The following is a 226,004-nucleotide window of genomic DNA, read 5'->3' as shown; positions in this document are numbered from 1 at the left end:
GTGATATATTCAGGAAATAGAAAAATTGGAGTTGGCTTACTGTCTGAAAGCACCTCTCAGATTTCATATTGTGTAAGGTAAAGTGGGGAATTCTGCGACTCCTCCCATGTACTTTACAGCCTTATTTATGTCAAACCCTTGGTCAAGTCGCAGAGCAATACAAGACTTCACCTGTTCCAGTACTGCCAGGTAAGTCCTCATTTTACGTACTGTATTTAATTTGTTTTTGTGTGTTTCGCTTGTAGCATGGTAACTATGTTTTTCCTCAATCCCTTTTTCTGCTGGACATTTCCATTCTGTCTGAATTTTTACATCACTATTATTTAGAGTGACTGCATCATTTTCCTATTTGCAAGTAATGAACATTCAGCTAATTTCAAACAGTAAACATATTTTGTAAAGCGGAAAAAGTGATTTGCGTTTGGTAAATCGCACACAGCTATTTATGAACTAAAGCCAAAGATGCTCAGGTTTTTGAACAGGTTTAAATGACAAAGACAAATGGACATAGTAAAAATGTATAGTAAATATACATGTGCTGTTACGTGTAGAAAATACATTAATTGTTGAAAACGTATTTGTTTTATTACAGTTTAAGTAAGCAGAAACTATGTCAGGATCAGATGGTTTTCCAGCCAGTTACTATGGTGAGCCCGGAGTCTTAGGCCTCATGTCCAACGGCATTAGTGCTTTACTTGTGCTTCTACAGAACTTCAATACAGCCAGAACCGGCATCTCACCATCCGGGGTTGAGAACGTGCTTGCAGGTATTGTAATATGTTATGCAATTCAAGTAACCAAATTAGGGATGGGCAATGTAGTAGAAAATAAATAACTTTATTCCCTTACATCGAGCAATCTCATTTTGGGATTTATTTTTCATGTTTCTTAAAAAAAAAATTTAATATGATTTCATGAACATAAATCATTGACAATTAACACAAAAAATGTCTGATAGTCTGAACTCTCCTCCTAACTACAGGCTTTTCAAAAGAGTGTATCAAAACACACACAAAAAACCCTGAGCATAACATTGTTCTTGTTGTTGTGTTACTTTTAATGGCGGTTGGCAGCCAACTCAAAGGGTGTGAGAGAGAGAGAGAGAGAGAGAGAGAGGGAGGGAGGGGGAGAGACAATGAGAGACACTCAAATTGGTCAGCCTGAGTATAACATATCATTGACAATTAGAAAGAACTGAATTCTATCCAATGAATTTTCTATTTAGTTATTTCTAATGTTTGAAACCCATACCTGTTGTCGTCACTAAATCCCTGCCTTAAACATGGGATATCTGAGTTTAACATCATGAAACAGGTTGTGTATCTTGTCCCGAGCTCTCACAAACCCTTACGCACATCATTAATATGCACAAGCATTAGTTATGTGCACAGCTTTAAAACTGTTTTTTCAGACAGCAAAGTGAAACTGGAGTGGACGAGCCCGGCCCATCCAAGCAACGCTTTCAGCTTTTATTACTGAGTTGACAAAACATACATTACTTAAAAGCTGCAGAGAGCGCACAGTGGTCTCATTTTGTCACAAGTGCTGCTTTTACTGTATTACTTTACTATTTTGGATGAATGCTGTAGTTTACATAAACTTGACTAGTGCTATGTTGAAGTAGCAACAAATAAATTAAGATTCTTTACTTTTTTGACAGGTGTTCAGCTGATCATTATTGGTGGTATTTGTCAGCTGGTGGCCGGTCTCCTCTCCTTCAGGAAATATGACCATCTCAGTGGCACAGCCTTCATCGGTTACGCAGCCCTCTGGAGCAGCTTTGGAGTCACAAGAATCTTCTTTGGTTCTTTCGCTCAACCCCCAAATGAGTACAACGGACAAGTACACACTGCTGTTGACTCAATATTATTCAATGATACAACATGGTGGGACACTCCACCATCATTCACTTCCTTATCTTCTCCTATAAACCATTATTTAGAGGAATCAGCTATTGCTGGCCTCATTCCTTATGTCATTCTGTCTTTTCTTTTAGCTTTTTGCTCTGCCACTGTTAACTACATCATGCCTTTTGTTTTTGGGGCAATTACATTTACTCTTATATTCGAAGCTGTCGTTTTGGTGGCTGGTCCCTGGGCCTTGATCCTTTCTGGCACACTTGAGCTGCTTATTTTGATTTTTGCCATCTATGGCTCAGCTGCCCTGCTCCTGAAAGGTCTGACACAGCGCCTTGTCTTAAAGGGTTTTGGTACGCCGCTCTTTAACGTCCTCCTACTGGGCACTGCCAGCTCCGCCAGTGCCCAGGAAAAGAAGAAAAACACAAAATATGCTGAACCAGTGGCTTTAGGATTCTTCTGCGATACCGTCCCTTCATTTATCTTTGCTTTTTATAGTTTTGGATATTTCAAGTGGTTTGGTCTGGGATCCATATGGGTCACTATAATCTCAGTGGCTCAATTCTTCTCAAGTTACTACGCCAATCTACGCCAAGATGCTTACCACACTACAAAATGTGGGCTACATGCAACATACTGGATCATAAAAGCGTGGGAGGAGTTTGAGGCCTCTCCAGTGATGAACAATGACGTGTTCGAGGGCAGAGCAGTTATGACTGGCGACTGGTTCTTCATTCTAGCCTCGTTGGTGATGTGTGCCGGAAGTCTGAACACTGATTGGCTCGAACTAGTTCATAATCTGCTGTTTTTATTGGTCAACGTCTCAACCATCCCTCAAATCCCCCATCCGGTGTTCTACGTTTTATTTGGTATATCATGTTGTCTTTTCACCGTGGTCTCTCTTTACGGCACTTTTGCTCGGCTAATCAACGCCATAGCTGAGAAGTCGCTTTTCCCTGTGGGCCCACAACCTGTTTCCATCGAACGAATGACCAAAGCTTTCAAATGGCAGAAGAATAAGGACCAGCCCGAGAGTCATTGTGATACCTACCACACATCTGACGCCTTCTTCTATATTGTAAACGGCATTGCAAGTTTCTCAGCACTCCATACAAGTGTGATGGGCAGAAATACCTATTTCAACCGCCACACAGTCCCTTGGGTCCTCATCCCAGGAGCAGTGATTCAAGCCTATATATCCCGGTTGCAAATCAACAGTGGTCGTTTTGGATCGGTCATCTCATCAGTCTATGTTGCAGTGTGGGCCACTTGGACATGGTTTAGGTTTACAGGTACTTACCAATCCCTACCATGTTTAACGGTTGAGTTTCTATTGTAATAAGCAATTTAATATTGTTTCAGATCCGATGGATTGGGTTTCTTCACAAGAAGTCTATGGATTCACAGCAGGGGCCATTGCACTCTTAGTCATCAACGTGTTTCTTATTCTAATTGGTAAGTTATTCAAAATATAGATAATAATTGTTTAAAATAGCCATGGGCTGATGTCTCTTTATCTTTAACTTTATTTCAGCTGCCTATAAGAACCTGGTATTGCTGTTTATGACAGTTCTTATGGAAGTGGTACTGGTCTGCTTTCTGCTTTCTACATTACAATCCCTGCCGTACCAACTGGAAAGTAAGCATTGAGACATTCTTCTTGATTTATATACTTTTTTATGATTTAACTTACCTGTGTTCTTCTTGACAGTGGCGATGCTTGCTGTTTTGGCCATCATTTGTCTTTACGGGGCTCTGGCATCATTGATTAATGCCACTTTATCACAGTCACTGCTACCTCTTGGTCCTGCAATATTAAAGGTACATTTCTTCCAGTGTTTCATGTACTTTTTGCCAGTCATCATGATTTATGCACTCTTGTCTGTAGTTTTGTTAATTTTTTGGTGTCTTTCAGGAGTGTAAACAGGAGACCACCCAAGATCTCCCCTGTCCCGTGGCAGACTCCAGACTCACCAGTGGCCTGCTAAAGATCGCAGCTGTTTTGGGGGAGGGAGGTGTGTGTGGTATCCCAACTGACACTGTGTATGCGTTGGCAGCATCCTGCAACAACCCACAGGCCATAGAGAAAATTTACAATATTAAAGTAAAGATACCGATTGAATGGCATATTTTTTGTAGTAGGGTTGTATTTGTAATCAATATTATCTTCACACCAGGACCGACCAGCAGAGAAGCCCGTCTGTATTTGCATCTCAAATGTGGAGCAGTTGGTAACAGCGCAGCCTCCTTTCAGCCCACTTCTCTGGGAGTTCATGAGAAATGTGTATCCAGGAGGCATCAGCTGCATTGTCAGTAAAGGAGAATGGCTCTTTAAATTAGGTACGATTAAGCAACAAGTGCTGCCAATCAGACTGTCAATCCTGAACCTTTTGTGTACTAACCTACTTTCTGCTCAGGTTTGGGACCAGCTTACGAGCGAGTAGGAACCAAAGACAGCATCATGATCCGAGTCCCGGACCACACTGTGACGGGACATCTGTGTGACATGACAGGGCCCCTCGCCATCACCTCGGCCAATCCCAGCGGCGAGTTGGACAGCACACACCACGATATGGTCGTCAGGTAAAAGAGGCAGCTGTTCATGAATGGCATCTCCAGGATTTGAACAATAAACTAACCACGTACATTTGTTGGATGTAGTCGACTGGGACACAAGCTGCAGGGCGTCCTGTGTGATGGAGAGTCCAATGAAGTTGTTGCATCTACAATCGTCAACTGTCTGAAGATTGATGAAGGATCCATCACTATTGTGAGAGAAGGCTGTGTCCCTGCAGTGAAAGTCCTTCAGATCTTTGAAAGAGTCAAAGCAAACATGGTGTGAATCTTTTCATTGTAAACTTTTTTCCAATTTTTTATATCTTTAAAAGCAGTATTTATGGATTTCAGCTTGTGCTTTGAGGCAAAATTTTTCAGTTTTGATTTTGAAATTGTTAATTGCTTGGAAATGGTCCTAATTTGTCCTAATTTTAAAACCCATGACTACAATAAAAAATGACTTAGACATCATGTTGTCACTTGTTGTACATGTATGAATTAAAATGCAAATGTTTTTATTTATTCTATAAAATATTATTAATGTGAACTTCAACAATGTGGATATAATATATAATGTATATATATATATATATATATATATATATATATATATATATATATATATATATATATATATATATATATATATATGTATATATAAGTGTTAAGTTATGTAAAATATGAATAAAGAAATTATGGAATCAAATGTTTCAATTTTTAATGCATCAGATTTATTAAGCAAAGATCAATGTTGAAAACTGAAATTATGTCATTTTTCAAGAGAACTCTCATGGCCCATAAACCTGTGTTGCTAAACATACAATAATAGTTGAGAAATTTAGTCAAGATGTTAAATAAACAGAGTGATAAAAATTATCTTTATGGCTTAAATCGTATTCCTACAAGAAAGTAGTCCTAATTAAGCTGACTTTCAATGGTAAATTCCATCCATCCTCTTCCGCGTTTCCATGGCCGGGTCGCGGGGGCAGCAGTCTAAACAGAGACTCCCAGACTTCCCTCTACCCAGACACTTCACCTAACGCCTCCGGGGGATCCCGAGGCGTTCCCAGGCCAGCCGAGAGACATAGTCCCTCCAGCGAGTCCTGGGTCTTCCACGGAGATCTTGTCCTTTCGGTCATTACCTAAAGCTCATGACCATAGGTGAGGGTAGGAACGTAGATTGACCGGTAAATCGAGTGCTTTGCCATTTGACTCAGCTCCTTCGAGAACCATGGCCTCGGATTTGGAGGTGCTGATTCTCATCCCAGCCGCTTCACACTCGGCAGCAAACCGTCCCAGTGCATGTTGCAGGTCCGGGTTTGATGGAGCCATCAGGACAACATCGTCTGCAAACAGCAGAGATGAGATGCTGTGGTCCCCAAACCGGACACCCTCCGACCCCTGACTGATCCAAGAAATTCTGTCCATAAAAACTAAGAACAGAACCGGTGACAAAGGGCAGCCCTGGCGGAGTCCAACATGCACTGGGAACAGGTCTGACTTACTGCCGGCAATGCGAACACAGCTCCTGCTCCGGTCATACAAGGCAAGGCAAGGCAAGGCAAGGCAAGGCAAGTTTATTTGTAGAGCACATTTCATACACAAGGCAATTCAAAGTGCTTCACACAGCAGGAAAAATGCTTTCAAATCACAAAGAAATTACAGAAACAGAAATACAATAAAATTAACTGAATTAAAAATTATCAATCCAGCTGATTTTCTAAACTAATAAAATCACAAACAAAAGAGAAGAGTGCAAAGAAAAAATCCTTTCAGTCATATGCGCAGCTAAACAAAACTGTTTTTAGCTTAGATTTGAACATTGTCAGAGTAGAAGCCTGTCTCACATCTTCAGGAAGACTGTTCCAGATTTTAGCTGCATAAAACTGAAACGCAGATTCCCCATGTTTTGTCCTGACTCTGGGCACCCGCAGGAGGCCGGTCCCTGAGGTCCTCAGAGTCCGAGATGGTTCATATGGCACTAACATATCCAAGATGTACTTTGGTGCTAGGCCATGGAGAGACTACACAAGCTGAGCTGCTTTAAAGTCTATTCTCTGAGCCACAGGGAGCCAGTGCAGAGACCTGAGAACAGGACTAATGTGATGGTACTTCCTGGTTCTAGTTAGGACCCGAGCAGCAGCGTTTTGGATGTACTGCAGCTGTTTTACAGCTCGTTTGGAGAGACCAGTGAGCAGGCCGTTACAGGAGTCTAATCTACTGGAGACAAACGCATGGATAAGTCTCTCTAAATCTGGTTTTGACACTATATTTTTGATTTTGGCAATGTTTTTTAGATGGTAAAAAGCTGCTGATGTTATTGATTTGACGTGGCTATTAAAGTTCAAGTCTGAGTCCATTATTACCCCCTGATTTCTAATTTGGTTTGTAGGTTTTAGAGCGAGACTCTGGAGGTGACCGCTAACACTTTCTCTTTGTTTCTGTGGGCCAAAAACGATTATTTCAGTCTTGTCTGAGTTCAGCTGGAGAAAGTTGTTTTGCATCCACAAACTGATCTGTTGGATGCAGTGACAGAGTGAATCTACTGGTCCATAGTCACCTGCCGATAGTGAAACATAGATCTGAGTGTCGTCTGCATAATTGTGATAGGACACATTTTCACTGCGTATCAACTGACCTAACGGCAGCATGTAGAGGTTGAACAGAAGGGGACCCAGGACTGACCCTTGGGGCACTCCACAGGTCAGGGTCATGTGGTCTGAGACACAGCTACCAATTTCAACAAAGTACTTCCTGTCTTCCAGATAGGACCTTAACCAGTTTAGGGCAGTGCCAGTGATGCCCACCCAGTGCTCTAGTCTCTGTAAGAGGATCCCATGATCGACAGTGTCAAAAGCAGCACTCAGATCTAACACAATTAAGACTGAGGCTCAGCACAGACTTTAGAAATTTGGTGGGTAACACATCGAGGCAGCATGTAGATGAACTCAGACTGGTTATGATCTCATGGACAGTTTTGTCAGTTACTGGTGCAAAGTGAGTTAGCTCTAAGTGTCTTGGTGGTTTTAGGGTAATTTTTTGCATTGTGGGATTTATAGCATTTTTAATGCCCTGAACTTTGTCATTAAAGAATAATGCAAACTCATTACACTTGGATGTGGAAATGAGTTCTAACGGCAGCTGAGCTGGAGGGTTTGTTAATCTGTTTACCGTGGCAAACAGGACACGCGAGTTGTTACTGCAGCTTCCAATAATTTCAGAAAAATATCTTTCCCTAGTTCTACGTAAGATTAGGTTGTACATGTTCAGCTTCTCTTTGTAAATCTCTTTTTGAACCTTGAGCTTTGACTTGCGCCATTTCCGTTCGGCCCTGCGGCACTCCCTTTTCTGTGCCCTGACTGAATCATCATTTCCCCACGGCGCCTTCTGCTTATTTTTAACCATTTTAGCCTTTATAGGGGCGATGGTGTCCAGAACATTCAAAACACTAGATGTAACAGAGTTCAACAAATCATTTACATTAGAACATGAGACATTTTCAAAGTTTATCATTTCCATAAACAGTGCACCTGTGCCATCACTAATGTGTCTCCTCTGAACAACTGCAGGACCAACCGGAGGTTTGGGAGAAACAGACAGGTCAAAGAAGACAGATCAGACAGAGCAACATCGATCACATTAACATTTGAAATATTTACCCCCTTTGTAATTATGAGATCTAGAGTGTGTCCTTTGCTGTGGGTAGGGCCTCTCACATGCTGAGTAAGACTGAAGGTTTCAAGGACAGCATCAAGCTCTTTAGCGTTTCTGTCACAAACATTATCAACATGCACATTGAAATCACCTGTAATGACCAAACCATCAAAGTCTGTGCATACGACTGAAAGCATCTCAGTAAAATCATCAATAAAACTTTGGCTGTGCTGGGGAGGCTTGTATAAAACAATAGAACGGATGGAGACCGTTTTAGCTCCATTTTAAAGGATACATACTCAAATTATGAAAACACCCCAAAAGACAACCTGCGGGTAATTATTTCATCTCTAAAGACAGCACAGACTCCACCCCCTTTTTTGTTTTCTCGTGTTTCAGATTCAAACTTAAAGTTGGGTGGAGCAGATTCTATCAGAACTACATTTCCTGTGTTTTTGTCAAGCCATGTTTCAGTTAAAAACATAACATCAAGATTATAAGAAGAAATAAAATGATTAATTGAGATTTGTTACATAAGGATCTGACATTTAGCACAGCAAGTTTCAGACTAGTTTCAGTGAGACTGGGCTTTATCTTTTCACAGGGAATATGAAACACATTTCTCAGATTGGGCCTGACTCGCATTTTGTTTTTCCATCTGTGTGATGATGTGACTACAGAAATAGCACTAGGGGGGGCTCTTTTTACGTAGGGCCCCGGGTTGGTTTGATTTTTAATATGACAATAAGTCCCGGCAACGCTGAGACCCAGTGCATCCTAGCTATGGGAGATACCAGGTGAAAGGCGAGGTTGAATGGGTGGTGGGGCTTTTGTAGCCAAGGAGAGTTTGGGACCAGGTGAGAGGTGAGGGGGGATGGGTGGTGGGGCTTTTGTTGGTGTAGTCGGCTTGTGCAGGGAAGAGTTGATAAGTATTGACATAGCCCTTGCTATATTGGGCGTGAGTGGAGCCATCTTAATGCCTGATTTGATCAGACTTTCAAAATGGCTGGGAAGGCCCATGGGTGAGAGTGGAGATGAGAAGAAGAATGATGAATCTTTAGTGGGAGTAGATGTTGCAGGGGGAACCCAGGGCTGGTGTGAAGGCAGGGGCGATGACAGGGATGTTGTTGGGCTTGTCACAGATGAGTCCAAGGCCTTTGAAGATTGTTCCTTTGCTGGAGGCGGTGGAGGTGAATGTGGAGCAGCTGGAGCTGAATCCTTTGCTGGTGGTGGTGGAGCAGCTGCTGATGAATCCTTTGGTGGAGGCTAAGGTTGTGGTGCTTTTGATGTTGAAACATTGGCTCGGTCTCTGGCTGATGGAGCAGGAATTCTTCTCTCATTCCTCTCTTCTCTAACTATCTGCTCAGGACCCTGTCCAGGCCCAGTCCAATGCCTCAGAGCGTGGAGCAGGTTCTCTGTCAGCACCCTTACTCCACCTCTGCATAGGTGGGGGCCATTTCTCTTAAACAGGTCCTCTCGTTTCCAGAATAGATAGAAGTTCTCAATGTAGTGTAGTCCTCTCGGGGAACACTCTTTGGACAGCCATGTGTTCAGCTGAAGAAGCCGGCTAAACTTGTTTAACCTCCTGTCGATGTTTGGAAGAGGTCCACTTATGAATGTTTTGATTTCCATTTTATCAAGCACGTCGAATAACTTCAAGAAGTCTTTTTTCAAAACTTCAGTCTGTTCCCGCCGCATGTCCACTGCACCCACGTGCACAATCAGCTGTTTAGCTCCTCCATGCTTAGCCATAATATTTAGAAGGAGTGACGTTATCTCAGAAACAGTGGCGCTTGGAAAAGAATGTGTGTTTATCTTTTCATGCGTCACATGACTTATCGCGCCGTCCCCAACCAAAACAATCTGCGTGACCTTGGCTCCAGGCACAGATCCTCCTCGCTGTATTTTGGCCACGTCATCTTTCCTTTTTTCATTTAATTCCATCTCTGAAAGTGGTAAAAATCTGTTTGTGAGCTGTATTTTAGGTGACTTCACGTTATCTTTGTATCGTTTAGGCTTTGCTCCAAGTTTGTTCCAAGAAACAGCCTGGTCTTTCTGGTTTTTAGACAGTTTTGGAAACGACACAGAGTCACTTCGGTTTAGGTTGAAAGTAGCAGTTTTTCTTGTAAAAAGTGTGCTCTTCTTACCATCGGTTGACACAGGAATGGTATCGTGAAGAACTTTTTCAGATTCCAAAACAAATATCCGTGTTTTCAGCTCATTCATTTCTTGTTGATATTTCCGACAGCGTTCACAGTCTTTCTCCCTTCTTCTCCCGGACATGTCGCTGGCGTCAGATATGTCGTTAAAACTGGAAAAATTTTCTTAAAATCCTTGGTTTACTTGAAAAAGTCTAAAGCAAAAATGTTTGGAAGACAAAAACTGATTAAAAAGCAAAATAAATGAGGAAAGCAGCAATAGCAAGCGGAGCGAGCAAAAAAGCGTGTGCACTCTTCGGAAGCAGGATACAGTGTAAGTTAAGGGACCGGACAGCCCTGAGCAAAGGGCCCCGGACCCCGTACTCCCGGAGCACCCCCCAAAGGACACCCCAAGGGACACGGTCGAAAGCCTTCTCCAGATCCACAAAGCACATGTGGACCGGTTGAGCAAACTCCCATGAACCCTCGAGCACCCGATGGAGGGTTGTGATAAAATGTGAATATATGATTATATTTCTGTGATGTATTTTATCTGCATAATAGTGATATTTTATCTGCATCATTAGTCTAAGAGAAGAACGGGTGTGTGACAAACTGCATTTGTGAAGGGGTCGTAAAGATGGGCCAAAGAATGTTGCCCCGGGGGGGAGTTGCACCCCCCCTTGCAGGCTTTATCTCTACGGAAAAATACCAAGTGCCTTGATGTGAAGCTGACCAATGAGAAATGTGACCCGCCTATTCCAGAATATCTAATAAAACCAACCAGCATGGGAAAAAACGGGGTGAGACGCGGGGGTGAGACGCAGGAGGGTCAGCCAGGCTTGGCTGACACAGTCCCCGCGTTTTCTCCCATGCATGCCACACAAATGTCTGATGTTTCTGTGTCGTTTCATATTCTAGGTTGAATTGTGTTCTCGATGTGTTACGGAATAGCATCGGTGTATGTCTCCATCCCAGGACATTTTCTGGTCCTATCGAGCCGGACGACAAGCTGCCTTCGCGGAGATTGACGGGTGAATCGGTGAAGTCTGTGCACAGCTGAAAGAAGTCCACTTTTCCCGTGGCCGCCCATCGCACCTCATTCTCCGCGAGGAGAGCACGTCGTTTCGAAGCAGCAGGAGAACACAGACGACAAAGAGGTCAGAAAAATTTTGTGTGTGAAAAAGAGTTAGCCATAAAACGTTTTATGCATTAGTTTGATATTTACTGGAAAAATATTGTAGGCTTATGGACGAGATAAGTTTCTCACATAAAGCAAGGCAGTTAGGGATTACTGAGGAAATACCCAGTTTCATATTACTGAGGAAATGTGCAGTTTAGGTATTACTGGGGAAATACCCAGTTTAGGTATTACTGAGGAAATACCCAGTTTCATATTACTGAGGAAATACGCAGTTTAGGTATTACTGAGGAAATACCCAGTTTAGGTATTACTGAGGAAATACCCAGTTTAATATTACTGAGGAAATATGTGTGAATGTAAGCGCTGTGCACGAGCGAAGTAAGTAAGAGAGAAGTGTGAATGTGTGAATGAGGATTAATAAGTGATTAACTAACAAGTGTGAATCACAATTAATCATACAAGGGTCACAAGGCGTTATTCTGAGAGATCTAAAATTTGCAGTCACGGGTGAATCTTTAAACGCCTAGCATTATCTCCGGTGGAAAATCAATAAGAAATTCTAGTAGAAGCTTGAGATATGACGTGACTGTAAAGCAAGTAGCATTTCTCTCAGACGACCGAGACCACATAATACCAGAATTATCACCCCAAACTGTAAAAAGACAAAGGAAAAGTCATAAGAGGATTTTGGAGGGAGACTTCCAGGGTGCTCAGATGACGTGGCAGAGAGGGGGAGATAAGGGGGGTCAACAAGGCAAGAGAATGGGGAGAAAGCAGTTCAGAGGACGCTCTGAACTGATGAAATAAGTAAAGCTAAACTCAGCTGGTTTTAAATTTTAGTATTTCAACAAATTTAGGGTTTTGTTTGATTGACAACAATCAATTATAAAGATTGTATTAAATTTGATAAGAGATGAAGATGAATTCAGATTTTCATAGATGGCCAATTTTTTGGGGAATGTGATCACAGACAGGACACTTCCTGTCCCCGACATAGAAGACAAAAGTTGTGTTTTTATGGTATCGTGTTTTTTGTGTGCACCAAACAAAGCCACGTTTTGTTTTATTTTATTTTTGGACTTGACAAAATTATCTTTTGGACTTATTATGTAACCATAATGCATGACTAGATGAAAGTACAGGACGAAAAGAAAGAAGTGTTTTTAAATTTATAATCAAATGCAGGCACAGGCCTGGAAGTGATAATGTGGGCAAATGAGTGACTACTGATGTGTTTGGACATAGGAGTAGAATGAGTAGTAAGTAAAGTGATAGTAAAAGTTATATCAGTAACTTATTTATTTGTATTATCATGAGGAAACCTCGTATTGCATGTAGACGTAAGTGAGGGAATAAGTTAAATAGTGACGTCCGATGTCCTCCTTGGAAAGACATGAATGGGTCATTAACTAAAGGCAAACGACACCAAGTCATAAAAGATAGTCAGAGATAAGGGGCTATTGACTGGCAAAGAATCTGGAGGACTCAGGATGGAGCAGATGTTGTTATCTTTGCGTATCAACAGCAACACCTCAGGGGGGGTTGATTGATGGGTAATAGGAAAAGTTAACATTAACAGGGAAAGAATTTGACATTCTAAAGTAAATAGCTGAAGGATTGTGGAGATTCAATCAAGAATTGAATAGATTTAAATAAGACAATATCATCTAAATTTAGACGCTATAGAAGTTATGAAAACCAGTGATAACAGGAACTTAACATTACAGGACTCAGGACGGAGTCAGGACGGACCCGGGAGGAGGAGTGTAATGCAGAAGAATACATTTTACGAGACCCGCAGATTACCTGAAGATAGTGAAAACTATAACCAGGGGAAGGTTTAGAATCATTTTGATTGTTATACACATATAGACTTGCTAGAACAAACTAATACACAATGTTTGTAAAGCACCACATGAGCAGGTGTGAGAGATTGAGTTTGAAACTCACCTGAAGCACATATAGAGGATTAGAACATATTACATTAGATGTGTGACCTTATGCAGGCCACACCCACAGAGGAGATGTGAAATTCTATCTTAATTATGTGAAAGTTGTGAACTGACCCTTATGGCCAGCTCAACGGGGGAATTATTGGGATAATTAGTATATGTTAATGTATTTGAATACATACACACATACATACATACGCGCACACACGTGGACACCAAACATTTAGAGTTTGAAACTTTTAGAGCTTGAAACATTTAGAGTTTGAGGATATGAAACATTTAGAGTTTGAAACATTTGGAGTTTGAAACAAATGGTGGTAAAACAGGTTTGGCAGTGTCGGATTACAGACACAGACACATGGGCCCAGCGCCGTGGAAGGGGGGGCTCAGCCAGGGATGTGACCACTGAACTGTGAAAGGTCAAGAGGTGACATTGCGGAGTGGAAGACAGACTCTTCCTTGATTAGTGAACGTTGTAAACTATCTGGACTATTGAATTTTGGAGAAATGTAGTAGTTTGACAAATGGGCAAGGCCATTTGTCAAACAGGAGGGATATGTACGAGTAAACAAATATTCCGAATAAATAATTACTAAAAAAAAAAAATAATAATTGTAAACAAGAAAACTGTTACAATACACTTGTCGAAAAGACTTTGTTTATCACCACAGCAGAACGTGTTGGAGATGTGGTGTTTACAGAGACGGAGCCAAGTGGACGGAGCCACACCGTGTCGTCCTCACACCGACCAAAGGAGGGACGAGAACATGGGTGCTCTCATGGGAAAGTGAGAGAAATGTCTGGACAACACAGCGGCAGATCCATAACATCGCAGACGCAGGACTTGGTTTGTATGAGTTTTGTCCAGAGTCTACGGTAGAGCACGATACTCTGCTACGATGAACGAGAGCCAGAGGCTACGGTGCGCAGAGTACCATACTCTGTGAAAAGAATCAACAGTTATCATCATCACACCGATGATATAACTGACGGTAATATGGGTGCACACCTGTATTATGCACCGGACATTCGGGACAATCGGGACAATCGGGACAATTGATCAACATACACAGACATGGAATAGAGGGAAGAAAATAAGTGATCAACATGAAAGGTTATGAAATGCATGATGTGTAATAATGTATAATGTATAATTGACATGACAGAGGCTGAAGAAACACAATGGCATATTACACCACAGCCACCGTTGTTTGCACAACGGTGAGAACTAAGAGAGTTTTTTTATCTGCTACAACATAACTACATGCAATGTTAATGAGATTATGAATTGAGATGGGAAATGTACCAGTTCATATGTGTCATAGGTGTGACCGAAGCGAGCAGCGGAAGAAGGTCTCTTAAGAAACCAAGCGAGGACGTATGGTGGTGTGGAGACACAGTGCTGAGAGGGCACTTGGAAGGACTAGGACGTTGTGCCTATGTCTCTTTGGTGATCAGCATCACCCAGAACCATACCGCAGGGTCAAGGTCGAGAGGTTAGTGGACAATCTGGTCCCAGTAGCACCTGATACTACGTATTTGATTATATTGGGGGGTCCAGAGAGGTCCCTGACGAGTCAAAGTGACTGACCAGAGAGCAGCGGGTTTAAGGGCTTTCCGCTTGTACTTCTATATTTCCCATCACACCGCAAAATTATAGACAGTGTAAATTGTCTGTTTGTCAAATTACAGAGATTGACCAATCTGACTAAAAAATTAGGACAGTAATGCTGTAGACGTGTTGTGGGCCGAGAGAAAAGTGTGTTCAATGTTGAGAACTGTGCATTAACTTTTTGAGTGTAAAAGTGTCATTTTAACACCAATATGAAAGACATGTTGAAAACTGAAAAGAATAATGTGTTTGGCATATGATACAGTAGACTAATGCTTTGATAAACAGGAGGGAAATGTGATAAAATGTGAATATATGATTATATTTCTGTGATGTATTTTATCTGCATAATAGTGATATTTTATCTGCATCATTAGTCTAAGAGAAGAACGGGTGTGTGACAAACTGCATTTGTGAAGGGGTCGTAAAGATGGGCCAAAGAATGTTGCCCCAGGGGGGGAGTTGCACCCCCCCTTGCAGGCTTTATCTCTACGGAAAAATACCAAGTGCCTTGATGTGAAGCTGACCAATGAGAAATGTGACCCGCCTATTCCAGAATATCTAATAAAACCAACCAGCATGGGAAAAAACGGGGTGAGACGCGGGGGTGAGACGCAGGAGGGTCAGCCAGGCTCCTTACAACGGCTTGGCTGACACAGTCCCCGCGTTTTCTCCCATGCATGCCACACAAATGTCTGATGTTTCTGTGTCGTTTCATATTCTAGGTTGAATTGTGTTCTCGATGTGTTACGGAATAGCATCGGTGTATGTCTAATTCCATGACAAGGGTATAGAGCTGGTCCAGTGTTCCACGACCGGGACGAAAACCACTCTGCTCCTCCTGAATCCGAGGTTCAACTATCGGTCGGATTCTCCTCTCCAGTACCCAGCCATAGACCTTACCGGGAAGGCTTAGGAGTGTGATCCCTCTGTAGTTGGAACACACCTTCCGGTCCCCCTTCTTGAACAGAGGGACCACCACCCCGGTCAGCAAGTCCAGAGGCACTGTCCCCGACCGCCACGCGATGTGAAAGAGACGTGTCAACCAAGACAGCCCTACAACCAGTGTTGGGAAAGTTCACTTTCTACATGAACTAGTTCAGTACATAGTTCACACATTTTAAAATGAACTAGTTCAGTTCATAGTTCATAATTCAAAATTTTGAACTAAGTTCACAGCTCCAAAAAATGAACTAGTTCAGTTCTTTTTTTCAATATTATGCAATCATTGTCCTAAATTATTTCCACAGCCCATATACAACCACAGGCAGCAATTATTGTATTAGTTTAATGCTGAAACTATGTGTCAGATTTCATCTTCATATACAATTTTGAATCCTTCCCCAGGATTTACATTCACATTTACAAAACATGAGGGAAAACTTGCTGGGCAAAGTTTGCACAGAAATGTTAGATTGTTCCCATCCTCACCGACCTTATCATCAAACTCACGTAACTGGTCTTAGGGCGAAACGTTGCGTCCATGCTGCTTTTTGTTTTGATGCGCATGCGCAGCGCGGTGCGACATGCGAAATCTCTGTCTCCGCTATCTATCGGCCTCTACAACTCTGGAGCTCTCACACTTGCCAGGCAGAGGCTCTTTTTGGGCAACTTAACGGTGTTTTTCACCTGGAAGTCTCTAGAAATCTGACACTTTATTGAACGAAAATAAAAAGAACGAAGGTGCCGTTCACAGACACCAGAATGAACACGTTCATATAATCGTTCTTCAGCAGTTATACCGTTCGTTCAGTTCACGTTCACCAAAATTGTGAACGCGTTCATGAAATTTCGTTCAATGAACGCGTTCAGGCACAACACTGCCTACAACATCCAGAGACTTTAGGTACTCAGGGCGGATCTCATCCACCCCCGGAGCCCTGCCACCGAGGAGTTTGCCAATAACCTCAGTAACTTCAGCCCGGGTGATGGACGAGCCAGCCTCCGAGTCCCCAGTCTCTGCTTCCTCTTCGGAAGACGTGACGATGGTATTAAGGAGGTCCTCAAAGTATTCCTTCCACCGTCCAACGACATCCCCAGTCGAGGTCAGCAGGTCTCCACCCACACCGTAAACAGTGTTGGTGAGGCACTGCTTCCCCCTCCTGAGGCTCCGGATGGTTTGCCAGAATTTCTTTGGGGCCAACCGATAGTCCTCCTCCATGGCCTCCCCAAACTCCTCCCAGCCCTGGGTTTTTTACTCTCCTGGAGGTGTGAGTTGAATACCCTACTGACAGAGGGCTCTGCAAGACGTTCCCAACAGACCCTCACAATGCACTTTGGTCTGCCAAGTCTGTCCGGCTTCCTCCTCCGCCAGTGGATCCAACTCACCACCAGGTGGTGATCGGTTGACAACTCCGCCTCTCTCTTCACCCGAATGTCCAAGACACGTACTAGGACACTGATGGACACCCTTGTTCGTTGTGGACAATCCGTGACTAGCACAGAAGTCCAATAACTGAACATCGCTCGGGTTCAGATCGGGGAAGCTGTTCTTCTAGGGTTGGAGAGACCCCAATTCTCAATCAACTGCTTTGTTAAGCTTGAAAATAGTTTGACTCTTTTAGACCACTGCCTCAGTCGGGCAATATTTGCTTTCCTGTAACTTTAAATCCATCAACTTTATGACCTAAAATAATTAGTGGCTCAAGTTATCTGTCAGTCCACGTGCAGATAACCCTTATACTTCTTAGAATGAAATCATTGTAATAGCATACGTTTTTACAACAAATGCTCTGCTCAAATTTCCCTATTGGTAAATAACTAACTGGTTTCAGAGAACATGAGTAAGGAAGTTCCCTTAGTCATGGTCTCTGAAACCAGTTATTGGTCATTGGTCAGTCACTGAGGATATTAATTAATAGAAATGAATGTATTGTGACGAGCGGTGCGTGAAAAAGTCGAGAGAAACAGCTTTGCTCGTGTTTTAATTTTAACGACAACAATCTCAAGGACAGTCAGCAACAGGTTTTTTTTTCTAACAATCCAACTGAGTGTTCCCAAAGGTGTATTGTATCGCTGCGGCCTCTCGGCCAGGACACTCTCACGAAAGAGATGTGTTTCTTATTCTGATAATATCATTTTTTTTATATCCAGTGTCTCCTTGCTGAGATATTAGCAGGGACATTATAGGCCAAAGGACAACGGAAAAGCCTGAGGTGATAAAAACTAGATTTAACCACGGCATGTATATGCTTGTCAAACTTAAAATCTCCATCAATGATGACGCCATGGTTGGTGGCTGTAGACTTGATGTAGGGTTTGAGAGACCCCAATTCTCAATCAACTGCTTTGATAGGCTTAAAAACAGTTTGAATTAATTACCAACCAAGGCTTGACATTATCTAAACATTTCAGGAGGGGTGTGATGTGAAGAATGACATCATTGTAACAGCATACGTTTTTACAACAAATGCTCTGCTCAAATTTCCCCATTGTAAATAACTAACTGGTTTCAGAGAATAGGAGTAAGGAAGTTCCTTGAAACCAGTTAGTCATTGAGGATATTAATTTGTAGAATTTAATGAAACGAGCGGTGCATGAAAAAGTTGAGAGAAACAGGTTTGCCCGTGTTAGTCTTTAATTTTGACGACATTAATCCTAAGGACAGTCAGCAACAGGGGTTTTTCCCAAGAATCCAACTTCCTCGTCCTACAACTGAGACAATTGTCCTACAATCTTTTTATGCAAACAAGTCATAGAGAAAGAGAGAGAAGAAGATTATGTTAAAGGCTACATTTTGAGGATTTGAACCCATTCAGAATATTTCATATTTTGTTTTAAATTGTTAATCACTATGGCAAAGGCCCTAATTTTATGCAAATCCTGGAGAAGAGAGGATGGAGAACAGGCTCGGGTCAACAGGGGTGCAAAAGCGTGCATTGCAACCTCATTTAAAAGTATGTTAAATAATGACACTTAATGGAAGAGTATCTTTGCACCCCTTTGAAACTCAGATGCACCTTCAGTTTTGTCTGAGGCCTGATGGAAAATAATAAACCATAAGGACCCTTTAATAAGAGGATAATCAGATTAAAAAAAATCCAAGATAAAGAAAAGAAGAAAATTGCACCAAGTAATTTCCTTGTCTACTATAATTGTACTCAAAAAATTATGTTGATGAGTTTGGAGGCGTCTTACCATTCCACACTACCTTTTAGTTCCAAAAACAAAATTACAAATGCATGTGTTGTTAGTGAGGATGATTGGGCAAATATTTGATTTAATTTTTATGTTAATTGTACATAACTTGGATGTATTTCACAAACTGAAATTCGTGAAAAAAGGGAATTCTGACACCCTTGGTCCTGTTTGAAATTTGTAAAAGTACTGCTGCTTCAGTGAAGAAAAAGCTTTAATTGTTTTATTAGGATCCCCATTAGCTGCCCATTCAATAACCATTAATGCTCCAGGGGTCCACTTAAAAATTGCCAATAAATCAATTAAGCAGAAGATTTCTTAAAAATGGTTACCGGTATAGTTGCCTATTCATCAATTATACAAGAAAAAGTAATAAGACAGAATATTAAAATTACAATTAACATGACAATTAATTTAAATTTGTAACATTTGGTCATCTGCAGTAACTGTAATGCTAATGTCTTGTAAAGTTTATGTTTAACTTCATTTGTACATGCTGAAATGGGGAGCTGATTCCAATGAAATATGGCTTTATAAACACAGTTGACTAACTAAATTTGTCTTAGTTTGAGATATAACCTTTATTTGTCCCACAATGGAGAAATTCCATTGTTGCGACAGTGATTAGGTGTCACCTAACACAGATTAGGATAAGTCTGATATCTGTGACTTTTTTCAACAAAAACTTACTTTTAAGCCAAAAGCAGCTGTTTTAAGAATAATGCATTTCAAATAAATAAAATAGGTTATAGATGAATTCTGTTGCTGTCAGCCATGAGAGGCATGAAAGCCTCACTTGTTTTATGTGAGCACTGACGAATGGGCCTGTAATCTGTGATGCTCTCTTTGTGATGCAGACACCCATATGACTGGACAGTTTTTTCAGGGATTGGTTTAAGCGGGCAGGGATTCTAACAACAGTGTAAAATGTATGATCAATTTTAAAATACCTTATTACTTATGTTTATTGTTAATAAAGTTAACTGGTTCTATATTTTCATAGAGAAACACATAGGGAATGTTGGGACATAGCATCAGACTCAAAATTTCTAATACATTGTAAAACATAGGTTACATTGGCCTCTGGGGACCAGTAGTAGATGGCTACTGTTTTGGGCCCAGGCCCGTTGTCATGACGAGTCCCGCTTCTGATTGCGAGTCTGAAAGTGGGAGGAGCTACGTGCGGTAAAGTTAGTGTCACAGATTCGGATTTCCGAGGTCAAAAGCTCCTAAACGCTAAAGTCTTTGCAGATCATTCACATGCCAAACACTCATAATTACACTTCCAAGTGACACAACCTCGTTTTAAAAATCAGATGCGTATTTTGGGCGCAGCGAATTACACATTACTTAGGGACCATCATCAAATGTGTAGCCAGAGCCGAGACAAAGTACTTAGGGACCATCATCAAATAGCAAAACGACAAATGAAGCCTGCGTAAATTCAGCCTGGAAGACCTAACTCCATCCATCTACGTCAAGGCCACCATGGAAGGACCCTTCTCCCCAGCGCCATCATCGCACTCAAGCGGGCGTGGCCTGTCCGTCTGTGAGAGTCAGATCCCTCACTTCACCATGGACTCTCCCAGGTTTCTGCGCTTATCCCAAAGAGGTTATGCAGTTTTTCCTGGCCAAAGAAGTAGGGTGAAAGGTCAGGGGGCGTCTGTACCATGGCCCTCGCACCTGCTCCTCATCCCCAATCAACGCTCTCAGTGACTCCTCCCCGCTCCCAATCAGCACCAGGCGGTCACATTTAAGCCCTCAGGCAGATGGCTCGGCCGCTCAAACCGTACTGCGACCCACCACCTCCCCAGCTCCTCCTCTGCATTCTTCTCATCCTCAACCTTCTCTCCACATCTACCACCACCAGTCTCCAGGCTCCGGGGGGAGACATCTAATACAAATAGATCATGGAGGGCCCATGATTGCAACGTCTTCCGTCGGGGTCTGAGCGCCAAATAACTCTCGAATAAAGCTTGTTCAACAGTCCATTCTCGTAGTCTCTTTGTCTCTCCAGGGTGAAATGGAAACGTTTTATAGCTGGAATGGAACGTCAAATAGAGCGGTACAATATGAATAACACAATAAATACACCATGATGGACGCCACAGCAACCTTTATTTTTCCTTTTTTTGTGAGTGTAAAGACATTTAAGATGTAACTGAGACTCCTGCAAATAGTCATTATATAGAAAGTTTTAAATAAGTTAATCTAACTTGGTGTTAATTAATTTGTTCAACAACTCATTTTATTTGCAAGTTTTCTGTTTTAAAAAATAATAATTAAAAAGTGTTTAAAAGTGAATTTGTTAGGAGATTTTTTTTTAAATAGAACGTTTACAAATACATTTGAAATAAATAATCTTGTTACATCAATGGAAAATATTGATTGTTAGTCACTTTCGTGTTTTGCTATGCAATTATCAAATTGCTATACAATTTTTTTTAAATGAACGGATTTTTTAGCAGCACCGCTATACAAGTGAAAATCCTTAATCTGAACCCTGTTATTTATATTCTGTAAACAAATAGGACTAAATGTATTCTACAGTGAGTGTAATATTGAATTATCAGATTTTTGTGTCTCTTTCTCTATATCTAGAAAATCTCACTTTTGCTCATGCTGTATTTACACAGTATATAGCCATATTTTTGCTAATAAATAATGGAAAATTAGATAGATAACTTAATTGTCATTTACATGCTATATGTACAGCAAACACACAGGTTAAACCAAAACTAACTGCAAATAGCATATATATAAAATATGTACCAAAACATTTTTTTAAATCTATTAAGCCCCCCACAAAAAAATCCCACCCTCACATGCGATACATTTTTTGAGTAAATATCCTGATAAAAGATAAGTACAAAATGACCCAAAAGCAAGATCATTCTTTTTTTTAACAAACAATATCATGAGGTGCAATAAATACAATTCAGAATGAATTGTAGAATTGTTAGAATACATAGATGTTAATTATTTATGCTCCTCAGCTCAAATCTTAATAAACTACACAAAATTCATAAAATGTTTCTTGTTAATGCAAAGAAAAAGTGCACACAATAGATATTAAGCCTCAAAAACATTTTTCCAGTTTTCATTTACTGAACAGTATGCCGATATAATAATTCTGGTGACAAGTGAGAAAAGTATTCATACAAAAAAGGACTGTTTTTAGCACAAATTTACAAAAGAAATGCAGTTTTATTTGAAATGTATGTATTGAAATGGTCTTGTAAGTTACAAAAGCATAAATAATACAAATATTTGACAAAAAAATTATAATAATTTGGCAGCAATATAGTGATCAGTGCATCTCGATTTTCAGGGTTACAAGCAGCCAAATGTCTCTAAGCCTCCTTTCTTGGCTGGACTGGACTCTGTTGAGGTGAGACATATTCACAATATCCAGACTCAGAGGAGCTGTCTTTTATCACACTGTAGAACTCATTTTCAGGCAAGTGAACGTCATATTCAAAAGCAGGATTTGTTTGTCCTTCTCTGTGTCGCTTCTGGACCGCTTCAAAAATCTGCAGAACCTTTTCAAGACAAAAAACAAAAGATAAGTCGGTATAGAACAGATAATTTAACAATGGCAATGCAAAGATAATGTCGCTGGTTACCTTTGATTTAGGAATGAGGCCGACTCTGAAGAAGCCGATGTGCCCGGACTCGATCTTAGTGCAGTCAACCACAGTAGATGCAATGTTTTCAGGAGAGGGACCGTCGCATAACACGCCATCCACCTAAGAAAATTAACATACTTTAGTCTATATCATGCAAAGGGCATGTCAATTGGGTTAATCAACAATTACAGTATACTTTACCTTGTCACCCAGCTTCGCAAAGACTTGATTGTGATGTGTTGTGTCAGCTTCTCCCGTCGGGTTGGCTGAAGTTACTGCGATGGGCCCAACCTTTAAGATGACAACAATGGTCACAAACTGAATGCAATTACAAATAGTGCTTTGTTATTGTTTGCTTTACTTTGTCAGAAATATTGTACATATGAGAGGCGCAGATGATAAAATCTTGACAATTGTTTTTAAAATAACACAATCAAGTGGAAATATAACTTCAACTTCAATATGCAAAGTGGTGTTCAACTTTGCAGAGGTGTATTTTGAACCATAGCTCTTATTTTATAACCCTTTTAAAGCTGTATTTATTTTATGGTCCGTACTATATTCATGAGGTGAGTGGCAACCGCACAGTCCGGGTATCTGATGGCAATGCTTTGAGGTGTTCCAATATGTTTGGCTGCATCTCCTAAACCAAAAACATCCATCCACGGGCCTGTCAATCAATCAAAACAGTAAACCATTATTGATAAATTGATCTTCACAAAAACATTGCAACATCTAAATGCTGGCATAAATGACTGACCTCTGGGTATAACCATGCTGATGGAAGATGGCCACGCGGCCTCCATGAAGTCCAGCAGCAAAGGGCTCAGCAGGTGTCGCACTGGCTCCAGCTGTTTGATGGAAGAGATCCACATCGACATGGGCCGGTCCTCTGCCTGCTTTTTCACTCTGAAGTTAAAAAAGAAGAAGACAAGAATGGAAACCAATTCTATTTAACAAGTAGTTAACAGCTACAGCCTTCAACTTACTTATAGGCTTTTACCACAGCGTCAGGTCGGTTGCAAGCTGCTACCAGCACATAAACGGTGTCTGTCGGCATTCCACAAATACCTCCGTTCTTCATTATATCTGTAAGACAACCACATATGCTCTAATTATATAAGACACAAAGGTAATAATGATTTGATATTTGCTGTATATTCTCACCTGCAATCTGCTGCACAGATGTGGCCTTTCGAGCGGGAACATGTGGACAGATATCGGCACCGCCACCAACTCCACTCAGTTTAATAATAGGCTTCCCCAAAGGGATCTGAGGCGACTGGAAGGTGCTGTTAAACATCTTGGCCAGAAAGTAATAAAAACTGACGAGCCCAAAGATGATTGCGACTCCTATGTCATAACCATAAGGCAGATATCCCACTGCATCCAACAGGAAACTAATTACTACAAGCTGGAAAGTGAGAGCATAAACAAACCAGGCCATGCTCACAAACAACGCTGCGATTGTCACTAAACTGTTCAACAACAAAAAACTGATTATCCCCACTGCTACGTTGAAGCCTTTGACAGCCCCATAGAGCGTGCCGCATCTGACACACCCCCAGAATGTCCACAGTACTCCATAGAAGACAAAAACAGTACTCTCAAATGTTTTTCCTCGAGAAAAGACCATTGACCCACAGAGCAACTGAAGGAGCCCACCACCCCCAACTACCAAGGGAAGAAGTGAAAACGAGTTTACATCTGTACCAATGAGGGCAAAAGCCGCCAGCATATTACCGGCATGGCCTAACATTTCAGCATCTGCGTATTTGGAAAACCCAAGATAAGGTGCATTTTGCCCTTTATCATTGGCTTTAAGAGTCTGGCATTTTAAACGGTTTACTAATAACTTGAAATATCCTTGCTTTATTTGTATTTGTGAAGATGAAACCATGTTGAGTGAGTCCATTAAAATCATGCCCGCTGTTACAATGAAAATAACTGCTTGTACAACCAGGACACCTCTAGAGGACTGGGTTGCAACAGCAATGCAGTACGCTGTGAAGAACAACTGGTAGAGCCCATGTAACAGGCTTTTTGAACAGTAAAAAAAAGCAAGGATTGAAAACAGGACAGAGAAGACGAGGGGGCAAGCTACCAGAGATACAAGTGGAAGTCTAAACAGGACGACATATCCCTCTGCAAATCTTAGTAACGCCATGAAAGCAAAGAAAGTGGCTTCTAAAGGGGCCATAGCCCTGAAGAGGAGAACACATATGCCCAACTGGAACACTGCAGCAGTCCACAGCCAGCAGACATGTCCCGGGTTAAGCACCACACCAAACAAAGCACTAGACAACGTAGCGGCGGAGAGCAAGTTCAGCACCAAACCCACAATATGTACATCAGAGCTGCTGAAGCCCAGCTCGGCCTTCAGAACAACTTTCTTGTCTTTTAAACCTGCTCCTGGGAACTCCCCTTTGCCACGAGTGATGATGGACAGTAGAGGTCCAACACCAAAATAAACGCAGACAAGAAAAACAAGGAGGTAACAGGCTGCTGTGGCTGTGTGGCCGAAGCCTGTAACGGCTAAATCGACTATCTGATGAACACAAGCTAGACTAATGCCAATAGATATGACGATTAGAATTACTTTCTTTACTAAAATTCCAATTAAGCCGATGAGAAACAGGGCTAAGCTAAATGAAGCTAAACCAGGGATCAAAGCAAATCTAAACTCATGAAAACTGAGCAGCTTTTGTCCCAACAAAATGTGAACTAATCCCAGACCACACCACAGGGCTGAGATGTTCAGACATAGGGCGGAAAACAACTGGGCGTGGCTAAGACAGCGGCTGACAGCTGCGGGGAAAATAAGAACAATATTTATTCAATACAAGGTAAGAAGGAATTAGTCAAAACATATACGGGCACACAGTTTAACAAACCTGCATAAGCCAACAGAGCGGCAGTGATGAGGAGCAGTATCCCCAGTGCAGTGTGAGGAATGAATGTGGTGGAGCTGTCATTGACATAGTTGTTTATGAGGAGGAGGAGAGAGCCTAAAAAAACAAACATTTAATTTAATGTTACTGGTCAACTAAATATCCTATAAAAGCACATTTAAATGAATTCAAAATAATTAAATTTGATTCAAATTCAACCTGGTTGCACTTAATTGGTCTACACTGTGTAATTTACAATAGAGCATCAAACATAGTCATTCTTGCATTGTAGCCTATGTACTAATAACTTACATACTTGAAATAATAAGGTGTATAAGTAGTGGCTTTACCGGCAGAGATGCTGAGGATGCTCACGGAGAGGCGCAGTGCCTTCTGCTCTGGGGCCATGGTCCAAGTGTTCAAACAAAGTTGGTGCTCGGTATTTAAAGCGTCCCGGCGCCGTGACGTCACAGCGCAAAAGAAACTTGAGATTGGAGCTGCACCTTTTTGGGGAAAAAAACATTAGAATAGATCCATGGAAAAAAACATTGGAAAGTGTATGATTCACTCTCACTGCTTTTGTTACCGACCTACGTTGCACCCCTCGGCATGAATGAGCATATACAGTTACACAGTTAGGACAATAGACTTGTGGGCCTATATTATCTGATTTTACATTTGACGTAGCCTGATCATCACCTAAAAATATCCAAAAATAAAAGATACTTCCTTCAATTGTATCTATAATATCGAGTGAATATGGAGCCCACACGTTACGTTTCACGACGGGAGTGTCTACAGAGCCGCGGCCGAAACTGCTTGGCTATTTTGTGCCGCGGCTCCTGAAACTGATGGGCTATTTGGCCGCGTCGGGTTAGACCGCGTCGGGTTAGAGTCAGGGTTAGGGTTAGGGTTAGGGTTAGTGTTAAGGTTAGGGTAAGGGTAAAGGTTAGGGTTAGGGTAAGCCATGAGGCTATTTGACCGCGCCGCGGCTCACGACAGTGCAACCTCGAGAGTAATGAGGTCATCTTTTTACAGGAGGAAATGTGGGCGGAGACAGTGTAGCCTCTTCAATAAAGAGTTCGCGCACAAGTCACACCTCAAACACTCTGCAGCGGACACAACCTGAGCATACAATCTGAGGTACATTTTAAAATGTTATGCTTAACTTTCATGCTATGTGATTTAATACTCTAAACACACTTAATCAAAGTATAATACCAAAGTGTTAGTGTGAGTCCATAGTCTGTGGTTACTGGTCCCTTTCAGTTTGTATTGTGAGCTCATTAGTTAGTTGCCTGGCTACAGCAACACTTCTTAAATTCCCCTGTGAGCAGCTCTGTAAATTATTTATGTCAACAGGCCACATTTTTATATTGCCAACAGGCTCTTCTTCTCACCATCATTGTTGGTTGACACTTTCAGGCACAATGGCAAAGCGCGTTGCTGTCATCCTCTCTGGCTGTGGTGTCTATGATGGCACAGAGATCCATGAGGCCTCTGCGGTCCTCGTCCACCTGAGCAGAGCCGGAGCCAAGGTAAACCACAATGAGAAAATAATCTGTTACAATAATAATAATAAATATAGCCACAAGCGGCAATGATCGGCCCTTGCCACGCCGCCGCCACGCCGCAAGAGGAGGGGGCGCTGACGCGCCCCAATTGTCCTTTTATTACGCCTACTGCTGAATCTGTGACGCTGTCACATCTTCTCCCCTTTGTTTTACCATCAAAAAGCAATTTTATTTTGAATTCTTGGCAAAATGTGCGGCTTTGCCGCACAGACACCGTGACTCTTAGAATAAAAATGTGGATAACTTTTGATGGTCCACCCCTGAAGATGAGTCTCACCAAATTTCAGGTTAATAGGGCTAAGACGCCCTAAGAGGAGTTCATGAAAGTCTAAAGTGTAACCATGTTCTGGCGATTTCCCCATTGGAATAACATGGGAGGTTTTGGTCATCGCTAGGGCAAAACCATAACAATTATGACATGGGTCTCATTGACCTTTTTGATGGGGATGCCAAAATTGAGTTGTGTGTCAAATTTCATATAATTTCGCAAAACTAAACATTTAACCTCCATATGAAATCTGTAGGGGGCGCTGTTGCGCCAAATTAATTTACTTCACTTCAAGCAGGTTTAGGGCAAAGAGTTTAACAGCTGATTCTAATTTGACGCAATTCGGACTTTATCTGCGCAAACGGCAGAAATGTTAAATTTGGGAGATTTCTGAAATTCTAGCTACAGTTTGCGGCTTCGCCGCACAGAGACCGTGAGAGGTATCAATGTAATTTGGATAACTTTTGATGTCCCACTCCTCAGTAGCATTTTCACCAAATTTCAGCTTTTTAGGGCCAACGCCCTGGGAGGAGTTCGTAAAAGTACGACGTTTGGAAAAACTCCAGAGTCATGCTTAGCCATTTTTGAAGCAATATGGCCGACATTTGGTTGGGCGGACGGCGTTGTCGTAATAATATTTTTTACTTCTCTTGTCACCATCTACCTCTGCGCCAAATTTCATGATTCTACGATCAGATTTTTTTGGGGTCATTTCCTATCACTCAATGCATTTTTGGTACATTTGGGGGCGCCAATTTTTTTTATTTGAGAAAAGGGAAATAGCCAGAATGTAGAGAGGCACGATTTTTAGAGGTGTGAACATTTTTGTGACTTTTCGTCAATGTTCACTGGGTGAAAAATAGGGGGGTTGGTCCCGAGAAGAAGAAGAAGAAGAAGAAGAAGAAGAAGAAGAAGAAGAAGAAGAAGAAGAAGAAGAAGAAGAAGAAGAAGAAGAAGAAGAAGAAGAAGAAGAAGAAGAAGAAGAAGAAGAATATTCCGATGCGAAAACAATGTTTCCCATTTTTCAAATATCATAAACTATACATTTTCGGAAAGCGCTCGCGCTTTCCTACCTCATGGTGTGGGTCCCTGGTCACTGACGGGTACTTTCGTTAATTTTGAGTGGGCTCTGCCCACTTTGTGTTTTTGGCCCTCTAAACAGTAATAATGTTCAATTTTTGCATTACATGCTTATATGCACGGAACATGCAAGAGATGGGGAACGTATTCGTGAGCTACTTAGCGCAAATGAGTGCTTTATATGGGGATGACGACCGCCAATGTAAAGTGTACGTTTAGTGCGCACTTTTGCACGGGCTTCGCCCGTTTACAACGGTAATGTTCCATTTTCCTACTACTAATTAGTATGCACGGGGCGTGCATGAGTGGAGGAGTGCGTTAATGAGTGTTTGGAAGTGGGCGAGCGCTTCGCACTCGATTTTGTGCGCACTACGTGCGCACTTTCGCAGCCGTGCTTCGCACGGCCTTACGGGACTAATAGGCCTCTCGCCAGCTTGTGGCGCTCGGGCCTAATAATAAAGCCTATTGTGTTAATGATATATTATATATTGTTTTTGTTCAGGTGCAGATGTTTGCTCCGAATGTGGATCAGATGCATGTTGTGAACCACTGCGTTGGAAAACCCACAGAAGAGAAGAGAAATGTCCTGCAGGAGAGCGCCCGCATCGCTAGAGGAGAGGTCACCGATTTAGCCAAGTTGGACGCCTCCACTTTTGATGCTGCTATTTTCCCAGGTTATTCTTGCACTGCACAGTATCTTACTTCAACAACATATTTTTGAGATGTGGAAATATTGAATATTGTTTCCTTTTTGCTATAGTTGAATCAGTTCCTCTTGTGCATCAATAATGTTAAAGTTTGTCACACATTTGGGGCGTGTTAACATTATCCTTGTGTTTTCTGTCAGGTGGTTTTGGTGTAGCTAAGAACCTGAGTGACTGGGCGACGAAGAATAAAGCCTGCACCATCCATCCCGAGGTGGAGAAGCTTGTTAAGGCTTTTCACAAAGCGGGGAAACCTCTGGGAATGTGCTGTATCGCTCCCATTCTTGCCGTCAAACTCCTGCCTGCGTGTGAGGTGACTGTGGGCCAAGACAAAGAGTGCGAGAAGTACAAGAAGGTCTTCGTAATTATGTTTTGTGTGTGTTTTATTTAAAATACTAAACAATTTGCGTCCTATAGGTGGCCTTATGCACAAACCGCTGGTGCCGTGAAGGACTTGGGATGCAAACATGTGAACAAAGAGGTTGAAGAGGCCCATGTGGATGTTAAAAATAAACTTGTCACAACCTGTGCCTTTATGTGCAATGCTCCCATCCACAAGGTGTTTGATGGAGTGGGTGTCCTGGTCCAAGAGACTCTCAAATTAGCTTGAGCAGAATGTATCTAGAAAAGCTAACTGTTAACCGCTAACTGTTTTTTGTGGTTCCGAAATCCTAAATAAAACTTACACCTATTATGTTTGTATTCACTTGCGTTCATAAGCATTAATCAGCGGATGGTAATAATTATAATGATTCAATAGGTATCAAAATCAGGACATAAACAAGTAAGGGCAAATAAGAAATGACCAAAGCAGTAACATTATGAAAGAAAATGTAATAAAACAAGTGAGTGTTACCAAAAGCCAATTTAGCTCTTGGCCTAGTTCTTTTGAGAAGTACAGTACATTTTGTGATAGTAACTGGTACAAGATTTCATGACATCCACACTACAGAAGTTTGTATTCTGTTGATTCTTAAAAATCACATTAGCAACGCTCAATTTGCAGTTTTTTTTTTTTTTCAGACTTTGAAACACAAGCCAAAAGATGATTTATAACAAAGAAAGCTGCATTATTAAATAAAAAAATAATAATGTTATTTTTATTAAACACTTTGTATTTAAATATTCTTAATCCAGAAGTGTTTACTTAAAAATGTGATAAACAAATCTCAATGTTCTACAAAAATAATAGTTTGACTATTCGACTAATTGAAAAATGAATCAGTGATCATCGATTTGCACCCCCACAGACGTGGGTTCTGAACCCCCTTGTCAGATTTCCTTTGTACGAAGTTAAAAAAAAATCTTTATACTGTAGTTTCTCCAAAGTGTAAAAGAAATAATCTCAGGTATTCTCAGGTATTAAACAATATTTTATTCATCCACTTTTATAAAAATGTACAAGACAAGTATACGAGACAGTATGAGCATTAAATTCAAATTCTTTGAAAAATAAAATAAAACATGCTTTAAAAGCAACTCATAAACTATATTAACAAACTAATATAGATAAAATACCTTTCAGAAATGATAACAGGATTGGATTAGAGAAATTATGGAAGAGCTCTTTCCCACCATCCAACACAGCCGCACAGAACTTCCTGAGCCCATGTAAATGAGTTCACTGTATATATAAATGTGTACCGGAGCAGAAGTTATCCTCACTTGGATGGGGAAGGCACAGGTGGGGACGTGTTGGGGACGTGTTGGGGACGTGTTGGGGACGTGTTGGGGACGTGTTGGGGTCACTGTCATGCACAAGAAGTCCATCATGAACCTGAAAATAGAACATTTGTGTTTATATAACTCCTTCTGTACTACAGCCACACAGACAGAACAGGGCCTCCATCAATGCCCCAATACCTGCAAGTACAACAATATTAGTAAAAAATAACAATAAACACACTTGTAATGAAGAGGCGTTTGGGTCTATTTCTTATCCTGATGCCAAGCCACATAAGGCAGCTCTTCTTTGGCGCTGTCAGGTTTGAGAGTTGGATACGTGATGAAACGTGAGTCCAGCAGGTTTTGACCACGTACTCCACTCTCGGGTGTCATACTTCAGGTGGACATTATGGAGGCTGTCGCTTATGTACTCAAAACCTAAAGTGAACAAATACTGTAGTTCATTATACACTCACTAAACAGTTTTGCCACAATAGTATTGCAGGTGTCGCCATTAAAATGTCTTATACATGTCTTAAATAAGTGTACGTATGTTAAATGTAGCACTGATGCAAGCAAACACGCAAAACATGTAAAATAATGTAGTATTTTCAAAACTAGTAAAAAGGAATTATGTCTCAATAACACATACACAAATCTTCTAACTTCTGAAACCAAAATAAAAGTATTTGTTCATCATACATTTTGTTAATACGTTTCAGTAGAATAGAAAAGTATGTTGCATCAAAACCTTTAACAAAGTATTTCCCAACTTAAATGTAACTCACTATATTCATTTTGCACTTACCAAACTGGTCCTGGTGTTGAGAGAAGCCCTCACTCAGGACGGGCAGAGCGGAGAGGAAGCCCTGCTGGTTTTACAGCTCAACTTTAAGAAAGTTACATTTAGTGAGACATTTAAATAAATCATTTGGTAGAAGTGTGTTTTCAAAGCAGTGGAAGAAAAACACAATATTGGGAATGGAAAATTGTAACCAAAATATGTTTACCAAGCAAATCTTATCTCCATATGTTTTTAGAACAGATAATGTTTCTTTGGAAAGTACAGGTGTAGTTGGTCCCATTATGTTAGGGTTAGGGTTATGCACACCTTGTTGGTTGGGTGTGGTGTAAATGCGAATGGTTAAACAGTAATCTGAAACGCTTTTGTCAGGGTCTAACCTTTCCTTTGTTTTATACAGTAAAATTAGAAGTTTGCATCATGTAACTTTAAATGAGCACGTCATTGTATTGTACATTTTGTTGCACTGGGCAGTGGGTTAGTTGAATAGATGTTGCTACATATAGAAACTGACAACGTTTCAGTTTTCACACTAAAATCATTCGCTGTGGAGGTGGCACGTGGCATGATGGCGGTTCGTGATTCAACGATAAATTATAAAGGTTCCGGGTTTGATTACCTGAGGTGTGAGGCACACGTGCCAGACGTGCCAGGCCTGCCAGGCATGAGTTTGGTTTCCAGCTTTGACAATTAGCTGCATATCCTCCCGTCTGTCATCCCCATTTCACACAATAACTGCATGCTTTGGTTTCACAAAAAATAACAAAAGGTCCAATCTGGGGCCAAGCCACCTCACAATATGAGATTAGAACATTGATGTGACCCGGAAGAAAAAGATTGATTATCGTGTTGTGCCAGAGGCTTTACTGGCCGACGACAAAAGGTTTGGTCAAGTGGAAGAGTAAAATCTGTGCTTTCATGGAAAACAAAACCAAACAGATCTAGAAAACAAATGTATACCGGTAAATGTTTTGCACCAAGTTGTAAAAGAGAATCCTATGGCTTAGAGAAACTGGACTTTTATAGGTATTTACAAATAAGAAGTTACTACAAGAAATTAAACAAAGCAGCAATGATTAGAACCCTCTGACTGACATTTTGATTAACGCATATAGGTAAATCAAGGGGAATAATATTTAAATTATACAAATTAATTAATAATCCAAACAGCCACTCTAAATACATAAAACATGTATGGGAAAGAGGGTTTGTTTATTCTCTGTCTTGGCAACACACAATTGTGATGCATGACCATTCATAAAATCAGTGCCAAACACTTTAGGGCAGTGTTTCTCAAACTATGGTGCACAAGCTGCTACTTCAGAGGAGTCTGTGATCTGAATTTCTTGCTTAGTTGAAATCATATTTTATCCACATGTTTGTTAGTTCTTGGTAAAAACAAATGTAGCAGTGCTGCCTGGTGGTCTAGTGGTTAAGACGGCCGCACACATGCCAGGTTCACACTAAGATGTCCTGTCTAATAAAGCCTGTGGGCAAAAAATAATCCTTAAGATAAACAAATAATTATACTAAAAAAGAACAAATGTAGCAATTATGATGTCATTTTTACACCCCTTTTTAGCACTAATTTAGACCTGTAACAGTCCTAATATAGACCTGGTTTAGATCTGTTGAGACAGAGACCAAATCTCTTTTTTTTTCTGTGGTACTTTGTGGGAAATATTTGGGAACCACTGTTTTAGAGGAATTTTATACTACAGTATTGTTAGAGATTAGTGTACATTAGTGTTACTAAATTACAAGGAGTCTAGCATGTTTCTAAAAACTTGTTATTTGGTCTGAGTCAGTGAGCACAGTTAAAAAGTATGGGGCAGGCAAGCAGTCACACCCCTTGTTCTTATAAAGTGACTAATTTCCTTAATTTAGTTAATGTAAAATTGGATTTACAACATAATTAACCAGGAAGTTACAACATAGCTTTCCTTCTTGTGTCCAGTGAAATTGCACATTCAAAAAAATCTTGCTTAAAGCATTTTATTAATTAATAAATTAACATTAAAAATAAATCAATAAAAATAAAAATATATATTAAAACGACATGGATCAGGGTCTAGGATATTATAACAATAATCATCAATTAAGTAAAACATTATCACAATTACACTATGTTATTAAATGTTTTGTTGTTTGCAATTTATTTGCTAAAAAAAAGCAATTATTGACAAAGGTCCAAGTGACACTAGACACAAAAATCTACAACGTTCTTTTCTATATAGATATAAAAATGCAGAAAAGAAATACAAAAGTAAATTAAATATTACTAACAAATTAATATAATTTCTCGTCAAGGATGTCAGTAGAAATATCATATCACGATTTTCAAGAGCCTATTTAATCACAATTGATTGAACTAAATCCACTGCAACTCCGGAGATTCACTTCACTGTGATTGGTTAAATCCACCTGTCACTCACCCAAAACATGGTGAGGCTTGACAAATAGGAAGATTTGGCGTGGAAAGGGCAGCTAGAGCTACATTAAACAGGAAAGTAATTAAACGCAATGTTACAAGGATCAGATCACAATTAGATTTTGATCACCATCGCCAAGTCCTGTCAGTTTTGTGGTCTAGCCTGGTGTTTGGGGCAGAACACGTGATGCTGTTTCTGGTGGGGCTGGTCTTCATGGTGAGTCCTCTTGTCTCCCTCTACTGGTCGTTTTTCATTATTACAACGATGGATCAGCACTGGGTGTGTGAGGGAGGGCTGCGTTTTCTTCAGCAGCCGCTGCAGCATCTGTTTGTCTGAGCGCTCACGTCTGAAGTCATCCTCATACACTTTGAGCTGTACAAATGTCAAAAGAAATTGAAATGGTGGTTGACATGTACACTGTACAGTAAAGATGGGACTGAACGGTCAGAATAGTTAATTACCAACCTGCTCTTGTAGTAGCGCCACCTGCTGGCGCATCTCCTCCCGCTTCTTTCTCAGTCTGCGGTTTTCCTGCAGCGTGTGTTTATGGCTCTTATTCTCCATTTGGAATTCTGCTTCATAAATCTGGGTCTGCTGACAGAGGACATCAATATGGCAGTCAGCCAAATCATACTATGTGATCTCTTTCTTTTCTTCTCCGCTGCAAATCCCACTACCTCTAGTCTCCACTTGGTGGTGCAATATATATTGTAATGTAAGACTGCAGACAAGCGTTTAGCAGGTCTCTCCCTGGCAACAGCAGCACATCACCAAGGTAATGGATGTTTTAGAAAGTCTGTGCTAAAAGTGTATCCCACCTGACAATGCATTGCCTGCAGCTGCTCCTTCAGGTCCTGCACCTCCTGTTGTGGGTCTCCCTGTGCAGACGAGCAGTGGCCCAGGCCCCCCAGCTCTGCCCGTGGGCTGGGAGCAGCTGGAATAAACGAGTGTGGAGAGATTGGGGAACGTTTGGGACCTTCGGGAGGGTTACCACTGGTGCTTGATGACAGTATCATAAAGTTACCCTGTTGTACAAATACAGCACGTGTCAAGTCTGTACTGACAACATGTTGAGTGTTTACAGTGAGCAGAATACTTGTTTCGATGAGCCAGTCTGCTCTGAGGGGGGCAGTCTTCTCTCCACATGCCTGAGATACTCCTGCAACTCCTGGTTTTTCTTACACTCCAACATCAATGCCTGCTCATAGCCTTTTATACTCTGTAAATGGTCAAAACATAAACTTGTTTATTTGTGTATTACAGCAAAAATAAGGTCGCTCCGCCACTTTTAACAGAGGGACTTGTACCTGCTGGTGGTCTCCTTTGAGCAGCAGTTTGTTGTTAAGTGTTTTGATGGCTGAGTTCTCCAGTTCCAGAGCCTCAACTCTTTGCTGTAGACTGAGCGTGGCACTGCGGTACACCTGGTCCCATTCCTCATTCACTTTCATCAACTGAAATACGTAGAGTACATCACCATCATTATCTCCATTATGTATCTATATCTCTGTCATTATCAATGAGGTGAACTCGGGACAAAATTATGAAAAAATTGTAATTTCACCATCTTTTTCACAGTTTAACAGGAGTGTTCACACACCGCCCACAGTCACTGTAGGGTGTAAGGTAATTGCCATATCAGCAGATAACGTAAACATGCACAAAACTGGAGGTGAGGACGTACGTCTTTATTGATGCGTCGCAGGTCTGTGTTTTTGTTGAGCAGCAGCAGTTTTTCCTGGTCTGTGGAGGTGACTGTCATACTGTCAGTGATCAGAGTGACCTGCTCCTCTGCAGAGAGCAGCCTGTCAGCCGCAGGACTCGCCCTCTGTGACCTGCACCGCAAAAGTGACATAAATAAAGTCATAATCAACATCCAGAGTTTCCATTAATACGCAAACACAAAGACTGTCAGAGTACTTTTGAACACCCACTCGCTTAAAGTGCACTTACTGAGAATCAAACTAGAGCTATTATTCACACCGACGCTCACACATGCAGCCAAAGTCACATTATGCACTCAAAGCTACAACTCTGACTTAAATTAATTTCCCAACATTAACCTTTATCTAAAAATAGCTGTGGAGTTTAGTATGTCTCTCATGCACAGATAATCGCACATATAATCTGTAACAAGCCTCCCTCTTTTGCATGTCAAACGTGTCTATTAGTGGATCATTTGCATATTAATATCTTCCGGTAACAATGGCATGTTGATTCCCGGAAAATTTAGCATGAAATAGAAGAGGAAATATTTGCTGAGATTAATTACTCCGAGCGGCTCTTGTTCCCGCAGGCCCTGGTGTGGGGTCTTGTCTAAATGGAATGGCAGACAGCGAGGCGGTGGCGTCGTAAAGCCCTGGAGGGAGGAATGGGCTTGTGGAGAGGGAGATGAAACTGACGATGTATCGCCCATGGACCTCTTTGAACGCTCACGTATATATACTGCACGGCTGATTGGACACTACACTGAGCTACAGCACAGTCTGACATCGCCTCTCTCATCCCCCGTGAGCATCTCCGACTGGGACTTCTGTCAGATTGTGTTACATGATAAAGGGATTACCATTAGTCTTGCTTCATTAACAAATAGTTGATTATTGCCAGGCTGTTGATTTTCCACATTTATTGTGAAATTCTAACCCATGTGGTGATTATGACGCGTTGCAGTGAGTAGGCCCCGTCCATCTGCTCAGCCGAGGAAAAGGATATAGACTGTACTCTCGGTAAAAGCAGCAGGAATCAATAAAAAAAAAAAAAAAACACTTTGGGCACATGAGTGTTTTAAGAAGTGTTGTAAGAAGGTTAAAAGCTCTGAAAAGTTGATTTTGCATGATATGAGACATTTAAATAACCATAACCATAACCATAGCCATTTTTTATTTAAAGGGGCCCTTTCTGGTGGATGACTCAAAACCTTATTCTTCATGTTATCGTTTTGCCTTGAATGTTCATCAAAATGGCTTAAAACGTCATGGAGACAAGGAGGTGTCACCACCAAACCAAGTATTGTTTTGGCGTTGAAAACACCTGTAACTAAAAAAAGGACAGATACATTTATGCCATATTGTGGGACATTTGTGGCAAAGTGGGTGAAAACATACATAGTGTACCAATAACAGCTGCATGTGCTGTGCGGATGGATATCAAAAATAGATTCTCATGCACAAATACAATTATTATTTTTTTTAAATACATTTTAATGTTTTTCTGTGTATATAATACATTTTAGATTTTGAATTTAGAGCTGGGACAGAGAAAAAGGCTCTAAAGGCCAAGGTAAAATTCTTTCTAGCATTATTTTCAATACATTTTAATACAAAACTCATTGGTATTGGTATCGCAATTTTGCCATAGACTTGGCATCGGATTGAATAACAAATGATTGGTATCGCTCATTACCAGTGTAGTCCACAGAAATGTATTTATATAGTCTTCAAGAGTTAAACAGTGTAAAATAAAAGGGACAGAATAGAAAGAATCCTACATATGCTGTAGCTCTACATCAAAAGAGTTTAATAGTTAAGCAGTCGTAAATGAAACCTGAAATTCAAACTTGATTTTTGCAGCCAACATAAACCGACACATCCGTATCCAGCCCTCGCCTTGGCAGCTCGGTGGTATGTATTCAGTTGTGCGGTTGGGATCACACCCGACTCCACGCTTCCTTGATCCTCGGCCTCCTCTGACAGACAGCAGTCGTGTGTGACCCAGTTTCACTAAGTTTGTCTATGACATGTTTTTTGGAAGGACACTAGAACATCGCAGCTTTCCGCTAACATTATGGTAATCCACTGTCATGTGGTAAAACGATGATAATACTGTTTTTTTAGCTAGTGGCAACAAGGCAATTGGGAATTTGAAAGCTGTTTTCCCACTCGGTTGACTGAAATGGGAAGTGAGAGGTGTTGCAATTTCAACTGACGTAAGAGAAATACATTCAGAGGAGACACTGACTTTCATGCAGCCTTTTTAACCTGAATTTCTACTGGACATGTTAATTGTGTAATTAAATATAACGTAAACTTCACTTTTAAGTAGGGACACAGACAAAAAACAAAAGTTAGTACTGTGTTTACTCAAGTTTTAAAGGTTCTTCCGGTGGGCAGGCGGTGGTATGAGTTGTAGCAGAGATAATAAACGCTAAACTGAGTGTGATAAGATACAGTGGTGAACAAAATAGTGCCAGGATCACTACAAATAGTAACAAAAGTTACTGTATAACGAGGAATATAAAATGTTAGTTGTAATGATGGTGATTTAAGTTAGTGTTTAAGAAAGAAAGATAGATAGACAAGATGGATAATAATTAAAAACGTTACATGTATATTGAGTGATTACAGTTTTAAAATTTGCTCATAGGGAAACTATTTTAAAGTAACAATTTAAACAAAAGTATACAGCCTGAGTAATGAGACTTTGGGTGACATCATCAATCCACTTATCCACTCTTAACTAAATCAAACTGAAGTCATTGCTCTGTTTTAACCATATTGATCGTCACTTAAATCCAGTTTTGGCTATTCCTTTACAATTGATTTCTTCCATGTAATATTAAACATCCCCGCTCAGTAACTCAGAAGCATACATCATATTCATAGTGCATCTAACGGGCTACTTACCACAGTTCCTCGGACATCTTGGCTCCATCCAGCTGTACTCCTGCTGCCGACAATGATAATGACGATGAAGACGCCAAGGACAGAACATTTCCCTCCATGTTCACTCCGGCCCCCCAAACAAGCCCTCGGTCTGATCTGCAAGGCAAAGCAGATTAGCAGTCATATGCTTGATACGTAGCAAAAGAGGAAGCAGAAGAAGCACATGATAAGTGGTTACAGTTTAAAGTCTGTATAAATAGCAACATATTTGTTCTCGGTAGCAACAATTTGTTTTGACATCACCGCAGGGACAATTTGGGAAACTCCACAGAGGAAGGAAGGTGTGTGTGTTTGCATACCGTTAAAATCTTATCTGAATTTCAATGAATAAAAAAAAGCCTTGAGGCAGAGAGCTTGTGAATAGATATGCATAATGTCTGCATGATGTTTTATTATGGGCAGACATAATTGATTATAATGCATGCATTTATTCATGACAAATAATGATAGGGTCAGGCTGATTGCGCTCACTTGCCTGGTTCATTAGTGGGAGCAAGAAAAGCAGACACCAACAGGTTAATTAGAAAATCACATAGTCTTCCAAGGAACAAATTAAAGGATATGTGTCAATTATGTTCTTCTACCATTTCCTCTCCTGCTTTTAGTTAACTATACCGGTACTTGGGAAATATATGTTTAAAGCGTTTGAGGCAGAGGCAGTGTGTGATTAAGATAAGAACTGCCTGAGGGTTGGTGATTGGAGCTCAGGTGAAAATGCACAGACTTTCACAGATGAAAGATTGGTCACGCTTTTAGTTAAGAGATTAAATCAGATGTGCTTTTGTCAAGGAAAAAGCTTTTGTCTTGCAGAAGATCACGAAACCCCCTGTGTGGGGCAACGTCAGTAAAAGAAGAGCAGCTATCATGGCAGAACTTTTTCTAGTTTTAATGAGCCATCAACCAAAGCATAGTTAACCTTATTTTATATTCATGCCGTTTTATTTATAATTAGCCATTATTATGTTTGTTTCATGCTGCACCTTATCACAGAAGCAAGTTCTTAGTTTGTGATTTTTTGCTTTTGTTCTCTGAATATGGTAATAAAGGTTTTTTCTGATTTCTTATTCTGAACTGAAGGTTGAAATATGGTGACTGAAGGCTTCTAGGGAGACAACGTTGACTAATTAAGTGCATTATTGATGAAAATATGAAACAGTTTATTATGCTTGTGTGTGTTTTAGAGACTTTATAGTGATTTCATGCATGAAGCTGATCACATCTTGTTTTAATAATCATGAATAATTACAAAATCAAGATACATCGTCTCCCAATTACACAACGGTTTGACATTGTCCCCCTCACCACCTATTAGAACATAATTATTACAACATTGTCAGGTAAAATACATACCCATGAACCACTAAAACAGGAAAAAATGTCTTCAAAAAACCCACAAATTACCTGAAAAGTCTATAGTTGACATTACTACTTGTAGAGCTAATCTTTCGCCATATAATAATAAAATAATTCCCAGTTTTACAAAGAGCATGTCCCCAAGCTGCTGCAGTTTGACCGTGTGATGTTTTACCATGAGATAAAAGCCGAGAGGGTCCCAGTAGTTGCGACCTGCTCTCATGCATCCCTTCACAGGACTATGCCATCTATCATCGGCACCGGAATTGCTGCCCAAGGCTTTGCTGGGAAGCCCAACCAGGGAGTAGCGGCGCGGTGCCGTTATTGACCCGGGCCTCTGTCAAAGCAAAGGACAAATGAGCTGCCGCAGCACACCAGAATGGATTTTTAGTCTAACAGGAGATCGTGGGGAGCAATGGAGGCTGTCCTGTGGAGGGAAGGTGTCTGAGGCAAATTGTTCGACTGTGGCCTAGTGTGTCCTGATTGAATTCTTCATAAGGATCTCTGACATGACACAACAGACTTTACGCTCTAATGTTGCCATGTTTACACTTCACACATTACAAGTATCTGCTTTACAAACGAACCTTATTCAGGATAAACCAATGAACCACAAATACTACTTGTAAAAACGTAATTGGCCCCTGCGTACTCTTGCATTAACGGTTACTTTTAAAGACAAATCAAGCCATAAATCAAGTCAGTTCTTAGGTTTTAAGTGCACTCTGCTCTTGTCCTCTCAAAACCCCACTACTACATTGCATTAGTGTTGATTTAATCTAACGACCAAGTTAGAAGTACCTCCAAAGAGCATTTACATCATATACATGCATGTCACAGTGTCACATCACTTGTCTTGTAGAGAAAGATTCATTTTTCTGCAGCAACATGAGAAAAGCTACAGATCCATAAATCATTTCAGCCACCTGAAAATTGAAAATTCTACATTAAATAGATGCAACTCAGTGAAAGTCGTTGCAGTTAATAGTACTTTGATTGTTTTTAATTATGTGTATGATAGCATAATGTAGAATGTAACATATGACTTGAAGTTCCAGAAAATATCAGGAAAATATTGTGTTTGTGTCCGATACAAAAAAACTAAATCTGGTGAGTTAATCCCAAAGGCTCCCACTGACAAATGTTGACACGCTCTCATAATAAAAGCATAATAACTTATATTTCAACATTTCAGTGGAGGGAACTTGGTCCTCTTTTACAATTAAACACCTTAATATTTTAAATTAAACTTTCAGGGAAGTCATTTGATAAGAACATGTTTAAACTGAATCAAATGTGGTATTTTGGTGAATCTAGATTACGATAATAAAAAAAGACACACACCTTAACTTGAATCCTACATACTCTTCTTTTCACACATCTCTTAATTTGACTTCCCTCCGTTCGCCCTTCAGGGTTAGAGCCAAGCACTTTGCATATCTGGCTTCAATCTTGATTCTGGTTGTTATGACCCCAATTTATCAGCTGTGAAAATGATAGCAAACGACACAGAGATGGAGAAGCATAAAGCGTGCCGTTTTTGCTTATAATGGGAATTTCCTCTCACATAACGGGAGGCACGGTAAAAGGTTGCACCGAGCCTTTTTATTTGATTAAATGCAAAACTGGTTGGCAGACTGAGAGGGGGCAAAGCCATGACGCACAGAGCGGCATTTCTGTGTTTAGTTTATAATACATAGTGTGCACAGGTGTGACCGTGGAAGCAGTTTGCAATATCACATATATAATATCGCAGGAGGCAGGAGCTGAACAATTTAACTTCCCCAAAACTGGATTGACCAGCACTACAAGTAATGTTTACACTGTCTGTGAAATGGTAGATTCTGTTTAGGGATGGTATTGACAAAAAGGAATATCTCAATCTTTCTTTCCAGGATCTTGATATTCCATTCCCTAAATCTAGATATATAGGGGTATTCAGTTGATATTTTCACAAACCATCAGCAAAAGTGCTCAAATTTGCCTGTAAATGTCTTGGTTGAGGTTCACGTGTCACACAAAACATGAATGGACCACGAAGAATAATCACAAAAGGTTATCAATATCATTTTATACTCTTAGTCCGAAGATTACAAGACTTTTCTTTATCCATTTGTGGCTTTACACTCACATTTTAGATTCTAAATTGTAATTCAAGTTGTGACCTCAGGCAAAGTCTTAGGTATTAACTGTATTAATCTTATCTTCTACTTGCTGCAACTATAAGTAACATCATCACTCATGCTACCGGCGGAAGGCTAATCTCATTGGTGCTGGCAATAGGCCTATACGACATATTTCCTGGTTAGTGGTGCATCGTAAATCCCCATCTGTATGAATGAATGCACAGAACATGTGCATTTGCTTTTGCTGAGACAACACAAAATTTAATTATAATGATTTCCAGAACAGTTTGGCTATTACCGGAGAGAATTATTTCATACGTGGCATGACAAGTGTGTTATGTGGTTATGTTGTGCAGAGAATAACATAAAGGCAAGAGGGAAGAGGCAAAGTCTGCAGCCTCTGGAATAACCTGACAGAATCAATGGAATCAATTAACATAAGGCCTGACTGAAAGCAAGCACTATATCAAATCCATTTGTAATCCACCGTCTGTGTTTTTGCGGCAGCATGATGTGTTTGTAGATGAACACACACGGTTAGTGGCTTAGCTGAGTGCACATGATGAAAGGAAAGTCAGCTCTACCCCAGTCATTTATGTAAAATGCATGCTTTATCACAGGCAAATACATCACAAGCTGTAGATAAACAGACATAAACTATACTTGAATATAATTTGAATATAAGTGAAATTGTCCTTTACTCCAGGAGTCATTTGAGTAGCCACCAGCTACATTTGAGAACTAGAGGAAGCTCATGCTCAAGGACACAACAATATTCACTGATTTAGAGGTTAATCCTTATAGGGTTATATAACCTTCTGCTGCATCGAACAATAGCAATACATCATTAATAAATAAACAAGCTAAGCCATTTGATTTTGTATTGTCATTGCAACATTAAACAATAGACTATGATAAAACAACCAACAAAGTCAAGAAGATTTTTGTTTTAACTACTATAGGATAAAAATAAAATAGGCTTTAAGATAAAAATGTACAGTTGAATTTACAGATGTAGTGCAGAAAGTGAACAGTGAGAAGTGAAGAGTGATTGATTAAATTGTAGCGTTGGAGAGATAACTCCGGACTGGGTGGACTGTGGGGTGCTGGTTCTGGTTTGTAGAAGTCCCTGCCCGAGAGCGCCGGTCAGAGCACTACTGGAGGCCAGGAATGAGGATCGGAAAGACGAGAAGAGACGAGGTGCTTTTGTAGCTTTATTTAGGCTCAGAAGGAGACACACAAGAAGAATAAGAACAGATACAATACAGATTCCCCGGCTTATACCCTGCCCCAGGATCAAAGGAACAAGGGCGGAACACTGGTGACATCATAAGGCGCAGGATCCTGGTGTAGCAGTATAGCCTGCAGGCAGGCTCTACTACTGATATATATATATATATATATATATATATATATATATATATATATATATATATATATATATATATATATATATATATATATATATTGGCTGACAGTGATGTCAACCACTCTTAAAAACGCTTCCGTCCTTACCTTGCGCCCTCTGACCTCTCGCTCTTACTTCCGGGTTCCCGGTGTTTATGCAGCGCTTGCAACTCTCAGTGCTTGCTGCCATGGGCCGTGCGCTCGGTGTGCCGCCCGTTAGCCGGCATAACAGTGCTATTGCTTACTGTCTGTCCAGTCCTCCGTCGCACCTATCCAGCTGCAGATCTGAGCCATGGATCTAGGGTGCACTGTCGCCGCCTTGCCTTGCCTTGTTGCCTTGCCTTCTTGCCTTGCTTTGTTGCCTTGCCTTCTTGCCTTGCCTTGTTGCCTTGCCTTGTTGCCTTGCCTTGTTGCCTTGCCTTGTTGCCTTGCCTTCTTGCCTTGCTTTGTTGCCTTGCCTTCTTGCCTTGCCTTGTTGCCTTGCCTTCTTGCCTTGCTTTGTTGCCTTGCCTTCTTGCCTTGCCTTGCCGCCTTGCCTTGCCTTGCCTTGTTGCCTTGCCTTGCCTTGCCTTTTTTGAGGCAGCCTGAAGTCTCTGCCTATCAACGACGAACCTACGTGCCTTATATTTAGCTGGTCCTGGGCCAACTCCCAGGTGGCGTTGTTGGCCTTTATAAAACATGAGATGGTTTAGTCTGGTTTAGCCACTATGGACAGAAGGGCTAAGCTAACGACCCTCGGAACATCACACTGGCATAGGTTACCGGGAGACCAGATGCTGCAAGATCAAGTGGAGTGCCAGGAGGGCTCTGTAGGTGAACTGCAGGTGGTTCAGCAGGGAGAAGGTGAAGGACTTGAGGTGGAGCAAGACCTGGCGTTCAAATGACTTCATGACTACAGATGTCAGTGCCACAGGCTTGCAGTCATTAAGTCCTGTGATCCAGGGCTTCTTGGAGACTGGGACAATCATGGACGACTTGAAGCAGGCTGGGACATGGCATGACTCCAGCTCATCTGCACAGGTTAAGGTTAAGGTGGGGGGAGTGACACCGTCTGGCCCACCAGCTTTCTGGGGGTTGGACCATAAAGGCAGTGGTGGAAAGTAAAGAAGTGCAAATGTAAAAGTAAATTTTACAGTGGATTAGTTTACTTCTACTTTACTACATTTGAACGACTACACAAGTGCATTTTGGACTAAAAAATCAGGACAATTCAAGATATTATTTTATACTTCTCAAAATCTGTGTGAATAACCTTTTACTCTTCAAGTACATTTATAAGATGTACTTATTTTCTTACTTTTAATAAAGTAGATTTTTCTCCTGAATCTGTTCTTTTACTTAGTAACAAACGTACTTCATCCACCAAGGCATAAAGGCGACGTGTAATTATATTCTGTACATTAAATATAAATTTTAATGACAGTAATGAAAAATATTTACATTTTTGACGTCCTTTCTAAATGCCAAACAGTTTGACCATGCCACCAGGTGGCAAGGCAAGGCAAGGCAAGGCAAGTTTATTTGTAGAGCACATTTCATACACAAGGTAATTCAAAGTGCTTCACACAGCAGGAAAAATGCTTTCAAATCACAAAGAAATTACAGAAACAGAAATACAATAAAATTAACTAAATTAAAAAGTATCAATCCAACTGATTGTCTAAACTAATAAAATCACAAACAAAAGAGAAGAGTGCAAAGAAAAAATCCTTTCAGTCATATGCGCAGCTAAACAAAACTGTTTTTAGCTTAGATTTGAACATTGTCAGAGTAGAAGCCTGTCTCACATCTTCAGGAAGACTGTTCCAGATTTTAGCTGCATAAAACTGAAACGCAGATTCCCCATGTTTTGTCCTGACTCTGGGCACCAGCAGGAGGCCGGTCCCTGAGGTCCTCAGAGTCCGAGATGGTTCATATGGCACTAACATATCCAAGATGTACTTTGGTGCTAGGCCATGGAGAGACTTGTACACAAGCAGAGCTGCTTTAAAGTCTATTCTCTGAGCCACAGGAGCCAGTGCAGAGACCTGAGAACAGGACTAATGTGATCATACTTCCTGGTTCTAGTCAGGACCCGAGCAGCAGCGTTCTGGATGTACTGCAGCTGTTTTACAGCTCGTTTGGACAGGCCAGTGAGCAGGCCGTTACAGTAGTCTAATCTACTGGAGACAAACGCATGGATAAGTCTCTCTAAATCTGGTTTTGACACTATATTTTTGATTTTGGCAATGTTTTTTAGATGGTAAAAAGCTGCTGATGTTATTGATTTGACGTGGCTATTAAAGTTCAAGTCTGAGTCCATTATTACCCCCAGAGTTCTAACTTGGTTTGTAGGTTTTAGAGCAAGACTCTGGAGGTGACCGCTAACACTTTCTTTTTGTTTCTGTGGGACAAAAACGATGATTTCAGTCTTGTCTGAGTTCAGCTGGAGAAAGTTGTTTTGCATCCACAAACTGATCTGTTGGATGCAGTGACAGAGTGAATCTACTGGTCCATAGTCCCCTGCCGACAGTGAAACATAGATCTGAGTGTCGTCTGCATAATTGTGATAGGACACATTTTCACTGCGTATCAACTGACCTAACGGCAGCATGTAGAGGTTGAACAGAAGGGGACCCAGGACTGACCCTTGGGGCACTCCACAGGTCAGGGTCATGTGGTCTGAGACACAGGCACTATGAGCAGTAGGTGTGGGGAAAAGTGCATGATTCTTTATTTTATCTTGCAAGGGTGTTATTGTTGTATCAAACACAGGCTTACTAACTGTCATTGGCATGTAATTCAATTTTGTGTTAAAGTGCTATTCGAGAGCGATTGCATTTTCCCCTGGGTCTCCAACTGTTACTCAACGCTTATGTCTACTGCTCATTTGCTCAAGTGTAATAGGACTCTTTATGAGTGGAGATGGAAATGATAAATGATTGGGCCTAATAAATATGAAATCCCTGGATCATTACTTGAATGAGATTGGAGAGAAAAGTGCATAATCAGGTGAAGCCTGCACTCAAGCGGCTATCGATATTGTCAGGGTTTAGCCCCCAAACAGACAGCACCAGCTCCAAAGACATGGCAAAGTCAACCAAAGACAGGACTGCACAAGATAAAAGGGAGACAGTCTTGCTATAATTCAGCAATAGACAGTGAGCAGACGGAGGCAATTATACAATGACTGTCTGTTTAGCATTCAAATAGGACTGTACCCACCGTGGATAGAAGCCAGTGGTAAAGATGTTCCTCATTGTCACAGTACAAAGAAGAGAAAGCACAGGAAACACAATTAACTGAAATGTCTTTAACTGAAATTCATAGCAGGTTAGTTTATTTCCAAATATACCATCATCATGTTCATGTTCAACATCATCATCATAAGCGTCATAAGGCGCTGGTACAGCTGGCAGCCCGGTGTAAACGCTCTCTCTTCTTTCTCACACTTATTGTGCTTTATCTCCTATATTTTGTAAATATAGTTAGTATATTTTTTCTATTTTACTGTACGATAGGGACACGTGCTGGAATAGTTTTTTAATTCAACTGTTTTTGACTTTTTTCGGCTGGATTTGAGCGTTTTTCGTTGCGTTCGTTGTGTTGTTGTGACGTGAGCTAGCTCCGAGCGAGCCCACCAGCCCCCCCCCCCGCGCCCTCCGGCCGCGCTAAAGTACGGCGTGTCGTCGGTACACGTTTATATACACGTTTATATGAAAGAGGAACTTCACGAACGATCGGGACACGCACTGGAATCGCTTTAAATTAACTTGTTTTGACTTTATTCGGCTGGATTGAGTGTTTTCGTCGTGTCGTTGCGATGTGTTTTGGCTCTGAGTCCCCCGGCTCCGGCCCCGCCCCCCGGCCGGCGCCGTACCGCGTTTCCACAAAGGAGGAACTCATGAAACTGAGGAGAACAGTCGTCTTACCCGGAGATCGTCACGTTATCCCGTCGCAGTACTGACCTAACCTAATACTGATGTGCAATTCTGTCATATGTGCAATTTCTGTTGGAATTCATGTGCAATTACTGTGAAATTACTGTGAAATTCATGTGCAGTCTATGTGCTGTCGTGACACATATTCATGTGCAATTACTGTCGGGATCACATGAAATGGTATGTATTTATTTATTTGTCTATGGGAGTTTTTATTTATTTATAGGAGATCTTCTACTGAAAGTGTTTTTCAGACTTCCTATAAGTGATCTGTTCTTCTGGATCTACCTCTGTATCTACCTGCGTTGCACCAATGAAATTTCCCCATGTGGGACAATAAAGGAATATCTTATCTTATCTTATCATGCTGTGCCACTCAGCACCAGCAAATTCACTGAGCCAACATTCATTCTTATGTTGTCTTTAGCGTTAGACTTTAGCCATGGTTTACCCTGGAGGAGTGCTCTGACCCAGTACTGCAACAGGCCATCCCTCCAGCCCTCCGACAGCCCGGTCAATGTGTTTAATCAGCCAAATACATGCTATAGGCAACACTGCTCATGGCAAAGAAGTGCTGATCCATTGATCTGGCTCACTTCTTAGCCATAAGCACTTATCTACTGGGCCTGACCCACGTGGGGCACCTTCTAGTCCTACATATATAGTCATTATGACAAAAGCAAGGGTCAGTAGCAAAATAAATGTCTATAGATTGCGATTCAATGAAACATGATGGTTTTGAAAGCAATAGTGTTTAAACATGAAATGGAACAAACCTGGTCTTTTTCACCATTGTTTAGACAAGGCTTGTGATCAGTACAAGGATGTTGTGTGGTTGAAATGAAATAGTCAATTGAAATAGTATTTATAACATAATCAATGTTACAAAAAGTAAGAGGGAGACCTCTTTTTCTCTCTTAGCTACAGCTTGTAAATCTTGTTACATCACCGCTGTCTGTTTTGCGTCTGCATATTTTGCTCAGTGCAAAGGGCTGATGGAGGCAGCCCCTAGGTTTCCTTATCCGTCCCACTGCCCCTCGCCATGGCCTGGCATCGTTAGCTCACTGCAGGCCTAATTGGGCTGTGTCTAATAACTGCAGTCCCTGGGGTGTGCTCTAATGAATAGAGAATATAATTAATGCCACGGTGACGGATATTGGCTCTAGGCCCTCAAGGCAGGACCTGCTCAGCATTCGACTACTCGGCTAACTTATCTCCTTCTGTCTGTCTCTGCGTTGCCTCAAAATTGTGTGTTTACCCGAGATGCACCCACTAGGCTATGCACCAGAGATATTGTTCCGCTGGGGATATCCAGGGAGCGGAATTCATTTTGAGAATGCAGGACTAGGAGAGCATTAAAGAAAAAATAACAACAACAACGCTCTGCAAAGATATTAATCCCATTGTAAACAATGCTGTGGTTGTCTGCCCCTGTGCCCCCAACTCTCTATCAGCTCTGTACCAACTGTGAATTATAAGAGCGTTTGGTGTGTGACTGCAGTGCTGTGTCAGCGTACATGTCAATGGGGCACCCAGGTGAGTCCAGCGGGAGACAGGGGACTGAGGAGCCAGCTGCACAAAGCCTCATTCAGGGCACCTCCAGGCATCCATCTATCTGTCGGCCACAGCGCCAGGCCTGGTTGATGGATTCAGCCTCAGTGCTGCCCTTTCTTCGTCTCTCTCTGCTACTCCGCCCTCCTGCCTCCATCTGGTCACCATCTGCTCCCCGCTCCACAACTTCTCGCTTTGGTCTATCTCCTCCTGAACCCTGCTCTCACTTACTTTGCTCAGGTTCAAACTGTCAACACGAGGGACTAGGTTTCTGAACTGATAACTTTGAGCTTCAGAGGACATGATTTAGGAGAACTTGTGGTCTGACGCTGCAGCCCCCTAGTGCTGGTGCACTTTGTTGCATTTCAGGACAGTGTCTGTTAAATTTATTTACACAACTTACATTTAATAGACTCACAAACAAACAAACAAACAACAAACCAGGTTCCCCTTGAAAAACAGTTTTTTTCTTTCCTAATAAAATAAAGGTTTGAAAAGAAATAAAATAAAGTCAATGAACTTCTGCAAAGAGCATTGCATATTTTTTTTTAAAATCCAGATCTTGTAATGAAAATGGGAGATGGGCTAAGTCTCATGCTCTTTCACTCTTCGTATGTTTATTTTTATTTGGTCAGACAGTGTATATACTGTAGTTTGAAAGTCTGAGAAAAATATAATTAGTAATACACAATATATTATCTTTATATATCTATTGTAATTTTCTTGAGCTATAGAAATAATTTGATCACCATGCGTCTTAAAAAAATCAGAACTTGAGAAACATTTTTTGGTGATTGTAAAACTTCTTTTAACTTGGTTGTAACCATAAACTATATGATTCGTTGAGACTGCAGCCCCCTGGTGGTGGCTTACCTCACTACACTTCACAAGTGTAAGTGCAGTTTGACTGGCAGCAGTTACAGGCGCAGGTCCAGGGCAAGCCTTCTTAATGAGCCTCCTGTAGAGAACAAAATGAGAAAGTGAGAGCTAAAGCACAAGGGGGATAGACAACAGAGAGGAGAGAAATAGGGCTTGTGCCAAAATGAGCCGAGGCGAGTACAAAACAACAGCCTTGTTATGTACTCGGCTCGGCTTATGAAAGGAGAGGATGTAAGGATTGGGCATTATTTGATTGCAGAATAAAATCGGCCACCTGAAAGGAATAATGTCTCCAGGAGAAAACTGGAATGCAGGATACCCTGGCTTTACAAGATTTGTCATGTGCAGGTCCTTTCTCAGAAAAAAAAAAATACAAACAATTCCAGATGCAATTTTATGTACATACTAAATTAAGTGTACAGCTTCTAAATATTATGAAGACTGACCAGAACAAATTAGAATAATTTCAAGAAAACAAAATGTGAAATAAAATGTGTTTGTTGAGTAAACTACTATTAATTAGTATGTATGTAGAATGATTGACTTCTCGCTTTCAACACTAACCGATTCATTTTCCTTAAAGATTATTTTTGGCTGAAGGGCAAATCCTCTTGTTGGCTATTTTCCATATATTCACTGTAACTCTGCCAATAGTAATTGCATTGATGTAATTGGCAGGCCGTAAATGTTCAGTATGAAACTGATGGACTTAAACTGAAATGTCACATTGAGAGTTAACATACACATTGAGGTGCCTGTTTGACACAAATGAATAGAGCAGTATCTACATCTATATTTCCGCGCACTGTATACTTGTATGTGGGTCTACAGGATGTAATGTACATTTTAAGATAATGGACTTGTTTGGAAAAAACAGAGCCTCTCTTCTCTTTCTGTGCCTTCATTTTATCCACAAAAGAGAACAGTGATGGCATAAAAGCTCCCATTCAAACTGTGTAAAATCAGAGTACACCACACTCCACTGCGCCGACCTTGCCTATAATTGCAGCCAGGACCTTTTCTTTTATGCATTGGTCACTAGGATAGAGAAATTAAATGTCAACCAAGCCGGAGGGGGAAAGAACTAAGGTGTGTTGCATTGTATGGGTTTGGAGGTGTTCCAAAGCATCTGACATCTGGTTCTGTTGTGCCACAGTGCCCATAAGAAAGTCCTGCTCTCTGAGTATGCTCTGGGAGACGGGCCAGGGAACTGTGGTTAAGGCAAGGCAAGTTTATTTGTGGAGCACAATTCAAGGCAATTCAAAGTGCTTCACACAACATTAAAATCACAAAGTCATGACTGAAATCACAAACCCCTCATTTCTATTCATTCAATTTAACTATTTTGCTGACATGAATCATACATTTTGTCCGTGCTTAGTGATCTGCCAGATGGAAAACCAAATCTATTGGACCACACTGGCAGACTCTCCAGACACTCTTTCCCATATTTATTTGACATTGCCAGCGTTAGAGGTGTGTCCGGGATGGGCACATCGCTTTTGCCTTTGCACATGTCTGTGCTGAGCATATGTAAGTGGTAAAAGGTCACATTTATATAGTGCTTTTCTACTATCAAGGCACTCAAAGTGCTTTACATCAAAGAACCAGTCACCCATTCACACACACAGTCACACACCAGTATACACAGACACTCGGGGCGAGTCGGTTTAAGTGTCTTGCCCAAGGACATAAGGGCAATATTCACCTGTGACAGCTGCGATTGCACCACCAACCTGCGGGCCAGTGGATCCGACCGCTTTGAACCACTGTATGTATCTTTGACGAAAACTCTCAATGTTAGAAGCATATAAATAGGAGTTGAATTAGTGGCACACATCACTAATGAATCTCCATCTGCCCGGTGAGCTAATGGTTGTAGTATAGCACAAATCTAAAGCAAAGTTATAAAGATGAAGACTTTTTTGTTCATATCATGTTAAATGTTCAAGTGGTTAGTCTTTGCCTGAATGCGTTTATCGCAGAATTGTTCATCATACAAGACTACAATCATGAGCTTAAGCTGTCACGTTAGTTTATTTATTTGAGACCGGGACAGTGCACAATATACATTAACCTTATGTCGGGATGCATTGTACCAGGATGTAGCTCAAGTGCTAATTTCCATCTGGAGTCCCTGGGCAGGCGGATGTTATTAAGTCCCACTGAGGGGAGGAGCCTGTTGTAGAACATGCAAACTCCACACAGAAAGGTCCCGCCTCTACTACTTTCATCAAACTAATTATAATCCGGGATCCAACATTTATTCACACTCTGTCTATCTACATTTCATCTGTTTAAACCTGACAACTAATGTTCTTGCCAGCCAAATCAAAACTATGGTAGACAATAAACGATCCACATGCCTTTCCATTTGGCTCCCCTAAAGTCACTGCTTTAGTAAACCCTGGTTAATGGACAATGGACAGTGACAGCCAAGAATCCACCGCTCACTCAAAACCTTCATTCCCTTTAATGCTGCTCTTGGACGATTTCCCCAAGGGCATACGCCTTGTTTGAGGGAGACCCTTTGTTCAAGAACCCGGCGATGAATCTTCACTATGCCCATTTGAAATATGTCCACACCCCAGCAGTTGTCACTAGGCGGACAGAGGACGAGAGGATTGAGCGCCTTCACATTTGGAGGGGAAAAATAGAGCATGTGGCGGTGGCAGCGTCCGGAGGGAGACGAGCGATGTGCAGTGGAGAGGAACCGCTCTGACTCCAGGTTCCTCAGAGTCACATCGTCTCAAACACAACACTCTCTAAAAGGTTTTTCTAATTCTAAAATGTCTGAGAGCATTTCACCCCGCACTTTGATGAACGACAACATTTTCCATTACCTCTGATCCGGGCTGTGCAGGGCTGACATGACACTGGCCCGGGATCAGATCTGTGGAAATGTCACACAAAATGAACATTACAGTGACAGATTACATTGGATTTAGATGTTGTTCTAACAATTTAACTGTAATCCAAGTACAGCAGTGCCAACAGTACTGGATGAGGTGTGAAATACAATGTGCAGAGAGTGATTTGATAAATATGTATTAGAATAATTCAAGATTGGTCTTTAACGGACCAAAAACAAAATTATTAGGATGGAAGATAAGCAGTGTTTTGAAAAGTTTTTTACTACTTTAAAATATAGATAAAAGAGACAAACTTTCCAGAACAAACAGCAATGAATTATATTAAATTCTGCTATTGTGGTTAGGGTTTTATGGCTCAACTGAAAGTGCGCTTTTCATTTCTAAATCTTTCTGTGTTTCCCAGAGTTTAGCCAGTTCAAACATGGTGTAGCCTCATTTTGTCTGGGCCTCTTTAAAAAAAAATATATAAATAAATAGAAAAATCAAGTCAAACACACGTCATTTCAATATTGCTTATGAATGAATGAATGAATGAATGAATGAAGTATTTATTTTTATTGACTTGAAAGTAGCTTGTGTATTCCTTTGTATTTTTCAGTGCATGAAAAGGCGCTCATGAATAAATTTGACTTGAAGCTTTTATGCCACGTTCACACCGCAGACGCCGATTCGCGCTCGACGCAGAAGTTGGACGCCTGTACATTTAAAGACTAGACGCAAATAAGCCGTGTTCTCGACGCAAGGGAGCAGAGCCGCCGTGTGTGCATGTGCAGTGGAGGTGTTGTCAGTCTGGCTTCTCTGGTGTAATGGCGTATCAAAGTTGATAGAGTGCCTTTTGCATATTTGCTTTTCAAAGCCCCAAAACAGAGACGCTCGGCTCGGCGGCGTGTCTGGATCCACCAGACACTTCACAGATCAAAGTTTAGTCAATATCATCATTTGCTTCAAGACTGGATAAACATCGCTTTCAGCTGTACTTTCGTCTGTCCCGGGTCCGGTTTGATGACTTGTTTTCCCGCATTGGTGCGCGGGTAAGTACCAGGAGAACAACTACAAGCGCCTGTCCATTTGTCCATCAGGTCAGTACAGAAATATTCATGTCTGAGCGCAATAATAAAGTGTACCTGCTGTGTATCTGCTGTGTATGTGCTTGTGGTTGTGTATAAAACCAATGAAAAGTACATAGACAGTAAAGATTAAATAGCGTTAATATTTTGTTCAAGTGCACCATTTTAAATTAGATTGTGGTATATTTAAAGGTTGAATGGACGATTTTTTTGGCATAAATCTGAGTCTTATTTCCTCGTGGCGTGGACGACCGATTAGTCCTGCCACATATCATAAAACGCACCTACCGCTCACCTGCAGCCGCGTGCAGATCGTCCCACATTTCTGCGTGTCTAAGCGCATTGATCTATCATAATATAGTTCCCTCAGTGTACGGGGGAAAATGAAGACGGAGAAAGACAGTTCGAGCTGACTCAGAAGTGGACTGAAATCTACTGGAGACGAGCGATGCGACCATTGTATCGGTCCGCACGGGGGAGTGCACATGCGCACTTCCGCCTGCGTTCTCAAATCGACGAAAAATCGTCCATTGCGCCTTTAATGAAAGTACAAGTAAACTAAATTTAGGCTATACTGTATAGTTATTTGTTAGTTTTTTTATTCAGATTTCTTGCCACTGGGGATTTCTACAGCAGCTTCAGGGTTTGTGTGTCCAGTATCCTCCATCATCCCTGATGTCAGGCTGTCATCTGGGACTCTCTCGTGGGTGTGTCCACAACAGAGGACTGGACATCCACAACACAGAGGACTTTGTTTTGGATGACACTTAACTACCTGCTTCTTCACCCTGAAAAAACCGAGGTCATTGTGCTTGGCCCTAAGCATCTACGAGACGCTCTATCTGAGCAGATAGTCACACTGGACAATGTCAGTGTAGCCTCCAGTTCTACTGTAAGAGACCTTGGAGTCTTATTTGACCAGGAGCTCTCATTTAAAGCACATCTAAATCAAGCCTGTAAAACAGCCTATTTCCATTTGCGCAACATAGCCAAAATCAGAAGAATCCTGCCTAAAAGCGATGCTGAAAAACGTATCCATGCACTTGTAACGTCTAGATTAGACTACTGTAACTCCTGCTCACAGCGTGTCCTAAAAGCTCCATAAAAAGCTTTCAACTGGTTCAAAATGCAGCAGCAAGATTATTAACAGGAACTAAAAGAAGAGAGCACATTACGCCAGTGCTGGAGTCTCTTCACTGGCTCCCCGTCCAGTTTAGAATCAAATTTTAAATTCTACTCCTGACTTATAAAGCCATAAATGACATGGCCCCATCCTACCTCAAAGATGCTATAGAACCATATCATCCAAACAGAGCTCTTCGCTCTCAGAATGCCGGCCTTCTGGTGGTGCCAAGAGTCTCTAAAAGTACTGTAGGAGGTAGAGCGTTTAGCTACCAAGCGCCTGTGTTATGGAATCAGCTCCCGACCCATGTTAAATATGCTGACACAGTCTCCTCATTTAAGTCCAGGCTTAAAACGTTCCTCTTTGAAATCGCTTATGGTCAGACCAGTTAGGGTCCAGCTCAACTCAGACGGTCCCTCATCTGCCTGAAGAGTGGGTCCAGCTCCAGTCTTCCTCGCGTCCGTCTGTGAGAGTCAGATCTCTCCTTCACTCTGGAACTCCTCCAGGTTTCTACTTTTTCCCAAGGAGGTTTTTTGTAGTTTTTCCTGGCCGAGAAGGAGGGTCTAAGGACAGAGGACTCTGGGACATCGCCCCTCGCCACCACAGACATTGTTGATTCATTTTTCACTGTCGCCCTCAGAGGCAACCGTTGTTGTGATTTTGGGCATTACAAAAATAAATTGAATAGAATTGAATAAAGTGTTTTTAATATTTATAGGCATAGATGTCTGCAAAGACCACATGCTCACTCAAGATTGAGCCCAAATGCCTGGTTGTTTAGACAAAATGAGATAAAGTTAGATTAATAAAACAGTGATAACACCGAAATTTCCCTAATGACTAATAAAGGATTATCTCATCTTGTCCTTGTTTTTGTTTATGATCTTGATGAAGTACATCTTTAAATAGCCACTGATTTTCTCTCTCTCTCTCTCTCTCTCTCTCTCTCTCTCTCTCTCTCTCTATATATATATATATATATATATATATATATATATATATATATATATATACATACACATACATACAGAACAGGAACAAAAATGACCATGGCCTGGAGTTGGAGAAGAGTGGGGGACTGAGTGGAGTCTTTCCTCTCCTGCAGAAGATGCAGCTCCAATGGTTCCAGATTGAAATCAAATGAACTATTTTCATATAGTAATTTATACATTTGTAAATTTACACATTCTTTTGAATGAGCTGGAACCCTCTGCAGGACAGGAAGCAGATGGAACATGAGGAGAAGGTCAGTTCCAGAGCGCTGCCAGCACCTCCCTCTCAAAGCTGGAGGACTCTGGCTCAAGGACCTCTTCCTTGTGGGCCTACAAAAAACACACATTGCAATTTAGATGACACAGGCTAAAAAACAAATTGTAATCCAACCAAATGCTTTTACACACCTGTGGGTGCAGCAGAAGGGCCAGCATCCCCTGAAGCAGCAGGAGCAGGAGCAACAGGGAGGGCTGAAGGCGAATCCAGATCGTCAAAAAGAACATTGTACAGCAGTTATATTTTAGCCCAGTACATTTACTGCAATATTATTCAAACGTTTACTATTATAATACGGCATATGTAATGAGGCATACATTTTGCTGTTCGAGTCAGTAATTTAAGTTTTGTATCTACGTAATGTGATCTCAAATTCATCAAAGTATGTTTAAAGTCTCATTTCAGGTGGATGAGATGAGATCTCTTGTTAGCATTAGCTCGTAGCCTAGCTCTCTGCTAGTTGAGCAGAACAACAACCCTTCCGACAGCCCTGCTGCTGCTTCTTCTGGCCCCTTCATGTGTCCCCACTCTTCTGCAGATTCCTCAGAATAAACACATTAACTCGTCAAACACAAACCAGCGCAATTTTTTTTGACCGCATCAACCATCAACACGTAGATTTTAATCATCTCAAAGTTGTAATAACTTACCCCACAGTCCAGTCTCCTCACTGATCTTCCTCCAGGCTAAATCCTTCTTGTGTTCCAACAAAGACACGCCATAAAGCTCCTTGTGTTGACACACCGAGGTTCTTCTCGTGCAGGGAAAGGCGTACGTACGTCACTGGAGCGTCATCTCTGATTGGCTGCTGCGCTGCCTCGCCGCAAAAAAGTTGAACAAATCTGAACTTTTCTGCAGTGAACATTTTTGACGCCTTGAAGCTTATACGCCTGTCAAAGCGTCTATAGAGCGTTCCACGGCGAAAAAGCAGGAATTGCGCCGCAAAAAAGCATAAATTGCACCGCAAAAACGCAGGTGGTCGACGCGCGTTTACATAGACTTTGAATGTAAACTGGACGCTTCGGCGTCTGCGGTGTGAACGGGCCATTAGGATGTTTAAATGTTCTTAAACGTCGACAATGTTTCAGACGACAGTTGACATTAGAAGGAAAAGGTTTAATGCAATCGTGGAAAGGAGGCTGTTTCTTACATTTATACCAGCTCTATATAAACACCACCCTGTGTTTCACCCTCAAAGTTAAGGCCCCGTCACTTAATCGTTGAGCGTTTATCTTTTAAATCTTCTTGTCTGGATTGCACCTAAATATAAAGCCGCGTTTTATGACCCAGAGAAAATATAACCAACTATTTGTTCTTATTTTGTGTTTGGCTCCACACTGACTCTAACTTTTGCTCTGGGACTTGGAGGATAGAGCACCAGTATTTTGTGTCTACACTGAGGCCACGCCAAATGCTTTATCCTCAGACTCGACAGTGTTGGGAATCCCGGAGGTACGAGAAATAGCCGAGCATTTGTTAAAGCCGGTGGGATTCTCTTTTACGAGATGGATCTGGGCTTAAACCAACACGCACAAATTCTGAGCATAAGTCTAATAGTAATTTACTAAAAAGACACTATTTACACCATTGGATCTGACCAATGTTTTACAATTGCAATGGGGCAGCTGATCTACAATGCTGAAATGAACCTCCCTGAATATTTTAGGCCATACAGTATTTTTGTTGTTGAAATTTCCATCTGAACTCCCATAGTGTGTCGTATTTGGGGTGTTAAGGGTACTTTTGGTATTTGGTAAAGGTTTATCACTTGTTTATCTGAACTTAGGACTGGAAAAAATGATTACGATGTATGTGGTGCACCCAGAATATGTCACCACATTGTTTTTAGTTATATTATTATTTGGTAATTTTGTATTGTACAGTAATTAAATATATATGTTATTTTGGTATATTAATACTAAGACATTAACTTAGACATAGTATGTGTCATAATTAATTGCTTTCCTGATTTTTTGTAAATTGGAGGAGTAGGGCGGTGTTAGTTTCTTAAGTTTCACTTCTCTAAGTTTCACTTCTTATGCCTGACAGCTGTCTGGGAGGGAATGAGGTAGACGTGGTGGTGTTGGCTAACGTGAACCTGGTGTTCACGAAATAAATGAACCAAACCAAAGTGGATTTATTATTTGGACTAACATTGGTAGCAGAGGATGGTTAGTAACTACAGAGTCCCGCCATCGTTTGAAGAGGGAAAACCCTATGAAAGCTGGAAGAATGAAGTCGGCATGTGGATTAGAGTTACCGATTTGGAGGAAAAAAAACAAGCTCTTGCCGTGGCGTTGGCACTATCTGGAAGAGCACGGGAGACGGCGATGGAAATTCCGGTTGATGATTTAAACAAAGACACGGGAATTGCCACTCTTTTTGGTAAACTTGATAGTTTGTTCCTAAAAGAAGAGAAAGATCGCATCTATGAAGCGTACACGAACTTTGAACAGATGATGAAAAGCGGAAACGTGTCCATGGTGGACTATATTATTGATTTCGAACAGCGATATTCGCGTATGCGCAATTACAACATGGAGCTTCCCGATACAGTTTTAGCTTTTAAGCTGCTGGACACCGCGTGCTTGGATACGACGGACAGACAGCTGGCTCTAACTGCGTGCACGGATTTGACATTCGCCTCTATGAAGTCCGCTTTGAAGAGAATATTTAGCGGGAAAACGATTGCAACTACAGAGGGAATTAGTCAAGAATCTGTTTTTGCAACGGAGCAGCGACGTCAAAACAGGCCCTGGCAACAGGGCGCCAGAGCCAAATCTCCACTGCCCGGTACAAACCCGCTGGACAAGTTCGGACGGTGGTCAAAGTGTGCTGTATGTCAAAGTACGTTTCATTGGGCAAAAAACTGTCCACACAAGGTGTGAGTGTTCAAATAATTGAAGAAAAGACAAACGTGGAAGAGTGTAACATTACACTGTATACAAAAGAATCGCCAACAGATGCAGAAATATTCATGACTGAATGTTTTGGCTCCGCTATAATAGACACTGCTTGCACTAGGACAGTGTGTGGACAACAGTGGCTTGACGACTACATTAATGTGTCAGGAAAGAAAAACATAAAGTCTATGATAAAAACTGAAACACAAAGTCATAGGCCCTTCAAGTTTGGAGATGGAAAAGTGGTGCACTCTGTCAAAAAGGTTACGATACCAGCTAAGATTGGCACCACAAAGTGTAATATAGAAACAGAAGTTGTCCCTGTTAACATCCCCCTGCTTTTGAGCAAGACATCTCTAAAAAGGGCAGGAACAGTTCTGGACATGGAAAATGACAGTGCTGTGATGTTCAATCAACCTATCAAACTGGACTTTACAAGCTCGGGACATTACTGTGTGAACATTATCGACAGTGAAGATAAATGTTTTGTTAATGCTGATCAGATATTAACAGCTACTGAGGAAGAAGTGCTGACAAGCACAGACAAAATGGACACAAGCGAGAAGACAAAAGTTTTAGAGAAACTTCATAAGCAGTTTGGGCATGCTTCTGCTGACAAACTACAAAGGCTTTTAAGTAGTTCTGGAAACAAAGACACAGAATGCATTGGCCTACTACAAAAGGTTGTAGGTCAGTGTGAAGCATGTCAAAAGTACTGTAAGACCAAACCCAAACCTGCGGCTGGCCTACCTCTGGCTTCAACCTATAATGAGACTGTAGCTGTAGATCTGCACGAGCTTGAGCCAGGGGTGTGGTACCTACATATCATTGACCAGTTCACTCGATTTAGTGCAGGAAGTGTCCTGACCACCAAGAGATCCTCTGTGATCGTTAAACATTTTATTCATCATTGGATCAGTGTGCACGGCCCACCACGAAAGTTGTTCAGTGACAATGGTGGGGAGTTTAATAATGAAGTAAAAACCACACCAGCATACAGCCCCTGGAGTAATGGGCTGTTAGAACGCCACAACCAAACTTTAACAGAGATCATACTCAAAGTGAAAACTACTACTAGATGTGACTGGAGCACTGCCATGGACTGGGCTCTTATGGCAAAGAACTGTATGCAAAGTGTCCATGGTTACAGCCCACATCAGCTTGTGTTTGGGCAGAATCCTAACCTACCTTCAGTGTTGATTGACAAACCACCTGCTCTAGAGGGCACCACTAAAAGTGAGTGGGTTGCCAAACACATTTCAGCTCTGCACACTGCAAGGAAGGCCTTTACAGAAGCAGAATGCTCCGAACGAATACGGAGAGCGCTAAAGAAACAGATACGTCACAACGATGAGAGGTATGAACAGGGAGACAAAGTGTTTTACAAACGTGTGGACTGTCCAGAGTGGAAAGGGCCTGCGGTGGTCATTGGGCAGGACGGTGCTGTTGTTTTTGTTAGACACGGTGGCACCTGTGTCAGAGTTCACCGACTTAGGCTGAGGAAAGCCAATCAGGAACATGAGGAACCTCAGACCAGCTGTGATAAAGAAAACTATGAGGACGAACAACACTTATATGACATAAATGAGGATACCGAAGAGACAAATGCTGAAAACAATGATCCTCCACCCGCTCATGAATATGCTGGGGCAGAGAGACGGGGTGCTGGAAATATAAAGACTGGCCAAATTGTTACATTCAGAAACGCAGAGAGTGGTGTTTCACGTACTGCTAAAGTGTTAGGACGTGCTGGAAAAGCCACCGGAAAATATAAGGACTGGTATAACTTTGAGCTGCTTGAGCCTGCTGAGGTGGCGGGAAACAATGAAGCAGTGGATCTGTTACAGCTGGAAGATCTTCAAGTCCAGGTTCAGGCTCCTGGTGGTGACACATGCGAGGATGTTTTTGTCACTAAGGATTTGTCATTTGATGAAGCCAAGTCCAATGAAATAAAAAGTTGGACACAAAACGACGTGTTTGAGGAAGTTGAGGACAAAGGAGAAAAGTGCATTTCCCCCCGGTGGGTGTGCACTCTAAAAGAGACTGAGAACGGATTAGTACCAAAAGCCAGGCTTGTTGCGCGAGGATTTGAGGAGCTACAAGTTTCTGAGCTACAAAAGGACTCTCCAACCTGTGCTTCAGAGTCCCTGAGGCTCTTAGTGGCAGTCAGTTGTCAGAAACAATGGCAACTTCGTTCAATGGACATAAAATCTGCCTTCTTACAAGGACTGGAACTATCTAGAGACATTTTCATCAGACCTCCTCCAGAAGCCAATAGCACTGGTGTACTTTGGAAACTGCGAAAATGTGTGTATGGTTTAGCTGATGCCTCACTCTATTGGTATAACCGAGTGAAAAGCATAATGATTGAAGCAGGAGCTGTGATATATAAAGTTGACCCTGCAGTTTTCTACTGGTTGGATGAGGACAAAAATGTAACTGGTGTACTAGCTTGTCATGTTGATGATTTAATTTGGGGAGGTACACAAATGTTTTCTATGACTGTCATGCCTTATTTCAGATCAAAGTTCAATGTTGGTCGTGAAGCTCAGGATAGCTTTTCTTATGTGGGTGTGGAGTTGGTTACTTTGAGTAAAAAGGTACAAATACACCAAGAGACATACATTCAACATTTACATCCCGTACCTCTCACACCCTCACGGGCAGCAGAGCCAGGCTCACCCCTCACTGAAGCAGAACAAGATCAGCTCAGATCTAAGATAGGGCAACTTCTGTGGGTTGCCAGACAGAGCAGACCTGATGCCATGTTTGATGCAAGTAACTTAGCATCAAATCTTAAAACAGGCTACTGTACAGACTATTAATGAAGCAAACAGAGTTGTGTGCAAACTGAAGGCTAAGTCTGTTGAGTTGAATTTCCAGCATCTTGGTAAAGACAGTAACTTAAAATTAGTTACTTTCACTGATGCATCTTTTGGTAATCTGTCAGATGGAGGAACTCAAGGTGGGCACTTTATTGTTTTGATGGGTGACAATGGATGTTTTTCTCCTATCTCATGGCAGTCAAAGAGAATCAAGAGAATTGTTAGAAGTACACTTGCAGGTGAAACTCTAGCAATGTCAGAGGGAATCGACAATGCAATCTTTCTTTCAACATTGTTCTCTGAACTTAATGCAGGAAGCACTGAACATCCTGTACCAATAATCTGTGTCACTGATAACTTTTCTCTTGTTGATGCACTGAAGTCTACCAAGTTTGTCACAGAAAAACGACTGCGTTTAGAAATCAGTTCAAAGAACTAATTCAAACTGAAAAGGTCCTTCAAGTGTTGTGGTCTGAAACTAAAGAGCAGCTTGCAGACTGCCTTACTAAAAAGGGAGCTTCCTCGGCCATGCTTCTTAAGGCTCTCCATGAAGGACATTGGACTATTAAATGACTGTTCAACAAAACACTTACACTCATGTTATGTTGTGTTTTTTTTTATAAAGAGAGTGAGTTTGTTAGTTTAAGTTTCACTTCTCTAAGTTTCACTTCTTATGCCTGACAGCTGTATTACGTGTCTGGGAGGGACTGAGGTAGACGTGGTGGTGTTGGCTAACGTGAACCTGGTGTTCACGAAATAAATGAACCAAACCAAAGTGGAGTTCTTATTTGGACTAACAGGCAGAACCTTTCTGCAGAAGGTGTTGCACCAGATTGGGTTTTTACAGTGGAACTTCCTATTTCCGTCAAACATGATCAAGTATATAACTTGCTGTGTGGACTGTATATTATAAAAAAAATATTTTACAACTATATCTAGGAAACTTAACACACTAGTTCTTAAGTTTTGTTAATTGTTAAGTTAACAATGAGAGTGTTGTTTTGTACCCTGTTTACGAGATACTTCCAAACATTCCAAAATTGTAAAAGACAGTTTATCTATTTAATAACATTATTTTGTAAAGTAATTATACAGACACCAGTCAAAAGTGGTGGATTCAGTTTACAACAAATTTTTAATATTTTGAGAAGTAATGGACACATCATTTACAGTGAAATTACGTCACGTCTTTTCTTTAATTTTTTTTTTTTTTTATCAGGAGTTTAACTTTTTTGAAGGAAGTCTGCAAGTGTTTCTACTTTTAATCCTTGCAGTGGAGTATTTGTATAATATAATATAAGAAATCAGCTGCGACATGTTTCTTTGCAACTGTGTTTTTGTGAGCTGAGACTAGAACAAAGTGCTGATGAATACAAATATGTCTAAAACAAGCACCTCTATAAAGTTCTTTACTCATTTGTAGAGCAGTAGATAATTTAGGCACATTTCACTGTCAAATCCGAGGCAATGGGAATCTAACTGTCATCTTCCATTTTAATAAGGTTCAGACAAAAGTTTGTGAATGTGCAATGTTTTGTTACAGATATGGACGCTAATTAAATCTGACGGAATAATTATCTGTTCTTTTTAACTTTTCATCCAGATAGAGCAAGACAATATTGTGTAGTGCTTATTCCTATTGGGAAGAATTATTTGAAAATGGAAACTCAAAGAGTGGAAAAAGAACAGAATTTTTTTAACAACTCTGACAAGGTGAAGGAGATGAAAAGAGAGAAAAGGCTTAGAAAATTATGGCAGCACAAATCAGCTCTGAGCCCGAGGAGTGACACGGGAGGACTAAAGTCTGCAGAGCGTGAATTAACACAAAATTAGCACATATTATCATAAATCCTGCCTTTTCTGGACTTTCTCTTCATGTTACTCCACTGAACTCAACTCAACAGATTCTTCTTGAGACAGTAATTAAACTCAACATCTTTAAAACACATTGACACGTGATCTCGCACTTTACAATGTGTTTAAGGAAGGTAATGCCATCCGCACTTGAAGGAATCCTGCACAGTTCCAGGTGTAAGTCACTTGCCTTGGTGAAGTAGGGATTTGAAGAGATAGGACGTGTAAAAGAGAAGAGCTCAGGTATTATGTTCAAATGACAAGATGAGACTTATGGGACAGCTGGGATTGGTCTGAAAATCTCTGACATAATATTGTACAAACTTTATGGACATGAGAGGAGCTTTGATTCAAATTAAAACAGCTTTTCAAATCACATAAACACAAAATCTATTTTAATTTTTTTACAGCTAAATTCTTCCCTAAAAATCTTAAATTTTAATTATTTCACTTCATAAAGGGCTTAATTGGGAATACTGTCACTTTACCTGCCATTTTATTCTGTCCATAAGCTGCACAGTGCACATTTTTGCTCTACCTGCACAGTCTGTTAGATTTAAGTTTATGTGTATTTATCATCTTCATTTTCTACTGCTGCTGTTCTTGAATTGTGCTTCGCAACACTCATGACTAAAACAATAAACTGTTGCCACTGTTTTTTTTACACCAGACTGTACTTATTTCGGAAACAGTAAATGTTCCTACATTGTCGAGAAAATAGATTTATTCTCATTTTTAAAGTGTGTTTTTACCACTACTACATTGAATAAAAGGCTTTTGTCTATGGCAAACATCAAGTTGAAAGCTATTCTTTTTATTGAAGGCATCGTCATTACTTTGTACTTCAGCTTCTGGTGGAAAAGAGAAATCTTCTAAATGAGTTAAAAATGATATACATGAATACAATGCACAATCCAGCCTTTTTATTTTTCTTTCAAACATAAATCGTTTGACTAACAGTCTTGCAGTGGTAAAGACATACTATAATGGTTAGACTGTGTTTAATCGGCCCCTTCTTCTCTCACTCTCAAATCGATAACCATTTCTCCACATTAAACACAGATTCTGGTTGAAGCACTCATTAAAGCCCATGATGCAGGGTTGGGCCAAAGGGGCACAAAAGGACTCCTGCATCTCAGCCTTAACATTTAAAGACCAAATCTGAATTATTCTATACTTGTGGAAGCTATGGAAGCAGTACATTATTTTCCCTGGTCACAAACATACGCCCACTCCTCCCTCTCCTCTCTTAGAGGCTAACGTCATGCACCTGCTGCCTGGCAACGCCACTTCACCGGAGGACCAAAAGTGCTCCATTGTTTTTCTGCTATTCACAGCAGCTGTCTCAAGGTCTGGGCCTTGAAGGGAGGAGAGGACACCTTTCTTCAACCCCTCTTTCTGTACTCAGCGTGTGACTAAAATAAACACAATGGACCCTCGGGCACAGCAAGGATGCAAAGTCTATGTAATTTTTACATAACACTGAGGTTTAGCAGCATCTCTTTGGAGTCCAGAGTTACTGAGGATTCTGAATGTAGAAAGAGCATACAGTGTAGTAATGAGTCCTCAGGTTCAGACACTGAGCATGACGGGGCCATTACAGGTGAAGTAAAAGACATTATGGACATTTGAGTGGTTTATAATTAGGGCTGGACGATATTATGTCCAACAGAAATGTCGTAAAATGTGTCTTTAAATGTATTAGTTGAGGTTTAATTATCAGACAAATGTGAAATGTTTGTAAAATGAATCACAAAAGAGCAAAAAACCTCATACACTTATTTGAAAGTTTTTTAAGCTTAGTTTTTAATCAGCTCTTTTTGTAGCATTAAAAAAACAAAACCGTACTAGACTTGATTTCTTCAAAGCAACATTCACTTCAATATAATCTAAATTTTGATATTTGTAAAAGGATTTTGTTGATGTGTTATGATGATTCAACAAAGCCCAAAAAATAAATATTACATTTATTTGAGATGATACTTTCATTGTAAAGCAGATGGTCAATGTTAAGCCTGAAATAATGTTTCTTGCTAACATGGTTTTAAATTCTAAACTTTTCAAAAACATGGTAAAAAGTTCAAAGTTAAAACAGAACAACAGAACAGCACTTAGAGAGTATCATCTGTATCAGTTTAGGGCCCCTCTCACGTAAGCTTGGTGTCTCACTGAGCTCTTGGCTGCAGATCAATAAAGTGTCGTCTATCACAGAAGCATGCTCACTCATACAAACCCTGAAGACAGCCGGGCTCAAATACCACTTGTATTCATCACTTAAACTCTCCAACTTTTCCCTCCCTTATGATTTTCAGAGCATCACTCAACTTTGTCTAAAATCAATGGATTCAGGTGGAGAAATCCCCAAATTAGCAGTGATGGGTGTATGGGACAAAGCATATGGATCTTATCAAGATTAATACAATGTCACACCTGTAAAAGACAATCTATGAACTGTGCAGTGTATTTTTTATATTTTTTTAATTTTGGTGCCAGTTAAAATTATGAAGAATGACAAAAAAATAAATAAAGTAGTATTCACAAGAAAATCTTTAATGTTGTTTTTTAGCTTTGCAAGGATGGAATGTTCAACAGTATGAAATTAAACTTCCACATCGATCTTGTATTTGTTCATCTACAGGTATTTCTGTAACATGGCCTTGTCTCTTTGGATATATTTAAACCCATTGTGTGAAACATTCCAGGCATAGCAAAAATGTTAAGGCCATCAGTCCATAATCTTTTTTTTTTTTTTTTTAATTTTGCTGCCCGAAGGCTTTATTAGAAAGGAAAGGACAGAGTGAAATGGGGATGAGAGAGAAGGGAGGACATGCAGTACTGTCGGGACTCAAACTCACAACACTGGCTGCACTTTGAGCCTGACATACGTGTGCTGGACCCTAACCACTCGACCACCGGGCAGCACCCATCACCCATTAAATATAGACTTACTTAATGCCCATCACACACACATGCAAAATTTATGCGGCTCACAGAGGAACAGAGAAAGGACTGAGCCAGTGTCAGTGGTTTGTTCTAAAAAACCGAATGCACCATCAAGATCAAAGCAGATAAAATGACGTTCCGTGGGAAGGGAATAAAAGGACAGTCTGTTTTAAAGCTTACAATAAGAGCATGGCCTGCTTGTGGTTCTCAAGGCCAGTAAATTGGAGAGATGGTGAGAATGCGCCTTATCTTCTTCCAGCACACTGTCAGTCTTTTGTGTCCATTCTGGTTTGGCCTGAGAGAGAGGCTGCTGTGTGTGATAATGGCTGACATACCGTTTCACCTTCATTTAAAAAAAGCATCACCCATTTATAGGGGAACATGCCGCGACTGGAGCGGGTGTACACTACCCCAGTTTGTTTGGGCTCATGCTGCAATGCAACTGAACAATTTAACTATCATGTCAACATATGTCATAATGTAAATAATGTGGTTTACAGCAGTTTTGTTATTTTCTATTTTTTTTGCATTCATGGTGGGTAATATTGTTTTAACTTTCTTGAAAGATAGATGTCTACACCCCCCCACATATTGATCAGCCTCCACGCAGGGAAGTGTGGACTCTCCGACGAAACATAAAACTGTACTTTAATTGAAAGGAAAGACAAAGCTCGGTGGTTAACACACATACAGTCCATGTGAGCAGCCTGCAGCGCCGGCCGTGGGTCCGACTTTGACCATTTACTGCGTGTCCTTCCCCAGACTCATGCCCATTTCACACGGTCCTGTCCTGCCCAATAAAACAAATAACGTAAAGGTAATATCAAGCTGGTAAGTGTGCGATGATATGCATGATACAATAAAAAATGTGATTGCAATCCACAATAGAAAGTCATTCAAATCAGGCTGAAAGAAAAAGCATTCAAATTATTGTTATATATCTGCTAGCATAAAAAGAACCGTCAAAAGTTTAGAAAGTTTTAGGAGAAAAACCTGCACAACACCTTTTCTGTATTCAACTTACATTTGAAGAGATATAAGGGCATTTTTGATGTCCTGAAATTATAAAAGGTTGTCAAATTCCAGGTTTTCAGAAATGTACCAATACTTTTCCAGCTTTTATCTTGATCGATTCTGACGTATGGCACAGCGCGTTTTATCAGGAGCCCAACACAAACATCCAATGCGTTCAGTGCATCGGGTGAGAGAGCAGAACACAGTTTATGCCTTGTTCATGCTCCGAGCTGCAACACTGACAATGTCTCCAGACTCCAGACGTCAACGTGTTAATTACACCGCTGCACAGAAATAGGAGAAGAGCACACCCACAGAGACAACGACCAAAAGAAACCAGGATGTGGCACATTGTAAAAAGGTCACTGTTTTCACACCCGCTACTACCCACTACTTAAATGAGCTTTCCACAGTCATGGGTTAATTTGAGTTTAGAGTGCTAATAAAAGATCTAAAAACAAACAAACACAGCATTTGGTAAGATCCCATCAATATCTATTAAATAATACTTTTTAATCCAACTGCCTAGAATTGAATCAGCAAATCTGGGGAGGACCTTTTAAAAAATGCAGTTATTATTCATTATATCAGTGTCCTTTTGTGTCTAATGCTGGAAAACAAGTGAATGACCGTGATGCAATCAACTACCTGCATAGATAAGTACTAAAGTGACATGATCAAAAAATTAGCAAAAATGTTTCAGTATTTGTTGTTAAAAAGTTATTAATGGAGAAAACAAATTTGGGATTGCCAGGAAATAGCTTTGTTTTTACATAATTCCTCAGTGAAAAGCACTTTAGTGTGGCTTTTACAAACACATTCAAATGTTTTTTTATTTCATTTTTCAGATCATTCCAATCAACCCTGGATTAAGTGATATAAAAAAAAGCCCGGGATCTCTAATGAAAAAGTTGTTTGGTGATTGACAGAGGCTGTAAGCGGCAAAAAACTTTTCAGAGTGCCGTCGTAAAGTAATGCACTGAATAATGATAAGCGCTGGTGGGTTTAGTGGGTTAGAGTATGCACCACGAGACATTGTATTCACATAAATAGGGAGGAGGAAATTAAGAAAGACACAATTACACACTTTTACCGACCGAGGAAGGGAAATATAAGGCTGCGGCAAGAAAATGTACAATGATCATGTTATTTGTAGAGACCAGGGATGAAAATGGAAAATGTTTTTTTAACTCATGTTTTAATGTTCATTAACCTGAACAGTTGTTTTACGTTTGATACATGTAAATTGTTGTAATCCATTTGAAAGTCCATACACCTCCACTACACCGTTTAACATTTTTGACAATAGCTGTGTGTTAAAGGAACTTCAAAGTACACCAGTAGAAACCATTTCCTTTTGATGCCAACCAACCAAGACTTTGTTGGAAGTCCGAGACAAATTTCAAGGTTACAGTACAGCAAAAGAGCAAAGAAGTTTAAAAAGCTGAAACAATGCATAATAAAGGACCTGCAGAAGACATGGGTATTTTGGATAAGATAACGAGGGTCAGGAGTAAATACTAAATCAATGGAGGTCATTTTAAAGAGATGACACACCAACTGTCTGTGACTCTGGCCAAAGCGCGAGCAGACCATAAAAACTACACCTACACTGATTAAAAGAAAAAAGAAAAGAGAAAAAAAAGAAAAAATAATCTACAAAATCTAATCTAATCTAGGAGATATAACTGCGTATAATGGTATTATTGAATCCATGATGGAAATGTTCCCACAATTTTGTTATTCTTTCAGTGCAAACATAAATTAAAGTTGGTTCCAGTTGTCGGTTTGCTTGAAAACAACATCTGGTGAAGCACAGTCCTACATTGTGCTGCAGGGAGATAACCATTTGGACCAGATCTCATCCTGTGATAAAATGTGAATATATGATTATATTTCTGTGATGTATTTTATCTGCATAATAGTGATATTTTATCTGCATCATTAGTCTAAGAGAAGAACGGGTGTGTGACAAACTGCATTTGTGAAGGGGTCGTAAAGATGGGCCAAAGAATGTTGCCCCAGGGGGGGGAGTTGCACCCCCCTTGCAGGCTTTATCTCTACGGAAAAATACCAAGTGCCTTGATGTGAAGCTGACCAATGAGAAATGTGACCCGCCTATTCCAGAATATCTAATAAAACCAACCAGCATGGGAAAAAACGGGGTGAGACGCGGGGGTGAGACGCAGGAGGATCAGCCAGGCTCCTTACAACGGCTTGGCTGACACAGTCCCCGCGTTTTCTCCCATGCATGCCACACAAATGTCTGATGTTTCTGTGTCGTTTCATATTCTAGGTTGAATTGTGTTCTCGATGTGTTACGGAGTAGCATCGGTGTATGTCTAATTCCATGACACATCCATCTTCATAACCACTAGTGCACAGATAGTATCATAACACAAGATAGCACCTATTAAGTCTCCTCTCAAAGATATGTCCAATAAGTAACAGAAGGGGAGCGAAAGTTTCTAGAGACTTCATCCAATTAGGGCTTTTCTTTACTCTGACACATGTGTTCAGTCACTGTCAGTGTCGGTGCTGGAGCTCTGCGCTGACAGATCTGAAGCGTTTCCATGGCACAGCTTGTTGCGGCAGGTGATGAGGCCTGGAGGTGACCATTTATCTTGAAAAGACGCTCATCAGGCCTACACAGACTGCTTCGTCAAGTGATGGAAAGCATCTCTCTCCTGATTGACCTTTTGGCTAAACGTCTTTTCACTGTCCAAGGCACAAACAGTCTGTCCTCCTCAGTGATTCAATACAAGACAACAGTTGGAATTACAGATGTCAGAAGAACAATGGAGGGAGGAGGTCACGACCAGCTGTATCTTTGCTTCTGTTTGCCTTCTAATATGTGCTTACATGAGCCTGACATCAATATTTTTATATACTTTATAATTGCGCAGTTATGCATCTATAAATACACATTCATATTACAAATTGTGAGAGGTGGATATCGTAAGCAAATCACTGTCATTATTTGTCAGTTTAGGTCAAGGTATTCAGGTGAGGCAAGTACTGTGTAAGGCAATGCAAGTGGGGAACAATAAGGCTGATTCATCCAAGCATCAGTGTGTGTCTGTGTGTGTGTCTGTGTGTCTGTGTGTCTGTGCGTGCGTGCGTGTGTGTGCGTGCGTGTGTGTGCGTGTGTGCGTGTGCGTGTGTCTGTGTGTGTGTGCGTGTGCGTGTGTCTGTGTGCGTGTGCGTGTGTCTGTGTGTGCGTGCGTGCGTGTGTGTGCGTGCGTGCGTGCGTGTGTGTGCGTGTGCGTGTGTCTGTGTGCGTGTGCGTGTGTCTGTGTGTGTGTGCGTGCGTGTATGCTGCCGGCAAATAGATGACAGCTGCTGAGAGACCATGTGAGGACAGAGACTATATCGCTGCAACTTCTCTGTTGAAATAAGGGGCTGTGGAAGTAGAGCTGGTATGTTTTACTGCCAGACTCACAATGAACTCAACCTGGGCCAAAAAAGCTGTCGAAGAAACTCTCTATGACCAAAGAGTGGATCCTCAGATTGCATCGCTGTTACACAGAAACAAGTTCTGACTCTAATCTGGAATCAGAAAAGAAACAATGTGATGTGATAGCACAAAACTTATCTCAAGTAAAATAAAGTCAGCGTAGACAGTTAATTTGATATTTTACAAACCACTATCAATAGCGCCATGTAGTATTTATTTAGAAGATACCCAGCAACTCATCATTGAAGCTTGAAAGTTTCCAAACATATTTTTTAAAACTTATTAACAACAAATGTGGTTGTGTAAATTAATTATACTTTTGGATACTATATGATTTCTAATTCACAGTCAGCGGAGATTCTGAAGCAAAGCTATTATCATTCTTGGACTGGTACACTCTCTTGCTATGCTGTATGCACCTTTGGCTGCCTCCAACATCTCTGCTGATCTTACAGAAGCACTGGTGCATTGTGGGATACAAAAAAAAAAAAGCCAGCTCACGTTCCGACAGTCGTAGTGGGTTCATTTCTTAGAGTGCTCGTTTATCTGTAAGCAGTGTGCATTAGATTTAATGAAATACTTTACGTGTGTCACAGTTGTATAAGGGACACAGAGGGCGTAAAGCATGTTAGACCGTAAACGTCCTGTTTGTGGGTAGCAAAGATTTCAGCATGATCCCGACTCAATGAGCTGAGGCTGATTCCTCTCTGTGCCCTCATTGGCCTTGAGCACATCTACAGAGCACCACCTTGTTGCATGGCAGCATAAACAACAGCGCTGAGTTGGAGTCATAATGCTAATTCAGTTCATCAGAGTTATTTTTATAATATTTATAGTCTACCATTCACAAATTGACTCATTAAAATGCTTCACTCCACAGTCTGGACACAGAATATTTAGAACTTTGAAAATGTTCCTAATTAAATCGACTTCTAAAAGAAGAAACAGAAATGATGTGAATTGTTTTATTCTGACAGAGCACTGAGAGCGCTGTGTTGATCTGCCCGCACATTCCATCTCAGAAGCATGACAACCAGCAAGAAGTCGGTGGCATTTTCTTCTAGTTACCCAAAGACAAAGGCCAGGTTTAAGTGCACAATTAAAGCTGAGGTTTGCTGCTAATGTACAATATTAAAATATAATCTATTCAAATGTCAGTAAGAGGGAGAGCCACATATATTGTTAAGAAGTGCCCTCTTGATAACTGTACAAGAAGACCATGACTTCAGTGCGTCCAAATACATATGACTATGAACCCATCAGAACACTGCAACATGGCAGTGCCCCTCTCGAAACCAGAAGCTCATGAATGTTGATTTTGCTCGGCCCTCCTCCACTCCATTCAGCAGTTCAGCTCACGCAGCCCTCCTCCACCCCAGCACCGCCTTTACAGAGTTACATTTTTCTTTCAGGTTTTATTTTCACCACCAACGGTGTCTAGGCTCCAGGAAGAAGATTCCTATCATATATATCATATATATCTTTATTTATCGTTGCCACTTATTTATCGTTGACCATCGTTGACCTTGCAACACATGCATCAGCTCTCATGCGTTGCACTGCAGCAACACCAACGTTAGGAGGATGTACAGACAAAGTGGAGTTTATTTAACAAAGTGTGTTAAATAATATGCATTTTGTGGCTTCTTGGTGCACAAAGGAGTAAAGTGTAAATTATACTTCTGCATGGCAATTAGTAATGCAATTAGTACACAGTATTGACCCAGTCCTCTTGGGAAGGATAAACCAGGACAAGACCCTTTGTCTACTAGACTACACGTTTAAATATTGATGACCTAAGGGGCTTCTAGGCCATTGTTTTGGCTGACTCGGAGGTTACAGTGTTCAGGTTACACTGCTGTGGCTTTGGGGATTGTAAGCAGGAAATACCCAGAGCGGCAGCTAACTTGCAGCGATGTCAGTCACTCTAATCATATAGAGCAGCCTTTTGTTCCCATCATGCTGAGCTAACATCTGATGGAGCCTGTTGTTTGATTGTCGAGGGTTTAATGCATCTGTCAATCTCAAAGGCAGCGGGTGTACAGGAGTCTACATTCTGAATTAATTTTGTTGAAAAAAGTACATTATCTAAGTAGTGGATAGACTTTTTGGAGGTTTGACCAGCCAAAAGGGATCTGACATGCACTGGTGTATCAATGAATGAATAAGAGTGAATGGTACTTTACTGTAAAAGTGCTTTGAGAGTGGAAAAGAAATTGAGAACATTTAGTCTCAATTAGTGGCCACTGACTCAAGATCTTTGGGCATTTAGCCGATTAATCGGTCAGTAATGCATTAGTCATCCTAATTTTTTTATTGGTCGACTAATTATTTTTATTAAGATTATGAGGCTTTATGCACAGCTGAAAGGAGAAAGCATAGAGTCAGTTAGCTGTTCTGAGTTTTGGGAGTGACTCTACAGTTCAATCTCACTTATGGAGATGGTGTTTATTGTTACTTCTTTGTATGTCTACATTGTAGTTTTTGAGCAAGATCCTTATTTTCAATCTAATTTAATTTATATTTATTTGGTCGGGACAGTGCATGTAAATGAACATACATGAAACACATGATGTTTATAAGCTGGATTACCCATGGTTGTCCCACTTTAACTCTAACAACACACTCTCACAGCTCTCAGATCTCTTATGATTTGAGAGCTTTTGCCAGTGTCATACCGTGCCATTTATAGATGAATATTTGCACAGTAGTGTGAAATTTAAAGTCCTTTATTAGCATGGGCTGCCAACAATACCATTATTACATGGCTCATCCTTGCAGAACACCTGTAGATGAGCCTTTCTGAACCACTATTCCACCTACGTTTTGTCCGTTTTTTAATCAAACTCTTTGAGAATGTGGTTCAAAATAAAATGCATAAAATGTCCTCCCACAAGTTCCTCATCAAAACACTTTGTACGTAGTTGGTTACTTTATAAAGTACTTCTTCAATCTAAGCTCTCACTTGTTATGTAGTCTGTGTCTTGAGGGTGAACGATGAATGTCGGCTTTCCTCTTGTAAAACACTGCTTTTCCGCTGCATGGACCTATTGTTCTGGAAGTAGATACAGCAGGCTCACTATGAGTTATGAAGTCATTAGCAGAGATAATAGAATGTGCTGTAACAATCTTAAAGCTGTATAAAACACCCCGTTTTAAGAAGCCAATGTGCACAATCATAAGTCAGGCACCTCATTTTCCTACTTACATCCCCCCGTCACCAATGTAATTTTCATACGGCACTAAATTTAACTCTGCGCCTGTCAGACCCATGTGAAGTCTATGATAAAATGAAAAATCCCCACTCCTCCACAGAACATCTGACACTCAAATTATTTTTTGCATAGAGATAATGGCAAGGTTGGTCATGCATATTGCAGGCTGTGATGTGTCAATTGAAAATGGCCTTCTCTCTACTCTACATTGTGTGAGTGCTCAAGCGTTAAGAGTGGGTGGTTAAAGAAGAGCTTGGAGCCTCCTTGTTCTGTGTGTGATGATGCTATACTGGTGAAACAAGGTTAAGAGGTCAAGGAGTGCAAGCGGAAAATGCATTAACAAAGAACATGTTTTTCCCCATTTCTCAATTAATCACAGATGAGGACAGTAAAGTGCAATGGTTACACCTACCTCAACATTTTCGTTCATTTTTCAAAATGTTTACACGTGCTAACTAGCTACTTCATAAATAGGGTCGATAAAGTGATTATATTCAATACAAAAAGTATTCTAAAACTTCAAAATAGGTCAGATGGCTCGTCTTGGCGTGTGGGTTCGCTTCGTGGCCTTGAATGTTTCCCAAATGTCTTTACCCTCGTTCTTTCTTTCCATTTCATGCAAGCTATCCAGTCAAATAAAGCCTTTGGGCCAGACAAAAATACATAAATAATAAGGGAAACATTTATTTATATCTGATTAGTAATAATATTTTAAGTGTTCGACATAAATGGGACCTTTACTTCGAGGTGCAAACATGAAAAAGTAATTCAGTCAGTTCATTCGATTTATTTTTATTTTCTCTATTATCTACATCACACATCTTATATCTTACATATTGACACGCTATTGTTACTGAACATTTTATTGTGTGCATTTTTTCCCCCCCCGAAGTGGAGAACCATCATGTTATATAACATTTCCAGATACCAATTACTCCGGACAGTCAGAGGTCAGGCTTGGCAGCTTGGATTGTCCGGCTCATCCAGATTCCTGCAGCTGACCTCTGGGACGTCCCTGGATTTAACTTCAAGTTCTGTGTTACAGTCCGTGCAGCCACTCACTCAGAACTTGTGTACTGGCAAAATGTATGCAATTACAAGTACTGCTGTAAAAAACATTAAAGTAAAAGAACAAAATACATATGAAGAAAATTAAAATAATGAAAGTAATATTTGCCAGTACTTTAGATGAGCCTTTACAAAACCTGGTCACTCAGAGCAGGTGATGTGGTTTTAGTGTGTTTTTATTCTGTTTTTTACTTAAGTTGAAATTCACTCAAAAGTATTTCTGACAGTGTGACATAGTGTAAACAATGTATTTACCAGTAATGACCTTGTGGTTTATCAAGGTGTTCCATGTCTTGTTTGTTTACTTTTATATATATTGGGGCACAGGCTAATGCATTTCTATGGACATTTTGTATGCTGATTCACAAATATGGCATATTTCTCTAATAAATCCTGTTCTAAACACTGTTGAGACTTGTCCTGTACGAAGCATCATAATCAAATGTACTATTATTAGTATTATTATATGGCTAGAATTATATATTATATATAAAAAGCTAGTCAATGCACATTTACTCCAAAAAATGACCTCATTATTATCTCCATTCCACCCCTGCCCTTACGCACTGTAAAAGCTGCTGTTGATAATTTTGGTTGCTATATAAAAAGGGTTCCATTGGTATTTGAAAATGATTCATCCAAAGTTGTTTATACGGCAATGAAGCACACTTGTTACAATTGCTTGACCAAAGATACGATACTAGTAAAATGGTTTCACATGTGACGCAGAATACATTTCTAAGATGATTCAACAGAAAATGTGGCAAAATCATCTCATTAAATTTGAGAGCATAAACCCCTTTAACAATGTTATTCTTGTGGCTTGTGTTCATCATGTTAGGAGGTAACCAATAACGAAAAGGTGACTGGTTGGTTCACACTTAGTAACGGGGCAGTGGACCTGGGGAGGTAGTCCCATATATCCTGTCGTAGTACTAGTCATTGAGGGCTGTATGATAGATGGGCTGACAGGAGCAGAACTGGACTTACATCCCCACATTAATCACAGACTGGTATTTACACACAGTAGAGTTATTAAAACGAGGAGGAGAGGCGGCAGAATTAGACAGTGGGAGAATATCAAATTACTATTTTGCTTTCAAAAATGACTACGATGATTGAAGTTAATTGGTTATTATTGCAGGATGCGGTGCGCCCAGAGAGACACACCTGCTCCATCTATGCAGCCACACACATGTACAGCCAAATGCACAAATACCATCTGGATGTGTCACTGGCGAGTCAGAGCCAGAGCAGACCACTGCACCTTGGGAAATTTACATTCATTGTAAAAGGCTACATCAGTGGGATTTGAGGTAACAAGACGTCAAATAACCAAAGAGCTTCATTCAGAGACCAGATTTTTTTTTTTTAGAAACTCAACATATAGTCTTTGTGTCTGAGTAAATGTTCCATGAATAAGTATAAAAGAATTATCATATGTTGGGTTAAAATATATAGATATTTCTTCACCATCAGTCCTCAAGTGACTCAAGTGTGGATGAAAAATATTACAGTGCACTGACAGCTGTCAATCATGACTGCGTAGGTCTTGACCCACTCAGCCCCCCCACGCTTAGTTTTTTCCCCTTTTTTTTCTGTTTCTGTATTTTCATGCCTTTTCAATGAACTGGATAAGGTCAGAGTAAGTTACTCTTTAAAAGCTTGGACTAATTTCACAGACACAGGCTTTATGAACATATAATTAATATTCCCCTGCACCACACAACAACAGTACTCATGAATGTTGACAACAATGTATGATGGTACATTGTTGTGATGATATCTAGGATCAAATTTATCTAATGTGCTTGAACTTGCCTATTTAATGTAATATGTGGAAAAAAACAGTAATCAAACGGTTATTCAGACTCTTTAAAATACATATCAGCTCAGGCACCCAAAATTCTACAATGTCAATAAGCAGACACAATGTTCACATCTGTATTCTCTACATGAATGGGCCAGGGTTTTATGGATAAACATCTGGCCTTTCGGACAGTAGCCAAGGAGGCTGGTTGATAAAGAGAATGCTAATTCACAAACTTAGGTTAATTAGGAGAGGTGACAACAATGTATTAGGTGAAGCGCAGATAATGACTAAGCAATTTCACTCTGAAAATTGTGCTGCATATTAAAGATGCTTCTGGAGTTCATTTTTCCATTATTGTTTTTTAAGGCAACATGCAGAACAATCCTTCTGTTTTATGACTAAGAATAACAGCCTCATCCATCAAATTTAGTATACGACAGTCAGTATATTATTCAGGTCAATTACAAAAGAACAAATAACCTGTCAAGCCAAGATCAAACTTTGAACGAAAAGATAAACATCATTTGTTAGTTTGAATACAAGCAAACTAAATATTTAAATCAATACTCAAGTGACATAGAGAGTGATTTCGCGTGTAGGCAAAAACTTGCATTAGTAACAATATGACATATACAACAAACCCCTCTGTGAGCAACTGTAAATAGCTGCTTAAGCATGATACTGTATCTATTTGCCACATTAAAATGTGATCCTGAGAAAAAAAGGAATTACCATCCATTTACCAACCATACCTTTGGAATATCCTGAAAGATTTCACACACATTTGTATTTTAGAAGTTATTGAACTGCCTCTGTCCCATGGTGAGTGTGGTGATTCAGCGCTTCACTCTGGATTCAGGGCGTTCTTGTTGATCTCTTTCAGTAGATTTGGACTCCAAACACTTGACATTAAGCACCTCCAAGATATAGTCTCACCCAGGCCACGATCACCCTTAGCAATATTCAACTCAAAGCTTTACATCGCGCAGCATTTAATGGTGCACAATGTAACTTTTCTGGTGGACGGTCTTGTCTCCATTGAGATGTTATTGCATCGCCTAGAATTCTGTTTCACAGAAAAATAAAAGTGCACATTTAAAAGTATTTGACTGCTTTAAGAGGAGAAACTTTAATAACACTGCCTGCTTCCACCTTTGAAGGTGCATTAGCCGCTCTCTACATCTCTGTCTTCACCGTTTCATTCCACTCACCTCTACAGAGTCTTTCTCTCACAGCCTCCTCCAAAATCAATAATTTCTAATAGATTCAGGACATGATTGAGTATTACCGTCGTTTTTTCCACAGGCTGAAGGGAGAGCGTATTAATCATTGAAAGTCTTTTTATTATTTTGCACTAAAGCCCAAAAGTGAGCCTCCAGTGCCCAGCTAACTAAGTATGTGTTTATGCGCCTCAGTCCCAACTCTTGCCCGGCGTGAGAAGAGCTGGAAAGACGAGAACTGCACGTGTGCCTTAAGACTTTTAAAGACAGAGAAAATTCAATACAGTTTTGTATACAAACGCACCTAGCTGTGGTGTACTTTTTGGTGTTTCCCCCCAAAGAGTGTATAGTAAATGCAGAACTTTAGGGCAAAATGTGACCACTGTGCGTTGTCTGCAGCTAATAATAACATAGGAGGGTTTGTGAGAGCTAGAGATGAGTTATGTAGATTTAAATACATATTTCCTCCTTTCCGCAGTTTGAAGTACCCCAGTACCCCAGCTTTTAATTAGTATAACTTAAATAATGGTTTGTGTCAAATCCTGTTGATCACCACGTTTGTGCTTTATGCCAGATGTACAGTGCAAACCCCCATGATCCCCTATGATCCCCCCGTGATCCCCCCGTGATCCCCCATGATCCTGCTCTTCACCACCACAACACAAGAACCACTTCAGACCACCACAACACAAGAAAATCTTGTCTTTTTCAACTGACTTTTTGTTGCCTTTGATGATAAGCAGTTTAAAAGCCCACACACAACATGTTGTGTTGTAAACATGGGGTGAGATAAATAATTGTGATGGAGCCTCAGCTGGTCTCCACACTCAGCCAAGTCCACATGGCATTCTGTGGTGTCCAAAGAAACTTCCTGCTCCAGCCAACAATGGCCATCATCAGTTGGGCGTCCACACTGGGCCCAAGGTTAAACGCACTGTCTGGCTCAAATGTTCACCAAGTCCAGAAAACACTGCTACTAATGTCGTTGGTAACAACACAGACATTTTTAGTGTCTGGGATCGAAGAGATGTTTGCGAACCACTGTCATGCTTCACTGTTTGTGTTTTGATCTGGTCATTAGGCAGCGGTTGCAGGTTTATTCAGGCATTTGAACACATTTTCCACTTGTTACACCCCACTTCCTTCTGTGCATAGGAGGGGTGATAGGCCATCCTCACTCATAGTTAAGAATTACCAATTTCACAGCTCTCAGTGTAATTTGTTCTTTGGATTTACTTCCAGCATTTCCCTTCAAAGACTGCCCCACCAATTCATCTGTCTTCAATGATTTGCATGCCTTTTCTGATGCAAACTTTGCTTTTCATTTTGAAATCAGCTATTTCTATATGCGATTTTGGCAGTGTGGGGTCTTAAAATCTAACTAACAGAAGTCAGGATTTTTTATTTAAGGTAAAGTTGATATTTTTTCCCGTTACGGGTCGCAGGTGACTGACGGGAAGCGCAAAGCGGTAGAAAATGAATGAATGAATGTTATTTTTTCTTAGGTAATGTTGGTAAAGAGCTGGTGAATTTTGCAACTGAAATACAGACATTGTACACGTTTTTGTATTACTATTTATCTAGTGTAACGAGAAGTATAACTGTGCTTAACCAAAATGTAAACAACTTCAAGAGCACTTCAAGTTTATGCTTGTAGCACCATTATAAGCTAATTGCCAATTAGCGGTTTAAATTGGAACAACCAAAACACCACTGATCCTGTTACAGTGGCACTACAGAAGATCATCTACGAATACAATAGATAATAAAATAATCTAGATTTAATTATTACGCATGAATTATGACACTGGATATTTATTAAAAAAGAAAACGTTGTTCATGTGGCATTTTTGGAACTTTTACATAAACAGGTATTCATGGGATTCAGCTACTTTAATATTTTGAGGTCTTGTTTTTTCCATCACTCTAAAACCAATGAATACAGACTGAGACTGCCTGAATAAAGTATTTTTTAGGAGTGGCAGTGAAGCAAAAACTTAATTCTAGGAAGCAATCAATCTTGTCATTTGCTATCTCATAAACAATAATTAAATCATAATTACAGCGTTTTGTCCTAAATGCCTATCCATCCTAAGGTGTGTGCAGACTTCAAGACCAACGAAGATGGTCTCAATCTTATGTGGGGAGTAACCTTTTAAAATATGTACTGTGTCGACGAACCTGCAGCAAGGTAAAAGCTGACACTGATAAAGCAAAATGGTCTCTTTATGGGACTCGAGTGGGCATTGCCGTGCCATATTGTTTCATTAGCTTGGCAACTGTGGAGGTATAACAGCATTTGTGTTGATTTTGATTAATTATGTTGTGTGTGCTTGAGGGTGTGTATTTCTGGCTTTCAGAGTGGATGACACGTGTGCGGCTGACCTGTGAGTGATCCGTGCAGGGGAGGTACCGCTTGCATGCAAACAACTCCATTAGTGCACTGTCCCTGGATGATCGAGAGCCAGCGACTTCATGGGAAGTGGTTTCTATTCCTATTCACGTCGCTGCATTTGTTTCAGTGCAAAGATGACACATAATAAAATCTTCAACAAATCGTGACGGGCTCTATTGTATTCCAAGACATGGCTCATTCCTGCAATCCAAAGTCACCAGCTCCTGACTTATCACAGTGTTAGGACTATTGCAACATGATATAAAACCATTGGAAATCTCTAAATCAGAAAACATAATTATACTATTCATCTGAAAGCTTTGTGGCTCGAACTATTGCCTCACAGCAAGAAGGTTTCAGGTTAAACTCCTGGCCTTTCTGTGCAGTTTGGTGTTGTTTGTTGCTCTTAATCCAGCAGCATTGAAGAGTGGGACAAATGTAGAGTATTTATCTATAGGGATGTAACAATATACAACATGCAAACAGAAAAAGGCTCATGGTCTATGTAGTTCCCTCTATTTTTTAGCTGAGGCTGAAACAAAACAATTCATAAAAGCAAAGGAGCTTATAATTCAACACATTGTGGCGTATTTTATTGTGACGATATTATTGTGAGACTTGTGATGATACAAAGTTATAATATTTCAGGTGATGTTAAACTCCTCCTTTTTTGCTCATGGATTCAATAAAGTATACCGCTTGTCTATTCACGGCCGGTTTCAGCTTCCTGTTTATAAGCGCTATTTTGAGCACTTTTCAACATTTCAAGAGATGTATCATATTTTGTTTTGAAGGATGTCTTTGTAATCCCTCAGTTGTCCATTCTATTGCAAAGGAAAAATAATTCTGTCAACTGTACAAAAGTTTCAAGAGTGAATATGTTTCGCCGCTCATCCAAGTCGCTTCTTCAGTTCATCTGACAAGGTTCTGCTAAGTCACTGCCACATATCTGTCTCATTACACTGAAACTAATAGTAAGTGTTATTGCATGTGAACTAAATAAACGTTCAAGGCTCTTTTTTCTAACCTTTCATTTCCATGGAAACTGGGCTATTTTGACATCTCATCTGAAAAGAGATTTGCAGCTATAATGTTCCCCGCTTCAAGCCTATGTTTTTCACCTCTGAATCCCATTACAACCGAACCTTGTGTATTCACAGCCCGAGTTTTCATTTTTCAGTTTGACAATGAACGGTATTGTGAAATGAACCAAGTCTAGACGCACACGCGAAAGAGAAGGGTTACGATCTGGAGTAAAATGGTGAGAGATTGAGATTGGAGATTTGAGGGATAGAGGCACACAAAGGACAGAAAGAAAATGAATTGAACAGTTGTGATTTAATTCGGAAAGAGACAAAGAAGTGAGCCATTCATTTTGCATTAGCACGACACAGCAATGTAGGGCCACTTTATGTTCACTTATTAAAGGGTCCAAAATAAAAGCATTTAAAGGTGCACTATGTAACATTTCTGGTGGAGGGCGTGCTACCAATCTACATGGAGATGTTCCACAGTTCCACATTTAACCTATTTATAATGACATTTAAATAAGTATATTTATTGTTCAAAAAATACATTGAAAAACATGTATTCTTACTGTGAAGAGTGTCTGCAAAAATCTGACCCGTACCCTGGCCTTGTGGCGTCACATACAAATGTTTAATGTCATATTATGGGACATTCCAGACAAAGAAATGACATTTCAAGGAGGCGATCCCAGAAAAGTTACAGCGACACAAAACTTGAAAAAATGCTGTCGGCATGAATGAATATGCAAATCATATTGTGTTAGAGGAGAGATGATATAGCCTTTACTGACTGTGGAAAATATATAAATACATACATAAGACACAAACAATTTCCCAAACTGTTATTATTTTCATGGTACCTATTTCTCCTTTTTATATATATTTTTCCCTTGACAATTGTTATTTTTAAACGTTCCTTATTTAATTGTCTTTTTCCTCAGCTTGATTTGGTCTTAATTTATCATGAGAGAGAAAAGTACAGTTCATCGTACAGGAAATCTCTACCATCAGCTTCAGCCCCACAAACATTTAACCTTGGAGTGCACTTTCTTTAACACTTGTATCACGTGTGTCGGCTTCTGCTTTCACTGGTTCAATCTCAGAAATGCCTCAGTAGAAAAGAGCAGAGCAGACGCGACCTCAAGTGCATAGCATGTTTCCCTTTTGCATGGCCTCTTGTGGGATTATTAGTGCACATCCTACTACATAAACAGTACATTTGAACACAACTGCTCAGATGCACAGCTCAGAGGCAGATCAACAGATAGAGGCGATCTCTCAGGAGAAACCAGCAATGTGTTATCAAGCTCCCCAGCTGGTCTCTGCAAGGCACACGATTGCCGTCTCCGGGATCAATGTATCTCCATGAATTAGCACGCGAGAATGTGAGGAAGAAGTAGTTTGTAGTCATGTGTGGGACTGCTTCCAGTGCTAACGTTTGTCCTCATTCAGGGAGGGCAACTTTCAGTCCCAGGAGAGACATAATGTTGATTGCTATAAGCAATCAACCTATACGGCCTAGTGGAAGGGCCGGCCCTGGCTATAAGGGAAGGAGTAATCGTCTATCTACAATTTGTAAAATAAATAAATACATAAATAAATACTATTACATTGCGATCCAGAAAATATAATATAAATTAATTTCTGGACTTTAAAATATATTTCTCTTTGTTTGTGTAAGGCTCTTGTTGGCATTTTGACTGATTGCTTTTTGCACATCAGTTCAAGTATTCACCGTTTGAGGTCTCAGGCCATTTTTATCTTACAGACCCATCGTGTCAACACAGAGACAGGAAAAAAGGCTTTCAACAACTTTGCTCCCCTTTTTCAATTTAATCATTTTATGCCTTCAAATGATTTTAAAGCACTGGTCAAGGACTACCCACTGTGCCCTTGTTTTATAGAATTTGATCTCATAATGTATGTGTAAATGTGTTTTTATGTATTGGTTAATTTAATTGAATGTTGTATTTGTGTTTTAGCCTCCTGTGTGTGTGTGTGTGTGTGTGTGTGTGTGCGCGTGTGTGCGTGTGTGCGTGTGTGCGTGCGTGCGTGGGTACCCATGAAAAAGAAAACTTTTCTCATTGGACTTTCCCTGTATAAAAAATAAAATAAAAAATGAAACACCTACACAGTCTCAACCACCAGGAACCTCAAGTGCAAGTGTTCAATAAAATACACCATCTGACAAGGTAGTTCACAAGGTCAAGGCAGGAGTCGGCCGCCGTGTTTGAGGTAAACTTTATAGCCTTATACTGCAGCTTGGCAAGTTTTTATTTACAAGAGATGAAACTTTTCGTCGTGCTGCAATAATGTATCTCACACAGGGAGGAAGAATGACAGACAACAATCTCAAAGTCCTGATATCCAACAATGTTTTTCACATCAAACGTTTCACATTAACATCAAGCAAATAAACTGTTGTTATCTCCACAAAAAATGTAGCCTTAGGAGAAAATAACCAGTGTCAATAACCTACATAAGAGAGCAAAAAGGACACTGGGTACAGAGCCAGACATCAATAATAACAAATAATGGTAATGGGTCAATTAATCAATGGTTAGTGAGTAACTGTTAAGTAAAAGTAAAAATTAAGCCCTTTTTGCATAATCTTCCTTGTCAGAAAGAAATAAGATTACGCATATAAGATGAAATGGTTTATATAACATTTCGATAAACTCATAAGTCCAGAAATTAGAAAATGTTCAGATTTTTGGTGTGCATGTAAACATTGTTGCCAAAATAGCGTGCCTAAGATTTCAACTTTGCATAACAATCTGAAAATGTATTACTTTATATCAAATGGAGGCATGACAGAGGGTCCACATTCTATATTATCTTGTCATAACTACTGTTTTTCAGTAGTCTGTTTATCTGTTTGCCTCTTAAAACAACAGTATTTATTATAATGACTGTTAGCGCAGAGTACAGAATTGTCACTATTTCCAGCTTTTAACTACAACTGTAAAGCTAAGACTATAAAGACTGGTATCATCTTTGCTGTAAATAAAACTGTGATTGAGGTCATTTGCTGAAGGCCATGCACAGGATAGTGCTTATTGTATAATACAAGTGTGAGGGCATTGATTTCACACCAATATTCTACCGAGTTATACGTTCTCACGATCGCAGAGGTAAATTGGATTGTGTTGGGGGCACGTGACAGGTTATATCAGGTGTGACTTGCTGAATCTCTGAGCGAACGGGGCAATGCTTGTTGTTCATACAGTACAGTAAGCTGTATGCGTGTGGGGCCACTGGAGAGGTGTAGTACCGTGGGGCTTAGCTGTTTCGAAAAATTGAGTTTCATGATTAAAGGCTTTTAATGATTAAAGCCGAGGAGACTCTTTTCATCTCTGCTCATGTCTGTTTGGATCTCTCTATGGGGCATGTTCCAGCGAGATAAGACAACACTTGGAGTTGTACATTCAAATCTGTCAACATTTCAAAACATAATTAGGCGTCGTATGACAGAGATATGAAGGTAATGTGTGGGTAAGGAACAGCGTCTCAGTAGATTAGATAATGAAATGCCTCAGAACGACGCTTTATTCTCAGCGGGCCAGATGAAGGTGAAAGCTACTGAAGAGAAAATACTCTTCATAATTAGCAGCAACATTAGATTTAATTTTGATTCAGTTGCAGAGTATTCCCTAGTCTCCAGGAGTCAAGCTGTGTGTTAATTGAGACAAACGCCTGAAATCACTGAGAGCAACAATTCCATTTACAGACAAATGTGAAATGCTCAGTTAAAATGGTGAAGCTTACGAGTGCTTTTACTCTGCCCACCGGTTGTAACTTTTTGTGGTTTTTGGGTCACGGTTTTCATAACTTTGGTCAGAACGTGCCTCAGTGGGGAAAGAGTTCTGAAAAATACAGATACTTTCACTGAAAATGTACTCAATTACAAGTACTAGTAAAGGTACCTGTGCTTGAGTAAAAGTATAAAGTACACATGAAAAATACTCAAAGTACTACCGGTAGTTAATAATATTTATATTTTGTTCAATTTTAATAGTATTTTAGATCAGTCTTGAAAAAACGTTCAATGTGTATTTCTTTGGCTCTGGCCAATCAGAGCAGGGGATGCTGTTAAGTGTGCTTGTGGGCATAGAAAGGAGCAGAGACACGGGTGAGACAGCTGTGTATTGGTTGCCTGACCAGCCATTCCCAACAAGTTTTGGCCGACTACTTATCAAAACTGTGTGTGGGTCTGGGGCTCGACCGCTGCTTTTCAATTTCTAGGGTTCCTTTCTTGAATTGCGATGACGCCCTTCGTATAACCGCATCTAACGGACGTTCATCATGGCAAGTAGAAACGACTTTCCTGATTGTTCAAACCGAAGCGAGAGCAGAAGTAAACACTCGGTCACGAGCCGGGTCCGCCATCTTGAATGTTTTTTGAACGTGTGTGTAGAGCTACTTCCGTATCTTCACCCTTCCGTATCAGTGTGACGCGTTAAAACCTCCGCCTGGGATTGGATAGGTAAATGGATGACCGACGACTTCATTGGCTTTGACTCGGATTCCAGACGCTTACGCATTCGAACAGAATGTGGGCGGGGCTGGCGGGTCAGGCAAGTGTATTGGGACTTGGGCTGTACTCAGTAACTGCTATGAGTTTTTAGCTAATTGAAATTACATGCTAGAATCATACGGGATTACAACTACAAGTAAAGGTTCACAGTAACTTGAGCATTTATAATTAGCTACTTTCCACCCCTGGAATTATCACATAAGACTGTCTGTATTTGGACGGTATAAGAAATACCAACACACTGTTATATGAGAAAGACATTCAGACAACTAATCTTAGGATCGACAGCAAGCCACTTTATATCTCATAAACTATTGCAATAAAGTCACCAACTACTATGTAACAACATCACCTAACTTCACCTTGTCTGTTCTCGCATTTGAAAACAACCAGATGAAGAACACTGTTGGCACCTCTGCATTCCATAACCCTCCGTGGACCTGATCATGGTCATTGATTAAGCTGCTGAAAGGAAAACGATTTGGCACAGATGTAGGATAGGTCCTTGTCTGCGAGTCCTTCAGGCTTCCAAGTTTTTTCTTTTACTTTGTGTCGCTCGCACAAATGGATCAGAGTTTTCAATCTGTAACTTATTAAAGTATGGCAGCTTCTTGGCTCCCGGCCACTTTTTCTGATGTCAGACAAAATAGAGCCTTCTGGGTAGAGGTTTCAGTGAAACGTGGAATTCATGCTATGAAGGAAATGTTTTCAAAATTTAAAATGCATGTTTTTTTTACAATTCATGTTGGTGAAGATCCAGAGAGCAGTTTGTATTTATTTAGTTATATTTTTGAAGGATTGAATTACAATTTTGACATTTAAAGTAGGCCAAAAATATGAAATAATAGAGGTTACACGCATTTCAATACTGTATTATAAAGACGTTTTAGGGCTCAGTGATCATTCTGTTTGAGTAAAGTCTGCAAAACTCCACTGCCTTGGCAAAGGGCAATCCTGATGTTTATATTTGTACTTTCTTGCAATTTTGTTGTTTTTCCCCCACATTATTATGCCTTTTGTGGTTGCATGCTGTAGGTTTGGGAGAAGTCATTAATATTAGCAGTACATTGCTAATAAGTGCTGGCTGATCCAATTAACCACACGGGGATGTAAACAGCAGCACTGACAGGAGCAAAAACAACAGTAAAATGATCTCTCTCTGCAAAACAAACAGCAAAGCAACATAGAGTCAAGCAGTTTCAGATGCCTGCTGTTCAGTTGCTTTGTACAAAATGATCACTTGACCTGGAGATACACCTCTGACCCTCACCACATCATGAAACACATGAATTTACAGGTATTGAGTTTCATAAAGGAATTATGGTTGTGAAACTTTTACTTTTTACTTTATTGTGGTTTGGTCAAAAACAAAACAAAAGGTGCTCAACATTCAAGCACAAAACTAAATTCGAGATATATTAATGTTTTTTGACCGGGTGTAGGCAGAAGCCTGCAGAAACTGCAACTGACTAATGAAGCATAGATAGATTCAGTGTACACCAATGAGGATTTATGGATAGTTTATAGTTTATAACAAGGAATTAAGGAAGGTTAACGGTTAAAGCTACAGTGGACATAGTATATCTTGCATAAATGTAAAAGTATGTTTAGCATAAGGCTCTTGAAAGGTGCTATAAAAACATTATATACCAGAATTAATATCTCTTTTTTTAGTACGCTGACTACAATATTCAGACAATGTCATGTAAATCCAACACAAATGTGTTAACACATGTTTTAAATGTATTAGATGAGGTTTTCCACAGTATTTCCTTACCCTCATTTGTAAGTCAACTACATTATGCTTTTTATTTTTTATTTATAATCAGCTCTTTTGGTAACATATTTTCCTACACATGATATACTTGATATTTTATATTCAGGATATTATCTGAATTTCGATATATATTTTCCACCCCTAGTTAAGTGGTAAATGGTAGAATGCATTGCCAGCTACAGGGAATGAACATCCAACCTTTTGGTTTGTGGGCAAATAGCTTTATGTTCATTACATGTAAATAGTCTTAATTTTTCATAATTTGGAAATCCTTTATCTCACCATACATAAACCAAAGGCCTCTTGCTAAAAGCTGGTTTAGTTTGAGTTTGAGCTGAGTTCAGGTTTAGTTGGAGCAATCTCAGTTGATAGACTCTGCAGCCCTTTATACCTCAGGTTAAAATGGTGCTAATAATGCCACAAATATAATAAAATGACTGCTTTGCCTTATGCCAAAATGAATACGTAAATATTTCCTTACCCAGGAAATCTATTGAGAAATAGATAAACAAATGAGAAATCCCTTTTTCATTTCCTATTAAAAACCATAGACACAGTTTGCAGAATCACCGTGAAATACCTCTTGGCAGGGAATATTCTGGTGACTATAAACACATTATAAACAAGTGGACGTAGTATTCCTTTATTGCACAGAGCTGAATGAAGGGGTTAGTGACTGCCTGTGGCAGCATGTGCAGTATTGTGAAGTCATTCATTTACTCAACACATTTATAATCTCAACACTGCTGACTTGACAGAAAAATCCTGTCATGTTAATATACAAACCAATACATCAGTCTATAAAAGTACTATATGAAGTATCAATGACAAGTTATCAATAGATTCATCAGTATGATATATTCTGCAATGCAATTCAAGGGAAATTGTATAATTATAAAATAAAATAGATTCTGCATTCTCTTTGTATTTCATTTTGATTCCCATTGAAATAAATTAACCCTCCTTTTCCACTCACATGCCCATTTTAATAAAAGATACATTATATAATAATGGCCAATTCAGGAGATTGAAATCTCAAAAGAAACCCGCAACCCATGAAAACAAAAAAAATTGGGATATATAATATGTACTCATTTCAAAACACTGCAGATAATTTGCATTGAGACAAAAGCATATGTTATTGTTCTTTGGTGGTGAGCTGCTGCTGGAGCACGAGCACAGACTCATAAATGAATAAATAAACATTTTGACACTGTTAACTTATTCATGCCCAGCTTTCAGTGGCTGAAATATACTCCGAGCTTTCACATGCCACTGAGAATCCTTGAAAGTGAAATGTGCAAATCCAATAGCGGCATGAAAAATGAAACTGAGTGTCTCCGTCCCACTCCCAGAAAAACACCAAGTCACAGTGCGACCTCATTTAAGGACATCGGAAACCTCTGAAAATATGAAGACATTATTATTTACCACTAGTACTCATTAAGTATTTTTGTAATGTATGGCAAAATCACAATCAAAAGCATCCTTATGACGTCAGCGTTTCCATTTGAGGTCAACACAGCAAATCATCTGCCTCCTGGTAGCAAAACATCATTTACATACAGATACAGCTTGTAGTCAAATGTTAGGTCTCTGCTCCATTTGTTCAGGCTTGGAACCAGCATAGTTTGATTGACAACTTTGATTTCAGTCACACTTAGTAACCATATATTGCCTTCTAGAGGTGCAGGAATCTTTGCTTTTTAATATTTGGCATATACAATATTTTTCTCCACTGTATTTACATAGATGGAAATTTGCACCTTTGCTATAATCTGGCATCTTCACTGATACAGATGTTTATTGATAAGGACCAATGTTTCATACAACAGTGTTTCACTCCTAGTTCTTTGACTTGAAATGGAAACTGAAATGAACATTATTGGAATAAAACACAATCTGTCATGTGCAGTTAGTTCTTAGTCTTGCACGAGGATGATATGGAGGAGTGGTCTGCGCCAAAGGGAATCCAGAGTCCATAAAATGATGATGGAGTGCCTTAAATATACAGAAGTAGACAGAGATCTGCAACTTAGGACAGTTTTTGCACCTCAAAGAGCAGTCTCCATGCAATAAACATGGGTAAAACACAAACTTAACTCCATCTGGGTACAACATGGGCACAGCATAGAAGAAGTTCACTGCAGTGTAGAACAGCCATGAAGGAATTAGCCAGGAAGAAGTGACATCTTAACAGGTTTGCACTAGCAATAAGCATCTACTTCTTCCATCGCAAATAAGGACGTCAAGATTATTTGGTTAATCGAGGTTTGTGATAATTCAGGTCACAATATATTGGCATCGGAATGCAAGGCACAATCATTCAAATTGTTTATATAATAGGAATAGATGCATTCAAGACGATGCATCAGAATACAAACAAAAAGGAACATAAATTATCGTTATAAAACCTTTTAAAAGAGAAGAGTGCAGATAAAATCATTTTCATCCACTCAGAACTGTTATGTTAAGAAAAAAACTGTTATGTCACTTTCTACAAAGGGGACATTTGGTATTCAAAAGACAGTAATATAGTCAGCCTGGTCACAAAAGGGTATGAAGGAGCTGAACTCCTTCAGAATACCAGATTAGCACTGTGATAAAATTGGATTACAAAACAAGCATTCAAATGCGTACGTGATTGTGGCGAGGCATAAATATTAATGCAACTTCTGCAAAAAGCTGTAAAAGATTGCAATTAAGTTGAATATATAGAGACTAATCAGAAGCAACTACACTGCATGCTGTTGTTTTTTTTAATGTTTGCTGCTATCTTATAAACCATTTGGCTTGTTAAAGATTTCAATCTCCGTGCCTATTGGTTGGTGCCCCTTTGTTCTGATCCATTAGCGAGAGAGAGAGAGGACGCAACATCAGTCTAATGCGTGTAAAAGCGGGCGAAGAAGAAAAAAGATCTGGACTCCAAGTGGAACCGCTAATGAGGGGATCTTTTAAAAGACCAAGCCTTGCAACTGGCCAGCCGGCTGGTGCTTAGGGGAACCGCACGCATGTAAACACACTGAAAATAATGCCTCATACACATACACATACATACACAGGGAAATGGACAGCCTGTTACACTAAACCAAGGCTGTCTTCTGCCGCTAATGAGAGGAGAGGAAGGAGCGGGATGAGAGGAGACAGGAGCATAATGGTGTGCAGTGCATTGAAAGTGCTGTGCAAAAAGTAAAGCCAGAGGAAGATAATGGCCGTGGGACAAGAAATACCGTGTGTCTAGATTCGTTTTTGTCAAATAATTGTGTGGTTCCACAAACATTTTCTGGATTTCGAGAAAGGGGAATACATTTAATAATTATTTTCATTAATTAATTGTCTATCGCTTGTTCCAGTTCGGAGTCGCAGGTGACTGGGGCCTATTCCAGTGACTTCTGGTGCTTAGGCGGGGTTAACACAGAGACACACAGATAACCATTCACGCTCACATTCATTCACTAGGGCCAATTTAGAGTTGCCAATTTTGCCTAACACATGCATGTGTTTGCATGTGTTTGGACGGTGGGAGGAAACCGGAGAACCCGGAGAGAACCCGGAGATAACCCATGGTAACACGGGGAGGACAGGCAGACTCCACCCAGAGAGATCAATTTCCCACAGTTTGCCAGTAACTACCTATCTCCATGGAGACAAGCAGACAATGCCACCATGTTCCATGAGAATGCATGTTTTTCAAGGTAACTCTTTAGTAATAAAATCATCTCTAATTGAAAAAATGCAAAATGGATAACGGTAAGTCAAATGCCTTGCTATCGATCATTCCAGACCAAACAACAATCTATGGATTCAGCAAACCCTCCCACCACTAAAACTACACAGCACATCTTTATTTCAGCTATATGCTTGCAGGTACACTATGGAGAGGCACGCGGTAGCACAGCGGTTAGCTGGGATCGACCCGGGTGGGTGTATGTTTCCTCCGAGTAGTTCCTCTACCACTAAAAACAAGAGAAAAAACAATAATGTCTGTATTTTTGTTCAGTTTTGGCCTGGGGGCGCCACCTGCTTGTTTCCATGGAGATATATACTTTAATGCTAAAAAGTGGCTTGTGGAAACAAGACTTTTATTATATTCTGTCAGTCTGTGTCCCCCATGACTTTTTGACATTTGGCAAATGGACAACCAATTAGCTCATATCAGCTAACTTAGGCACATTTACATTGTTTGATGTTGATTGCTGTGCAACGTCCCTTTAAAAAAAACCAAAAAAACAACAACAGCTGGTTAACCTCCACCAGAAACTCTGACGATCGGTATTCACATTGTATGGTGGACCCTGTATCAGGCTATATAAGGCGTTGTGAGGTACTAGGCAATATCCAGCCCTAGTTGAGTAAAATGATTTGATGGGAAATATCAAGGGGAACCTTTGTTTCTTTCATCTATAACATCATCCAATACATGTGTGGTGAGCTACTCATTTACAGTTTCCATCATATAGTCCCAGATGCATTATTCTGCTGAGAGCTGCTGCTACTGACAATGATGATGGAAAGACGCTGCAAACAAGGACACTTAGAGACACACACAAACAAGCTTTTCTAAACCCGACTGACACAACTGTACAGCCCAAGGGCAAAAACATGTCTTGTGAAGAACATTTAATTTCAAGCCAGGACCCCCTTGCTACTGACAATCCTTTTAAGCTCTGCTCTCGGAGGAGAACAAACATTTTCTACACAGTTACATCATGGGTCATTTACCTCTTGTTCTGTTAAACCTCTTTGTCATTTTTAGCATCCGTTTTATGCCAACATAAAATGGCCCCGTCAATTAACGTTTGCTTATTACATTAGATTGCAATATAGCATTCGAGCAACCTTCAGTACAACGAAAGGGTTAAATGCAGTTCTTAACCTGAAAAAAAAGCTACACAGGCCAAAAATGTATTGACAAGCTCCAAACAAAAGAGCTGGAGATTATGAAAAAACTTCCCCTCTGCACCCAGGTCAGGACTGTTAAGGTCAGTGTTTTAGTCAAGCTAATATGAGATGGATACTTTTGGCAATAAGTCACCTGCACTTTAGCACTAGACAGACACACTGGCATAATTAGTGCAACATAAGCCAAGAGGGCAATTTTATCAGACTACTGACTAATTCAGCGAACGAAACCCAGTATAAAAGGTCAAGTAACACGTCTGTCTGAGTCCCAGGAGCAGCCGGCCTTGAGGTAAATGGTGGTGTTCTCAAACGAGGAACTTCACAGATGGCTCTGCTCGGAGGCTTTGGACTAGACTAGACTAGACTTTAGAGTGACAGCAGAGGGACGGTCAAGCCTCAAGACATCCCCCATTATAATTACAGTACCGTACATAATGTGGCCACCTTCATCACACAGTTGTTTAGATACCGTATTTTCCGGACTATAAGTTGCACTTTTTTTTATAGTTTTGGCCGGGGTACGACTTATACTCATATTTATACTTATATACTTATACTCCGGAGTGACGTATATGTGAAATGATTTGTTATTTTCACACTTGCAACCGCATTTCATACTCCAGTGCGACTTATATATGTTTTTGTCTGCATTTTTTGGCTGGTGCGACTCCGGTGCAACTTATAGTCCGGAAAATACAGTATGTTTCACAACCTTATCCATTTTAGATGTGTTTAAATTATTTTACACATATATAAAATGTCATCACAAAAATTCTTCATACATTGATAAAGACATTGCTTTTTAACTGGTCAGTGAGTCTGGGCAGAGAATTTCTATCATTGGTCTGACCTCAGAGTGTGTGTCTAGAACTAATAAGATCTGTTGTCGCACCAGAATTGTTTTGAGTTGATTTTTCAACACTGTGTTTCTTATTTGAAATCCATCCTTAAAGCATAACTGAAATATATTATGGAGCGTTATGGAGAGTTGAGTACCAGATCTTATTTTTTAACAAATCATCAAGAATGAACACATGTATCTATTAGAGCAGGCCAAAACTGTCAAAGCTTCACCCAACTTCTACAGTTCTACATCTAAGATGGATCAGTCATCTCTGTCATCTTGCTGCTTGCTGTCATTTCCACATTAATAAAATATGTCTACAGTGTGACTCCAGTATGGGGCCCAGCACAGATATCTTTTCATGAAGGTAACTCCAATGACTTCAGGACTGTGATCTTGAAAACTTATTTTTTTATCAAGAGATAATTACAATAAGAAGATTAAAGCAAAGACTGTTCAGTCTTTGCTTTAATCTTCTTATTGTAATTATCTATTTGCTGTTGCCTTCAGAGAACAGAACCCAAGATAGACAGCAATTCAGCTCAAAATATGACATTAAAAGGAGTTCCACATTGTGCTTATGTAGTATAACTACAGCAGTGCTTGACCAAAATCTCTCAAATCTACATTTCCCACAATTATGCAAACATGTTGCCAATAAAGCTGGCATTTATGAATCTACAATGCACAAAGTCTCCCTTTTGCTCAGCACGACAGGCAGTTGTAATCAGTAATAAGCAGGCCTCCCGTTGTCCTCACAAGACAGGCAAATACAAGATGGCTTTGTAATTTAAAAAGAGGGTCTCATTTTGATCTACAAGCCAGAGATGCTCCAGTTTTTGTACCATTATGTTGTCTTTGAATTTGTTTCCAAGTGCAAGGTTGTTTTTAGTCTCCCCTCATGAGAACAGCAAAGTCTATGGTTCACCTCTAAAAAGAGCTTCCAAAATGCTATCTTTAGACAATACAAAACAATTGGTGCCTGTGACCACTGGAAAGCAACTGTGGACTAATTGGAAAACACTGAGGGCATTTTATCTTCATGCTTTTAAAGAAGGCATTAAAAAACAAGTTAGTTATTTGCTTTTACATCTATAATGCAGGACCACCCGGAACTACGAGTCTAACTTTTAATCAATGTGGAATACACTTTTTTGGTATAACCTATGTATGCTAAATGGCATGTAAAATTAGTTAATTATGTTGTGATATTTTTGTTTTGTGCATATGGAAATTGTAGTAATTAATAGCACAAACAAATGCAATGCACCTAGTTGAGAGGTAAGATCTTACATGACAGCAAAACTCTCTGGATAAAGGGGAAATCTTGACAAAAACATGTGTTAGTTTATTTGTGGCTCCATACGGCTCATTTAGTGGAGGACTAGTACAATCACCCCAAATAGAAATAGAAAGAGGTCTAATCAACACTCAGCACCAAACCACTTTCTGTTCAAATGACTGTACTGGTGTCACATGGACTTATCTAACAACTTCCGTCTGTAATTCACAAATAACACACCTAGTATTGCTTAACAGTTATAACTTACTATGAAAAGAATTATGCTTCGTGATAAGCAATATTAATACATACTTGCTAAGGCAAATAATGTATTAATCTTGATCTTAGATTGCAAGTACATCAATATGTCTTTAGAGGAACGGCCAGTGTGCCATGTCTGTCCCGTTTTATATCTCAGTCATTGATCCAATAAAAGCTTTGAGCTGCTACACCTAGCATACTTTACTTGACCCATTAAGATAAGCAGACCAAGACCAGGGTTGCATGCTTATGAATCTAAACTGCAAATTTCACCCATGAAGGTTGTGGATATTGTGCAGTGTGAACTTATCCATGTATGTCTATGTGTTATATATGGCGTGTGTGTGTGTGTGTGTGTGTGTGTGTGTGCGTGCGTGTGTCAGACGGATGAGCCCAGATCAAAGGGTTAATTGACTGTTAAGCTTCATGCTGCTGATATCAAAGTGTCCCACGATCACAATCAGTGCTTTGTGTGACCGGACACTGCTGCATCTTTGGCAAGGTCGAAGACAACTTTGGTGCCACAGGGGTTGCTTTGCTCACCATTAATGGGTTTATTGAAACATAAACAGATAACTGCTACTTCAGCCATTATATTCACAAATACATGATTTTGAATCTGAATTTGCCAAGAAGTATTATGTAAATGCTAAAACAAACAATTTTACTTTCCAGAGTAGCAATAGCGTTTCTATTGACATATTGTTCAAAAGCCCAAATAAAAAGGCAATATATTTATGAGCTTGTGGCAGTTACTTAGGCTAATGAGTGAGCTACAGCTTGTATAAATTAGCAGCGAGTAAGCCCTTAAAAATGTCAAAGGATGAAAATAAGCAAATATAATAATTTACTGCAGCATGTTGCTTTTGTAAATACCACATGGAAGGTGTATACTTCATTAAACGTAATTCATCCTCATGTAAAATAAAAGTGGTACAAAGGATTAGCTTTTAACTAATATTGATTATTTAATTTATTTATCATCTTTATTTATTATCAATTTATTCTATTCACTTATTTTGGGCTTGTAATTTGATATCCAAGTTTCTACCCCATTTTTAAATGATGTCATTTATATTCTTAGCTTCAAGTGGTCGGCTGTGTCTGCTGGAGCCTGGCTTGTGCGCCTTTACTGGAGATTTAACTTCTCCTCAGGGCCCTGTGTCGATGTCCTGTGACTGCAGACAATTCTCTGCTCCTGGTGTAGACAACTTTGTTGATGGTGGTTCCCTAACTGGTTCGTGTGTGTGTGTGTGTGTGTGTGTATGTGTGTGTGTGTGTGTGTGTATGTGTGTGTGTGTGTGTGTGTGTGTGTGTGTGTGTGTGTGTTTGGTTGTTCGGGTCAGGCAGTTGTGGGTGGGATGTGGGCATGTGCGATTGTATTTAATGCACTGTAAAGCACTTTGTGTTACATTTATGCATGAAAAGTGTTTTATAAATAAACATTGATTGATTGATTAGAGAAATGTATTCGATGGGGATGGGACAGTGCTATTTCATAAATACGTGAACAGTGAACAGTAAAAAAAGCCAGAATTAGACAAATAGCTACGATACATCAGTAGCTAAAAAGAATCAGATGGATTAAATAGTATAGGACGGTTTACATGAAAGTTATTTGCAATCCAAATATCTAACAGAGATACAAGAGAGGGAACTTCCATCTGTTCATCCTCTGCAAACATCTAACACAAGCTTAAACTTCTTTCTCATGGCTAATTACCCCACATGCTCCTCAACATTTCTGCCTCAAAACTGATTCTACCGCATATTACACGAGCACAATTGAGCATCAGTGGTTGTTTAAAACAGCTTATCTGGGGTCACTGAGCAATTATAACACAACATTATCCTTCTGAACTCAGAAAACTACAATCAATATTATCATCTGCTCTTTAGCAAGTACATTTTTATGACTTTGTGAGATAACTGGTATTCCGATCAGGCTAAGTATATCTGTGCTATGAATATACTTCAAGACATCGCAGCTGCCTCAGGTGAATACTGCCATTTTGTCCTTGGGCAAAGCACTCAACTCGCCCCCAGTGTCTGCGAACACTGATGTGTGATTGTGTATGTGAATGGGTGTCTGGTTTCTTTGAGCACTTTGACAGAAAAGTGCTATATAAATGTGACCATTTACATGGCATTCTTTCCTTAATACATCCTCCAAGTGTGAATACTATGTACTTATCACATCTCCAGTACAGAGGTTATCTGTTTATGAAGTATGTGCAAGCTTTTATCAGCTAAGAAGAGGCCTTATCCTTCCCTACTCTTTACTTTCATTGTCAATTTATTTTTCCCATCTCCAAATCTTCTCTGTTTCATTCACCACTGTCTTCCTCTTTTAATTTCTGCTGCAGCCAAAGCAGAGCAGACAGCAAGAGCAGAGAACAAATGGAAAGCATTGAAAGAGTGTTGTGACATTTCACATCATGTCTTTGGGATTTTCTTAGCTCCCGCTGCCTTCCTGTGTTTATTAATGTCCCTTCTCTTCCATCTGCTCTGTTGGTCTGTGATTTATCTTTCCCTCAGGTATACAGGAAAAGCCTTTAAAGCTGTTGGGTTCCAAGGCCTGCTGATTTACTGATCACCTCTGGAGATCCTTTGCTGTTATTGAGACAACTTTCTACAGTCATAATGAGCCTGCCATAATGAATGTAAAGCATTAGCTGCAGGGAAGTAGACAATTGGACTGACAAAATAAAATCTGAACAGATGATATATCCCACAGGTGAATCTGAAAATGCTTTCAAATAGCCGCATACCCCTTGGTACTAAAATGCAGTTATGTAGTATATACAACATTAACAGGAACCACACTGAGATAACTGTCCTAATTTTATGTTTGAAAATGTGTTCGCCATGCATCTTTAAGGAGGCCCTAAACGTAGTTTGTAAGAACTTTTGCAATTCCTGTAACCTCTTAAGCCGAATGTCCAGGGCATGTTTTTTGAAGTTTGATAAAATGTATGGATGTCACATTAAAAGACATGATGAATTAAAAGTAATAAGAGCACACACAGTCACATTGTGCGATGGTTTACCTGATTTGTCGTGGCTATGGCCAAAGTTTTTCTGTGTGGAAATAGAAAAAGAAACGATGTGACAAGGACTCATTGTGCATTCACACCGCAGTATCAAAATATGCGCCAGACACCCTTAGTTGGCCAACTGTGCTTTTGAAGGCAGACGCAGCTGAGGTGCGGCTGTTCTCTTGGTGCAATGGTAAACCAGGTTGAGAGAGTGGCTTTGGCGTATTCGCTTTACAAAGTCCAACAAGGATCAGCTTCCAGGGCGTCCATGTCAAACACTCAAAACGCAGGACGCTAAGGAGGCGCAGCAAAAACGCTGGATGCCCCGGACGCACATCTACATAGACTTTGAACAAACTCGACGCCTTGATGCAGCGGTCTGAAAGCAGCATTACTCTGCGACCAAGGGTCCAATATATCAGACAGGTTTGTAATATTGTTTCTCGTCTTTGGTCATACAACGATTCTAAGTTTAGTGTTTGTATCTGTCTCACTTTGAGACCTACGACCCACGATTCTGAACTATGACTTTTTCCCATGATCATAAATCTTTCGTCGCAAAATCGTACCGTGGACACCCAACTTTAGAGAACTCGTTGTATCACGGTTGGAACTAGATCAAGAGCCTTCAATTAATTTTAACTTCAGTTTTGTTCACAAAAACAATCAAAATGTGATGGGATAACAACTATAACATGTCTGTGTAAAAGCATTTCTGAACAAGAATAAGTCTAAACTAGAAGCTGTGCAATGGCAAGAAGCCATTGCGAGTGACTGTGATGCATGGCCATATCCTGTACAGTTGCCTTGATCACTCAATGATGAAAACACGTATCATAACATCTGCCCGTCAAACGTAAAGTCTGCGTCTAACGTCTAACGTCTAACGTAAAGTCTAGTCTAACTTCTAACGCACTGGCCTCCAAAAGGTGGACTGCGGGCCACATCCGAACCATGAGACGATTGGACCGGCTCGCATCTGCCTGCCTTCAAATGAACAGGCGTCTAACTCTGGCGTCAGGCGCGAACTTGGACACAGCGGTGTGAACGCTTCTTACTCCGCCGTTAGACGGCATGGTAAAACAGAACAGAATAAAGTCTAAAGAATAAAGTAGATGGCGGTAAATGCACCTTTACAGTTGGCTGCCAGCCACCATTAAAGGCAATAACATCAACAACAACAACAACAACAACAACAACAACAACAGTGGTACGAGTCAGCACGGCGCAGAAATCCGTCTGTGTGACGGTGGTGGACCCGCAGTGATAAAAGTGGTCACTCTCACTAACTCATACTGTTTTGCCATGGAGCTCTCTGAAGTCTAACTGACAAACTGTATTTAATAAAAGGGAAACTATTACAGATCAGACAAGAAATGCGACTCGTGAAATGGTCCAAAAAACGTCTTTCTATGCAAATAAAGATAATTTTGAACTAATAGTGTTCTAGGGGTACTAATTGAGAAAAATGTGTCATTATGAAAAAATATATCATGATCACTGATAGATGAAAACACTGCATACTTTACACTTTGCCATGATCATTGCATAATTGCAAGTAGTGCCATGATCATCGATAGATCCCAAAGTTACTAAAACACTGAGGAATATCAAAAGTAAAAGCAGGAATCACACAAAAAATATCTACAAAAAGAACCTTAAATGAGGAAAATCAGACAAGAAATAAGACCCATGAAACGGTCCAAAACGTATTTATTTAATAAAAAGAACTAATAGGGACTGCATAATGCATTACGCAGTCGCTCAATGATAAATAATACATTTCCCATTGGTACACAATTCTGTACTGTCTGGAGTGCAGTGTGAAAGTTTTGTTAAATAACTCAGAGAACAGTTTGCACACAGCAGCTCACACATGCGGAATATGAAGTGATGGTGCCCTGCGTGTGCCCCTCTAATGCTTCCTGAATAGTCACACACTTACTCAGAGTAGGTCAGACTCATTAAGACTTTAGTCATGTTTCTCTGATTGACTGACACCGATAGGTGGAGCAGGAGAGAAAGCTGCATTTCTTATATTCTCTCCTGCATTTTCCCTCCTCCGCTCGTCTGTCTGTCTCTCCTCGCTCACACTGCTTCAGCGTTTGGCCCCCTCCAACAGCAGCAGCAGCAGCAGCAGCAGCAGCAGCAGCAGCATCATCACTGAAGGGAACAGGCTGCTGTGCGCACACACGCAACTGAACCAGGAGTGCACGGACCCTGGGAGGCTGTAGCATGACCAGTGGCTGCACACCAACGTGTAGGAGGAGGATATGGTGCCGTGATCGCTCTTCCATATCCGCACAAGTCCTCTAAGCACCTCCCATCCCCCCTAAACGCACCTTCCCTGGTGCTGCGGTTGCCGAGGGGCTGGCTGGAATGACCCAGGAGAGCGGGAGACGCGTGGAGATGTGTTAGACACTGGAGCGACTGGGAACAACGACTCTCTCTCCCTCTTTCTGATCCGACCGGTCTGTCCCATTAACACAGACTGCCGATGACAGGAGGAGCTCAGACCTACCCCACATAGATGCATGCTCCTGTGGAAGTACGTGCCTCTTAATCAAGACCACAGCCACAGAGAGGACCTCCACACTGACAAACAGGTAACACACACAGCTCGCCGTTCTTGTGTCGCCACATGATTTGATGACTTCTGTGATTGTCATGTATTGGTTTTGATCCTGTGCTGAAGCACTGGTGCATTTTGTTTATATGTGGTGGCTGATGTGCTGGTGTGCTGCATGGTCATTGATTAGAAGAGAGAGATTGGTCTGAGGAGGAGGACTGAAGCAGCATGATAATGGTATGTCTGCTACAGGACATGCTCTGATATTTATCAAGTGTCTAGGGAATGTCAAAGGAAATGTAAAAGGACACACACCTAAGACATGCAGGAGTTTGAACAATTAAATTGGATAAATAGAACTGAAATTTCACAGATTATTAATGGGAATGCTATACAGTATAGATTGGAAAGTGTGACTTACTTTTTTTTTTGCATTGCTTTATTTTTACTTTTCAATGTACGTCATTCCACATTAAGCTAGTTTAGTAGTTGTAGATTTGTAGTGTTAATTAGAATATTGGAGGGTCAAGAAGTGGAACTGTTCAAGGATTCTGTTGGACAATCCTTTTTTGGTGAGACGATAAGTGTCAGTGAAATAAATCTTGCAATAAATTGCATCTTTTAGACTTGGAACGTTGCCCTACTCAAGAATTCACTTCCTCCATGTTACGTATTCTCATTAGATCTAAACAATTACATTATTATTCTTTTGTCTATGTGAACAGCATCAGAAAGCCGAGAGTGCATTTAAAAAGAGATTGGCCCAGGGTGGTTGTGCTTATTCAGTGGTGCCTGGAGCTGAGAGAGATGAGCTGTCCATTGCCGTTGCATGGAGCATACATCACCAAGTGCGAGCTTTAGACCCAGGAGGAATCGGTAGAAGAAATGCTATTACTTAGATGACTGGGCTTCTCTGATTTGATCATTTGAGTGTTCATTATACACAGGACTAAACGTAATTAAATGGGCTAATACCGATATAGGCAATTGTAAAGCAACTGTTGTTATTTTTCAATGATGTAACTTGATGGTACTCAGCTGGACAGAGTAGCTGCACTGAACGCCTGAGATCAATTATTTGTTCTTGTTTTTACAACAGATCTGTGTTTCTAAATTCAAACTAGACGTAGCATAAATTTACTGAAAATTGACTTAAAAACCCAGCACTCCCAGTGTAGTTACAGAAGCCTGAAATAGGAACTTGACCCGAGAGATTTTCAAAAAATATTTTAATATTTTACATTATTGTAAAATAACTGTTACATTATCACACCCTGAATTTGGTTATAAAAAAAAGCCAGAGAAAGTGAATATTTTATAGTCAAGTACGGGTCCTTAATCAGAATCAGAATCAGAAAAGGGTTTATTGCCATTTGTCGATGAATGTTAATGTTACTGTATGAAAGGTATTGCAGTATAACAGATTGAAATGGGAAGTATTTATTGCAGTGGCAACAGTACAGTAAATAACTGGACCAAACCAGGCATCTCCTACATAAAATATCGAACTTCAGAACTGACCATTGTTCCTTTACTGACTTTGTGTGGTTATTGATCCAATATTGCAGTGGTGACTTTCTTGAAATGTATTGTCACCCGACAAACCAACAATAATACATTTCTTCTCCATTATAAGAATATCGCAATAAAAATGGTCGATAAACAAAAAGCACTTGAGGTAAGAACTACCTCAATACACCATCTCATGTAGTTTTGTTTATGATATTGTACAAGCAGAGACATCAGAATAACTGAAAGTATTCAAACTCTATAATGAAAAACAGCATGAAGTCATTGCAGGTAATATTTTTTACGGCCCATCATTCAGTGAAAAGCTCTTTGCAGTGCAGAAAGATAGCTGTTTTTTCAACACGATCCAGAGGTTACATCATAACACCAATCCAACAATTCCCATTACGTTCCCATGGAAACCTTCAATATTTCTGCAGGACGGACAGGAAATTCAAGCAAGAAATATCTATAGATGTATTTGTGTGTCTAACTAGCCTCTGTCTCTTCTCCTCAATGTCTAATGGTCACCACTGACAACCAGCTGTTCTTCTCTCTGTGCCCGAGGGGCATTTGAGCAGAGCTGGAGCCAAATCCAAATACAGAAAGAACACACAGTAATAAACAAGCGGTGTTACTGGAGCGATAAACATCTGAGTAAGTACATGCATATTAATTGGTCTTTTGTGCCAACGCATTTTTGAAAATTACGCCAGTGCGCCACAGAAGAGCAGTGCTGTGTGAAGTTGATTCTTAACTTGGCCGTTGTCCAAATTTCTGGCCAAGGGAAGACACATACAAAAATAAAACTATCTTTGAAAAGGATACTGTAAATATGTTTAATCAGAGCCTGCACAATAATAGAAAATGTGTAAATGCAATATTTATGTATAACAATAAATGTGTTTTAAAGGGAAATGTCCAGAGGATGCCATATGCTGATCTAATTTTATGAAAATTAAAACTACTGCAACGGGGCAAAATCTGCAATCAATTAGGCCTAAACAAGAGCGAAATATGCATCAATTAAACAAAACTTTACCAAGTCTTAACCTGTTCTGATGTCTAACTTTAACAGGATTGAAGTTAGTGAACCCGTAACAATATTTCACTTATACGAAGACCTTATCTTTTCCAATTCTGAACAAAATGTGTCAATATATTCAATAAGGCATTTGCCCACAATACTGCATCAACATTTTTGTAACATACAGTCTAATGTAGCTCTCGTCTATGAATCCTTTTGATCTTACCTCGTTTCAAAGTCAATGTTTTCCTCCCAAACCAATGAAGTTCTGGCCGTCAATATTCATCATACGAGTCACGGCACAATAAATGGGATTGTGGCTGAAATGTTTGTGTTGGGCACAAATGTATCTAGGGACCACAAAGCTCATTTCAGTGCTCTCAGAAAGCTCTCAGAAGCCTGCTTAAGACATTTCCATAGCACTTCATGGTTTAGACTCCAATTGAATCCCCCCCAACTATAGCAGACTCTTGCATTTGTCTTTCTCTTCCTACAGCCATTACTGCTGTTTTTGCTGGTCCAACCACGCAACAGATCTGTTTTGTGAGATTTTATCCAAGGCTTCTTTTAACAAGGGAAAAACAAGTGGCGCCATGTTGCTCAGGTTCTGATAGGATGACCATGGAATAGGTGTGTGACGTAAGAATCTCTCTGTGTAACACACATTGTACATATTTTATAGCCCTTTAATATTGTATTTCAAAACATGCCATTTTATGTATGAGATGTTTGTTTTTTTTCGCTTGCCTTCTATATCCTGTAACAGATATAGTAGTATAGAGTAATTTCAACATTTGTATACTACTAGATAGGCAAATATTTGCTCCTGTAGTAATATGTTGGCTAGACATATTATAATTTAAGATTAACATAGGACACAAATTGTAAATTGTATTAAATGAAATAGATTGCATGTGCCACTATAACTCAACAGAAAGCTTTGGGAAATCAATTTAGTCATTTAATCAGGTTTGTTACAACAAAACGAGTTTACTTTTGTCCTTAGTCTATACACTACTACCTTCTGTGACTAATTTAGTTTCAAAGCTCGGCTCTCTTGACAAGGGCTTTGAGATGTATGTCTTCCCTGTATAATGCCAGGTTCCCTCTAACTGCCAAAAACAGACATCTTTAGAGATGATGAATAAATGAGCTGGGAACCTGGTTTCAGTTACAGTATCTGCAAACAGCCATCTAACTGATGCACTGCAATGGGCTCTGCTGCAACAATATTAAGAAGACATTGAATGAAAAATAAAAAGATTCATTAGGAACATGAGTGAAAATTCCTAAAGACAGCCCCACTACACGCCTGATCACAAGGCACAGACTAACAAACTGTCAAAATGTGCAGAGTTCTTCTTTTTAACCTGGCCTTGAACTCTAAGACTTTGTGAAGTGGAACCACAGCCTCAGCAGAGTCAGCTCCCCCCAATTAGCCATGCTTTGAATGGCTGCATCAAGTTTCATTTGATATAGCTTTAGTTTACACTGTGTTTGATCATGAAAAAGGAAAAAAGATCAATCCAAAGTGTATTCATATCAACAAGAAATGAAAGTGACAACACGGACTATAAAGCAGGTTGTTGCTGGAATGAAACTGTGCTCAAGTCACACGGGGTCACAGGCTGATGACCGAGAGTGTTGGGTATAAAAGTGATAACATCAGTATAGAAAATGCTGCTCACAAGAGGCAGACAATTAAAGGTCCCATAACATGCAAAATCGACTTTTCAGAGCTTTTAACCTTCTTACATTGCTATTTGTGCTTCATATATGTACCCAGAGTGTTTTTTTGATTGATTCCCGCAGTGTTTAGCTTTAGTACAGACTATCTCCTTTCCTCGAATCTCCAAACTGACGGGCGGTGGGTGCAAGACCGCGTCATAAGGGCAAGCATCCCCCCTCACCCCTCTCCACCCCCCTCCCCCTCCCGCCTCCCGCCTGTCATGGGTGGGCGGGGCACACACGCGCTCTGAGACTACGTCACGGGTTGGGCGGGGCACACACGCGCTCTGAGACTACGTCACGGGTGGGCGGGGCACACACGCGCTCTGAGACTACGTCACGGGTGGGCGGGGCACACACGCGCTCTGAGACTACGTCACGGGTGGGCGGGGCACACACGCGCTCTGAGACTACGTCACGGGTTGGGCGGGGGAGCCAGATCGCTCTTCGCAAGGGTGGGGGCGAATATCAAACCAAGCCGTCTGCATTTCCGGGTTGGTGAGGGGGTCCAAGGTCTGGGTGATATTTCTTAACTATTATATTAAGGGTGTTGCACAACCCTTATTATTATCAATTATATACTTAGGATAGACAACGAAACGTGAAAAAAAGCATATTATGGCACCTTTAAGAACAACCACAAAAAGTGAAATGCAGAAGAAAATGATGGTGATAAAAAGGTTAACAACATTTTATAAATCTACAAATACACAAATGTAAACTATGGTAGCAATCATACAGTTGCAAATCTATAAGACAAAACAAATAGAAACAAAGCTCTCCAGCTCTCTGGCCATAGGGAGAGATAGAAAAGGAAGAAATAGATTTTCTTAATAGGAAAAAGTATTTCATTATACAGAAAAACTGTAGTTGATTAATGGGGACATTGGTGCAAAACAACAAATATGTTTCCCAAGCAAACTTGCTCTCGTGTTCTGAATTGTGATGAATGATATAAAAGCTTTCACTTTTCATGCCTAAGTTTGTAATTAATTATTTTTTTTTTTTTTTAAATGTTGTTCCAGCTTCCACCTGCTCAGCCAGTGTTCAAAATGAATAACTCCTTTCCAAGACAAAGTGATGCGGCAAAAATTAATCTGGAAAATGGTAAATCTTACTGAAAGTCTCAACTACTTTGAACAGACAATAAATTATCAATAAACATTTTTATATTCACAAAAGCTCATATATATTCATCAACATCTGGACAACTGCATAAAGCACTCATGGTTTGTCAGTGTGACTATTATGATATCTGGCTCAATGTCTGGCGTTCAGACTGTTTAAAGTAAATAAGACATACGTGCTCTTGCGTAGCATGTTTGTTGGAGAAAAGGGAGATGGTGAGATGTTCTTTGATGTGGTTCAGCTCACACTCCCTGGAGCAGTGAAACACAAAGATAAAACCTTACACGGTACACATTTCAGGGATAAAATAAAAATGAATACTGGAAAAAGTAAATTTTTAATGCTGGACCTCATGCATCAATCCACTTTTTGGTTGTTATCCAAACAGAGCACATACTTAGTGCACGAACCTGGATGAATTTATTTAAGATGCAATACGCTTATTTGGGGACAGATAAGCTAACAAATAAATTGGAGAATAAAATCGCCATGAGACAGAGAAAGGTATTCATGCTCTATTAAAATGAGGATTCTGTTTTACCCTTCTGATTATGGGTTGTTGCAATAGTAATTCTAATAGAAATGTTATCTTTTTAATATCTGAAGGTTCTTTTGATAACCCCATATTTTATTGTCATTGCAGTTTTACGTTTGCATGTTTACTTCTCAAGTGCATTGTGTTTATACCTCACAGCATCTGTAATTACAGTTCCTAATAACTATTGAAAATAACCTGGCAGATTCAAATTCCTTTATAAAGAAATTATTATAGTATACGTCATTTGAAAGGTTTGATAACCCCAGAATCTGTCATGCCTCTGTAGTCTTCATCATAGGACTTTATTCAACTAAATAAAATGATCAGTTGACAAAAGGGGGCGCGGCTTTGGTTAAATCTCTCAAAACTCTTTATGTTCTTGCAAAAACACCTAAAGAAGTGCTGCCTTCTGCTTTCTGCTGTTGTGTATTTTAAAATCAGTCGACTAATAAACATGTTACTAAAGGCCTTTGCACCCACAGTTCATATCATTGCATTTTGTAGAAGTAGAAGTCTGAAATATCATGGTGCTCACTGAGAATAAAGCTCCAGACAGACAGTTCTCCTCCACATTGTTGCATAAAGCTCTTCTAGAGTCTGCTGTAAACAGAGCTCATCCATGTACAAACACACGTCCTTACTTGGACAAAAAGTACAGATTTTCTGCCTTATTCAACTCTGTCACTTTTGTGAGTCAAGCTGATGTCAGAAAATACTTTTGAAAGCTACGCAGATGGTTTATTTTCATTCTCAGACAATTTGGAAAACACAGGTCTGAAAGTGTGCACAGTAAACATATTTACACATACACAAGGGCTGTTTGAATCACATTCTGATTGAGATTGAGCTTCAGTCGTCTCTAATTGTTCCATGAATGGTATGCAGGTTTTTGGGTCAAGTGGCACTGATTAAGTGGCACTGCTTTTTGTTTGTTTATAAGACTTGTTAACATTTTGCCTGATTATTTAACATGTTTGCTGAACTTCAGCTCAAGTATTCACAGCGTTATATCTCAGACACACAGTCAATCAGATGTTTGCTCCCCGTCTGTGGAGCAAATCACAGAGACTATTTAAATTAAATTATTTTATGCATTTTATGCATTAACCTGATTAAGACTGCCCATTGTGCTGGTGCTCTTGTTTTTTATCATTTCATCTCAGTGTATGTGTAATAGTCTTGTTATGTATTTTTTAAATTTGATTGATTTATTGTTTTATTGAATATTTTATTGGCATTTTATTGGGATAGCCTGTGTTTTTTAATCTGTATTTTGTTCAAGGTTCTCATTGGGGTTTTTCTGTATGCATAAATTATGAATAAATATATACAAATTAAAAGTGTTGTTTATGTTTATGAAATTAATATTGAAAGTAATTGTAAAAAAATGTTATGAGTCTAAATTAAATTCAATAGAAAATTAAGATGTTTTCCATTAAAAACAGACATAATCAATCAATCAATGACATGGGAAATGTGTCAGGTTTGTGTTTTTGATGAAAACACAATTTAATCTGTACATAATCTAATAATGTTCTCAGTTCAGCTCTGGCCAGGCAAAATTAAGGTAAAATCTCATATTCACTGGCATTTCGTGTTCCAAACAACTAATCGGTTAATCGAAAGAATAATCACTAGACTGATTGATTACCAAAATAATTAGTTGTAGTCTAGGTGCAGCAAAAGTGTTTTGACCATATCGCTTAGTCCTGATATGTGTGCAATAGAAGAGACACGACCAAGGCAAAGACAAGGACTTGAACCCAGTCTGAATGTTTAGTGTAATTGGATACAACAAACGCTTTATAATGCAAAACACGCTCTGACGTAAACAGCAATTCACCACGCACAAATGAGTCAGTAATATATTCTCTGCCTCAATGGGCTTAGATTTACACTATATATTATAGTCTGGAGTGCTACGTTTAATGCCACCACTACGGTATACAACCACAATCAAAGTTTTATCCTATAACTTTTTTAGATTTATGACATTATAAAGTTATCTGTGAAATGCATATTATGTGACGCTGGGGTGAGAGCACTACATTAAAACTATGCACTATGTCTGCCCTTTTGATCAGCTCTATAATAATGCCCTTTTTGTTGGGCGTCAAAAAGAAACAAAGATTAGGCAAAGAGAGTGAATGCACTAAACAGGAACAAAAAAAAGGAAATTGTCATTGATCTTGCACAGACATTAACAGCCTCTCCAATGGCTCAGATGAAGCTATTGCCTGATTAATGAATGGTCTGGAGGTAGTGTGGGTGTTAACGTCTGCAAGAGGAGTGGAGTACGTTCTCAGCAGAAGGATGGGCCTCTAATGAAGGACACTTAGACGGCCTGCCACCACACTGCCACGCCACCAGCTGCAGAATGATTAAAAGGCAGTATTTATCACATTACAAACATGCCGCTGCCATGATGTGAGGCTCAGGTTCTGATAGGATGACCATGGAATAGGTGTGTGACGTAAGAATCTCTCTGTGTAACACACATTGTGAGGCCACGTAAGGCTTTGAGCGGCACCAGAATCCTCCCTGTGTCCCGTCACACACAAGAGCAGACGTGAAGTTACACTGTGACTCATAGTGTGGGAATCTATGTGCTGCCAACTATAATCTTTCATTGGATCAAAATTGCAATGAAATTATCACAGCACCATCATTGATTCCTTTTGAGTCTGCTTTCATTTTGGTTGGTTTTGATGCTAAGATTTATAACAACAGAATCAGAAAAAACCTTTATTAAGATAAGATAACCTTTACGTGTCCCACAATGGGGAAATTCCAGTGTTGCAAAACAGATTAGGAATAATAAAAACTTCCATAAACATATACTTAAAGCTATATAAATACATTTGAATCTAGTATAAATGTAAATAAAAAGAATTGAACAATTACACACTCTTACAAGCCTTGAAATAATTATTTTTACGTCCCTGTCAACATGACAGGTACCGATCATTTGGTACCTTTCATGGCTAATTCTGAATCGGTCACAAGGAAAGGAAAACAGAATAACATAATTAATGAAAAATGAACTTTTATTAACATGTCTCGTTATCATTTACAGGCTGAGAAATAGATTTTCAAAGTTAGGGGCCAGGGCCCCCTACCTAAAAAAGTTAGGGGCCCCCCAGCAATTTCAGGGGCCCACAAGCGAGCGCGGCATCGTGGCGTCATAAGAACAAGATAAATGTGTTGTTTTAAACCTGGTTATTAGCATGTCAAACAAATTAAAGTACTTTTATCTGTTATTTGATATGAAGAGCACAAATACTGAATTCCTATAAACCAGAGATCATGATCTTTAAAACTGTTTTTAATTTAATAAATTTAATTTAATTAAAGTTTCTTAGATACAAAATAAATACTGTTTACAGCATTGGACACAAGGAGAGCTTGTGGAATATATAAAATCACAACCTACAAAATAAACTACTAACATATATACATTGCCCCGATGCTAACTCCTCCAAAGGGGGCGGGGCCCTTGGGGCCCTTGGATACTTCCACATTGATATTGTCCCTAATGTGCAAAATTACAGCTTTTGTTGCAAACAACTTTAAAAAGACTGAATTGCGAACTGAGGAGAGATTGACGCCCGCCAATCCTCGATCACTTGTGGCGCAAAATTAGACTGGGCATTTCCGAGTACAACCGAACGCAGCGGCCAATCAGATGCCCGCTTTCATCGACAATAGATCACGGACACCGCTCGGGCAATGAGAAGCGAGAAGACTGCGAAGCGGCATGTCTGTCAAAACGAAACTTAAGCAATGGAAATGCGCGAGCACATGCGCTCCGCTGCCTTCCTCCGCTGTATAACTACAGCAATAATCGTGGTCTGTAGTACAGCGCGCCCGAGTTTGTGCAGAGGAATCGCTTTGGGCATGATCACCACGCTGTTTTTGCCTGTTAAAAATATATATTACGGCGAAAAATTTGCGTCGGTCATTATGTCCGGAGCCTTGATTTTGGAGTCGGTCAAAACTGATTTTTGCGCCGGTCATTGACCGTGTCCGGCCCGTTATTTCGAGGCTTGCTCTTATTTACGTCATAAGGCGCTGGTACAGCTGGCAGCCCAGTGTAAACGCTCTCTCTTCTTTCTCACACTTATTGTGCTTTATCTCCTATATTTTTGTAAATATAGTTAGTATAGTTTTAATTAAACTGTTTTTGACTTTTTTTCGGCTGGATTTGAGCGTTTTTCGTTGTGTTGTTGTGACGTGAGCTAGCTCCGAGCGAGCCCACCAGCACCCCCCCGCGCCCTCCGGCCGCGCTAAAGTACGGCGTGTCGTCGGTACACGTTTATATACACGTTTATATGAAAGAGGATCTTCATGAACGATCGGGACACGCACTGGAATCGCTTTAAATTAACTTGTTTTGACTTTATTCGGCTGGATTGAGTGTTTTCGTCGTGTCGTTGCGATGTGTCTTGGCTCTGAGTCCCCCGGCTCCGGCCCCGCCCCCCGGCCGGTACCGCGTTTACACAAAGGAGGAACTCATGAAACTGCGGAGAACAGTCGTCTTACCCGGAGATCGTCACGTTATCCCGGCGGACATCCTAAGGAAAACGCAACGAAGCAGACGGGCTGGACGTAAACTCCGAGAGGGACAAACAGGAAGTCGGTTCCCGCCGTAGTCATGGGTACCGTGAGGTCCCTTCAAAATAAAATGACGGAAATAGCGAGCCTCATGCAGTCCCAGAGGATTTATAGGGACAGCAGCGTCTTGATTTTCACAGAGACCTGGTTAACAGCAGAAATGCCAGACTCTATTGTAGGTTTGGACAATTTTCATCTGCTGCGGGCGGACAGAACGAGAGAATGCGGGAAGAAAAGAGGTGGAGGTCTGGCGGTGTATGTGAACACGAGCTGGTCCAAACCCGAATACTGCACAGTGAAGGAGCAGCTATGTAACAGGGATATTGAACTATTGGCTATTGGCATGAGGCCATATTATCTGCCCCGGGAGTTCTCACATGTGATTTTGATCGCAGTCTATGTGGCCCCGTCTGCCAATGCTGAAAATGATTGTGAAGCACTGCTCTCCTGCACTTGTAGGCTGCAAACACAGCATCCACAGGCTCTCTTCCTCATCTCTGGTGACTTTAACCACGCTTCTCCCTCTTCTGTTCTACCAACATACACCCAGTATGTTACCTGCCCCACCAGAGACAATAGAACATTGGACTTGTTTTTTGCCAACACCAAGAAGGCTTATTCTTCAACCTTGTACATCTGAGGCCTGTGTATGAACCCATCGTGCGCAGGCAGCCTGTGGTGTCCCGTGAGGTGAGGATGTGGTCTGCTGAGAGCGAGGAGGCTCTGAGGGACTGCTTCAGCACCCCTGTCTGGACTGAGCTTTATGACCCACATGGGGAGGACATCAACACCATCACAGAGTGCATCACGGACTACATCAACTTCTGTTTTGAGAACATTGTTCCCTCCCGGACGGTGCAGTGTTTTCCAAACAACAAGCCATGGATTAACCGTGAACTGAAGGCTCTGCTGAAGGAGAAGAAGAGAGCCTTCAGGTCAGGGAACAAGGAGGAGCTGAGGACTGTGCAGAAGGAGCTGAGGAGGAAGATCAGGCAGGCTGAGGCCGGCTACAAGAGGAGGATGGAGGAGCAGCTGCAGCAAAAGAACATTCAGGGAGTGTGGAGGAGCCTGAAAACCATCTCGGGCTTCAAAATCCCCCCTGCCCAGACAGAGGGGGATCTACAGTGGGTGAATGATTTAAATGCTCACTTCTTGAGGTTTGATCGGTCACCCTCCCCCTGCACAGCTGCATGCGCCCTCTTCCACAGCTGGACAATGCCCTGCATCTGTTCCTCTTCGCTTATCTGCCCCGGACCATCAGCTCCCCACTTCGCCTGGACTCACCCATCCCCCCAGCACACGGTCCCCCTGCCAACCACTGACTGTCACAGCAGCACAGGTGAGGAGTGAGCTGAAGAGGATTAAAGTGAGGAAGGCAGCAGGACCTGACGGCATCAGCCCCAGGCTCCTTAAGTCCTGCGCAGATGAACTGTGTGGAGTTATGGAGCATGTCTTCAACATGAGCCTGAAGCTGAGGGTGGTACCACAGGTCTGGAAGACCTCCTGTCTGGTACCTGTACCGGCTCTCACGTCCCACCTGATGAAGACACTGGAGCGGCTAGTCCTGGACCACCTCCGCTCCACCATGAGCTCAGCCATGGACCCGCTGCAGTTTGCATATCGGTCTGGCATCAGAGTGGAGGACGCCGTCATCTCCCTGCTGCACCGCTCTCTCTCTCACCTGGAAAAGCCTGGCAGCTCTGTGAGGATTCTGTTCTTCGATCTTTCCAGCGCCTTCAACACCATCCAGCCGCTCTTCCTGAGGGACAAGCTGGAGACGGCTGGTGTGGAGTATGACCTGGCAGAGTGGATCCTGGACTACCTCACAGACCGACCCCAGTTTGTGAGAGCCCGGAACTGTGTGTCTGACACTCGGATCTGCAGTGTGGGGGCGCCCCAGGGCACTGTCCTCGCACCCTTTCTCTTCACCCTTTACACTGCAGACTTCAGACATGACACAGACAGCTGTGTCCTGCAGAAGTTCTCTGATGACTCTGCCATCATCGGACTCATCACGGACGACGATGACGAGGAGTACAGAGGACTGGCGCAGGACTTTGTGGACTGATGTCAGCGGAACCACCTCCTCATCAACGCGGGGAAGACTGCCCCCTCACCAGTGAACATCCAGGGACGGGACATTGAGAGAGTGGACTCATACAAGTACCTGGGTGTTCATCTGAACCACAAACTGGACTGGACTCATAACACAGACGCACTGTACAGGAAGAGCCAGAGTCGGCTCTACCTCCTGAGGAGACTCAGGTCTTTTGGAGTGACAGGGCCACTCCTGAAGACCTTCTACGACTCTGTGGTGGCATCGGCCCTCCTGTATGGTGTGGCCTGCTGGAGCAGCAGCATCACAGAGAGGGAGAGGAAGAGGCTGGACAGAGTCATCAAGAAGTCCAGCTCCGTCCTGGGCTGTGCTCTGGACTCTGTGCAGGAGGTGGGGGACAGGAGGGTCACATCTATGTTGAACCATGAGTGTCACCCCCTGCAGGACACTCTCTCCGCTCTGGAGAGCAGCTTCAGTGAGAGACTGATCCACCCTCGCTGTGTGAAGGAAAGGTTCCGTAGGTCTTTCCTTCCTGCTGCTGTCAGACTTTATAACAAAAACTGTTAGTACTGAACACTCGCAATACTGACCTAACCTAATACTGATGTGCAATTCTGTCATATGTGCAATTGCTGTTGGAATTCATGTGCAATTCATGTGCAATTACTGTGAAATTCATGTGCAATCTATGTGCTGTCGTGACACATATTCATGTGCAATTACTGTCGTGATCACATGCAATGGTATTTATGTATTTATTTATTTGTCTATGGGAGTTTTTATTTATTTATTTATTTATAGGAGATCTTCAACTGAAAGTGTTTTTTCAGACTTCCTACAAGTGATCTGTTCTTCTGTATCTACCTCTGTATCTACCTGCGTTGCACCAATGAAATTTCCCCATGTGGGACAATAAAGGAATATCTTATTTACAGTACAATTATGTGGCTGTTATATGGACAGAAAATTTTGCACCAGTGACGATTGACATTATGTCACAGTATTGCACATGATGACAGTATTGCACAGGATAATGACAGTATTGCACATGATAATGACAGTATTGCACATTATTATGAAGCTGAATGACACGTGTTCAGGACTAACAGTGTTCATTGTAAAGTCTGACAGCAGCAGAAGGAAAGACCTGCAAATCCTTCACACAGCGAGATCAGACTGTGGCGATTGCTGTTGAACAAAATTAGAAATTTGCTTTGGCGATGTGGTGCAACATAAAGCTATAAATATAAACAGTACATTATAAACTCAGATACAATAATGGGAATGCATAAAATAAGGTGTTAAAATGAAATCAGACTTTTTGTTTGAGATGAGGCTTGATTGAGAGGGACATGTTTTGCAGATGTCCTTTGAATATTATGCACACTTTTCTCTTTCAATAACAACGCAAATGTATCAGAGTATATATGGTTTTACGTTTGTGATATTAAATTGTATCATAATTGCACTCGATTGTAGCTTTCTAAATATATTGCTGTCAGAAGGGCACGATTCATGTCGTTTGGACACACAGCAATACAGTATGTAGATAGAAGGTGATTTCTTATGGCAATATCGTAATATCCAGAAATTATTATTGCATGGTTTACTTATATTGTGCATCTTTACAGTAAAGGACACATTTGCTTATAACCCTGAGGAGGTGATAAATTATCTGTTGGTAAGAAGTGCAGCAGTGATGAATAGTGCTTGGCCCAGTGCATTTTCATTCAGCCACTGTTTCCAAGGTGAAAAAGTCTAGATTCAGACAAATCCTCCTCTCATTTCTCCTGGGAATACAGTGTAGAGCCTTTGTACATTTTTCACTTTTGTAGGGTCTCAAACTACAGGTATTCAGTTTATGATTAAGGGAGATTTCTTAGCAGAAACGAGACAAGACGGGGCACCAGGGTAAAACCCAAAGAGCTAAGATACGGTCCTTAATCGCGCTCGTTAAAAAGGTCTGAAGGGTGTTTCACGATTCAGGGACTTACACATAGTCTACTCAAACAAACAATAGTCAATAACTCTTTTGTGTAGTTTATTTATCCAAAGGGCAATCAAAAACACCGGAGCAGAAATGTGCACAGGTAAATCACAGGTGATGTTATATCAGATTTGACAGCAAATTTCATGCAGTTAATGTTAAACCAGGGTTTTGCCTTTGATAATCAAACGTGTCTATGCTAATCTATATCAAAAAGAGGGAAAGTGAGAAGCTAAAAGGGAGGAGGAACAGCTAAGCTCTACCCAAATCACGCCACAAAAGAACCGCACACTGAACTCGGCTTACGGTTTTGTAGAGACTCGGTCCGGCTGGTCCTTGTCCGCGGTCGAGGTCCGTAGCGAGGCATCGCGTGGAGCGGTGTGGTGGCGAAGGCAGGGGGCGTGCTGCGAGGTCCTTGAAGCGGGCGGCGGCCGCGGAGCGAGGCGTCGCGTGGAGCGGTGTGCTGCAACGTCCTTGAAGCGGGCGGCGGCCGGGGAGCGGGGCGTCGCGTGGAGCGGCGGAGGCAGCGGCGGCTGTAAGGTCCTTGGCGCCGGTGGCAACGGAGGCGATGTCCGGGAGTTCCTTCGCGGTAGAACGCTTTAGCGGCGTGTTAGCTCCTCACGCGGCCTTTACTCAGATGAGAACGTAGCGCTGATCCGCGTAAACGGCGTAGGTTACTTCAAAAAAAGAAAACGAAGTAGCAAAGATAGTCTCAGTCCGGTTTAGCGCTTAAGCTTAGTTCCAGGTGGTTTCAGGTGGTTTCAGAGTCCAGGGCTGGCATGGCCTTGTCGACCACGTGTCGGACGGATTATCGTTGAGACAAAGGAAAAAAGGTGAACGGCTCGTCCGTGGAGACGGCTTCCAAAAGAAAAGACAAAGGCTTGAACACAAAGGGGATGAGAAGAGAAGAAAGAGTTTCTAGCTCGGAGCGTCCTTTTGATACCTGGCCCTTAGGGCATGCTGGGAGCGAAAGGGGCGGGCGCTACTGCGCAGACTTCCCGTTTAACATTTCCTGGCCGAGAAAATAAAGCTGGAGTAACGTAAATAATGGCAAAACATTTAAACCCTGTTTTAACATTTACACGTTAAACACTTTTGGGCAGTTTGTACACTGTACATTGTACATTATTTCTTGAGGTAGATACATTTTACATCTTCTTTCACCTGTGATGGGCACTTGAGTTAAAGCATTGGGAATATAAACCTTAAACAGTGGAAAAATACGTAACACAAGGTGAAACATGCGGTGTATGGAGTTGATTCAGACGAACATTCATGGCATAATCACATAAAACATGGTTTTCATTGGGGCATCCTCCTGAAAGTCACTGGGGAGAAGGTCTGTTATCACAAAAGTCACAGCGGCTCCCTGCGGTGAGGGAGAGAGGGAGAACGAAAACCCCCCAATGTTCAAAGCAAGATTTTCTGTTATCTGGCCGTGGAATGTCCATCTCCATTCCCCTACACTTTGCACGTCTTCCTGACTTTGCTGACAACACACACAAAAACAAATACAAATGAAATTCTAAATAAGACAATATCTATGCAAAAACACAGAAGGATAAGCTCTGGTTTGAATGAGTAACATGTTTGCAGAGTTTGCTGTTGTTGTCAAACAGATACTTTATGTAATTTTGGCTGCTGTGATGCGATCTGGCTGCATTATACATCACATATGCTGATCTGTAGATTTTGACTGTTTTCCAATAAACACAATGGGAGTAATTATGAGTGGACAAAGCCAAGAGGATGTGAGAGCCAGAGTCAAATCCTGCTATGTCTCCTGTTGTTTAGATTACCATCCATAAATTCAACTTCACGACTAGGTTGAAGGTGAGAATGCAATAGCTCTAAGCTTCTGTGTTTAAACTATTGTTTTTATACAGGTAGTATTTTCTCTGACAGCATAAGACAATATATATTGTATGTACCGGTATGTTATTCGTTTTACTGCTTGAAGTTACAGATAGCAACGGTTTTAGTAAATGCCATTATCAAAAATGCTGAAACAAGTTAATTAACTACCACTTTACAATATTTCAACACAAAAATAGTAAAGATTGATGATTACATACTGTACATTGAACACATATTTACTATAATGATAAACATAATGAATCCTAGCGTTTTATTCACACCTGTCAATATTTAGATTTGACAGTTCAATACATACAAAACCGTGACACTGGGCAATGGTGGAGCGCTGGACTAAAGGAGGCAATCTGCCTCACACCTGGGCAGTATGTTGGAGGCCAACAGCTGGATGATTCTAGCTCATCAATCTGGCAGACAGAGAGCGGGCCGGCCCTGCAGGAGCCCTGCAGCTCAGCTGTACGTCACTCCTCGCTCTTTATACTAATGCTTTCCTGCAGGCTTGGCCCTCTGATACAGGTTAGCTTGCTTTGTAAACAGAAATATGCGTTGGTGATGGCTGAAAATAATTTTTTTCAAAGCTCCTTGAGGAAAGTCCATAGGACCCTTTTGATAATTTATGATGGCACCGATAACAAGCCTTTTACCTTCTACACAGAAGGAGGACTTGCAGATTTGCAGAGGAGGGGGAGTGATTACTTTGGATGTCTCCAGTCTTTTGTCAGAGCATCAAGGCGAAACTGACACACATTCCCTATTCTGCTGGTGTAGGATTTCTGCATTTGTTATCAGTTTGTGCTGATATGCAAACGCCTGAGTGTTTCAAAGTGGATTGCTTCTGAGCTGGATGTGGGATATATGCTGGACTAGAGCTTACCTCTTCAGACGGACAGATGTTCCTCTTCAGATAACAATCTTAACAGAGAACATGGCTGCTCCAACAAAGCTGCCCCCTGCAATCACCCTTCATTCAAAACGAACCAGGGCACTGCACAAGTCTGTCAGGGCGCAGCTTGGCAGGAAATAGAATTGTAAATTATTTGATTATATTATTTCCTTTGTTCTTCAATCAGAGATCAAATTGATTGAACATTCTCATTGTATTTGCTCCGATTTATGGGATTGTGCAGTTAGAGAGTACGGCACTTTGCACAGTGGATTTCGCCACCAGCCTAATCTCCACCCTCTTGCCTTGATTATGCCCACTGACAGAGAACTGGAGCGGGTGAGAGTCTCCGACCACAGCTCACAAAACAGACCTGGGAAGAAACTCAATATTTCACTTTGGCATAACACTGAAACCTTAATATTCCACAAAATGACAGCTTTGTTTTTCCCTTCAGCTTTACCTCAATTGAAGCTGAAGGGAAAAACAAAGCTGTCATTTTGTGGAATATTAAGGTATACATTTAATAAATACATTTGATCAGGCTCTAAAATACCAGAACAGGTTCCATAGATGTTGCATGGCCAAGAATATAAACTTTACAATAATTTGCGTCGACGTGTCTGTACACCGGTTTCATGTTCAGATAGGCCTAATTGACAGGTGAATTAGCCACTGAAATATACAAACCTGATTACACAGGCAAGTTTGGCCTGAGATACTGCGGAGGAGAAGGTGACCAGACAAAATCTTCTGTAAAGAATAGAGAGAATCAGTCTGGATCCCAGGCCACATGTTGTACATTGTTGTAGGTTGTATTAGTAGAATAATGGCACCACTTTCTGAAGCTATTCTGACAAAGAAACACATTTACAATATTAATAATTTCTATTTTAGTATTCATGCTGACTTAATGATTAGTTATGAGGGTTATTAACAACTAGATCAAATCTGTCTGACAATAGACCCTTTTCACAAAACCTACCCGCTAGTTCTGGTTGCCTTAAAAATGAGGATTCCATCTGGGGAATTAGCCAAGTCCCTTTACAATAGATCAATAATTAACACAAAGCGGATAGTGAGTTGCAGAGGGATAATCGCAGGCAACATGTTAAGACCTTTACGTACCTTGTAAATATTTGGTAAGATAAATATGTGGTTTTGTCTCTAAGCTAATGCTAACATTCAATACATGTAATCAATAGTTAAATTAACACCACTAACTGAACTAACCTGTTAACAAAAACACTCGACTTTGCATTCTATGCACGTGTATCAAGTTTGTCAGTTTGATATTTAAGTATGTTAGCCTTTAGCTTCGAGACAAAAACACTTACTTTTATAAACACGTATGTTTCCTCCGATGACATTTTTACATTGTACGTAAAAGTCTTAAAATGCTGCCAGTTATTATCCATTTGTAACTCTGCTGTGAGATCTTTTTTATTTTGATTTATTTCAGTAAGACTTGGAGAAGATCCGCACTTTTACTGCAACTATCGGGTGATATCACGTGAACACAACATATTTGCAGGTAAACGAAATACAATTCAATATAAATAATGTGTAATATACCTTGCCCAAACCTCTATGATACGCGAGGTGGTTGCTAAAACCGCAGGCCACATTGATGAGACGCTGCTCTATAATTTATGCACCTAACTGTTACTTATTTAACATTATGTTGGTCTGCGAGGGACATGCAGAAGTTGGCTTCTAGGAGTCAGATTGTTGCTCTATCAACATTCAGATGCAAGTCCTCGTCACTCCTTTAAGTAACGTTAGTGCTAATGTTAGTGCTAACGTTAGTGCTAATGTTAGTGCTAACGTTAGTGCTAATGTTAGTGCTAACGTTAGTGCTAATGTTAGTGCTAACGTTACTACAGCCAAGTGTTAGCTATTTACTGTCGTTATCAGAACTTTTGGCTTTATTCTTCTTGATCAAGGCATGACTGAGAAGAGTACAATCATTGAGATACAAGTTGGCGCTATACTGGATCTATCAAACGGCTTTTCTTTGTATTTTCACTTTCAACAGGAAGAAACAGTAATTCATTTAAGAACTAACAGCTCAAAATATTTAATACCGACAAGTGTGGCAATCTAATGCAGTCAATAAATGTTTTCTTTGGAGTTTACCTACTGTAACTGGATCCAATGTGGTATCAGGTCATGTGTCAGGCCAAAACACATTGCATGTTTTGTGTCTGTGTCAACAGTCAATGATGCCAACTGTCATTTAAACATGCGTTTTAATCCTGGTTTTAATGGTTCTATGGTTTTAATTTACCATTTAGATGACACATATTTTGTGTATCTTGATTATTGAGTCTATTATATCTCGTTCTTGATTTTTTTTTTTGTCTTCTAAAGTGCAAGTTTTTATAAAAGTATAAGAATATTCAACCAACTTTGACATTTTATAAAGCGTGCGTAATTATTTTTACTTATTCCATATTTAGTAGACTACTCATAATTTACTTATCTTGTGAAATTAAAAGAAAAGTTCATTTTTCCTCTGGGACTTTTAGCTTGTAACATTGTATCTGTATTTGACAAGCTGAGGTCTGTATTTGACAAGCTGAGGTATGCAGCCACAACAGCTGGAGTAAAGGGCAGAGTTGATGTATTGACGGGGCTCGACCTGAACTGCCGATAATCAACATTCAACCCATTTTTAGGCAGCGAGTCCAAGTCCCTGAAGGTCCGATACAACATGACAGTCCATCCGGCCAATGTCTCAGCTTAGCCTCCTCTTCTTCAAATGAGGTGAGCGCTCTCTGTCCCACTGCAGCTGGTTTTATGGGCCGGGGTAAATGGTGCAGTGTACAGTGTGACGTCACCAATATGTGACACGCATACTGAGGAAGCCACTGCATCTGTTCTCATTTCCTTTCTAATGCGTTTTAGACTTCAGTGTTTCTGCTAAGTGTGGGCTCAGCAGCTCATTTGCATGTTCGCCATCTCGCTCACGGGGCAGAGTTATACAACAGGTTTTCCTTCTTTAAAGTTGAAAAGATGTTTTGAGAGGCCTTGATGCTTTGCAATGTTTCTCACTAACTAAAGCAATCGCACTGGTGATGAAGCGAAACAATACTCAAATAACACTTTCAATTGCACATGGCAATTTTCAGCAAAGTTGTCAATATAAACTCAGTAAAACGGAACCACATTTAAGAATTTGAGCTCATAAGGGTAAAATGTTGTGAGTAACGGCTGGTTTTTGTGTCTGCAGTCAGAATTCTGATAAATAATAACATATGTGTGCATTTATTCTTTGTTTGATAGGCTGTATATTATTGATCAATGTCTCATCAACAATAAAATCTAAATATAGCCGCAAGCGGCAATGATCGGCCCTCGCCACGCCGCCGCCACGCCGCAAGAGGAGGGGGCGCTAACGCGCCCCAATTGTCCTTTTATCTGTGACGCGGTCACATCTTCTTCCCTTTGTTTTACCATCAAAAAGCAATTTTATTTAGAATTCTTGGCAAAATGTGCGGCTTTGCCGCACAGACACCGTGACTCTTTGAATAAAAATGTGGATAACTTTTGATGGTCCACCCCTGAAGATGAGTCTCACCAAATTTCAGGTTAATATGTCTAACGCCCTAAGAGGAGTTCGTGAAAGTCTAAAGTGTAAACATGTTCTGGCGATTTCCCCATTGGAATAACATGGGAGGTTTTGGTCATCGCTACGGCAACGCCATAACAATTATGACATGGGTCTCATTGACTTTTTTGATAGGGATGCCAAAATTGAGTTGTGTGTCAAATTTCATATAATTTCGCAAAACTAAATATTTAACCTCCATATAAAATCTGTAGGGGGCGGTGTGGCTCCAAATTAATTTATTTCACTTCAAGTAGGTTTAGGGCAAAGAGTTTAACAACTGATTCTAATTTGACGCAATTCGGACTTTATCTGCGCAAACGGCAGAAATGTTAAATTTGGGAGATTTCTGAAATTCTTGCTACAGTTTGCGGCTTTGCCGCACAGAGACCGTGACAGGTATCAATGTAATTTGGATAACTTTTGATGTCCCACTCCTCAGTAGCATTTTCACCAAATTTCAGCTTTTTAGGGCCAACGCCCTGGGAGGAGTTTGTAAAAGTACGACGTTTGGAAAAAGTCCGAAGTCATGTTTAGCCATTTTTGAAGCAATATGGCCGACATTTGGTTGGGCGGACGGCGTTGCCGTAATAATATTTTTTACTTCTCTTGTCACCATCGACCTCTGCGCCAAATTTCATGATTCTACGATCACATTTTTTTTGGGTCAGTTCCCATCTCTCAATGCATTTTTGGTACATTTGGGGGCGCTGACGCGCCATTTTTTTTTATTTTAGAAAAGGGAAATAGCCAGAATGTAGAGAGGCACGATTTTCAGAGGTATGCAAATTTTTGTGACTTTTCGTCAATGTTCACTGGGTGAAAAATAGGGGGGTTGGTCCCGAGAAAAAGAAGAAAGAAGAAAGAATTAAAGCCGCAAGCGGCATCCAACGGCCCTCGCGGGCCGCCGGCCTTCCGACTCTGCGCTTTCGACTTGATAAAGATGGCGCCCTTATTGTGTGTTGAATTAAAAAAGAACTTGACAGACGGCGACACATTGGACATGGCCAATCCAGTGCAAATGAACACAAATGTCAGTCAAATGTGCTGCTCCGCCGCACAGAGACCGTAGCACTTGGAATAAAAATATGGATAACTTTTGATGCCCCGCTTGTGTGGATGATATTTCCCAAAGTAAAGCTTGATCGAGCTATCGCCCACGGAAGAGTTTGTTAAAGTGTGAAGCATAAATGTGTGTTTCAGAGATTTGGCGTTTTCCCATTTGTGACAGTATATTTGCAGCTCCACGGCACAGAGACCGTACCACTTAATATCAAAATATGACTAATTTTTGATGCCCCGTTTGTGTAGATGATTTTCCCCAAATATGAGTCTGATCGGGCTATCGCCCTAGGAGGAGTTTGTTAAAGTGTGAAGCGTAAAAATGTGGTGATTTGAGCGATGTTGCGATTTTCCCACAAGGATAACATGGGATGTTTCTGTCATCGCTACGGTTACGCCGTACAAAATATGACTTTGGCTCTCATACTTGTATGATCAGGATGGCAAATTAGAATTTTGTGCAAAATGTCATGTCATTTGGAAAAACTCTATTGTTTATAGGCCACTCTGAAGGCCAAATAGTCAGAATTCAGGGAAACGTTTGCGGCTCCGTCGCACAGAGACCGTAAAAGTTATCCTTAAAATTTGGATAACTTTAGATGCCCCACTTGTCTAGAGGACGTACACCGATTTTGAGGTTGGTGGGCAAAACGCACTAGGAGGAGTTCGTTAAAGTGTGAAACATAAAAATGTGGTAATTTGAGAGAGTTTGTGGTTTTCCCATAGGGATAACATGGGAGGTTTATGTCATCGCTACGACTACGCCGTAAAAATTTAGGCATTTTTGTGATTGGCTTTTGTGATCGGGACGGCAAAATAGAATTTTGGGTAAAGTTTAGACAATTTTGGTAAAACTAGTTTTTGAGCTTCAATGTTAATTTAAAGGTCACTCTGTAGGGAAGAGAACAAGAAAAATTAAAGCCGCAAGCGGCATCCAACGGCCCTCGCGGGCCGCCGGCCTTCCGACTCTGCGCTTTCGACTTGATAAAGATGGCGCCCTTATTGTGTTGAATTAAAAAATAACTTGACAGACGGCGACACATTGGACATGGCCAATCCAGTGCAAATGAACACCTGTGTCAGTCAAATTTGCTGCGCCGCCGCACAGAGACCGTAGCACTTGGAATATAAATATGGATAACTTTTGATGCCCCGCTTGTGTAGATGATATTTCCCAAAGTAAAGCTTGATCGAGCTATTGCCCACGGAGGAGTTTTTTAAAGTGTGAAGCGTAAATGTGAACATTTCAAAGATTTGGCGTTTTCCCATTTGTGACAGTATATTTGCAGCTCCACGGCACAGAGACCGTACCACTTAATATCAAAATATGGATAATTTTTGATGCCCCGTTTGTGTAGATGATATTCTTCAAATATGAGCTTGATCGGGCAATCGCCCTGGGAGGAGTTTGTTAAAGTTTGAAGCGTAATGTGGTGATTTGAGCAATTCTACGATTTTCCCATAAGGATAACATGGGATGTTTCTGTCATCGCTACGGTTACGCCGTACAAAATATGACTTTTGCTGTCATAATTTTATGATCAGGATGGCAATTTAGAATTTAGTGCAAAATGTCATGTTATTTGGAAAAACTTTATTGTTTATAGGCCACTCTGAAGGCCAAATAGCCCAAATTCTGGGTAACGTTTGTGGCTCCGTCGCACAGAAACCGTAAAAGTTATCCTTAAAATTTGGATAACTTTAGATGCCCCACATGTCTAGAGGACGTACATCGATTTAGAAGTCGGTGGGCAAAACGCACTAGGAGGAGTTTGTTAAAGTGTAAAACATAAAAATGTGGTAATTTGAGAGATTTTGCTGTTTACCCATTTGTGACATATATTTGCGGGTCAGCCACACAGAGACCGTAGCACTTAAAACAAAAATATGGATAACTTTTGATGCCCCGCTTGTGTAGATGATTTTCCCCAAATATGAGTTTGATCAGACAATCGCCCTAGGAGGAGTTCGTTAAAGTGTGAAGCGTAAAAATGTGGTGATTTGAGCGATTTTGCGATTTTCCCACAAGGATAACATGGGATGTTTCTGTCATCGCTACGGTTACGCCGTACAAAATATGACTTTGGCTCTCATACTTGTATGATCAGGATGGCAAATTAGAATTTAGTGCAAAATGTCATGTCATTTGGAAAAACTCTATTGTTTATAGGCCACTCTGAAGGCCAAATAGTCAGAATTCTGGGAAACGTTTGCGGCTCCGTCGCACAGAGACCGTAAAAGTTATCCTTAAAATTTGGATAACTTTAGATGCACCACTTGTCTAGAGGACGTACACCGATTTTGAGGTTGGTGGGCAAAACGCACTAGGAGGACTTCTTTAAAGTGTAAAACATAAAAATGTGGTAATTTGAGAGATTTTGTGGTTTTCCCATAGGGATAACATGGGAGATTTATGTCATCGCTACGACTCCGCAAAAAAAATTAAGGCATTTGTCTGATTGGCTTTTTTGATCGGGACGCCAAAATAGAATTTTGGGTAAAGTTTAGAAAATTTTGGTAAAACTAATTTTTGACCTTCAATGTTAATTTAAAGGTCACTCTGTAGGGGGCGCTATCGCGCCCATTTCAATTTTGTCAGCCTAAACTGGTCCAAACTAGAAAGTTTAACAACTGATTCAAATTTGGTCCTAATCGGACTGGTTTTGATCAAATGGGAGCAATTTTTAGATCTGCAATATTCCAAAATAAGTTGTCCAACTTTGCGGCTGCGCCGCACACAGACCGTAAAAGGTATCTCAAAAAATTGGATAACTTTAGATGCCCCACTTGTCCAGAGGACGTACGCTGATTTTGAAGTTGGTGGGCAAAACGCCCTAGGAGGAGTTCGTCAAAGTTTGACGTGAACAAAATGGCTAACACAGCGTGTTTTCATTTTCAAAGGAAGATGGCGGCCATAGGGTAAGTCTGGGGGCGTGGCCACAATGATTTTTTTTGTTTGTCCTCACGAGAGGAATGCGTGTCCCGAATTTCGTAGCTTTACGTCAAAGTTGACCTCGGGGCGTCTCCCATAGGCGCAATGTATTTTGACTTTTGTCGGTGGCGCTGTCGCGCCATTTTTTAACGAAAGAAAAAATGGCCCAGAAAAAATTAAATTTTTCGCCGATTCTGAATTTTGGGCAAAGTTTGGTGAGTTTTTGAGCATGTTCAGGGGGTCAAATTAGAGTTCAAAGCGATGAAGAACAAGAAAAATTAAAGCCGCAAGCGGCATCCAACGGCCCTCGCGGGCCGCCGGCCTTCCGACTCTGCACTTTCGACTTGATAAAGATGGCGCCCTTATTGTGTTGAATTAAAAAAGAACCTGACAGACGGGGACACATTGGACATGGCCAATCCAGTGCAAATGAACACAAGTGTCAGTCAAATTTCCTGCTCCGCCGCACAGAGACCGTAGCACTTAGAATCAAAATATGGATAACTTTTGATGCCCCGTTTGTGTAGATGATTCTCCCCAAATATGAACTTGATCGGGCTATTGCCCTAGGAGGAGTTCGTTAAAGTGTGAAGCGTAAATGTGAACATTTGAAGGATTTGGTGTTTTTCCCATTTGTGACAGTATATTTGTGGCTCCACGGCACAGAGACCGTAGCACTTAGAATCAAAAGATGGATAACTTTCGATGCCCCACTTGTGTAGATAATTTCCCCCAAATATGAACTTGATCGGGCTATCGGCCTAGGAGGAGTTCGTAAAAGTGTGAAGCGTAAAAATGTGGTCATTTTAGAGATTTCGCTGTTTTCCCATTTGTGACATATATTTGCGGGTCCGCCACACAGAGACCATAGCACTTAGAATCAAAATATGGATAACTTTTGATGCCACGCTTGTATAGATGATTTTCCCAAAATATGAGTTTGATCGGACAATCGCCCTAGGAGGAGTTTGTTAAAGTGTGAAGCGTAAAAATGTGGTGATTTGAGCAATTTTGCGGTTTTCCCATAAGGATATCATGGGATGTTTCTGTCATCGCTACGGTTACGCCGTACAAAATATGACTTTGGCTCTCAAACTTGTATGATCAGGATGGCAAATTAGAATTTTGTGCAAAATGTCATGTCATTTGGAAAAACTCTATTGTTTCTAGGCCACTCTGAAGGCCAAATAGTCAGAATTCAGGGAAACGTTTGCGGCTCCGTCGCACAGAGACCGTAAAAGTTATCCTTAAAATTTGGATAACTTTAGATGCCCCACTTGTCTAGAGGACGTACACCGATTTTGAGGTTGGTGGGCAAAACGCACTAGGAGGAGTTCGTTAAAGTGTGAAACATAAAAATGTGGTAATTTGAGAGAGTTTGTGGTTTTCCCATAGGGATAACATGGGAGGTTTATGTCATCGCTACGACTACGCCGTAAAAATTTAGGCATTTTTGTGATTGGCTTTTGTGATCGGGACGGCAAAATAGAATTTTGGGTAAAGTTTAGACAATTTTGGTAAAACTAGTTTTTGAGCTTCAATGTTAATTTAAAGGTCACTCTGTAGGGAAGAGAACAAGAAAAATTAAAGCCGCAAGCGGCATCCAACGGCCCTCGCGGGCCGCCGGCCTTCCGACTCTGCGCTTTCGACTTGATAAAGATGGCGCCCTTATTGTGTTGAATTAAAAAAGAACTTGACAGACGGCGACACATTGGACATGGCCAATCCAGTGCAAATGAACACCTGTGTCAGTCAAATTTGCTGCGCCGCCGCACAGAGACCGTAGCACTTGGAATATAAATATGGATAACTTTTGATGCCCCGCTTGTGTAGATGATATTTCCCAAAGTAAAGCTTGATCGAGCTATTGCCCACGGAGGAGTTTTTTAAAGTGTGAAGCGTAAATGTGAACATTTCAAAGATTTGGCGTTTTCCCATTTGTGACAGTATATTTGCAGCTCCACGGCACAGAGACCGTACCACTTAATATCAAAATATGGATAATTTTTGATGCCCCGTTTGTGTAGATGATATTCTTCAAATATGAGCTTGATCGGGCAATCGCCCTGGGAGGAGTTTGTTAAAGTTTGAAGCGTAATGTGGTGATTTGAGCAATTCTACGATTTTCCCATAAGGATAACATGGGATGTTTCTGTCATCGCTACGGTTACGCCGTACAAAATATGACTTTTGCTGTCATAATTTTATGATCAGGATGGCAATTTAGAATTTAGTGCAAAATGTCATGTTATTTGGAAAAACTTTATTGTTTATAGGCCACTCTGAAGGCCAAATAGCCCAAATTCTGGGTAACGTTTGTGGCTCCGTCGCACAGAAACCGTAAAAGTTATCCTTAAAATTTGGATAACTTTAGATGCCCCACATGTCTAGAGGACGTACATCGATTTAGAAGTCGGTGGGCAAAACGCACTAGGAGGAGTTTGTTAAAGTGTAAAACATAAAAATGTGGTAATTTGAGAGATTTTGCTGTTTACCCATTTGTGACATATATTTGCGGGTCAGCCACACAGAGACCGTAGCACTTAAAACAAAAATATGGATAACTTTTGATGCCCCGCTTGTGTAGATGATTTTCCCCAAATATGAGTTTGATCAGACAATCGCCCTAGGAGGAGTTCGTTAAAGTGTGAAGCGTAAAAATGTGGTGATTTGAGCGATTTTGCGATTTTCCCACAAGGATAACATGGGATGTTTCTGTCATCGCTACGGTTACGCCGTACAAAATATGACTTTGGCTCTCATACTTGTATGATCAGGATGGCAAATTAGAATTTAGTGCAAAATGTCATGTCATTTGGAAAAACTCTATTGTTTATAGGCCACTCTGAAGGCCAAATAGTCAGAATTCTGGGAAACGTTTGCGGCTCCGTCGCACAGAGACCGTAAAAGTTATCCTTAAAATTTGGATAACTTTAGATGCACCACTTGTCTAGAGGACGTACACCGATTTTGAGGTTGGTGGGCAAAACGCACTAGGAGGACTTCTTTAAAGTGTAAAACATAAAAATGTGGTAATTTGAGAGATTTTGTGGTTTTCCCATAGGGATAACATGGGAGATTTATGTCATCGCTACGACTCCGCAAAAAAAATTAAGGCATTTGTCTGATTGGCTTTTTTGATCGGGACGCCAAAATAGAATTTTGGGTAAAGTTTAGAAAATTTTGGTAAAACTAATTTTTGACCTTCAATGTTAATTTAAAGGTCACTCTGTAGGGGGCGCTATCGCGCCCATTTCAATTTTGTCAGCCTAAACTGGTCCAAACTAGAAAGTTTAACAACTGATTCAAATTTGGTCCTAATCGGACTGGTTTTGATCAAATGGGAGCAATTTTTAGATCTGCAATATTCCAAAATAAGTTGTCCAACTTTGCGGCTGCGCCGCACACAGACCGTAAAAGGTATCTCAAAAAATTGGATAACTTTAGATGCCCCACTTGTCCAGAGGACGTACGCTGATTTTGAAGTTGGTGGGCAAAACGCCCTAGGAGGAGTTCGTCAAAGTTTGACGTGAACAAAATGGCTAACACAGCGTGTTTTCATTTTCAAAGGAAGATGGCGGCCATAGGGTAAGTCTGGGGGCGTGGCCACAATGATTTTTTTTGTTTGTCCTCACGAGAGGAATGCGTGTCCCGAATTTCGTAGCTTTACGTCAAAGTTGACCTCGGGGCGTCTCCCATAGGCGCAATGTATTTTGACTTTTGTCGGTGGCGCTGTCGCGCCATTTTTTAACGAAAGAAAAAATGGCCCAGAAAAAATTAAATTTTTCGCCGATTCTGAATTTTGGGCAAAGTTTGGTGAGTTTTTGAGCATGTTCAGGGGGTCAAATTAGAGTTCAAAGCGATGAAGAACAAGAAAAATTAAAGCCGCAAGCGGCATCCAACGGCCCTCGCGGGCCGCCGGCCTTCCGACTCTGCACTTTCGACTTGATAAAGATGGCGCCCTTATTGTGTTGAATTAAAAAAGAACCTGACAGACGGGGACACATTGGACATGGCCAATCCAGTGCAAATGAACACAAGTGTCAGTCAAATTTCCTGCTCCGCCGCACAGAGACCGTAGCACTTAGAATCAAAATATGGATAACTTTTGATGCCCCGTTTGTGTAGATGATTCTCCCCAAATATGAACTTGATCGGGCTATTGCCCTAGGAGGAGTTCGTTAAAGTGTGAAGCGTAAATGTGAACATTTGAAGGATTTGGTGTTTTTCCCATTTGTGACAGTATATTTGTGGCTCCACGGCACAGAGACCGTAGCACTTAGAATCAAAAGATGGATAACTTTCGATGCCCCACTTGTGTAGATAATTTCCCCCAAATATGAACTTGATCGGGCTATCGGCCTAGGAGGAGTTCGTAAAAGTGTGAAGCGTAAAAATGTGGTCATTTTAGAGATTTCGCTGTTTTCCCATTTGTGACATATATTTGCGGGTCCGCCACACAGAGACCATAGCACTTAGAATCAAAATATGGATAACTTTTGATGCCACGCTTGTATAGATGATTTTCCCAAAATATGAGTTTGATCGGACAATCGCCCTAGGAGGAGTTTGTTAAAGTGTGAAGCGTAAAAATGTGGTGATTTGAGCAATTTTGCGGTTTTCCCATAAGGATATCATGGGATGTTTCTGTCATCGCTACGGTTACGCCGTACAAAATATGACTTTGGCTCTCAAACTTGTATGATCAGGATGGCAAATTAGAATTTTGTGCAAAATGTCATGTCATTTGGAAAAACTCTATTGTTTCTAGGCCACTCTGAAGGCCAAATAGTGAGAATTCTGGGAAACGTTTGCGGCTCCGTCGCACAGAGACCGTAAAAGTTATCCTTAAAATTTGGATAACATTAGATGCCCCACTTGTCTAGAGGACGTACACCAATTTTGAGGTTGGTGGGCAAAACGCACTAGGAGGAGTTCGTTAAAGTGTAAAACATAAAAAAAAATTAATTTGAGAGATTTTGCGGTTTTCCCATAGGGATAACATGGGAGGTTTCTGTCATCGCTATGACTACGCCGTAAAAATTTAGGCATTTGTCTGATTGGCTTTTTTGATCGGGACGGCAAAATAGAATTTTGGGTAAAGTTTAGAAAATTTTGGTAAAACTCATTTTTGACCTTCAATGTTAATTTAAAGGTCACTCTGTAGGGGGCGCTATCGCGCCCATTTCAATTTTGTCATCATAAACTGGTCCAAACTAGAAAGTTGAACAACTGATTCAAATTTGGTCCTAATCGGACTTGTTTTGATCAAATGGGAACAATTTTTAGATCTGCAAAATCCCAAAATAAGTTGTCCAACTTTGCGGCTGCGCCGCACACAGACCGTAAAAGGTATCTCAAAAAATTGGATAACTTTAGATGCCCCACTTGTCCAGAGGACGTCCGCCGATTTTGAAGTCGATGGGCAAAACGCCCTAGGAGGAGTTCGTCAAAGTTTGACGTGAACAAAATGGCTAACACAGCGTGTTTTCATTTTCAAAGGAAGATGGCGGGCATAGGGTAATTCTGGGGGCGTGGCCACAATAATATTTGTTTTTTGTCCTCACGAGAGGAATGCGTGTTCCGAATTTCGTAGCTCTACGACAAAGTTGACCTCGGGGCGTCTCCCATAGGCGCAATGTATTTTGACTTTTGTCGGTGGCGCTGTCGCGCCATTTTTTTACGAAAAAAAAAATGGCCCAGAAAAAACAAAATTTTTCGCCGATTTTGAATTTTGGGTAAAGTTTGGTGAGTTTTTGAGCATGTTCAGGGGGTCAAATTAGAGTTCAAAGCGCTGAAGAAGAACAAGAAAAATAATAATAATTAAAGCCGCAAGCGGCATCCAACGGCCCTCGCGGGCCGCCGGCCTTCCGACTCTGCTCTCTGCATTTTACAGAGATGGCGCTAACGCAATTATCTAAGAACTAAGACAGCGACACATTGGACATGTGGACAACCAGTGCAAATGAACACAAATGTCGGTCAAATATGCAGCTCCAGCGCACAGAGACCGTGACACTTGGAATAAAAATATGGATAACTTTTGATGCTCCGCTTGTGTAGATTATTTTTCCCAAATATGAGCTTGATCGAGCTATTGCCCACAGAGGAGTTCATTAAAGTGTGAAGCATAAATGTGAACATTTCAAGGATTTGGCGTTTTTCCCATTTGTGACAGTATATTTGCAGCTCCACGGCACAGAGACCGTAGCACTTAAAATCAAAATATGGATAACTTTTGATGCCCCATTTGTGTAGATGATTTCCCCAAATATGAGCTTGATCGGGCAATCGGCCTAGGAGGAGTTGGTGAAAGTGTGAAGCGTGAAAATGTGGTCATTTTAGAGATTTCGCTGTTTTCCCATTTCTGACATATATTTGCGGGTCCGCCACACAGAGACCGTAGCACTTAGAATCAAAATATGGGTAAGTTTTGATGGCCCGCTTGTGTAGATGATTTTCCCCAAATATGAGCTTGATCGGACAATCGCCCTAGGAGGAGTTCATTAAAGTGTGAAGCGTAAAAATGTGGTGATTTGAGCGATTCTACGATTTTCCCATAAGGATAACATGGGATGTTTCTGTCAACGCTACGGTTACGCCGTACAAAATATGACTTTGGCTCTCATACTTGTATGATCAGGATGGCAAATTAGAATTTAGTGCAAAATGTCATGTCATTTGGAAAAACTCTATTGTTTATAGGCCACTCTGAAGGCCAAATAGTCAGAATTCTGGGAAACGTTTGCGGCTCCGTCGCACAGAGACCGTAAAAGTTATCCTTAAATTTGGATAACTTTAGATGCTCCACTTGTCTAGAGGACGTACACCGATTTTGAGGTTGGTGGGCAAAACGCACTAGGAGGAGTTCGTTGAAGTGTAAAACATAAAAATGTGGTAATTTGAGAGATTTGGTGGTTTTCCCATAGGGATAACATGGGAGGTTTCTGTCATCGCTACGACTACGCCGTAAAAATTTAGGCATTTTTGTGATTGGCTTTTGTGATCGGGACGGCAAAATAGAATTTTGGGTAAAGTTTAGACAATTTTGGTAAAACTAATTTTTGACCTTCAATGTTAATTTAAAGGTCACTCTGTAGGGGGCGCTATCGCGGCCATTTCAATTTTGTCAGCCTAAACTGGTCCAAACTAGAAAGTTTAACAACTGATTCAAATTTGGTCCTAATCGGACTGGTTTTGATCAAATGGGAGCAATTTTTAGATCTGCAATATTCCAAAATAAGTTGTCCAACTTTGCGGCTGCGCCGCACACAGACCGTTAAAGGTATCTCAAAAAATTTAATAACTTTAGATGCCCCACTTGTCCAGAGGACGTCCGCCGATTTTGAAGTCGGTGGGCAAAACGCCCTAGGAGGAGTTCGTCAAAGTTTGACGTGAACAAAATGACTAACACAGCGTATTTTCATTTTCAAAGGAAGATGGCGGCCATAGGGTAAGTCTGGGGGCGTGGCCACAATGATTTTTTTTGTTCGTCCTCACGAGAGGAATGCGTGTCCCGAATTTCGTAGCTTTACGCCAAAGTTGACCTCGGGGCGTCTCCCATAGGCGCAATGTATTTTGACTTTTGTCGGTGGCGCTGTCGCGCCATTTTTTAACGAAAAAAAAAATGGCCCAGAAAAAATAAAATTTTTCGCCGATTCTGAATTTTGGGCAAAGTTTGGTGAGTTTTTGAGCATGTTCAGGGGGTCAAATTAGAGATCAAAGCGATGAAGAACAAGAAAAATTAAAGCCGCAAGCGGCATCCAACGGCCCTCGCGGGCCGCCGGCCTTCCGACTCTGCGCTTTTGACTTGATAAAGATGGCGCCCTTATTGTGTCTTGAATAAAAAAAGAACTTGACAGACGGCGACACATTGGACATGGCCAATCCAGTGCAAATGAACACAAGTGTCAGTCAAATTTGCTGCGCCGCCGCACAGAGACCGTAGCACTTGGAATAAAAATATGGATACCTTTTGATGCCCCGCTTGTGTAGATGATTTTTCCCAAAGTAAAGCTTGATCGAGCTATTGCCCACGGAGGAGTTTGTTAAAGTGTGAAGCGTAAATGTGAACATTTCAAGGATTTGGCGTTTTTCCCATTTGTGACAGTATATTTGCAGCTCCACGGCACAGAGACCGTACCACTTAAAATCAAAATATGGATAACTTTTGATGCCCCGTTTGTGTAGATGATTTTCCCCAAATATGAGCTTGATCGGGCAATCGCCCTAGGAGGAGTTCGTTAAAGTGTGAAGCGTAAAATGTGGTGATTTTAGAGATTTCGCTGTTTTCCCATTTCTGACATATATTTGCGGGTCCGCCACACAGAGACCGTAGCACTTAGAATCAAAATATGGGTAAGTTTTGATGCCCCGCTTGTGTAGATGATATTCTCCAAATATGAACTTGATCGGACAATCGCCCTAGGAGGAGTTCATTAAAGTGTGAAGCGTAAAAATGTGGTGATTTGAGCGATTCTACGATTTTCCCATAAGGATAACATGGGATGTTTCTGTCAACGCTACGGTTACGCCGAACAAAATATGACTTTGGCTCTCATACTTTTATGATCAGGATGGCAAATTAGAATTTTGTTCAAAATATCATGTCATTTGGAAAAACTCTATTGTTTATAGGCCACTCTGAAGGCCAAATAGTCAGAATTCTGGGAAACGTTTGTGGCTCCGTCGCACAAAGACCGTAAAAGTTATCCTTAAAATTTGGATAACTTTAGATACACCACTTGTCTAGAGGACGTACACCGATTTTGAGGTTGGTGGGCAAAACGCACTAGGAGGACTTCGTTAAAGTGTAAAACATAAAAATGTGGTAATTTGAGAGATTTTGTGGTTTTCCCATAGGGATAACATGGGAGGTTTCTGTCATCGCTACGACTACGGCGTAAAAATTTAGGCATTTTTGTGATTGGCTTTTGTGATCGGGACGGCAAAATAGAATTTGGGTAAAGTTTAGACAATTTTGGTAAAACTAATTTTTGACCTTCAATGTTAATTTAAAGGTCACTCTGTAGGGGGCGCTATCACTGCCATTTCAATTTTGTCAGCCTAAACTGGTCCAAACTAGAAAGTTTAACAACTGATTCAAATTTGGTCCTAATCGGACTGGTTTTGATCAAATGGGAGCAATTTTTAGACCTGCAATATTCCAAAATAAGTTGTCCAACTTTGCGGCTGCGCCGCACACAGACCGTAAAAGGTATCTCAAAAAATTGAATAACTTTAGATGCCCCACTTGTCCAGAGGACGTACGCCGATTTTGAAGTCGGTGGGCAAAACGCCCTAGGAGGAGTTCGTCAAAGTTTGACGTAAACAAAATGGCTAACTCAGCTTGTTTTCATTTTCAAAGGAAGATGGCGGCCATAGGGTAAGTTTGGGGGCGTGGCCACAATGTTTTTTTTTGTTTATCCTCACGAGAGGAATGCGTGTCCCAAATTTCGTAGCTTTACGCCAAAGTTGACCTCGGGGCGTCTCCCATAGGCGCAATGTATTTTGACTTTTGTCGGTGGCGCTGTCGCGCCATTTTTTAACGAAAAAAAAAATGGCCCAGAAAAAATAAAATTTTTCACCGATTCTGAATTTTGGGCAAAGTTTGGTGAGTTTTTGAGCATGTTCAGGGGGTCAAATTAGAGATCAAAGCGCTGAAGAAGAACAAGAAAAATAATAATAATAATATTTTTAGCAAAAACAATATAGCCGTTTTTACTATAACAACAAATGATACATCGTTTGAAAGCTCTAAGCCTTCCCGATGCCGCCATGGGGTGGAATTATCATTACGAGCGCTTACGCGCTCGTCACTCCCTATTCCGTCGGGATGCCCCGCCCACTCCCCATAGACTTCCATTGATTTGAGCAGATACAAGCATGGCCCATGCCTGCGGCATGGATTCTCGCATACGGAACGATGCCAGGAGGGTTTTTGGAGGAATGCAGCGCTTCGCGCTGCTGTTGTCAACAATTAGTGAATGGGCTACGCCCATTCACTAATTGTTGACTATTTCTGTCATAGCAGGAGTAAGTATGCATGATCCATGCCTTCGGCATGGGCTAGTTCACTGTACTTGCCAGGGGCGACGGGGTACCAAACATGCGGGCTGCGCCCGCATGTTTGGTCAGACAGTTGCAACGCTGCCTTCGGCAGCGTTGCGGGAGCAATAGGCCCTCCCCCTGCTGGGGCTCGGGCCTAATAATATTTTTAGCAAAAACAATATAGCCGTTTCCACTATAACAACAAAATATAGCCGCAAGCGGCAATGATCGGCCCTCGCCACGCCGCCGCCACGCCGCAAGAGGAGGGGGCGCTAACGCGCCCCAATTGTCCTTTTATTACATCTACTGCTGAATCTGTGACGCTGTCACATCTTCTCCCCTTTGTTTTACCATCAAAAAGCTATTTTATTTTGAATTCTTGGCAAAATGTGCGGCTTCACTGCTCAGAGACCGTGACTCTTAGAATAAAAATGTGGATAACTTTTGATGGTCCTGAAGATGAGTCTCACCAAATTTCAGGTTAATAGGGCTGACGCCCTGAGGGGGAGGAGTTTGTGAAAGTCTAAAGTGTAAACATGTTCTGGCGATTTCCCCATTGGAATAACATGAAAGGTTTCGGTCATCGTTACGGCAACGCCATAACAATTATGACATGGGTCTCATTGACTTTTTTGATGGGGATGCTAAAATTGAGTTGTGTGTCAAATTTCATATAATTTCGCAAAACTAAACATTTAACCTCCATATAAAATCTGTAGGGGGCGCTGTGGCGCCAAATGAATTTATTTCACTTCAAGTAGGTTTAGGGCAAAGAGTTTAACAACTGATTCTAATTTGACGCAATTCGGACTTTATCTGCGCAAACGGCAGAAATTTTAAATATGGGAGATTTCTGAAATTCTAGCTACAGTTTGCGGCTTCGCCGCACAGAGACCGTGAGAGGTATCAATGTAATTTGGATAACTTTTGATGTCCCACTCCTCAGTAGCATTTTCACCAAATTTCAGCTTTTTAGGGCCAACGCCCTGGGAGGAGTTCGTAAAAGTACGACGTTTGGAAAAACTCCGAAGTCATGTTTAGCCATTTTTGAAGCAATATGGCCGACATTTGGTTGGGCGGACGGCGTTGCCGTAATAATATTTTTTACTTCTCTTGTCACCATCTACCTCTGCGCCAAATTTCATGATTCTACGATCAGATTTTTTTTGGGTCATTTCCCATCTCTCAATGCATTTTTGGTACATTTGGGGGCGCTGACGCGCCAATTTTTTTTATTTTAGAAAAGGGAAATAGCCAGAATGTAGAGAGGCACGATTTTTAGAGGTGTGCAAATTTTTGTGACTTTTCGTCAATGTTCACTGGGTGAAAAATAGGGGGGTTGGTCCCGAGAAGAAGAAAGAATAATATTCCGATGCAAAAACAATGTTTCCCATTTTTCAAATATCATAAACTATACATTTTCGGAAAGCGCTCGCGCTTTCCTACCTCATGGTGTGGGTCCCTGGTCACTGACGGGTACTTTCGTTAATTTTGAGTGGGCTCCGCCCACTTTGTGTTTTTGGCCCTCTATACAGTAATAATGTTCAATTTTTGCATTACATGCTTATATGCACGGAACATGCAAGAGATGGGGAACGTATTCGTGAGCTACTTAGCGCAAATGAGTGCTTTATATGGGGATGACGACCGCTTCGCGGTCGTCATCTCAATGTAAAGTGCTCGTTTAGTGCGCACTTTTGCACGGGCTTCGCCCGTTTACAACGGTAATGTTCCATTTTCCTACTACTAATTAGTATGCACGGGGCGTGCATGAGTGAAGGAGTGCGTCAGTGAGTGTTTGGAAGTGGGCGAGCGCTTCGCGCTCGATTTCGTGCGCACTACGTGCGCACTTTCGCAGCCGTGCTTCGCACGGCCTTACGAGATTAATAGGCCTCTCGCCAGCTTGTGGCGCTCGGGCCTAATTATACATCGTTTGAAAGCTCTAAGCCTTCCCCATGCCGCCATGGGGTGGAATCATCATTACGAGCGCTTACGCGCTCGTCACTCCCCATTCCGTCGGGATGCCCCGCCCACTCCCCATAGACTTCCATTGATTTGAGCAGATACAAGCATGGCCCATGCCTGCGGCATGGATTCTCGCGTACAGGACAATGCCAGGAGGGTTTTTGGAGGAATGCAGCGCTTCGCGCTGCTGTTGTCAACAATGAGTGAATGGGCTACGCCCATTCACTCATTGTTGACTTTTTCTGTCATAGCAGGAGTAAGTATGCATGATCCATGCCTTCGGCATGGGCTAGTTCACTGTACTTGCCAGGGGCGACGGGGTACCAGTTGGGTCAGACAGTTGCAACGCTGCCTTCGGCAGCGTTGCAGGAGCAATAGGCCCTCCGCCCTGCTGGGGCTCGGGCCTAATAATATTCCGATGCGAAAACAATGTTTCCCATTTTTCAAATATCATAAACTATAAGCTCGCGCTTTCCTACCTCATGGTGTGGGTCCCTGGTCACTGACGGGTACTTTCGTTAATTTTGAGTGGGCTCCGCCCACTTTGTGTTTTTGGCCCTCTATACAGTAATAATGTTCAATTTTTGCATTACATGCTTATATGCACGGAACATGCAAGAGATGGGGAACGTATTCGTGAGCTACTTAGCGCAAATGAGTGCTTTATATGGGGATGACGACCGCTTCGCGGTCGTCATCTCAATGTAAAGTGCTCGTTTAGTGCGCACTTTTGCACGGGCTTCGCCCGTTTACAACGGTAATGTTCCATTTTCCTACTACTAATTAGTATGCACGGGGCGTGCATGAGTGAAGGAGTGCGTTAGTGAGTGTTTGGAAGTGGGCGAGCGCTTCGCGCTCGATTTCGTGCGCACTACGTGCGCACTTTCGCAGCCGTGCTTCGCACGGCCTTACGAGATTAATAGGCCTCTCGCCAGCTTGTGGCGCTCGGGCCTAATTATTCTGCTGTTGTAAGCTGTTTCGTTTTCTATTGCTGTTCTTTCCTCCACATAAAACAGACACTTTCTATGGCTGTGAAGGTAGTTTGTGTCCCTTAGCCTAATGGTCGGGCTCTCAGCACAAATCATTGCCTTTTTCGATGGAGTGCTGCGCTCTTTGAGTCATTACGTTCTCTCAGTATGTCAGCATAGGAAGATCTCCTCAGAGTTATCAGTCATCTTGTTTAACACAGGCCTGTCTCCTCAATGGAAAGGCACCTTGTCATTATGTCGTGACTCTTTGGCAGCATTTACGGAATTGATCATATTTTCCATTAATTATTTTTATTTGGATGATGTTCTGATGTAGTTGTTGTGCTTGACTTGAGATTCACCTCTACTCTCCCCATAGTCCTCATGAATGATAAATACTTCACTCTACACTTGATTCTCTGACAGCTCGTGAAAAGCGTCTTGAAAGCAATCTCATTGGTCCTTGGTTCAATGTCTTCATGCACATTTGTTGCTATCATAGCGCTTAACATTTTAAAAGGTCCTCAAACTGTGTTGCCGCACCCCTCCCTGTGTAAAAGCTCTCAGTGGATGAGTAGCCGAATCAACGGCCTTCAGCCCTTCACTGGTCCAAACCTGTTATGATGCAAGGCTTTTACCACTCTCTCAGGAGACTTGACTTTTACAGAGTTCAGCTCTGTGCCCGCAGAAGCATTAAAGCACTTTGTTGCACAGAAATAATTGGTCTTTAGATTACATGGTGGTGCTCTATGTCACACGTTTCTTTCGTGCTTTGTGCCCAGCAGAACTAGTCACAAATGTAGAAAATAACAGAAAATGTATTACAGGTCCTCATACAAGTCGAATTCATGATCATAAGTTCACTCTAAGTAACTTTTTGATGTTTGCTTAAATTAGGTTGATTACTTGCAATCAAATGCACTTTTAACCTGTATACTGTGATTGCAAATCAACACAGTCTGAGCTACTGCTGGGCTCTAGTGTTTACCATAGAAAACCTTAAGAGAATAATGAGATTTAAAATAAGGCTTGTGGCTTGGTTTTGGCCGCGAGGGGAAGAGGTTTTGGTAGAAATTGAAGAAAGTGAATGTGCTGTTACTTTAGATGTAGTCATGCAGATTGACATTTCACTTTTTTATTCACATCTACAACATTTTCAACACCATCGTACTTGTGTCTCAGACACCTTGAAGCCAAAATGAGCAGGAAAACTTTTAATGCCAATCCAAAAATATCAGAAGGACTAAATTGACCTGCATGCCTGCCTCGAATGAAAAAGAAAGAAAGAACAATAAGATTTATGGTTGGGATTTTTCTGGATATTTCTTGATACTGATGCTTTGGAGAACGTGGTTCAATGTTTTAAATTCAGATTTCAAAGACATGCAAGTTGTTTTTCCTGAGGTGTCCTATGGCATCAGTCAGTTCTACCTTATCTGTGGTGTGCAAGCAATTAGTTATCTTCCAACAAGGTCCCATCAGCACCACCCTCTCCCTCTCAAACACAAGCCTACTCATTATTCGGAGGAAAAGACAACATTAATTAGTTACCCACCTTCCTATTGTATTCTCCTTGAGGCTGGTTCACATATGCCTGTCCCAGGGTGTAAACATAGAGCTTAAAAGTAAATCATCGTAAGTAGTTGGGCGTGGGTTCATCCATGCAGAATAAAGTCAGAATATACTCTGCAGGTTTCTGAAAATATTTAAGTTAAAGCTTTGTTTTTTATTGGGTTTCTCCAGCACTGGTTATAAAAATCTAGTGACGTGAGACACTACCAATAATTGACAACGATATGTTCACGTAAAACAGCCCACCTCAACCTTGACATCCAGATCAGGAGGTTTCTGTTTAAGCTTGATATTTGATCACCATGTACAATGATCAAAGGCTGCTGAGGAGCCCATTCCTGTGCTCAGCAGAGCATCAGGAGAGCACACCTCCAGAGAGAACAGTGAGAGAACTACCTGCAGCTTTCCATTAAAGGCTAAACAGAGTTGGGGCCCCCAAGAACATCTAACAGCAGGGCCCATCAAAGCCGCAGCACATAAATCAATGAAAGGTGGACATCTGTTAACACCGCCACATGTGTGAGAGTGTGCAGGTGCTCACTGCAACTCAGTCTTTTTGTTTTATTCAACACAACGTATTTATAAATGTTTATTCTACTCATAGATCATGGAATTGCTGAAGTTGTTCTGCCCGGTGGTTGAGTGGTTGCCAAGCTCCAAGTGCAGTGTCATGAGTTCGAATCCCGACTCCGACAGTCTACATGTCCTCCCGTCTCTCACATCCCCATTTCACGCTGAGCTGTCCAGTCAAATAAAGCCTTCGGGCCAAACAAAAAGGAATTGCTCAAATTGAAGTCTTACTAGACATTTCTGTATTTATTTGAAGTAATACAAATTTGAAACTCAATTAAAAAAGGAACTAAGGTTTACAATGAAGGGTTTTTCATTTTACTAAAGTATACAATTACCAGCTGCTGTGAAAACTGATATAATGCCACTTGAATAGATGCATTCAAAGGCATGTTTAATTCTGTATATGACAAAAACTGTGACAAATGCTGTTTTATTTTGCATAATACGTTGAAAAAGCTGTTAAAAGCATAAAGTCATTGACTTGACAGAAGAAGAGCTGGTGAGTCATTTTACCACATTTTTATCCTTATTTATGGAAAGTGTTTTTTACGTGTTTTTTAGAGATGCTGCAACTAGCTATTTTGAGTTATTACGTAATGATTAATTTGTCCGGAGATTTTGTCAAAATATACTACTTGTATTTAATCATTGTCTAAAACTGCTATTACTTACTATGTCATCAAGCACTTCATCAGTCTTAATTGTGATTTATCAATAGTTTATCTTCACCCCCCAACCCAGAACAGAAAACAGAAAATAGGAGGGACTGGCTGATTGGGGGTATTTTACTCTACTTTGACAGCGCCATTGTATCTTTAATACAGTTTGGAACATGTCAACTTTGACCCCTGAGCCATAGCTTGGCCCTGGTTGAGAGTAACTGGTGATATCCACGGCCACTGTCCATGGTGCTGAAATTTGTCCGTGTCACTGTAAAATCCACTTCTGTTGAAAAGGCCCAACATTCTCAAAACCTTTTTCTGCCCGGTGACTGACGCTTTTTCCCAGCAGCCAATCAGAACCCTGGCTCCACACTGTGACCCCCTCTCGCAGGGTTGTGGCCAGGTACGGGGAGCAGAGAGAAGGTGGACATTGAATAAAGAGTTTGCATTGAGTTGTTGTGAAGTTTAGTTAGAGCCTGTTCTGGTATCCTTTTTTGTTGTTTGGTGTTGTGTGCATGTAATATAACGTGAGTTATTATTTCTGATGCATGAGAGTTTACTGTGTGCCATATTACTGTGTGATAGTGTTGATTGGATAATTAGTCCATGCGTTTTCCATGACCTGTGCTGGTCTGCTGCTAAACATACTGTGCCAGATACCGTATTCACTTCTAAATTTCTATTATATTTCTTTGGTTATGACTGTACAATCTAGTAAATTACAAATAGATACTAGAACGACATAAATACACCAACTTCAAATCTCAACAAAAATCTTTAAAGGTAAGAAGACATCTTGCTGGTCAAGTTCTTTTGTGGACACCCTGCAGCGGGTCAGAGTCATACAGCACCCCCTTGTTTTCTACACCAGATATTGTAGTATACATTAATACATATCAGCAACCAATGAATGCAATTAACTGTTTGTTTATTTACAAAGAGATGCAGTATGACATTATGCTCCAAATTCTAGGATAATGTTTGTTCACCCATTGACCCATTAGCAGCATGAATGATTATGCAAAATATGACTCATGTGACAGTAGTTAGAGTGGGCCTAACTAACAACAGGCACGCCTTACTGTACTGTACTGTGTTTGTGTGGTTAGTCCCTCCCTTCAGACAGCTATATCTGAACTCTTTCGTTCTTTGTCAGAGTAACTGAAGAAGCTACTCGGATGAGCGGCGAAATGTCTTCACTTTCATTTTGATATATTCCTATGGTGATCATTACTTTTTGTAGAGAAATGTCATACTGTAATTAATAAAATGCATTTCTTCATAACCTGGGATATTTTTCAAACCACGATGTTGACACTGTTACCTTGAAGTCATCTTTATATAGTGCTAAGGTGATACTTCCGCTCATTCAGCTGCTCAGTGATGGCTTGCATTTATCTTTTTGGTTAAGGTTTGCGGCGCATGTGCTAATGAACTTCAATTACGGATGATGGCGACTCATACCTGCCATGAGCCATCTCAGCCCGTTGTCATAGTAACACTGCAGGTGGCAGAGTGGTGGGTGTTCGGCTCCTCTATGGGGACTGTGTACCGCTTGTATTACTCTGGGCAAATATGACAAGACTGTGATAGTACGACTGTGTAAATGCTATTAAAATGTTAAAGTTAAAGAAAACATATGTAGACCTGGTTTGGTCCTCCTCTGGTCCTGGATTAGTCCGGGGTTTAGTCCAGGGTTAAGTCCGGGGTTTAGTTCGGGGTTTAGTTTGGGGTTTAGTTATGTCAAAATGTTGTTCTTGTGTGAAATAATGCATCCTTTTTTTTATATCTTTTAATCTTTTTTAATACACACCTGTAATGTTATTTAACAGCTATTGTGTGTATTAGTTCTATAAAAGTATTTAGTATGAGATACAACACATTGTGAGTGAGAACATCTGGCTTTTACACAGTGTAAATGAATCACTCAAAGCCTATTTAACTGAACTCGATAACAAGCAGGTTGCGTTTATGCCAGCATTGTATTTGGACTTTTTTTTTTTACTATTGATAACTGAAGACCTCACACCTTTTATGACTTTTATAGATTCAAATCAGGTTACACTGGCTGAAGCTGAACTGTTGTCTTTGCACTACTAAAGCACTGAACGTTCGAACTGTCAGACTTACATTACATAAAATGGCTCAGCCAACATCACGGTGAATCCATGAATTCCACAATAAAATATTAAAGTTATAATCATTCATAATAGCTCTTAGTACATAATAGTACTTATTATTACCATAGAAACATTCAAGGTTAACATTCAAGTTATTCAAGGTTCATTTTGTAGATCATTTTTGTGTGATTCTTGTTGTTGCTACATATGACCTCTATGTTTTTGTGTGCTTTAGTTTGAATGTGTGGAAAAAAATGAAATAATGGTTACATATCAGGCTGTTTCTTAAACCAATAGCCTTCCTAATTGAATTTGTTCTGCCTGGTCTTTTGTATGTTTTCAGTGATCTTTGGCTTAGGTCCACTAAGTATTTATGGTATTATGACAAAGACTGACGTCCTGCTCTGTGCCAGCTAATGAAACATTTAGCCTAACTATTACATTAGGCCACTGGGCCTATAAGAGCTAATTAATATGCTCCCACTTTCTGTCACATCTGATTCTTATCTTGGTTTCTCTTTATGACAAGTAAAGAATACTCTGGGGCTCGTTGCACAAAGCACCTAAAGACTGTTTTGTCTGAGCTCACCAGGATTCAATGTATCTCAATTTCCGTGTCCAGCCATCAGCCGCAGGCCGGCCGGCACTGAAACCTATAATTTTTTTTGACTCCAGCTAAGCACATCAGAAAGCCTGGAAAGTATGGAAAGTATTACTTATGAATAATTAAATATGGATAATTGTGATCCATTGTTACATCAGAAGATGTGAAGTCAAGTTCCTCACTCTTTTGTGATCCCCCTCACTCTCAAGCCCTGTCATAAAATATATTGAAATAAAACTTCATAAGACGATGATAAGGACAGCAACAACAACTCTGATGCGCCTAAAACTATCAGAAATATGTCTAATACAGAATATCTATCAGGTTTCCGTTTGCTTAATTTCTGTGACCGTTGGTTAATCTTTTCATTATTGTCCAAAGATTGTTTCATTGTTTGATTTCCTAACAGTAAAACTCATACTTTTGGAAAGCCCTGCAAGGCAACTGCTGTTGTTAATTTGGTCATTACAAAAATAGATTAGATTGAAATAGAAAATATTGGAACAATATTGTGTTTGTCACAATCAATAATGCAATTTCAAACTCAATTTTGATAATAAGAAATATACTTAATTCTTACTATACTATATTAATAATACTAATTTCCATACAACAATAATAATTTTCTTTTTTTTTAAATCTGTTTTTACAAATAACAACCACAGAACAGATCATGACCAGACAGCAAAAAAATCAAATAAAAGGACTCAAGCAGCACAAAATATTCAAAGAAACAAATCCAAGCACAGTCAAATCAAAATAAGAGTCCCATCTGGTCCAAAGTCTACAAAATCTGTCAATTTCCAAATGGTGTCCAAATGTGATTATTTCCATTTTCCGTATGTTAGTCCAGTTCTTTATTGTAGGTACAGTTTGTGTCATCCATTTTTTGAGAGGGCCTTTTCCCTGCCACCATGTTCCAAAGACATCGCTGACTGTGCACATGGCAGGAGTTTTAAGGCTCAGGTAAAAGTTCAGAAATCACTTGGGATAGCAATGTCTTGTATTATTTTGTTGATATTATTTTGTCAGTTAAATATTTCTGAGCAACAGGACAGTCCCAAAAACACATAGTAATGATGAGCCTCCCAACAAACTTCCCAACAGTTAAAATTTCTCTGTGGATATTGAGCACTTTGACATGGTGTTATGAAAATAATAATATTTTATTATATATATATATATATATATATATATATATATATATATATATATGTTTTTTTGTGTTTTTTTTTTCTCTATTGAGAATTCTAAATACCCTCAGATATGTATTTAGTAGAGTGATTATCCAGCTTATTAATGCATCTATAAATAATATATTTTTAAAAAATATCCATATATATATATGGATATATATGGATAAATGTTTTTATAAAGATATTATTCCCCTTGAAAGTTCTGATTTAAACATTTTTGTACTTCCTTTATTAAACTTTATACAGTCTTATACAGTTCTGAAAAAGCTCAAACTTTTCAGAAAAACTAAGGCAGGGGGAGCGAAGAACAGGGAACAGACAAAAACTGGAACAGATCCTGACAATAGCAAAAGTTATCTTAACATTTAGGATTAAGTGAGATTGCTTAAGCCAAGCCATGTTGAAAAAACCTGGGTTAATTGTTGATGCCAGAGTGGAGTTTTTTGGCAGACACATTGATGACTGTATCATCCGTTTAGAACTGGCAGTTGACACCCTGGCAGCAGTCCGGAATCTCCTGTAAGTACATAACAAACAACAGTGGTCCTAACATGGAACCTTGTGGCACCCCCATGTCATTAGGGTGGAGACTAGACCATTGACCTTAACGCATTGCTGTCTGCCCTCAAGATTCGTTTTAAGATAAGATAAGATAATCCTTTATTGTCCACACATGGGGAAATTTCATTGTTGCAAAGCAGAGCGGTAGATACAGAGCAAAGGACAAATTGACAAAAATGGTTTTAAACCATAGCAAAGCATTAGCAGACAATTGAAAGCGCTGGATTCTGTTTGTTGAAATCCTGTTGTCCACAGTATCAAAGGCCTTTTTGAGGTAAAAAAAACCTGCACCAACAAATTTGTCTGGCCTTTGTCTAGACAGTTATGCAAAAAGGAAGATCAAAGTCATGAGTCAATCTCAAATCTTCAACATATTCACGCCAAGTCTCCCTTTTACTCTTGTCCTATACAAGTCCTTATAATCTTAATACATTGATTTGTTGACCAATCTAAAAGAGGACAATTGACTAAACGATTAAGGACCTAGCCATATTTAACAACATAGTTTAGTTTGAGAAGCTACTGCATATACAAAAGGGTGCATTTGGAGGACATTTTGTTTACATAATTGGATCAGGGATGACTGTGATCCTGACGCTCAAGGCTAGTGGAGTTCCCTTAAGGTCAATCGGTGTATTACCACACATGATTACTCTAACAGGACACATAAAATAGGACAAACACATTGAATTCTGGGTCAGACGGTCATGCTATGAATGTTTGTTATAACGAGTATACAAATGGCTGACACAGTAAGTGGGTTATCTGGAAGGGGTCTGCACCTTTATTAGCAATTTTATGAAATAACAACGCTGGCCAAGGCAAAGTATCATATTGCCAGCTCTGTGATGTATCATGTAATTTCAGTATATGCCTGTTGAATCTTTTATATTTAATACTTTAAAGATGCCGAAATGAAAAGAAGGCAAAAGCAATAACCACCACAGACAAAACTGCTGACTCTTGTCACAGATTGAGTTTGAGATTTACAACATACATATTTTTCTCTCCATTCTCCAACTATTTCTACTTCAGCATTTCTCTGAGGAGCTTTTATACAACAGCAGCAAATTAAATCATGTTTGCCTCCTTGTGTACAGGGATAAAATGAACAGCGATGCAACTAATACAATGAATCTCCATATAGCTCCTCTGACTGTGCGCTTTTGCATGTTTGTCTTCATGTTTCATTTGCAGCTCGTGTCACACCTGCCAGCGCTGCTGTCTGCGAACATAAACCACTGTTTGTTACTGACCCATTGTCTGTTCCGGGGAGGGCATTATGCAGATGCAGCCCACAGCTCCCATCAACTGTTTTCATGGTCATTTAGCAGCTGCATTACTGCCAGAGAGCGTTACTGCAGTGAGATAAATTAACAAGGAGGCACAGTGTGGACAATATTGGAGTCAACATCACCTTTCACCAATGTACTTGTTTGTATGTTGGATTTGTGCCATATAATCAATTGATAACAGGACAGGCTCGATATTGTCTTCTCTTTTCCACCAGGTTTCCACACCAGAGACCAGACCACTGTGAGCGTGTCCACTGAAGATTGAATTAAAACAGTACAGCGTATTGTCCTTCCGTCAGCACCAGAGATTGTGAGTACCTGCTCTGCACCACTTTTTATGGGAACACAGAAAACTGTTTACCCTCTTATTGTAGACTTATCTCATAACTGCCTTTAATAATCTATATTCTTAGATCATTTAACTTAAAAAGCAATGGGATGTGTTTCTTCTTTACTAAACCTTGTTCATAATTAGCACCACTTATTGTTGCCCTGTTGCACTGTTTTTTTTTTTTTTTTGAAAGTGTGAAGTTGCGCTGTGTCAGAGGTTATGTATGGGTGGCGGAGCTAGTTGAGTTGTGTACGGGGTAAGTGTTATCACATCTGCAGTGGGTCCATGCAGAGCGCCTGTGCAGTTCCTGTCTCCTGTGCTCTGGCATAGACTGTGTATGATGAGCGTAATGCTGCAGAGCTAATGACTGCAGCCACAGCCACCACAATCGCTGCAACTCTGCTGTTCTCGACCGAATAAAACTTATCTGTGGTCATCAATAATAAAAGAACGGACATGCTGTATAACCATGCTGCAGAAACAAAAGGGTGGTCAACAACTCAAAGCTCTTTTAATTGGAGTTATGAAATTACTCTCACCGCATTGGCAAACATGCAAACCGCGTTGTTTATCCCTCCAGCACCTCGCAATTCTAATCAGCTCTCTTTATTGTCTCAGAGAGGCAGCCACTTGTGCTCGCTGGGACTTAATGTGCTGACTCATCAGCACAGTGTTGCATATTTCAAAAATATATGACAGCAAACATATCCATTTTTAAATTTGTTCTGGATAATATTAGATGAGATTTGTGTTGAACATTAACGCTGATCAGACGTACAAAACGTATAAGCAGAGAGAACAAAAACTGTGTTGTCCTGCCCCTAATACATTGTATAGTAATGTTGGAAAGTACTTGAGACAGAGCAAACTGTGAGTGGTGGCGACTCAGAGGACTCGTTGAAAGGGCGGCAGACAACACAGAGGTCGGCAAGGCACTGTCTGCCTGAGGGAATAACTGTGCACCTGAAGCATAAGGAAGAGACAGCACTTTGTTTTCTCCCTGTCTCTGCGGCTCATGGTATCAGACTTGAGGTCTGAGTTAGATTATTGCAGGGTTTTCCTCTGTGAAATCTCTGACTGTCTTTAAGGCGTTTCAGAGATATTGCATGAGGATTGACTGCGACACAAAATGGGACTGAATAAATGCATCTTCCTCGCGTGCAAATTTGTCTCATTTTTATATTTGTTATTTAATATTAATGATATTTTTTTCATGCATATTTGGACAGTAAGAGAAAAATGTCGACTCATTTGGATAAAATTTAAATAAGCCCTTTTTGATTTGAAGAAAGATAAGACATTATAATCTGCTGCTTGGAGAATTAAGAGTTTCTAGTGTACTTCAGCAACACATTTTAAAGGTAATACATGTTGTCCATAGGCCCTTGGTTGGTGTATTTTAACTACAGTATCCAGATACAGAACATATACTATATTTTAAGATGTACTTTCAGTTTATAACCAAGATATCTACTTGTGTAAGAACATGTATTCAACACCTAAAATACCCATTTGAACTATACACTACAGACTTGTTTCTACGGGTTTGCCTCCACTTAGCTTAAGTGATCGTACCGGCCCATTTATGCACTTTAAAACGGAATCTGCGAGAAAACAAAGCGGCAGAAATAATCCTTTTTCACCAAATGCTGCCGTATTACCTTTTTTGCTTCCTTTATTCAGCAGGACATATATAGCAAGAAATGGGAAGAGAGAGCGTTATAGACATTTGGCAAATGGTCGAGGGCTGGAACTAAACCCACAATGACATTGTGGTAACCTTTAACCCACCGTACCACATGCTCAGCTAAACATGGCTACACACATTAGCAATAGATGTTTATTGATGCTAATATAGCAGACACCTGCCCCACAATGCATGGAAATGCAAAGAACCATGCCAAAGCAAACAGGTCTGGGGATCAGCGCCAGTCGAGTTGTGGCTTTAGTAACTTTACAGGTGGAAGCTTTGTCAAGGTTTTTCTTGAATGTTCCACAGTTTGGAAAATCTATTTAACTTGCATTTAATAGATTAGAATGCTTCTATTCTGTTACAGGCAAAGCAAAAACATTCCCATAGAGACAAGCTCTCACCACCATGAAAAGTGACTTATTGCACCTCTAAAGGGCATATATTTCACAGTATATTTCCAACATTTCCATCACATTTCACCTGAATGAGCAGTACAATTGATCAAACAGGTCAAATACCGGCCTGTTCTCTGTCTCTCTTTGTCCGCCCCAGAACATTAATGCGTTTGGCCCCAGCACTGACTCGTGTTACATCAGTCAGCTTTAGTCAGCCTCATCGTCAAAGGCCCGCTCTCTCTTTAGTGAGGGGGATTTTACTGGTACAAATCCAGCTTTTCGATCCTTATTTCTGTTGTATTTCCCCCATACTCATGACCATGGTCTTGCTTCACGCCTGGCTTCAGTGCGCAACAACCTTTACTGTTTGTTTTGGCTTGGCTCGCTTTGGCTGATCCTTGTGCGATGCTGGGCTTATCGCAGGCATCAAACACACTGAATTTTCTCTTTTGGGACCCTGCATTTTCTCACTTGGGACACCGGCAGCTCTTCTTCATCTTGTTCACATGGGTAGTTTGGATCAACATCATATGAACACAGAATACTGTTAAAACGGCTTCTTTAACTGTTCATTTATGATCTCTGGGGTTGGATTGGTCTATTTACTTTAATGTTTACTTCACACAAATACCACTAATGCCACAGTTACTTCCAGATGTACTATGAACAGTGTAGTTGCAATACTAATATTGTATTTTTAAAAGCTGTCTGTTTTTCATTTTGCTGCCATGTAAAGTCATTTTGGGATGACTTTGCTGAGTACTTTGATGTGATGTCTTACAAGTGTGTGTACGATTGTGGCATTGTCATAGTTACCAATGCCCTGTCACAACATGTGGGCATTAAGCCTCTCTGTCAGGCAGGGCAACTGCTCTCCTATCAAACCCAGCAAAGGGCCAGTAATGAAGTCATTATGTGTTCACAAAGTTTCATCTTGACATTTACAGTTTCCATTAAAGAATTGACTGATGCAGAAATACATTAGATTAGCAAAGCATATTGACAAGTGCATTATTGTGCCATTTTATGTACATTCAGTCAGTTTAGAATGTTTTGATTCTTTGCTCATTAGAAACTTTAAAAAGTCCCTTATCCACTCTCTTTTTCTTAATTCTGTCTGCACACAACTTTTAACTGTTACTCATCCTTATACAAACCTTTTACACATTAGTGTTTCATTTTTGTGTCCACACATGTTTTAAATTGCAATTTTGTTTGTTTTTCAACTACTGAAAACCAAATGTGAAATATACTTGAAAAACACATTGGGATTTGTATATAAAAGATTGTGTTTTTTAAGTAGATTGGAAAGTATTCTTGAAACTACTGTTGTGAAGGTGCCAGACCTTCCTGGCAGTGGCAAACATGCCGTTATATCTTCAAATATTGAACAACATTAAATTATTTGTTGACAGTCATATTCATATCAATGCAAATATGTTGCTAAACGGTTGAGAAATATCAGTAAGGAATTACAGTCATTCAACTAGGATGTGTTGCCATAATGAACAAATGTGATTGCGCTTGTCCAATGCAATTAATTTACAAGGGCCATTTGAGGCTGTTTCTGAACCACTGCATGTCATTTGTAGCATTTGCGTGTGAATGTGCTCTGGAGTGTCTGAGGAACAGAGGAAGGGAAATTATAAATGCAGATTGGTGCATCAGACTTGTGCTTATTGATGGAATGCGGTCTAATTTTGGCATCTCCCTTTAAATCTGAGCTGAAATGTTTTTGCTGGCGCTCTCGTGTATAGCTGCTGTTTGCCAACACCCAATTTGGGAGCAGTATCCATAATCAGCGTTTTGTATTTCGTTGTAAGAATGCAATAAGAATATCATAATTCTCAATTTGTTGTGAATAATAAAATTAAAACCTTCAATGAATATATTTTATACAAATGTGTTCCACATATTGTTAATAGTAAATTACTTCAGGATTTTGCTTTGAGCTTTAGTATGTTTGGGAATAATTTCCCTTTGAAATATAGTATTTTGTGAAAACTGAAAGACCTAGTCTTTGTCTCTGCACATTTAGCAGTGCACTCTCTCTAAGAGACTCTGTAGATCACTAAGGTTTGAAATGTGTGCTGTAAATCAACTGCTTCAGGATTGTTCTACGAGAGGAATATGTAAGATATTTTTTAAAGGAATACAAAAGCAGGAGAGGCAGAAGAAGATATCGTTGAATAAGTCTATAGTGTAGTGGAGGTCTCGGGGGCGCAGAGTAATACTCAGCCTTTGTCGGTGCTATGCCCTGAGGCGTACAGTTTCAACAGCGGTGAAAACATCCCCGTCCTTGTGCCACAGGTTGCCATGGTGATCACTGACCCGAGCGCTATGTAAATCACTTCTTCCTAAGTCGATAGGTATTTTTGAGAAGATTTGGTTAGAGCAGCCTGCTGTCAAAATGACAAACTGAATAACAATTATCTCAGTGAAAGAGAACTATTCTGTAAAGTCCCAGCTGTAAGGCTGTTTGTCTGTATATTTTAATGTGTCTTTTCCTGTTATGTAAATCACTTTGAATAACTTTGTGTACGAATTGTGCTCTACATCTACAAATACACTTGCCATGATATCCCAGCCTCTTTGCCACAAGCCTATTTCATCTTAATAATAGGCTATACAATTCTCATTTGGAAATACACATACCATAGTGCTATAAAGCTTTGAACTAATAATAATTCCCCCATTTTACGCCCTTCTGTGGCTTTGTGAACCCAACAACCCACCAAATCTAAAATATAACCTCCTGGCAAAACATCAGTACACTTTCTTGTCTAATCCTCCTGTCATTTTACAGCTGTTTTTATTAAAATCTTAAATAAGTCACTTTTGTGAGACACATTTGGCAACAGAGAAAAACACAAACTGGTGTGTGTTAATGGTGTTAAGACTTTGCGGAGCATGAAATAAGCTTTCTAGGGGAAAAGTGACAAAGACAGTGGCTCGTGTGCCCCGCTATTTCTTAATTAAGCTCACATCTTGGCTGTCACCTTGGAACTCCAGGCCCTGCAGTAAATTGCTTATGTAAAACACTAGTGTCCTTTCATTGATAAAACACTTGTGCTTTAAGTCCTCTGTAATTGAAGGGTCACACATATTTTTTGTCTAATCCTCAAGGTTTTTTTCTGTACAAGCCCCTTATGTCAAATTTAGCCAAACATGTCTTCACGGCCCACCAGTTGTTCTTTCAGAAATTAATAAATCTACTTCCTCCAATGCTTCATAAACAGACCAAAAAGGCACCTTTCACTTATTATATTGCAACGTTGTGGGCAGTAATTTTCTAGGTGAAAATTTGAGGTGAGATGAAATCCTGAAAAAACTAAACATTCTCTAGAGCTGATTTTAGGGATGTCGAGATTCAAGATGACTTGATTTGTCCTGGAGGAAAATAGCCATTAAACAGAAAGAAAACATGACACAGACATTGACACTGTCACTATTATTTTAGTAGTCAAGTTGTCAGTGATAAGATTTTTATTGTAAATGTATACTTTTTAACTAAATTTCTACCAAATATAGGTGATGGTGACAAAAGGCTTCTTGCACATTTAAAGTGTTGTGGTGACTGAAGGTGATGTTTCTGAGGGTGGCTTCAAGGGAGGAAAAACTTGCTGAGGCTTACTCTGTGATTTTAGAAGATGTTTTATTCACAAAAGCAGCCAAGACAGATATGGTCCGGGTCCTCTGTTCAGATCGGAAAAGGCACCACGGGGCAGGCCCACAAAGATGAATCCCACAAAGAGACATTAATTATAATTATAAATTAACTCATTACATGAACATACAGTCCAAAAAGATAGCCAGATAGATTGACGCCATGGAGGGCTTCCTGATCAACTAAGCACGCCATATATAGTCATTCTCATTGTATTTTGCAGCCTTTTGGTCATTACAGCAAATCAGAGGGGCGCAGCTGTCATTCTACCGGACCAAGGGGGGACAACCAGATCATTATGGACAAACAGACCATTATGCTCTGGATTCACTTTTCTAAGGCCAGGATATGAACAGGAACGCCAGACAAGATACTTCAGTGTACAAAGTGTTTTATTGATCAAAGTAAGAAACAGTTTACACTTTTTTGACATTTTGATTTAATAATGTCTTTAAAAGTCATTCTGTATGTGTTTTAGAGTCTGTATAGTCCAGATAACAATTAAAATGATCAGAATATGAATATTTTTTGTTATGTCGACTTGTCATAATTGATTGATGCAGCCCCGGTTGATTCAATCTTAAATTAAACAGACCAACTTTACATCACTGTAAATATGTCATCTCAAATGTAAATTCACAGTCTTTTTGAGCCCAAGTCATTTTATCTATTTGCTATAATTAATTTTCTCATTTGTTCCACCTTCCTCAGAGGATAAAATAACCATTGCGATCACCATGAGCCTCCCAAAACACACTTCCCCAGTAACTTCTTCAAGCAGACAAATAGATTCTCTCTCCCTCCCTCCCTCTTCTTCCTCTTCTCGCTTTGACACACAGCACAGGCGGATGCGGTGGGCTGCTGTGTGGTGGTTGAGAGGGGTGTGCATATGTGCGCGTGCAGGCGTGATGTGCCATGGTTCGGGATAAGCCCACGAGTCCTCAGATAAGAAACATATCAGAGGGGAGCACCTGCCTTCACACTCGCTGACTTATCTCCCTCGCTGTCAGAATCCTTCACTGAAACAACAGTCTTACTGCATAATGTTTCCTTATGTTGAAACTCCACAATAGAAAATAAGAGAGGATATTATTCATACACAATATTGTGTTTTATACAGCATTTATAGAGACGTTAAAGCAGCCCACACAGTTGCCTGTACATTTTTTATCAGAAATTGACCTTTGACCAGAAATATGGGCTGTAGCTATTATTATTTCAATTAATTGATTAGTTGTTTAGAACATGAAAGGCCAGTGAATATAAGAATTTTACTACATAAAGTACTACTAGATAAAGATAAAGCTTAAGTGAATCCTGTTGGACTATAATATATTGCATAATGATTTGCGAGCAATTGATTAACTTGTTGAAGCTGTAGAACAGATATACTTGAATCCCTGCTTCTTAACTAAAAGAAAATCGAGCATTTTAGACAGACAATGACAGTCTGTGGAAAAAATATGATTGTAACTTTACTTATTTATGTACTTATGTTAGATTTCCTGTCCCGTTTTATTTTTTTGTTTAGTTTTTAAATATGGCTTGAGCCCTGTGTCGTTTTGCTTTTTTGGATGCTTTTTCTTGTTTTGTTATCTGCTGTACTGTATGAGTGCGAGTTTGGTTTTGTACAAATAAAAGACACAAATAACAATAAACATATGTTTGCCGTTCGACTTTTTACCAGCTTGTGGACAATGATACAGAAGAAATACAAAATAAACCAGTGCGCCTCCTGTTTGCTGCTTCTTAGTCAGTAATAATAACCATTGTTTCAGTCGTTCCCACTCACCTCTAAACAGTTTGCTTACAAGGTGTCTCTGTGTTTGCAGCTCAGTGAAGCAAAGAGAAAACATTGTTGTATGTGTTGGATGTACACTGTGTTGTAGGTGCTTGTTTATTCTACGTGCAACACGAAAAGCTTAAGCATGTGTTTAGTTTGACATCCCCGGCTTATGTTTTGAGCTACATGACACGCCGACACCTTCCTCTGATGTTATGAGAAGTGTCTGGGGAATACGTTGATCTAGAGATTCTAGATCTAGATTCTAGATTCTAACTTTTTTTTCAACTTTTAAGTGCACGGTTTAAATTAAAGGTGTGCTATGTAACTTTTCTGGTGGAGAGTTCTTTTTGCCACCCGCATGTCTCCATGGTGATGAGTTGCTTTGCCTGGAATGTTCTACACAATACGGCATCACACTAGCTCAATGGAGACAGATGACCGAATTACAGGTCAGATCTATGGAGAGGCGAACCCACTCACAGTAAGAATGCATGTTTTCAACACTTTTATTTAAAGGACACCTATTGTGCTTTTGTCTACTCTGTAGTTCTAATAAAAACTTTTTTTTTGAATCATTATGTTTTAGTAATTTGGACATTAGTCGAGTGGATTGCACATATACCGTGGGAAAGGGCGCAGCGGCGTGATTTTGAATCCGGCTATTGACTATTTGCGGCATGTCATTCCCAGGTCTCATTCCCATTTCACTCTTGTCTAATAAAGCCCAGGGGCCGTCTAAGAACATAAAAGAAAAGTGGGCATGAAGACCTGGACTGACGGAGCAGTGGCCTTTTGTCCATAGGGGAATAAAGATTACTCAAATATGCATGAACCTCTCTAAAAACAACTTTGAGTGGGGAACAATTATAATATGGTAAAAGTTCCTAAAAATAAAATTTGTAAAATAGTTTTTTTTATCAAAACAGAAATCCAAACACTGCAAACTGAATAAATACAAGATGGATCAGGTAAAGGCCAGACTGTGGAAAGAGAAAAAAGAAAGAGAAAAGCAGGTATTAATGTAGCTGTTTGGAGCTTCTGAAACTAGATGTGAATCATTCTGTTACCATATTTCATCTTAAGTCTCTTACAGACCATATTATATTTTGTTGAGAATTTAAAGCATTTAAATAATGATGATGGAATGGTTAAAAATGACTGATGATTTTTGCACGACAAACACAGAATAAACTGTCACAACATCGCAATTTTGCAATCAATTGCTTTGTCAAACACCACACACATGATTGAACACAAACTCTGTGGCCATTTAACTCCGAGGAAGCAATTAGCAGGGATGGGGAATCAGATTGTAAGTATAGGAGTAATAATTATAGTGTGTGATAGGTATGTGTCAATAAATCTGTTGATGGTGTCATTAATTCTTTTATTAGGATTATGAGGATTTATATGGACCACAGCAGAAAAGATAAAGCATGGAGTAAGAGACTTTACGCTGCCTTTTCACTTATTAAGATGATCTTTACTAGTACTTCTCTCTTTACTCTCTTGATCCTTGCCAGCTAAAGGGGCCCAGGAGACATCTAACACAATACCTTTCACGGAAGAGCCTTTTTTTCTTATCTCCTTGACTGGTATCACACTAAAGCCTTTCCCTAAACATTTCTAGAACAAGCATAATCTTTTAGCCGAGCTGCAGATAAAGCATGCTGATTTTATTACAGTGATTATTGCAAATTTTACAATTGTAAGCTAAACACACAGGTGACTTACATTAGAATTACTCAAAACAGGTAAACAAGATAGTTCTCTGTCCTGATCTGTCCAAGAGGCCTGATCGTAAAATGTGTTGGATTTGAAAGAGTACTATACGACAATGCAATGTATGCAATCTGGTTGATTATCTTCACATTCTCATTGACTGACCCTCCCTTGTCACATTCGGTTATCACTCGTGGGCTGCTGATATGGAGGTAAATTATTGATCAGAGCTCATTAACAAGGATAAAAGTGCAATGCTGCCGTCTGATTCATCACAACTCTCGCAGATATCACTCAGTGGGCCACCTACACTGTTGGAAACATGCGAGTGCTTATGTGCTGCTCATCAGGACAGAAATAATTTAGTCTTCAGTCCTTTCCAACCTTGGACCAATGTTCTCTCTAATTCTTCATGTGTGTGAGCAGACACACAAACTCCCTGAGCGGTCCCTTGGACCAGTGTGAGCAACATCACACGTGCTACCATAATGTCAGCTTGATTCAATAGGTTTGTTATAAACAGAGCTTAATTTAAGTTTTGAAGCATTTCGTTATAGTTTATTTCATGATCAGCACTAATTTGTTTAGTACAGCATGTAAACAAGTAAACAAGAACTAGTCTTCTGATCCAAAAGTCGACAGTTTGAATCCTGCTCCTGACTTTAACATCCAGGTAGAGCGGTCATATCCACTGACCCACAGGTTGGTTGCCTCAGGTGAATACTGCTGTTGTGTCCTTGGGCAAGACACTTAACCAGCCTCACCCCCAGTGTATGTGTACACTGTTGTGTACACTGTTGTATTTTTATTTTGTGCGCAGTGCAGATTTTTGCTGCGCAGTGACCTTTGGAGCAGTGTGCAATTGCGCACGTGCGCCGTGTGGTTGGGACTCAAATTTGAGTCCCCAAAGATTCTCAGGGGTCCCGAAGGGTTTTTAGAAAATAGTATCAAACTAGATTGTGTGAATTTAATGAAGGGATGGCATGTTAATTGGTTCTTTATCATCAATACTGTTCTGTTACATTTAAATTAACCAGAAAAAAATAATTAAAAATTCCACATAAGGAGTATCTCAGGTAAGAAAAGGATGTTGGGGTCATCAACATATTCATGTGTAAAATAGAGGTCACTGGTCACCTCTGCTCTACATCATAAATAACATGGATTTTAATCATCAGAACTTTGTTGCAGGAATTTTCATGTGAATTTGGCAAAGGTTTAAACAATATTGTACATCAAAATGTGACTTAAAGTAAACTTAAAGACTTAAAATATTTATAATATGACCATATTATGCTAAATACATTTTAATGAGCTTTTAACCTTGATAACTACATTTCCTCATAATTAGTGTACTCGAAGTTGTATTTTGATGGATTTGTGCATGTTTGTCCTGTAATACTGTTACCTGAGCAGCCAGTCCCTCCCACATTATGTTCAAATGTGGAAGGGTCTGGATTCAAACCATTGGGGGCGTCAAAAAACGCTCCAGCTTTAACCGGTCCAACCACCGCCGCTAATTTGTGTCACGTGTCTCTCAAATGATGAAGACTTTGTGTCACGTGTCTCTCAAATGCGGAAGACATCTCTCAAATATTTTCAGAACATTCAGAACAAAATATATAACTTCATTTACCTCGAAGTTTCTCATGTAATTGACAATCCGCTGCTTGCCACTGTGCAATTGGCTCTGCAGTTTTGATCAGGAAGTCCATGGACCTGCTTCTTTTATTAAACCGTTTTAGATCATTATTACAGTGCACAAAATGTAAAATAACAATCTACTTATGACATAGTACAATACTAACTCCGGTTATCAGATTTAAATTGTTTTCCTTTTTGATTTTATATAGGTTGTTTTATCATTGCTCATTGTTTTATGCTGCACCGTATCACCAAAGCAAGTTCCTATGTTTGTGAATTCTGTTCATTAGCAATGGCAATAAACCTTTTATTCTGGTTCTGAGGTGTATAATACGTCTGCTTTAAGTAGGACTAAACCTGGAACAAAACCCAGATTAGACTAGGACTAAAACAGGACTAAAACAAAACCAACCAACAAGTCTACAACCGGACTAAACTGAGCTTAATTCAGGAGCAATTGCGGACAAATGTGCATATTTAAGCCCATAAGCCTTGTACAGTAAAGTGAAACAAACAAAATAAAAACTGTTGCCATAGTTATTAACTATTTAAAACTAAGTATTGTATTAATCTGAAAAAAATCCTCAAAACGTTTTATGGAGCTCAGGATTGTGACACACATCATGAATTATCCCTTTTCCTCACTTAAATTCATCCACACTTGGGACTTGGGACCATGTGACCTGCTGTTTTAAAATCGTTTGATGTCAGTTTATATCCAAGTGTCTAACTATTGCTTGAGAGTGAATTTCATATGGCAATAACAAGCGTAGCCCCGTGTCCGTGCAGTCAGCAGTTCCGCCTCAATTCAAAAGTAAAGCTCCTTTAGATGTGCATCACTGCCAGTTACATACTCCTCGGTGCTGTCCCTTGCTCTGGGTGCATTAACAGGATTAAAGCCCACCAGGAGCCAGCCATATATTCATTTCCTCCACACACCAGGCTGCATATGAAGTGATAGCCACTGAGTCCTGCGCTCAGATATGCAGATATGATCTCTCTCATTAAAATATTTGTTTGTCGGAGAAGGAAGAAGTTACTGCTGGTGTTGTTATCAGGTTCTTTCAAAAGATGTCCTCCCAAACTCTATAACTTTATTGATTATCAAGCCTCAGTTATGTTGGTGGGGCTGTTTGCTAGATTTTTTCGAGAAGTAATTATCATTGTTCGATGAAATTTGTTCTAATAGAAAATAATCATTTCCGGTTAGTGTGCTGTATTTGGTCTGGACTTGAGCTTTCCTTTCATATTATGTACAATTGCTGGATATGGTCAAAATACTTCAACCAAAGCAAAGTAGGCTCCACAACATAACATATACATATGTTACTTGATTTGAGTATTGCTGAGTATCTGTGATGCAGGAAAAACACTGGTGAACCCTTTAGAAAACCTCCATCTGCCATATTTCTCCCATCACTTCTCTCCCATAACACCAGAGCTCTGCAGAGCACTGGGCTTAACAGTTTTACACTGTCATGTTTTGGATTCAAACTGTTCCATGGGCCTTCATTCAGCTAGAGTCCTGGGACCATGCGAGTCCTGTCTCATAACGTGTTTCTTGATGGGACCCTGCTCAGTGCCGAAGCTGTGTCTCACTCTGGATACAAAGATGCTCAATGTGTCATAATTGTGTCGTTCAGTGCAAATGTGTGGGTGAAATTAAGAAGCGCCTGAGGGCAAAGTTCAGTGACAAACTGGGTTTTCCCTTTTACTTTTGTTGATTAGTTGATAAATTAGGCAATCTTGTCTTGGTCGAGCAACATTTTGACGGTCAACTGATTATTTTGGGGGGATTTTAATGGATTTATGGATAAGATAAGAAAAACAATTATTTGTCCCAAAATGCTGTTTCCAGTTCTAGTGTTGCAGTGCACAGTTCATGAACAGTATGTGAAAAGTATGCAATAAAAGATCGACACAACTAATTGTTAAAAATAGACTTAAATCCAACACAGACTGTGCAGGTAAAGCAAAAAATATAAGGCTACAACACGAGATGTACAATAAGTGGCTATGCCTATGGTTTTGTACAGTGAAGGACAGAATAAATAGCAACTTGACTAAAGTGTATTGTACCAGAGATAATTCATGTTACAGTATTGCACATGATTCCTACAGTTGGATGGTACAAGTACAGTGTAGACAGTGGCAGCTTTAATGGTACAGTCTGATATGGACCATCAGAGCTGTTAGCGCTCTTGCCTCCCAATAAGGAGATCATGGGTTAGAATCCCGGGCCAGACCAACATCACATGATTTCTCTGGACGGAGTCTGCATGTCCATCCCGTGTTACCGTGGGTTCTCTCCGGGTTCTCCAGCTTCCTCCCACTGTTCAAAGACATGCATGTGTTAAAATTGGCAACTGTAAACTGCCCCTAGTGAATGAACGCAAGAGTGAATATTTTTGAATCATACATGTTGCTATACACTCTACTACACGCTCCGTATTGTACAACTTTCTTTCTAATAAAGGTTTCACACTTCGTCATCGACACCTCTTATGGAAATTGGACACTTTAAATTGGACGAGCGAAAAGCCGAACACCCCGGAGTGCCCCGTGCACAGTGGAATGTAGTCCAGGCCAAAAGCGCGGGACCAATGCTGTCTCCAAAAGGTATCCAGAAGAAGACTGGGACTTCAGCAGGCCAGACAATTACACAGGCTGATGGAGACGCCACTTGGTATTCTGCGCACACTCAACACACAGCAGCTCAGATACTGTAAGTTGGTTGTCCCAGTCGACAGGAAAACTGCAAAGCAAACCAGCCTTTGACTGTGAGGGCTTCAACATGTGTCTGGAGGTGGGGATCTCAATATTCTGGGGGATTATTTTGATGACGATATGCAGACATGGTACTGCAATCCATCAGAAATTTGCCAAAACGTGCCTGTAAAGGGCATAAATATCACATTCTTCTTTTTATTTTAAAGATTATACTGCAAATGTGTTAGATTTTTATTCTTAAACTGCTTCTTTTTATCTTATATTGGTTCTTATAATAGACAATATACTACATTTTCTAATATTGCATATCTTCAAAATAATAATTGTGATGTATCTATTATATCACTAGTATCATATATTTAGTGCAATTCACTAGCGTAGAAGTATAGAGGAATAACAATTGTTTTTTTGATCAATAACAATGTCTGTTTTCTGTTTGTTTGTTTGTTTGTTTGTTTGTTTATTATTGTAACTATTTTGAATATAAGAATGAGGCTTTATTTATTCTCCCATTTTTCCATATTCTCTTGAACTCTGGTGTTAAAAAGGATTTGGGAAATACTAAATGTATCGTAGGTCCAAAAGAGCTGCCCGTTAAACTCTGGATGTAGGTGCACAGGTTGGATTTGCCATTTAGTATCATATTCTTGTACATTTAGAGGCATTGTGTGCAAAACAACATGATGAGACTTTATTCTAATCCATACCGACCCCAAAACGTGGTTAATGATGATACGGGGCAGAGAGAGCGGGGCTCGTCTCTTGCTTTTATGTTGTGCGGGTGTGTAACAGTAGTAGAGTATTTGCTGGACTGTCAGTGTGTGGATGTGTTGTCGGCGAGCTGCCCAGAGCTGTGAGCCTCACTGAAGGGTGACAGGCAAGAGACAGAGGCGCTCTGCTGCTGTCAAGGCCGCTCTGGCTCTGTTCTCATCTGTGAGAGACTGGCACTAGAGCTGGCTGTGAGCAGGCGGCACCATTTGCACTGTGCATGTGAAAGAGCCAACAACTGGCCCTTACACCCCGCGTCCATTTGCAGCCTGTTTCAACACAATTGAGGAAGGGGAGATTGATTTTCTGAAGGTCAGGTGTATTACCTTCTGCGTTAGCGTTAGCTCCATGGTCAACACTTAAAACTGCACACATATTTACAGCATTTTGTGTGTCTTCAAAAGGTTAAGTTGGGCAAATAGTAAAAGTAAAAAATCGTCATAGTTCAAACATGGCTCTGCTGTAGAAGTGGGGTTGATTTCAGGCAGAGAATAACGCAGCCTAGCTTTTCTGTTCCAGACTGCGGAATCAAATGTAGTCAAGTGGAACTTCTACCGCTTCAGAACATAAATTCGAAATAAAGTCGGAAGAAGCACCAGGGAAATGTTTGATCAAAAGCGGATTATTGTGCTATAACATGCCATTTCATTTCAGATTCTTTTTTATTCTATTCGGAAAACGTTTGTACAGTATTCACATTCATTGTTGCGTATGTCAGGTTTGAGTATTTGCATTTATAGTGAATTATTATGTAGTCTCGCCACTGAAGTGCCAACTGTACATACAATAAATACCATAAACACAGTAGAATGCAACTAGGGCCAAGTCATAAATATTCAAATCCTTTAGTTTAACCAGATTAAACGTGTGTTAATCTTGACTTGAGTGCTCATCCATATGTTACTACTTTATGCAATCAATTTTAGGTGAACCACATGGTAAAGGACTGCTGCAGGAGATAGTGTTTGTGGTACTGTGCCAAACCAGAGCATGTATGCATTAGCCCTGTGTTTAAAAGCCCTTCTAGTCATATAGATCTGCATTAAGCTTTACCTTAGTTCGGACAAAAGGAACTCAAAAAAGGTAATTGTTTAGAATTAGAATTGATTACATTTGGTTTGTATTCTAGTGAGTTTGAGAGAAACCCAAAATAACTTGTATCAAACGCTATTATCATGTTTGCAGGAATATTTATGAGCTCTACAGGGATGCCGCAGTCTCTAGACAGCATTAAAGTCTGTTCCTTGCCCTCCATAAATATTTCCTTTTACTGCTCACAAGTCCTCAAAGTTGTAAGAGGCTATTACATGGATGAGTTGCATTTCTTAACCTCATCCATTTTATCGAGAGGAGAGAGCGAGCCCAGCGACCTGCAGAGATGGTAAAACGGAACATCTGTTTGTCCAACCCAGTCCTTTAAAAGTCCTGGACAGGCGCTGGAATAATGTGTCCGTGTATCACTGCACACTGGTCTTTTAGTTGTGCCAGTATGTTCAAGTTGAGACAAAACTCTACTTTGGACTAATGACAATACTAATTTCAAACTCGATTTTAATGATACTATAAAAAATCTTGATTATCAACCAATACCGATTTTGATGTTCTGGAAAGAATATTATTTAGTATAGAAGTATTTAGTATTACACTAATCGTACATAGATCATATTATTGATCTGTCCATTGACTTCATGTTCAAAACAGCAGAACTGATAAGCCTTTTTATTGTAGCATTTCACAATATCAAGCAGATTTTTGTGTTTTTGTTGTTGGTTCAAAAATTAGCCTTTTTGAACCATACATGTATGATCAAGATTCTGAATAGTAAGTTAAGAATAGAGTTATGTGTGGTAATAGGGGTTATGTAAAAACAGAACAAGATTTCTGAGTACACAAGCTTCAATTGCAGAATACAGGATTACTCAAACATGCATGTATCAAATTAAAACATTGGGTAAGATAATGATGAGAGAACACTGCTAAAAAAAAAAAAAAAACATTGATTTTACATTATATATTCCCTATAATGTCACCATGTGTTCTTATACTCAAGGCCATTCTAAAACTATTCAAAAAAGGTCAAATTTAGTCCTGTAATAGATGTTTGTATACATACTTTTCAAATGATTTAGTTTCAATGCCAGGTTTAGTATCTTACGTATATATTTTTGACAACCTTTGCACTGGACTGGATGTGGTGATTTTGCCTTGAGACTTGACTGGCATGTTGAGGAGTCATGCATGTTTGTTTACCATGGATGCCGCTATATAAAGATGAATTATGAAAAAGACCATAAATCATGCAAGACCTATAATATACAAGCTCCACAGCTCGTTACAGGCCAAATGAGCAGACTTCACAAGATAAACGCTTCAGATCCTTACACTGACACAGCAGGGAAGGAAGTGTTTCTCTTGACACCACAAATGTTACTACTTTCAGTAGAACACATAACGTTGTAGGCAGTATACAGGCTACTACAGGCTGTTTTAAAGATTTACTGCTGTAAAAAACTAATTTGGAACATAAAATAATTTATAGACACCGCACAGCTGACTGGATGCCCCGCTGTGAAAGATTGAACTACAGGGCATGTTACCATCTTGGAAAGACATCCCACGTCAAAGTCACTTCAGTGATAATTATAAAACATCACAAGAGCTTTAGTTCAACACTACATTGTATCAAAGTAGTCAAATCTAGTCAAAATAAATTACATCATAATGAGTCTGAGACAATGATTAGTAATAATACTTCTACCAATATAAGATACCATTTGAAAAGCAAAGGGGTAAAATGCTGCTTGCATTGCAGTCAAACGTGTTTCACCACAGGCACATTGTAAAAACAAAGGACAGGTGTAGGACCAGCCTAAGAGACTGGCGCCAAGTAATTATCTTTGACCTCTAATACAATCTAGTTCAACGTATGAACCGCATGATGGACGACCATAGGGAATTATCCTTTTCATGCTTCCTGATTCATCATTTGACTGACATTCTTAGTCTTTAACATAAAACCCACAAAAAAGATTACACCGGGATCAGCCGAGGGGCACATGTTTCCACAGATTAGACGCAGAAACACACATGAAGTCATGCGACACAGGTGGCACTGTCACCACAGAGATGTGTAGACATTTCCGGCGCCGGCACACTGACTTTGAGGGGTTAATCCAGTGTGGAGACAGTGCGGTCAGGAAGAGAGGTGAGGAAATTCATTTTCATGCAGAGGTGAAGGTTATGTGGTGCGATGATGGCATAAATAATGAGGAAGAGTGGAAATAGCTTAATCGTGTCGTGTGCCGTAACAGATGTTGGCTTTTTAATAATATACTGTTTTTTTGATGAACAGCTATTAGCATTACAGTGTGCCAAGCATTTCATTTTAATTCCCAGACATGTTATATGTTAAGCCTCACGATTGCCAGCCAATCTCTGCCCACACATCAAATTCTTGACATTCGCGCTAGCAACCATGTCATCTAATTTCAATTATAAATGCAGAAAAACAGTGTGAGTAGACAGAAGAGTTTCGCCTTATCTCAGTACAAGCCTAAACTGATTATTAGAAAGACATACTAATTAATCATTGGTGGCTGACATTTGTGTTAATGGCCTTCAGATAACACTGTAAGATATAGCATGCTAAAGGCTGTCTGAGATCGTTCGTCTTCATTTGTCTTGGTTGAGATACAAACTGAGACAAAATGGCTGTGAGGAGGAGGGTCAGAGGCAGAGAGAGGACAATAAGACGCCAGTGTGTTTACAAAGTTAGAAACTCCCCGAATTCAAATCTAAAAAGATAGGAGTGTGTTTTCCATCTGTATCTGTTGCTTAATGGGATCTGGGAAGGGAATGGAAATGACATGCTGTATTGTTGTGACTTGCAACAGTCTCATTTGCCCCAGAGTCCACAGTGTTCTTCAGAAGATTCTTAATCTTTTTTTTCTGTTCACTGAACTCTGCAGAGCAACATTTGGTCAAAGCCTAGAGCTGTTACATTTTCATCCCATTCTCAGATGCAAGTTAAATACATTTAGTTGATAAGTATATTTTTCAGGGACTGCAGATGGAAATTAGCTACTTAGCTACTGCTAATGTCTCTGTATATTGTCCCTTCAAATAAATATTAAACTAAACTAAACTAAAACTTTTAAGGTTTATTCATTTTCTTATTTTTCCGTCTCGCTGGAGTAAGTAATAATGCTTATTTGTTTTTGGCAAAGCTTCTGACACAGCCCTTGAGTAATATGTTCTTGGGGCCAAAATAAGTCACTTGTAAATTTAGTACAGTACTTTAATCAAAGAGATACACAGTTACACAGGCAGTGTATTTAATAAAATTTGAATTTAATCAATGTCAAGTTGCAAATATTGGATTTTTGGATGTCTACAGTCATTCTTGTGTCAGTATAACTATGTGGTTTGCTAAACCGAGGAGATCAAAGTACTGCATTTCCTTACTGAAATAAAAGTGTGAAACTGGTTAAATATTACTCCAATACAAGTAAAGGAAGCTCAGTCACTATTACTTAAGTTAAAGCATTGAAGTACTTTTTAACAAACATAATTAAATAGGTTACATCTTTCAAATGTAGTGTATTGAAATATTACACATATAAAAAAAATACTAAGTTCAGTACTTATGTAAATTTACTAACTGACCTCTGTTTGCAGGTAAATAATATAGAGGGTTTTTTAGCTCTTACAATGCTACGGTATTTTGAACCAAAACTTTTGACTGAACATTAACAGTATTGCAGATATATTCTTTTTTTCAATCCACGTCACCTCACATACACTGTAAACCATCTCACGCTTGACAGACCTCAAGGGTTGAATTTGCGTCCTGATTCAACCATCAATTGCCTTTGCTTGATGATTTAACTCTTTTCATCGTGACCACATCTACAGGGGGTATTCTTGGATCAATTCTTTGAACACTGAAAGTAAGATTTTATTTTGGGAACAAAGAAGCATCAGACAAACCGGTAAAGACCAAGAATAAGAAGATAATTGGCACCAAGAGTTACAGCTTGAGGGCCTGACGGGCTCTATTCTCACCGCATCAATCACCTCTCCAGCTGTCGCCATCACCTACGGCAACAATCCCTTTCCAAGCGGGGCCATGGATGCTGGATGTTAGGGAGAGCATGGACAGCCACAGACCAATGCACGGAAACTGACAGAAGGAGCGGGCAAAGATTAACTGGAAATCGACTCGGACGGTCTAGGTGGGCAATAAGTTTGGAAGTGAGGGGAGAAGCTACTCAATGCTTTGCTAAACGGGGGCCATCTGGTCAAACTGGGAGAGCTGTTGGTGGGGTGTATGCTGGCAGTAAGACCACCAGGCAGCAGTAGACAGGCAGAATAAACAGCTGCAGCTTTATTTCAGGGAGCACTGCAAACTCAGCACGCTGCTGCTGTGTCAAGGAGGATCACACAGAGAGCCACTATCTGAGCGAGAAATGTGAGCAACAGAGTCCATTTGAATGTTGAAACAGGCTGATACGGGACCGGAGCACAGCAAATGCCTAGAACACTTCTGGAATGAATTTGTTTTCATGACACTATTTTAACTAGCAACCGGTGTTTTAGTAACACTGAATTATGTTAGTTAGGAGGATATGTACCAATACTAGACCACTTGAAACCACAATGAAATATACACAAATGTTTATGTTTATGTTTAGTGTGTTGAACTTGACGCCCAGTGCTCTCTTTTGGCGCCCTATGAAAGATTTCTAATTGCCCTCTATCACCTGCAGAAACACGCAGTCTAATATGGCCATTTTGCCAACACCTTTGTAAGCATCAGTGCATTGATTAAGAACTGAACTGAATTCTGAGGTAGTTTTGAAAGCAGGATATTTAACCTGTTGTTCAGATGCTGCTGATGACTCCTGTGTCAGTGTTTGTCAGTGGAGCCTCTTTGTGCTCGCAGCCCATTTTCCCCTGCACTCAACCTCTGTGAACTGCACAGCTTGAAAGCCTGAAACTTAAGTCAAGACAACTGGCCTCATGTTTTATGTTTCTATTAAATCTAGAGATGTATGAGTTCATCAGCTTTTTACGCTCGTAACTCCGTGAATAAGAGGCGGAGTGACCTGAAGAGCAGTTTTATAGATTCCAAACTTCCACACTATACGCACTCAGGTGCATCCTCTCTCTTCTCCCTCTCTCTTTCTCTCTCTTTCTCTCTCTTTCACTCTTTTTCTCTTTCTTTCTCTCTCTTTCTTTTTCTTTCTTTCTCTCTCTCTTTCTTTCTTTCTCTTTCTCTCTCTTTCTCTCTCTTTCTTTTTCTTTCTTTCTCTCTCTCTTTCTCTCTCTCTCTCTCTCTCTCTCTACAGCTATTAGTTATTGAATGATATGACGATATTGCAATAAATGATATGCTTATTTTATTTCAATTTGAGAAAGATACATGGATAAAACTGTGGCATTTAAGAATACAGATAAGTAATGTAAGTAAGTAAGTAATGTGAGCGATCTCCAAGTGTAGTCAAGGGGCTCATTTCATTAAGGTCTTGTAAATGGCATATACAATAAAGGTTTCATCAGCAAGAAAGGCCACTGTCTTCCTTTTGCCTGAAATTGAGTGCTTTCCGGCGACTACGTCCAGACTGACTGCATTTACAGAGAGGAGAGGATTAGGCCCACTGCTGATGCCGATTGGTCTGTCACATTGAAAAGCCATTTTTGCCAACTCCAAATAATTCATTTGCATGAAATTTTGCTCATCAAAAACAGATGTCAATTCAACTTTCTTGGAGCTCTATAAAATATGACAGTTTGACAGTCTTTGTCCAAAAAGCTCATTTCACAGCAGCAGTTAAACTGTTGACTCCATCATTTTTCAGATTCAAATATTTGTGATATTTGATATTTCACAAATAGCACCATGGTTATATTTGAGAGGTACACTATGTAACTTTCTGGCGGAGGGACTGCCACCTGCTTGTCTCCATTCTTCCACAGTATGACATTAAACTTATCTTTATCCATGAAGACAAGCAGGAAACAAGTTACAGGTCAAATCTGTTGAATGGCAACCCCGCTCACTTTAAAAAGCATGTATATATGTAAGCTATTATTTCGCAGTTAAAGTTTTAACGCCTGTAATTAAATACATGTGACATAGATAAGTTTATTGCCCTACTGTGAAAAATGTCAAGCAAAGCAATAACTTCTCCTTGGAGACAAGCAGGTGGTGTACCCTCCACCAGAAAAGTTAAGGTTTCTTATAAAGTGCTGAAAATGTGTGTACTGTTACTTTTCTCACAAGTTTAATGTTCAGGAAAACAAAAGTCTAATTGCCTGTTTGTGAGCAAACCCAAATCTGGTTAATGGAGAACTTGGGGATTGGTAAATACAGCCTAAAAATAACAGAGGCAAATATACTTAATTAGGAAGTAGCTTTCTCTCAGCCTCACGCTCTTGCTAAACTGTAAATTTAGCTTTTTTATGTTTGATGGAGACATTAATAACTATTGGAAATACATATTGTTGGCTTTTGAAAATGCAATGATACAAGAATAGTGGCTCTTGAAATTTGAGCAACACAACTTGTCCCCTTGATGTCTGTGAAGCTGCTCCTGTGCTGCCGTTGATCCTCTGCAGTTAGAAATACATTCAAATGTTTATGTAGGGGATTCTTACTTCTTACAAGTACAGTAATATTATTCAGGTCCTCCCACTTATGAGAGAGGTAATTTGGGGCACCAGCCATTAATTAGGTATTTACCAATACTATAATCAAATATCTAAATTAATTAATTCATTAAAAATAATTTGCTCATTAATCTAAAGGTTTATGAGAATGTAACCATGACATTGACCTCTTTTCTGGAAATGAATGGACACTTTACCAATTATGGTTTATGAAGATCTATTGACCAAACAATTTAACAGATAAATATGAATATGGAATATGCAAATGAGTCGATAAAAGATGGAGACGCTAGACATAATTGTTCTAGATCTATCTAGTTGTGTGTCAAGAGTTTATTCTAAGATTATATTATCAGCCAGGCCATTCATATTACCAAAAGCAGGAGCTGTGATCCTGAGGAGATGGGCCTCTGTGTCCAGGGCTGGGAGAGACTCGGTCCACCCGCTGGGCAGGGCACGGACACGACAGCGTCAGGCTGAAGAAGCACTGGATCAGGTTCAGTAATGTGCATTCTTCTTGGCTCTGAGGCGTTAATTAGATAAAAGGGCTGTTGCACTGATTCACAGATGAGGCTAGTCTGAAGAGACTGTCCTGGATACAAGTTTTTTGTTGTTGACTTGAAAAGTTGCAAAAAGGTCCTTTGCTTGAGTTTGCACGATGCAGTTTTAATCACGTCTAAAACAAACGGGCACAGAATTCTTATTTTTGGGAGAGAAAACTTAGCTTCCATGGGCGTGTCTCTCTGGAATGTTCTTTTTTTCCGTGGGTTAGAGAAAAGCCCCTTTTCTCATCTCCCGGGTTGAGGTCAGTCTTTAGACCTGATAGAACTGGGGGGTTGGTTTTGCACCAGTGTTCAACCAATCAGCACGCATGCTGAGTCAGAGTTGATTATAGAAAAAGATTGGGAATGATGCAGCCATTTTAGCCTTAACATTAGGCCACACAATTACAAAGGTAATATTGTTCACAAGACGAGCTATAAAACAGTTAAATGAACGTGCAAAATACAATAACATTATGTACAGTAAATTTATCTTGTGGACAAAGTCTGCAATCAGATGATTGTTTATTAAAACCGCATAGTCTTTTTAGTGTTTTCGCTTTTGTCTTGGGAGAGAAAATGGCTTTGTGAGTTAATTCTAATCCCAAAGCAGTCATTTGATGGAAAATATTTTATCCAACGTCTAAAGCGTGAGGTTTCTCTTTATGTAGAGACGTCATAAATCTCCAGTACCATGATACAAAATTATTCCCGCATTCCTGTCACCATGGCAACATTCAGAGGGAATCTGCAGGTCCTTACATTCATTTATAACTTACAGATGTAACATTGACCGGGTTAATAAATAAACTTAATTGGATGCATATTTTGGTTGATTTGAGCTTCTTCTTGGGGTTTATTGTTTGATTTGAGACGCTACAATTAGTATACTGTAATATATTGCTATAATATAGATTTTTTTCTGATAACAACTGGAACACAGAAACTCAGAGAAAAAGAAGAAAAAAAAACACACATTTTATCAACACAGACTCATCACGCAAGAAACTGAATGTAATGAATAAATTAACCTTCTAACAAGTACATTTGAAGTGAACATTTTGATGTTTACAGTAAGTCCTATTTATATTTTCAAATCAGTTATTTTGAACAAAACACCATTAATTAACAATCAGTGCCACAGCAAAGTAAGGCTTTTTTCAGCGTTGGCAGCGCAAGGATCCAGATAATTCAGTGTCATGTGAACATACCAAAGTAATTGTCACTGGAATAGTCCCTTTAACTCCCATTAAGCCATAATTAAGCATCTACATTATGAGCTTCTCAAAGCCTAAGCTGCCTCTCCTGCTTGTGGGAATAGTCTGCCCCAATTAAGTATAAATAATGTTGCTCAAACAAAATATGTTGCATTAACTTACCTTGAATGTGTAAATAATTGTGATGTTCCACCCCCATATTTTAGACTTTGGGCACGTTATTTATTAATCAGCATGCATTCAGAAATGTATTAGCTTTCCATGTGTGATGTGTGATGTGTGTGGTGTCTTCTGGGCTCAAAAATCAAGAAGAACATAAACAACTTCTCATCCGATTTTGTTTGCTCAAAGTCTGAAAAACAAAATGAGTTCTCTATTTGGTTTGGTTTCTAATTGGAAATATATCGTTTGAATGGTCCTCAAAATCTCAAAATGTCGCATATAAACAGAAAGCCATAAATACCCTCAGCTTCAGTTTAGTAGCTACAACATCTTTTATCATGTTTATTAGGCCCGAGCGCCACAAGCTGGCGAGAGGCCTATTAATCTCGTAAGGCCGTGTGAAGCACGGCTGCGAAAGTGCGCACGTAGTGCGCACGAAATCGAGCGCGAAGCGCTCGCCCACTTCCAAACACTCACTAACGCACTCCTCCACTCATGCACGCCCCGTGCATACTAATTAGTTGTAGGAAAATGGAACATTACCGTTGTAAACGGGCGAAGCCCGTGCAAAAGTTCGCACTAAACGAGCACTTTACATTGGGATGACGACCGCTTCGCGGTCGTCATCCCCCATATAAAGCACTCATTTGCGCTAAGTAGCTCACGAATACGTTCCCCATCTCTTGCATGTTCCGTGCATATAAGCATGTAATGCAAAAATTGAACATTATTACTGTATAGAGGGCCAAAAACACAAAGTGGGCGGAGCCCACTCAAAATTATCGAAAGTACCCGTCAGTGACCAGGGACCCACACCATGAGGTAGGAAAGCGCGAGCGCTTTCCGAAAATGTATAGTTTATGATATTTGAAAAATGGGAAACATTGTTTTCGCATCGGAATATTATTCTTTCTTTCTTTCTTTCTTCTTCTTCTTCTCGGGACCAACCCCCCTATTTTTCACCCAGTGAACATTGACGAAAAGTCACAAAAATTTGCACACCTCTAAAAATCGTGCCTCTCTACATTCTGGCTATTTCCCTTTTCTAAAATAAAAAAAATTGGCGCGTCAGCGCCACCAAATGTACCAAAAATGCATTGAGAGATGGGAAATGACCCAAAAAAAATCTGATCGTAGAATCATGAAATTTGGCGCAGAGGTAGATGGTGACAAGAGAAGTAAAAAATATTATTACGGCAACGCCGTCCCCCGAACCAAATGTCGGCCATATTGCTTCAAAAATGGCTAAACATGACTTCGGAGTTTTTCCAAACGTCGTACTTTTACGAACTCCTCCCAGGGCGTTGGCCCTAAAAAGCTGAAATTTGGTGAAAATGCTACTGAGGAGTGGGACATCAAAAGTTATCCAAATTACATTGATACCTCTCACGGTCTCTGTGCGGCGAAGCCGCAAACTGTAACTAAAATTTCAGAAATCTCCCATATTTAAAATTTCTGCCGTTTGCGCAGATAAAGTCCGAATTGCATCAAATTAGAATCAGTTGTTAAACTCTTTGCCCTAAACCTACTTGAAGTGAAATAAATTCATTTGGCGCCACAGCGCCCCCTACAGATTTTATATGGAGGTTAAATGTTTAGTTTTGCGAAATTATATGAAATTTGACACACAACTCAATTTTAGCATCCCCATCAAAAAAGTCAATGAGACCCATGTCATAATTGTTATGGCGTTGCCCAACGATGACCGAAACCTTTCATGTTATTCCAATGGGGAAATCGCCAGAACATGTTTACACTTTAGACTTTCACAAACTCCTCCCAGGGCGTCAGCCCTATTAACCTGAAATTTGGTGGGACTCATCTTCAGGGGTGGACCATCAAAAGTTATCCACATTTTCATTCAAAGAGTCACGGTGTCTGTGCGGCAAAGCCGCACATTTTGCCAAGAATTCAAAATAAAATAGCTTTTTGATGGTAAAACAAAGGGGAGAAGATGTGACAGCGTCACAGATTCAGCAGTAGGCGTAATAAAAGGACAATTGGGGCGCGTTAGCGCCCCCTCCTCTTGCGGCGTGGCGGCGGTGTGGCGGCGGCGTGGCGAGGGCCGATCATTGCCGCTTGCGGCTATATTTTCCCTATTGTTACCCATTCTCACTTATTTGTCCTTTTCAATTTCCTCCCGGCCTTGTCCAGGTCTAATAAGAATCAGTAGGACACTTCATTTTCTCTCAGTAATTCTGCACGAGTCTGTAATAAACCCTGTGCGAGGAGTGAATAAATGCAAAACACTTCACTCCGATGAAACGGACACTGTTGTGGTCGGTGTAATTGCTGCTTTGTATAATGTAGCAACGCATCAATTATTTAAACACCTTTATTACCTACAAAAACTTGAACATAAAAATTACCGAACCATGACTGTGTGCTGTAATTAAAGACATGCAACTAAGCACCAAGCCTACATATATTCATATTTAAAGATAATTGGCCAGTATATATTTGTATTCAGCCATTTGGATTGAGATTTTTTGATTAGAATAGTTGCATTGCAAGATATAACATATTACAGCAATAATAATAAAATAATTTCACTAACCTCTGTCAAATTATTTGTTAACACACATTCAGGTTTAGTTGTGTCTTTTTATTATTACCTGATTAGGCTTGGTGTATTGTAAAGGAGAAGAGACATATAATGCAAAATCAGCTTACTAACTGTTGTATTTCGATTGATTTATGCATCATGTTATGTCTGTAGTGCTCCTTGCTCCAAATGTTTATGATTTCATCAATCCAGAATCCGCGCCAACATCCCTGTACTTGGTTGCAATATTTGAAAAAAATAAGACTCTGTGTGATACAGGGTAAAAACAATGTCATAAAGCCACATTTGAAAAATAAAAACAAATCCTCTGTCAGTGAAATGTCCCTATGACACGACAGGGCTTATCTATTCTGCAGTAATAAGTCAATGGATCTTTTTCTATTATCAATCTATTTTAAATCAATGTTGTGGTTTACAATGAACAAAATATTTAAACAGGCTAATGATCTACTTCTGTTATTGCTCATATGTAAGTACCAGAAAAAAGCATAATATGTTTTCAGGTTTCATCAACCAAGAAACAGAAATGTACACTGAGATTTCTTTAGATTGTTTGTCCCGCAGCTGTTACATGTCACACCTCACATATCCAACACTAGGAACACACTGGTATCATTCCATTACTCCGAGCTGTTGCTTTCCCAAAACATGAAACTACACAATTGATTTATGTCATAACAGATTCATCCAAGGTATTTTAATTTGCACTGGTTGCTAATGAGCGATAAACCCATAACAATGCAAATCATGCCAGTTGAGTCTAAAGGTCATTGTCTGTTGCGACTTGCGCTGGAGGCTGTTTGAACTCACAACTCCAGTGTTCACAGCGCTGACCCTCACAACTATGGCATTTCCTCCCATATCATCCACCATAAGAATCGGTCGACTCAAGACTCTGTACAGGCTGCAGTAACCATAGAGATGGCTGGGCCTGCTGATGCCTTTGCTCAATGCAAGTTTATATGTGCAAACACTGAGGTCCTCAAACGTTAGTCACTCCTGTGTCTTCCATTCCTTTATGTCTTTTTGGAAATCTGAAATTAAAATGTTGTGATTATGCCACAACAAAAATAAAGCGGTGTGATAACAGCATTTTTTATATGAGAACTGACCATGATTTGAAGAGATTGTACATTAAATTGTAATGTAACATTAGTTTTCCTAAACTCAAGAATCCCTGAAATATTATATTTTAACTCATTTGTGTTCTGGAGGGAGAAGGAGATGGAAGGAGCCAGGAAAACAAACCGGCCAAAATGGAGAACAAATCCATCAGTTATTCAAAGTTATCATTATTATTGTTTGTTGCCTCCAGCTCCGTTAGCCTGGACATGTGATGCTTTGAGTCGCCTGAATATTGAGGGTTGCTGTTTTTAATGAATCAAGCCTGTATCTAATAGGTTAGAATCAATGGAGCACCAGTGGAATTATAAATGACTCTGTTGTCACAGACAACACGTGGCACCTATGTGACTGCAAAGTGTGTATTGACTAATAATGCTCTCAATGGCTGTTATTGACGCTCAGAAAGGCATTTGCTTTCAACAGTGTCACGCTGCATAATAATGCATGCATGCTGTTCAGTTTAGCAGTAACCAGTTACAAACTAAGAGATTACTGTAATTAATGTAACTTTTTAGTTACACAGTAATGTAACACCGGGGCTGAGAACCGGGCCGCGGGCCACCCGGGACCGGATCCCAGAGGAAAATATTGTTTTATCTTGTAAGTCTTTATTTGGATGGCTGAAATGCCAGCCGGTGCCACATGATGGCAGTAATGCACACTGTCGTTGTGTCCTTGGGCAAGACACTTCACTCACCTTGACTCCAGTGTCCATGTATGCTGGTGTGTGTGTGTGTGTGTGTGTGTGTGAGCGTTGTATTGTTATGACATCCACGTCCAAATTACCATATTTGTCAGTATTCTGTTAGCACACATTACACGATACATGATTCACACAATCGCTTGGACACATTTCCCTTCATAACAAATACCTATGTCAACACAATTATGCTGATGTTCCCACTTCTGGCATCTGCAAAAAGAAAAAGTGTGAGTCAAATCAACTGTTGTTTCTACTGTTTGAAAAATACTTTTGTTCTTTCTGTCCAACCAGGTGAATGATTGCAACAACGAGCGTCGTCTTCGCAGTGGAACCCTCTCCCATGCTGCTCTCTCCTCTCAGGGGATGGCAAAAGTCCAGGATGGACACACAAATGCAAATGACAGGTAGGGCAGCAGGGTAACTGAAAAGATTTTAAAACTGGCACACATTCCTGTTGCTATCACACCACAGGGAACCATATAACGGATTGAAATAAAAGTTGGACTTGGAAAAATAAAGTATAATGACCAATAACAAAACTAGAAATCACTTGATCAGAACCTCAGCAGGCACCAGCTTGGTCTGTCAGTTATTATTTCTTAAGACAAAGAAATATTATTTTTCCAAAGGGTTCTCAAAATTCCGGTTCATTTTACATAATTTAGAAAGAATTAAACTCAGCAGAAATAGGTTGAAATGGTATGACATGTATCTATTTATTTTTTAAGAACATTTTGGTCTCTTATGTTCTGATTCCACTACAGCTTTGTAATGTTAGAGGAGAGCCAAGATGGTATGGACAGTGGCACCCTAAGTCCTCCCTCAGCTCGACAGGTTATTATCAAGAGACACCCCACTCAAGGCTTTGGCTTCATCGCAGGCAGCCACAGACCTGTCATTGTACGCTCCGTCTCTGCTGGTGAGTGTGTGCATACAGTTATGTGTAAAGGTGAAACGATAATATTGTCTCTATTAAACTCTATGTCTCTGTGTCTGTAGACGGCCCTTCCTTTGGCAAGCTTCTACCAGGAGACCAGATCTTGGCCATTAACGAGGAGACGGTGAGCGACGCGCCGCGAGAGAGAGTCATAGACCTTGTAAGGTAACATCCTTTACTGTCCCAAGAGGGAGGGAGGCATAGGACGGGGTGCAGGTGATCTGGGACAGGAGAAAGTGACAGGAAAGGGATTTAAATTAATCTCATGGACGTTTCCTTTTGCTGTTCATGCAACACATCATCACAAACCTGGGATGAGTCAGTCTTTTGCTGCAGAAAGACAGTGAGAATTGGCCGATAAAAACTGTCCAAATACAGTGTGTCCATGATGTTACCTAACACACTGCACTGTGTCCTTCCACAGATGCTGTAAAGACACGATCGTTCTCACTGTGCTCCAGCCCCATCAGGTAAAAGAACATACTGTTCTCTTCCTTTGACTGTTTCGTTGTAAGATTATGCAGTAAAGTTTGTTTTTGTTTGAATGGTGCATTATTATTATCTTTTAGTAACAAAATGCATTCTGTTAAACCTTTTAATTACGTATGTAGGAATGCAACATTACTTATTAAAAATGGTAAATGATTGTGCATGTACTGTGGTAGCAGGGTGCAAATGCAAATTTGATGGCTATAAAAGGTTCGGGTATTTTTTCCAACTGGGGCAACTGATCATTGAAAGCTCATATGTTATTTACCAGGGACTGAAGACACAAGAAATTTAAACTTCAAAAATTGTTAGCATGCCATGTTACAAGATTAATAGTTGTCGCAGTGCAGCAACATTAGCTGCTCTAAAACAGATCTTCTTGGCAGTCATAGAGCCATTTCTCTCATTTATGTTTCCACGAGCTGACTCAAGAGTTCTCTCTCCTTTTTTCAGTCACCTAAGTCTGCTTTCATAAGTGCAGACAAAAAGGCTCGCCTGCGAACCAACCCGCCCAAAGTGCGCTTTTCTGAGCAAGTGTCCATCAGTGACCCAGACTCAGTAAGTCCTGTTTTTGTTCTGCAAAACACATCTCGGTCCCAGTGAAGACTTTCTTGAATACAACATCCAAATGGGTAAGAGCTGTATAAGCTGAATTTATGCATAGTTATAGATGCACTTAGCATAATCGTCTGCTGTGTTGGTAATATTTAGGGTCTACGTGACTGGTTCTCCTATATTTTCTAATTATGACATAGTTTGGTGGTATACAACCTGTGGTAAATATTTATCCTAGTTTTACTTCTGTTAAGTTGCAGTTTGTGAAGAAATTGTCATAAAAACGAGACGTTCTGTTGAAAACACATTTTGCACTTAACTGACACACTTTTCTGACAGTTTAAATGATCATTCAACAAAATAAAGGTGTTATATAGTATTATTATTTGTTAAATCATAACTGTTGTGTAATTTATATGGATTTTGGCTCTTGTTTACATTCACTAGCAAGGACCACAACCCCAGCTATGATGCAAAGTGTTTATTGGTAGGCGAGAAACATGAACAACACAAATGTATTGAAGTTGATGCAGTTTTGGGGGGTTCTTGCGATGAGGGCTGAAGGCTCCCGGGCCTCGATACCCCCATCTAGGAGATACATTTGAATAATTAGAATAATTAAAAGGAGGGTGGGAGGAAGGGGCACAACGTCATGAACACAGGTGTATGTGATCTGGATGCTTAAATAGTGTAGCGGCAGGAAGGGGCGTGGTCCTGCTCCCGAACTTAAGATAACAAACTTATCTTCATGTATGGTTGCTAGGTAACATTTGTGGAAATAGGCTTGTTTAAGCAGAGCAAAGCAGTGAAGGCAGACAGCCCTGCGCCAGCCGCTGTAATATCCTGAGATCAAGACGAGATCAAGGTGGCTTAAGGTGCCTTGCAATGTGGTGCAGCCGGTGAAAAACATCTGCAGCTCCTTGATAGACTACAGAGTCCAAATGCATGATGGGAAATGCAGTGCTGTTCAACACGTGAGAAGACGGTACACTGACAACTGATTGGGCCAGATCTGTTTTTATCAGAAACGTAACGTCCTACAGTTCTGCACTGTTGCTCCTCCTCTCTCCTCCTCTTTTTTGTCTACTTTTATATCATCATAGATGGTTCACATGATCTGAGTGACCCGAGTGATCTGAGGCCTCTCTATTCTCGGGCTCTTGGAGCGTTCAAGTTGATTCCAGGCTGCTCTCGCCAACAATCCAACCAGAGATTTTGGCTGCTTAAACAAGCCTATTACCTCTACTAATGTCAACTTTGCTACCCATGTCCAACCAGGAAGTGCAATTATAAACTTTCAACATTTCCTACATCTAACTTTTGGCCCAGCCAAACTCCAATACTATCACTATACAATAATATACTATAATATACTATAACATACTATACTGTGCTACACTGCACTACTACTTGACTAGATTAGACTCTAGTGTTAGTATTAATGAGTGTTAATTCATCCTGCCACTTCTCCCTTTTCTTTTCAGACAATGCTCAAGGACGACTCCTTGCTTCTTATACCAAATATATTGAAGGTGTTTTTGGAGAATGGGCAGATCAAGTCCTTTACGTTTGACAGCCGCACCACTGTTAGGGTATGTATGTGCTCTGCATTTGTAAATCATTGTACATTATATGCATATATGTCATTTGGATCTCTGTGCAGCCTTCTAAGATCTCACAGCCTTGATATTGTTTGGTTATTGGGCACCAGCAGGAGGCCGGCCCATGTTTAGTCCTGACTCTGGCACCAGCAGGAGGCCGGCCCATGTTTAGTCCTGACTCTGGGCACCAGCAGGAGGCCGGCCCATGTTTAGTCCTGACTCTGGGCACCAGCAGGAGGCCGGTCCATGTTTAGTCCTGACTCTGGGCACCAGCAGGAGGCCGGTCCATGTTTAGTCCTGACTCTGGGCACCAGCAGGAGGCCGGTCCATGTTTAGTCCTGACTCTGGGCACCAGCAGGAGGCCGGTCCCTGAGGTCCTCAGAGACGTTAATATGACACTGTTAGACATGTACTTTGGTGCTAGGCCATGGAGAGACTTGTACACAAGCAGAGCTGCTTTAAAGTCTCTTCTCTGAGCCACAGGAGCCAGTGCAGAGACCTGAGAACAGGACTAATGTGATCATACTTCCTGGTTCTAGTCAGGACCCGAGCAGCAGCGTTCTGGATGTACTGCAGCTGTTTTACAGCTCGTTTGGAGAGGCCAGTGAGCAGGCCGTTACAGTAGTCTAATCTACTGGAGACAAACACATGGAAAAATTGATTGATTTGAGGGTTTTCGAGTGAGATTCTGGAGGTGATTGCTAACACTTTCTCTTTGTTTCAGTCTTGTCTGAGTTTAGCTGGAGAAAGTTGATTTGCATCCACACACTGATCAGTTTCCAGATTACTGGATTACTGAATCCTTTTCTTTTAGCATTGTATATTGACACTTTTTGACCAGAAATAGTAATTACGTTATTTATTCAGTAATTTAAAATAAAATAGTTACTGTTCAAACGCACATGTGTGTTGTGATTATATCTGTTTTTAACCTCAACCATATTTTTTGCCTGATTGAGTTGCCATGGTAAAAGTGTTTTTTCTGTTGGTTTTTTTGTTTTGTTTTTTGCATTCAGAATTTTAGCATTTAAGTTTGTTAGATCTGTTTTGTTTTGGGATTTTAGATTAAATTGTATGAATGATGTCATTTTTTCTTTTCTCTCAGGATGTGATTGCCTCCCTGCAAGATCGCCTTTCCCTGCGTTACATAGAGCATTTTGCTTTAGTGCTTGAGGCAGCGGGTATGGATCATCATCAGAGGCTGCATCTGCTGCAGGAGAACCAGCCCCTGACACATGTAAAGAAGCCCCTTACGATTGATAATACGCTCGGGAATAGTTTAACAATATGATCATAACATCTAATTGAAAAGACCTCTACATCACACTTAATCAGAATAGAACTGACTTGGATAAACATATTTCTTAGCCTAGATTGTTTACATATTATTAATACTATTTAAACAAATGTTTTTTTCTCACTGAATTGACAGATTATTTGCTTGAAATAAAAAACAAGTGCTGTAGCTCATGAGCTAGTGACATAAAGCACTGTACAATAGACCGTTCTCAGTTGAGTTGTTTTATTCTTTCAGGTTGTACACAGAACCTACTTCCAAGGGATGAAGTGTCTTTTCCGCGTGTGTTTTTTCCCCAAAGATCCTGCAGATCTTTTGAGAAGAGATCCTGCTGCATTTGAGTACCTCTATATTCAGGTAAGCCAGGCTCAAACAGAATTACACCCTATTTTCAGAGACACTGGGATGACTCGCAGTATAACCAGAATATATACTGTTGAAAAGGTTTCAACCGTCGTCATTTTACTTTCATTTCCAATCAAAGAAACTGGTCTGAGAAACTCAACTGTATACGATGAATCATTCCTGGTTGAATGAGAGATTACACTTGCATATAGTGATGAAGGGTGAAAAGCTTACATGACATGCATTTATATGTGCCTCACAGAGCCGGAATGACGTAATCAAGGAGCGTTTTGGCATGGACTGGAAGTCTGACATCACTTTGCGTCTGGCAGCGCTGCACATTTTCATCACTGTGTCCTCGGCAAGACCTAGTCAGAAGATCTCACTCAAGCATGTGGAGTAAGTTCAAAGCCCAATGTCCACTTCTATGTTCTCTGTTTATAGAAGTGTCTACCCTATAAAAAAACATGTAGACTTTTGTTTAACCAATCTACTATTTTACTTATGAGCTGACATGATTTACAAGAACATATTTCAAGCTGAAAAAAGGGATTCAGATGGTCACTATCACAGGATGTGTACACATTTGTTTAATATTTCCTTTCAGATGAAAAAAATAGGGCATTTCTTTAGGTGTCAATAAACATTATTGGCTATTTTTTGTTCAAACCTCTAGACTTTACCAGCTAATACCTGATGATCAAATCCACTGTCACGCCACAAGTCAGATGAAATTGCTGTCTGGTGAAAGAATAAAAGAGGAACTTTGTTCACGTGGTGACATTTCAATGATTTTTGATAAAGCAACAGTTTTACATTGTGTCCTTTGTGTTTTCGCTCATATAGGAAAGAGTGGGGACTTGAACCATTTCTTCCCCTCACTCTGCTCCCTGTGATCAAGGAGAAAAATGTGTGCAAGACCCTGTCTCAGTTACTGAAGACCTACCAGCACCCCCCGCCATCTGGAAACAAGGTGCTCATAATTATACTGTACTACACAACTGGTCTTAACACAAATTGTTCAAAATGCTACAGGTGACGCTAGATTTTAAACTAGCTCTTTCCATTGAGATTTTCATCTTGTGACAAGAATAAGGTTTTGTGTGACTCCACAGTGCCCTCCAGCGGATAAATTGGGTATATCTTGTCCTAATGTCAGTTTGTTGTCTCATTCTGCTGTCAGGTCCCACCGCTGCAAGGGAAACTACAATATATGCGTGTACTTAATGATCTGCCACCATTTGGCGGAATATTATTCCATACTGTTGAACTGGTAATTATTTTTGTTTTCATATTTCATAATATCACATAATAATGTTTTTTTTTTAATATATTAATATAAACTATTTTGTAGGGTTAATAATACATTGGTTTATGCAGCACTTTTCCAAAGAAACTCAAAGAGTTAGTTTAAACCTTTCTTTATCTGATTTCTTTATCTGATGTTTTTTTCTCTTTTGAAGGATGATAAACAGTCAGCAACAACCCTCCTGGTGGGTCCTCGACATGGTATCAGTCATGTGATTGACCTTAAAAATAATCTGACGACAGTTCTGGCTGAGTTCAGTAGAGTCTCCAAAGTCCAGCTCTATCGAGAGAGCCAAGGTGTGGCTCGAGTCGAAGTGTCAATGCATGAGTCCAAGGTAGATTCAAATAACAAAATGCATATCCTGGAATTTTAACCCAACTAAAATACTGTACACAATGTGTGAATTATATCCATCCTTTGCAGCCCCTGGTGCTTCTTATGGAATGGCCTGATGCCACTAACTTTGCTTGTCTGATCTCTGGCTACTATAAACTGTTTGTTGACCCAAAGCGAACCATCTTTTTTCGCAACCCTGGTCAATCTCAACTGACAAAGACAGGTAAGACACACTGTTTTATTGATTCGATTTATTCAGATCATGCTTGATGTCTTGTGTTGGAATGTTTTATTTCTGTAAACATCGATGACACTCATGACTCCAACCATTGCAAGTCACAAGGTTGTTTCTATAACCTCTGTTCCCATGATACCTTCTGCTCTTCTTCATGTTCATCTCAGCTATGGATGCGGTGTCATTATTTCTACTTCAGAATACAACATTGTGGAAGTTCACCGTGCATTTCATTTTTAGTGGTCAATTGTTTAGTCTGGTATAAAAATCCTCAGCCATCCAGTCCAAACAAGAGGAATTGTCATACCATCACATTACAGAAACTAACCCCTCAACCTCAACCAAGCTTCAACTGTCAACCATCTGAAGTAACAAAGTCCATGTGGCCATCAGCTGTCACTCTGCTTTCCCATGTGAATATCTACACAACTTTAACTGCTCAAACTCTCCACTACTCTACTCTGACCATTCTGTCCCCAGATTACAGAAGCTCCTTCCATGGATACTCCCGCTCCGGGGTGAGCAGCCTGCCCAGTGGAGGCCGGCGAGGGGACGACAGGGAGAACTCTCACAGGGAGTCAGGTTCGCTGCGGGCCTCTGCTTCTGCTGAGCCCCAGCACCTCGGCCTGTGTCATGTCCACCTCAGAGAAAGAGAGCAACAATTCCAGGAGTTTCAAGCACCTACGGAAACTGAAATGGACATAAATGAGAACTTTATATCTCAAGAGCCTTCCGATCGGCCTCGCACCAAATCCGACCCAACCTTACATAGTTCGGAAGAAATAGCTGGTGTTTCAGAAGTCCCTGTAATGGAGAATACAGAGTTTAGGATACGAGCCCAAACAATAATAAAATCACATAAAAACATGCGATATTTCTGTGATTCGTGCAAAGCCAGGCTGAGAGCGGAGGGTGTGGTTGTGAATAGCAGTGGGAGCTCAGGTAAACACTGCTCCAGTAGTTGTGCATCTCAAGATGGAGGTGCTGTTGACCTTACTGCCCTCCCACCCCCAGGTAACGAAGAGGAAGATGAGGAAGAAGTCACTAATGGCACAGAGCAGCTGCGGCTGCAACTGCCCACTCCCGCTATAGCTGCCCCTCCACCTGGCTTCAGGGACAACAGCTCTGATGAGGATGACTCAAAAAGAGGACGGAAGGCTCGAACTGATCTTAGCCCAAAAAATGCCACAGGGAAAGTGACCCAAGCAAAAGAAGATGTGCCTGTGACACTAATTGATAATGTTTCCACAAGAACTGTTCGCGACCATGCCCAGGAGCTGGACGATGCTCTTGTGTCCACCTTACAAGCACTGGAGGCTTTGGCCGCATCTGAGGATTACCCTCACCATTCACAACAACCGACACAGACTGCAGGTCAACAAGACTCTGCACTCATCGTATACTTAGCATAAACTGTACACAAAGAAGCGCTCCAGTCATGCATGCCGACCATTCATATAAAACATAATAACAAGGAAGTAAATGATTTAAACCAAAAAATATAAACTTTTCCTTGATAAATGTATAGCTTATAGTGGACACGGAAAGTATTCAGACCCCTTTAAATCTTTCACTCTTTGTTTCATTGCAGAAATTTGCTACACTCAGCACCCCATATTGACCGAAAAAACTGAAATGTAGAAATGTTTACAGAAAGCTGAAATATCACATGGTCATAAGTATTTATTAGAAGCACCCTTTTGAGCTAGTACAGTCATGAGTCAAGTTTTTCACACCTGGAATTGGGGATCCTCTGCAGTTCTTCCTTGCAGATCCTCTCCAGTTATGCCAGGATGGATGGTGAACATTGGTGGACAGCCATTTTAAGGTCTCTCCAGGGATGCTCAATCGGGTTCAGGTCAGGGCTCTGGCTCAAGAATGGTCACAGAGATGTTCCGAAGCCACTTCTTTTTTATTTTAGCTGTGTGCTTAGCGTCATTGTCTTGTTGGAAGGTGAACCTTCGGCCCGCTCTGAGGTCAGGAGCACTCTGGAAGAGTTTTTCTTCCAGGATATATCTGTACTTGGCCGCATTCATCTTTCCTTCAATTGCAACCGGTCGTCCTGTCCCTGCAGCTGAAAAACACCCCAATAGCACAATACTGCCACCACCATATTTCACTGTTGGGATTGTATTATGCAGGTGATGAGCAGTGCCTGGTTTTTTCCACACATACCGCTTAGAATTAACTCCAAAACGTTTGATCTTGGTCTCATCAGACCAAAGAATCTTATTCCTCATAGTCTGGGAGTGTTTTTGGCTAACTCTATGCAGGCTTTCATATGAATTGCACTGAGGAGAGGCTTATTTTAGGCCACTCTGCCATAAAGCCTCGACTGGTGGAGGGCTGCAGTGATAATTTACTTTGTGGAACTTTCTGCATCTCTGGAGCTCAGCCACAGTGATCTTTGGGTTGTTCTTCACCAAGGCTCTTCTCCCACTAGTGCTCAGTTTGGCTGGATAGCCAGGTCATTCATTTAAGGATTATGGAGGTCACTGTGCTCTGTTCGGAACCTTGAGCGCTGGCCAGATCTATGCTTTGCCACATTTCTGTATCTGAGCTCCTTGGGCAGTTCCTTTGACCTCATGTTCCTCATTTGCTCTGACATGCACTGTGAGTTGTATGGTCCTTCCTAATCAAGTCCAATCAGTTTAATTAAATAGCTGGACTCCAATGAAGGAGTAGAACCATCTCAAGGAGGATCAGAAGAAATGGACAGCATGCGAGTTAAGTATAAGTGTCACAGCAAAGGGTCTGAATACTTATGATCATGCAAAATTTCAGTTTTTCTTTTTTAATACATTAGCAAAAAAATCAACTTTTCAGTTTTTTTCTGTCAAGATGGGTTGCTGAGTGTACATTAATGGGAGATAAAATCAACCTCTTTTTCATTTTAGCAAACGGCTGCAATCAAACATTTTAAAGGGGTCTGAATACTTTCCACACCCACTGTATAAGATGGATTTTTAGATACAAAATAACAAGGTGGAGGTCTACATATTTCTTTCTCAGTGCAGTGAGTATGAAAGAAAAATATTCTTGATATATGTCTGGATAAAAGATAAACTTTCAGAATTTTGTTTTAGGTCCCCAGCTAATGCAATGGCCTATATGCCATTAATATACTGTATAGGACTGTTCTTGTATTTAAAATGTCTTATTTTTTTTCTTCCTAGGTCTGATTGTGTTGGCTGCCATTACACCTGAGTCATCCCTGGACTCAGGGCATGAGACTAACTCATCTGAACTCACAGATGTCTCTGAGATGATGTCAGCAATGAAGCAAAACCAGAGCCAAACATACCTTTTAGCTCATCATATCAATAAGGACCGTATTATCTGCCGACGCGACTTCCCGCTTGCAATTCCCGGGTGTACTGCTAAAACTATTGGCACCGGAGCTTTCTCTGTGGGGCAGATACGTGCTGGCTGCACCCCCAAACAAGTTATCCTTAGCAAGACTGTTCCCTTTAAAGTCAGCCCTGGTCAAGATTCTGCAATTCTTCGGGTCATGGCAGAGCAAGCAAGCAGTAAGGACACCCCGCAGAGTGAACAAAAAGCATTAATGAAAGCAAACGGTGAGTCCACCAAAGCAAAAAAAACTGGTGTCCTTGGTAAGTTGCCTGAAGAAGCAAAACTATCAGAAAGTTCTTTGCACGGTCAGAAATTGCCAAATTCAAATGTAGAACAAAACATTTCTGAAAGTAATAAAACAAAGACATTATTCTCGTCTAAAACAGACTCAAACAAAGCCTTACCTATTCTGTTGCCTGTGGACATAACTGCCTCTGCCAAGCTATCTCCAAATAGCCAAGACACCGAGACTGCCTCTTGTGAGACCATCAAGCCTTGTAGCGCTATTGAAGTTCTGCCAGTGGATGATCTCTTTTGCACATGCCCAGTGCAGCAAGAGTCTGTGACTCAATTAAGATTTAAAGATCCACAGGTCCAAAAGGTAGTGATGTTTCAGTCCTCTTCTCCCACTGATGATGAGCGCCTTCGAGCTAAAAGTTTGCAGATAGCCAACATGAAAGAAAATGCAGTGAAAGGTGGTGCAGAGCCCAGTTTGGCCAAACCCAGCCCTCAGCTGCAAACTAAGTACTCCCCAAGTCTGCCTGTAAAATCTGAACTAAAAGAGGCAACTGAAAGCAAGACTGGCGTTGCACAGACCAAATCACATACTGAAACTACTAAGATAAAATCCTTACCAATTTTAGATGACCCCACAGCAACTTGTGGATCTGTTGGTAAAGTGTCTACTCTTCCGACCAGAGATTCAAAGAAGCAAGGGGCTGGTAAAATTAAATCCAATCGCAGTGCACCATTTTTAAGCTTTAGAAACCTTCTTTCTGCAACATTCCCAGCGAGAATGAGAAGAGAGACAGATGAACGAAGGGCCCAGCTACAGAAAGTCCGGCAGTATGAGTTAGAGTTCTTGGAGGAGCTGCTAAAGCCCAAGTCATCCCAGGGAGAGTTTCTGCCCCAAGGGTCTTCACCTGTGCCAGGAGGCACACCCTGTGCCTGCCAGCTCCGCACCAGTCCTGTCCTGAAGGCCCCTGGTATTTCCAGGGAGCAGAGACGCAGCTGCGACTGCAAGCGAATGTGCAGAGGTATGCGACTGCCTGATACGCCTGTCGGTTCTATAACAGAAACACAGCAGAGAGGTAGAGAGAGAAATGCTTCAAAAACACCTCCTCCTATCTCCAAAGCCTCTCATACTCAAGGGTCAACTAGAAGACCTCAAACTTTAGAGATCAAGACCACGCGGATTCGCTCCACCAGCCTTGAATCACGAGAACCAAGAGGGGAACATGCCTCTGGTCTGCCTACTTCGGCTTCCCAGACAGATGGTATTGCAGCACCACAGCGTAAGAAACTGCAGAGACGATACAGTTTTGGAGAGCTTGATAACAATACAAGTACACCAGTGTATGCAGAAGTGAAGCCCAAGGCGAAGAGTCTAGAAAAGGAGATGGAGAGAGTAAGGGCCACCGGACTGCGGCTCCCTACGCCTATAGAGCCAGTGCATATAGAGTCACATCAGGCTGACGCAAAGGGAAAGAAAGGTGTGTTTTTCATTCAGGAGGATGACCAGAGTGAAGGCAAAGAGGGAGCAGCAGAGGTGGTGCTCACCCTGCCCACTGAGGACAGTGATGAAAGGGAGAAGTGTTGCTCATTCTGTTTCTGCTACAGAAAGTGTGAGGCAGCTGATGAGAGCAGTGAGAAAGATGAGCTGTCCTATTCTATACCTCTTCAAGTCCTACCAGGCATGGAGCTGGACTCGAATACATTTCCTGTTGTTAGCAAAACCCTCCAGGTTCTGAATGCTGAGGACTGCAGTGGTGAGGAAGAGGAGGTGGAGGAAGAAGACCCCCACACACAGGAGATTGACCTCAGAGCCTGTGGCACTCTAGAGGGGAGCTTGGCAAGAGTACAGTCACTACAGGAGAAAACTTTCAGCCTGCCCGATGGCTTCCTAAATGCCCAGTTGGATGCTAATGAGCTGCTGGCTATTCTGCGTCAGTGTGCTAACAGCCCACACGCTGAGGGAGAGGGTCGGCTCCAGCCGTCACATATTGCAGAGTATAAGCAGGAGTTAGCTGTTCGTTTCAAAGAGTTCAGAGCATCATGCCGCCGAGTAGCTAGTGTTGAGAAAAGCCCCACTCGAATGCTTGCTGCTGTAACGGCCAGTTTTCAGGTGCTGTGTGAACTAACACAGACCTTCATCAAGCTGATCCGAGGGGTTCGGTCTGAAGTGCAAAGACTACAGCTGTTAAAGAAAGTAGAAGAAGTGGTTGTCAATTACACTCTGTTACTTCGGGCAGCTGAAGAGTCAATGGGACATTCCAGCAGCCTACCAACAAAGACTGTGACCCCCCAAGTTCCCTCCAATGCCAATAACATGAACTCACTCTCTCGACCCATCAAAACTCTGCCTGCCCAATAGGGCATTGAGACATGGTTCACACAGTTCAGAATGTTAATAGCTTCTATATCTGAAGTCATGATTATTTATTGTTTACATTTTTTACAAGACTAGCATTGGATCACCCTCTATAAACTGCCATGCAGTCGTTCCATCTCATGTTTACAGGCCCTGAGGTAGCCTTGTGGATCTTAGAAAATAAGATAAGATACACCAAGCAAATGCACAATGGAATAAGTACCCTATACCAGACTGGGTATTACAGGGCTAGTCACCACACATCAAAATACTCATTAACTATGTTATAATATGGTATATTATTTTGTATGTATGTATTATATAATATATATTTGAATTGTATCTACTTAGCAAATAATATAAAGTTTTGTGGAGATTAAAGTTGATGAATATACAATATATATTTAAAAATGTAAAACGTAAACAAATCCAAGTTATAATAACACAACATCCAAAATAAATGTATGCTCTGGACTGAAACATTTCAAAATATTTTGTGAAGTAGCAACTTCTGTGAAATTAATAGTTAAAGGCTTTGGTTGGTGGTTAGATGGTAATATGTGTGTTGTGGAAGTTTTCACTGTAATGCATTTACGCTTGTTGGGTTAATGTCTGGTTTGTTGCAAAAGTCGAGACATGATGAACACTGTTAAAAAATGAACATGTTTTAATTAGTCTGACACATTGGCCTTCACTCACAAGCATAAACTCATGCTCACATACATCATAGTTTATCAGGGTAGAAAATGTAGCATACACCTAAACCCAAGCCCTGGCTAGTGTACAGTGTCGTTACCTCATTCTGCTGTAAGAAGACAGAACACTGTACTGAATGCACTTGCATCTCACTTGCTGTGAATTATAGTTTTGGAGTGTTTAAAGCTATCACGAACTTTGCACAATATCACCTAAAAATACCATTGTTACGTTTTATCAACTTGCTGCTGAAAATCCGAAAATTTTAGTTTAACCTCATAGTCACAGGTGAATGGACAAATTGTTCTCCAGTCAGCTGTAGAATAATATTTATAATTTCTATGTGCTATTTAACATTGTCCGATTTCAATATAACAATCCCTCAAAGTAGTTTTCTATGTATTTTAATAAAACAAACATGTCTGTTATTTGCCCAGGATCTTCTTTTGGTCACATATATTTGAAATGTCACGTATTGGACCAGCTGTCAAAAGAAAGTATAAATGAAAAAGTTTATTGTTTGTCAACTATAAAAAAGAAACTTCATGTTAATGTATGATTGGTTAAACCACAAACTTGTCTTTTTGTATGTATTTATTGTCATTTTTAGTACAGTTTTAGAGACAAATGATCTTTTTCCACTTTAATGCTTTTAACTGCTGGTTCTTGTCTTTTCCCCCTCTCATGTGCAATATTTTTTGTTTTGTTTATCACACTACATTTTAAAACATTTGCTTTTCAAAGACTGACGCAAAAGTAATTTAAAGTAAATGAATACATTTCTAATTATACCTTAGACTATATTAATATCAATGGGCCAAATGGAAATACTGGTTTGTTTATTTATGTGTTTATTTCAGTTGAAAGCTTTTGCCATGTAGAGCCAAGTGTAGACGAAAGCAACAATTTATCAAGTATTTTGTAAATACATTTAAAAAAAAAAAAACACACAACAACGAATGGTTATTCTTTATATTGGTTATGTAAAATAGAGTCTATAGCAAATTGTATATTTTAGAGAGTACATTCTGAGTATATGAAGCATGGACCATGCTTATTTTTATAAACAAATTATGAAATGATGGTCTCATTGGCACTTAACAGTCAACATTTTCACATTTCATGTAGTGTCTCTTCTCATTCGCTTTGCAAAGGTGTATGAATTTCAGAATCACTGTTTGTCCCATTGATTTACTTTGGACACATTTTGGTTTCTGTCCTTGTTTACTGTTGTCATCTTGTTCTGTCTATGGAAATTCAACTCATGTTTTAAGAGCAATAAAGTGCATTGATAAACGCTTATGGCAATTCATCGACTGAAACTAAACCATTTTTAATATCAAAATCTGTAAGTCAAATAACCTATAGAAAATGTGTATAACTTTGTAATGTACGTGTTTTTGGTTTACTACATGCAGATAAGCTAACCCTGAAATAGGAGACCATGAAATTAAAACCAAATTAATTTATTTTGATGCCAACGGAGAGTGTAGTTCAACTCTTATGTTGTAGTTTATCTTATTGTTTGTTTTTCTTAATGATTACTTTAACAAACGTTATAAAATGCGTTTTTATAGGCCGTTCATGTTATTTTTACAAAGCATAAACGCATCACAGAAATAGGTGCAGGTGACGTACAACGTGATGACATCATTACGTTGCACGTTAGTGTAGCGTGCGCGCCGCTTGAAGGAAGATGTTCTGCACACGCGTGATCTTGGGTCATAATGGAGGATAGATAGTAAAGGCGTCGGTTCTGAAAGAGCAGCTCTTGTACTGGTGGTTGTGGCTGTCGTCTGTCCTTCGCTGCTGGTGCTTGTTTTCTGCTCTGGGACATCGCCTGCCTGCGCGGACACGCTGCTCCAGGACCGCAACAACAAAATGCCGAATATTAAGATCTTTAGCGGGAGTTCGCATCCAGATCTGTCACAAAAGATTGCTGACCGTTTGGGGCTGGAGTTGGCGAAGGTTGTTACTAAAAAATTCAGTAACCAAGAAACATGGTGAGTTGTCCCGACGGTCTTTGCATTATGCAAATGTTGTAGCCTACGACAATTAAACCAGAGAGGAACATGTCCGCCGATAATATAATACATCCACGGTGTCCGCGCAGTGATGTCATGTTATCTGGGTGTTTGTCTTAAGCACCTAGTTTAAAGAGTAGCCACAGCATAATTTAAGCCTTGTTCTTGTTTACGCATGTCTCATCTTTCATCTGTAATGGCGTGTAACTAAGCTGCCTACTGTTTGTTTTGTCACTCCCTCTGACAGCGTTGAAATTGGAGAAAGTGTGCGAGGAGAGGATGTTTATATTGTCCAAAGTGGCTGCGGGGAGATAAATGACAACCTGATGGAGCTCTTGATCATGATAAACGCCTGCAAAATCGCATCCGCTTGCAGGGTCACTGCTGTCATTCCCTGCTTCCCATATGCGAGACAAGACAAAAAGGACAAGGTGGGGGTGAGGAATATCTGTCTAATTACTTCTGTCATGCCATTTGCCATCAGCATGATCTCAAGAAGCTGAGAAGCTCACTGCCATATTCACCAATGATGCTTATGCTTTTTTGTCCCTTATTCCCTCCATTTAAACCATAATGTGTTCCTTATATTTCATTGTTGTTTCATGCAAGTATAATTTATGTTTGATTATCTTTTGTTTATATTCATGCATGCATTTCACACTTTTGACACATACGTATTATTTATATATTACCACAATCTAGACTTTTTGTTACATGATCAAATCTGAAGACACTAGAGGCATGATTCCTTTTCATGAAAACGTCAAAAATGTCCTATCTACACCTCACATTTCGCCCATATAGACATTAAGATCTCCACTTTAAGTATCAAATCTTGTATTTGACAAGATTTGTTAAGATTGTACTGAAGAATTTTTGGATCTAATACTAAGCCTGATTTATTTCAGTTTTATATGAAGTTAAAAAAAATGAATAAGATATCTAAAAGCCGTTTTTTATCCAATATATGAAGCAAGACAATTATTCCTTTTTCAGATGTGTATGTTTCAAATGGATTTGAATTAATATTAGGTTGTTGTTTTTCTTTCCCTATTGCAGTTTCTCACTTCAATTTTGATTAAGTAGCAATGGTCTTTAGAGTTGTAGATATTTTTAGAAACAGGCCATGTGTGCAAGTTCACCATTCCATGTGACTGACCATATCAATTTTCTTTGCAGAGCCGGGCACCAATCTCTGCCAAGCTCGTGGCCAACATGTTGTCAGTGTCAGGTGCTGACCACATAATTACTATGGATCTACATGCCTCACAGATACAGGTGAATGAATCCACACAGAACATGCACACTACACACTACTGTACAGACACTACTGTGAGGAAATATTCATTATGTTCTATATTTGTCACAGAACGATGGGTTCTTGTAGTTACTGTAATGCTTTTAACTCCACTGATTATTGCAGGGATTCTTTGACATCCCTGTTGATAACCTGTATGCAGAACCAGCTGTGCTCAAGTGGATTAAGGAAAACATCCTTGAGTGGAAGAACTGTATCATAGTCTCACCCGATGCAGGGGGAGCGAAGAGGTAACTCATCCTTGTAAATGTGTTTCCATAATGTCCTAGATTTCTTGTTTATTATTACTGATTATGCTTTACGCTAGTTCTGACTGATATTTTGCTTTTGCAGGGTCACCTCCATTGCAGATAGGTTAAACGTGGACTTTGCGCTTATTCACAAGGAAAGAAAGAAAGCAAATGAAGTTGACCGCATGGTGCTTGTGGGAGATGTGACCGGCAGAGTCGCAATTTTAGTGGACGACATGGCTGACACATGTGGGACAATCTGTCACGCCGCTGATAAGTACGTGTAGTCAAACTATGAGATAAACAACCGCTACTTCAATCTGTTGTAATGTAAACTTATACCTCTATGTTTCTTCCTAAAGACTTATTTCCGCTGGTGCAACCAAGGTCTACGCCATCTTAACACATGGCATTTTCTCCGGTCCTGCAATCACAAGAATAAATAATGCTTGCTTTGAAGCTGTGGTCGTCACCAACACGATTCCTCAAGAAGAAAAGATGAAACACTGTCCCAAAATCCAGGTTAGACAAACATTGCAGCTGATTTTATGTTAAATATTATGGGATATTAACAGGAGGGCATAATTATTTGAACACAAAACTGCAATCAAATCAAATGTATAATTCTATTAACTGGTGAGGACACAATATTGCCGCCTACATATTATACGTAGTTGCAATTTTCGAACTGATTCAAATTACTTTCAAATTATTATTTCGGTCCAATGGATATGCTCTCTTTATTTATATTTGTATGTATTGTAGTCAACATTAGTGTATTGCAGTCCCATTGTATAATCTCTATGGGTACATTAAGGCTGATTTCACTTGTGCTTTTCTACTAACTGGTTTTGTTGTTGGTTTATTAACATTTATTTTGCTCTCCTTCAGGTTATCGACATATCAATGATCCTTGCAGAAGCCATCCGTCGCACGCACAATGGAGAGTCTGTATCGTATTTGTTCAGCCATGTCCCCTTGTAACAAAGATGTTTACATTCAACATGTAACGTGCCGTCACACCAAAAAAAGAACCCCAACCCAACACGCCTCTGTTTGCTAATATGCTCTAACTAACACTTAAATATACTGTCTGTTACTAACCCTGACCTCATTCCCATCACTTTAGGTTGCATTTGTGTGTGTTTTGGTTAGCAAAGCTATTGTTACTGTTACTGAATATTTATTTATACAAAGAAGTGGTTAATCGATGTGAGCCTCATCTTTGCACATGCTAGAAACCTTTCAGAATGTCAAAGCAGTCTCACTTCCATTGTGGTCAGGGAAGACCTCCCGAGAAACCTTTCTGTTTAGTATGTCCTCTGGCGTGAGAAAGATAAATTATATTAGGATGAATGTTTTATTCAATAGTTTACAGTGCCACTGAAGCTCCACTGAGTGCCTCATCTGTCTGAAATTAGGAACTTTCTCTTCCCAGACAAACTATGTTGTAGTCGATATGAAGGTTTTCCTCCTTTGGAACCAGCCTTGAATGGTCTGGTTTTACTGTTGGGTTTATGGCAGGGTCTCTGCAGGCTGGAGCTTCCTCTCAAACTAGTGACTTTTCTCTCATTATTTTCATTTTATCTCATGTAAAACTGGATGAAGAAATTAATTTGTGTGCCTTTTTTCCAAAATGTTGTGTTTATATTTTCAGTAAGTGGAACATTTTATCTCAAACTCTGTTCAGGAATAAATTGAATATCTGAAACTTTGTTGTAAGAGTGATTTTGTCTGCTGTAAATTTTGCCAGGCCTATGTTTGTTTTTAGCCTTACATAATTCCATTGAGGTCTGGCTGGGATATATTTACATAAGTTAAAGTTTGTTACAGTTTTTATTTGACCAAATTCAATGTTTACAATACGTGCACAGTAAAACAATATACACATTTACAAAAAGATAATTACTACTTGCATGTGAGGCATCATCAAAGAAACAAAAGTAAATGATGAGAAAATCAACATAGAAAACTAACCATAATCAATTGTGGACAAGAGGATAAACCTAATTGTGATTCAACAATATGTTGGAGAGGAATAGAATTTAATAGAATAGAATTTTGAAAAGAATTCAAACAAATCCAAACAAATTTCGCTTATTTTAGTTGATTGACAGTTATGATAACTAATCCCTATCGTCGTGACGTAGCCTTCACCGGCCAATGGTAACCTACGGGAGGCGGGACCAAATGGGACCGGCAGATTAACGCGCACTGGCCATGGATCTATAATGTGCACTGGCCCTTCTGTCGCCTTATTGCATTGTCTTAAACTATTTAGTACATTTTCTTTTGGACACGCCTTGGATGAAACTGAAACCGAAAAACAAACAAAAAATGTACAGATGCATTTAGACTTCGAGAGGCAAAGCAGAATATGTGCTGCTGTAAACGACTCAGAAAAAGAAAAACAAGATGATGAGACCTGTCGGATGCTACTCATGGATACATTAATGCTATTGGACTAAATTGCAAAACACCTGTAAGTATTTTAACATAGTCTTTGTTATAGCATTTATCATAGTGTATAATTGTTCATGTTATTGTAATACTAGGCTTAAGTGAATTCGAGGCTGTTACTCCATGTTTACATCATTTCTGATTACATTTTCTTGCAGCTCAAGATGTCAGGAGCTCAGGGTCAGAAACAAGATGAAGAGGCCCTTAGGGACCCAACGGTCCGTTTCCAGAGCTACCTGTATGGAGGCACTTCCAGCTTGGTGTCAGCGCTCATCGTGTTCCCTGTGTACAAGACAATATTCCGTCAACAGATCCACAATACTCCTGTGCATCGTGCAGTGGTCCAGCTTTATAAAGAAGGTCCTTTGAAGCTTTATCGGGGTGTGGCTTCTCCATTAGTGATGAAAACACTCTCTGGCACTCTCCTCTTTGGTCTCCAGGATACTCTTCTCCACAGTCTTTCCCGGACATCTCATCATACAAACATCCCAACCTCAGCTTTGCCGGCACTGGGCGGATTTGGTGCTGGTGTTGTTGAAGCTCTTGTTTTAACTCCCTTTGAACGGGTCCAGAATGTCTTACAGAACAGTCAGAATGATTCTCGTCTGCCCACCCTGAAGAGCGTACTTGTCAGGCTGAAGGCTGAAAGGCAGGCTGAAGGCTTTTATAGAGGCTTCCTGCCAATCACTGCTCGTAATGCTTTGGGAAGCGCTCTCTATTTTGGCTTAATAGGCCCTGTGTGTGCGTCTGTGGCCGGGGGAGGCGTGTCTCCACTGGTAGCATCTTTTGTATCTGGGGCATTAACCTCCATGGCCATCAGTTTGACCCTTTACCCACTGTCTGTGCTGGTGGCCAACATGCAGGCGCAGGTGGGCAGGGACCGCAAGGGGGTCTGGGGATGCTGGAAAGAGCTGATGGAGTCTAGACAGTGGAGCATTACTCAGCTGTACCGAGGTGGTACTCTGGTCATCCTCAGATCATGTATCCCATGGGGAATCACAACTGCCCTTTACCACAGACAAGAGAAGCGGTCGAGCTGACAACATCCTTCCTCAGTTTTGTTAGCGTCCATGTGCACAAATTAATTCAGCTTAGATTTAGTCAAATTGCCTCTACTTCATTCATTCAAATTCAAATCTGCCTTCAAAGTTATTTGTTTTTAAGGCCAGCTCTATCAATCCTATTATACAGGGAAATGACAGTTGTATTATTTAGTTGTTTAACCGGGCAAGTCCCGTTGTTTGGCCCTTAGGCTTTACTAGTCAGGAAAGACAGCGCGAAATGGGGGATGAGAGAGAGGGGAGGGGGAGGGACACACAGCAAACTGTGACCTGAACTCACAACAGCCTGGCGTACATGTGCTGCACCTTAACCACTCAACCACCTGGGCTGCATTCTATTCATTTTAAAGCCTTCACAGGTGCTAGTCATGCAAAGCCCTCGTCTTATTTTTGACAGGATGTAACTTGTGAACTTTCTCTTAGGGGCCATATCAAAATAACCACTTCCTGCATGAACTAAGAAGCTAGATTAAAGTGAAAATGAAATGTCTACTTATTTAACCGTGCATCCAGACCTGCCACGCGTGTTTCCAAGGTTTGTCGAATATACCATGAACTATTTTGTCTGTGGTTTCAATGTAACGTTTTATAACAGCGAAATGATTTGGTCTAGACAATAAAATAATCAGTATTTTATTGTTTATCAATGTATCTATAATTATCTCAATAAACTGTCTACATATAATCAATAGAACTTCAATAGTTTTATTTAATACTAATTACTGTAATTGAGGCGTTGGGAAAGAGACCCAATCTTGCGACCTCTGAAGGACTGTATAATTTCTGGATAAATATTTCCCTAATCTTCCCAGGTTGTCCGGCCAGAACAAAGGAGGACGTCAGCTTTGCTTATCACTCTTTATTTTGCTTGATGTTTGGGGTTAGGTTTCTACAATACAGAAGGACAGTGAATAATGGATATTAAAACACAATAATTCAATGAATATGGGCAGATAAACATAGTATGTATAAACAGTAAAGGTGTGAATAGTTTGCTACGTTAAAACAAGTTCAAATGGGAAATAAACAGTATACAAGCAGCAACATTCACAACAACACAACAGAGCAATGATCTCCAGCCATTTTCCAGCCATTGGAGCCGGATTAACAAGACAAACTAACTACGGGTAATGACTAATAATAGCACAGTTAAACAGACAAAGACGAAGCATTAGGAGGAATAAACTCACATTCTCAAGGACCAAACACACAGGAAAAGCACACGAGGAACGGGAAGCAGACGGAGGCACCTTGTGCCATACGAAGGGGGAAAACAACACAACAACTTTGCTAAACACAAGTCCCATCAGGTGCTGAACTATGATTGGTGGAGAGTAAGAAGACGTGATTGGCTGGACTATAGCTGGAGATCAGGTTACAACTAGTAAATAGAAACGTAAAAGAATAGCACTAATAATAAACTAATAACTAAACCGGAGTGACTAACTAAATGATGAACAAATCAAACACTATATTTACATTCAAACACTAGACCCTTGTTAACAATTACTAATAATAATATTTTAATATTGATACTGTCACAGTATCAGACTGTTGTGGTGAAGATGGAGCTAAAGGCAGAGCTCTGCTCCCCAGTACATTCTTATCCTCTCCTCATGCGCTTTTACCGAGAGGACAAGATCACAGATACAAGCGGTCGAAATGATGGGTGGCTGGGCACTCCCTTCGAGACAGGGTGAGGAGCTCAGTCACACACAAGGAGCTCAGAGTAGCGCCGCTGCTCCTCCATGTGGAGAAGAGCCAGCTGAGTTGGCCTGAGAATCTGGGGCATGTCCCACTGGAAAGAGGGAAGACCCAGGGCATGCTGTCTCTCTTTTTACCTGGGAATGCCTTGGGACCCCCCGGGAGGAGCTGGAGGAAATGTCTGGGGTGAGGGAACCCTGGGACTTTCTATTAAGTCTGCCGGCCACGGGTAAAACAGAAGAAAATGGATGGATGAATATAGTAAGGAAAGACCTTCGCTATAATGCATGATGTCCACTTGATGGCACCAACACCTCAAACTCGTATTTCCTCCCGGATCTACATTGCAACATGAAATAAAAACCCCACCAACTGAGCTGGTACAGGCTTAACAGTGATTGATTGTGCTGCACAGTAACTAGGCACTGTGCCCAAAGACCATTCCTTGTAATTAATGAAGTTTGTGGGGAGGGTCGCTCATTTCATCAACAGCGATGGGAGTGTTCGAGTTTGAGTTTAGGTGCGCCTCGTCTGGATGAGCGATGACAGCTGCAGTGTCCAATGAGAGCGTAGAAAAGACGTCCTGCAGCTTCGTTTTGACCAATAGGGTTAAAGCGGAAACCCTACCATCGATTGACACAGATTGGACCTGCGCGGGTCTGTGCGTGTTTTTAAGGGCGTGTTTCTGTATTTAAACCCGCAGAGATTCTCACGTACGGCACAGACGCACCCCTCACCTGAACAGGACAATTCATCTGCGCATTGCTCTAGTCTCAGGTAAAGAAAAGAAACTCACTTCTACTCTTCTCCCTGCATTTTCATATCACTTTATGTTCTAGTTCGAAAATATATCAATCCAGATTATTTTCAGGTTTGTGCATAGCGCACTGGTACTGGTGATCTGAAGGCTTTTTGTTTTATTAATACGCAACATGCAATAGCTTCCATCCTTATTTGTGAACATATGCATTTATGTGGCTGCTGTTTGGACTATTATAGTGACATCCACTGTTATTGTTCACTCTGTTATTGTCCACTCTCTGTACAATTATTTCATAGCCTATAAGTGATATATTTGATCATTTCTACTCATATCTCTTGCAAGTAAGTTTCAAGCACAGATGAAAATACAAAACAAACAACAAAGCTAAACAGGTATTGGAAATCTTTGAGTTGGGATGTCTTATATTTTGAGAGCTGTAACTGTTCTTTTTCTAGGTGTGGCCATGTCTGTATGAACATGTGAGAACATGTTGTGCAGATGGCATCTTTACTCAAGAACAGAAACACCATATTGTCTTTTTTCTCATTGTACCAGGCAAAATCATTATCAAAATCATTATATATATTATTTTTTTTTTGTATTCTTGCCTACAGAAAACATCAGCCATGGGTGACAAAATTCTAATCAAAGATGTGGAATCCTTTGACAGGAAAAAATTACGAAAAACCAACACAGAGGAGAGAAACTCTCTTCCAACACAGGAAGGTAGGTACATGAGAAGAGTAGTAACATGTAGTTCGTTGCCGCCAAAACAAACACAAAGTGCATTACTGATTAACTGCACGTACACACCTAACTGTTTAATAGTATCTTTGTTCATAGATACTGCAGCCATAACATTCCACTCCCACTTAACAACACATGACCGCATGCCCTATTTTCACCTGAAAACAGAAGTGGACAAACTATTGTTCACCACAAAAGTTATACAAGTAATGGGCGTCATCAACATGACAACATTCTATGTAGAAATCATAACCAAATGAAAGAACCCTTTGTGTGTGCGTGCGTGTGTGTGTGTGTGTGTGTGTGTGCGCATGTGTGTGCATGTGTGTGTGTGTGTGTGTGTGTATGTGTGTGTGCACGTGTGTGTGTGTGTGTGTGTGTGTGTGTATGTGTGTGTGCACGTGTGTGTGTGTGTGTGTGTGTGTGTGTGTATGTGTGTGTGCACGTGTGTGTGTGTGTGTGTGTGTGTGTGCACGTGTGTGTGTGCGTGTGTAAGTTTGTGCTGTGTGTGCGTGTGTAAGTGTGTGCGTGTATGCGTGCATGTGTGTTTCTGCATGGGGTGTGTGCATGTGTTTACAAAGGTAAGCTGCCGGTTTTATGAATAGAACGATGATAACATCACATTCAGCATAAACATTTTCTGAATGTTTGCATATTCTCTTGTTCATGGTAAACAGTTTTGTTGTTTTTCTCTTTCTTGTTGCCAGTTATTGAACAGGAAAAGAAGCAGAACGAGAAGGGGAATTAACAGTTGCCTCCCACGATGACTCACCTTCAGGGCGATATTACCTGACTGGTCAAACATTCCTCTATTTTATGTGCATTGTTAGAAAAAAGGAACCATGACCAGTGAAAGACCTGTCTGTCCATGTAATATAGCCTACTGCAATATTTTAATATGTTTTTTTTTAATGATTAGAAAAATGACTACTCATGTAGATTTTAGTATTACCGTAGGCCTATATACAGTAGCTACAATGCCAAAAGAATAAATTGTGCCATTTACACTAAATCATATTTTTGTTTTAATAACATTTTCTAAATCTATCTTGTCTTTCTGAAATGTTCAATAGTTAGTTAAGTGGGTGTGTCCATTTGTTTTTGTAATAGTAGTTCCACTTCAGGCTCACACTGTTTTACTCTGACATATGATATTAGATCATCATCATTAAACCCGTTACAAAGTCCTGGATACAAAAGACACACTCAAACATGATTAATATTACTTCAGACCACTGATATTAGTCATAGTATAGTGCAAAGTGCAAATAATTTCAAACCACAAACAAGTTAGTTATCATTAATTTTGAACATTGCAGAGAAAAGAAACAGGTGAAGTACATAAACAACATGCAGCAGATGAAGTTTAACACTTTAAAGCCCACCCACGTTACACCAACTGCGGTTTAGCGGCCCTAAATAAAGTCTGCTGCAATTAATCATTAATAATTACATTTACAATACCGCTCTCATTTCTTCTCTGTAGCTGTTAAAGATGTTCATTTTATATTCATATTTGAACTGTCTTCAGTTTGTAGAACGTTTTATTTCCTCACGTATAGTATTCTATCATCTTACTCCACTAGAAGAAATGCAAAAGTCTTATTGACTTTAAAATTAAGTTGTTCCCGTAAGAGATACTTCTCTTCTCAATTCTTGAACATATATTATATATTAATTGATAATACTTGCGCGGTACATGATGATGCGTACGTTCCCTCATGTATGACTCGTATGTAGCATGTAACGACTGTTAGTGAACACTACAACATACGGCGCAATTTATAATTAACTGCATGCTTTGTTTTATTTATAATTGATGTTTCTTGATATGGGGTGCACGGTGGCAGAGTGGTTTGTCTGCATGTCCTCCCCGTGTTACCGTGGGTTCTTCTCCGGGTTCTCCGGCTTCCTCCCACCGTCCAAACACATGCATGTGTTGGGCAAAATTGGCAACTCTAAATTGGCCCAAGTGAATGAATGTGAGAGTGAATGGTTATCTGTTTGTCTATGTCTATGTGTTGGCCCCGTGAAATGTTGGCCCCTGTCCAGGGTTTACCCCGCCTAAGGCTCAAAGTCACTGGGATAGGCTCCAGTTACCCTATCGGGAACAAGCAGAACAAGCGGTAGGAAAAAAAAATAATGTTTCTTGACATCTTACCTTTTAATATGTGATTTCCAACAAATGTTGTCATTTCTATCTATTCTAACACTTCAAAAAATGTTTTCATTAACCTATTGAATCATCAATTACTAATAGAATTTGTGCAATATTTTCCAACATAAATTTTGTTTTTTCAAGACAAAAAGTCAAATATTTTTTTTTTACCCATTTTTTTCGCACTTCAACTAGAAGTTCTTCTAAATTTTTCCCAGAACAAACACATTTGTGTGTTATCGTTTTGTCATAATAATAATTGTAATAATAACAACAGCAACAATTTTCTGGAAGGTTTCGTGTCCTGCCCACTGAAAACAGATGTCAGTGTTGCCCACCATATGCTTCTTTCTCTAGGCCCTTTCTTTGACCACAGGTATATCTACCTAACAACTATATTTAAAGGATTCACGTGGCTGCAGAGCCGCGGCGCGGTCAAATGTCCCAGCAGTTTCAGGAACCGCGGCACTGCCATGGCCTCATGGCTGGTTGTAATTGAACATTTAACATTTCAGTGTTACGGTATGTTTGCAAGCTATGCACTTTGCAAAAGTAAGCAATGTGTTGATTTGGGGAAAAAAGCTTAAAAAGTACATCCTTGAAACCGCTCTGGCATCTGCTGTCAATGAACAGATATTGCTCAAGATATTACAGTTTTTTTTTTTTATGACATGTTATTACATGCACAGACTGCTACATGCATCAACATGAACATCAACTCTGTATTGATATAACTGACATAAGGTTGGTTATTTCAGGTCATGTCATTTTCATGTGCAATACTCATACGCAATAATGTCGTATTCATGTGCATATAACTGCTGTAAATAAGAGTGTTTAATTTTGCCACTATTATTATTATTTCTTAATCTTATTTTATTTTTTCTTTCTATTCCTTATTAAGATTATAACCATAAGAGTTTTGTTTATAAGAGCTTATCTATTAAGAGTTTTTTAAAGCTTTCTTTAAGTTATCTGGTCTTTTACTTCTGTATCTACTTGTGTTGCAACACCGAAATTTCCCCATTGTGTGGACAAATAAAGGCTTATCTTATCTTTTTTCAAAGGCAAAGAAAAGCTTACATAACAGTGGCCAGTGGTCACCTTCAGATTCAGACGTACAACGCCAACAATAACGGACAAGGTCATGAATTATTAAACCATGTTACCAGTTTGAACACAGTTTGCTGCTGTAAAATCCTAGACTGTATCTAACTAAAATGAAACCATCACTGAAAAACTCTTGATTGACCAGACAAAATGTACAAACGTGGAAGACAACAATGTGATTCAAACAGAACAAAGACACTTTATTGTCAACGGTCAAAAGGTAATCATTTGACGTGACACATTCTTTGCCGTTTCACCACCGTGTTTTATTATTTCCTCTATTTATTTTTTAACATGGACAATAGTGACATCTAGTGGCCAATGTGCGCTACAATTGTGGTTGCTTGCAGTCCCGCTTGTCTCCTGCGGGGGCGCGCTACACGACAGGAAATGCTTGTGGAGGAGGAGCCAGTGCTGCTGCAGGTTTTCTGTTTGGTTTAACTAAAGTCTATCTACAAGCTAGTTAGCGGTGAGCCGTTTAGTGGACGATGCCAACAACGCGTCCGTCGTACAAAACCATGCACTAGTCAAACACGGGAGGACATTTTCGCACAGACAATCATCACAGCGCGGTGGACAGATCCAGGTGAATGCTGTTATTCATTCATGCAGTCGTCGCTGCAGCGGAGCGGAGTTTGATCTCCGTGTGGCGGCGGGCAGGAGCCAGGCATCTGCTGCTGAGGGACAACGGTCGACACGGCGGCTCTGTCACTGGTATCCTCATTACTGTGTTTTTACTGCATGCACACGGAAATGCACATAGTCAGGGTCATTTCTAGTGGTCAAATCGAGTTTGTAATGCTGCAACAGTGTCCAAGTTGTCTTATAAACGTAGCTTATATTAGTTATAAGATGAGGGTTCATTTATTTTGGTGTTACAGATGGTCTACTGTGCATATTTCAGTCAACAAAAGATGCTGAAACAAGCTACATTTGAGTGCCTGTATGTATTTAAGTTGTGCTCCAGTTTTACTCTTACACTTAATTGTTTTGCTGCAATAATGTTATTTACCTTGGCTGTGTGTGTTCTCAAATAACTTAATTTATATTTTTGTCTGTAACTTTTTCTCGTTAAAAAGGAGAATAGAAGCATGGTGGTCCCAGACAGTACTGTCCCCCAACCGCACAGTGGAAGTGCGTCTTGTCTCCTGGAGGCTCCTGGGTCCAGCTGCAAGGGGGCCGAGGTGGAGGGTCAGGACCTGGAGCTGGAGGAGGTCCGAAAGCTACAAGAACTGGTCCGCAGGTTGGAAGTCCAGAACGAGACCCTACGTAATCGGGGAACTAAGCTGATCAGAGGTGCCAGTGATCACACTGCGAATGTGCAAGAGCGCCTGGCCGGGAACGGCGTGCAAAGCTCTCATCCGAGTTTGGAGGACCGAGACGACAGTAGCGGAGACGAGATGACACTGCCCGTGGTCAGCCAAATTGATGAAGAGGACGACGACGACGACGAAGAGGAAAGGGGGCCGTGCACTGGTTTTCTGACACTAAGCTGCGGTGGTCGAGTTGGACAGGGGCAAAGCCAGACCCCAGATAGCCCCTCTCAGGAGAGCTATGAATCAGAAACCCTGGCCGACAGTGATTCAGGAGTGGACCAAACCGCACTGGACGAGGTGGACGTGTTGGATTTGGAAGAAGAGTCTGCAGATGTGGACGAGGGGGACAGTTGGTAGGTTTATTTACATTGTCAAGATTTTGCACAGTGCATAATGTAGTTTAATTACTTCATCTTCAAATCATCTTCATCTCATATTTGTGTTTACACGTAGATAACCCCAGCAGGCTTATGAGTAAACCTCTTGGGATTTGAACATTGGAGCCTAATGTGTTACTTTCCCCCTTCAGGACTATGACTAAACAGTGATGTTGATGTTTATTTAGACTGAATCAACTGCTGGCTCTCACAGTGGCAGAGGTGGTAGAGTAGCAAAATTTGACAAGGTGATAATAACATTACTATAAGTTAAGTTATAGCACTCAAAAGTACTAAGGAAGGAAGGAAAGTATTTGGGAAACTACTGCTCAAGTAAGAGTAAAGGGACGTAAAATCTGATTTATAATTTGAAGGTGATTTAGTGGGAAGGACAAAACATAAAATAATACACACAATCTCGTATTTAAAAAAAAAACAGAATCAAAAATCATATCTGGAGGAACTGCGCAAGAAACACGAAGCGTTTGTCACTTGGACGTACACGGGGCACATGAACCACAACATCTACTCAAGCAAGAGTATTTTTACCCCGTCACATATATATTACTCAAGTAGAAGTTAGATTACAAAAGCTTAAAAAAAAGTAACTAACGTAAGAGTCACTGAGTTCAAACAACCTCTCCTCAGTAGTCAACCATTTTGTAAGAACTTTAGCATGGAAATGGATTGAGTGTTTGCAAAGAAGCGAGTGACACGACGAGCTTTGTGTGTTTCAAATGCCTTGTGATGTGCATGATTTATGGAGTGAAATTAATTTTTTTTTTTGTGTTTGACTTTGGGCTCTCACTCCAGAAGAAAAGCAAACATGATCTGTCCTTTACCGGTTTGGCAGGTTTCACTCACAAGGTGTTTTTAATTATTCAAAGTTGTTAGAATGTGCCTATGCATTTATTATATCATTCAATAACAACTAAGATAAGATAAGATATTCCTTGATTGTCCACACATGGGGAAATTTCATTGTTGCAACGCAGGTAGATACAGAGGAAAAGGACAGCTGTTATAAAAACACTCTTAATAGAAGAACTCTAATAAACAAAACTCTTATAAACAAAAACACTTATAAACAAAAACTCTCATTTCTTAAAAAGGAATGAAGGGGAAAATAAAGATAAAATCAAATGAAAACAGCTAGCATAAGACAAAATAATACAAATAATAATGGTAAAATAAACACTCTATTTACATCAGTTATATGCACATGAATGTGACATTATTGCGTGTGAGTACGACAGTAATTGCACATGAATATGACGGTATTGCACATGGTTAAGTCAGTATTGCACGTGTTCAGGGCTAACAGTGTTTGTTATAAAAACTATTGATGGCTAATTATAGATTATTCACCATTTTGTATCCCCAGTTTGAGGCACATATTTTTTTGCATTGTACAATATAGAAAGAATATTAAGTCAAACCGCTGAGTCTTATTTTCAGTCCTGAGCCGTACCATATGTAGTATGCGTGGTTATCATTGACAAAACATCTCGTAATCTGTACGGGACCATAATCTGCCACATGGTCCAGCCCGTGATATTGGGGATTGCGCAGCATGTGATCCTGGGCCCCTTCTGTGACCACAAAAGAACACAAATCCTTAATGGCAGCTACATAATCTGAGCTGGACTTTGACAAGTCTACACAAGTCTTTAAATTTCAACCTAACAGAGCTTGACTTATGTAATTTTGTATTGGTCCTTAGAGTTAAAAATATACATAGATATTGAAGAATACATTTTTTCATGCTGAAACAATTTTCATTATGCAAGATCAAACACAAAATGTATGTGTAAAAAACGTAGTCCCTGGCTCCCTGCTCCCCCTCAATGGGGCTTTGGCTGCATGTGTGACCTGAATACTGCTGTGTTCATTCTAGTTCTAGTGGGAAATTGTCCCTTTTGTGTTGGATGATTTCTAGTTGATTGGTTAAAAACTGATCCATGTCTTTTCAAGTATTTCATTCAGGTTATAACCCTCTATTGTTTGTACAGTTACTTTTGAACTTTGATCTACCAACTTAACCCATTTGCTGTATTTTTCTTCCAGGTTGTATGTGTCCCCCAAAAAGCAGATGGCAAATGCTGGCCCAGAGTCCCCGTTAAAGTGGTGTCGACAAGTGCTTGACCATCCAAGCCCAGATACTGAAGTGGCATGTCGGACCCTCATCAACCGTTTGGACCAAAGTAAGATTCAAAACCAGTAGACTCTCTCTAGGGGGGGACTTTGAACTGCAAAAGTAACTTTCCCACAGAGTTTGGTGGTGCCAGTGTTTCCCAAAGTGGGGGACGCGAAGCATGAGCTGGGATATGTGAGATGAGTTCATCATATAATATTAAAATTATGCCAATGTATTATATTATTGAAAACCGTATGTTTTGGTGAAATGGTGTCAGATGACATAATAAACTACTAAAATTATATACAAATAAACCTAATTTATTTGATCCGGTCTATGCCAGCTCAAGTTGGTGAAACATGAAATGTTTGAAGTCTATATTTGCACATTTTTCTTATACTGCAGATATTGTCCTGTCTCCACAAGTTCTGCATGTTTGGTTTGTCTGTATGAAAAAAAGAATAGAACTGAACAAAACGGCATGGAATGAGGGCTGTCAATTTAGCAACAAAGAATCTGTGGTACGAATAAGTTATTGAATTGTCAAAAAATTCTACCACTCTTTATTTAGTCTGTATCGGTCTTTGTCCCATAGTAGTCAAATCAGCCGCGTGCTCACACTGGTGCATTTATTTGTATGCACTTCCCAATTCAAATTAAGACATGTAAATAAACATATTTATGCTGGGAACAAAGAGGCCATTCTCTCTTTTCATCAGTAATCTTAAAAAGAGGTTTGTGTGTTGTAGATCATATCTTATTATTCACTTGTATATCCTGTTCATGACTGCAGCAGCAACAAAGATATTCACACCAGGGTTCAGTAACTACATGAAGTCATGCACTGGGTTGGATTACCTTCCCCCAGGTCGGCTCTCCTTTGTTAATGGCAGCAGGTCTGGAAACTGTTTAGTAATGCATGTGTCTAGGATGCTTTATTAACTATTTTAGTGTTATTGCTGCACATTCAAATTATTTTTCTATCACTCTGCTTGTTCTGCAGCTGCTCGGTGGAGAAGCATGTACAGCAGCCCTTCAGCAGAGACAGGCTCTGCTGGTTCAGGCCTGATCTCTCCTGGGTACCACAAATCAACTAACAAATCCGTACTAACCAGTGGCAATTCAGGTAGGGCATGACATTAACACACGTCTTTGCCTTTACCTGTGTGGGAACAGCAACCTCTGTATGAATGTAGGTCACTTTGTGTCTGTGTGCACTGAAATGCTTTTGGGTGTCCTCGGGGAGCGCCAATGTTTTTTTTGCATGGTTTGGTTTTATGCTTGATTGGCAGACAGTGAGGGATTTAAGTTTGTATCTTTAGAACTTGCAATTTATTTACATAATTAATAAAGCAAGCAACAACAGATGCATTTATTTTATTAACTGAGTGAGTCTCATGTTGCAGTTTGTTTGTTTGTTTGAATGTGTTAACAGGCACAAGCGTGCACTCTACTTTGAGCTCTCAGTCCTCTATTGATAGTGAGCTAAGCACATCGGACGACTCCATCTCCATGGGCTATAAGCTGCAAGATCTTACCGATGTTCAGATCATGGCTCGGCTTCAAGAAGAAAGTGAGTATCTTTTACACCGTGGCACTGGTCAAACAATGCGCATACGTATTATGTAACATTTGTTTTGGATTTAGTGTTGATACCATGGAGTATTGGTCTTGTCGCTCTTATTTCAAAAATATTTTTTGTTAGGTCTAAGGCAAGACTATGCATCCAGCTCTGCCTCTGCATCACGTCGCAGCTCAACAACATCTTTGCACTCACTGCGCAGATGTGGCAACTGCAGTGACCAGGAGTTTGATAGTTATAGTCTAGAAGATGAAGATGAATTCTGCTCTTTGCCACCACGACAACATCGATTTACACCTTCACCCCTTGGTTCACCACGCTGCCAGTCGCCCTCAACTTCCAACCACGGTCCTGAACACAGTTCACGCCTGGGGGCTTCACGCACAAGGACCCCTAGGCGATCTCTTCAGGGCCCAAGTGCTGAACTCATCAAATTTGCTAGAAGTGAGGGTAAGTTTCAAGACTTTGAATACCGTCCAAGTCAGATATTATAAAAGCCAACACAAATTACTGTTCTTCCAAGAACATTTATATTTTGTGTTGTGTAATGTGGTTCCAGAAGAGTTGAGGCACAGCATGCCAAATTTGGCTCCCCGCACTAGCCTTCGTTCATTGGAGGCAGTCAGAAACAGCCGCAGCATGGAGGCTAATCTCCAGAGCTCTGGCAACCGCATGTCCCACCTTTCCAACCCCCCTTCCACAGGTAACCCTCTCCTGTCACCCACGCCTATTGTGATGAAAGCCACTGTTTTTATCCTACACCTGTCCTAAACTTTACACTGCATGATGCCATGTCTAGATTAGTGGGCATGAAATTCCACATGATAGAAATAACTACTAATTGTATTTACTTTTTTGTAGGTGTGACAAATGGCCGCATTCGCAGCAATGGTCAGTCTCCTCTTTCACTGCGAACCCCTGTTAAAGCTGTAGGTCCCATGTCAGGCAACCACTCCAGAGGTTTACCTGTAATCCAATGTCCCCCTGCTGGACGCAGAGTGCAGTCCCCAAGCTCTGGAAATGGTGGACCTTACGTTCCTGGAAGAACCTCCATTGGAACAACCAGAGCAGGCATGGGTCGAGGGCCAAATACTGCATCAGCATCCTCAAGAAGTAAATTTCCACAAACCCCCAGGAGGTATGAGTTTCTTGTTGGTTATAAAAATGAATTAGAAAGTAGCTTTAGATTACTAACTGACTATTGTTTGTTTTAACAGATCTTTTGGTATTTCAAAAATGTCAGATGAATCCTGGAAAGATGGCTGCTACTGAGTTTCTATGGATGAAGGGTATAGATTACTGCAATCTTAAATGCCCTAAGAATCTTATTGAACACTGTCAAATCATGCTGTTAAACCTCTTGGTCCCTCATTTCAGACGGATGGAGTTACACGTTTTCCTTTGCATGAAACATTGTGAACCCACTCCAATGATAGTGTAGTAGGTGAAGCACATTAGCACATTGTCGCTGACCACTTGAAAACTTTACAGGACCGTCAGTTCTGACTTTTTTAGTAAAAAAGTGCTGGAATTGTAAAGGTTATTACTTGTATTGATGAAGGCTATTTTAAAATGTTATAATTTATCCCATTCCTGTGTGACTTCCTACTTGAAGGTGCTGGTTGTTGCATGCCTGTTTCATTCCTTTTAACTTTGCATTATGTGAATACTTTTAACAAATCTTCATATTTCCTATTCCCACCTTCTAGGCTTATGTGTGTTTTTGTTAATGATTCAAATGCTTGTGAAAATATTCACAGAATTATGTGATTCATATAAACCACACTGCCCTTATTCAATCTACTTGCCTTGGGTTTGTGCCAAGGTGCAGGTCAGCAAGAAAACATGTTATTCGAAAGTATAATACATTTGAAAGAACAATTTCTGAGCTGCAATAAAAAGTTTACTGTAATTCCAATGGGAAATTGAAGGCTTCCATTTTAGGATGTCTGTACAGAACAGAAGAAAAAAACTGAAGGCCCTTGTCTTACATATTCACCCTAAAGTGGTGCCTCTTGAAATCAGCTGTTGTGGGTAGGCAAATAAAGTTTATCTTGGAACAACTGTGTGAAAATGTGTTTGCAATTTGTATTATTATCTGTACAAATGGAATACAGTTTACCCATCCATGACTTTACTCAAGGTGTGAGCACTTCTACTGTTCGCCCGGATATTTAACCAGTGTCAGTCGGCTTCTGGCTCGATCGCCAGAATGAAATAGGCTACACCCCCTGTGACAAAATGGCCTACAGGCCTGCGTTACAGTCTAATGAGCCATGGGACACCAAAACGCCCCTCCATACGAAACTATAACCTCTTCAGGTTATATTTGCACCAAAAACCTAGAAATTAACTACACATGACTAGTATAAAGGGTCTGATAATGCGATTCGGTTCTGTTATGCATGACGCAAATGGTAAGGATCAGCGCTAAACGAGGCCACGCACGTCTCCCCCGCCCTCCCGCTCGTGCAGGACGCACGCTGATTGGCCGAGGCCTAGCAAAGAGCGCCCGGGGATCCAAAACTGCAGGCCGCACTTAGCTTACCGTGAAAAATAAACCGAAACAATAACAGACACATCCAAGAAGAGAGAATAACATCGTCAGTAACAGAAGACGACATTGTCAGGTAAAATATTTCAAATCGATCAGAAAAGCATGCTGCTTAAGACACAAGGGCCCTGTCGGCCGTAGCGGGCCTCTTTCAGCCTTCTTGAAAAACAACATGGTAGATAATGCGGCACTGCAGCTAGCTTAGCAACGCTAGTTAGCCGAGTCATTCGCTGCTTTTGTTTAAACATTGCTGACCCTATGCTTTTAATACAATACCAATGTGTATTGCAAAATAAATTTGCCTTTAATACTGTGGGTTAAACGTATCAGTCTAAAATCAACAAATGTTACATTTGGACTGAAGTGCTTTAGCCGTTTTGGCTAAAACAAAATGGCGCCGAGGCACAGTCTTAGCCTGATGCTAGTTAGCTTTTGTGGGTGGAAGGCGTTAGCCGCCCTATGCGTTGCATAATGTCTGCGGTACTTTCACTGGCGACTTTAAACCCGTTTGTGATTTGGCCAGATACAAATAGTTAAGATCAACTTTAAAACGTTTAGGGTGTTAGATCAGTCAATCCAGGCGCCAACATTTCCAACCCAGTGCGACTAGATGCAGATGTTTACTGTATGCATATTTACCAGTCATTTTACCACTGAGTTATACCTGTAATTACAACTGTGAGGACCAGAAAGGCTCCTCAGTCTGTCTAGTAGTGAAGTGACTGCCACAGCCTTCTCTTGTCTGTGCCCCTGCCATCAAGACCAACCAGCCCCAGGTGCACCTCCATATGAAGGCTTCCCTGTAGTACTGCTGTAAAGCTATGGATGGAGCCAACACTGTCAACGGGATTCCTTCTTAGGATTCTGTCCTCAGCACAAACAATAATATGAACAACTAGTGTTTATTTAACCATATTTCAATGTGCATTGAATTGATTAAAATTGTGACTGTAATCTGTTTTCTTTCTCAGAACTAAACATTTAGTTACTTGATGGGAAAAGGGGAATAAAACCCAGCAACTGCTTCAGAGGAACAGGTCAAATGTGAAGGTTTGTTTAAGCTAATACTTTGTTGTTAGCATTTGTGCAAATGATAAAATATTATTTGTATATAATATAATAAAAAAAGTATTTGTTTTAGTCTTTTTCCACTCAACATGGACCAAGGAGGAGGAGTGTTGGAGCTGCACACACAAGAGCTGAAGATGCCCCATACCATGATCATGCAAGACTTTGGTTAGTTATCAAAATAATGAACTTTACCTTGCATCCTTATGACAATGAGAGAGGTATCCATCATTTAACAATTCCAGACTTATCCTGAAATTTCTGGGCTGAAACTAACCCCAGCTTAAGCCTCAAGTTTTTCCATGAAAAATATAAATGCAGGTCAAACCAATAATACTTCAGGGCTTAGGTTTAAACTGCACTTTGGGCATGTTTCCAATGAATCTAGCCAGGTGAGATCAATGGAGCAATGAAATCACTGAAATCAGTCATGAAAGGTTGCTTATTTTTAAGCAGCTGCATTTAAATTACTCCTCCACACAGAGACTTGTGGTGGACATCTTCTGAGACTTTAAAACAAGGTGCACATCTAATTCACTTGCAGACAGTGGATCATGCTGTATTTTCCACACACATTTAGGCCAACTTTATCCACAACTTAGTTTACTGTCAGAAAGAAGTGCTCTTGCTCTCTTTTTCCAGACCAGTACTTAGTGCAGCAGTAGTGGGGAAGAGGGGAAGGGGCAGAGCCTATTTTAATGAATGTACTGTATTAATTGGTTGTGATTCAGATTTACGCTGCAGAATGGGTCTCTTGATGGTCTATATTGACTAAAGGTTGTTGATGTATTAAAGCTACTAAAAGCATATATGATTATCCCTTTATATAAACACATTGAAATAAATTCATAAGAAAATATAAAAACCATAAACAAATACAAAATCAATCGACCAAAATTATGACTTGCTTCATGCAATTATTGTAAATAGTCTTTAGTAAATTATAATTCTTGTTTTTTATAGTTGCAGGAATGGGGGGTCTTGCCCACATAGATGGCGAGCACATTGTTGTGTCAGTGCCTGAGGGAATGCTTCTCTCTGATGTTATGACTGACGAAGGCATCCTCCTGGAGCACGGTCTGGAGGTGGAAGGCTTGGAGACAGAAGTGGTTGAAGGACTGGAGACTGAAGTAGTGGAGAGCTTACATGCAGATGTAGACTGTCTGGAGGCGGGAGTGGTGGAGGAGCTGCAGACTCAGGTGGTGGAGCTGGAGGCCCAGGTGGTGGACGGCCTGGAGGGCGAGGTGGAGGTAGAAGGACTTGAAGCGCATGTTGTTGAAGGCCTGGACACCGTGGATGTGGACGGGCTGGAGGCTCATGTTGTGGAGGGGCTAGAGGAGGAAGTGGAGGTGGAGGGATTGGAGGCCGAGGTGGTGGAGAGTCTGGAGGTCGATGTGGATGACTTGCAGTCGCACGGAGTGGACAGCCATGACATGAGCAGTGAGGACATGGTGTCATCGGAGCACAGTGTCATCATGCCTGACAATATTCTTGGGACAGAAGTTGCGATTGAGGAGGCTCTGGACCCACATCACCACCACGTCTTAACTTCAGACCTCATTCAGGATTCAGACCACCATGATGACATGCCAGATCAGGTTTTTGTGGCAGAGCTGCTTTCAGACCACCGGGGCAACACTTTGGACCACCAGCTGGTGTCAGGGGGTTTGATGGTAACAGAGGCCAACGCTGAAACCATTATCCACGAACAGCTACAAACTACAGCTGTTCCTCTTCAGACTGATGAAGAGGATGACGCACAAAGTAGTTCTGAGGATTACCTCATGATTTCCTGTAAGTTGGATTTTTATATATCCATTATCTGGTATATTTTGTATTAAAAAAAAAATATATATACTTTTATAATTATTTTAGTGGATGAGGTGGGAGAAAAGCTAGACATTGGTGACACCCCTCTTGAAATCAGCACTGAAGTCCTGGAGGACAAAGAATCCAAAGACGAGGATGGTTCAGAGGTCATCAAAGTCTATATTTTTAAAGCTGAAGCCGATGATGATTTAGGTGAGTGATCTTTATGGTAATGATATTTCTATTTACCAGAGAACTAAAGTATACTTTGGGTTTGCTACTGTGAACACATTTTTAGGGGGAACAGAGGTGATAACGGAAGACGATTATCACAATGGCCACCCTGACCTGGAGGCTGCCTCATCGGGTCGATTAGGAGTTGGACGCGATAAGATGGTCTACATGGCCATAAAGAATCCACCTAAAGAAGAAGAAGAAGAGGAAGATGAGGATGAGAGTGATGAGGATGATGAAGATGATATCAGTATGCGTGTACTTTTTGAACAAAATTTTACAGTGTTTCTTTATTACAATGATGACAATATGTGGTGTTATTTCTATAGCTAGTACCATTGATCAGGTGAAAAACGGCACAGCTACACCTTTTCTTCAGATCCGAGAGGGACTTAATACAAACCGAGTCCTTAAACCCAAACCCAAGAAAAAGAAGAAGGGAGACACGCGTCAGTCTCAGACAGGTATGCACTATGCAACTTTGGGATACACTTTTCCACTAGGGTTTTAAGTTTGAATTGTTATGTCTTACGTTGGCGCGTTCAATTTAGTGTTTATTTTCTGTTCCTTGTATTTTTTCAGCTGTTATCATTGGACCTGATGGGATGCCTTTGACTGTTTACCCCTGTTACATTTGTGGAAAAAAGTTCCGTTCTCGAGGCTTCCTTAAGTGCCACATGAAAAACCACCCTGACCATCTTTTGAAAAAGAAGTATCAGTGTACAGACTGTGACTTTACAACTAACAAGAAAATCAGTTTCCACAATCATCTGGAGAGCCACAAACTGCTGAGCCACAACAGCGAGCGCTCTCCTGAATACACAGAGTATGCTCGGCGTTTCCACGAGTCCAGTCCACTTGGATCGGATAAGCTAATTGTTAAGGACAGAGAGCCAAAACTTCATCACTGCAAATACTGCGAGTATGAAACTGCTGAACAGGGCCTTCTTAACCGCCACCTGCTGGCGGTACACAGTAAAAACTTTGCACACGTCTGTGTGGAGTGTGCCAAAGGCTTTCGCCACCCGTCAGAGCTGAAGAAACACATGCGGACCCACACAGGCGAGAAGCCGTACCAGTGCCCACACTGCGAGTTTCGTTGTGCGGACCAGTCCAATCTAAAGACTCACATCAAGAGCAAGCACGGCGCAGACATGCCTTTCAAGTGCAGCCACTGTCCACAGGCCTATGCTGATGCTCGAGAGCTACAGCGCCACATAGAGATGGTGCAAGGCCACAAAACCCATCAGTGCCCCCACTGTGAGCACAAAAGCACCAACTCGAGTGACCTGAAACGACACATCATCTCAGTTCACACCAAGGACTTCCCCCATCAGTGCGATGTCTGTGAGAAAGGTTTTCACAGGCCCTCAGAGTTAAAGAAACACGCAGAGACCCATAAAGGCAACAAGATTCATCAGTGCCGCCATTGTAATTTTAACGCCCCTGACACCTTTACTCTTAGCCGCCATATCTTGTCCTTGCACACAAAGGACCTCCCTTTTAAATGCAAACGCTGCCGGCGAGGTTTCCGGCAGCCAGCCGAGCTGAAGAAGCACATGAAGACACACAGTGGTAGAAAAGTTTATCAGTGCCAGTATTGTGAGTACAACAGTACAGACGCTTCAGGTTTCAAACGCCATGTCATCTCCATTCACACCAAGGACTACCCTCACCGCTGCGACTACTGCACCAAGGGCTTTCGAAGGCCGTCAGAGAAGAGCCAACACATAGCCAGACATCACAAAGAGATGTTAATGTAATATCATGTTTATAAACACTCCACCTGTGTCTAATGCACAGGTCATTTTAGCGTATTAACAAAGAAATGAACGTGCATATATATATTATATATATATGTTGTTGATGAAGGTAACAACTCTAATTGCCGTTCTGTGTTGTGATGGACTTCACCTCGTTCCCTTGGTAATACAGGAACACATTTTAGGCCAGGACAGTGCTGTCTTAAAAGACTGGTGCACACTGGGTGGGGCAGATATGAATTGTTTGTTGCAGAAAATCACGTATGAACATATATTCAGGGTTTGAAATGTCTATATTTTTATACCCACTCGACTGAAAGGCTGCAAGATGATGACTGTATCCTATGTCAGATAGCAGTGCTTTTTAATCATCTTGCCAGTTGTGCAGAAGGAAGAAAGATTACGGGATGTTAACCTTCATAGTACCAATTAGTATCTCTTACTAACCAGCATTACATAACACTTTCAATGCCTTCAGCTTCATCTCCAACTTCAAACCTGGTGTTTTCCGTGATGTCAAGACACATCAATAAGGATGTGGGACTAAATCTTATTTAGGGTTTTCATAAGATCAGTAAATGGAATCATGTGTAATTATAAAGTTTATAATGACAAAATAATCATCCAGTTGATCCAGATCTGCCATTTTCTGAAAACATCAGCTGCCTCTTTTTCTCAGACAAAAGCCTGTTGCTAAGCTTAATCACAAATATTTTGTTCATAGTATTTATATTGTCCACATTAGGTATATTATGTGAATTTGACCAATTGTTGTGTAAACATGTTCATTAAGTTGTAATTATTGCCACTTTATGTACATGTATGTGGTGGTTGTTCTACACAGGTGCTTTTTCTTCAAGTTCAATCATGCCTTACATCTGTTTGTTTTTAAGCACTGATAAACATTGGTATTCAGAAAGGAAAAAAATATTTTAATTCTCAAACATGCTGTTTCAGTATCACTCGCCCTGTATGTATGTTTTAGATGAGTAGAAAGCACTTTAAAATCGTTCCCCTTGGATTTTTTGCCCTGAAAATCAATATTACAGTTTTGTGATTGGATGGTGGTTGTGTGTTACATCTAATGGGCACATGCTTCTGTCTGATCATAGTTGTTCTTAACTATATGTGATTGATGGTTTTGTTACATGGCTAAGTGATTGAGTTTGTGTTTTGTATGCGCAGCTCACTAACATGTTTCCCACACCTCGATCCCATGTAACCCTGTCCCACACATTGGGGAGAATTCCCTTAAAGAAAGTGGTCACCATATTGACATTGTCTTTAAAGTATAATGCACATACAGTATACCGTCTCCATGACATCAATTGTGGTATATATTAAACCCCCTTTCGTGTACCGTAGTCATTTTTCAGTCCGTGGATAAACTGCTGGTGGGGAAAACCAAAATAAACACCTATGTTTTTATATGGTCTTTGCCTTTTTGCTTAGGATGAGTGAAAGTTTACTCCGCAGTTTGACGGCCGAGTCACAAGGTCATAAGTGGTTATGTAGGATAAGGATGACCGTCTTTTATCACTCCATGGGTTTCAGAATGATGATTAGGACTTTTGCCATAGCAATTAACACTTTAAAAGAAAATGTCCTTTGAATGGAATCCTCAAAACGTTGCAGATACCAGAAAGGTGAATCCCATGAATGTACTGTATAAATATACCTCCATGAAGCTCATCTGTCCTGTGGTTCACAATGTTTCAGCCCGTGTCTCTTGTCTTCATAAGTGTGCGACATCTTAGAAAATGCTCCCTGCTCATTTTTACTGAATCGTGTCTCATTAATCACAAAGTGATGCAACTGTCAGTGCAAACCTGCTGAAAATGCACAAATCAATACTAAGAAGGCACCAACATTTTCCTTTTGTCTCTGTCAGAAAATTATCTGAATTTTAGATGCCAGATTTACAGTGTTATTAGTACTTTGAATGTGTTCTTTATGCATACTTACATTGCGGCAATAGTTTCTTGTAACTGAGTAAATATTTAGCCATGTAACTACTTTTTCTTGAGTAAACGTTTACAGTACCACCACATATCTAAGTCAAACGTGAATTTAGAGGCAATGCCGAATGAACAACACACCTAAAGTACCAGATATATATTTTGGGTCAGTAGTACTACTAACATGATCTGAACTGAAGTGATGTAGTGCAGTGCGTGACCGCTGGGTGTCACTGTTGCCCCTTTGGACTGGCGCGCTGCGATTGAAGCGTTACCCAAAATAAACGTTTCAAATGTATGAATCTGCCATCCGGGGATTTCAAACCACGATTTGCAGCATTTATGCAGCTTACTTATCATCATACACACTATGTTTTGCAGTAGAACACCGTTTGTTCCCTGACCTGGCATTTAAAATCATGACGTTATTTACGCACAAGTCAGAATAAAGTTGTGTTCACTTAATCCCGTTACTTCGACCTGGTGACGGGGACCACAGACAACAGAGGTACGTCACCGGGGTGGGCGTGGCTCGTCAGGGTGAATATCATTACTGTACCCGCCGTTACATTGCAGCAGAGTTACAGTCTTGGCACGGGAGCGCATCGTGGGGGACGCAGCGCGGAGGAGCGAGTGATGGAAACGCGGGAGAAGCTGCTCTTCACGCTGCTCGTATCGCACTACATTTGGAACATCGTTTTCGTCTCGTGGCTCTTCAAAATAGGGACACCGACCGAGCAGTCAAACTATGGATTGCGTTACTGAAGTTGGACCGCCGGATCCCGAGTGCGTTTAGAGCGGAGAGCATGGACTGTGCAGAAGGTGCGCGCATCACCGAGAGAACTGATGGGGAAAGCAGAGTTTCTTCATTAGACTGCAAGAGTGTTTCAGTAAATGACACGGGAGTTGCTGCCTGAGTAATTACGCGCCATGTTATAGTTGTTATGGGACGACCCTGTAGTTAGACTGCTTGGTTAGACGTAGAAGTGTGCAGAGCTTTTTGTGCGCGTCTAATTCCTCTGACCATTCACTCCTCTGCGGCAGGACCTACAGCGTTTGTGAAGGCTACGTGAAGGCAGACGGGGTTTTTAAGCTGGTGTTTGGCAAACAGAGCACCATGGCCTTACCAGATAGTGGCATAACTGGAGAGGAAGTGCCCTTTCCAGAGATAATAGAACTCAATGTTGGTGGTCAGGTGTACATAACCCGCTACTCTACCCTCACTAGTGTGCCAGACTCCCTGCTCTGGGAAATGTTCACTCAGAAATCATCCAAAGGACTGGCCAGGGACACCAAGGGTCGCTTTTTTGTGGACAGAGATGGTTTTCTATTTCGGTACATCCTGGACTACATGAGAGACCAGCAGCTGGTTCTACCTGATCACTTTCCAGAACGTGGACGCCTGCAAAGAGAGGCTGAATTCTTCAACCTCCCTGACTTGGTCAAGCTACTGGCTCCTAAAATAAGTAAGCAGAACTCGCTGGGTGAGGAGGGCTGTCAGAGTGACCCGGAGGATGCATCCCCAGGGATAGACACACGCACCATAAGTTCTCTGGGTGCAGCTGCCGCCTGCTCCAGCCTTGTCCCCAGTGCCATGGATGGCAAACGCTCGGGCTTCATCACCATTGGCTACAGAGGCTCCTACACACTGGGCCGGGACAGCCACACTGATGCCAAGTTCCGGCGGGTGGCTCGCATCATGGTGTGTGGAAAGACCTCTCTGGCCAAAGAGGTTTTTGGAGACACCCTAAACGAGAGCAGGGACCCCGACCGCCCCCCCGAGCGCTACACCTCGCGCTACTATCTGAAGTTCACCTTCCTGGAGCAGGCCTTTGACAAGCTGGCCGACGCAGGCTTCCACATGGTGGCCTGTAACTCCACTGGGACCTGCGCCTTTGCCCACGAGCAGACTGACGACAAGATCTGGACCAGCTACACTGAATATGTGTTCTACCGTGAGTGAGATATCGACTTTGTTTTCCCCGGCCTCCCAAAACAAACCCTGTACATCTCCAAGTGCCCCTCCGCCTCCTGATGCCCTGTCCATTTACTCTGAAGGCTCTGCTCCAGTAGGTGTCTCTTAGACGTGTACTGCAGCTCCCCGTGAACTGAAACTCGTCACTCCTGAAGTTCACTCCCATTTTCCCCCAAATCCAACCTCGCCTCCTCAGGTCCAGTGTTTTGCCCCTGCTTCATCACAAGTAGATCTAGCCCAGTCTTTATCCGACCACAGCAATCCCAAAGACTGACACCTCCTATGTGTGCTCCTGTTTTACTTTTCATGGCATCTGCCTGAAGCACAATACAGAGTCCAAGAGCTCATTTTAACAAAGGAGTCCACTGTGTTGGACAGACTATTTCAACATATAGGGGCATATATGAAAGGGCTTGTGAGTGCAGTTCTCATGTTTGTGCTATTGTACGTCGCCACTTTCTTGAGCATACTGTCTTAATCCTCCTGCTCCTCTGAACTAAATTACCAAATAATTGGACATCTTATCTGCCTTTTCCACGCACAGCCCTGCAAAAGAAAGAAGTGTACCACAAAAATCAAACTTAGCTTTTTTAATTAAATGTGTTCGTGTGGCTATAGATGTGCCATATCCTGTCTGTTCAGCCAGGCCTCTGAATGACGATGGTTTTCATGATAAGAACACAGAAAAGTGCTTTGAAGTTAGAGAGGTGAGCGAGGATGAAAAAAAAAAAAAAAAAAGAAGAAGGTTTGAGTGAAGATTTTTAACAGTAATTATATATTGTGTGAACATGAAAAGGCTGAAAGAAGTCTCAGAGAGTGTGTGTATTGACTTTCAGTATTTTAATTAGCTGATGGGACGGGGTTTGTTGAAAAATATTCAAGAATATTGAGTTTTATTTTCTTCAGTGACTATTTGTTGTCTCTAAACGTAAACGTGTCATCAATGCAGACCATGGTGTGTAAAAAAAAAAAAAAAAACGTGTATCTGTTCTAAAAAGAGTCGCTGTTATGAATCAATAGACTGTAGCCAGCCAAAACCCAGTGTGTTTGTCACCACTGTAGCACGGATTAGAGTTTCATCACACATTCAGTGAGCAATGGTCAGTTTCAAATGCCTCAGGACTGGTCTGCGCACCACATACCTCCGACTGATGGCACTGGTACATCCGAGAAATAAACCACAAACTTGACGTGCAAAGAAAAAGTCCTGTTTCTTATGAGGTATTGTAGATTTCCATTTTCTACAAGTGTCAGGCTTGGCAGTCCCATCTGACAGATCATAATAAATAAATGTATTCTGAAATGTCTTGAATCCGCAGTCTTGTGTTTTGGTGTGATGACGTGCTGTTGATATCTGACTCCGTATGTTAGACCACGTTTTGCAGTCAAAGTCACCCAAATCAAAGTGTTTGGCAAAATATTACATTATTTGTCAAATAAAATATGTTTTGTTTCTATTTGTTTTGCTTCATGTATAACGGAGCTGGCGGTGTGAAACAAACTGTGCGACGTGAGGTTTGAAAATCACAAATATAAAGAGGAATAAGCTTTCATCTTTCTGTGACATGAGTAAAGTAAAAGTCCTTGGGCATAAACAATATCAAGCCATCGAACAGCTGACCCGAAAATCTAGCCAAGACTCAAATATTAACAACAATCTGCTTGCGGCATTCCTCATAAAGATGAACCGAGTTGTCATCTTTCACGTTTATCATTGTCAGAGAAAAAAACATTGATCTAACTAGACAAAGTTTATAGATGTCAAAGTGAATTCCGTATAAATCAGAAAGTTTTTTGCATTACGAAAAGAAATGTTATCTGCTTCACTGCGGAATTACATAACTATGAATCCTCATATTTGTATTATGTATTAAACCTGTGCCAAGAGTTCCATTCTAGTTATTCATTTCCCAAGCCCAGATAAATAAAACAGTGGTTTGTGTTAGGAAACATGGTCAAACTCAAAACGTCAAAGTTTATGACAATGAATAAATGCTACATATTCATACATTGAAAAATAAAATCTGAATTATCTTTGGGAATTTATTGCTGGTGCTGATGAGATAAGATAAGATAATCCTTTATTGTCCACACATGGGGAAATTTCATTGTTGCAACGCAGGTAGATACAGAGGAAAAGGACAGAAAACTTATAGAAGAACTCTTATAAACAAAAACTCTTATAAACAAAAACTCCTATAGACAAAACCTCTCATTACCTAATAAGGAATGGAGGGGGAAAATAAATAAAGATACAAATAAAATAAAAATACATTTAAAAAACAAAAACAGTTGCAGCAGCCACTTCTCCACAATATTCAAATGAAATAAAATCTCCCTCAACCTCAGCCTCTACACTGCACCTCCTCTGCGAGCAATGAGCTTCAAATAGGAAGAAAAACTGTTGAAATATTGATGTGGTGTCCTTCCTGGAACACACATGACTGGTGTTGTGGTATGGAATGCACGACAAATCCCCATAGAGCGGCGTCGTGTACAGCCTGCAGCGGAAAAGAGCAGGCCAAACAAACCCAAGCTGTCACTGTCCCGGGGCGGCCGAGCTCAGCCATTAGCGCAGGCACGAGGAGACCCATTGCCCTCGTGTGAAATGTCCCAACAAACAGGTGCACTTCTGGACTGTGAAGTGGTGCCGTGGTGACGTTCTGGCCCAAGTGTGTGATGGGGAAAGTGTAGAATGTTGGATATGCAAAATGACGAGCAGGTTTGACTTTTGACAGAGACGTGGTGCCTGGGACATCTGTACGTTTGGAAGCAAAACAATTTATTTCAATATGAATAATCTTTTTTTAGGGATGCTGAAGAAACATAATAATGTGGTGATGTACATTTGAGTAAATCACAGGTAAGACAATTCAAAATATAAAATGAACTATAAAAGTGATAAAGTGAATGTTCTTCTTCACTATTCAGTTTAAATATATAGTGCTGCATTTAATTCTCGGGTAAAAAAAAATGACGTTCTACTGTAGTCTACGATATAATTAATAATTCATTGCGCTTCATTGTCATTTGCCCATTCAAAATTTATAATTTTTGTTTTGAGTTGCTATGGCGACGGTGATAGATTGTAATCACTCTGAAACCCTCGCATACATTACAGTAAGATGTTTTTTTGCAACAAAACAAGCTACAATTTCTTTCAATATGAATGTTTTGAATATGGTGCAATAATAATATGGTTAAACACATTTAGTAAATCTTAAATGTAATAAAAAGCATAATAGTCACTATAAAAATAATAACGTTGACCATTTTCTGATCCTTTACATTTGCAATATACAGTTCAGAACAATAAAACATTTGCTATTCTGCATTATGTTAAGTACTGGGTTAAATCTTCCAGAGAACATTAAATAATTGATGATCCAATACAATAAACATTGTTGTCATTTTCCAACATACTACGTTCTGTTTTATTTCTGAGGGTTTTTCTACACATTGGCAACGTAATCCACTTCCTTCCCTCTCCAGCGCTGCTCCTGTTGTCTTGTGGAGAGCTGGGTCAGCACTGAACATATGAAGGCAGTAGAGGACTCATCAGATAAAAGTATTTTGTGTTTCGTCTAATCCAGTCACCAGAGAAGAGACGGGTTCACACAGATATCTGATTTCACCTGAGTGGGCGATGTTCTGTTTGGCATTTATGTAAACACAGAGAGCGTGTAAAGCTGACTGACCGATGTCTCACTTCCATATGTGGGCAATGAGCAAAGTGTAGGGCCTGATTTATTTGGGTTCTGAAATGAAAGGAACACGCAACAGATGAAAGAAGTCTGACAATGAAAGAGACGTACAAACCATAGAAGGGCAGGTTAACTCAGGGCACTTGTCCCCGTCGTCCAAAGAACGCAGCAGCTTGGCCCTTTTTTTAATCATTTTACTGTATTAGTGTAAAGCTCTTTGAGTTTAGTGCCAAGTCAACATCAGAACTAAACCAGGACAAATGTGTGAATGTACCAATTGTAGACAAATATAAGTAAAATAGCAAAGGAAATGGGGAAATTCCCATAAAAGACAATCAGTGCATGTTTTAAATGTCAAAAAGAGCATTTCCCAAAGTGGAACTCACATGTAGTTGGATAAGCCTAAACCCAATGCTCAGAAACATAACTGCGTCATTCTAAATTATATAGAAGTATAAGTTGTACTGGTATGGTGTATATATATATATATATATATATATATATATATATATATATATATATATATATATATATATATATATATATATGCATGTACTTTTATTACCGTTCAATTATTTCATTCAACAGACAAAAAAACTGTGAATAAAAGGTTTTCAATAATATAAATAGGTCCATATTCTAGTATTTGTCATACTTTCAGATGGCGGGTGGTGGTTATTATAATTCTATGGGTGATTCACTGTTTTTGAAAGGAACAGCCAAACAGAAAATCCACAAATGTTGAACGTTATTATCTTTATTTGTTTGGGATTGGCTCCAAAAATCCAAAAATGTGTCTATTCAACTGGCAACCATCACCCCCCACTTTTTGTTCATTTACACAGAAAACACGTTGAACTTTGTGTCAATTTCTTTTTCATGTTGAGAGGACCAAAGCATAAAAACACACAAATACTGCAATCTCACAGTTAAACAGCAAATTCCACCATTCTGACCTTGTCCTGCAGCTCTACTTCAAACCAAAGCGATTACGTTGCGACGTCACATGAACACGAGCCACTGAACTCAACATCTGTGATATTATTACTGACTATTTTCTCTATGATTATGGAAAACCTTCGTGTGACTGGTCGTATTTATGCAAAGCTTTCACTGACTTTCACACTCCGTTTTTTTTCCACGCAGAGTGAGAGAAAAGGCATTAGCTCGAGCGACAAACCTAAGTGAGTCATTGTCCCGTGCGTATTATACCGAGCCTCGTCTGCTGCTGTTGTGTTCATTGAGTTCCTCTGCCATCTGGGCTCCAACTCCTGTCTGTTTTCTCACCGTCTACTCGAAACAGGAAAAGCCTGCACGCTTCGGCCAAATTTCACGTTATGTTGTTCTGCTGCTTATACAATATGTGGGTGCGTGGGGTGTGTTTCAGAAGCCGGTGGTACAACGTTGGCATAAGGGCACGTCGGGACATTGAACTGGGCTTATCTCGCTGTCTCGTTGTGAATGTGCTGAGCGGTTTGGCCCGTCTCTGGCGCACAAACAAATGCGCATGGGGAGAAGTTGCTAGGTGAGGACTCACAAGGCAGATCTAATGGTAGTGAATGCAATGAGATCTGGAAGTGGAAAAACTTGTAGTCTGGAGTAAAGGGCAAATAATATATCATAATTGTGCACCTTATTCTGTTTTAAAAGGCGCACTGTGTAGCTTTTTGGGTTGGGAGGCGGCAACTTGCATGTTTATCTGT

General features: G+C 40.5%; 11 protein-coding genes and 1 long non-coding RNA gene across 20 annotated transcripts; 9 read left to right on the top strand and 3 right to left on the bottom strand.

Moving 5' to 3' along the window:
- Nucleotides 1-1,904: 1,904 nt before the first annotated feature.
- Nucleotides 1,905-4,699, top strand: LOC140353756 (uncharacterized). Its single transcript, XM_072438479.1, has 8 exons — nucleotides 1,905-3,148; nucleotides 3,219-3,311; nucleotides 3,391-3,495; nucleotides 3,568-3,677; nucleotides 3,772-3,960; nucleotides 4,034-4,196; nucleotides 4,274-4,439; nucleotides 4,518-4,699. The coding sequence occupies exons 1-8, from the start codon at nucleotides 2,026-2,028 to the stop codon at nucleotides 4,696-4,698; spliced, it is 2,130 nt and encodes a 709-aa protein (XP_072294580.1). The 5' UTR covers nucleotides 1,905-2,025; the 3' UTR covers nucleotide 4,699.
- A 17,703-nt stretch (nucleotides 4,700-22,402) lies between these two features.
- Nucleotides 22,403-25,979, bottom strand: LOC140345653 (uncharacterized). Its single transcript, XM_072432271.1, has 9 exons — nucleotides 25,920-25,979; nucleotides 25,573-25,686; nucleotides 23,846-25,486; nucleotides 23,668-23,767; nucleotides 23,439-23,587; nucleotides 23,236-23,348; nucleotides 22,880-22,969; nucleotides 22,676-22,798; nucleotides 22,403-22,591 (listed from the first exon to the last, which is right to left on the bottom strand). Exons 1-9 carry the CDS (start codon nucleotides 25,975-25,977, stop codon nucleotides 22,403-22,405), a joined length of 2,577 nt encoding a protein of 858 aa, XP_072288372.1. The 5' UTR covers nucleotides 25,978-25,979.
- A 697-nt stretch (nucleotides 25,980-26,676) lies between these two features.
- On the top strand, nucleotides 26,677-29,828 carry LOC140347130 (glutamine amidotransferase-like class 1 domain-containing protein 3, mitochondrial). Its single transcript, XM_072433470.1, has 5 exons — nucleotides 26,677-26,712; nucleotides 26,995-27,107; nucleotides 28,994-29,165; nucleotides 29,339-29,540; nucleotides 29,613-29,828. Exons 2-5 carry the CDS (start codon nucleotides 27,000-27,002, stop codon nucleotides 29,803-29,805), a joined length of 675 nt encoding a protein of 224 aa, XP_072289571.1. The 5' UTR covers nucleotides 26,677-26,712; nucleotides 26,995-26,999; the 3' UTR covers nucleotides 29,806-29,828.
- A 639-nt stretch (nucleotides 29,829-30,467) lies between these two features.
- LOC140345637 (uncharacterized) lies at nucleotides 30,468-32,362 on the bottom strand. The gene is given in 7 exon segments (XM_072432270.1): nucleotides 30,468-30,476; nucleotides 30,861-30,917; nucleotides 30,919-30,972; nucleotides 31,128-31,248; nucleotides 31,250-31,298; nucleotides 31,669-31,732; nucleotides 32,282-32,362. Coding segments are annotated over 7 exon segments (435 nt in total).
- Nucleotides 32,363-33,982: 1,620 nt separating this feature from the next.
- On the bottom strand, nucleotides 33,983-38,888 carry LOC140353745 (uncharacterized). Of its 2 annotated transcripts, none has more exons than XM_072438458.1 (7): nucleotides 38,714-38,888; nucleotides 35,776-35,926; nucleotides 35,402-35,545; nucleotides 35,191-35,313; nucleotides 34,913-35,119; nucleotides 34,560-34,688; nucleotides 33,983-34,466 (listed from the first exon to the last, which is right to left on the bottom strand). In XM_072438458.1, exons 1-7 carry the CDS (start codon nucleotides 38,809-38,811, stop codon nucleotides 34,239-34,241), a joined length of 1,080 nt encoding a protein of 359 aa, XP_072294559.1. In that variant the 5' UTR covers nucleotides 38,812-38,888; the 3' UTR covers nucleotides 33,983-34,238. The 2 variants fall into 2 exon arrangements, with proteins under 2 accessions (XP_072294559.1, XP_072294567.1); XM_072438466.1 differs by having other exon boundaries at nucleotides 33,989-34,466; nucleotides 34,560-34,685; nucleotides 38,714-38,882.
- A 61,962-nt stretch (nucleotides 38,889-100,850) lies between these two features.
- Nucleotides 100,851-191,571, top strand: frmpd3 (FERM and PDZ domain containing 3). 5 transcript variants are annotated; one of them, XM_072438386.1, is made up of 17 exons: nucleotides 100,851-101,302; nucleotides 176,797-176,909; nucleotides 177,270-177,424; nucleotides 177,505-177,607; nucleotides 177,867-177,912; nucleotides 178,385-178,489; nucleotides 179,971-180,078; nucleotides 181,193-181,324; nucleotides 181,622-181,741; nucleotides 181,992-182,128; nucleotides 182,576-182,702; nucleotides 182,913-183,002; nucleotides 183,193-183,372; nucleotides 183,462-183,597; nucleotides 184,090-184,551; nucleotides 184,624-184,983; nucleotides 186,786-191,571. In XM_072438386.1, the coding sequence occupies exons 1-17, from the start codon at nucleotides 101,231-101,233 to the stop codon at nucleotides 189,554-189,556; spliced, it is 5,217 nt and encodes a 1,738-aa protein (XP_072294487.1). In that variant the 5' UTR covers nucleotides 100,851-101,230; the 3' UTR covers nucleotides 189,557-191,571. The 5 variants fall into 5 exon arrangements, with proteins under 5 accessions (XP_072294487.1, XP_072294495.1, XP_072294479.1 ...); XM_072438394.1 differs by adding an exon at nucleotides 147,999-148,093 and having other exon boundaries at nucleotides 184,090-184,983; XM_072438378.1 differs by having other exon boundaries at nucleotides 184,090-184,983.
- A 360-nt stretch (nucleotides 191,572-191,931) lies between these two features.
- prps1b (phosphoribosyl pyrophosphate synthetase 1B) lies at nucleotides 191,932-195,532 on the top strand. 2 transcript variants are annotated; one of them, XM_072438431.1, is made up of 7 exons: nucleotides 191,932-192,252; nucleotides 192,521-192,704; nucleotides 193,453-193,551; nucleotides 193,697-193,821; nucleotides 193,925-194,098; nucleotides 194,184-194,343; nucleotides 194,713-195,532. In XM_072438431.1, the coding sequence occupies exons 1-7, from the start codon at nucleotides 192,131-192,133 to the stop codon at nucleotides 194,803-194,805; spliced, it is 957 nt and encodes a 318-aa protein (XP_072294532.1). In that variant the 5' UTR covers nucleotides 191,932-192,130; the 3' UTR covers nucleotides 194,806-195,532. The 2 variants fall into 2 exon arrangements, with proteins under 2 accessions (XP_072294532.1, XP_072294524.1); XM_072438423.1 differs by having other exon boundaries at nucleotides 192,521-192,710.
- Nucleotides 195,533-196,148: 616 nt separating this feature from the next.
- On the top strand, nucleotides 196,149-197,347 carry LOC140353739 (solute carrier family 25 member 53-like). Its single transcript, XM_072438444.1, has 2 exons — nucleotides 196,149-196,303; nucleotides 196,440-197,347. Exon 2 carries the CDS (start codon nucleotides 196,446-196,448, stop codon nucleotides 197,319-197,321), a length of 876 nt encoding a protein of 291 aa, XP_072294545.1. The 5' UTR covers nucleotides 196,149-196,303; nucleotides 196,440-196,445; the 3' UTR covers nucleotides 197,322-197,347.
- Nucleotides 197,348-199,799: 2,452 nt separating this feature from the next.
- On the top strand, nucleotides 199,800-201,603 carry LOC140347123 (uncharacterized). Its single transcript, XR_011924356.1, has 3 exons — nucleotides 199,800-199,823; nucleotides 200,424-200,535; nucleotides 201,264-201,603. It is a non-coding gene; the product is annotated as an uncharacterized lncRNA (long non-coding RNA).
- A 2,618-nt stretch (nucleotides 201,604-204,221) lies between these two features.
- On the top strand, nucleotides 204,222-211,299 carry LOC140353677 (SLAIN motif-containing protein-like). Of its 3 annotated transcripts, XM_072438348.1 has the most exons (9): nucleotides 204,225-204,410; nucleotides 204,904-205,493; nucleotides 207,585-207,721; nucleotides 208,658-208,780; nucleotides 209,090-209,227; nucleotides 209,360-209,686; nucleotides 209,796-209,939; nucleotides 210,098-210,374; nucleotides 210,454-211,299. In XM_072438348.1, exons 2-9 carry the CDS (start codon nucleotides 204,916-204,918, stop codon nucleotides 210,506-210,508), a joined length of 1,779 nt encoding a protein of 592 aa, XP_072294449.1. In that variant the 5' UTR covers nucleotides 204,225-204,410; nucleotides 204,904-204,915; the 3' UTR covers nucleotides 210,509-211,299. The 3 variants fall into 3 exon arrangements, with proteins under 3 accessions (XP_072294465.1, XP_072294458.1, XP_072294449.1); XM_072438364.1 differs by lacking the exon at nucleotides 209,796-209,939 and having other exon boundaries at nucleotides 204,222-204,410; XM_072438357.1 differs by lacking the exon at nucleotides 208,658-208,780 and having other exon boundaries at nucleotides 204,224-204,410.
- Nucleotides 211,300-211,687: 388 nt separating this feature from the next.
- On the top strand, nucleotides 211,688-218,092 carry znf711 (zinc finger protein 711). The gene is made up of 8 exons (XM_072438336.1): nucleotides 211,688-211,866; nucleotides 212,762-212,840; nucleotides 212,932-213,026; nucleotides 213,822-214,652; nucleotides 214,734-214,880; nucleotides 214,966-215,151; nucleotides 215,231-215,365; nucleotides 215,484-218,092. Exons 3-8 carry the CDS (start codon nucleotides 212,948-212,950, stop codon nucleotides 216,662-216,664), a joined length of 2,559 nt encoding a protein of 852 aa, XP_072294437.1. The 5' UTR covers nucleotides 211,688-211,866; nucleotides 212,762-212,840; nucleotides 212,932-212,947; the 3' UTR covers nucleotides 216,665-218,092.
- A 1,523-nt stretch (nucleotides 218,093-219,615) lies between these two features.
- On the top strand, nucleotides 219,616-222,052 carry kctd12b (potassium channel tetramerisation domain containing 12b). The gene has a single exon (XM_072438313.1). The coding sequence runs from the start codon at nucleotides 219,740-219,742 to the stop codon at nucleotides 220,583-220,585; it is 846 nt and encodes a 281-aa protein (XP_072294414.1). The 5' UTR covers nucleotides 219,616-219,739; the 3' UTR covers nucleotides 220,586-222,052.
- Nucleotides 222,053-226,004: the final 3,952 nt, after the last annotated feature.

This window comes from Eucyclogobius newberryi, unplaced genomic scaffold, assembly GCF_026437365.1.
Source record: "Eucyclogobius newberryi isolate DKJ021-1_F unplaced genomic scaffold, fEucNew1.0.hap1 SCAF_11, whole genome shotgun sequence".
NCBI classification, from domain to species: domain Eukaryota; kingdom Metazoa; phylum Chordata; class Actinopteri; order Gobiiformes; family Gobiidae; genus Eucyclogobius; species Eucyclogobius newberryi.
The sequence above is the reverse complement of the archived record's forward strand: the minus strand, read 5'-3'. Positions and strand labels throughout refer to the sequence as shown.

Bases quoted from the DNA above. Each gene is read 5' to 3' on its own strand.
- LOC140353739 (XM_072438444.1), top strand. From the start codon at position 196,446: ATGTCAGGAGCTCAGGGTCAGAAACAAGATGAAGAGGCCCTTAGGGAC.
- znf711 (XM_072438336.1), top strand. From the start codon at position 212,948: ATGGACCAAGGAGGAGGAGTGTTGGAGCTGCACACACAAGAGCTGAAG. The intron at 213,027-213,821 runs GTTAGTTATCAA...TGTTTTTTATAG, and splicing joins CATGATCATGCAAGACTTTG to TTGCAGGAATGGGGGGTCTT. The intron at 215,366-215,483 runs GTATGCACTATG...GTATTTTTTCAG, and splicing joins CACGCGTCAGTCTCAGACAG to CTGTTATCATTGGACCTGAT.
- prps1b (XM_072438423.1), top strand. From the start codon at position 192,131: ATGCCGAATATTAAGATCTTTAGCGGGAGTTCGCATCCAGATCTGTCA. The intron at 192,711-193,452 runs GTGAGGAATATC...TTTTCTTTGCAG, and splicing joins ACAAAAAGGACAAGGTGGGG to AGCCGGGCACCAATCTCTGC. The intron at 194,344-194,712 runs GTTAGACAAACA...GCTCTCCTTCAG, and splicing joins AACACTGTCCCAAAATCCAG to GTTATCGACATATCAATGAT.
- LOC140353677 (XM_072438348.1), top strand. From the start codon at position 204,916: ATGGTGGTCCCAGACAGTACTGTCCCCCAACCGCACAGTGGAAGTGCG. The intron at 205,494-207,584 runs GTAGGTTTATTT...TTTTTCTTCCAG, and splicing joins GTGGACGAGGGGGACAGTTG to GTTGTATGTGTCCCCCAAAA. The intron at 210,375-210,453 runs GTATGAGTTTCT...TTGTTTTAACAG, and splicing joins TTTCCACAAACCCCCAGGAG to ATCTTTTGGTATTTCAAAAA.
- kctd12b (XM_072438313.1), top strand. From the start codon at position 219,740: ATGGCCTTACCAGATAGTGGCATAACTGGAGAGGAAGTGCCCTTTCCA.
- LOC140353756 (XM_072438479.1), top strand. From the start codon at position 2,026: ATGCCTTTTGTTTTTGGGGCAATTACATTTACTCTTATATTCGAAGCT. The intron at 3,149-3,218 runs GTACTTACCAAT...ATATTGTTTCAG, and splicing joins GACATGGTTTAGGTTTACAG to ATCCGATGGATTGGGTTTCT. The intron at 3,678-3,771 runs GTACATTTCTTC...GGTGTCTTTCAG, and splicing joins TTGGTCCTGCAATATTAAAG to GAGTGTAAACAGGAGACCAC.
- LOC140345653 (XM_072432271.1), bottom strand. From the start codon at position 25,977: ATGGCCCCAGAGCAGAAGGCACTGCGCCTCTCCGTGAGCATCCTCAGC. The intron at 25,487-25,572 runs GTTTGTTAAACT...TTTTCCCCGCAG, and splicing joins CGCTCTGTTGGCTTATGCAG to CTGTCAGCCGCTGTCTTAGC. The intron at 23,768-23,845 runs GTGAGAATATAC...GTTGTCTTACAG, and splicing joins ATCTGTGCAGCAGATTGCAG to ATATAATGAAGAACGGAGGT.
- LOC140347130 (XM_072433470.1), top strand. From the start codon at position 27,000: ATGGCAAAGCGCGTTGCTGTCATCCTCTCTGGCTGTGGTGTCTATGAT. The intron at 27,108-28,993 runs GTAAACCACAAT...GTTTTTGTTCAG, and splicing joins TGAGCAGAGCCGGAGCCAAG to GTGCAGATGTTTGCTCCGAA. The intron at 29,166-29,338 runs GTTATTCTTGCA...GTTTTCTGTCAG, and splicing joins TGATGCTGCTATTTTCCCAG to GTGGTTTTGGTGTAGCTAAG.
- LOC140353745 (XM_072438458.1), bottom strand. From the start codon at position 38,811: ATGGAGGGAAATGTTCTGTCCTTGGCGTCTTCATCGTCATTATCATTG. The intron at 35,546-35,775 runs GTACGTCCTCAC...TACGTATTTCAG, and splicing joins TGCGACGCATCAATAAAGAC to TTGATGAAAGTGAATGAGGA. The intron at 34,689-34,912 runs GTGGGATACACT...GTCCTCTGTCAG, and splicing joins TGCAGGCAATGCATTGTCAG to CAGACCCAGATTTATGAAGC.
- frmpd3 (XM_072438378.1), top strand. From the start codon at position 101,231: ATGCTCCTGTGGAAGTACGTGCCTCTTAATCAAGACCACAGCCACAGA. The intron at 178,490-179,970 runs GTAAGTCCTGTT...TTTTCTTTTCAG, and splicing joins CCATCAGTGACCCAGACTCA to ACAATGCTCAAGGACGACTC. The intron at 180,079-181,192 runs GTATGTATGTGC...CTTTTCTCTCAG, and splicing joins ACAGCCGCACCACTGTTAGG to GATGTGATTGCCTCCCTGCA.